We start from the raw sequence: 288,358 nt of genomic DNA, 5'->3' as shown, positions 1-288,358 counted from the left end.
AACACCAATATAAATATAAAAATAGATCAGATAACTTGAATACTTGATGTTTTCTTCTGGGCTCTATCAAGATTTTAAAGGCTTTGCTTGTTTTTGGTGGCACCACTGTTAAATAGAGCCAAATATATTTTATAATAGTTAATTAAGATTTAAATATAATGTAAATGATATAACATACCTAAGGGCTAGAATTTACAGAGAAACATATCCATTCATGATAGTCCCATTTCAGTCAAAAGGAAAAGGCTATTTCACCTCAAAGGTAAAATGTTAAATGGGTTAAACATTAATCCAGCATTTATTTAGAATTAATATAAATCCTTTTCCTTTTAAGAATTGTTGCGTGTTGACACTTAGTTCTATTTTGCATTTGTTTATGTGCAATATCTTGCCTTTCAAAGCTAAATAATTGTAGAGTTGGAAAATTTATTTTAAAGCTTGATGTCTTTTGGGGTTAGATAGCCAGTCTTCAGGCCAAACTCCACTGCTTTCCATGACACAAACATCTGAAAAAAAATATTAAAAATCAGCATTTAGTGCTAAATGCTAAGCATTTTACTGCACAATGACTATCATCACTGTATAATAACATCTGACAAATAGGCTATTACCATCAGAGAGGAGGCTTTTAAATCAGGCCTTAACTACTTTTAATAAAGGCTTGGAAGGTAATCACTGAAATTATATTTTTTTTTCTTGTGTGTTTATGCTTCTGTCTGGAGTCTTTAGAGATTTGCCAGTTACAAACTATCTACTACCTGTTGTGAAATACCGGTAATGAGATAATACAAGCAATTAGAAAAGCATTGCTCACTCCTGAAGAAGTGCTATTGCCTCAAATGAATGCTTCCGAAGGGAATACACAATAGTGTTTCAGTGACATTTTTTTGTTCCCATATTTTCCAAAATATACCTTTTGTTTCTTACATATCCTGTCTAATCAGTAACTCACAGGTGGCTGCAGAAGAATGCTAATGCAGTAAATATATTCCCTTGGGAGTAAGTAACATTAAATGTCAAATCTGCAGAAAACAAGGTCAGTCTATGATCCCTTTATATATGATGTCAAACCAGAGTATCTTAAAAATGCTTCTTGATTGGATTTAATGCTTTGTTTCTTATTTCAAAATCTGTAGTCTGTAATTAGACTTGCCACAGTGTTGTGCACTAAGGGTGAGAATTACATGCATGGATCTCACCTCTTAGCATCCAGATGTAAGACCATATGTCTCCCGCTCGCCATGCTGTTCTGCATGCTTTTTCCCAGCCTGAGACCCTGTGTGATGGTCCCAGCTGGTCACCCTAGTCTGTGACTCACCAAGTGCTTCTCGTATGGAGAGACAAGCCACGGGATCTCATAAGGCAGGTATGAGGTCAGGCCTAATACTTTGCGCCCTGATCTGCCGAGGGTTCTTCTGTTGTTTTGCCTCTTATTTCTGACAAGATAAAGTGACCCTGAGGTTTTCCACACTGTTAGTGATTTCTAAGACAGTAGGAAAGAATCTACAAAGTAGTTACCATAAATAATAATGAAAAAAATTTGAGAAAAAAAAACACCCTCGTACACAGACCACCAGTGCCCTTTTAGCTGTTGAGCGAGTGTCCATCCCTGCTGTCAAGAATGATCAGTGGGGCTCCTGCCCTGTTCTGGGAAGGTCTTCACTATGGAGTACATCTACTTTAGACAGTGAGTTCTGGACCCCAACCTGGTGGAGTTGAGTTCTCCTGTACGTATGCCCAAGGGCGCTTCCCCACGCACAAGCTGGACACATCCACACTGTATAGGATTTCGCTGTGCATCTCCTCTGGGCCTCAAGTGTAAGCTTTAAGACATAAAAACCAAAGCCCCTTTTGATGTATGGCTTTTTTTTTTTTTTTTTTTTAGTTCAAAGTGCAACACAGCTCACCAAAGTGGTGTCTTTAACATGAAGCTGAAGGTGTGTTTTGTTTGGCCTAACCTCTGACATGAAAGTGTTTGATGGCATTTGAGGAAATAAAATTTGCTGGGATGTTGTTGGAATACAGTGTAGGAGAGGAAAAAGACGTCTGCTACACTGTTGTATCCATACCGCTTCACTAAAAAGAAAGACCGAGGTTCAACAGTAAATTTGAGTACAAAGTTATTTGACATTGTAGATGTACCCTTCAATTGTTTTTGGTCTATGTCTCCATGTCTAGTTAGATCATGGCACTGGAAAACTGAAGAATGAGGTTCATGAGAGTACCAAGTGATTTATGTATTTTTCTTGTCTCCTTCTTTCCACAATCTGCAAAAATGTTTGCAAAGTAAATAGACCATGTAACTCCTTTTTTTTTTTTTTTTTAACTAAAAGACTAGGTGTTCTTTACATAAAAATATTGATAAATTCTGTTTAGGAACCAGAAGTGTTTAGGATTTATCATTAACTCTTATTTCCTGGAGGTAAAGTGGGAGAAAAAGTACTCTTGCCTTTATACTCAGCCCTACGGAACATAATGTACTCAAAATGAGATGCAGGAAAAAAAAAAAAAGATTGCAACTGGAAGAATGTATAATTATCATGAAGAATACCTATGGGTTTCTTTTTTTGGTTTTGTTTTGGTTTGTTTTATGCACTACTTTTCTTGTAACATGTCTTACAGCTTGTCTTAGAGTCTAAAGGGACACTATTATCAGTTTTCAGGCAAGTAAAAAAATACTTCTTGTTTTCTCTTAATGTGTTTGTTAGTTTAACAAACCGCTGTTTTTACATGATATTGACTACTAAAGCTCAATTACAACAAAAAGCAACATTTATGCTGAAAGAGTAAGAGGTTCTTAGCTATCAAATAATGCAAATTAGTTTGCGAAATCAGGTGGCATGGTCAGACTAAGTCAAAACTCTCAAGTACATTTTTCCCTCTGTTTTGATAGCATGCAAACAGGGAAGTTCTTGGCCACCACAAGCTGTAAAATGAAGTAGGAACCTGTACAATATACCATAAAAATTATAGCAGTTTACATGTACTGCCACCCTGTTTTCTCTAAAAACTGACCAAAACATAAATTTATTAAAATTAATAATTTATACTATGTCTCATAGAAAAGAGAAGCGATAGCTGCTTTTGCAGTCAATTAACATACTCTGCATGGTAAGAGTACGAGTGGCATTTATCCCCTTTGAGCTTCTTTCCTTATTGATAAATTCAATGCCTGACTGGGCAAACCAGCAAAAAAATCAGTGTCTAGAAACTACTTCATATTTTTTGCTCCCTTGTACAGATGATAGCTCCTTAAGTAAAACTGTGGGTGGTGCTTGCCACATTAATCTCCTGCCAAACCTATTCCACAACCTATGCAGTTGAAATCACAACGAGCTCAGGTGATGAAAAATGCAAAAGAGTAAATCATGAAGAGCCTCAATTAATAAGTGGCTAAAAGAAACTTTTGCCATTTGGTTTGTAGAAGCAAAATATTTCCAAAAGCACATACACAGAGAAGCTCTTTGCAGTCATGTGTGCCTTCCTCAAGGAGATCTGTCCTTAACTAGAACTTTAACACCAGAAACTCAGGTTGACTTCACCAGGCACTGAATGATGAGAAGGTTTGTCTAAATTGTGTCCTTTCCTTCAGATTTATTTTTTCTTTATCACCAAAAAGGGATTGCTTCAAGGAACAAAGGTTGGCAGCGGTTGAAAAAAGGTACATCTTTGTATAGGTACATTTGGAAGCAGATGGTGGAACCGATGGAATAAAAAGTCTTATATACGATTTACATTTTAAAAAGGAGTTAAGGAAATTTCAAGTGAAAGTGGACATTTAAGCTACAATTTTACAGTGTGATAAAGCAGAAATACTAATCAGTGATGGTCTCTAGGGGACTATCCAGTAAGCAGTAATTTTATTAAATATAGTCAGTATGTTTTTGGAAAAAGGAGTTTATAGCCGGTATTTGATTTTTTTTTTAAAAAAAGAGGTAACAAAAAGGTGAGAAAATCATAGGTATAACATGTCCATGCATTAATTTACAACTGCATTTTCAAAGTACTACACAGGCTGTTAGCTAAGCAATTCCCATTAGAGATGGCAAATGAAACCTTATTTCCTGCTTTGAAATTGTGGGTGCAAGAACACTTTTTGAAATACACCTACAAGGCTGGTGAATACATTACGGTGATGACCTACTGGTCTGGAACTCCAAGAGAGAGAAAAATGTTTAAAATAAATGGGCAGAGGGAGTGAATGACTACGGATCAGAACTAAAGCAATTCTGTTCACTTTGTAAAGAAATGACCCAGAGGAGGAGGTGTGCAGTAGAGAGACAAAATTCCCTGATACTAAAAACCAGACAGGTATAGTAGTAATTGACAGAAAAAAAAAAGTATAGTACAAAATTACTTGTATAGACTAATTGCCTGAACATATAAATACAGTTCAATACTGAGAAATTTAAATTCCTGTAGCTAGAGGGAGTTTCATCTAAAAATAAGAAAACAAAACATAACTTTAATGACCAAACACATTAGAATTCTGAGAAGTGTCTGAAGATAATGATTATAAAGAATAAAGAAACTTTTTTTTTTTTTTTCCTATACAGAATCACGGTGTATCAAGCATGGTGTGGAATACTGTCCATGTACTGAGAATAAAACTTCATGGACATAGTTGTTTTGGTTCCTTGGGAGTCTTACTGGCTGTTCTAACGTCACCTGGCAGTGCCAAGCGTGGTGATCTAAAATTCACTGCACTCCCAGTACCTGCCTGCACATTGCTGTTGAGTCCCTGGGAAGCCTCAGTCTGCCAAAACCAGCAATATAGCAAATCTCAATGCCAGACTTTAGAGGAGAAGGTGATTTTATTCTTAAGGAAAATTATTTTCATTCGTTCACACTCACGTTCTCCTACTTATATACACCAGGATGCTTGTATGCAGGCGGTCTGTCCAGGATTCCCTTCAGTGGCCTGGAGAACAAAGGATGCCCGCCATTAAGTCTTCCTCCTATCTCATGGCTCTCACTTAGTTTGGCAGCCGGATTGTTTTGGGTATGCTTTTTCATACCTTTTAGGAGTTGACAGTGTTTGGTTTCTCTATTCTGTCCCAGCTGTGTGAATTGTCAGGATTTATCCACTGTACTTTTTTTTCCCGATTTGGGTGTCTGGGGTCTTGGTGACCTGTAAATCTAGTGGACGTCAGTGTATGCCATTCCCATAAACCCTCTCTTGGTGTTTGTTCCTTCCATTTTTTCCACACCAGATGTTAAATTTCATCCCTCAAGTATGACAATCCTAATATTTCTATTACAATTCTCTACATTGTTGAGTTGCTGTTGATCATATGACCTCATATCACAAGGGCAGATGGGACAGATGGACATTCTTGGCCCAAGAACAATCCTTTCATGGTGGCAAAAAGTATGCTTTAAAGCAGGCCCCAAAGAACAGGGTGCAATGGAGAATTTCTTTATTGAAGCACCCAGAGCCAGAGAGAAGGATGTTTCATCATATCAGAAGAGACAATGTTACAGGTTTTGGCTTTGAGCTGTGTCTCAGTGTTTGTGGGATCATAAGATAATTCACATTGGAAGGGACCTTAGGCTATCAACCACCCTCTTGCTGAAAGCATGGCCAGTTACGAGGTCAGACCAGGATGCTCAGGGCTTTATCCAGTCTGATCTTGAAAATCTCCAAGGACAGAGAGCACAAAGCCTCGCTGGGCAAATTCTTTTCAACGCTTGACTGTCCTTGTGGTGAAAAAGTTATTCCCAAACAAGGGAGATGATAGATATTGCTTATTGAGTTTTGTGGATGGAAGTTTCAGATTTTCCTGATTGGAAGACATATGGCCCGATTTAGAAACAGATGATTGTGTAAGGTGGCAGAGAGATTTGTATGAGTAAGACAAATGGCTGTTTGCTTTCACAGGGCATTCATGGGGATCTGATCATGTTGCAGTAAATTCTTGATTTCACAAAGAATTCCAGATATGTCAGGGGAACTGTTGCATGGACATTTTAGATTGGCAGCACGGATCCTAACATTAGGCCCATGAAAATAGATTTCTGAGTTAAATTTCATTAACTGAACATGGGAATGTTGGCTCTCTGTAGGAAAAAGAATAATAATTGTGATTCAGAGAAAAATAATAGAAGGAGCTTCTCAGATGATGCTGAGATAGATCTCCAGACTGCATGATGCTATGCCAAGTTATATACTCAGAGGAATTGGTCTGCTTAAGATAAATCTAAAAGACATGATTCTGATCCCAAAAGCAAATGAAGTGACTATCTGAAATGGGGTTCAAGGTGGTAAGAAGGGTAAGAGGATCTGTTTCATGGATGTGGCTTCATTTAATGATGCAGAAATTTACATACTGTTGCATGCCAGTGTCAGAAGTAGTCACGTTGAACAGTGCCATTAGTACTGGCAGAATATTATATCTATTTTCAGCTAATCGGAGACCCTGTGGTTGATTTTACCTCCCTGCTTTCACAGAACAGTTAGCCTGAGTAATTTTGTGGGTCCAATGAATTCATAACATGCAAAGAGTCAATAATGCATGTGATTGACGAGCTGCAAATTCACACGGACCTGTCACTGTATGTCAGACAGTCTAAGCCCCTATGTCATTCTTTCAAAGCTTTCTGGTTTTTTCAACATCCTTCATAAAACTCTTTAACTGGGAACGATATATTGAGGAGTAGTATAATTTAAGCTATATAAATTTACTATCACCCTGGTATTTGTTTGATTTTTGCAAGATCGCTCATCTGACAATTCTGCAGAAATTCCTAGCACGTGGGAAGGGATTCACCCACCTTTAGATATCTAGAGTGAAACAACTGTGACCGGGCTAGGAGTGGTAGGCTGCTTTTGTAACCAAACAATAAACATCTTCAAAAGGTGAGTCATTCTAATTTTGGTACTTTAGATAACTGTCTCTGGACAAGATGAATTCCCTTCTAGAGGTGCCTGTCTCATCATTGTTAGGGGAGACAGGATTTACCTTATTTTAATCCAGATTTAGACATCTAATTTGGATTAGGGCAGAAAACTTCTACCATAGGGTGTGTTGTTTTGTTTTTTTTTAATCGTTGTTTTTTTATTTTACTGCGTTCCATATAAACATTTCTAGCTTTATGAAAGTGATATGCATTCCTTGTCCTCACATACAAATGGCCTTGCCAAGCGATTCAGATCTGTTTGCATATGGAAATTGATAGATTCATCACAAGATAACCAGAATGCTAAAGGGAACACAGAAACTTGGAACACCAAGAAGAGAGAAGCTGGGTATGTAACAAAGGATAAGTAATGGTGCTTAGCTTCTTGAAGAAATTGCTTAAGCACTGTGCATAACTAAGCCAGGGGATCTGAATTATTACTGTTCTGTAGAAGAAGCTAGAAGAATTATTTAATTCTGCAGGTAACAAATTACTACCCACCAGCAAAGGTAGCAAACAAATGAAAAGGACAGATAAGAAAGCAAAGCTTAATTTCAGCTAGAGTGCACCAAAAGTGATGTTCTTCACTGATACATTCCAGTTCCTAAAAACATTTTTTCTTTCTTGTGTTTGTTTTTTAAAAAGTTACAGTTTATGATTTTTTAACCCTTTTTTTTTTTTTTTTTTTTTTTTTTGTATTAGAAGCCTCATTTGTAGCTTTGTCAGCTCGCAGCTATGAGGCAGGAAAACCAGCACTGAAGAATTCTAAACAAGAGTTAGTTGTAGAAAATATTCCCTAGTCAACAAGGAGGGTTGGTCTGTGTCAGCTGGGTTTCACTCTTGACTCAAAACGTCATTAATACTGACATGCTGGAACTGATGCTCAGCAGTATAAAGCCTCACATACTGCAGTATTTTCTACAGCAAGAGGTGGACACTGTGATTCTGCAGCAGAGGGACTCCCCAGGGCTAAGATGAAGCCCTGACTCCATTTCTCCTCTCCTGTTAGTTGCTTGGCCAATTCCCTGACCATCTGCAGAACTCTTATGCCACTGTTTCATTTGCTTCTCTGAGGTAGGCTCTAAGGAGAAAGCCACAAGATGATTTCAGCCTTGTTGCATAATGTTTTAAGAACTGTTGTTCAACCAGGGCAGCTCTAATCTAGCAAGCTGAATAAAATCCTACCTTGGATTGACTGACTAGCTGGGTGGTAAATGGATATCCATGAAGGGAAGGCAAAGTTCAACGCCTTTAATGGCCTTCGTGCACACTGATAATGTCACAGAAAGAAACAGTTGTGGCTGTTATAGCTGTGATAATCTGATGGCAGAGGAAAGAAAAAGTTTGTAGGTGGAGGTAATCGGTTTAATTTGACCAGCTAGCCAAAATGGAAAAGAAGAATCAAGCTCTCAGGCATACGCAATCTTCTAAAGTAAGCATATGCACTGGGGAGTTATATTTGAAAGAAAGAAAAACTCCTCCTTGCTGTTTTAAGGTATTTCTGTGTACAAAAGAATGGAATTGTTTTCGTATCAGTGAGAACCGTGGGCATCAGAAATGTTTTTTAAGATGTATCTTAGGAGACTCACCTGCTGATATGTTTTAGCTATCAATAAAATTTGCACAGATTCGTTTCACGTGCCTTCCCTTTTTAAAACATAGTATATGCTAGTGAAAATATTTACTGTTTTAGCCCTCATACTAGCAGAAAAACAATAGTCCCTATCTGAGTTCTCTTTTCCCACTGCTACTGTAACTGTACCACAAAGACTCGGAGAATAAAATGAATCTCCATCCTCACTCGTACTCTTTTCCTTTGTCTATGGCTTCCTGCAGAATACTATTTTGACAGCACAGCTAAGTTACCCAGAAGATACATATGCAGTTAAATATAATACTTGACATTTACATGCCTATTTTCTTTCTTAGATCTCAAAGGGAACTATAAAGAAGTGTAAACACTCCTGCTACCATTTTATACACGGAGAAAGCAAGATACAGGCAGAGGCAGAACTGAGAACAGAACCAAGCCTTCTTATCTCTATACATGAGCTTGTCATTTCAGGCCAATTATATTGTCTAGTTTTGGTTTTATGGGGAAAAAAGCCATATATTTGAAGCTCCAGTGTGCAATGCGTGAAACTGCATGTAGTATCTCATTAAGAGTTTCCTCTTTGCAGAAACAGCCCATCTAAAAACTCTTATTGCCCTGTACAGTCTGCTTAGAGAATTTCTGCTCAGTGAATAAATAAGAAAGGAGGTTATTTTCGTGTCTTGGTTTCTGACCAAATTGCTGATAGCAGTCAAAAACATTTCAGGGGGAAAAATATAATCTTTGCTGAGAAATGCATAAAGGAAGTTTCTATCTCCTAGACTAATTCTATAACCTTTTGGGTGTTGATCTGGATATATTTATGAGGGAAGATGTGATTTATGCTTCAAGTGAAAAGGAAGATGATAAAGATGAATTAGATCATCTGGTCCATTTGATCATCAAGTAAGCTGCAGTGGCAATTCTTTGATAGAGAACATAATCATCTTAAAATGATAAGAACAGAATTAACAGAGAACACAGAAGAAAGAAAAAAATGATAAAGGAGATGATTTTAGGAGACAAAATAACAAAAAAAAAAATTGAATTGTGAATAGAAAATAGCTCATAGTGAAATAGAGGCTCCCAATTTGATTTTGGGAGCTTAAATATCAAACAGTGCTGTAGAGTTACGTCAGAAACAGCAGTTCCACAAGCAGGCAATTAACCACAGTTAGGATCAGGAGCAGATAGTCAGGAGACTGCATATTAAGCTCTTCCTTGATATGAAATCAGAATTTGATTTAATTATTGACATGAGTAGAGTTACTGCAGGTCACATAAGGGTTTCCAGTTATACACATTGTTGTTTTCTGTTTTCATAGACCTATTTCATCATCTGCAGTGAGACTAATGCATGCCTCTTTCAGGAAGCATTATGAGTTTTGTCAAAGAAATAAAAAGTTCTATTTTTTGTTCTGGTGTTTATTACAGATCTGTTGTGGCACTGCTCAGAATTGTTTCCCCCTTGGAAAAAACTGACAAAAATAAAAACTGAAAATCAATTTAAGAATATTTTGTGTTTAAAGAAGAAAGTATTGGAGGTCTGAAGTATTTTGATTTGAAAATGAAGGCTAAAGTGAAAATCGGATGGGATTTGGATCCAAACCACACATATCCAATTTTATGAATATTGAAAAAACAGGGAATAATTATTTTTCTTCATTCTCTGGGGTTTAAAGAGACAGCTGGGTTTCAAACAGACTTAATAGGTGCAAATGAAACAGTTTATTTAACATTCTTGAACAGAATAAACTGGGTTGTGTTTATTATTGGACAAAAGAAAGACTGTGAAAAACACTCTTCTTTTTTATTCCAGCATTAATGATTAAGATCTTCCTAATTTTAGAATTCTCAGAAAAGGAAAAAAAACCCAACCCAAAGCCAGACATCTTACAGACTATGGCTTTCTCATAGAAACTACAAAAATTTAGTCCAGCGAGTTTACCCTTTTGAATTAATGCTGTGAATTCCTGTATTATGGCTGCCTGACTGTAAAAGTTCCTCCTGGGCAGAGTGCTTCTGAATCTCCACTAGAATTTTGCCTTTCAAAGACAAAACAGTGGTTTGTGCTGCTGTTTAAGCTGAAAATGCTGGAGTTTAGATACATTATTTGACACTTCACAGCAAGAAGCTATTACTAATTAAACAGCCTTATTTTGTGAAGTTTGTGAACTTCATAAAAAGTTTATAAAATAGTATCTACACAATACAAACAATCTAAGGTTAGAGGCTAAGTACTTATTTATTCACAAAGCTCTTAGGCTTTCAGGACCTTTTAGTTCCATTCTGTTCCCTACCTGACTACCCGAGCTTACTTTTTTTTTTAATTTTTATTTTTTTACATTATAAATTTTACAAATTCTCAAGACAAAATTAGTAATCTCTGCATGGTGTTTTTCTTTTAATGCTTGATGTTGATGCTGTGTGACATGAGTTAATATCAAGTCAATGATGAGTTCAAGTGCAGTAAATGTCTTAGAAGGGAGATGACTGAACTGTTTTGATGGAATTTGTTGGTAAAAACAGAAGGAATGCACAAGAAAGAAAAAGAAAAGGACGTCAGTGATAAAACAAATGAGAAACAGCAAAGGAAATGAGATGGTAGAAGGAGATCAGAGTTGCGTTTAATGCAGAGAGACATCACAAAGAAAGCAAAGGCCAAAGAATTCTACCCAAAAAGCGGGGCACCTTTGAGTCACTTATGACGTGCAGAATTTCCACCTGTCTGTCACGGCAGGACTGCCATCCATAAGCCTAGCTTTAGGCATATGTCTTCTGTGAATATTGCACTTCTAGGGCACCTACTGCCTGTGTAAATTCCAGCTTGCAAAATCAGTCCTCCAATTCCTGTCTTTTCTATTGAGTTTCCAGAAGAACTCCATTTTCCCAAGTCCAGCGGTGCATTTTATAACCTTTCCTTTGTGGGGAGGAGAATTTCAAAGCAGAATGAAAGTATGTGTATGAGAATGTGTATCTGCTTATCTACTGACTTTTACTGACCTTTTACCTTTTGGTAAAAGTGTACTGCGTAGCTCAACACAAGCTGGAAGAAAAGTAATGCAGAGAGGAGTCGTCTTGTTGCTACACTTAGCAAACAGACTAATTTTGTTTTCACTTTTAAATTTTTTATATTTATAATGATGGCAGGATGTGGAATTTTTTCCTCTGAAAAAGGGGTTCTTTGGCACAGAAATATATTTTAAAAATATATTTTAATGCACCTAGATAGTCTTGTCTCCTGGTCTCCAAAGCAGAAATCTGAGAATGTTATTAATCTATAATAGGAAATTTTGAATATTTAGAATGAGTTCCTCAGTCTTCATTCAGAAGTCCTTGGTCACATGTACGAGCCAGACTATTCTCTTCAGCAACTGTTATTTTTCTTTCCAAATTCAATGAGGGTTTCTGTATCAATTATTTGCTTACTGTTTTGTTTTGTTTATTTGTTTTTTTCCCACCCTACAAACATTCACATCTTCAAAATAATAGATACCAATACTGTTCCCTCAAAAAAGCCTCATTACTGAATTTGGAAGTCAGAGCAGAGTTTGGTCTTTTGGAAATAACTGCATAATATTTAATTTTTTTCCTACCATGGCAAAAGTAGCATTGATGAATAAACGTAAAGGAGCAATTCTTCAGTTTCAAACTATTTCTCCTATACAAAAATCATCTTTGTACAAAGCACTCTGTGTAGTACTGGTCTAAACATGCTTTAAAGGTAATAACTGCTGCTTTGTATAAACTAAGACCAGCGTCTTCCACAGACTTTGCACGCAGCTTTGACTTAGATAAAGTGAAATCAAATCAGAAGCTAATGCCATTTCTTCATGTCACTCTTTATCTGCATTTTAGCTTGAGTAGAAAGAAGGAAGAGAAATCCAGTCAAGTGAGATCTGGCTTATGGCACTGGCTGCTGGAGTCAGGTATTGTATTGCTTGTCTCCCATTGCTACTAGAAATTTACGTCTTGAACCATGAAAGCTGAGGCACATGTTTCCTCTAGGGCTTGGAAGAAGAACTGAAAAGATAATGAAAATGTTTGCTTGGAATGCACACAAACTCAGTAGGCAGGCCGCGTGTTTTGAAGATATACTTAACATCAGTAACACTCTTATAGACAATCTGGACAGTAACAGTTATCTCCTGTATTATTTGGAGCATGAGTTAGTCACTTTGTCATTCAGTTCAGCACAACAAAGCGAAGTGAAGGGTCATTGTCATTTAATTTCTTGGCACAGGTACAGGGCATGATTTAAGGGCTTGTGGTAGCCAATTGTGAAGTTAGCAGCAGAGGCAGAGGACCTCATAGATTTTCCTTTTATCGCTATTCTGTAGAATACGGTAGATAATTTCCAAAGAAAATATGCCAGTACAGCTGTTAAGCTGTTGATAACTTGTCTTTCATCTGTGAAATCGCTTTTAGACTTGGTACCTGCCTTGAACATGAGCACTACATCTTTGCTACACTGCTGGATTCATTTGAAAGATACCCTGCTGCTGTAGCTTGGAAGGAGTGCTGTTGAATTTTAAGGGCTTTTTTGGATTCATGCAATGATCACTGAGGACAGGCATCAGTGATAGGATATTTGCATAAAAGTTTTCAGAAATAGTGGTCGAAAGCAAATGTTGTAAAAGTGAGGATAAAGGGAACTTTCTTTGCACTAGCCTAACTTAAGTATCATTAAGTATTCAGCTGGCCCTTCTCTAGTGCCTGTTCTAATAATACCTTCCCTGACTGCAATATTTTTAATAGAAACATGCTCAGCTAATATCTCCAAAGTAGGCAGATATCCATCCCACTTAACAAATTCATTTGCAGAGAGGTAGGTGGCAACACAAGAATTCAGATCTCTGTGCCCCCTGGGCTCATGCTTACTGCTTGAACTAAGAGGGAGCTCTGTTATCTCAAGCCAGAAAACATGCTTTCAGATTTTATGCACCCTTCTTTTTTATACTATTTTAGCATGATGTTTATCTCTAAAGAACCACATGATCTTAATTCAAAGGGACACTTACTGCATCCTTAATAGTATACCGCAATCTCTGATTGATCAATGCTTTTTCTAAAGTGCAAATGCTGATTAAGGGAAAAAAAAAATAAAAAAAGAGAAATGTCAATAATAGCATGTTTTTAACCAGGATATGGGCATTGCCTTATTTGCATGAGGGGATCATGTTTTGCATTACATAAGAGCTGCAAATTTTTTTTGTACTTACTATCTTATATATTGAAAGAAGTAGATTTTTAAAGAGTAATGTCTTTATTTTTTACTTATTCACCCCCATTTCTAATAGGCAAAAATATATTTTTATGTTGGTTTTTTTTTCTTCTTCTATTTGTCTTAAGCAGCTGATGTTCTGGTTCCTCGTATGTCTAGCAGGTCATGAGCTAAAAAAATCTGAGCTATACTAACTCCTTGTTTGCGTGTCCCCAAGTTGTCAGCAGAACTCCCTGCAGCATTCTCAGATGCCTGAAAGAGGGAGGGGGCATGGAGAGCAGTAAGATGATATTTATGCGAGCCATATCCTTGCAAATCAGAGAACGGGCTTCCTTTCCAAAAAATTATCTCTTTGCCCAGATAATTAGCCTGCGCTCAAAACAGCAGGAGAAATAGAACATGCTTATTTTTGCATCTGACTGTTCACTTTACTCATGCAGTGATTTGGAGACTTGAAGCACTCACTGTTCCTTTTCTGATTACCTGGAAGTTAACTCTTTAGTTTAAGGAAGGGAACTAGTTCTACTAGTTCTGCACACACAGGGTTTACAGCAGTGGTCTTTCTGTTTGGGCATGTAGGGATACGGATACATAAATCCAGTACTTTTCTTAACCATTTGAATAGTGTGCTCTCCACAGATGACATTTCCCACTGCTTAGAGAAGCTAAGGTTTCCCTTTGGGAGACACTTTGAGCTAAGCTACAAATGACTCTGTCTTTTATTTTGGTCTACCCACAGAACACTGTTGGTCTCCAACAGGCAATAAGTACTGTGAATGCATGTGTTGTCTTACCTTGATATCAGGTTTTTACCTATTAGGTTGTTTTTCTTTTAAATAAATGAAGAAAGCTGCTCTTTGGTGGCCAGCTCATTTATTCAGGCGGGCAATAATGTCTCACTTTAATGTTTGCTGTATGGTTCTGTAGCATGAAGTCTAGGATTTACTAGTCCAGTATAGGTCAAACAAACGAAAAAACCAAAACCAAAATGTGTCCTGGTACCAAAACTATAAACCTAAAATATTCAGAAAAAAATATTAAGGGCTTTTGGAGTAATGAAAATGGTTGATATGTAAAGAAACTGCAAATGCAGCCAGCAAAAGCTATTCTTTTTTTATTTGCCTACTTTTGAAATATATTTTATCAATATTTTATTGGACTTTTCTGCTCTAAAGTCTTAAGACTCACAGTACAAGAGTAGGAATTGATAATGCGGTGGAATGGCATTTGCATCTCCATACTGAAAATTTACCCACAGCCAAAGTATGAATATAATATTCTAAATGACAACCCCAGTAAGATAAGTCTGACATGACAGTCACTGCATCAGAAGTCTTTATACTCCCTTTCGCCTTGGTTGTTGCATAACTGTTACACAGTCCAGCAGAGTGCAATCATCTTCAATGTAGCGTTTTATATACATGAATTATTGCTAATGCAGCATGCCTTTCTTCCGCATCAGTGTGCTTCTGATTATTCTGAGGACTAATGTTAGTGTACCCCGTAAGTTTTTATAATATATGTTTTGTGCAATTTGCATTGTATAAATATAAATTGGCAAAAGAGCGATCTCTGCAGCAGAGTTTAGATGGAATAAACTGGTATAACTGGCAGAGGGAAAGCACTGCTTTTAGCGATGTAAAAACTGTTTCTCTGAAACTGCCCAGAACAGAGGTTCTCATACTGTTGTCCTTGAATCACTATTGGTCTTAAGGACATTCACTTTTCATATCCTTTGATTCTCATTTTATGCTGTCTAATCCCACTAAACTGCACTCAAAGATGGCTAAATGCATTCAGCACTTTCATAATATCAGCTTACTTACTTGGCCACAGGCATGCTATCTCATCGTTAACAGGAGAAATCATCCACATAATTGAAACTGAGAAGGAAGCTGTCCCACCAGGTGTTCTCTAGAAGGTACTCCTCCTGAAGAGGGTGATTAATCTCATCCAACATTTGGCATGCATAAGGTAGGTGTCTAAGTTAGTTGTTTAAGTTCTATTTATAAACAATAAGGAGAGATAAGAATCTCTTAAATGAATCTTAAGGTGGGCTCTATCAGCTTCCAGAAGTCCTTGTTCCTCACTGTTGTCTCCAAAGAGGCCTTGATATGTAGTTAACCCAAGGAACTGATTTTTTAAACAGAGTTAGGTAAGAAGTCGTCCGTCATCAGGTATTAGAGTTTTGTGCAATGGATACAGCCTGTTGTGACATGAATTCACTTTGCCAGTGTGGTCAGCTTGGTAAATAAAGAGCAGCTTAGAAGCAGAGGCCATTAAGACAAGCTACCAGAGCACCAAGACTAAGGGAATGTTTTCAACTCTTCTCAGAAGCACTTGAGAACCTAGTCTATAAGAATACATAGATCCATCTTCTTATTCCCGCTATTCTGATTGAGACTCCTGGAAATCTCATATAGTAGTTATAAACAGTTGAATTAGAAAGAATGACTTACCTTTGCATTGTTATTGCAGTCACATTTTGTATTTATAGTCTTAATTTTCATACTCAATTTTTGCCTTTCTTGCTCCTTTTATGTTCATCTTTCCTAAACTGGTCTCAAACAATATGCTTTGCTATAATGTCACATGCAAAATAAAGCTGAAAAACTTTCTTTGGGGACTATCCATGTGAGAAACTGCCTTCCAGCTCATATCGACTTTACTTTAACGACTCAGGTATCTGCTTTATTTGATAACATGGACATATTAAAAATAAGGCATACTGATTTATTCCGAGTTTCCACTTGGAGCTAGGAGCAGTGACTAAGCTCATTTGCATGACAGAATCCCTTACACCTTCAGCATGGTTTATTTGCAGAACTGGGTTCATTGCTTGAATTTGCATCTCTAACGTAGTAGAGGTATTCAGAATTTCATTATCTGTGTGCTTTAAAAACCATGTTAAAATCCTTTATTACTAAAAGGAGTTCAAAGCAATGAAACTTTAATCCCTTGAGCTATTATGTAAGTGTCATGTATTTCACAAAATTTAAATTAAGTAATAGTAATAGTAAGGAGAAGTTGGGCATGGAACAAAGACATTTTCTATGCTAATTTAAATTTGTTTTCTTGTGTTTAGATTTGCAAAGTTTCTTTGGAAAATGAGTTCATCTCCTCAGTCCAATGTTGACTTAATAGCTTTAACTTGACTGTCTAAGTAAAATTCAGCTTTATGTTCTGGGGTTTCCACATCTTTCTATCTGGCACAAGTAACTCTGCTTTATTTCTAAATGTCTGTATAACAGTGTACTGAATGAATACTTTACTAGTACGACACATAAATCAGAGGGGATTCTGGATTTCTGTATTTTGTATTGTTGTTTTGTGTCCCTCTACCAGTTGTAAATGTTCACAGAAGATTTTGATGGCAAATATTTAACAAGGAGAAAATCTTTTCCATTTGCCTAGTCTTCCCAGAAAGTTGCTTTATTTTTGTATACACACCCATACTGTGCATATATGTAAATGCATATTTATTTTATATATGCATTATATGTTATACATCTTCTGTCTTATAATATAAACTACTTATGGTATATATAAATTCATATAAACTATATAGATATATAGATATATAGAAATGTGTGTGACTGTTGCTCCTTAAATCAAATCCAGGTGAATCCTGGCTTGGTGAATGCCATGCACCTCTTTATCTGGTTAAGTTTAAAGTGATTTTCTAAGCTTTCTATGACTGTGTTTAAAAAATGTTTGATGAGATCCATTTGCCTGTTAGATTTTTAAATGTTATGAGTCTATGAGCAAATCGCCATCTATCCTCTTTATAGCCAATGGAGACGAAATAGATTAAATGAACTGGTTTGTGGATGTGCATATTTTCATTAAATTAAAAATACGCTGTTGTGATTAAATTAATTGCATCCCATGTAACTGAGATGTAGAACTAAGTCTCAGGGTGTTTTTGACCATGTAGAAGTCAGTTTCTGTCTCTTTACAGGATAATTCTGCTTTCTGCCTCAGTTGTGATGGTCTTTGCAGGCAGGTTTACAAGACAGGATTGATGAAAAAATGAATTGAAACAATACCTCTCCACCTTCTTTTTCTAAACCTGTTTATCCAAAATGTGTATGGCCCTATTCCTAGCTCAATTTTTTATTCAGAGCATTAAGATATCTGCAGAAGGACCATTTCTGCAATGCAAATGGAAGGTTCAAAAGCAGAGCTATTGAACTCAGGTTCTGGTCACAGATCTCTTACTGCTGGTAATTAGCTTATCTGCATCTTTAAATACATTTTTACTCTATATAATATGCTTTGTAATATTGATGAACAAAGTTAATTAGTAGAACATTACAGTTTACCTTTACTTCATTTCACCCATAGAAATAACATACAGTTTTAGAGCCATAACTGTAACTACTATTAATTGATACACCTGTCAGATAGAGGAAGTTATTTTAATGATCTATTTCTTTAACTTTTTTTTTTTTTTTAATTTCTGACACAAACTTAGATGAAATCAGAATTTTGTTGCATAATGGTGTTATTCTCTGGAACAAGTTAGTACAAATTGTATTTTCTGTGATTAGGTAATTCCTTACCTCTGCGTATTGCAACTCCCACATTTTGGACTCTAACCATTTTATTCTTCATAATGAAATTAAACTCTCTGAATAGTTCTGCTTCTGCTTTCCACTTTCAATTTACACTACCTAAGCTTAGTTTCCTCTAAACCACACACAGCCTTGCTTCTTATTAACTATACTTAGAATTCACAACACTTTCAGCCATTAAGTAGGAAAGAAGTGACATTTAGTATTAGCTTGATTTGAGCACTCATTCATAAAAGCTTCTAGCTTTGATTGGAATGACAACAGTGTCAATTCTTACCCTTTACAGAGCTTGCTGCACACCAAAAAACGAAGAATTTCAGTGAGCTTCTCTATGCCTATGTGAAGTTATAAAGAGGAGATAGAGGATGGCCTGACATCCAGTTTGGTTAGGGAGCGTGTACTACATTTTGTTGAATTAACTTTACATAGGAGCTAATAATAAAACTATAGGCATTTAACCTATTAGCTCATTAGCACATAGACACAAATATTTGAATCTTAAGCAGACTTGAAATCCCAGCATTGGCTACTGATACTATTATATGAATTTAAGTCCATTCTTGGACTTGTTCTTAGCAGATGAACTGCTAGAACAATATGAATGCCTCTAAAGTTAGCTAATTTCTTTCTTCTAATGCATGTCTTTATTTCTGTGTTTACTCTACAGGCTTGTGAAGGTAGTCTTTACAGAGGGAACGGCAGAAAAGGCTAATATCTCACGTCATTAGAAACATTACTGGGCAAAAATTGTTGGACTGCAAAAAATGTTGCGACTGCAAAGTACAAATGTTTTAGAAAAGCTATTTTCCCAGCATGAGACTGTTGGATAGCTGATTGCTTGTTTTAATAATTTTCCAAATGTATGGAAGGGGGATTCATGGCTAAGAGAGCTAAACATATGTGACAGCTGAGATGCTGCTGGGTGCCAATTGTTAACATACACCTGCTATTTAGTGTCCGTTGTTATAATTGAATATAATTATAACTGAGTATACCTTTAAAGCTGTGCAAAGGGTTTATAACATTATTCAATACTGTATTGTATCTCTATTTTAACTAGCCTGTTCTTTAACCTAACATAACTATTATTTTTTTCATTAATTTGCTTTCTGCTGGGCAACTGAGATTATCATGAGTCTCTACCCTAATTAGACAGGAAGTAAAAATTTGTGGGGTTTTTTTGTTTGTTTGTTTTTTTTTTTTTTTCCAGTTAGGACCTCTTATGAGTGGTATCCTAGGGACCCAGAAATAGTACTCATCAAGAATCAGGTTTTATAGAAACAAAGTCTGCAATGTATGCATAAGAATAGTCATAGATTCATGACATCATGGATCAGACCCAATAATATATATCTATCTGCTGCTTTATACTAGCACTGAAACAGAAATTTACTTTAAATCTTATTTCACAGTGCAGGCTACTAGGTCCTTACATCATTGGAGCAGTACACAATAGTAGAGGGAGTTGATGAATCTGATCATTGATCTTCACCGGTTCTGAGACTTACAAGCTTACTCCAATATCCAGATTTAGAATAAAACAGAGCACAGAGCTTCCCTCAAAGCAAGTGATTAGTGTAACACAAATATTCTGGGATTTCTCTGTGATTAACAAACAATTTATTTCCAAACTGTGGAATAGAAGGGATGAAGCAATACGTGGCTGATGTGCATAACAAGTGCTAAACTGATTTAACCCTGTTTTGTAAATAAATTATATGCTTTTAAATCACTTTATTATCACACAGCTCCATTCCTTAACCCAGATTTTGTTGCTAGGATAGCTACTCTCAGTGAGCTCATTTCTTAACAAAGGTGGTACTTAAAAACTGATGGAGAATTCCTTATTTCTCAGTAGATGTACCCAGCTCACTGGGGTTTTCATTTTCATAGGGGTCTCTTATTTCTATCCACAATTTTTGTTGGGGTGTTGTGTGTATTTGTGCTGTGCACTGCATGGGTAATGTTTGTCCAGATGATAAACTGTGTGTCCTGTCATGGTAGACTTACTATGCATATCCAAGCCATATGTGCACAGTTTGTGTGTGAAACTGAAGCTTCCTTGCAGCACGTGTAGTGTACAGGTGGTATATTCTTGCTTTTGCCATTAAGTGAAAATGGCATTTATCAAAACCCCCTCTTTACCCTCAAAGACATTATGAGACACTGCAACCTTTGCTAATCGAGGCGAAGAATTAGAGAAAAATAATACATTGGCGATCTCACATAATGAGCTAGAAGGAACATCAATATCTTAATCTTGATTGTGACATTGTCTTACTGTTCCTTTGTCTTATTTGCATTGTATTTGACATCAGATAAATGGTAATCACAGCTTAAAGATATCTTGGAAATATTAATTATTTAAGACTTGCTTAAGTGCTTTCAGAACGAACCACAAAGAGAAAGTTGGCAACAACTGTAAGAGGACTTCAGAGTTCAAGTAAAATATTCAGGGACAATTGTCTAAAATCTCTATCAATAGTGATCTTTATTGTCTCAATAGATCTTTTGGCATCAGAGCAGGTTTGCCCACTGTAGAAGACCAGGTTCAAGACCATCTCAGGAATCTGAAGATACACAAGTTCATGGGACTGGATGAGATGAAGCCATGATTCCTGAGGGAACTGGCGGATGAAGTTGCCAAGCTGCTATCCATCATATTTGAGAAGTAATGGCAGTCTGGTGAAGTTCCCACTGACTGGAAACAATGATACATAACACTCATTTTTACAAAATGAAAAAAGGAAGACCTGGGGAACTACAGACAGGTCAGTCTTACCTCTATGCATGGCAAGATTATGGAGCAGATCCTCCTGGAAACCATGCTAAGTCACATGGGAAATAAGGAGGTGATTGGTGACAGCCAATATGGCTTCACTAAAGGCAAATTGTGTCTGACAAATTTGGTGACCTTTTACAATGGTGTTACAGCATTGATGGATAGAGGAAGAGCAATTGACATCATCTACCTGGACTTGTGCAAAGCCTTTGACACTGTCCCACACAACATCTTGGTCTCTAAATTAGAGACACATGGATTCGACAGATGGACCACTTAGTGCATAAAGAACTGGCTGGACGGTCACACTCAAAGACTTGTGGTCAACGGCTCAATGTCCAAGTGGGGACTAGTGATGAGTGACTTTCCTCAAGGGCTGATACTGGGACCGGTGTTGTTTAATATCTTTGTTGGCAACATGGACAGTGGGATTGTGTCCACCCTCAGCAAGTTTGCCAACAACACCAAACTCTGTGGTGCGGTCAACACACTGAAGGGCAGGGATGCTATCCAGAGTGACCTGGACAGGTTGGAGAGGTGGGCCCATGCCAACCTCATGAAGTTCAACAAGGCCAAGTGCAAGGTCTTACATCTGGGTTGGGACAATCCCAAGCACAAATACAGGCTCAGCAGGGAATGGATTGAGAGCAGCCCTGAGGAGAAGGACCTGTGGGTGCTGATTAATGAGAAACTCAACATGAGACAGCAATGTGCAGTCGCAGCCCAGAAGGCCAACAGCATCCTAAGCTGCATCAGAAGAAATGTGGCCAGCAGGTCGAGGGAGGTGATTCTCCCCCTGTACTCTACTCTTGTGAGACCCCACCTGGAGTACTGCATCCAGCTCTGGAGTCCCAGCATAAGAAAGATATGGACCTGTTGAAGCAAGTCCAGAGAAGGCTCATGAAAACAATCAGAGGGCTGGAGCACCTCTGCTATGAAGGCGGGCTGAAAGAGTTGGGGTTGTTCAGCCGGGAGAAGTGAAGCATCCAGGGAGACCTTATAGTGTCCCTCCAGTACTTAAAGGGGGCCTGGAGGAAAGATGGGGAGGGACTCTTTATCATGGAGTGTAGCCATAGGACGGGGGCTAATGGTTTTAAAGTGAGAGAAGGTAGATTTAGATTAGATATAAAGAAGAAATTCTTTCCTCTGAGGGTGGTGAGACAGTGGAACAGGTTTCCCAGAGAATCTGTGGATGTCCGATCCCTGGAGATCCCAAGGCCATGATGGTTAAGGCTTTGATTAACCTGGTCTAGTGGAAGGTGTCCCAGCCCACGGCAGGGGGGTCAGAACTAGATGATCTTTAAGGTCCTTTCCAACCCAAACAATTCTATGATTCTATGATTCTATATATCTATGAATCTATGATTCTATGTCTTATTTAGTTTAGTGTTTGAGACTCTCAGCTTCAGACCCAAGCTTGGATTTACTTAGGGACTTCTGTAATGTCTATTTTTCTTTTTTAAAGATTGCTTTCTTTGCTTGTAATAGTATGTTGTAAGAGGTCATGTTTATAGGTAAGTTGAAAGATTTTCAGCTCTTTCAAATAGGGAAGAAAATGAACTGGTGTCTCAGAATCTGCAGGAGTACACTACGAGAAGGGATGTCAAATAAAAGGGCAACAGCACTACCAACTCATGTAAACAAACTAATGACTTCCTGTTTTGGAATAAAACAGTAGGAATGAATGTTAGATTTATTTCTTACTGGCCTAAACAAGATAAAAAAGAAGTTTTTCCAGTTTTCCTGTGGAATAAAACAGTAGTACTTGCTATGTTGATGGTCAAAGGAGTTCCTTAGAAACAGCCCTGCCCAGCAATTTTCTGTGGCCATCTGAGAATCATTTCTGGAACAACTGACAAACTCTACTAATGCAGGTTGTGTACCACTCCAGTTGATGAGGAGATGTTGTCAGCTCACAAATTCCTGCTGATAGAATTAATCCATTATATACACAGTTTGGTCAGCAAGGTCCAGCGGAGAGAGGTACCCATGGTAAAGGAGGGTTGAGCTGGAGATTAATTCAGTAAACTGGACATATACAAATGATGCATTCAAAGCTGTCGAATAGCTGTTGAGTAACTGGCTGCTGTCATTGTGAGGCCACTACCATCTTTCAGAAGTTGTGATGACAAGAGGAATTCTCCAATAACTTGAAAAAAAACAAGTATGCTCAGTCCCTGGGGAGAGAAATTCTGGCTGCATACTGGGCTGCGATGGTAAAGGCAAAAGCTCCAGGATAGTGGTTATTCATGTCTCCTCAGCACTTGGGAGGAGGCCTGTTGGAGTACTGTGTCCAGATTAGGGCTCACAGCACAAGAGAGATATCGACAAACTAGGGAGTGTTCAATGAAAGGCTGCTAAGGGGGCTGGAGCACTTGAAAGGCTGAGGCACTAACATGGATTTCATGGAGTTCTGAAAATGTTAAGTAGATACAGAAGTACATTAAAATAATTGCATGCAATCAACTTTGGTAACACTTCAGAATAATTGTTAGGAGAGCTGTAACACATATGTATGCTTTGAAGTATGCAGGCACTATCTAAATAATTGTACAGAAAAAGGATTCACTCAGCTCTAACTTGAAAGTCATAATCACGTGGCACATCATGACAATGACATAACAGGATTAGGACTTTCTCAATGTATTTCTTATGCAGAAATGTTTGTGGTTGAAGCCTCCCTGCTAAACAGAGTTTCAATGATATCTGCTGTTACATCTGCTGCTGCCATGGATCACTGGATCTATGTATAGCGGAACCTGAACCAAAGGGCATGTTTACAAAATGAATGGTATGGGTACTATATTTTTTAATTTTTAATCTCAGAGCAGTGAAAGGTGATTAATACAGTTGTTGCTGGCATCATAAAGAAATGATTGGTGATTCTGAACCAAATCTACCCCTTCCTTTAAACAAACTATGCAACAGGTAAAGACTCATCACTCGCTGATAGAGGCACAGAGAGCTAAAACCAGTCATTCTGAAGGCCAATTTTTGTTTGGCTTTTAAATATTTGGCCAAAGAATATGATTCCCCCCCCCCCATCAAATTTTCTCTCTTTGTGAGAGAATTTCTTTGTCTATGAAAATTTGTCTGTGTGGAAAACTCTCTTAGAAACTCGGATAGTGTAAATTGCCCTTGATTTACTGAAATCAGTAATCTATAGTGATTTATTCCAACTTTTTTTTTCCAGTAATGATATAAAGTGTTAAATGAAGAGAAACACCTACACGTAATCCTGAATTCCTTAAAAACCAAGCAAATATTTTAACTGAAATTAAGCACAGTTTTAAGAGTCCAGCTTCAGTGTTTTTCAATGGAGTTGTCTTTTGAGATGTCCAAGTTTGAAGTTTAACCTGGAATTTGCGTGAGATGAATCTTTTTGGCCTCAAACAAAATAATCTGAGTCAAAACTGCTAAACTCTGCATGACTCTTCAAGTTATTTTCATCCCCCATGTGTCAGCTACATTTTAAATTTCAAGATCATTGCTTGGTTTTATTTTAATTGCCTTTGAGAAAGATCTCACACAGCAATCAGCTAAAAGATTGTTTGGTTCATTTAAAATATGAAAACTGAGACTCTTCTTTAACATGACATGTTTCCTTACAACAGGAATACTCCTTTTGAGCTACTCAGTGCAGCCTCTTGGATTAAGGGTATGGACATAGTCCCTGGATGGGTTGATTATCCCCAGGCATCTTCAATATTCTCTGTGTACACCGGAATTTCAATGCATTCAATTTGTTTAATTTTTTTTTCCCTTTAAACCTCCTTCTCATTTTTACCAACAGATACAGAAGTTTCAGAAAATAATGCAGAAAATACAAACACAGTTGTTTCGAAAGCAAGCCCCAGTAAGAGACATTGCAATCTTCCCTCGTCCCCCCATCTTCCTTTGATTTATACTGTGGAAATAAATACGGTTATTTATTTGCTATGAGAAAGGAAAAAAGACTGAACTAATAACAGCCCTATCCCAAAGGTATCCTCATTCATATCTGGAAAACAGACCGCTGACCCTAGGAAAGTAAAGCAAGAATATGAACACTGTTATAAGCAGTACAAATATTGGAGATTAAGTAATTGAAGGTATGGAATTTATGTTACATTTTAGCTGTTCATTAACACATGCACTAAGCAAACATGTATCACACTTTTGAGAAATGCTCTAAATGCTACCCTTTCTCTTTTTTTTTTTTTTTTTTCATACTGGCATAGTGTCAGCCACAGAATAATTGAAATCTGAAGTGTAGATGTTATGCTCTTTTGACACTCAATTTTTCATGGCTTCAAAAACAGGAAAAAGAAAGGAGGAGAAAGAGTTTCCTCAAACGTCTGATACAGAATGGCCTGGGGCTAAATCTATGATAGAACTTATGAACTCAAGTTAAAAAATTATATCCTCTTTACCCGTGTCTGTTCTTGGATGAGTCTAACTAGCACAGATAATTAGGTCCAGATTCATCATGCTTAAATTTAGACCCTAAATTTAAAAGCATATTGACTTATGCTCTGTATATGCTCAGTGGAGAAAGGCAGCTCAAGAGGGTGATACATCCTACCTGACATAAGTAGGGAAATCCCAAATAAGCTCTAAAAACCAAGGCTCGAATTCAGTACTTCCCACTCCCATGTGGGGACCTTATCATTAGGCTACTCAGACAAGACCTCTCTTGTTTGCTTTCCCTTTTGTCCAGCCACTCACTGTGCAGCAGCCCAACTTCAACAGGAGGAAGGGACACTGCTCTCTGCCACTGTAGTTTTGTGGTAATGTCATACTCCTCCAATATATATTTATGCTTCCTTCCTCCCACAGAGGTAGACATAGAGTTAGCTCTGCATCTTAGCATTTGGCTGCAACCTTCTACTCTGTTTCCAAGAGGCTATTCTGGAGGCTGAAACAAGGTGGTGGAAGGGTTTCTGGTGGACGTTCTCTTTATTTACTCTTTGCAACATGGTTTATTAAAAAGCTGCAACTCTGTTGTGCATTTTTATTGTTATTTTGCTACAATAGAAAGTACTTGTCAGAGGGAAGGACTCTGACTTCCCAGAGGTCAGCTAAGCGAGGTCTACTAGAGAGAAGTATCAGGAGCAGATGAAGAAGAGGCATGGTAAATTGGAGTTTGTAGTATAAGCAGAGATCAGAAGGGCATTGATCAGATGCCCAGACCTCAGGGGATCAGATAGCAAAAGTATTTTACCTGTTACTTGAGAGGACTGTGTAGACTTTGTGCAGGTAGAAGTTACTGGAGCCAGGCTGAAGGAAAAGATACACTTTACATAGAATCAGTGAAATGAGAGGACTTAAAAAAAAAATTGCCTTACACAATAAAAAATTCTCTATTTAAAAGTTTACTGTTCCACTTTTTTTTTCTTTCCTTATAATACTAGTAAGTCAAAGCTCCTTTGATGTTCTTAGTATTTTCACTTTAACTAAAAATTGCCAGCACATTGAGCTGACATCTCTGTCTGATACAGAGTCCCATCACAAAGCACCTTGCATTCTTGACCATCTTGGTAAGCAGAGACAGAGTAAACCAGATTCTTGTCCTGGGCATCTACTTCAATTTCTCAGATTATTGTAGATGTTGCAATAGAGTGTGAGCCTTTCCTAAGATAACTCTGATACTTAAACCAAAATACATTTTGATATGCACTAGCCTTACAACTCACAAAGCAATATTAAGATTTACTTAAGAAGATGTTCAGGCGTGTGTAGATGTTTCAATATATTCTCCAGGATAAAAATGAACACTGCCAGGAGATCAATAACACTTACGAGATGATGCAAGAACTCTAAGTTCTGTGCAAATGTTAAGTTGTTTGGATGCTGCTACGTAGCAAAGGAAATGGAAATTCTTAACAAAGCTTCCTATCCTTGTCAATCTAGGTATGTTAAAGATTTGAGATAGACATTTCAGGGAATAAGATTCATGGTCATTGGCTACTATCCAAACATTACATGTTTAACCAATTCACTATGACTTATACAAATTTTTCAAGTCTTAAAATGTATATGTATATACTGAATTTATATTAACTTTCATGTGATAATAATTTCTCTTTAGGTTGCATGTTGTGCTGCATGGTTTTATAATTATACTGTAGCATAAATTTATACTATCAGGCATAGAATTTGTTTTATTAAGTTTTTGCTGAGAGTTATTAAGAACGACTCAACATCAAAGAAAGCTGAGAAATTCAGAATACGTTGCTTGCACATTGTCATCAATCTTTTAATAAACTTTTTATTGCACTGAGGCTATTTATTTGATTAATACACTCTAGGTCCTGGTGTAAATTTTGCTCCTAGGCAATATGCTTAGTTGTCCTTTGCCATTTTCTTTTTTTGATTTTAAAGTTTTCTTTGCCTTAGTTCAAAGAAACTTTTGACATTTGTGTATGACTGCAATGCACTGTGAAATCATACTAATCTGTTTCTGAGAGTGAGCAAATGCTCTCACTCACATCTTATTGTCCATTGGCATGAAAAAATAGTAAAATTACAAAAGCAAAACTAAAACAACAAAAAAAAGGCGCAGCAACCAGGGAACTTGCAAAGCTGCTCTAAAAAGGCTCCTACTAAAGTGGAGCACAGTTTGTTCCTTTTGTCCATTTTTTTTTTTTTTTTCACATTTTCTTTGTGGCTGGGAGATAATGCCATTCATTTCTGTAAAAATCATTGCTAATCTGATTTAATGGTTTTGTGACGAGCACATTTATGTGGCCATGCCTGACATTGACATTAAAATATTTTCTGTTTAGATTTTCACAAAGTGAATTTTGTGTCATGTCAGTCTTTGTAACATTATTAAAAATGTGTAAAATAGGCCAGACCCTTTTACAGTCTTTGATGGATGTTTGGAACTGGGAAATGAGATATGACCTGGATGATACAGAGTGAAATTCAATAGAGTTAACAGAGCTGAAGATGTCTATTTGAAAGAAAATTAAAGCACTTCCATGCCACATAATACGTTTCAAAAAAAAGGTGAGTCTCAGCTTTGCGTAAGTCAGCATAGACTCATGAACACCACGAGAGGTCTGTGGAGCTCTTGCTGTTAACTGAGACCTGTCTATATTAACAGCTTCAACCTTTTATTTTCTTTGTCTGTCAGATGGAGGGATGATTCTAAAAACAACAAAAAACATTGCCTGTATTTTTTTTTGTGATTGTATTACTATTTTAACACAGATACTTGAGTCTGATTTCTTCAGATTTTGTTCCAGGTACACTAACTATAAACAAATTAATTTATGCAATTCTTTAGAAATCAAGTTTCTCTGGTCTTGTGTCATAAGCAGTCTAAATAAGCTGTGTAACAGCATCAAAGTTGCTTAGATCCATATCCTACAGAAATTATTCAGATTCATGAATGAAGTTATGAATCTTATTCTGGATATTCAAGACTTGTCTTTAGCCTTCTTATCCACCTCTATTCTAGAGGCACTGGCTGAAGTTTGCAGTTAGCTGATGAAAGCTCTGATTTATAAGAAATGGGATATTAATGTTTAGCTACAAAATATATTCTGATATTAAGCTGTGATTCAGGTCTGTAAACCAAGCAAAGACAACTTATTTGTTTTAGTTCTAAAGCTGTTATTCTGGACCGTCTTTTTTCTTCTTTAAATGTTAATTTCCTGCTTATAAGGTTCTGTATTACTTCAGGTGCTTGCAATAATTACCATCATCTATGAGCCCAGAAAAGGTTCTCTGAAAAAACACTGGTTATTTAAATGATGGTTATTTAAATTAAAATGATGACTTTAAAGCCCACTTTGTAGAGGCATTATAAGATGCAGAAAAAAACAGAAAATAAGATGCTTTCTCATTACCATGTAAGCACTGATTGCACTAAGATGAAGTCTGAGATTTTTGAGTTGTCCAATACTCTAATGTCATATTGATTCAGATACCTCAGCACCATTGCAATTCTTACTTTTATGCTCACTATACGCAGGGCCGTCTCATGATGAGCTAAGTAATTTAAACCTAGAACCTGGCTGTTGGACAAACTTGGGTTGGCCCACTGTTTTTCTATTTTAATCTTTATAACACAATTTTTATTTTTATTTTCTTATGGTTTCACATCTCAGGATCAACTCTGACTGTAATTCACAAGATTATTTTAAATGACTGCACAGCCAAACTGAAAAACCCAGGGTTACTTGTGCTTTGGAATTTCCTTTTAAAAAAGTGAGTTCCAGGTTTATGAAAGGCTGAAGAATTAAATGCCAGCTAGCCATGGCTTGTGCTTGTTGTGCATAGTGCTCTCCCTCCCTCTAATGGCAACACTACAAATGCATTTCTAATTCACCGGATGACTTACTGATGGTGATAATGCTCTTTAGACCAAGAAATCTTGATTACGAACTGTCTCTATTTCAGTAAAGGACCTTTACTGATAGCTCACTGTACCTTTGTGTATCTTGCTAGAGGTAGGGGTTTGCTGTAGTTCTAGCTTTTCTCCTGTATAGTTACTGCTTGTGCTAGTATGGAATAGCCTCTGTTGCCGCACAGACTCGAAGTGTAGCACCTAATATCTCTGGTTTTGATGCCATTGACCACCAAGAGGAATTTTTTCTTGAAAAAAATGCAGACTGTTAGTCTTTGATCCCACAAAGTCTCCCAAATGAGCTACTCCAGGGTTTTAAGGCCTTTAAGGGTAAGCAGATTGTTACAGGATTAGCATATAGATATGGGTTTTCTGTGTTCTGAGGCTTATCTTTATTATTCCATATTGTGCAGCAAGGGAAGATGCCTGGGTAAGATCCAATCCAGTTAGGAGTGAGATGTGTGTGCCAGGACAGAAGAATGACATGAGGATCTGTCAGAGATATATCAGCTACAGTGAAAATGTCTGTCAGAAACATCTTGGGTAGGGCTGGTTCTTACAAGTTTTATTAGAATGCTGATTATTTTAAAAATTTTAGTAGAAAATAAAAATCATAACTATATGTGTATACAATCACTTCAACTAAATGTATGAAGACTCTGTGAAGAGGAGGGTATTGCATCATAAGAATGCAGCTCTAGGAAGTACCCATTTTGTGATGCATTCTTTAGTTTTGCCTGCAGTTTGATAGCCTATTTTATTCATTGTCTTGAATTCTCTTTCTCCCTCTCTTGCTGAGCCCAATATTTACAAATTTTTTTTTAATGTCTTAAAAGGCATTAAATGTATTTATTCCTCTTACATTATCAAGTCACAATGACTTGAGGAAAGGATAGCAGAACCATGAGAAATGTAATCTAATATGATTTTATTAAAGTAACAATCACATTTAAATAGAAATTATCTTATTTCCTGCATCCCTTCCTTCTTTAAAAAAAAAAAAAACAAACAACAACAAAACATGTAAAACAAATTCTCTGTCTACTCAAATCATCTGGATTTCTGGGTCTGATTCGGTATTCATTGTATATGCCAGGATTTTGTACAAGAATTCGATACATAATCAGTGTCATACTCTTTTTATTCATATCAGGATTGAAGGACTTGATGCAAAAGGAATTTTAACATGGTTCTTCAAAGCAAGTAATATGCTACTAGTTGACATGTAACTTGCTACATCAGTTGGGATTTTATGTAGTAAGACTAGTGAGCAATGACACAATACTTGTATTCATATTACATTGAGCTGTACCACATTCATAGTAGATATGTGGTGAATTAATCTGTTGCAGTTGCTCCACTAGCAAATAATGATTACTCCGAAGTCATTATGATTTCAGTCTTTTGCTGACATTTGTTGTAGTCTCAGTGACATGCTATTACCCTTGTCACAATTTGGTGTAAAACATCCCTCATTCAAACACCATTCATTACCCTTGGGCTAGACTTGCATTCAGGATATGTCAGCAAAGGGGCAGGAGTTCAAATTGCAGTGAATTAGCTGTCCTCTGTGAAAAAATAACTCATCTCAGAAGATAATTTATCTCTAAACAACTGTAACATTTCCATTTTTGTTAAGTTAGATTCTATTTGGCTTATATACTGAAAGACCCACTTACAAAACACGTTCACACTGTTTCGTGTTTCGTGGTTGTCCCCAAATACCAATTTGTGCAAACCGATCACTGACTGATACTGTCTGAATGCATAGTATTGTACTCTCAATAGCAGCTCTGAAGCCCACAGCTTGAACGGCATTTTACTCCTCTTCTTCCAGCAATGGTAGTCTGAATTTTTGTTTGGGAGAATATAGTCTCTTATTTTTATAAATCATCTCTTTGTGTACCAAATGAAATCAATTGTCATTTGATTGTCATCTTTGAAGCCACCTGTTAGTAAAAAAAGTACTGTGAATTTACACTGCGATTGTAATCCTGTCAATGTACTTTAAACAACTGACTCGTGCATAAATTTTATGCAGCTAGTTAAGCAGCCCTCCTGAAATATATGTATATGTCTAAACTGTGGGTCACTTCCTAGTTTGTAAGGCTGATTATATGGTGTGGCCACGGCAGCGCCTCAGATTTTTTCTCTGAAAAACCGGGGTGACAGGTCCAAAAAGAGCTCTTTGCTTTCACAGATCTTGAGCATGTGTCATAATTCCTTCTTCCGTGGCATGGTTTTACAATAAGTTGGAGTCCCTTACAAATAGAAAATGCTCCTGGATGGCAAAATGTGCTTGGTTCTGTCTGGGGAGAGGCTCAGCTGTAATCACCTCCACACAAAAAAAGCTAGAGCTCAATCCTGATTGGCTGTAGGCGTGTAAGTGGTCCTGATGATGAGCACTAAGCATGTTTGCTTCTGTACTGTTGTCTAATAACGTTACATTTTCCCTCCCCATACAAGTTGATCACATTTATTTCTTTAAAAAACACTGTGAAGCTTTTTCTGTAAATTTCAGACCAAAATGTCTTTACATCATATCTTTTCATATGTAAATATACATATAATATATACTTTTATCAAGGTTAGAAGAAATGCTGGCTGAGTAAAGTAATAATATAATGGAAGCATACTTATCTGTAAGCGTAGAAGAAATGCTGATGTGAGGTTATATACATTGATTTTTGGAAAAACGTTTGTTAAACATAAAGAGGGATTTTAAAAGAAATGATTGCTACAAGATCTCAGAAGTCTGTAGTCTTGACAGCCGAAAAATCATTTAGATTAGTCACTAAAAAAGAAAACAAAACAAAGCAACAGCCAAGGCATTTGGAAGCCAGGAGCTTGCTACTGTTTTTAGTGATAGCATAATGTGATAGGAGATGACCAGAGTCAACATCCCCTTTTTCTAGTGGAATACGGGAGCATGCAGACATAGTGGGACCAAACATGCAGACAGTTAGGCTGTGCCTGCGTATCCTTTTCCCTTGCCCCCCAAGCAGACAGCTGCCTTAGGCACCTTTCTATTCTGATTAAGCCTTGAGTCATTTCTGACTTTAGGGTACTGCATGCTGAGCATGCTGATTGTAGTGAGCTAACTTCAGAGGGTACCTACTCCTTTAGATCTTTTTCTGTGGTGTCTATCTCACTCGTATAGAGAGCCTAAGCAAATTCCACTGGAAGGGTGAATTGCCTATAACTTACAGATATATAACTTAGGATACTTTAATACATAACTTTTAAATAACTAAACTTTTATGGGAACTGGCCTACTTTTTATACTGACCTTGTTACGAGTTTTCCTAAAAGTTTTGTACTGTATCCCTGGAAGTGCTGTCAGAATATAAAGTATTACTGCGATAAAAAGTGCATTATTATTTGTATGCCAGCAGAAAATTAGTATTTAAATGGTTGATGGCTCCTATTCCTATCTGATCTCTACTGATGGGACAGGAAAGAATTAGTGAAGTGGGAAACAATACCAGAGCGACAATAGAAAACTCCCGAAACTCGGAGGTTTTCAGGGCTAGACAAAAACATGGCTGACCTGTCTAGTGCTGGCAATAGTCCTGTCGTGAGCAGATTAGGCAAGAAGACTCCCAGAAGTCCATTCCAACACAGAATTTCTCCCATTCTGCATTTTTTACAGAGGTCCTAGAGGGTTTTTCTACGTTTTTTCTGAAGCACTAGTAAGAATAGCAAAAAACATTCATTTCTAGGAAAACAAATATCAGAGCTTTAATACATAAATTAAATATGATATGGTAGGAGGAAGAATTCAAAACATGTGAGGAAAAAAAATGGAGTCTCAAAGACAAAATCGTGTTTAAGAACGAGCAGGAAGGCAGGGCTTTGAAGAGGGCTAATTGGAATGGAAGTAGTTTGGATTCAGTTCTAAATGCATGCCTGAACTTCAGGTGGATCAGTAAAGGAGTTGTTAAAAGTTTTACAGGTTGCATCCTTCCTGCAGTAATAAAAATGTTCACAAAAGAAAAGATATTAAGATAAAGATAGTGGCTTATGTGTTTGAGTAACAGCAGAGAGAAGGAGAATTTTGTAGACTCAGGCAGTCTGTCTAAATGCTAAGCAAGATTCCAGCCCTTGTATCTCAAGGAAACGAGGGTTATCTGTTTGCATCCTTGCAAATACAAGTTGTATGAAATTCAGAGACCTATGAAAAACAAGATACCTGTACAGGAGAATCGTAGATGCTAACTAGATTAAATCACTGAGTAACACTATTCATAGGAAGTACCAGTTACTGAACTGAGCTCCTCCATTCTCACTATGTCCAAAAAATTGAAGAAAAAGCATGGTGGTGGAGTATACCATGAGACGACTGAACTTTTCCCTTTGGGAGTATTCCTCAATATGGTCTAAGCCTGAGACTGAATTAGTTCTTGATCATGAACAATGACACGTCTGAATTTGAACAGACTTGTGCTTCACTGACGGTATAAACTTAACTTACAGAGTGGCTGGAAGCTTAAAAGTACCACTTAGTGTCTGTAATCAAACTGCACTATCTCACCCTTAATGAGGTTATGGCAGGAGAATGAGATAGGCTTGTGTAAATGTATCAGGGGAAAATCAGTACCAGTATAAAGTAGGTCCATTAATAAATGAGATGGAGAATTAAATTACTAATGACTTTGAAATGGCTGAGATAAAGAAATTCTGTGCCAAAGCTTCCTTTAACAAGAGAAATAAAGTTAGGTCAATTAGGAATGCTGGAAAAAAAACAAAACAAAACAAAACAAAAAAAAACAAACCAAAACCCAACACAAAACTGTGAACTCACTGTGAAAGAACAGTTAAGGAAACAAATTTTTGAACATGACTTACCACCCAATAAAATGGGACACTTAGAATCCTAGAATAAAAGCATAGAATAGTCTGGGTTGGAAGGGACCTTTAATGGTTGCCTAGTCCAACACCCCTGCAATGTGCAGGGACACCTCCCACTAGACCAGGTTGCTCAGACCCATGTCCAACCTGGCCTTGAATGTTTCCAGGGATGGGGTATCCACAACGTCTCTGAGCAACTTGTTCCAGTGTCTCCCCACCCTCAGAGTAAAGAATTTATTCCTTATATCTAATCTAAATCTACCTTCACTTTAAAACCAGTACCCCTTGTCCTATTGCTACACTCCCTGATAAAGAGTCCCTCCCTGTCTTTCCTCTAGGCCCCCTTTAAGTACTGGAAGTATGCAATAAGGTGTCCCTGGAACTGCTTTTTCTCCAGGCTGAACAACACCAACTCTCTCAGCCTGTTCTCATAGGAGAAGTGCTCTAGCCTGCTGATTATTTTTGTGGCCCTCCTCTGGATCTGCTCAAACAGGTCCATGTCTTTCCTGTGCTGAGGACTCCAGAGCTGGATGCAGTACACCAGGTGGGGTCTCACCAGAGTGGAGTAGAAGGGGAGAATCACCTCCTTCAATCTGCTGGCCACACTTGATGCAGCCCAGGATATGGTTGGCCTTCTGGGCTCCAACTACACATTGTTGGCTCATGCCCAGCTTTTCATCCATCAGTAACCCCAAGTCCTTCTTGGAAGGGATACTCTCAATCCCTTCAGCCCCCATCTGGTATTGATACTGGTGGTTGCCCTAACCCAGGTGCACTTAGCCTTGTTGAACCTCATGAGTTTCACATGGACCCCTTTCTCAGGCTTGTCCAGGTCCCTCTGGATGGCATCCCTCAGGCGTGTCACCACTCAGCTTCATGTCATCCACAAACTTGCTGAAGATGCACTCAATCCCACTGTCTATGTCATTGATGAATATATTAAATAGTACTGGTCCCAACATGGACGCCTGAGGGACACAACTCATCACTGATCTCCATCGGGACATCGAGCCGTTTACTACCCTCTGGATACAACCATCCAACCAATTCCTAATCTGCTGAGCAGTCCACCCAGCAAATACGTATCTCTCCAATTTAGAGAGAAGGATATTGTGGGGGACCATGTCAAAGGCCTTACAGAATTTCAGATAGATGACATCCATAGGTCTTTCCTTGTCCACTGATGTAGTCACTCCATCATAGAAGGCCACTAGGTTGGTCAGGCAGGACTTGCCCTTGGTGAAGCCATGCTGGCTATCTCAAACCACCTCCCTGTCCACTGTGTGCCTTAGCATAGCTTCTAGGAGGATCTGCTCCATGGTCTTCACCGGCACAGAGATGAGGCTGACAGGGCTGTAGTTTCCAGGATCTTCCTGTCTACCCTTTTTAAAATGGGGGGCAGTGTTTCTTTTTTTCCAGTCACCAGGGACTTCACCTAACTGCCATGACTTTTAATATATCATGGAGAGTGGCTTGGCAACTACATCAGCCAATTACCTCAGGACTCCGGGATGCATCTCGTCAGGTCCCATAGACTTCTGTATGTTCAAGTTCCTCAGGAGGTCACAAACCTGGTCTTTTCTTACAGTGGGAGGGACTTCACTCCCCCAGTCCCTGCCTTGTGGTCCATCCACTCGAGGTGTGGGGAGAGAGGTTGTCAGTGAAGACTGGGGCAAAAAAGTTGTTGAGTACCTCAGCCTTCTCATCTGTTATTACTAGTTTGTCAGTCCTGATCAGCAGGGGGATACGCTTTCTTTGACTTTCCTTTTCTGGCTGACATACCTGTAGAAGCCTTTCTTATTATTCTTTGCATCCCTTGCCAAGTTCAGCTTCATCCATGTCTTGGCCTTCCTGACCCCATCCCTATACAAGTGGGCAGCATTCCTATACTCTTCCCAGGATACTTGTCCCTGTTTCCACTGCCTGTGTGATTCCTTCTTGCCCTTTGGTTTGATCAGCAGGTCTTGACTCAGCCATGCTGGTCTCTTGCCTTCCTTTCCTTATTTCTTACACCTGGGATTGATAGCTCTTGTGCTCTGTCGAAAGTGTCCTTAAAGATCTGCCAGATCTGTTCTGCTCCCCCTTATCCCTGAGGACAGTTTCCCAGGGGGTCCTATTGACTAACTCCTTGAAGAGCTGAGAGTTTGTTTTCCTAAAATTCAGGGTCCTGACTTTACTTTTTGGCTAACCCATATCTCTCAGGACTGTGAACTCCACCAATGTATGATCACTGCAATGCAGGCTGCCTCCAATCTTGATGTCAATGATGAGCTAGCTTGCGTTGGTGACCATCAGGTCCAGTATCACATCCCCTCTGTTAGGGCTGTGTATTACCTTGCTTAAGAAGTTATCCAGGAGTCTCCTGGATTGCCTACAGCTCGCCATGCTACTTTTCCAACAGATGTCGGGGTGGTTGAAGATGGGTGGTTGAAGTCCCCTAGCAGGATGAGACCCTGCAAGCATGATACCTCCTGTAGCTGGAGTAAGAAGACACAATCTACTGTGCCTACAATACTAAAATACCTTTTACCTTCTGCACTGGTTAATACTGGGACTGTAATTCCAAACCCAACTTAATTTGTTAGTTCTATCAAAAGAAATCACTCAACCCTGCCTTGACCTCTAGGTTGCCTCACTCACTCATGCTTTTTCTCACACCCTGTTCCCCTCCTTGTTTTGACAGAAGTGTTTGCACTGTCTTATGGCTAACTGCATTTTTGTAGTTTTCCACTGGGACAAATAACTTCTATGGAGTAATGAGATTTATTAGCCTGAATGAAGGTAACTCAACCGTATTACTTCCATTAAACAAACTAATTTGTCAGCTCAGGTATGTCTTCGTGGCACAGCATTCATTGTACTGTTTAGATTCACTCTAATTAGATGTTAAGCTGAAGATTTCTCACAGGCACTGGAGTTGGCACTACCATCTTTGCTCTTATCAGGTTTTCTTCTAGACATTTCCTCCATATCATGCCTTTCATTCTCTCCTTTTCTACTCAGATCATTAAATCTTACCTGAGCGATCTTATTCTCCCATTCACACTTCTGCCTTTCATATACCACTTTTAACTCTCTTTTCTTTTTGAGGAATATGGTACATTAGGAAGGCTCATTTGGAAATGAAATGGACATCTCTTTCATCATATTTTTCATACTCATAACAAATATAAAGTGCATTGGGCTAATGTAATCTTGAAACAATCACTCTGAGAAGTGTGAAATGTCTCTCTATATTGAGAGTTTCCTGTTTAAATATCAAGGTGATTAATGTTTGCAAGGGTCAGTAATTTAGCAGAACCATTTGGGTGACAGGTTATTTTATAATCTTCAATTTTTGATGCTGAAAGACCAAACTATTATCTATTCAAATGCAAATACTTTCAAGCTGCTTTTCTGGCAACTGTATTAGTTCTGTTGTTCAGTGTAAACAAAATAAGCTGAATGATAAAAACCAGAAATGTTAAGGCCAAGACAGACAATTATACTTTTCTACAGTAGAACCAGAAATGGAACGAACATTAACTTTATTGCAGTATTTATCAGTATGTTGAACTCAAGGTTTTTAATTTACAAGAATCTTTCACGCTATTCTAATTCTACCACAGAGATGTTCCAACGAAAGCAGACAGTCATAAATCAGAAGCAGAGAATGATCGTTCCTAGAAGAAGATTTAAAAGAAAAAAATCAAAGAAACCAAAAAACAGCCATGGGGAGCCTCATTTTTCTGCCTCCCAGAACATTTATTTTGTTTCTAAGACACTTTCTGAGCTGTATTCATTAACCATTCCTCATCTGGTATTCCTGTTCCATTTCACCTCCCCCAGAAGCACTATTTTTTTTCACACGAAGAAGTAGTTGCTGGTTAGGGATGGAAAATCAGAAGGTGAGAGACTGCAAACATTGCCTTTCTGCTCCCAGGTATGGGAAGAGGATGCCAGATGGTGAACAATCCTTTCCTTGGAAACTCAGAGACAGATAAAAGGACGAACACAGTATCAAATACTGAGAATTATCTGGGACCAGAATGGCAAAAGAAATGGTTTTCCAACCACTTTAGAAATAATAGTGTAATGCTCTGCATATGAATTTCAGTAACTTCCTTGTGAATTCAAAGCTCTTGTGCGCTGTGTGCTTTGTTGAATATTCAGATAACCTATAAAAAATTACTTGAATATCCCAAATCAAGAACAGCACCTAGATATGTCATTAATAAAACATTTTGCATCTGATGTGAGATCTAATGAAATCTAACGAATGATAGAGAATGATCAGTAAAAGGTCAGACAAAAACTTGGAAAATGTTAAGCACGTTATTTTGGCTTCTCATTTGCATTTAGAGTTCTGTGAATTTATATTCCTCTTTACAATTGCTTTACATTAAAGTGGTGGTGTAAGGTAGCCTTATTATAAATGACAAAATGGCCTGTACTCTATAGCTTACTGTTTAAAATACTGCTAAGATATTGATGCCAGGGAAGGGAGTCTAAGGAAAATGATAGTCAGATCTTTACTGGATCTGACAGAAAACTAAGAAATGTGGGTTTATAAAAATGAGGCTTCTGAATTTGACTGGAACGCTTTGATACTCTCCTTGAAGAAGTGAAGATCATTAAAATATTCCTAGGAAAAACCCCCAAATGCCAGAACTCAGGTTAGCACTGAAAATTTGTTATCCGTATCTGACTCTTCAGTCAAATTTACCTTGTCAGTAGAATCACGTTATATCATATGCATCACCTTAATCATATTACAGCATGTTTGGAACAAACATATTAATAATCATGTTTTGGAACTATATAAATGTTCTGTTCACTGAAGCAAGAGTAAATCATGTTAAAACAGTGAAAGCACTGCTTGCACAGTATTACAAGAAGGAAATTTACCCTGTAACTCCCATTCTGAAGGAGGATTGCTATGACCAGCAAAGGAAAACTCAAAAGTTTCCTTTCAATATGTATTAAAATATTTGTCAGAAACTTTAATTACATGTATATTGTTGAAAATTCATGTTTTTTTTTTTTTATTTCTTTAGCAGCTTTGATAGTAAGAACATGTAGAAAAAAGTTTTGTCACAGGTTTCAGAATGTCAGACTAAAAAATTAATATTAGTTTTATGTTTATTTAGTCTTCAAAGACAAGAGGGTGATAGGGATACACTCACTCACGCAAATCAAATGTACTTATCTAAATTAATACTAATTATGTGTATTACTAAAACCATGCTGTTTTTCTGTAAATGTATCTATGCCTAATAAGGCTATTTAGCATTATTTCATACACACAGAGGTTTGTACTAAATGCTCATCCTCACTGGAGTCTCTTTTGAGATTTAATGTGGAAAAGATATACGAACATTACTAATGCTTTTTGTTGAAATGTGAGAAGAACCTCATGCAAACTCGTTTATTTATGTTGGTATCTTTCCAGCTATAGGAAAAAATTCCTTGCAGAAATTATTTTCTATTTATTGTTCGCATATTTTGCAACTACTGAAGTGAAAAATATGAGGTTTTCATTTTTTTTTTTCTCAGACAACAAATTCAAGCTTTAGAATGTGACTTTGATCCTATGCACTGAACGACAGAAATTTGACAACCTTTCAATCTCTGTTATGTAGTTGTACAGACGAATAACTTTTGAAATGACAGAAATTTCAATAAAGTTTTATCTCACTATCCAGCGTATTTGTTATCACAATACCACACACATGATACCAGCATATCGTAATACCACAAGTCAGAACAGAATTAATACTGCCACTTTGTTTTTATTAGTTTTGTTATTTTACAAACATATTTAAAAAGTCTTGGGTCACCTGTCCTGTCCTCTCCTCCCCGCAGGTAGGACCCCTTTACGTTTTTCTGCTTCTGACCCTCCAATGGGGAGGAGCAGACAGGACAGGTGACCCAAAACTGACCAAAAGGGTATTCCATCCCATCTGCCTCATGCTCAGTATAAAAGCTGAGGGATCAAAGGGTCAGCTCTCTTTCTTCAATGGCCGACGTCTGAAGAGGACTCTCTCTGTTCCTCTGCCTTTGATCCCAATTCTGAATCCAGATCCAGAATCCAGTTGTCCTCTGTCACTGAGCCCAGTCTGGGACTTCCTCAGTGCCAGCTGGTGATGTGATTGTCATCCTGAGAGCTTGATACGGTTTTGTATATATTTCATTATTTTCTTTCTAATTTATTATTAATATTTCGTTAAAATAGTTTAGTTCCTTCCAAACTCATAAATCTCTTTTTCCTTCCTCTGCCTCTCTCTTTGAAGAGAAGTAGCAGAGAGCATCTGTTGGTCCCATCTGGGGTGCCCCACGTCCCCAGTAGCTGATTTGGCTGAAACCACAACATTTTTTCAGCATAGTTTCACTTGAATTCCTGCTCATTCACACCATGTTCCATTGCAAGCCTGACTTTTGAAATCCATCCAATATTGATTTAAAACTGACTTTAGAAAGACTATAATTGATTGCAATCATAAAGTGCAGATGTGTACAGGAAAATAAAAACCACACAAAAGAAACAGTCTCTTATGAAAAAGTGATTTAAAATTTAATCAAGAGCTGGAGTCTTTCTAATTATATTAAAATTTCTCCACCTGTTTAACTAATAGAAAACAAGACAAACATTTGCTTATAATTCAAATGCCTTAATATTGTGATTCAAAATATGAAAAAATATTAAGTAATTATATAGAGCAGGATAGAGTTTACAGCTTGAGACATGTAGATACAGTTGTCTTCGTGCAAATATCTGCATGTTTAGCTGGGTCAAATGTGCCAGTCCCATGCATATATCATATGTACTGCTGGGTATTGCAGGTAGTAGAAGGTGACTCTTGGCAACTGAAGCTCATCCATGTCCAGCTCAATTAATGTGTCCTGGATAATGTCTCAGCTGTCCAGCCACCAGACGTCTGTTTTAGGGTGAAATTAATAGCTCTACAGGGCTCAATTCTGTTAACTAAACATAGGTGTCCAGTGTCATCTGAGACATCATAGAGAATCTGAGACATCACATTAGAGCTGCAGATACACCTTGGGACATACTGGAGACTTTGTGGGCAGTGGGTGTACCTTAAGACAATTCAAAGAGCACGAGATGCTTATGAGTGGGCACTCAGATTAAGCGTCCAGGTTCCATCAACTGTGTTGACTAGAGGCTTGATTTAGTTGCCCACACATAGGGAGTTTAGATGTGGGACTTATTTGCTGAAACATTGGTTACTTGTCTTATGAGATGCCCTACGATATGCCTCCAGACCTCTGGAAGCTACTCTACAAGGGTATGCGTTCAGAGTCTCACCGGGGGATATCTCAGGTACATGAAGGCATCTCAAATGACACTAGATGTTGGAACTTAATGTCACTTGAGACACCCTAGGCATCCACACTGGACTGGCAAATATGACAGCAGAAACAGGGGAGACTCCTACCCTTAGGCAATAGCAGCTAGAGGCCAGATGGGATGGCTTTTCACTGGTGCTAGAAGTAGTGCTTTAGATAACTGATAAAAAACCCAGACATCCACTAGTTACAATGAGAATTTATACACTTAACTCTCAGGTAAAAACCTGGATGCAGATGTCTAAACACAGGTGTCTTAACCTTGTGATCTGAATTCTGTTTAAAAGGAAGTCTAAAAATGTTTATAATAGAAGCAGCTGAAAGATTATTAGTATTTTGAAACAGGGACTATAATTTTATAGCTCTATATCCTACAACAGTAGCTTAGGATGGCAGTTTGTAGGTATTAGAGTTAATTTAAAAATTATCTAATAAAATATTATGCCAACTTATTTTAAGATTACTTCCATCCAGTTTACAGTCTTTCTACATATTTGTCTCTATTTAAGTCTTTTCTACCATTACACTACTTGTAATTTCTTTGTCTGCAAAATAAAGCCAAGATCTCTCCTCCTTTGAAAAGTATTTTGGCTATATCTGAAAGCTGACTCTAAATTAATATTTATTAAGTCTCTCTTCACTCTAGTCATTATGTTTGTTATGATTTTGTAGGTTCAACTGGTCTAGCTCACCTTAAGGAAGGATGTCAGGGAATTGGGAATTGTGGGTCTCCTTGTGATGCTCTTTGTAAGGAGCGAAGCTGAAGGAAGTATAAAATGGTATACATGGTTTCTTACTGTATGTCCACAAACATCATATTTTTGGATAAGCTAGGCTTTTCCTCACGTATCTCTTGCTTACATTTGGTCAGGCATTATAGTTTTGTCCTCTTTGTACTTAAGTCCACAGGCAGGTCTGGTGTGGTAGATGTATATCTATACCGATAAACTGATGATGTCCAAACGGCAGGCTCTGACACAAAACCCTTATTTGGTCTGTATGTGTAGGTGTTAGCCCACTCCACAGATCAGTTTTGGTCTTCTTCCACAAGCCTTCTCCAAAATAAATTGCTTTAAAGGAAACTAGCCCTAATCAGTGTAGATGTATGCCAGTTGGTGTCTGTTGTTGTTGGAACCAGAGATTAGTTCATGGCCCTCTATCTAATGGTGTAGCATATAACCACAGTGACTGATCTTTTTTGAAATACTCTCCTTTTCCCCAGGACAGTCTTTCTGAGCTTTGCTACATTTCGTAATAGTAATTCCTTTCTTCACAAGGCAGCTGTCAGAGTAACATTTTTGGTGAGAGTGAGACTAGGGCAGCATCTACAGTCTACAATGATTGAAAAGCCACAGCACAGTGATATGGAGACTATCATCTCCTGATATTTGGGTACAGTATAAATTTACCAGAACGCATATGTAATTGGACTTGAGGTAGTTCATATGGGCCCAGCTGAGATGCGTCTGCTCTGCATTACCTTAGTGGTGCTAAGTATGCTCGTCAGTGATGTGGCCACAACCTCATTTTGCAATTTCTACTGTAAATTCAGCCCGTGATTGCATTAATGGCAGAGTTTATCTCCATAGTTCCAATCCTTCTATGCAAATCCATATTCCCTTGGGTTTGGAGATAAGGTAGATGGACTCAGCTTAGATGAATCTGCAACTGCTGAAGTACACATGGCTTAAAACAATATGTATAAAAAGTGCCTGAGGTGGAGAAAGAAGCTCTTATAATTACTATTTTGTCTAAGCCATTGAACAGCAACCATAGACTTTTGTGTCGTGTGACTTGAAATGCTCACTCTGACACATGATCAAGGAGGGACAGCACCTTTCTCTGTTGAGTTATTTGATGCAGAGCCTGGTTACTTGAGAAATTAAAAAAATAGTATTTCATATGTTTAAAAACACTGCAGGCCCAGACTTAATTTAGTTTTGTTTGGGACCCAAGACAATTTACTCAGGAATCAATCTATGTTAAAGAAAATGTTTTGAGCTGCAGCTGCAGGCAGCTTTTTCTGTTTCAGATACAATAGCCATAGTTAATTATCCAGTCAACAATAATTCTATTTAGTCTGGGGGGAAAAAAATCTGGTTTTAATTTTCAAGCTTTAGATCAGCAGACACTGGAACTTAATCAGTGATTGTCTAATGAGAAATTAAGTAATGTCCTTAGAAAACATTTCACTCTTGTCTTCTCGTGCCAAAATTTAGATTTAAACTTGCCTTAAGAAAAAAAAACAAATTGTAGTTTTAGTAGCTACAAGGAAAGTGATATGAAGCTAGGCTGGGAAAGGTCATGCATTACAAAAGATCACACGTGGCATTGAAACACCTTGAGAGATTTCAGGTGGAAAAGCAGACACAAAACAGAAGGACACCAGTCTGTTTCACTACAAATGTTTTGTTTTACAGTTAAAATACAAAGCAAAAATTAAAATAACTTTTTTATTAATTCTAAAGGAATTTCACTGCTAATTGTGAAATATCTAGCAACACTGGACCTGCAATACAAGAATTGAAATTCTTAGGCAACAGAAGTAGAATAAAGCTACAATACAGTAGGTGCATTGAAAAGAAGATTTTGCTTTCTAATCTAACCTGCATATGATCTACCTGGTACCATCTTCTTCCAATCCCTTTCTTTAGAAGGAAAAAGGTACAGTAATATTGTAGGCCTACTATAAAGGTAGTAAATACCTGGAAAAGAAGATTCAATAACATAAAAGCTGAATAGTTTTGGCTTTCAAACTCTAGTTTCCTTTTTTTTTAAAACAAAACAAAACAAAACAAAACAAAACAAAACAAAACAAAACAAAACCACACAAAAAAAACCCCAAACAACCCAAACAAAAACCCAGTGATTTTCTTCCTGTCCCTCAAGCATCTTCTCCTGGGCTGTGCCTGCTGACCTGCAGGCAAATGCATCTGGTGTGTTTTGTTGTGGTCTCCTTAGAGGAACTTATCCTTCAGATTTGGACCTGACTTTCATTTGGCTGGTGCAGCCAGCTTCCTCTAAGAGGAAACCGGGGCTTGTAGGAAAAGTGGACAGATGAGGTGGAAACTGGCCTCATTCTGATATGGTTTTGGGTTGTAGAGCAGGTATGCACATGGACTGGTAGCTTCACCATGCCCCTTGTCAATGCGTTTTAATTTGGTTGGTTCCTGCCTGCTGGAGGAAGGTGTAATTAAGCAATGACTGTTCACACTCAGCTATAAGGAATGAACTTGTGGAGGGTGAGGAGTTCCTGCCACCTCAGTGAGTACCTACAGATCCTGGCAGTTTAATGAAGCTGAAGCCATCCCAAAACCAGTGCTGTTCTTCCCCAGTGTAGTTAAACTGTGACTATCTTGCATGTGTCTTAAAGGTGATATAACCTTTTTCTCCAATTACATCTTTATGTCTACCTCACTGTAAGAGTGTTGCCTTTGGTTTGTCCTTTCTGGAGGACAGGACAGAGGGGGGACTATTAAACCTCCACTAGGAGGATCCCTACCCATCTCTTATGGACACATTCACTTTCCACTATTTCCAGCTCCTCAGGTTATTCAGTATGACTTTCACCACCTAACCTAATGTGTGTAATTTCTTCCTCATTTTCCTGAGATATAAAACAACTTAACATGCATTTTCTGTCTTCTGCCTTTCAAAAGTATAAGAGTCCTCATTTCCGCCTGCACCCATCAGAGAAGCAATGTGTTAAGGAACCCTCTTCAAAGTATGGCCCCCTGAAGCTGTCTTGGTTGCTTGTGACATGTGGCCTATCGTGGATTCACTTAAGTGCAACTTTCCAGCTATAGGACCAGCTCTAACAATGCTTCACAATAAGCATTTTGTCGATATATTTCATTGTGTCTCATGGAAGGTGACTGTAACTCTTTCTTGAGGAGCTATAATCACTAAGACAGTAACTGAAGTTCATGGCCTTAAACTATATCTAACTAATGGAAATTGGGTCATCAGGTTCTAGGAACTACTTTTTGTGGGGTAAGCTTGAAAGGACTGTGAAAAGCTGGGCAAAAGAACGGTGTGATTAATAGATCTGTTAGAAACAAAGATATCTGAAAAAAAACAGTGATTCTTGTTACTTTTAAAGTATATTAATTCTGGGGTATAATAAAAACATGTGCTTTTAGAAGGGAGCATACATGAGTCAGGTGGCCATAGAATCCCAAATTTATGTCCAAAATTTGGGGGAAAATCCTTACAAGAGGAATTACCTAAGGTAAAATATAATTTTCATAGTACTAGAAAAGTGAGTATCACTAGGTGTTTGCTCTGTTTTAGACCTTCAAATTAGACTGACAGATGTTATTTTCACCTGCATACTTGACATTTCAAAACCCGTTCTTATTCTTTCAGTCATTTGTATGTATCAGTGTTAATCAGAATTGCTCCAGTTAATATTACCTTAGTTGGTTTATGTACTTTTTGGATTAGTAAATCTCAAAAGCAGCCTACAGATAGAAATATTAGTCTGTAATTTGGATTGGTACTGAATTGTTTGAATAAAATGAAACAATCCATTTGGCTTAAAGAAAAAAAAAATACAGATATATGCTAGCTACTTTTTGAAAGCAATTTTGAATATACATGCCTGCTGTGCATATACTGATATATAAATTAAGGGGATTATGTGTTGGGATTTGTTTGTTTGTTTGTTTGTTTTTTTAATACAGTAGCTATTGACCAAATGGATAGTAATAGCTCAAAGTACAAAACCAGTTACAGTTTATTGCATCAATGATCTGTGGATTAAAGACTCCCCAAGTACATATTCATAAGATAAAACAAATGACTCCTATGGAATCAGACTAGGCTATCATGACAATGAAGTGTAGATTGAAGATCACTTGAAAGAGTTACAATTGCAGTGGAGCAAACATAATGGGTTTGCTATTGCCAAAGTATTCTCAATTACAGGTTTTATTTTCTGTTTATTCAAAAAATAGCAAAATAAATTGAAGGTGAGTGTAAAGGCTCTCTCAGCCTGGATGAAGGTATTGAGGTGACATGGAAGATTTGAGTCAGGTCAAAATCACATTCAACCTAGTTACTGCATATATAAAAAGACTGAAGAGAATGAGAAAGCATTTCAGGTGTGTTGGGATTCTTCTGTCTACATTAATAAAGAGTAAGTAGTTCATACCTGTGGGAGAAAAGGATGACATTCAGAGGCTACCTAGTGAGCATGAGTCCTCTCCACCCATGAAAGGCTTTGGTTCTCATTTTTATAACATAAATCCCCCAAGCACTGCCCCAGCATGAAGACAGAGCAGAAACGGAAGCCATCAGCAGCAGCAGAAGCCTGAGAATGAGCCATGGGTAGACACAGCCTCCACAGTACACCAGGAAGAATGGGCACAGAGGCAAGAGGGTAGATCAAAATTTCACTCAGTGAAGAAAATTTAGTACATTTATACGTACTAAAAGAAGTGAAGAATAATATTTTATAGCAGTGAATTGGATAATCATGACTGGTCTATTGGAAACATGAAGAGTAACTGGTTTAATCTATGTAAAAATGCAGAGGGAATTTCTTCTGGTAAGTTAATTATTTTATGTGAAAGTTACAGTGACAATTTCAAAAAGTCCCAAACATTCATACTTGGGATCTTTGCTGTTTGTTTGCCATCTATTCTGTAGACCCACATACAAAATGGTTAACTTTTCAGAGAAAAAGAGAAAACAAGAGCCATAAATATTAAAAGTGTGGATACAGAGTTTTTAGACTTAAGGGAAAACTCACACAGGATTGGATTAAACAGCAGTGATCTACCTTAAAATTTGTCACACTGAAATCTTTTAATTTTTATTTAAAACCCATTGAAATCAGAGACACTTACACTCACTGGTATTTGCATGATCCAAGACCTCGTATTCATCGCAGTGTGATGGAGCACGTCCAATGGAAAATCTTTTTTGATAGTCATGGAAGTAGACCAAATAATATGTATAAAGGAGTATTTTCTAAAGGGAACTAGCAGAAGTTCCTTGAGCACTGATTGTTTTTGCTGAGTACAGTAAATATAATTAGTTAATGTAGTAAAAGTACAGTACATGAAGTGTATTAGGAACAAACGTATTACCTGTTATAACACTTTATAATACAGACATAATGCAAACTTGCAGACTGATAGACTTTGCAGGGATTCCTTATAAAAAATGGAAGTCTGCTTGAGATTTCTAAAATTTTTGAAGTGATTTGATGCTGTATGAGAAAAAAAAAAAAAAAAAAAGAAAAGATCCAAAGCCATGATTTATTTTTCCTTCAGGCTAATTGAGGAAAATGAGAGTGTAACTTCTGTAATTTGTGAATATTGGCTTGCATGGTCAATCAAGGGGAAAGAAAGCTGAGACTTTGTAAAACACAGGCCATCTGTCTTCTTTGCAGAGATAATTAAGTATAGTACAACCTGTGGCAAAATGACAAAAGTATAGATATTTAGCATGGGGATATTAAAATAATCTGATTTATATGTTAGTAGTTGGTTAATAATTCTTTTTCATACAGCATTCAGATCATATTTCTTTTCAGTTGAAATCTATTGCCCAAGGCTATACTATTGAATGGAAGGTAGAATTCAGGAAAAGATTATTTTTTATTATGCCTGCAATTGAACTACTATGCAAATCTTCCATTGTTTAAAATAAAACCCCATTAAATAACTTTTCATATTTCAACAAGATAATTAAAAAAGAAGTTTTTTTATAAGTAATAACATAAAGTATTCCTCAAAATTGGCTCGCACTGAAACACCCTTTCAGAATAGAGAACCTAATAAAGCAGATATATGTATCTATTTACTTGACTACGTTAGAGTAGGGCCTAGTCACCCTAAAAGACACTAAGACTTGTCATAAACATATTATCATAAAAGCTATTGATTTTTTAAAGTGTTTAAAAGTTTTGGACTTTTTTTTTTTAATAAATATTTTATTTTATCTTTAACAAGTTGACGTGTAATGACCCTGTGAGGTCATTAGGTATAGTCATGTTGATCCTGGGGTATTGGGTGCTTCAGCCTGGCATGCTTCACAGTCCAAGTTTATTTGATCACATTGTCCTCTGTGAGATGTTTGAAGAGCAAGTGAAGGTGCTCATACTGTTTTGTACATAGCAAAAGCTCAGATGCCCTACATAGCTCTCTGCCTTCATTGTAAGGAACACCAGCGCCTTCCATGCACCTTATGAGTATGTTATCACTACTCTGTGGAAGCCCTGCTGAGTTCTGCTGTAAAAGATTTGGGTCCTGGTTTTACTGAGATCACTCTTACTAGTGAACTTTCAAATCTGCAGGTTTTATAGAAGTTACTATAGCACATTAAAAACATATGTAGACCATCTGAAAATCCCAGGTAGTCCCTGAGACAACAGGTTAGTAATTCAACTGTGTGAAAGACATGCAGAAAAGTAACTAAAGCAGAATTTTGGATCTACAGAAACTGGCTACACTAAATCTGCTTAAGTGTTTGAGATACGAATCATCACAATAATGTACAAAACTTAAAGGAAATGCAATTAAATTTGAAGTGGAAAAGTTTGGTATATGCTCAGTCAGTATTTACAGTCAATTAGTTTTTCTCAATGTTACAGCAGTATCCCTTGAAAGCATTTAATTTGCTACTTAAACTTTAGAATCACAAAGAGAAAGCATTACAAGGTGACTTGGGTGATTGACTTTCATTAGTCATTGATAAAATACTTTGCAGTGCTCATTGCATTTCAAGGCATTGGTTAGTGACTTGCATTTTTCTGCAGAGCTCTGTTGGCTTTGTCATCTTATTTTCATATCCATTGCATCCCTGTTCATCTCCTTTGATTACGTCCTGGATACTATGCAAGTCTTAGATTACATTAAATAAAATAATAGACCATACACATATTGCAGCAGCAACTTTTTTAAATCTTGTGTTTTTTCTCTGTATCATCTAATAGAATACAACCAAATCTTTGGAGTTCATAATCACTCTCATTTATAAAGAAAGTTTTGTTGTGCTTGCAAATAAATAATTCCTTGCTTCCAAAGGAAATAAAGCAAAATTAAATCCCACAGCCTTCCTAAATACGTCCTTTAAAAACTCGGAGAAAACTTAAGCTTAGCTATCTCAGGCTTTTAGGAGCAAACTGAAGCTTATGCAATCTAAACAGATAGGTATTTTATTAGTAGTGTCTTGGAAATAACAGACAATCAGCCCTGCCTCTGGGTGTATGGAGACATACAGAATTAACTTTTTAACTGCTTTTCACACTGATGCCAGCTATTGCAGCTCTGTGTGGATGCCAAAAAGCAGCCAAAATACAGAATACTAATAAATTTACTCTCTTTTCTTCAGTAATATAAATCACAAACTTAGCACATACATGACGAGCATTGTGTTCTCTCATCTTTTACTGCTGTATGTGAGCTCTTCATTACTTCCATAAATTAATAGACTCTTATCTATTATTAATAGACTTTTGACTACTCAGAAAATCCAGATGAACTATTTAAGATCTGAACACAAAAACAGGCTCTCATGACGAGACCAGTGATTCTTCCAGAAAAGTATCCAGTCTCTGAGGGTAGTAGCATCTAGCTGATTCAGATGGAGATGTAAAATCACACATAGTGACAACTATGAAATATTTTTTCTGCAAGGAAAGGTACTTTGTGCTATTAGTATCTAATCTGTGGGATTTAATATGTCACTATGTAGTTTTGAGATGGAAATCAGGCTAGTAAGCTTTTGTGGGTTCTGCCACTACTACACTCATATCACGTTTAATTTATGGGGTAATGCTTATCCATTTTAGGTATCTTCCACTTGGGAGACAGTGCAATTCTTTTCCCGAAGTCGTTACAGAGTTCTGCAAAATCTGCTGTTCTCTCAAGTATACCTAACAGAGGGTTAATATAAGAAGAAGCTTTCTGCATGGGGAGGAGATCACTAGCTCCCATGGAGTATACTAACTAAAGAGTTAATCGCACAGCATGCTAAAGGGTTAGAACACTCAGGCCAAATCACCTCTGACTTTTAAAATAAGATATATCATCACTGACTTATTAAAGTTTTGTCTACTCCCCTGAATAGTCTTTTATTGACTCAGACAATCCTTTGTACTTTCCCAGCATGAAATTATAATAAAAGGTTGAATTTTACAGATGTCTAAAATGTCCTTGAAATAAAAAGGGAAAATGGCTCAGGCTGCATTTCAAAATTGAATATCTATCACTCATCACAGAAAAATGAATTGACTTTGTATTCATTAGATGACCTGTGAAATAATTTACAATTAAACAGACAATAGATTTCTAGTTCCTACAAAGATACAACTTTAATATCACATGGATTTTTTTTTTTCCTTTCTTTTTTCCATATGTCAAAATTGTGTTTGATACTCACTCCTTCGGAAAGGGTAGATAAACATAATCTTTTAGATATAGTATTTCCCATTTATGGCAATTTATACCTTTAGGACATGACCTAATGAACCTTAACAATGCACACATGGGAGAAGAAGGGTGGCAGCATGTATATGGTTTTACTTGCCTCAAAATTTTTGACTTTAAGAAAGATTATCTAAATTTCTCTTCAGCCTTTACATGTACTACAATGATTATTTGAATTATGGAAGTGCCAATGAGCTCAGCCATGAATAAGATCTTCTTTTTATTAGATACCGAGTAAATACATGAGGCCTACATCTCCAAAAATTTGCACAATAAGGCATTGAAGAATGCTACAGCCAGATACTGTGAAGTACAGGGGAAAACACAGCATGGTCTATCAACAAATACAGATCACAGCTTGAAAACATCAGACACAATCAAAACTCACTAAAATGTGAAATGACTTGCTCATGAGATAAGATGTAAATGATTTTGCAGGAGGGGACATTAAACTACTGAGTGTTCAAAAGGTAGAACTGGAGCCAAAGGATGTTTGCTTTGGTAATGTGAAAGTGGAGCTGTTGTTTTTCCCTAAGAGAAGTACAAGATTTAGTGCAAAAATGGAGGAAAAATCAGGGAGTATAGCTTTTGCACGAGAAACATGGCCCAAATTTGAGCAGTGCCCTCCAAGATATTTTAGACTGAAACTGAAATAAGTCTGTGAACGTAACCCATGCTTCCATATTCAAAGATGCTATGGAAACTTTTCCGGCTCCTCAAGTTCCCCAGGCTTCTTTCCCAAAGTGTTCCCTGTGCTCCCTCCATGCCCTGGGAGATCAGTCATTACCCCCTATTAGTAGACCAAAATGAACAGTGAATCTTAATGATACTTATATTCATGTCATACCTCTAAGCTTATCAGCAGTACTTTGTGTACTCAGCATTTCCCTGTATCTTTATTCTGTAGTTGCTGTAGAATCGTCACTGCATTAGTACAAATAATGGCAGTGTCTAGTAGAACGGGAACTGTTTCCATTAGAAAATATCAACCCTGTATTTCTTGTATTGCTCCTTTCTCAGCTGGTAGCCATAATCTTTTCTTGCTTTTCTTTTCCAACATGGTATTTGCCCAAGAGCTTGCACTGAAACAATGACTGAAAATAAACCTCTCACATTAATACCATGCTTTTACTCAGTCAGTGTAAGAGTTTAAGGGCATTGTCTGCACAGTGTGCAGATTTCATTTTTGAGATTGTGTTCTGTTTCTGTCTGACAAATTGCAAACTTTATTTTGACTGTAAAGACAATCATTGTTTTCTTGCAGCAGTTTAGCCTGAACCTTAACTAAAATACGTAAAGATTTCTGATCCAGGGCTAGCAGTAGTACTACTTGCTTAAAATGTATCACTAAAATGTAATTGCTCTGATAACAAGCTAACTCCTATGGAGGAGAATTGTTTTGTCACCTTGGCAATAAAGTCATTTGGAAAGCATCAGAGAACATCTTGTACGGCTGATCAGGGATTCACCAGGCAGAGTAGCTAGCAAGTTATAAAAAGGAGAGCAAGTAAGTTGTTTGATCTGCTTTAGTCTTCTTCAGTGGCTGAGGATGAAGGAAAGCTGTATGCCCTGGGGGCATAATAAAGCAGAGAAAGCCAGAGCATAAGTAGGTTCTAAAGGGGTTCCAGGGAAGTGATGAGCCAGAATAAAAGACCTCGTGTTTGGAAATCACGTTGAGAAGTATGTATTTTTCCTTAATTCCTTTATAATTTCTTTTGCTTTATTCTTTAAGTAAAAACAATAGTATCTTTAGAAACTCTGTACCAAAAAAAAAATAATATGTGTATCTTCTGATTTGGTGAGTTACTTCCACCTCAGCCATTCTTTAATCTCCAAACTAGTATTAAAGGTGTTCACTTCTGGGGCAAATATTGGAGAAAGGATGTTGAAGGTATGGGGACACAACAGTCCCCCCAGAAAGAATATTTGGGTTTCAAAAAAAAATCTTGAAAAGGAAAAACAAAAAAAAATATTTTTAAGTGTGTCTCCTAGACATGATGGAAGAATGGACCAAGGAGAAAAAGACACAATATAAAACATTATGTATCATTTTCCTTTTATGTCCCAAAAGAAGAATCCTTTTCTTGACGTTGAGTTCAGTCTGTATTATGCTGACATTGTATTTTTTCTCCAGAAAATAAAAACAACTCCATCAAGTATAGTTTTTGTCACTGTGGAGGCATTTTAAGTTTCTCTAAAAAACCAAAAATGCATTTTTTCTTCCTCTTTCTAACAAAGGGCATCAGGGGATCATTCATCTGCTTTTTAATAAGCTTTAGATGACAATGCAAAAGTCTCGTGTCATTTGAATTAAGTGTTTCCAAACCTTAGATGGTTACATCAGACATCTTCCCTTTCCTTCCCATGTTTTCATGAATGTTTTCAAGCATATCCAGCCCATTTTCACCTTAAAAAACAACTCAGTAATTCATCATACTTAACAACTCAAGTCACTAATGCTGAGTCAACAGCACCTGATTTTCTTCCATGCCAATACCGATTCTCCCAGCTAGTGCTTGCCTTAGAATCACTAATGGAGAAGAGAAAGCCAGAATTCTATTTTCCATCAGCTAGATTTCTGCTGCTTTTCAGATTGGGTAAGTGCATGTGTCTTCACAAATTTTTCCGGAGCTGCAAATGACAGTTTAAGGGAACAGGCAATGAGAATTTTGGGGTTTGTTTTTTTCTCACTTCTTTACTCCATTCTAGATATCTCTATTTATATCTATCTACCTTTCCCTTTGACTGATATACTTTCATGTGATTTTTCTCTTTTGACATCTTTACCAAAACACTCAGTGTAGTCATAAACTCATGTTGTTTCAAAAGCTGATTAAAAAAAAATAATAGTGAAGCTATAAAATATACATTTCAGAGGCAGCAATGTCCAAAACAAGCCAAGCCACAGCCAAAACCAAGCAGCCAGCTCTGAGGAGAATTAGGTCATATTTTTAAAGGGATTTTTTTTAAGTATCTCTCAGTTTGTTTTAAATAGTTAAAGATTTCAACATCAATCCTAAATCTTTATGTGTGTCTCAACCTTCTCAAATTATTTTCCATGGAATATACGCTACATGGTCATGTTAATAGTAAAAGAAATTGAAGCAATTAGTAAGAGTTTCTGCAGCACACTACTGGAACTTCATCTTGAAATATCCGAGATAATTATCCTGTACTCCTGGTTTTAATAATCTAATTTATTTTGAACAATGTAGTAAGAAAATATAAGCCTTAGAAGTGATTGTACATTTACATCAAGGGGAGGCTCGGATACCCATCTCTTCGTGTACAGCCATGGCATTTGCATTTATTTATATGAAGCACAACCAACACCTGAGCTTATCACTGTTTGAGGCAGGACTCTGTACCTTCAAGAAACAGTAGAACTACATGGGTCACAGATGGAGAGCTATGCTACGTACAGTTCATATTGTGGTTTTTGAGATCTTCACACCTCCTTCATTTTCACGTTCTAATTTTTTTCCCCATATTTTTATTTTCAGATGGAGGTGTTTTGTTTTTTTTTTTTTTTTTTCTTTTCAATTATTCACATTTCTATACTTCGAAAGACTTTAGAACACTTTAGAAATACCAGACACATTTTAATAAAGAAGTACCTAAAACCACAAATGCAAATGGCACACAAGCCTTAGGATCCTTTTTGGTGTTCTCAGTGTTGTCATTTCACCCCAATTACAAGGCGACTCGTTCATCTTAATAGGCTGATATGATTTTCAGAAAACAAATTAGGTAGTACATTACCTGCATTAGTACATTTAACTGCAGTTATTTGCTTTCATTCAGGACAACTACAGATGCAAGGTTTAACTCATGCCAAAAGTCTAGACTTAAAATACAAATTTTGTAATTCCCTGAGCAATATCTTGCAGAAGTATGGCACTATGCATGAGGTATTGTGCAAGAGAGTCCAAAGGGAAAGCGTGGAATTATGGACTGTGAACTATAGGATCAATTAATTATCTGTCTTTGTCAGCTTTATGCCTTTTCAATTAGTTGATTAAATAAATCATTCAGAAGGACCTGGATGCTGATGCATATTTTATTCCTATTGGCAAGCTGGCTGTTCAAAATCCTCTTTTCATTCTACAGTAATTACTTTTTTTTTTTCTACTGCAGAAGATTTCAGCCCGTAGAGATGTACTCTTTGGCTACTGACAGGGTTGCCAAACTTTAGGAAGTGCTGAACAACAGTTACTGTATTTTATTTTTTGATATCTACATCAATTATTTAACTTATATGCAATATAAGCATATTCTATATACTTAAGTTGATAGACTTCCTGAAGTCAGTGCTAGGAGTCCCAAGGACTGCACCGGATAGTCAGCATATGCATTGCCAGAAGGATCCCACATTGCAAAATACACAAATTAAGTATTTGTATCACATTTGAAAATTTTGATTAGGTATCTAATGCCCCTTGAATTCAGGTTGGCACTTAAACAGTTTTGAGGACTGAGCCTTAATGTCTTTCTGGGAAACATGGCAGAATTCTCAGTGGCTCAGTCACAAAGATAGATGCAGTACTCTAAAAATGGGGCTAAATGATCATTCGGAAAAGAAGAAGATTTTTCTCAGTTTCTGTTATGCTTTAATTTTGGGTGACTACTGCTTATGGAGTCTCTGTATAGCTGTTTATCAACAGAACTTCAGAGTTGAAGATGTTGCTACTATGCAAGAGCTGATGCCTTCTGTTCAAAGTACTCCACCAAAAATTGCTTGGTTTCTTTCACAATGAAGAATTCTGTTTACTGTTGCAAGAGATAATTCTTGATTCTGACTTGGAAAACAAGTCTTGCTGTGTAGGGTTAAATGCCTAAGGATTAGCAAACATGAAGATTGGTGTTTTCAACTATCCTGTGTGAAACTCTCAGGACAAAGGCAGGGCTAGATCTGATCTGGAGATCTGCTTTCTCCTTTCAGATAACTCCTCAGTTCCTCAAGTCCTTGTTCCCCTGAGTTTCATGAATGTTACTTCCCAAGTTCTCTTTAGAGTAGAACAAACCGAGATGTAATTTTTAGAGACTGTTTACTCCAAGGATTGCTTCCTATAGGTAATACAGTTGAAAGGGTACCAGATATGGTGCCCTCTGATATACATAATCCTCCACTACTGTCCCACCTGGCTGCTCAGGAAGCAATCTAAAACATTGATCTCTTGCCATATCTCAGCAGTTTCCTGCTGCAAAAGCACCTCTCTGGTGAGCTTCAACACAGCCCTCCAATTATTTCAAGCATTTTGAATGGCAAAAGACACAAAATAATAATAGTTTTGACTAAGATGACACGGCATCAGATAGAATTAGCAGGAAATCACAGCCAAATGTATGGTGTGAGTGTGCCCAGTTCTCTACAGAGGGAGCCAGCTACTTGTTATTTGGCTTGGGGGCCAATGATCACTCCCTGCAGCACATGCTTTTTTGCAGTGTAGGTATTGCTACAGTACCAAGTACTACTTAGTGATTTTAACCAACTGTTTCAAATAAAATGTGTAAATAGATCCATGAAAATGAGCTCGCTCTCTCTCAAAGGCCTAACTACTAGACCGACAATCACAACTTCCTTGTTCAATGTATCTGACCCTCGAATGACCATTATTTTTTCTAAACAAAATGGAACATTTTCAACAAGAAACCCTATAAATATTTGCAAGGGATTTTGAATTATATTGGTCTGAATTATAGCTGAGCACTTTTATAAAAAACAATACATCCATTATAAAGGAATGTTAAAAAAATAGCCCAAACTCAAACCATTTGTAAATGTGAGTGAAGACTGAAAAAAATGTCAAAACTACATGGAAGAAATAGTTTCAAAATTAAATCAATTGTTTTAGAAGATCAAAAAAACTGTCTTTCCATTTCTATAAAGGAATAAGTCTTCTTTATTCACTACTTTGTAGAAAGTAGGTAAATTTATCTTCAGCAGTGCTATCATTCAGTGGGTCCTGAGTCAATGAAAGTTTCAGATATTTATTTAAAATGTTTAAAATATTTAAGATAAACTACTTAGTGTGTGTATATTTTTGGCCTAGCTTTAAGGTGCTGTATTGTAATTTTTTCTATTTTAGTTCTACCTCCTCCTTTTAAAAAACAGGGCCAAATTCAGCACCATTCTGTGCCTAGTTATCCCTTATCCTTCTATATTGGGTACTGAATGCTAACAAGTACCTTGTACACCTAAAATTAGGAAACAGATTATAAGGAGATTATTTTGGATTCTGTAGGAGAATTGAATATAAATCCCATTTATTGGCTCTGGCTGTATCTGAACTCAACTTTTAGCATGAGCTCAGGGTTTCTGGTCCTTTAGTTGCCCAGAATGGAGTTATAGTGGAGTGCACCGTGTTCCTATCCAGCTATTAACTTCCTGTGCCATTTTTCCAGAACTAAGAGTAAGAAGAGCGATGATGTGTATGTGCTTCAGTCTTTCCTTCATACACAGTTGTAACTCTGGAAATTCCCCATGTTCCGTAATATATGCATATTCCATTTCAGATACCTGAGCCATAGGAAGTATATCAACTTTGAAAACAGGAATGCAAGTTCTATCATCAACACTGCAGCACCTATTTAGTAAGTAACCATGATGTTTGTGCATGTTCAGTGACATATTTATTATAATTACCACAAAAGTATGCACAATGGAAACATATCTTCCCTATGGATTTGAAATATCACAAATACTTTGGAGAAAAAACTAAAATTTCAGCCAAATTGCCAAAGTTTCATTTATGAGCTTACAGCATGTGAAAAAAAAAAAAGAAGAAAAAGGTTTCCTTTCAGTCTCAAATATTTTTTTTTTTATTTACTCTTACTTTATGCCATCTAGAGGGACCTGGGCAGGCTTGAGAGGTGGGCCCATGCGAACTTCATGAAGTTCAACAAGGCCAGGTGCAAAGTCCTGCACATGCGTTGGGGCAATCCCAAGCACAAATGCAGGCTCGGCAGGGAGTGGATTGAGAGCAGCCCTGAGGAGAAGGACTGGGGAGTGCTGGTAGATGAGAAGCTCAACATGAGCCGGTAAGATGGGCTTGCAGTCCAGAAGGCCAACTGTATCCTGGGTTGCATGAAATGAAGCATGGCCAGCACGTCGAGGGAGGTGATTCTGTCCCTCTGCTCTCATGAGACCCCACCTGTAATACTGCATCCAGGTCTGGAGGCCCCCAACATAAGAAGGACATGGACCTATTGAAGCAGGTCCAGAGGATGTCCACGAAGATGATCAGAAGGCTGAAGCACCTCTTCTATGAAGATGGTCTGAGAGAGTTGAGGTTGTTCAGCCTGGAGAGGTCTCCAGGGAGACCTTATAGAATCCCTCCAGTACCAAAAGGGACCCCACAGGAAAGATGGGGAGGGAATCTTTACCAGGGAGTGTAGAGACAGGATGAAGGGTAACAGTTTTAAACTGGAAGAAGGTAGATTTAGATTAGATATTAGGAAATAATTTTTCACTCTGAGGGTGTTGAGGCACAGGAACAGGCTGCCCAGGGAAGTTATGGAAGCTCCATCCCTGGAAGTGTTCAAATCCAGGCTGGATAGGGCTTTGAACAACCTGGTCTAGTGGGAGGTGTCCCTGCCTATGGCAGGGGGGTTGGAACTAGATGGTCTTTAAGATCTCTTCCAACACAAACCATTGTATAATTCTATGATTATTCTATGAAATGTAAAGGAGAAAACAGAAGATAAAACAGTAAAAAGCATGTTTTCATTTGGTATATCACAAGCAAAAATTTGTGTCACCTTTTGGGAAAAATTTTGGAATCTTCTTTAAAAAATGTAAGAAATGCTCTTAGTTTTTAAATTGTGTCAAGATGTAGCAAGGTTTTCAGGGTTTTCCAAAGAGAGTTCAATGACACACAAAAAGCAGTTCCCTCTAAACCAAATATCTTTAAATAAATCACATAATCATTTATTCTAAAACTGGTTTATCTGATTTTTTTTTTTTAATTGAAAAGACATGCTTTGTATTCTCTAAAAGTACTGAATTTGTAATTATTAGCTGTGTTGATGGCAATTGCTTAGGGAAAATATCTCAGGACACACTGAATTCATTACAGCTTGTTGTACCTGTGTAATTAGCAGGAGTTGGATGTTAATTTAAATGTAAACCAGGTACTTTTGGACATTACAGTATTGATATTTCAGTTCAGAATGGATTTATGGTTTTTGTCTATTAAACCATATGGAATCTTACATAAATAGATAGAATGTAGGTTACAGTAAAATAAACCACCAGGAGTCAGATTTTTAAATAAATCAGTAGAAATTCACAGAGTGCTCTTGAAATTAATGTTGGGGCACAATAGGTTTGCTGATATTCACAATGCAAACTGCTTCCCATAATTTGTCCTGGTGGTTTATCCAAGGCAATGGAATAATAGCCTGAACTTGGTGATTAATCCAAAACACACACACAAAAAAAAACGGTTCCCGAAAGGGCTAAAATTATAGTGGAGAAGCTGCACTCACCATTACTTCCAAGCCTTCTGCAGCCAGAGAGTAAAAATAAATCAGTATTTTCTTCTATGAAGATAAACTTGCTAACAGATAATCTTGCCTAAATCCATGTGAGATACAGAAACTAGAAAAGGGGCACCTCAGCTCTCCGGGAATCCAAACTGACGATGTGTTTTATAGGCATCCTAAGGCATACCAAGATCTTCAGAGCCCTCAGAGGGAGTTTTAATTGCCAGTTAGCTTGTACATGGCAGCCACTGCAGGAAGATGGACTTGCTCATTTATGAAGACTATGGGAACATCCAAGATTGGACAGGCTGGACAGATGGGCTGAGGCCAATGGTATGAGGTTCAACAAGGCCAAGTGTCGGGTCCTGCACTTGGGTCACAACAACCCCATGCAGCGCTACAGACTGGGGGCGGAGTGGCTCGAAAGCTGCCTGGCAGAAAAGGACCTGGGGGTGTTGGTGGACAGCCGGCTGAGCATGAGCCAGCAGTGTGCCCAGGCAGCCAAGAAGGCCAACACCATCCTGGCCTGCATCAGGAATAGTGTGGTGAGCCGGACTAGGGAAGTAATCATCCCCCTGTACTCGGCACTGGTGAGGCCTCACCTCGAGTACTGTGTTCAGTTTTGGGCCCCTCACTACAAGAGGGACATTGAGGTGTTGGAGCGTGTCCAGAGAAGGGCTACAAAGCTGGTGAAGGGTCTGGAGGACAAACCTTATGAGGAACGACTGAGGGATCTGGGGTTGTTTAGCCTGGAGAAGAGGAGGCTGAGGGGAGACCTTATCACCCTCTACAACTACCTGAAAGGAGGTTTTAGAGAGATGGGAGATGACCTCTTCTCCCTGGCGACAAGTGATAGGACAAGAGGAAACGGGTTCAAGTTATGTCAGGGAAGGTTTAGATTGGATATTAGGAAGCATTTTTTCACTGAAAGGGTTATTAAACATTGGAATAAGCTGCCCAGAGAGGTGGTGGATTCACCATCCCTGGAGTTGTTTAAGAAAAGGGTAGATGAGGTGCTTAGGGACATGGTTTAGAAGTGGTGGTGTTTTTATCAGGGTAGGTTAATGGTTGGACTTGATGATCTTAAAGGTCCCTTCCAACCTCACTGATTCTATGATTCTATGATTCTATGATTTAGAAGCCTGGATTTAGTCCCTGCTGAAGCAGGGAGGATATGATGCTACAAGTGAGTCTAGCTGCATGTACATCTTGTTGGAACTAGTTGTTAGCTCCTTTTGTTGAAGATAAACTACTTTTCAAGAAAAAGTAAGAGACCTGTGGTTCTTGAAAGATACCAAAAAAGTGGTAGTTGAGTAAATGTGTCATTTACCACAGAAAAGATCATCCTGAGCTTTGAACTTTGCAAATTCACTTTATATTAAATAGCCACTGGCTAAAAGGCAGAAATAATCCAGGGAGCAGGGAACTGGACAATGGTTCCTCATTCTCAGCTAAATGCGTATGCAAGTAGCAAAAAGGTCTATTGTCCCTTTTTCCATCTTGTAAAAGTTAAATAATGTTTCATTTATTTTTCTCATAACGTTATGGAGATACATATATCTATCATGATATATAATGGCTTGTAAAATGATTTAATCGTTAGCAAAGTACCTGCAAACTCTGCTATGAAAGAAGTCATCTTTCAGTAGCACAAATCATTGTTGTTTGGTTATACGAAGTGAGCAATGTCAAGAAGCTCATGTCCTTTGATCAAGGAGCAAATCCATTTAGTATTGCTGTGCTTAGTCAATACCTGGTAAAATATTGAATGAAAAACTGAACAGCAAAAGGGATTTTTCAAAAATAATGTATTAAAACCATCTGAAGTATATTCCTTAAAAACTGATTACTGAAAACTGAAATGAAAGGTATAAAAGTTGCATAAAATTTTTTCTTTGTACATATGCATTTTTTTTTACACACAGGTATGTACAGACACACATACACATAACATAACTTCTATTATTTTCTCACTAAGGCTTATAAATTTCAACTGTTTTGACTTAAGGGACACACCCGAGTGATTGTTGAAGATAGCTTTTGATTTTCTTTCTTTTTGAGAAAAATTATGAAGAGCTAAAATGATATAAAAATAGTATTTTTGTTTGTTATTCACTGCTTTCCCCCTTTTTTCTTTTTGCCAACTTATACAATATTTATACAAGTATTTAACAATGATTATGTTGGGTTGACCTAGCTTTAAAGCCTGCATCTGACGATGAATGACTGATTTTTAGGAAAAGAGTATAGGAACAAGGCAATTTGATCGCTTCTGGCTATCTGCTGTTCAGGGACTTCCTCAGCTGGAGATTATACCTATTTTTTTGCTTCAGGATTATTGTAATCACTTTAAAATCTCACTTAAAATTTTAGTATCCACAGATTTTTGTCCAAAAGTTCCACAGTTTAACTTTGTAACATGTAGGAAACATTACATTTTGTTAGTTTAAAGCTCTGTCTGAAATTTCAGCAGCCTATCCCCTGCTCTTTGTATTATGAAAACCAGTAAATAGTAGCTGCTTCTTCCCTTTTACTGTATCATCAATGAAAGTGTGTGTATCTTCAAGGTATTTGAACCTCACTAATATTTCTTTGTACAGAAGTGGTTTGATTCCTTTGTTCTTCCTTACTGCACTTCTTGATATCTTTTCAAAACCTAATTTGCCTTGCTTGAGACGGGGCAGCATCAGGAATGCACATCTTATACAGGAAACAAGCACATCCTGGCTTAATACACTGACATAATGCTGTTCTCTATTTTCTGTTACATTAGCCTTTTTACCAGTGGTAAGCACTAAGGTGATGTTTTCATCAAAAAATCTTCAGTATTAGTGACTGGGAGTCACTAATTTAAAACCCTTTGTGTCTATGTAGTTAGAATTTCAAGACCTACATCATCACGGGAGAATCACAGACACTTTGATTAACACTCATATTGTTTTGATCACCTGGAACACAGGGCCCTTTGGCAGGGTTCTCTTTCCCAAGAAGGCATGGCATTCAAAGTAGACAGGGTACTAGTGTACCTTATGGTTTTTTTTTCATGTCCACCACCGCTGTGGGTCATGTGCTTGCAATGGACATTTCACAAAGGCTCCCAGTAGGGTTTTAGCTGAGTGTGCTTCAACTTAACCTTTACCACAAATTGGAGAACATTAGTAGGCTGATAACATCAGCTTCATATGTGTTGCACAGTCTACAAACTGGTCTACCCAGATGGGTAGCAGAAGGACAGAGCACCTACTTTTCATTACACAGGCTGGCACTGCTTGTAACAATGGGTTTTTCCCACTATTGGTGGACTATTACTGCTGAAAGTGATTAAATAGGATTAATGCATTTAAAACAGACTATTTGGTAAACAACTAAACATTACTAGATACTGAGATCAGGTCCTGATTTTTTCACCTTTGCTGGTAGGGAGGTATATTTGTGTTCAAAAACATGCATGTGAAGCTGATACAATCTAGCTGTCCTTTCTCGGTATGTTTTTCAGGAATGAATGAAGATGTGTCAATAATTCTTGAAACTCACTGTCTATTTGGATGTTTGAGTTATTTCTGTGCTATTACATCACTGTCTTCTGAAGTCAGCGGGGAGGTGGGTGAGGGACTTGTCTGTTCTTGCTTGCTTTCACACTTCAATCAAATTTTGCAAAGTCTAAGAAAGCAGTACGTAGCTTTCAATCATGCTTTGGGTAGCCCCTGGAGTATGCTTGGTAAAAGGAAATACTGATGTTGTACAGTTGAGGTTTTTTTTTTCTCCTTTGGTGTCAATGTAAAAAGATGGTTGTATTTGTCTTCTTTAGTGAATTAATTTTAAAGATAGAAATAGATCTTGCATGAGATGTTATTTCAACTGTTTACTTATATTCTTAAAGTCATACTGATCGTTATCTTAAGAAAATGAGACAACTCTTCACAGAGGGAACTTTTTGGTGATGTACTTTTTTTTCACTCATCACATTTAAGATACTATAATTAAATGGTTTATTACTCGTATTCTTAAAAGTGTGTATCATATACATGTATGTAACAAGGATCAAACTGCTGATGCAAGAGCACATTTTTGATTTGAAATAAGTATTCTAGGTATTTTAAATTAATCAAGATGAATCAAACACCAGCTACACTAGAGATGTTATTAATCAAAACATATGTTCATAATATGGATCAAAATGTTATTTAATTTATGCATTTACATAGCCATATTTACGGTTTTTAAGAGTTTAATATGAACATCTTCCCCAGACAACGTCAACCTTCTTCTGTCTCATGAACAGAAAGCTCAAAGCTAAGTAAGAAGGCTGGAATTAAAGATCTGTCACTGCGTAAGTTTGTGTAACCTATTAGCACCTTCTTATTGTTTTAAACCTGAAATTTTATTTAATTAAGAAGATAGATTTTTGAAAGTTATCCATATTTACAGAGCAGTACCTGACACAGCAAAGACTGAATAGAATTTCTTGAAATATTCGACCAAGCAGACACCCAACTGAGCAGAGTAGACTTTTTTTTCTTTCTCTTTTTTCCCCTGTTGGATTTCATTAACACACAATGGCTTAATTTTAAGCAGGGGATTTATTTTCACTTAGTTGAGGATTATTTGCTAAAACATTCCTTGGGCACTCATGTTTTGAATGTACACATCCTATATAACAGTAAATAATCTAACAGCTCACTTACTTTCAGATCCACCTACATATCTAACATTGCCTTTTTGCTTATGTATGCAGTTAGTTTTTTTATAAGCACTCATGTCATTTTGTGCTAAGTAATAAATTGTTTTCTGAAGATAACATCTTCGGTTTTTGATTCCTACAAATGTTAACTCTGAGTGAAGGGACAGAAAAGACAGCAAAAGGGATGTATGGAAAAAATACTGCAGAAAAGAGAGATCCCAAGGAACACAGAATAAATTAGGTAAGAAACATTCTTGCAGAATATGCTAGTTTGATTTGATGGCTCTCTAAATCATATATATATATATAAAACAAATTCTAATTAACACTGGTACAATTCAGCCTTTCTCTTCTGAAGCATGGAACAAATATAATTTTATACAATAATTTGCAATGATTTTCTGATTGAAGTCCTAGATTTTTTGATTGGCTAAATGGATTTTAAATTATTTTTTTTCCAATAATTTGACTGCCAGTTCTCATTCTCCATTTTACTGTCACTCTAAGAGACAGTAATAAAATGTCATGAAGATGGAGGTTTTGATAGTTTCTTTTGCATAGCTTGGAAGACTTTTTTTTCCCTTGACTTCTGTGAAATGTTATGCATTCTGTAGTTTTCAAACTTGAAATGTTAAATACTTTTGTGTGCTATGGCGGGTTTACCTTGACTGGCTGCCGGACCCCAGCTGTTCTCTCTGTCCCCCTCTTCAACAATGCAGGGGGAGAAAATAAGATGAAAAGCTCATGGGTCAAGCTAAAGACATGGAGATCAGTTACCAATTACCTTCTCAGGCAAAACAGACTTGACTTGGTGAAAATGAAATTAAAATAGATCTGGATGATGAAAAACAAAGACAAAGAGTAAAACACCTTCACCTCACCTCCACCCCTTTTTCCAAGGATTCCCTTCACTCCTTCTTTCCTGAATCCCCCACCTGACACCCACCTCCCCAAGCAGTGCAGGAGGAAGGGGAATAGTGGGCTGGGGTCAGTCCATAACAGCTCCTCTCTGCCGCTTCTTCCTCCTCACATTTTTCCCTTGCCCCTGAGCGGGCCCTCCACAGACTGCAGCTCCTGTCAGGGCACATCCATCTGCCCTGGTGTGGGTTCCTCCACAGGCTGCAGTGCGGATATCTGCTCCAATGTGATCCTTTCCATGGGCTGCCGGGAAATACCTGCTCCACCGTGGTCTCTCTCACAGGCTGTGGGGCAATGTTTTCTCCCAGAGTAACTCCACCTCCTCCTTCCTTGACCTTGGCATCAGCAGGATTGTTTCTCACAGGTATTTTTTCCCCTCATTGTAGTCTTTTTTACCCTTTCTAAAACTTGTTTCCCTGAGGCACCACCATCTTGGCTGTGGGGGCTCAGCTGTGCCCTGCAGTGGATCGGTTGGAGCTGTCTGGAATTGGCTGTGTCTGGCACGGGGCAACCTCAGCCTCTCCTCACAGAGGCTGCCCCTGTGGCCCCCCACTGCCAACGCCAGGGCACCTGCACCCAGTGCATGTGCAAAAACTCATGGAAACCATTTAAATAGACAAATGGCGGAGGAAAGTAACAACCGTAGATGTTAGTTAAGCAGTGCTATTTGAAGGTTTCGCTCCGTCACCTCAAGAGAAGAGTGTTTTGAAGTGTGTTTTTAATGGTGCTTAAGAGGTAAGTGAAACAATTCAAAGACTGCATAATGCTTTTAAGCATAAAACATAGCATCTAATTTTTACTAAAAGCATCCATTATAGACAAGGAATCTGTATAGGCAAAATTGACGATAAGTAGCCTACATTTTTAAAAGAAACCAACTTTGCCTTTTTGTCTGTATTTTCCTCTTGCCCAGTTAGAGTCAGTAACATGTTTTGACAAGTATTTTTGGGAAGTCCTGTGGCTATTTTTATTTTTAGCCAACTAAGAAGAAAATTCATGTCTTTTTTGGACTCATTGCGTTGTTTGAGAAGTGTCTGGGATATCTTGTTAATGTCAAAGGCAACAGGACCAGATTCTCATTTTAAAAGTGAGGAAGGCCTGAGAAGGTATTCTGAAATGCTTGGACTCATCCTGGATATTGAAAGGTCTGGATTATTTACAGGCAGGTACAAAGCCAACCAAAGCCAAAAAATGTTAATGGAAATACATACATTTATTTAAATGAACTTGAGGAGTTCTCACTGAAGATTTTCCTGACCGTGATCACTCACATGAATTAAATCATGAGGAAATGAAGCAACTGTAAATATTTAATTCTGATATTTAAATCAATTAGGTTCAGCCACTGACTATTTCTGTGCCAATCACAAGCTCTTTGTGGATTTATCAACTGTGATTTAAAGTTGTATTAAACTTAAATATAGCTCACCTGTTTTGCTTGATTAAAATAAAAAAAATCTTTTCTTATCACTGTGATACAAACCTTTCTGAACATATTAATAAGAACTGTGGCCATTTAATAGCATCTCATGTTATGTCTGTGTCAGTGAGGATAGTACAAGTTTGATACATTATTTCTTCTGTGGAAGCTGAGGTTCCTTTTGTGTGAATTTTTTGATACTTTTTTCTGAAATATGCCTTCATCTCCAGATTTTTTGCTTTGATTTGAATTTCCTTCAGCTCAGGAAGAGAAATGTTTTGCCTAGTGGTGACTTAGTATTTTGGCCTTATATTAATTTTTTTTATTTGCTATGTTGTGTCTTCTCTTCAATGTTAATGCAATCTGGTGGAAAGAAAACCAGTAGGCTGCAGCACAGCTGCAGCACAGCACTATATGTGCTGCAGCACAGCACATATTTCCTTCTTCCTTGACAGTTGCTCTTTTAATAAGATTATTGAACGAAATCTTACAGCAGCATTCCTAGACTAGGGACTAAAAAAAGTGGTTCTTAATACAGCTGAACTTGTATATATCAAACAAAAATACAGTCTGGGGATATATATCAGGCTATATCGAAGTGTTTACTGAAAAGTTATGCTATAATTTGGAAGCATGTTCTTGTTGCAAATATTAGGTCAGTTACAGATTTAGGTTCAGAGCTTTTCCAATGTTCTAAATTAGATGTTGCAAATATAGAAGCTATGGATGTATTAAATCTCAGGGATTCCTCTGAAGAAACAGTCATATGCGCAGTCTTGGTAATTCCTCATTTCACAGTGATCAAACTGGGCAGAATATGAGGACCTAAACACTGGAAATGTAATTGTGTTATTCTGAGTACTTAAGAATGAAAAAGCTCAACAATAATTTAACCACATTATGTAAAGCATCTGGGATATGGGAATTTCAGTTATTTAATTACAGCTATCACTAGGCAAATCAGTTTATAGAGGATACATGAGTCTGGAAGACTGAGATAAGTCTTTGTGTTTAACCTTTGCTGTCTGAAAAGTTGATGTCTTGGGTGGAAGGCTAGCTGAATGCTAATTGTTCCATGGTATCTTGCAAGGCAGACGGGTTGATATTTTGGCTTTGATTTGGACGTGACTTACCTATATTATGAGACTGGCAGCCCACCTACTCTCAGTTGCACCCATGCGCTCTGGAAGAAATAATTGAATAGTTGTTCTTATTCCCATGTGTTCACTGCTGTTTTCAGCAGAGATCCCAAACTTTTTAAACTGGTACCTTGCCAGAAATTCAAAATTCTGGACACTATTTGCATACAGTGAAGCAGATGGCAGGTGCCCTCATTGTTAATTTAGAGGTTTACCTTCAGAGGACTACAGTTCCTGGCTTAAAATATTCCATCTTGATGTTAGCACTTTGAAAAAAGTCCCCTTTTTGTCTATGGTCAAAAGACTGTCTGTTTTGGTGCAACTCCTATATATGCAGTTTATGGATATATAGGTAGACATATGCAAAAGCCCACATATATATAATGAAATATTGTGCCATTCATGTTTGTATTTGTGTGCATTTATGTATATTTATAATACTGTTAAGAAACAAATGAAAGTGTTATTTGTTACAAGAATTAGTGACAAAATATATGGCCACGTTCAAGGTTTGCTAGTCTTGATCTAAATGTAAATGACTGAACAATGTCTTCATTATATCTAAAATTTACTTTTTTTTTGTACTGCTGCAAATTGATTTTGAGCAGAAATGGATTCCATCTTCACCAAGTAAGCAACTGTTCATAATTTACACTTCAGGGTGGACTAAACTTTGCCTGTTGGCTCTGTAGAGAATCAATACCAGATGCGATTTGTCTCGACATTGCCACCATGCCGCCATCTTCTGGAAAGATCATCTTCGTCACAGTCTTGGAAGTGGACGACTCTGTGTGCCTGTGCAAGGACTAAAGGCGCGAAAAGAGCGGGAAGAGGCTTGTATGGGACCAGCATTCCGGTCGATAGCAAGCCCTATATAAGGCTTTTGGCGGGCTTCTCAGTGCTCTTTGCTCTCCTCGCCTCCCTGCTGCGCACATCTCCAGACCCCAGATTCAGCCGAAAACCGTTGGACTCAGGGTGGCAGTAGCGAACTCTCTCCCTCTTTCTTTGTTTCCTTCCTTACCCCCCTTTCCTTTCCCCTTTGCTTTCCCTTCCCTTTTCACCATTCTTTCTCGGTTTTTGTTAAGAAAACTAAGTAAAAGGTTGTACGACATTTGACCAACTTCAGTGTCTTAATCTCGTTCTTGGGATGATAACGAAACTTCCCCAACACTGGATCGGAACAGGCTGTAAGAATGAGAGCATGAGTGAAATAGTAATTCAGACAGAACAGAATATCTTCTGTAAAGTATAATATTTTAGAGAGGCATAATGAAATCTATAATACCTCTAGCTAATTGTACATTAAGCCATTTGAGATCAAAATGCACCTCTGATTGCTACTACAGTTATCTTAAATATTTCATTTTAAATCCTAAATGGCATGATTGATTGTTTTTATTAGTCTTATTCATGGCATACATCATTGAAATTTAAAAATAAAGTAAAAAGTGGATTTATTCCTTTTTATTTTCCCTTTTGATCCCCTTTTCTGTGTTTGGCTTCTAAATTTTAGTGCATTGCAGTTGTCCATTACACAAAAGACATGAAGATTGTATTGTTAACAAACTCTCACAATGCAGATATTTCCAGCAATAAAACATCAAGACTATGACCTTTTGCGTACTTGCCCTGTGTAGAGTCTGGTGCTGATATTATAAAACAAAATTACCAAAACTCATGGTAAAATCAATAAAGTCCATAGTGATGTGACAATTTATCTGAAATGAAGTTCTGTTCCAGTATCAAGAATCTCTGTTCTTGCCTGGTGAAAAAAATACAGTAAAACATAAGCTGCAGATTGAAGACTTAAAGCACACTTGTAAAATACTCTGACAAGAAATACGATGAGATAAATCATGACATATATGACATTTCTGGAGAATAGCTGTGATGAGATTTCAAGCTCACTACATGTTGAGCACCTCGATTTTGTGTTCAAGTCCAAAAGGGACCATGGTAATTTGCTTGAACTTTCTGAACATAAAACAGGTCTACTACTATGTGTAGTTCTACATCAATATTTGGATACATTTTTTAATTGAACCATAACGGCTCACCCACCAACATTAATCAGAGGGGTTTGCACATTTCCAGTATATGTACTGAAAGTGCTTTCATCAGGAGCTGACATTTTTATTTGCTATAACTTTTAGTTACAACTTGATTCTGTGTGGGGTTTTTGGTGGTGGGTTGTTTTTTTGTTTTTTTTTTTTTTTTTTTTTAAAGTGCTTTAATATCATTTACAAGATGCTGACATTGAAGGACACTGTACATTTGTACTTCATTAGTCATCCCTAAGAGCACAGGCAAGTTGGATAAACACAACAGTGAAAATCCCCAAACAACCTTTAGTTTCTATGGTACATAAATCTCCATAAACAGAAATCACTCAAGTTATGAATTATACAATTTTATTCCTTTCAGTTAAGCAATCAAAGAAATAGCCATAAAGTCTGAAACCATGAAGAAAAAATATGTCTTGATGTAATGGGCCACACAGCATACTAATAAAATCATCAAATACAATCATTCAGTCAATAAAAATACAACAACATTTTGCAACACAATTCACATGAAACTGAACCTTTTCCCCAGTACATGACAAAGAGTTACTAAGGTTCAATATGACAAGGATTTACAAATATCTTGCTTTTTACTTGTTATTACATCCAAAGATAGTATATACAAAACCCTCTGCACCAATAAATACGAGATTATAATTATTCTCCATTTATTCACTTCCTTATAATTTGCCACTTTCAATAGCTTTTCTTAATTGACCCTCCTTTATTCGGAGAGGGATTCACTTCAGATGTTGCATGTGATCCAGTCATCTCCATCCTTTCAAAAGACAACAGTAAGAGATATGCACCCCCAAAGACTATCAATTAGTCCCGGAGACTTCTACTTGAGGAACAGATGAATCATCTCCTACAGGTGCCTTCTTCATCTGTCAACTATAGATAGAAGCCTGGAAGGATATGTGGAAGGGGAATGTCTGCTCCTTTAACGATATCTGATAAAAGAAGCCCTAAACAAGATCATACAGAGACAAACCTGACCAACGTGTGATAAGGGTGGTCTTGTTAAGAATAAACCTGGTCAGTCACACTAATTGGTAAGGATAGGTGGAGTGTGAAGATGTTTATTTTCTCAGTTGGGAAGATAAGGAAAGGGAGCGGAACAAACACAGACATAAAACATGATCAATTAGTATTAACAAAGATCATAACCATAAACAAACCTGTTAGTCACAGTAACTGATGGGCTATCAAGAAACTGCAGGCAAGACAGGACTTTACAATTGGCAAGGATGCAAATCTGAGGGTCCAGAACATTTGGAAGCGTCTCAGTGGGACTATGTCAACTAAGCCAATGTGGAGAGGAAGGGGGAGCAGGGAGGAACAAAAAGAAGTGGACAGAAAGGGGTATAAAAGGGTCTGATTGCACATAAAATGGGGCTGGTCAGTATGCTTGTCTGTCCGAGCCCTGCTCCTGATCACCCCAGTCTGTCCTGCCTCAAATACTTTCTTAATCTCTCTGCATAATCTCACTCTCTGTCCTGTGTGTCAGTGCTGCAAGGGCCCACTGCCACATACCGAGGGGGAACAAGCATGAGTGAAGCGAGTGAGGGGCTCACGGCCAGTGGCAGGAGCAGGACCGCAGATCATAGCCCAGGTGCCGGGTACTGGGGGAGAGTGTCTGTACCTGCCCCAAACTGGCTGTGCATGTGGATTCACTGCCTAAGTCCAAGCTGGACCAGCCAGGGAGTAGGAGGCCCCGGATGCGGGCAGGGGTATCAGGCAGGCGGAGGGTCCATGCTGCTGTTCGGGGGGGGGACCTGTGGGACGAGTGTGTGAGTGCTGCGTGTGTGCAGTGGGTACCCAGCTGGACTAGCCAGTGAGTCGGGGAGCCATGGAGTGGGTAAAGGGGGACGGGATCTGGGCAGGGGTGCTGGACAAGCAGAGGTGCTCGGGGGATCCACAAACATGCATGTGCTTGTGAACCTGGAGAGTGTGGTGTCTCTGCTGCACTAGTGACCTTCTGCCTTTGCCAGCCCAAGAGAAGACATGGCTGTCTGCGCCTGTGTCTGGTGTGAGTCCTGAATGCAAGTGATGCTGTAGGCTGGGTCTTGTCTGTGGCCACCTGTGTGACTGGCTGTGTCAGTGTCTGCTGTTCACCCCCACCGTGTGTGTGTGTGTCTGGGCTCCAGTGCTAAAGGAGACAGCTGTTTGCAACATCCCTTAGCAAAGCCTAGGTGAATTTTTCATTCTGAATTGCAAAACGAGAAGAAAACAAAGTGCCACACCTAAATTTCAACACGTCTCTTAACTGTACACTAAGGAATTAAAGATCAAACATGGAGCTACTCAGTTACAAGTAGTCAATCTTCAGCAAGATGACTTAAAATTTTCTACTGAACTTACTGACCTCCCTTTCCCCCTCCCCTTCCCCTTCCTTTCTGCTGATTCTAGTTTACAGTTTACTGCCAATGCTTAAGATGACCTTAGGGTCTTGTTATTTGTCCTAGACTTCTGTGCCAGTAGATGTTTTTCTGCCCAAAGCTATTTTCCGTGCAGTCATCCTGTGACAAGATTTGAGTTTGCAAGGAAATTAATCCAGTGTAATCATCCCTGTAAGAAACTAGATATTTATCTTTGGGCTGAGAAGAGGACATCAATTTTGGCCAACTGTGCATAGCACTCTGTCTCCAAGCAGATTCAGATTCCATTTTGCCTGCGGCTACACTGCACATGGAGGCTGACCATGAGGAGGCTTGGAGCTCTGCACCCTGCGGCTACACCGCACATGGAGGCTGACCATGAGGAGGCTTGGAGCTCTGCAGCAGGACAGGGTGGTCTCTTTTTCAGACTCCGGGGCATGATCTGGGATTTCTGGGATCTTTTGGCACTTTATTTGCCCTGAGGCTGCAGCTATCAACACATGTAGGCAATGGTTCCTTAGTCTCTGATGAGGTGTCAAGCTCCCTGAAATGTTATCTCCACTAGACATGTATTATCTTCAAAGCAAATGGGCTTTGGAGGCTCAGCAAAGCACACCTGCGTCTGTGTAAAGTGACTTCACAATGCCTCTGGTGGACTGCAGCTACTTCACATCTCAGTGCTTTATTGAGGCCAGAGGGAAGTGGACACAGTTTCCTAAGGGAGAAGGGCATTACTTGCTAAAAGTGAAGGGAAAAAGCAATATTGTGGCTCCTTCATGTAGCACTGTTGTGGTAGGACATGATGAATGTGAACAGCAGATGTATATTGCAGACACAAAGACACTGTAAGAGCTGATCAGAAGACCGGTATTGTCTCAACATTGTCATCAGTGACTAGACCCCAAAACCTGGACTAACGTCTTGACATGAGTTTTCAGTGGCTTGCTGAGCTGGCTGTTATCAGACATGGAAACCTTGGAGAAGGGACTGAGGTATGAACAGTGTCGATACCATTGTACAAATGTATGAACCGTGTCGTTACCTGCTACAAGTCTATTTTACTGGAGCAGCAAAGCGAAGAAAACCACATAACTGCTGTCGAAGAAGATGGATTGCACTGGCTGTGCCAGCACTGATGAAGAAATCTTGAACCTCAGTTGAACTTTCTTCATTGTAGCATCATTATAATATAAAAACACGCCTACTGGTAAGAATTTACCCGCCTCCAAAGCTGACCACGCCTCAGACACTCCTCTCCGGGCATGCATGGAAGCATTACTCCAGACAGGCAGAGATTGGCACATTTCCACGGGACAGAAGTGGAGTGGAGGTGGGTCCAAGGAGGAGTAAGGTGTGCTACCTAGCATAAAAGATGGTTCCTCGGTAATTGAATTTTGAAGATCTTCCCCACTGAGAGACCACGATGGTTGAAGAAGAAGCAGCAGAACGCCTTCTGGATTCAGGACCATAGGGACACCTGTGGACCCGTGGTGGTAGCTATAATCCTCTTTCCCCCTTTTTACCTCATCTTTCCCATTATTCTTCCTTTCTATCGCTTGCCACTTTACGGGCAGAAACAACAAAGTAATTGTGTGTTGAAAGCATAACTCCCTGGGCTTGATGCCATTTCTTTTTCACTTTGGGATCACAGCTGAAACAAACCATCATGCGTCCACTGAGGAGTGGACCGTGACAGACACCCAGTGGTCTTCCTTGTATGGGTGGGAGGGGAGAAAGTCTGCTGTTGAAAAGAGGTTTTCAGATGGTCTGGACAGAATTTTGGAGTAAACAGAGGAAATGTACTCAGTCAGTGTAGCCTATGTAATTGAAGGTAATGAAGTGTTTGATATGATATGTTACCACTCAAAAATAAAAGATGCGAAAGAAAGCACCTTCTGAAAATATTGCTGTCTTATTACTTTGACAAATTAGAGCTTTAGCTAGCTCCCTTTTCTCCTCTTGGCAGAAAAGGAATGGGAGGCCTTGATGGACAAAAAGTTGCCCATAAGCCAGCAATGTGACCTTGAGGCAAATAAGTCCAACAACTTCCTGGCTGCAAGACGAATGTTATAGCACGTCGAGAGAGGGGATCCTTCCTCTCTCTTCAGTACTGCTGAGACAAGTCTGAAGTACTGGGTCCAGTTCTGGGCTCACCAGTACAAGAGACATATGGACTTAATGGAATGTGGCCCCATTGGAAAACCATGAAAATCACTAAGGTTTTGGAGCATCTGTCATATGAGGCGAGGCTGAGAGAGAAAACTGGGGCTGTTCAGCCCAGAGAAGAGAATGGTTGGGGGAGGGTCTTATCAATGTGCATAAATAACTGATGAGGGTGGGAGCAAGAAGGTGGAGACAGGCTCTTCTCACTATTGTCCAGTGAAAGCACAACAGGCAATTCGCACAAACTGAAATACAGGAAATTCCATTTAAACATAACAACAACAAAAAAAAAAAAAGAAATCCAAACTTTTTTACTGTGGAGACAATTGAATACTGAAAGACATGCAGTCTCTGTCCTTGGAGACATTCAAAATCCAGCTGGACAGAGGTCTGAGAAATTTGCTCTAGATGACCCTGCTTTGAGCAGGCAGACTGGACTAGATGATCTCCAGGCATGCCCTCCAACTTCCAATATTCAGCTATTCTGTGAAACTGCAATGCCTGCATGGCAGCTCTCACTGCAATGGAGACTTTTTTTAGTAATCAGTGATTCGCAGAGGGTGATACCTAGCTTCTTGGGAAGAAGTGAGTGATGCCTAACTTTTTTGCCCAACTATTGGTTTCTAAGACTATGTACTGATTTCTCCAGCCCAAAAATTCATGCTGAACCAAATGTAGGCTAGAGTAGGTTGCAGCTGGAGAGGTTTTTACACAGTACTCTGTAAAATATTAATAAGGTTTTTTTAACACTGTCCGCCACAGCTTTCTCATTTGGGCGCTAAGGCAGTATGCACTGTTAGATAAAGTGGCATTTGGCTAGACGACAGAGCTTAAAGGGTAGTGGTCAACAACATAAGACCCAGCTGGCAGCTAACAACAGAGTATCTGAGGCATCAATACTGGGAGCTGCAATTTTCAGCATCTTCATCCACCCCTGTGGATTAGGGCATAATATGCATCCTCACAGTGAAATCTGTGGGTCAGACTAAGGTAGGGAGAGTTACTGACACAGGGAACGGTAGAGCTTCTGTTCAGAGTGAGACTGATAAGCTTGAAGATTCAGCCAACAGAAACCTCAAAAATTTCAGTGAGAAGGGCAGAGCTCTGCCTCTTGGATGGAATAACCTTACACACTAGTGGAGGCTGAGGAGGGACAGCAGGGTAGCAGCTCTGCTGAAAATGACTGGAGGCTATGGTGGATGCCAGGTCAAATATGAGCCAACACCACACTCCTTTGAAATGAGGCACACTGTGTGCTACTACTGTATATTACAAGAGAGGTGGCTAGCAAAGGTATCATCCCTCTGTAGTCAGCACTAGTGAGGCTTCATTTGGAATATTGTGTCTGGTTTTAGGTCCTCCAATCTCCAGTTGAAGAGGAATGTGGAGAAACTGGAGAGAATCCACTGGTGGGTTACCAAGATAGTCAAGGGCCTGTTGTATTACATATTGTGTATTGTGAAGACACTGCTCTAAATCATTTCTCAGTACATTATAGGCATGAGAAAGGTTGAAGGCAACCTTCCATTCTGGAAAATTTGGATTCCCTGTGCTGCGGAAGACAAGTCCCAACAACAGACTTTTGCCTTACTACCTACTTCGTGTGTTGTCCTGGCAAAAGGAAGAGGATTAACCTAGCACGGGTTCCTTGCTGATGGGCCGTTCTTGGTTTGCTGAGGGCAGTGACATAAGCAAGCAACATAGTTGTGCTCATGAGTTAGAAGTGGAGCCTGGGAGCAGGGGCAGCTGTTCACTCTTCTGTAATTGCCAAAGAGGTTTGCATGAGACAGGTGAATTCTGAAGGGTGTGCAGACCTGATGGCCTGAATTGGCAAGTGCAAAGTCACTATAAAAAGTTATTTGCTGTTGTAGAATTCTGCTGAAGTGCAGTTTGGATGGCAAGAACACCCTAGAAGAGACTATTTCCTCCCTGGTATAGAGGCAACCTGGACTCATATGTTCAGATAACTGTGTGTTCAGATACCAAGAGAAAGGAAAGAAAAAAAAAAAAAAAAAGAACTGTTTTGTCTGGGAAGAAAACATGAACAAAATCAAAACAAAAAAACAGTGAGGCTATTTCATTCCATAAACACTTCAAAGGTAAACAAGTAAAACCCAAATGGTTTGAGGTAATCGTAGCACAATTCAAACATGTAACTAACCTTATCCTGGATATTGGAGGACAAAAGATAAGCCCTTAATTTATCATCACAATATGTAAACTAGAAATTCAGTGGAGGGTGCTTAAGTATACAGTCTTAGTTTGTTCAAATATATTCACTAAATCCAGCTGACTGGGTACAAATGGAGGCAATATCAAGAAGCTCTGTCACAAAAGCCTTGTGCTTCTTTTTACAGAAAAATAAGGATGACAATGAGAAGGCAATAGTGAGACTTTGGTCACACACAGAGATGAAAAACCGATAGCCAGAAAAAGTGAGTTTATTTTGAACTTTGATGATCAGCTGCAACAGATGACACATAGGTTTGCTTATTCCACTACGAACTGCTCTTTAAATTTTAGTAGACCATCAGGGACGCGATGCTTGTCAGAATCATGCAATAGTCTGCCCAGAATTTAAAACGGTTGCTTGGGATACATTATGCGTAAGCTGACACTGACCATGTCAATGAGCTAAGAGGGCACATGATCGATGGCGAACTCTGATCTTGTTTTAGATGCAGCATACTCGTGGATGGAGACCACTGTAATGACACTGCTAAGTAACATCCACTAAACAGGTAGAGTCAGTTGAAGGCTCTCATCCTTCTGGATCCTCTTTCTAATAGCTAATGCTGCTGTTTATGATATGATACTATTGCACGTGAGAGAGATGACAGACATACAGAGGAATAACCTAAAATGATTTAAATCTCCCCTAAAGGAAGAAAGACCAGGAAAACTACTCTCAGCCATTTGAACCCTTTGTATCCCATCAAGGTCATTTCTCTTCCTGGTGACATTTAGCATCCCCACTACCTTTGCAGACAAGAGCGTAGTTACCATCTCAAGTGTTCCCTCTTCCCTTAGAGGCAGCAACAGCAAAAGTCAGGCTGAAAAGTTACATTTTAATGCTATGTATGAGGCACTACTCCTTCAGCTGATTTCCATTATCCCCGACAGAGGCAAGGTAGTTGTGAGAAATTTGAAAGATGCTCAGCAAAGCTACTAGTCCCAGCAGTAGCCACCATAGTCAATTGCCTGGTTTGCCTGTGCCTGGAACTAGCATCCAGACTCATGAGTACTAGACAATTTTTTCTTGCCCTGTACTACATTCATTTATAACACTGCAGGCAGGTGATAGGCAATTCAAAGATGTAACACAGATTTTTCTGAACTCAAATCTGAGCAAGACAAACGTTCCATTGGTAGGGAAACAAAAACAATTTAAGTTTTTACCTTTGGTGCAGTATTATTTGGTTGAAGGTGCACATTCTCAACTAAACAATCTAGTTTTCTAACAGAGAAGCTGCACTGGAGTCTTCACTGTCATCACAGTGTCTGTGAGTAATGCTTCCTGTCATCTCTTTCTACCTAGAAGAATCTGTCCTATCACAGCTGGCAATGGCCTGTTCTCAGTTATTCATGCTTTTGTCACCTTTGACCTAACTGCAGCAGTATAGCATACCTTGCCATGAAGCTGTTAGCATTTAGGAAACCCCAGTGTGCACAGAACACTATAGTATATCTCTCTAGCAATGGCAGCTATTATATCAGACAAGTCCTCTGATCCTCTCTCTCTCTCTCTCTGTTTAATATCATATTAAATCCAAGTTTCCTTCCTTATTAGGAGGCTTACTAGGAGCTAAAAACATTGGACAAAAGTAACTGAAGAATTAAGAAATGCTCTGTTCAAAAGACTCATTGCAATTCTGATTTTCTAATACAAAGCAGTTTTCTATAGAAAAAATATACAGCTCGTCTGTCCTGAGAGGGCTCTCAGTGTCCATCTCGGGATGATGGCAAGAACAGCTCCAGAAGTTCTGGGTCACTGTTGCATACCTCCTACTTTAAACACCTTTATAGCTTCACTGCCTATAACAAGCATCTAACAAGGTATAGATGTTTGCAAGATTTAAAAACTCTAAAACGAGTGTTTCATTGCATATAATTCTTCTTCACAAGAACAGTATAAGAGAACAAATGCATTGTTTGCAAGTTGTTTGTCACCTTATTTAACACGTTTCTCAGAAACTATGGTGATAAGTACCGTAAAGCAACCTACATTGAAGAGATTTAAATAGAATTTTAACATGACATGTAACCCTCCCTATAGGGTCATAATTGCTTCATAGTTCTACGTCTGGCTTTTCTAAAAGACAAAAAAAAAAGTTGCTGAGTGTTTTTTTCCTGGAAAAACATTGAAGAAAAAGCTTGAAGATTTTTATGCAAATCAATAACTTCATAATATAACAATTTAGTAAAATGCATTTAGAACAGTATTGAATTAAATATGTGGAAAAATTCACTGCAATAATGAAAACTGAAAGCATTTAAGTATTTCTAAGTCTTTAAAGGGCATTGTTGTTCCATAGCAGAAGGTATTTAATTTGACAGAAATGACTAATAAAACCATTAACATGAGCTGATTTTTGCATCACTAAAAGGGGTTTACAAGATTTCTCCAGAAAATAGTGCTTATACTTCCTTACAATCAATCAATCTTGTTAAAATAACCACAACTTAAATAGAAGAGGTAACAATCTGTGAAATAAAAGATAGATCTCACTACCTGCTACAAAAGAATTACATAGAGGCATTTACAAGAAAGGATAGGAATAAAAGAACTTGCTTAGCTATATTCCTGTTTGCCAGCCTACATATGTCATTATAGATGACACTGATTCATTATGTACCAGCTGAAGTGGAGTTCACTGCTTAAATCTAAAACTAAACCAAAACCCAGTAAAATCAATACATACAAAATATTTAATGTAGTGTCATTTTTGGTGACTCTTCAGAAATCTGTTTTTTGATTTTTTTTTCTTTGCATTCCACTAATTAAGGACTTGCTTTGATTTTTTTTTCTTCTTTTTTTCCTTCCTGTTCTCTGTGTCTGTTCCCGCCCTCTCCCAGGTCCAGAAGGACAAGCTGGTTCTGTGTCAGGATAAATTTTAGATAAGATGTAGGTCCTTGAACAATTTTACAACAACTGATCTTTAGATCAATTTGATGACAAGAGATCTCTTCAAGGGAAAAGAGACAGAGAAAGGAGAGGAAAGTCTAGAAGTATGTTAGCTTTTGATGGAGCAAATGCACTGCAATGAGGAACCTAGTATAAATTGCCAGAGAGCAGGATGAATTTATACCTGCAGCAGCATTAATAGTGGTCTGGGAGGAAAATGAAGAAAAATGCTTCAGCTGAAATGTTGGTTTCAAATACCTTGCAGATGCTTGTTATGATATATTGTTATAACTATCTGATATTTGGGGCAAATATTTAGTATCAGAGGTCCTTATCACAGAAATCACCGATTATGTCCTGTTATACAACTATATTATGAAAAGTGCAATGTATAGTGTGATTCTCATTAGCTGAAAGCTAACAAAAGTATCACACGGAAAATGAGCACACTATCTTTGAAGACAGCCTCAACACAGCCTGAATTGATGCTGAAGAGGAATAAACCCCATTTCTCAAAATCTGTGGTTTTGTCACCTGCCTAGACTAAATTAGCTTTAGGCATAGCAAAAAATAAATTGCTGCATGGAAAGGGTGAATAGTGGAGCAATCTAAGAGCTATGTTTGTGTAGACTCTGGGTTTTTTTATACTAAAGTCCTGTAAGGTCAGGCTGGTCATGACTGAAGTAGCAGAAGCAGCAAGCCGCATTTTCCTGAACACCCCGATTTCTTTCTTTGGTCTTTCTCATCTCTGCCCTCCCCTCTACATCTCCATTTCTGGTGGCAGGAGAGACCTGAACTGTTCTTTCTGGACCAGAAAAACTGCTTTTCATGTGTTCTGCTAAGGACCTCCAGTCTGTGGCCAGATACAAGAAAAGGAGTCATTATGTATATAGGCTTGGCTTCATTCCCCTAAATGTGGGCACAGGGGAATCTGAGTATCTCTTGTATAATAAGACAATTTTTAAAGGCAATGAAATCTACAAGAAACCTTATAGCCTTCCTGCTGCCCTTTTCTGGGTGCACAGTAAGGCTGTGAAGTCTCTGTTCCTTTCCTGTGAGGACAGGCTGAGAGAGTTGAGGTTGTTCAGCCTGGAGAAGAGAAGGCTCTGTGGAGACCTTATTGCGCCCTTTCAATAGTTAAAGGGGGTTTATAAGAAAGATGGAGACAAACTTTTTAACAGGGCCTGTAGCGTTAGGACAAGAGGTAATGCTTTTAAACTAAAAGAGGGGATATTCAGACTAGATATAAGGAAGAAATTTTTTTGTAATGAGGGTGCTGCAACACTGGAAGAGGTTACCCAGGGAACTGGTAGATGTTCCACCCCTGGAAACATTCACGGTCAGGTTGTATGGGACTCTAAACAAGTTGATCTGGTTGGAGATGTCCCTGCTCATTACAGAGGTGTTGGACTAGATGGTGTTTAAAGGTCCCTTTCAACCCAAGCCATTCTATGATTCTGTGATCACTGTTCTCAATGCTGTTCCTTTGCAGAGTTAGTACCGTGTGGAGGGCTTCAGCACTCAGAACCAGATGATTCTGCTATTTGATAAACAAAACACTTGTGTATTTTCCATCCTCACACTGTCATCACTGCAGTGTATATTAACAGCTCCCCATTTTTATTTGACCTGTATTTATCTTCCTATAATTTGTGACGGTAACTTCTGCCTTACAAATAATACAGTATTCATTCATTGCTTTGGAATACTTTGGATCATACATGCTATACTTCGCTGGTTTATTATTAATATACTTACTTTTTATTAATTGACATAAACTAAAAAATTTTCATTGATTAAACACTTAATTGAGCATCATGCAATCCTTTGGCACCAGCTGACTGTATCCCTATTGGGTGGAATTTATGTTAATCTTATCTCAATTAAGCAATAATAATTACCATTAGATTAAATTGGTATCTTGTGAGAAGTCCCAGTAAAGTGTCCCTCCCTGTCTGAGTGTATTCACATTAACTGGAATATATTTTACTATGAAAAATAATCAGGGAGAGTCTGACTGTATTTTCACCGTGAGAAGAAGCAAAGCATTTTTGCTGGGCCAGGTGATAATGAAGCAGCATCCAAGAAACATCATGTATAAAGGTCTTCCAGAAAATCAGTCCCGTGGCTCAGTATTGCAGAGAAACATCTGTTTCTTCTCCTCTCCAGAACAATTATGCAAAAAGATAAAGGCTCTCCTAGACCACGGAAAGAAGCTATTGCTGGACAGGCTGAAACTACCGATCCTGCTGTCCTCACAGTAGAAGACTGCGTACCTTTGCACAGGAAGGAGCAACACCAGAGAGAAACAATGCTTACTTGACACACAGGTCTCGTGCCGGGGTGTTGCAGCTTTGCGCTCCAACATACCAGTGGGCTGTACTGTAAAAGTTGTCAGCTTAAAGTCTACAGCAGGGTCCTTGCCCGCTTTCGTCAGGATGTGACAGGCGTACTGTGGAAACACCTCCTTAGCTGAGTGCTGGTGTCCATAATCCAGGTCCTCTGTCTTCTCTGTATCCCAGAATGGTTCGGTGTGTGATACCAAGATTTATTAATTGAATACACTTAGAAATTCCTCTTCCAGGTGTGGTAACGTCCTCACTCAGGAGGTACTAGTAAATTCCTCCTTTTGCTCTCTTCCTGGCCCACAGTGCCTTGAGTTCCTTTCTGCCCATGGTGAAGGCTGTGGTATTAGGGGTTGAGAGAGTCCCTGCACTCACTGTGCTTTAGGTTGGCAATTTAGGTGCTCTGCTGGCAAGTAGGAAACAAAATCTGAGCTCTTTATAGGCAGCAGAAAAAACTAAGCTTGGGTTCCTTGCTTGTTGTGAGAGCACACTGACCACAAGGATCCGTATTCACCTCAGCCCTGTGACATGGGCAAACCTGGAAAGGGTGAAGTGAAAAAGTATCCTTTGGAAGAAAGGACAGTGTTTTCTCAGCCCTGATGAAATAATGGTCATGCAGATTCTTTGGCCATGGTAAGCAAGAGGCAGGATTTCAGACCTGGGTTTCTCCTCAGTGTTTCAGTTAGGGAAACTCTCATTTAAATCCACAAAGAGTTCACCAAGTTTGGGTCAGCCTTCTCACAATGTCCTGGTATATTTTGACCTTTAGTGAGACCTTAACTTTTTTCAGGGACTGGTTGTAAAGCCTGGGCTCCCACATTTCTCTCAAGGGGACAGTCCCCCAAAAGTCACCTAAGGAATTGTGTGAAATTTTAGATACAGAATTACTCTTTAAGGTCTAACCTTTCATCTTAAACACACACATAAACAAAAAACAGCAACATAAAACAAAAGGTTTGACTAGATAAGTTCTAGTAATTTATGTGTTACAAGGAATGGCCAGTTTTCCCAGTAATTTTAATTTAAAATTAAAAGAACATAATTGTTACAATGAGGGAAATATTTTTGTCTTTTCTTTTTTTGTATTTTCCTTTTCTGTTTTAAATACTGAAGAATATTATGTAACTAGCACTACAATACAGTGTGACATAATTTCCCCCAAAATCCTAAGGGACAGCAAGGCAGCTTAGATAACTGAGCTTTTGTATAGTTTGAGAGAATGTTCATTACAATTTATGGTGCTGGGTATCCTGCCTTTTTTTGGATAACTGGAAATATTAAGTGGTTGAAATTTAGATAACCAAGGTTGGCAAATTTTACTAAATTTCTTGCCTTTGCCAGCTAATTTTGAAAGATAAAGCCTTGTATTATTATAAGCATTTACCTTATATTATTGACAGTATTCTGGTATGGTTTGCAGCCTCGTAACTGTCAAGATGACTGAACTATAGTAAATATGTGGCTTATTTGCTAATGTTCTCAAAGCATAGAGGACAATAATTAAAATCCCACATCCCCACACCCTCCAAAAATGCAATGAATATACTCAATAAACCTGTTTTTTGGCACAGCCAACTTTATCTGAATTTATTATGAGTGTAGTTCAAACTATCGTTTTCTCTTGTTGTTTGGCTTTAATGAGATATGGGTGTTATAAATAACTTTTATGAAGCATGCAGTAACCTGTAGGTATCATTTAATTTCCTTCTCACAGGTTCACCGCAGCTGCTTGCTCCATTTTGGCAGCCTTTACTTTAATTTGTAATCAATTCCACTGATTAAACGTATTTTCACTGTTTCTCACCTGAGCCTGAAAAAAGTGTTTGATAACATATTTGTATGAGAATTTTATTTTTGGTAATACTCAATACTGTTTCAGACTTCCAGATTTATCTCACTGAAATAAGGATTGTCTTTTATGAGCAGCTTTATTTTTTGACAACTCCCCAACTCTATTTCACAGGTGACTGCTACCATAGTCTAACATACAGTTTTAGCAATGCTCTTGAGTCCAATGGATTCTAGTCTCTGTGGCACTTGAACTCAATCAAAGATGATGTGTTGGAAGAACATAGCACAGGAAGAAGAGAGAGAGCCTCTGCTTTCATAAAGTTAGAACACCACTTCTGTGATAATTTTCCCTTGGTCAAATATTTACCAGCACATGAATGAGTAACACACAGAAATAGAATGAGAATATAAATTACTTTCTCTAGCAATGCAGAAGCTGTATTGTTCTGAAAGCATGCCTTTCACACCTTGGAAGAGTCCTGTGGGATAAGGTGCTGGAGGGAAGGGGGACCTCAAGAAAGCTGGTTAATATTCAAGGATCACCTCCTCCAAGTTCAAGAGAGCTCCTTCCCAATGAATAAGAAGTCAGATAAAAATATCAGGAGGCCTGTGTGGATGAACAAAGAGCTCCTATCCAAACTCAAATACAGAAAGGAAGCATACATAGGGTAGAAGCAAAGATAGGTAACCTGGGAGGAATACAGAAACATTGTCTGAGGATCCAGAGATGAAGTTAGGAAAGCTAAAGCCCGAATGGACCTGAATCTGGCCAGGGATGTCAAAGACAACATGAAGGGCTTACTTAAGCACATAGGTGACAAAAAAAAGGACTAGGGAAAATGTGGGCCCATTGGTCAACAAGATGAGGGACCTGGTTATATAGGACGTGGCAAAGAATGAGGTACTGAATGCCTTCTTTGCCTCAGCCTTTACTAGCAAGACTGGCCTTCAGAGGTCCCAGGTCTCAGAAGCAAAATGGGGAGCAGGGGAGATGGTGCTTGAAGATCCTTCTTCATGGAAGAGGATCAGGTCAAGCGATACTTAAGAAACTGGACATATATATGTCTATGGGCCCTGATGGGATGCATCCACAAGTGCTGAGGGAACTGGCAGACGTCATTCCAAGGCCATTCCCAATAGTCTTTGAGCAATCATGGTGACTTGGAGAAGTGTCTGAAGACTGGAGGAAAACAAATGTCACTCCTATTCTCAAAAAAGGCAAGAAGGAGGACCCAGGGGACTACAGGCCATTCAGGCACGTTAAGGACAAGAAAACCATCACGAGTAGTCAGGATGGCTTCAGCAAGGGGAGTCATGGTTAACCAACTTGATAAATTTTTATGAGGAAATGACTGTCCTGGTAGACAAGGGGAGAGCAATGGATGTTATCTACGTGAACTTTAGGAAGTCCTTTGACACTGATAAAATCCTCATAGACAAGCTATGTGTAGCTCTTCACGCTACACTGATTTTTTTCTCAGGTGACACATTTTGAGTAAATGACGCATTTACTTAGCTGTGTTTTTGCATGAAAGAATGAACAAACCACAGATATGTACAGAGCTAACCGTTACAGATGTCTTAGGTGTTTTTTCTTCAGAGTGTGCAAACTCAGGAAACCTTGAGAAAACGTTAATGTGGGTTACCTACTGCAATGGCTGAGGGTGGACCTCAAATAAAATTTTCATTTTTCTGTCTTAGATACTAATAATGACAGTTTAAGCAACTACTTCAAGAAGAAAACATGCAGCAGGACTGTGACTTTAGCTGGAAAACTATGATGTTCAAAAGTTAGAAAGAAATACAAATGGTTTTAAGATCTAGTTTAGTTCCGGGGATAAAAGTCGGAATTGGGGAAGTAGAGTGGAATTTATTATCCTCTGAAGATCCCTAGTTCCCTTCCTTTTCTATAAAGGACCCTTATGGTGATCATCCTCTGACATGAACAGAATTCCTAGATGAGTTAAATAAATCATGAGCATATCCAAAAGAGCTGTCTAGAGTGCCTGTTCTCCCCTGCTTTATGAAACCACTGTAATTTTAGTGTGATGCTCAGGTCTTATTGTAACATTTTGTGTTGAAATCATGGGCGCACAGTTATTCTCTGCCACTCTGTTGCTTACTTTCCACAGTTATCAGTATGAGAAGGATGTAATAAATGTTCCATGCATTCTTTTCTGGAAGTCACTGGGACTAAATATCCATTTCCTTACATTTCTACATAGCTGTACATAATAATATTTTTGCTGCATATGAAGTCTTGATTGAAAAAAAAAAGTATCTGTTTGTTTCAAGGTCTGCTGGAGTCTTTTTTATTACCATTTCTGGGAAATAAAACCTCTTGGGCAAATGCTTGTGGATGAATCCACCCGTTAATTATCAGCAACTGGATCAAAATATGAAAACTAAAAATGTAGAGAAACAAGCTCCTCTAAACAGTTTTGGTTTGAATGGAAGCTGAAGTGGTCTTAACTGCTGCCTTTTATTTTCCTCTCTATCTGTTGTAACAAAGAAGGCATATAGGAGGCCTAGTCTCTTACCTTAAGGTTAATTCTTAAAATGACCTCATTGTAGTTAAATGTTTGTTTTGTTACTGCTAGGGTTACTTGTAGAGCAATAGAAAATAGGAAAACTTTATTTTTTAAAAGAATTTTTTTAAAATAAACGTAGGAAAACACTTCTGTGAAACTTGATAAACTAGTTAAAACAGCTATAAATTTGCTTTCTTCTGACACCAAACAAAGGGCTTTCCTAGAATAAGCAAATGATTTTATTCTCTTTGTTTGTTTCACTATTTCACTTTGTTTGTTTCATTATAAAGTCTATATGTAAACCTAGTTTAGCTTTAAAGTGTTAATGAAATAGTATCCTGAGCTTTAGGGAAAACTGATCTTTGGCTTATGATTCTTGGGAAAACAGGAATGTGTATATCTTATGACTAAAAATAGTAAAAACATGTTAACAGTGTGGTTTTAACTGAAACAAGAAAGCAAGGAAAACAATTATTCCTTTATCTTTATTCCCCTGTTCAAAGATGCAAAGCAAAGAGCAGAGGGATTTTCAGATCTATGCAAATATCTAAAGAAACTAAAAGCATTCATTCTTTGCAGTTATCTTTCTGCAACTCTAGTCTCCTAAACACCCTGTACGCTCAGTTTACAGAAGATGAGCTTCAGGACAGAAGTAGCACGCCTAAGGTTACAGTAAGTCAATGATGCATCACAATCACAGAAACTTGCCTTTTTAAATGGGCCTATTTCTCAGCTGAAACTGGGTAAACGGGAAAAAACATCTTCTTTTCAGTATTTTATTGTAAGGTTAAAAGAAGAAAAATAAAACCAGCATGTCCATAACTGAGGGAGCGTATTGAAGTATATAGAATCATACCATACACACTCAGATTGGAAATATACCACAGGCATTTATTTATGTAAAAGGGAATAATATTTGCTTCAGGTTTAGTGAAGGTTAATCCTTCTGGTCAACCATTGGTTTTATATTTTTCATATTATTTCATTTATTTCTGGAGTTTCAGCAACTATGCTTTCTTTAGTCTATACAGTAAAGCAATCAGGAGTTTGTTCTTGGGTGCTCTTTGTGTTTGGACTCAGAAATATACTACAAAACAAGCATTAAGCATAATATTTGTCAGGCACATAAAATAAAGTTCTTGATAAAATAAAAATCAATGAATTATTATCATATGTTCATCCAATGTCTTTCTGTCCATATAAATCCTGCACAAAAATTCTGCCTCTGCTGAAGTTCTTCAGAGTTTGATCCTAAAACTTTGAAAGAACCTGATCCTGAGTGTACAGGATCTGATCCTGACCTGTAGAGAGAGTTTGGGATGGGAGATCTGGGAATGAAAGGAACAGGAAAGAAAGAAGTTCTGAGTTCTTATAGCACAACTCTTACATAGCATGTGCACTTATGTATCACCTTCTCCTTCTTTTCTTCGTAACAAACACTATATTTTGTTTCAGTCTTTTCCTCGCCTTACTCCCACTGAATGTTTGTATAATAGAAAATATACGCTGTTCCTTGGAAACAAAATATTTCATTCCCTGCAGCTACTAACAATTTACTTTTCTCAGTGTCAGAATGCAAACATTCTACTTCTGCTTTTCTTCACCTCAGATCATCCCAACAGTGCTTTACTCTGCTGGAAGGGCATTTTGAAGATAGGTGAAAACATAACAGAGTAGCCTTGCTACAATAGCTCAGTTCTGATCTGACTGATGTGGTTGTGTGGCTCAGACATCAGTCTTTCAGAGACGGGCTGTTGGTCTCATAGCACTGAAAGTTATAGGCTGAAAGTAAAGGCCACTATTTTGCTCACACAACCAGATAACCTCCCTGTCTCTTTTATCTTTGAAAAATGCCCACAAATACATACATTCAATTAAGTACTTAAAACCCAGTTGTGCACTCTTTTCCAGTTAAGGTTCATTTCTCATACGCTAGAGCAAAAGCTGACAAATGCAAATATATTCATCTGCTCTAACTAAATTACATTTCAATTAATAAAATCACACATGGATTAACTTCAGTGCCTCCTTCCAGCTCCTGTAAAAGCATCCTTATCAAATAAACACCCAATTAATAAAATATATTTTTAGGTCTGAAAACCTTTTACTGGAAATAGCTGGGGATTGTTGCAAGTCTTCAAGATCTAGTACCACACGGGAGAAGAGAGGCCATTTTAAATACTTTTACAAGTTTTTGATCAAGTGAAAAAAAAAACAACAAACCCAAACCTATTAAAAAATCTACAATGCAATTAAAGAAATAAAGCTATTGGTGCATGTATTTCAAAGGTGCTTGCGTGAAAGCATTATTAGAAAAAGTGACATCAGCATATTTTTCCCATTTATTTCTTAAGAAGGATTAGAAAGCATAAAGTGGCTGCATCATTTGTAAGTCATTCAGATCCTTAGAAAAGGCATGAATCACACAATTTAATTTACAAAGTCTGCAAATCCTGTCATTCTTTTACTTTATGTCAGATAATCCTATCCCCAGATACATAATTCTGCTTACAGTATGTTTTGATTAAATAATTGAGAACAGGCAAAGAAATTTAACCAATACACCAGATTAATTTACTTTCCTAATTTAATTACCTTTTACTTTTAGCCCTAGCTCAGTTTTTGCTGAAGATCAGATCAAGAAAGAGGGAAATTTTAAAAATCATTGAAATAAGAAGAAAGAAACAGTTGTAGACTATCTCATCATTGATTCCCAGCACATTTTTGCACAGAGACGTGTACATTACTGTAATACCTCTGTCTTACAATTTGTTACATTTGTAGGTACCTTGGAAACCAGATAAGATTCTTTTCAGATGCTGAATTTTATTACAATGAACTAATTTGTACTCAATCACCTTTGACTCATACGTATTTAATACCATAATAGCTATTTCAGTTTTTCAAGGCATCTTGTTAGATGCTTCAAGAACCTGAAATAATATATTAAAACATATTTATTAAGGAAAATAATTACAGTTATGGAATTTCTGTTAATTGCCAGAGAGAAAACCATATAGCATGACCTGTAGGTTTGGAAAAAAGCCTAGCAACCAGGCTGATTGCAAAATACAATAGTAATTGGTAAAGCACATTTCTGATTTATGATTATAGTGATTATAAAATACTTTATTTATAATCTGCTCCACTTCTGTAGAGCCCCATTTATTAACGAAGGGTGTGCTGTATTACTACAAGGTCTTCTATCCAAAGGATCTATTTGGTGTGACTACTTGTGCCAACACAGTGTATGAGCAAAGAGATAGCATAGGGACTGAAAAGAGATCTAAGCAATTCTTCGAATTTGAACTCAGTGGCAGTATTATCTCAGTGAAAACCTTGGTATTTGGCCTTAGGCTTACTAAAATACGAGCAAAATAGCAGACACTTTACTTGGAGATACATTTTGTTCATGGACTTCCATTTGGTTCTGTTTCTTGTTTATTTTGATATTTTTCAGTTATTACTTTAGTTGAAGGGAGTCTGTATCATCACCGAAGCAATTCAATTTATAAGAAGATAGTGGACTTCTCTGAACAATTTTTTGATATCTTATCTTTAAGAAAAGGACCTCCTGTGTGGGAAAACGGCTCTGGCTTTCCTCCTTGTCACATCCTTTTTGTATTAGAGAATTCGGATGTCTGGATCAGAGGTTATTAGACTATATTAAATGAAGAATGCTTTATGCTGTGTACAAATGAAATATAGTTCATTTGAACATTTTGTTCTTGACTTTCATACTGAAGATTTGTGGACCACAGATTTGGCTATATTGTTAAAAAGGAACTTCGATTTTTGAAAAGTTAGACGCTGCAATACCTAAACTTAATGAAATGGAATGCAGAATGTAATCTGGAAAAAAACATCACATTAAAAGCTCAGGAAATGATCAAATGAACCAGCTTGGTGAGAAATGAGTTGCCAGCACAGAAATTCATTACGTTTGACTTTTGTAGTGCAATTCACTCGCTTAAACAAGTTTTGTGTCATTTTTTATTTCCTAGGACTTCACACGTCAGCACAGGCCTGTTTCTGTAGGTGCCTTGTCACATCTGTCTGTCCTGTGCACATGTCTTGGGCATATTAAAGCAAAAAAAAATTATGTATTGGAGTGAATCTAATTGAAGGTCACCAACATGAAATGGACCTGGACCACACTATGTGGAAGTAGTGACGGTGAGGACTGTGTTTATTCTATAAGACAGAGGGTATCTTGCCTTCAACTACCTTATGGGAGGATGTGGAGAATATATAGCCAGACTCTTTTGGGATGTGCAGTGACAAATGGCAGACACAAGTACAGTTCACAAAGATGGAAATTCTGGTTCTATATTAGGAAAACAATGTTCAGCAAAAGGACAGTCAAACACTGGAATTAGTTGTCCAGAGCAGTTCTGGTGTCTTCACATGTGGAGATATTCAAAATTCAGCTCAAACTGAGCAACCTGAACAATGTTGAACCAGATAAGCCCACAGGTCCCTTCCAATCCAAATTACTCTGACTCAGTGTTTCTGTACTTGAAGTGCACTTTAATTTTACAGAGTAGGCAGTTGTGTGTCATGATTCATTAAACACGCTTCAGGCATCTACAATAAGAATCAGTCCCTAAAAACATTAATTGTCCTGTAGTGGTTATAAAGAGTTACTAGTATAGATGCAGCCTTCTAAAATTTGTTTATATTAATCCTGCTGGTAGAATCAGCATGATCATTGTAAAATGACACAGAATTTGGAAATAATGGACTTCAATGATATTCATCTGCTTTTTGGGTATCAATATCCCAGAAGCTCTTCTGTCACCTCTTCTTTCCAAATGTTAACAGGGATCCTCTTCAGTAGCAAAAGTTGATCAAAAAAGCTGAAACACTCTTTACGCACTAATTTTAGTGATTGTAATTGTCATTGTGTGCATGGAAGTCTGTTGTTTCATGACTTCAACCAGAGGAGTTTCTAACCTCTTTGAAAAATGCAGTCTGTAGGCAACAGGCATAAAAATCCTCCCACTGAACTGGTGACATCAAGGTTGCATTGTCTACTTTTGACCTTGTATCACAGTAAGATGTGGGGGTTCATTGGCTTCTCCCAATCCATGCCCAAGTTTCAAAGGGCTCCAAGAGACGCCCCAGTCTGAACAACTGCTAGATCAGTATGTTCAAATATATCTGCCAAGCCACAGCTGACAAATTTATTTGTCCTTTCTTAATTTATAGCGGTCACACTGCTATTCACCTAGTGAATAGCTAAGTTACTAAGCTACTTAGTATAGTTTAAGTATAGCGTTCACTTACTGCCATTAATCTTTCACAAGCCACAGTGGAGATTTCATTTATGTAGTTTCTGTGTCTGGAAATGGTTATGAACCATGAGACACTATATCAATAAATAGATTCTCATACTTCAAGTAAGAATTAAAAATATTAAATACAAAAAAAAAATAAAATTGCCAGACTGCATAGAAGACAGCAAGTGAGAGTTTTCTTCTTTTTACCATGCAGGAAAACTCCCTGAATTGTCAGGAAATACAAAGAAAAACAGGATGGATACCAGCTTGCTTCCTCCTGGTATTTTGCCTATGCCAGTTGAGCCAATATCATCTTAGGATCTCAGTATTAGTGTTTCCACACACACACAATTAGCAGAGTTTGTCTTTGATATGTAAGAAGTCAACATGGCTTTAAACTGTGCCAACCTGCATGACTGTAAAACACATGCAGCAAGCTCCTTGATCCGTCCCTGATGCTTAGAAGGTTTTAATCTTCTGGTCTCTGAAGATGTGATGCTGCAACAGGGCTGCAGATTGTATAATCAGGTATATAATGCCTTAAGATGCTCAGCTTGAAAATGTCAGTCTCTTATCTCTCACAGGAATGTAGAGTTGGAAGATACCTCCAGCACTTTCAAATCCAGTCTACTCTTTCACAGGCAACTATCTAATCAAGACCCTTTTACAAAGTTTATAAAGTTTCTCCTCTCCTCTCCTCTCCTCTCCTCTCCTCTCCTCTCCTCTCCTCTCCTCTCCTCTCCTCTCCTCTCCTCTCCTCTCCTCTCCTCTCCTCTCCTCTCCTCTCCTCTCCTCTCCTCTCCTCTCCTCTCCTCTCCTCTCCTCTCCTCTCCTCTCCTCTCCTCTCCTCTCCTCTCCTCTCCTCTCCTCTTCTCTCCTCTCCTCTCTTCTCCTCTCCTGTCGTCTCCCCTCGTCTCCCCTCGTCTCCCTTCTCCCTTTTCTCTCCTCTCTATTCCCATTCTGTCCCTTGTATTCTATCTTACACTGTCCTATTCCACCCTTCCTTTCCTTATCATTAAGGATATTTGAATGCTTCCTGCACAATACTCTGGTCTGCCTCTATTTGAAAAGAAAATGTTTCCCAACTTTGTGTTGCTAGCAATGTTCATTGATCAGATTTCTTGAGCAAATATCATTAAAGACAAAATAAAAATACTAAATAAATTTATTTTTCAAAGTGCTCCATGAGATTCTGTTATAGCAACCTTCATTTTCCACCTTGCAATTCTACCTATGAATTGCTGTCTTCTCAAGTTCAATGAGTAATTTCTCCTGTGGCAACATGTCATCTGCTTCACTGAAGTCCAGATGTGTTTCATCTACTACATTTCCCTTCTCAAAAAATAGGTGTCAAAGAAAGATATATAGCTCACATGGTCTAGCCCTATTACAATCTATCCCATTTACCATTTTCCTTCATGTCTCTAATTGCTCTTTCCTTCCAAATACCTACTAAAGCTTTGCTTTAAGGCATGGTTTGTTACTGTCCAGATCATCTCTTTTTATTAATTGTGCATGCTGTTCTTTGATTACCTAAAACTACCTCTAACTCAATGCATTTATTGAAAAATGTTGTCATTACAATTGTAATTTCATTTGCAATTTTTTTCAGGAAGAGACAATATTTCATCCCTGACTGCATTAAGTTGCTTGATTTTACTGTCATTTCAGATATGAATCTTTTAATTTTCTATTCTCATGTCTTTGATACAATATTCAATATTGTTGTCTGTATTAAAAACTAGAGTAAATTTTTCATTTAACTTTTAGAACATTCCACAAATCCTTTAAATCTCTATTCTACTCCTCAATCTATAAAAGTCTTTTCCTGTCTTTTTCTTTTTTCTTAGTATTCTATTTCCGGAGCAGAAGCCTGGAAGTTATTATTCCTAAAACATGCTGGGTATCATTTGCATGAACTAGAAGTGGAACAGGAATAACTTTCACAATGAGTCAGATCATATACTGAAAAATGCATATGCAAAACCTGAAGTAATTTTAAAAGCCCAAAATGCTGTAAAATAAAAGTATTATCATAGTGGGATCATTGTGTATTCTTTCTTATTTGCTAGATTAGATCTTTTTTTAAAAAAAATTAAATATCATGAACTAAACATGTTGATTTTATTTTTGTTGCCTACTCTCTTAATCTATTATCACTTTAATTAATAGCAAGTCAAAATAGAATGATTTATCTTCATTAGTGAGTAATTTCATATTTTTTTTAAATTCTTTTTAACTGTTTATAAAGTGGAATGACTTCTTATGTAGGGGCATCAGCTACTATGAATAGCCAGTCATAATGACTTTATCTATTCTAGTAACTCAAGAAATACTTACAGTCACAGAATCACAGCATTTCAGAACCATAGAATAGGTTGGAAGGTGCCTCTTGAGATTATCTAGTCAAACCACCTCCTGAGAACAAGGTCAGCTACAGTAAGTTTCTCAGTGCCATGACCAATCAGGTTTTGAACATCTCCACAGAGAGGGATTCCACAACTTGTTTGGGCACTCTGTTCCAGTGTTTGACCACCTCCAGAGTTAAAAAAAAAAAAAAAAGTCTTTCTTACTTTCGAGTGGAATTACCTGTCTTTTAATTTGTATCCATTGTGTCTTGTCCTGTTACTCTATACCTCTAAGAGGAGTTTGGCTCTATCTTTTTTACTCCCTGTCCCCATCAGGTGTTTATACACATTGATAGGATCACCCTGAGCCTTCTCTTTTCCAGGAGGAAAATGCTCTGAGAACTGGACATAGCACTCCAGATTTGTCTCACCAGTGCTGAGCAGAGAGGAAGTATCACCTCCCCCAGACTAGTGGCAACATTCCTCCTAATGCAGCCCGGAATATTGTTGGCTGCCTTTCTTGCAAGGTGCATTGCTGAGTCATGGTCAATCTGTTGTCCACCAGGAATCCCAGGACCTTCTCTGCAGACCTACTTTACAGTTGGTTGGTCCCCACCATGTGCTGGTGCGTGATTACTCATCCCCAGGTTCCAGACTTTGTGTTTGCCTTTGTTGAACTGCATTAGATTCTGTTCTGCCCAGTTCTGCAGCCTGCTGAGGTCCCACTCAATGGCAGCACAACCCTCTGCTTATCAACCACTACTCCCAGCTTCTCATCATCTGCAAACTTGCTGATAGTGCACTATGTCCCAAAAGTAATAGGCATGTCAAACGGTATTGGCCTTAGTGTCAACCCCTGGGGTACACAACTGGTCACTTGCCTCTAGATGACTTCATAGTGCTGACCATAATCTTTTGGTTCTAGCACATGAGCCAATTGTCAGTGTACCTCACTATCCATACTTCATGCAGTTTTAATGTTATGAGAGGTAGTCTCAAAACCAATACTAAACTCAAGGTAGCCAACAATCCCTGCTCTTCCCTCATCCACTAAACCAGTCGTCTCATTGGAGAAGGTGGTTGGGTTTGTCAAGCATGATTTCACTTCATAAATACTCCCATCACTTTCTTCATATATCTGAAAATGGTTTCCATCATTATTTGCTGCATCACCTTCACAGAGATCAAGGTGAGCTTTACCAATCTGTAGTTCCCTGGATCCACCTCCTTGCCTTTTGTTTTCTTCCAGTCCTCAGGGATCTCCTCTGATCACCATAACGTTTCAAAGATGACAGAGAATAGCCTTGCAATGACATCAGCCAGCTCCCTCAGCACCCATGGGCGCAACCCATCAGGTCCCATGTGATAAAGGATGTTAGGAGCATGGCTCCTCCAGCAGCTCTGGCCAGCCCAGGACTGTCTCCAGCCCATCCACTGCAGATGCTGGATACAGGTGCCAGATACAGCTGCCACTTACTAGTTTGCAGGTTCAACCAGCAGTGAAGTTGAGCATGTACCCCAGACACTGGATAGTCTAGCTGGGTGCTCACTGCACACATGCAGTACTCACACACTTGTCCCACAGGCACCCCACACTCATGGGTCCATCCAAACACCAGAACAAACCCTCCATCTGACTGATATCCCTGCGCAGACCTGGGGCCTTGTGCTTGCTGGCTGGTCCAGCTTGGAGTTTGCCTGAAACTCCATGTGCACACACCATGCACAACTGGTTTGGGTCAGGTACAGACACTCTCCCCCAACACCAGGCATAGGGGTTGTGACCCGTCGTCCTGATCCAACCGCTGGTGCTGAGACCTTCACTCGCCTCACTCACACCTGTCCCCACCCTGTAGCTGGTTTTCAGGACACACACCATTCCTGCCACATTGACTATAGGTTAAAGACCCCACCAGCTCCAGTAGGTGACACTGAGTCCACACTGGCTCCAGTAGCTGACACTGCAGGCCAGGGTTGGGCCACCACCTCTGGTCTGACTCCAGGAGCTGGCACCCAGTCCCCTCATGCCAGTACCCCCAGTAGATGGCACTGGGCCCTTGCAGCATTGACACACATGGCGTAGGGAGTGGGATTATGCAAAGAGATCACGAAGAAAGGATTTAGTAAAACAGGACAGACTCTGGTGACTGGGCATCAGGCTCATTTTACACTCAACCATCCCCTTTTATAACACTTTCTCTCTTCCCCCCATTTAGTTCCTCCCTGCTCTCCCTTTCCCTGCACGTTCCCCCATGGGTCTGTATACCTCTATCGATGCCTGTACCCCTCCCAGTCACAGTCTCCCCTGGTTTACAGTCTTATCAGTTACAAAGTCCAGGTTGATCTTCCTGGAAGTGGTGCCTGTAGTTTTTGGGTAGCCCATCAATGAGTGTGACTAGCGAGGTTTGTGTCTTGTCATTGTCTCCATGTGTGTTTTGTCATGTCTGTGTCTCTGTATATTTTGTTTCTACTTTCTCCCTTTTCCTTTAGTTTCCCAATTGACAAGATCCCCAATCAGATAACGTCACTGGAATAAACATTGTCATGCTCCAACATGCCTTCATCAGTTTCTGTGACTGACTATGTTTGGTTCTCATCACTGCTTCCTCTTTGTTGGTTAAGTTTGTGTCCCTTTATGTTCTCGTTTATGGTTTCTTCCTTTTCTTATTATTCTTTTTTTTACAGTGAAAAAGGCCCTTGACCAGATACCCTTAAAGAAGATGACACTTTCCCTACACAATGGACTTTTTCATGCCTAATTTGTTTAAATGTTCCCTAATCTGATCCTCCTCCATCAAGGAGTTTCCCAGTGGTCACAGGGGCCTGGGATTCATGAAGGATGGTCATACCACTAAAGGCTGAGGCAACAATGGCATTGACTACCTCAGGTCTTTCTATATCTTTTGCCACCCCGCCTCCTAACCTACTCATCAGAGGATCCACATGTTCCCTCGTCTTCCTCTTGCTGTTGATATATCTTTAGAGGCCCTTTTTGTTGCCCTTTACATTCCTTGCCAGATTCAACTCCAGGTGGGTTTTGGCTTTCCTATCTGCATTCCTGCATGCTTGGACAGTGTCACTATATTCCTCCCAGGTCGCGTCCACCTCTTGTGTGTTTCATTTCTACGTTTGCGTTTTGTCAGGATCTCCTTGTCCACTCTTGCTTTAGTTCCTGCTCTCTGGGATGAACCATTTTTGAGCTTGGAGGTGGTGATACTTGATCCTTCCAGAACCTGGGTCTCAATAACCTATGCTGAAAACCAGCAGACTGGTCCTGTGCTAAACATTTCCTCAGCGCCTACCATGGGTTGACACAGGCCACAGACCTTTCTCAACAGGCTGTTTGCATATGGGGTAAAAAGTGTGTAACAGGTTGCAGGCCATTTCATATTGCTTGGCCTCTGGGCCACAGAACTGTGCCAGGCACATTCAGCTTACTCTAGTTGACATCACAATGGCATTTGAATCTTCTATTTTTCATCTTTCTGGATTGTTAATTGTCTTCAGCCCTAGATTTCTGCACTGCTGCTCACTTTTCCATTAATTCTTAGAAATTCATTGGTGGTTCATTTGATGGATTTCATAAACCAAAGATGCACCTCTTTGTGCATGGACTATGACTAAATTGGTAATTAAAGAAAAACATGGGCTGATTATGTTCTTTCCTCTTCAAGGGCACCTGGTGGAGACTGATATCTATGGTGCCTAAGGCTGACTATTTCTACAGCACAGCAGCTGCATCCATGCTACATCGCACTCAGCCCTCTGGGCCCCATGCTGTAGCTCCTTGGCCCTAGCATATATTTATCAGTTTCTGTGCTTTTTCAGCTGAATGTGTGTGAAACAATTCAGTGGTTGAGCTTCGGCCAACCAGAGGAGTGTTTTTATTGCACAAAACTGTTTCAAACCCTAGAAGTTGCATGAGGGAAAACGGTGATCCTTGAGGGTGAAAAGCTCCAGGTGGTAAAGGACTGTTCAGAATGAAAGTAGCCAAATTATGCAGATCAATTCTGGTTTTTGGGGTGGTGCCCAAAAGAATCTTTCAGACCTTTGTTCAGGCATTGTCTTAGAGAATGCTACCTGGAGTGGTCTAATCAAATAATGCAAGTGGAGTGTCATGGGCTCGGTTTGTAAACTTGATTCCTGTTTTCTGTTTCTCATTAGTTTCAACATGCTCATGGAATTCCAGATGAATGTATGGAGGTTATTTGCCATCTATAGTCAGCTTAGTCAGTGTTACACTTAAGTTTTCCTCCTAGGCATGAAGTCTAGGCCTGACAATGGAAAGCTGATGGGAGAAAAAGATAAGATGATGCTTTAGATGAGATAAATTGTGATAATGAGTCTTTGGTGTTGCTCACATAGAAATAGCACAGAAACACCTGTCCTTTAGTTTCTAATCAAGACTAGCTAAGAGGTTAGCTAGCTTCTAATCACAAGTAGCTAAAATAGTAGATTCGGCATTCACAAGTCAGAGAATATTATGTTTTCAATGCAAACGTGTGGGAGTCCTTTAAATGCAACTTGAAAGTTAGTACTGAAATTTAGGTAAGATGTGGGGTTGAGACTCCACAATTTTTATATCTTGAAACTGTGGAGGAAGTTAAAATATTTTTCTCCTGAAAAGAACAGCAGTGAAAATTAACTACCTTGGGTATCACATTCACCCAGAATTTTTTTCTAGTTTCTATGATTTGCTTTTATTTTTACACATACCTCCTTTATTCTTGCCTCTGTTTTACAGGCGCCTCTCCATTCATGCTTTTTCTTATTCTTTCCTTAGGAAAATAAGAGCTTCCATATGAAGAAGATCTGTGCTCCATTCAGACCAATACTTTTCTTATTCTTTCCTTAGGAAAATAAGAGCTTCCATATGAAGAAGATCTGTCCTCCATTCAGACCAATACTGGGTTCCCTAAAGGTGCTCTTGCAAATGCTTCTGGAGATATCACTGGAATCCAGGTAGCCAACTTCTATATAATGGTGACCTGATCATGGAATAAACTGGTTCTTTATGAATTTTTTGTCTCCTAATATGTGTTTGTATTATTCTATCTGTTTCTGTCTGTGCATTTAAGAAATTATTATTTCCCTGTGATAGTCATCTCCATAACACATTCTATCTACTCTTCCATTTCTTCCCTTCACTTTCTGCCTTCTTTCTACACAACACATTCCCTCATTTTTCATTTAATGGGAAAGTTTTTTGCCATCTATCTGGGTAAACATTTTGTTTCATTGACCTGATCTATATATGTTTGACTTAAGATTAATATCAGACCATTTATTTAAAAAAAAAAAAAAATCTATGTATAGGAAACATACATTCTATGTATTCTAATATGCCTATATTTTCAATCCCCTCCATGCAAATATCAGAAATAACATCTTTATTAAGATGTAGGTTCCCAATATATCATGCTACACTAGTTTCAATGAGATGCAAATCTCTTAATCGAAATCAAACTAAACCCAGATTTCTGGAGCAATATTTTTATGAGATCACTTATGAAAAAATTGAAGAGTTATTTTTGTGATTTAAGTGGGGTTATAAATAAAGCCACAGATCTTTTTAGCTCTGTACCTTCTCCCCACAGAGAAGCTCGAGGCAAAAACAGCTTAAAAAACTCTCTGTGTCTCATGTGTTTCATGTTAAATGACTTCACAGTCTTCACATTAGGAGGTATAGTAACCTTTTCCTTTTACTGATAATAGCTCTTAAAAGGCCTCTAAATAACATCACTTGGTCTGGGCAAATGCACATAGACTACCATCCTTGCTCATACTCAGAACTCCTGCCACAACACTAAGTAAATAAAACAAAATAGGAAAAATCAGCACCGCACATAACAGTTGCTGTGGAAAGGATGACTTTCATTCTTTGAGGTCACTTACATTGGTGCCATCTCAAAAATTCCATTAATATTTATTTCATATAGAAATCAGGTATCTTTATTGTACTCTGATAGTCTTGTCTATCCATCCGTGCTATGGAGAATTATGCCCTGAAATATATGTTGTTTATATTTTTTTCTTGACAATTATTTTTAGTGATTAGATCACCAGTCACAGTTTATCCATTTTTAAAATGCTTTGATAATGCTTGCTGATCTTAGCAAATTATCCCTATAAAACAAAAGAATAATAAATTCGCGACAAGAATGACAGTGAGAGAATGTTAAGCCCATCTGAGCACTGTATAGACAGGGAGTGACAAATTCAATGTTTTGTGTACACCCCTAGTGCATAATAAGTGTTTGTAATCTTTAATAATGCATACATTATAACTGTAAGCAATATCTTAGAATAGCATCTCTATTTTTCTGGTACTGGCATCCTGGATACCTGTGATCTTTTTTCCCCCAGTCTTCTATAATTAAACTAAAGTACATGTAAGAATAAGTGTCTTTTAAATCAGACCTTTTACATAGCATGTTCTTTATTTTTTTTTGTTGTTGTTGTCTATGGTAAGTATTTTAATAATATCACTCCTCAACTGTTCAGGAAAGCACTCAAACACGTACAGGTTTCCTTAACTTCAGTAGAAATTAAGCAGGTGTTTCAGACTAATCACTTGCTGAAATGCTTTGTGGAATGGGATTTTAATCAGCATCTCTACTATATATTTCCTTTCTAGAAGTATAGATTTCTTTCAATCTAATTGAGAGGGTAAGCCAGTTAACTAAGCTAATTTAGTGGCATATGTCTGAGCATTGCTAGTTTTATTAGGTGCCTTCTAGAAGCTGTGTCCATTAACCACAAAACTAATAGCCTGATTCTGAATGTATTTGTTATAGAGAAGAAATAATCCCATGTTCCCACTCACGTACTACTCACCAGCGTAAATGCAGGTCTTTGTAGGTTCAAATCTTTATTTAGCCCATTGTTGCTGGCATCTGTCCACTATTGTTCTACATAGTATACTTAATCTGCAGTGCATTATTTAGTCACAATTTATGGCATGCTTTTCATTCCATAAATTCCAAAGACTGCTCCTCGGACTCTCTGCAGTAGAGGTGACAATTCTCTAAGCTGTAGAAGCTGGTGATAATATCTAGTGGCTGTTAACAAGCAAGAAATACAGACAATGATGATCTTCAGCCACAGCATAATTCCTCTCAGCATGCCTTTAATGCCGGTATACGGGCATTCATGCCTAATAAGTTGAGTCTCTAGTAGGGCCTCTATTACTGGGTAATTGTACTCAGGGGAGTCACCATTCATAAAGCACCTTTAACAGTGTCTTTCTACTTCCTTTTCAGTAGTTGAGATAAGAATTACCTCTACATTTTGATGCCAACACAAAAGTCTAACTTACATCTTGTATTTCCAAAACTGGTGGGGAGCAGTTTTCCCTTCAACTGTTATACTCTCTATCTCTACGTGCATGTTACTCTGCAGGTAAGTTCCTTGAAGTAGCACTTTACTGGTTTAATTTATGTTTTAGTTGGGGGGAGTAGAAGACAGAATGAGAGTATTGCATGCATCTAAAAATTGTATACTCCTGTGAAATCAGAATAACATTTCCTGGCATTTCCTAAGGGATCCGATGAAAGATCTATTGCTTCCAAATTTCAGGGTCTAGTTTTTTATTTTTTCAGTGACACAGCTGATAAATTATGATAAATTATTTCCCTGTTTCTTTTTTTTTTAATGGAAATGTATATTTTCTTACCTGCCTGTTATTTGCTGCCTGAAAAAAAACCTTAAATCAAGACAGAGTGCCTTTTTCTAAAGAGAAGACACAGTTCAATTGCCACTCTATGGAAAGTGGGAACTACTGTTTGAAATGCTGTACCGTATGTTATACTGGAGTTTAGACTAGATATACACAGGTCTTTCTTGATCTCTACACTTATGAAGTCTGAGGAAAAAAAATGGACAAATTGCCTTTGCTCTAATTTGCACTGTATGTAACAGCTGTCTAAAGTATAAAAAATTTCAGGAAGCTGCAACTCCTGAGATCAAGAATTCAGGATAAAAAAACAGTTCACAGTTCTAACCACAGTGACTACTGTGTCTAAAATAATAATTAAATATACCTTTTCTGCTGCTTTTTCTTTTCAAAGCATATTATAAACATTACAGGATCAATTTTCACAAGAACCCAGTTAAGTCGATAAATACAACTAAATTCATTTAAATTTGTCTTTGTATTCATGTCGCTTTTTGATGTTATCAGGATATGGAAGGGATAAGAACTCCAGCAGTCAGCTGTGCCCTCCTGGGGTTTGATTCTAATGTCCTGCATTCCTCTTTCACTCTCTCATCTCCTTCTTTTCCATTTTTTTTGCCCTTGATAACTTTCTTGACATACCAACTAGTAGTTTGTGATGAGAGATGGGAGTTGCGTCTACTACAGTGAGTATTCCCAGTTAGCTTAAAGACCGAGGCTTTCCTCAACTTGATTATTTTATTTTTTTTTTTCCTCCCTTTTGGGGAGAACTGTTTAGTCACAGCAGCTTTACTTAGTGAGCCTTATTACAATTAACATCCATGATGATTCTATTTATTGTTGACTGCAGTGAGAGGATGATTGGGCCATTAATGCTTAAGGACTTTTTTGGCTCATTAACCAAAATGGTCACAAAAGATGTTATGAAACTGTTTCATTTCCACTAGGCTGGTGTTTATAAAAATGACCTTTTAATAAAAATTAGTCTTTGCAGCTAGTAATTCAAAGAAACCTACAAAACCCTTTAGTAGTCCTTGAAAGATAATGGTACTTAACAATCTATAGTTTTCTTAATTTGGATAAGACCCTTATGGGCACTTTTGTTTTGAACTGGAGACTCTGAACTGTTCTTGAGAAGAAAAGCCAAAACCATAACTTGGTATAAACATTTAATTTTGGCAGAAGAGTGTGGTTAGATCTAAACCCAGGCTTTTTGTCAGTCAAGACATTTATTGTTTTCTGTCACTGTGTTTGGATCATGCTAAGAAAAAAATGAACTGACGAGCAAATGCTGCTTAAATGGCTTGGCTAGCAAAGGGAACAGCTGCTGCTTCTGACTTATGATATATCCTTAGTCCACACGGCTATAAAACTATTCTACGTATTACTTCCTAGAATGGCATGCTTAGGGCTGGTTTATGTTTATGTAAATACAAGACAAATTTGTTTAAGTGTTGTAAGTTAGAGCCAAAATGCCCAAGCATTTAGCCATTTGCTTATGGGTCCTTCCAAACTCTAAATGCTCTTTAGTTCAAAAAATAAATAAACAAATAAATCAATTGCCCCCTCTTGTGAAACTATGTGAAAAACTGTAATCCTGATTACTATTAAGAAAAATCTAGTCTAATCAGGTTTTACACTAGGCTTGTTGTGGAATTTGAGCACTTGCAGCATGCAAAACTAAGGAAAGACTGTGGAAGAGAAACAAAAGATACAATAATTGTGAACTAAGGGGCTCAGCAGCATGATGTAAATAAGTAACAGAAAAAAAAATAGTTTAAAGGTCAGAAAAACATTCCATTGTTGAGGCTTATTAAACTGAGGAATTAGTTCCTTAAGAACAACAACAAATGGTCAAATACTTGCAAATGGAAAGGAAGTACATGGAACAATATCTTGCACTAGCATTAGAATTTGAAGGATATTCAATGCTTTGCGAAGTATGTATACTGTAAATAAATGTATTTCTTATCTATATAGTTGCAATCACCTTGTTTTATTAAAGCATAGGTGTTCTAAATATCCAATATGGTTGTTACAGTTTTATTATCTTGATTGAATTAATGATTTTTCCCTATTTATATGAGCTCTGTACCTGTACCTCCTGTACCTCTCATTTTCAAATACTACCAATCAACTGCAGAACATTAAGAACAACCATGCTGATTCCAAATACAGTGTAACACAAGAACAGATTTCCAACAGGGGTTGAGCAATCTCCATCTCTGAAGGTTTTTAGGACTTAGATGAACAAATCAAGGATTGATCTAGTGTTCGTGGTAGTCGACTTCAAATACAAGGATGAACTACAGAGGTCTTTTCCAGCCAACAGTTCCATGATTCCATGAACGTGTAGGAGTTAAAATTTCTATGGGCCTCATACTCATAAAAGTTGCTCTGAATCAATGCCAGATTAAATTAGCAATTCCCTCCTGAGTTCTTGGGAGGATGGTGGTGGAGAAGGCACTTACACAGTCTGCCTTTAGCATCCAACTTGAGATGCCTGAGATAATGACTGAAGTATCCAAGGATTTCTCCAAATTGAATGCAGTACGAAATGGTTCAGAACACCCTGGTGAGGTTTTGGTTCTTATTTGTCCTGTATGAAACCAAGCTCTTGCCATAGCTCTCTCTATAGGTGGCCAATGGAGGCAGGGTTGCTAGTTTAAGCACCTAGAGTAGGTTTCACCTTATTGAACAAAAATAGCCTTATCTGAGCTAGTCATCCTAAGATGTCTTTGTAGTCAATAGAGAAACAAAATCATCTTAAGGATGTGTTTTATCTTTTCCTATTTCAACTCTGAAGAGTGTAGGATGACTAGTTCAGACATAAACACCTACAGGAGAAGGACACAACGCTGACTCAATCTAAAACGTGTGCAGTTAAAGTTAGATGAAGTGTATCACAATGGTCTGGTTAAATAAATACAGGAGACTGTGAAGAAACCCCATAGTTTTGATTACTGAAATTTTATCATGAAGTTAGACACATAAGCCTAAAGACATACACTGATGTGAGGAGTGAAAAATAGATGGTCCAGGGGCTCCAGCTCTTCATTTACGATGGACATACATTTGCTGACCTAAGCTCACATCTGCAAGATCTAGGTCCACCACATTTTGTTGCCTTGGTTACTACCACGTAGATACAAAGAGAGTGCAGCCAATGTAAACCAGTTTCCTTCCATTGCACATACTGCATTATGGTCACTCCATAATCCGATAAATGTTTACTGAGGACTTAATCTCTAATAGATCTATTCCCTAGCACACACTAAGTAGAGAAACTGGCATATGGCATGAGATGCAGATGGATCAGCTTGGCATGATCTGTAGTCTATAGCAGTTTGAGCTATGGTCTACAGAATTTTAAGCATGCATTTGCAGACAGATTTTTTTTTTTTTGTGGACCACTTAGATTTACTCTTTGAAAAAAGAAATAATATCAGAAAGTAAACAATAATCACCTATTGCAAGGTTCAACCCTACAGCCATAGGTATGTCATTATCCTGTTACTCTATGCTTTTAAAAGAAGACATTTGCTTTAGTAGCTAGAATAACATACAGAAGATGGTAGCCTATTTTGATTTTATGTATGATAAAAGCACCAATGTAACATTTCAAACAGTGGTATGAGCAGAGGTGAACTCTGGAGTATGATAAAAGAAAGTCTTAAAAATGGAAAAGGTGGCAGGAAGTAGATGGTTGATTCAGGAGAAAGGTGGTTATTTCACAGTTCTGTGACATGATTCTGAAAAAGAAAGTACACAAATTACACTGTGCTGCCTAGTGCCTAAAACAGGCAAAAACACTAGGAGAAAGAACTAGATGCCATGTTAAGCTGCAAAGCCTTCAGCCAACATAGTCATGTAGCATAGACATGACAATGGGAAACTAGTTAGGAAAATATTATGGGTCTGTGAAAGACTGATGTCTAGATTTCAATAATCATTTTGAAGTATCGTTCTACGCCAAAATATTCTTATAGGCCTTGAGAATTGATCAAATAAAATAAAAGATAGCCTCTGATGGAGTGAGAATAGAAGTATCTTGTTAGAATAGCAAATTTTCTCTTTCTCATTTATCTTTCTTTTAAAGACTTTTTTACCCTCTGTGGATGGTGATAATAATAGGGACTGAAGCGCAGCTAGCCTTGAGAAGGCAAAGTTCAGCAATAGGAAAGTAGAAAAGAACATTAATGCCGGTATCTAGGTAATAGGCAGTAGTTCATTTGTAGATAGGCAGGCAGCTTTTAAAAAATTTAACCTACTTATATCACTGTGTGGTTTCTGTATATTGCCAGTCTGTTCTGTTCCAAAGGATGCTGGGTGGATTTAAAAGCAAACAAAATAAAGATATTAGACACAAGTTACTAAGTAGAACTTTCCTTTCCAAATCCCTTGCAAATCTGTTGCTATTTAACCTTCACAAGCTGGAACACAGGTATTTTACTGTTGTTTGTTTGTGTTTTTTTTTTTTTCCATTTATATATGCATGTGATTTGAAGCATTAACAGCATCATTTTTTTTCTTCTTCTGTTCAATGCAAGAGGGCAGCAAATGTATATATTTCCAGGCCAGGCTCAGAATATGTAAAAACTAAATGTTTCCAGTCAGTCACATCATTGGAGTAGGAACAGAAATCCAGTCTCTGCTTGTCTTGGATACTTAATTTATTATACGTTAACCCCTATCTTTAACCTCTAATGACTTTTTGATCTCTAAAATCTGAAGTTATTCTCAGCCAAATATTATCTGATTTATAGTCGGAAATAATCAGCTCTTCAGCTGCAGGCAATATGTGTTCTATTCAGTAAATCTGTTGTATGATTCACAATTCAGTACAAAGAAGCTGTTCTCTTACTTGTGAATACTATTTTCTCTTCAAACTTTACATTCCTTATTCAGGCAAAAATTGTATTGATCTCAATGTTAACTTGAGTGAGTGTATAGGATTAGGATCTGCAGGCAGACTCAAGAAAAAAATGGAGAACTTTTATATAAACTTATATTTAAATGATTGTTACTGTTTTCCGAATAAAAGTAATTCTTACACAGCTTATACCTGCATTCCTAGGGCTTCCATGGAATTAGAGGGCACAAGTGATGCCATCTGCTCTGAGCAGATCTTCATCCTTCTACACTGCCACCTCATATCTCAAGTCCCATAAGCAAAATTAGTAAACATGGACAAACGCTTTCTTCAGAGAATAAACACGGAGAAATCCCTTTTGAAAACCAGGCAAATGTTCAGGAGGAGCCAGCCGGTCTGTAATTATTTTTTTTGTTTCAGCATGAAGGTAGAGCAGGCTTCCTTAGGAAGGATACCTATATAATGTAGTCCTTTTCTGTACAGACTTTTAGGAACTATGGTCTACTCATGCAGAAGAATTTCAGCACTCCTCTGGAAATAGATGCTAAAATGAATGATTGAGGATGTACGAACAAGCACATGAACTCTCTTGCTGCAAATGTTAGATGATAGGACTAGCTGTAAGTAGGCTTGTGACAAAATAAACTTTTCCAGATATGGCTACCAGAGCTGGATAAAATAATTTTCAATAACACAACACAGACAGAGAATCATACACCAAAGCAACTACTCTTGTGTCTCCCTGGAAAGGAAGTCAGGTTTTTTTGTCAGCTGAAAAGAATGGATTTTTCTGAATCCTACTCTCTGAATCTAGGAACCAAGATGAATCCAGGAGAAACCAAAGTATGAGCCTTGGCATTATGATGAAAACTGATGAAGACCCCAGGTAACTTCATCTCTAATCTTGCTGATGATTAGAATTGCCTCCAGATCCTGCCCCCTCTCCCCCCAACTTGCTTTCTTAACATAATTTCTTATCTAACTAAATAAGTGTCCTTTCACAAGCAATGAATTCCTAAGGGAAGAAAATATTCCTTTAAAAGAGTATCATCAATGTCAGAGACAGTGTTTGCATTTACAGCCTTCTCTTTGCCATTAATTATTTTCATGTGTGTTTAGAATATAGCTTCCGTTTGAAAAAGCCAAGATGTCAAGTAGACAGCTGAATATTAGGTTTAATTTCAGCACATCTGCACAATTGAATTACTTGACACTGATAAGTAGTGCCATTTGCTTAGTACTAAATAATCAATTCAGTGTACTCTAATATACTTTCCCAATGTACTCTAATAGACTTTCCATAGTTAAACCCACTGTTACCACACAGCTTGCCATCATCATTGCATCTTGCATATGATTCCCCAGGTGAATTCTAGTGGCAGTAATACGTCACCTTATCACAATCTGTATTTCTGCCTATCCTATTGTTCTGAGTTAGTGACCAGTAAACATTGCAAACTGTAAAATAATGTGATAGTATGAATTATTATTTAAAAAAAAAAAATTCTTAATGGGATATAACCAGTTTATGTTTTCTTATTTCTGATTGAAGAGTAAGTATCAGAATTCTTGGGTTCTGTTGACAGATTTACTGGGTAAGCATTGATAGCACTATGCTTTTGTTTAATGTCAGTGAATTGTGGCTAATATTTATGGCACCTTAGTGAAATATTCAAATTACAAACTGAAAACATATAGAATAGGCCTGAGTTTAATTATGAATCGGTGATTTGGTTTTGTATTTTTCAAGGGGAATAAGAAAACAAGCGGTGCAATATAGTGTCCCACATACAATCTGCATTTGTGATTCCCTTAACACCTTTTCAAAAATTCTGTCCTCAAATAACTTTTGACAAAACACTGGATACAGTCTTGGTATTTGCTGAGCTATCTAGACCAGCTGAAAAAAAAACAATCAAACAAAAAAACCCAGAACTAACAGAAAACGACCGACTCAGTATCAGAGATTATTATTTATGGATTTGATGTAATTGACTATAGCACGCTTTCGAATCATATAGAATTCATTTTCACATTTTGATGTTATATCAGGTGAAGCTTGATCACAAAATTATCTGAGTTTTCACTTAAGATTTGAATTTGTATTATATGTATTTTCATCTTCTCTAGGTTTACTGAAACTACCAAGTAATTTAATTTCTGGGCTAAAATGTTTTTTGAATGAATACCCAAATAGATAAGAAGCTATCTGCAAAAGAAAAAAATATGCATACATATGCAAAGAAATACCCCTTTACATAACAGAAATTTGTTGTATTAGAATCTGCTTTTCCAAAAGTCTCTAAGGAAATATAATTGGATAGGGTTATGGCTAAGGCACGGGATTAAGAGATCAGTATTCATCTTCTGGCTGTATAACACATTTTCTGTGATCTTGGACACATCACCTAGCCCTTCCACAGCTCATTCTTCAGTCTTTTTTTTTTTTTTTTTTTATATATATTACGATGTGAAACGATTTTACTTAGAAATAATGCACAGAACAATAAGACAATGTTCATAAGATTTGCTAGCCAAAGACATGCCACTCAAGCAATTAATCAAATGAAGGAGACAAAGGTACATGATCTCACTATTCACAAAAAGTGCTGTGTGTATATATATATATATGCAAATGCAATTACTTTTTGTAAAAGTGATGGAGAAAATTAAAGTCTGCTGTACAAAGCCAACAAATTTGCTTCCAGCAGTTTATTTATGACACTTCTATTTCTTTTCAGTCAGAAAATAATCTGGGTATTTTCAACATAGGAATCAATTTCATAACTGGAACGCTAAGAAATAGAAGGAAAATAAGTTTAATATTATCTAAAATTCCTTGGACTGATCATTTCCAGCTATCATCTTAAAAAGCTTCCACTCTTTCCTCAAGAATTTCATAAGTCCTACTGACTCAAAGAAAGTTACAGACTGAGTCGAGCTAGTACTCCAAAGATGTATTTTGGAGAGATAATACGTTGTGAGAATTGACATGGTTTCACTACCGTTACGGAGCTTCATTTTCAGAGGATCATGGCCCTTAAGCTTTAAAAATAACTATATTTAAGGGCTAGAATAACCATTAAAAATAACTATATGGGTTGGAATGACCCATATATAGTTGCTTTGCTCAACATTTATAATGGTTTGTGTGGACAGATCTTCTTTAAAGCTTTGATACTTCTTTTGGTTGAACAGACTACTGAAAACTTGCAGTTTGAAAGAGCAGAAAATGTCTTTCCTTAGCTCATGAAATTCCACAATGGGAGCATGAACTTCCTTTGTGCCAATCAAAAAGCAAATGTACACTACAACTGGTATAGTCTTTGCGGGCCAAAGCAGCACATCTTTTATGTGAAGCCAAGAAGCTATTATTAGTCTAATTAAAATCTAGATCTATTAAAAATGCAAGTTATTATTATTAGTCCTGGCATAATGATAGTAACAGTTTTAGTAGAAATTATTCAATTAATCAAAAAACCCCAACATTATTAATACCATTGACATTGTTAAACAAAAACTTTTGTATGATGCCTAGGTTTTTTTGCTTACGTAACCAATGCTTTTCTGAGGGCGTTATAGTGAGTTGTAAGCATACTGACAGCATCATCTAGAGCTGTATGATGTTGGTAGTCAAGGTTTCTTCTTCCTCACTGTTGGGGGATATTTTGACACATTGAGAACACCTTGTGCTCTCCTTATTGCTCTGTAATTCCACACTATATCCACATTTACTATATTTGGTGTGGGTTACATAATCTGAGTACCTCTTCTTTGCTCTCTTTGTTAACCCCTGAAACAAGGTACATACACCTCACAAGGTTGCATTCCTTTAATGATCATTAATTGAGAGCTGCTAACTTGTTCTTAGCCCTGAGGCCTTTGATATTGTCCTGTGTTCATACTTCCAAGATTTCTGTCATCATCGTGTGCTTCTACCCCTCTACAATCAATCATTATTTTAGGGTAAGAGAATCTACACAGGATACCTTTTATCAATACTTGTTCCTTAACAGAAATGACTCAAAGTTTCTGTAACACTAGACCTTGCACCTATTATACAATATTGTACAAAGTTAACAAAACAAAAACAAAATAAATGATACTCACCTGGCTACTGAACAATGGCTGTTACAACTGAGCAAGCTGCCAGAAAAGCCAAAAATAAGCCCAGACAAAACAAAACTGAAACAAACAAACAAACAAACAAACAAAAAAACATATTCATGAGGCTTTACAGAGTTAGTACCATCTATAGCCTCTTAAAGCAATGACGATCCCATTGTGGTCGGTTGCTCTGGCGGGATGGCAGGTGTACAGGAAGCCGGTCTCTCACTCTCCCTCCTCAGCAGGACAGGGGAGGAGAAAATAAGATGGAAAAGAATTCATGGGTCAAGATAAAGGCAGCTTAATAAAAGTAAAAACAAAGGCCGTGGGTGGAAGCAAAGGAAAATAAAAAGATCTATTCTCTACTTCCCATCAGCAGGTGATGCCCAGCCACTTCCCAGGAAGTTGGGCTTCAGTACATGTAGCGGTTGCACCAGACGACAAACATCAATGCTCCCCCCTCCTCCTCCTTTCTCCTATCTTTTATTGCTGAGCAGATATCACGTGATATGGAATATCCCTTTGGTCAATTTGGGTCAGCTGTCCTGGCTGTGTCCTCTCCCAAGATCTTGCGCACTTCCAGACCACTGGCATTTGGGGGTGAGGTGGGGCAGAGGAATGTCAGAGAGACAGCCTTGATGCTATGGAAGCACTGCTCATCAGTAGCCAAAACACTGGTGTGTTATCAGCACCTTTCTAGCTACCAATACAAAGCACAGCAATAGGAGGGCTGCTATGGGGAAAATTAACTCTGTCCCAGCCAGACCCAATCCATCCATCTTTGCCAACCTACATAAGTACAGTCCTCTCTGTGACAACAGCCTTCAAAGCTAATAAAGATAAGCCAATTGCTCAAAAGGAATGCTGAAGGCTGGCTTACCATACCTGCTGCCAACAGCAGGGGGATGAGGGTGACAGCTGAGCCGAAGTCAGCTTGAGCGCAGGGTTAATTTTTTCACTCAAAAAGATTCTATACAAAAGTGCTATATCAAAAGAGATGCAGTCTGTTTGCAAAGAAGGCTCTGAAAATTTTTAAAAAAAGGTAGATCTATCTTTTGCATTTGCAGCTTTGACACCTATTGCATATAGATTTTTATACAACCTCTAATAAAAATTGCTGTCTTCCTGGGGATCTCCCTTCCCTCTCCACATCCTCACTCTTGAAGGGGATGATAGAAAAAAGAATTCAGATCATACAAGTAAATTTACATCCACCTTAGCCTATTGATGAAGTTTTCAATTTTCAACATTTTATTGGCAACATTTTCTGTATTTTTGCTCTGAGGCCATCTCAAATTCCTCCTTGATCAACTGCAAAGGTTGTTTAAGTGGCAGAAAATACTCAATGAATATATAGCAACCTCGGGTTCTTTGGAAATTTTTGAAGTTTATTTTTTGGTTTTTATAAGTAAGCTTTATAAGTAGGTTAGTATAGAACGAGAAGAGGGAAATTAATTCCACTCTGAAAGAAGAAAATGAGAAGCCACTACAAAAGCAAAACACCAACATTACTATGACATTAACAGAAGTAGTGCTTAGGTCCTTGTGAGTACTTGCTCATTTTTTTTTACATATTGAATGGATCTGGTCCTTATTTAACACCCCATGGACATCTGTGAGGCATATGAGACCTTGAAAATCTGGCCTGTACATACATTTCTTCAATTCCAATGAATATTTTTTATGTAGCTTTTACATAACCTTGCTTATAGTTTAAAAATATATAAGTTTATGAGGCTAAGTAAAGACACTCTCAATTTCATTAAATGTCACTGACCATAGCTGTAATTTTGCCTTTCTATCAATATTTTTGTCCATGTGTTTTGTGAAGATTTGGCAGGATCCCCACCAAAGCATGGTCCTATTTTTCTTCCTTCTTCTCACATTGTGATGAATGAATACAAAGTATAAAGCTGAGACAAAGGAAATAATATTAATTATATTGAGGCAATCTGCTAGCACTCAGGGCAGATGATTTTTTTTTACTATCTAGTTCACCAGTATCAACAGTCCCATCAGCTTTTGTGCTTGTTCCTCTGCATGGCAAAACTGCTCGGTAGGTCATTTGTCACCATGTAAAAGAATTTGAAGTGAGGAATCCAAGCCTGCGAGTCCATCAGTAATTCATACTATAATTCCATCTTTGCATAATCAGAGAGATTAGCTGCCAGCAGTCTGTTTATGTGTAAGAGCATAGCAACATCTTGAAGTTAGTTTTGTAAGCCTATAAATTTTTATGAGGTTTATATGTTTTGATCAGCAAAACACATTTTGAGGAGGAATAAATGCATTTTTTAAACTAAATATATTTCACTTTTTAGTGACTCATGGATACTGGTCTGTCATTTTCTTATGAGAGGTAGCCAAGAGTAAACTGTGCTCTCTTTTTGTGATTGGTAGACAAGGTAAAAAGCTTGAATTTGGGACTGCATTAATGCAGATGACCACTGAATTAATTTGACCTCTTTAGTGTTTGAATCAACTCAGCTGGAAAACTGAATATTAGCAGGACCTGACTGAAAAACAGATGTTGTTGCATAATAGATACAGTTTCCATAAACAAATCACAGACAAAAACTAGGTGAATATGCATGTAGTTATTGTAAAACAGTAGAAGGAAAAATGGATTTGTGATACTTTTTATTGGAAAACCAAGCAAAGGTTCAAAGAGATATGTTGCTGTGGTTCCAATACATCTTTGCAGTGAGAGGTTAAGTCGCATGACATTGCAAATTTCTTGAGGGAAAAAATGCTTGAAATTTGGGAGGCCTAACATAACAGCAAATCATCTAATAAGGAATACATTTGGCAGAAATCAGTCAAAAATGACAAGGTGAAGTATCAGATACCTTAGACATTTTATTGCAATTTGTAATAATCAAATAAATCCTTTATAATGAATCATTCTCATAATTATAGTCTTACTGTTATTGAATCTTTGCTAGACTTTACACCTATTTCTTATAATACATTTATTTCTGGAGGCAAGTATTTATTTCATTTATGCTTTTCAGACAGTGATGTTATTTCATCTGGTATAGGGAGAAACATAGGAACAACAGAAGGAGCTAGATCTTTTCTCCCTGGAGAAGAAAAGGCTCAAGGGAGACCTCATCACAGTATTCCAGTACTTAAAATGCAGATACAAAGAGGTCAGAGACTTTTTACAAGGAGCCACATGGAGAAGACAAGGGCCAATAGGTGTGAGTTGCACTGAGGGAGGTTTCACCTCTATATAAGAATGACATTTTTTGTAGTCATAACAATCATTTACTGGAGCAACCTCCCCAGGAATGTGGTAGAGTCCCCATCACTGGAGGTTTTCAAGATGCAATTGGACAGAGTGGTAGATAATCTCGTCTAGGCTCCCTTTCCCATGAAAGGTTGGACCAGGTGACCTTTTCAATTAATCTGAACTGTTTCCTCTTCTTCACTGTAGAATCCAGCTGGAATCCTTTTCATGTGTTTTATCACACACTTTTATGTCTTTTCTCTTTCTTCATCAGCCTGCAGGACCATATTACATCCAAATGTACTGTACATGGCGCCTTTTAAGCATGTTAGCTACTGTTGTCCTCTTTGTTACTTATAGTTTTGTCCATCTCCAGGTCTGCACTGCTATAACTCACAGTGGGTGAGCTGTGTATAGCTGTAGGGTCTCCAGTGCCAGCCTGTGGTTGTGCCACATCCCTCATCATCCTATGCTCTGCATCCTGTGTTATCACTTCTCAAGGCTTCTGGTATCATACCAGACTCCTATTTCTTTACACTACCTCAGTATGGTAGAGTTGTAAATATCTCATTCTATATAGAATAACTGCTTGAAGAGAGTAGAATAGACTATTTCAGATGGAAAGGACCTACAACCATCATCTAGTCCAACTGCCTGACCAATTTACAGCTGACCAAAAGTTAAAGCATGTTATTAAGGACGTTGTCCAAATGCCTCTTAAACACTGACAGGCTTGGGGCATCAACTACCTCTCTAGGAAGCCTCTTCCAGTGTTTGATGATGCTCTCAGTAAAGAAATGCTTCCTAATGTCCAGTCTGAACCTCCCCTGGCATGGCTTTGAGCTGTTCCCACGTGTCTTATTAATTGATACCAGGGAGAAGAGATCAGCACCTCCCTCTCTATTTCCCCTTTTCAGGAAGCTGTAGACAGCAATGAGTTCACCCCTCAGCCTCCTTTTCTACAAACTAGGCAAACTCAAAGTCCTTAGCCGCTCCTCACAGGACATTCCTTCCAGACTTTTCACCAGCTTTGTTCCTTCCTCTGGATGCATTTGAGTACCTTCATATCCTTCTTAAATTGTGGGGCCCAGAACTGCACACAGTGCAGTGCAGGTGGCACTGCACCAATGATGAATACAGCAGGATAATCACCTCTTTTGACTGGCTGGTGATACTGTGTTTGATGCACCCCAGGATGTGGTTTGCCCTCTTGGCTGCCAGGGCACACAGCTCGCTCCTATTGAACCTGCTGTCGACCAGCACCCCCAGACCCATTTCTGCAGGGCTGCTCTCCAACCACTCCTCTCCCAATTTATACTTGTGCCCAGAATTACTCCATCCTAAGTGCAGAATCCAGCATTTTGACTTATTATATTTCATCCCATTAATGACTGCTCAATGCTCCAATCTATCTAGATCCCTCTGCAAGGCCTCCTGTCCCTCAAAAGAGTCAACAGCACATTCCATTACAGCTGTTTACTCTTGAAGTGTGGGATATTTAGGAATTCAAAGGATGAAGCCAAACATCCAAGCAGAGGTAGGATGGTGTGATTCCAAAATCTTAATATCGTTGCATTGATTGCTTTAATGTGTGTGCATACATACATAGATGTTATTTTTTTCCCCCTATATACTACTTGCCAAGCATACTTTGAGGAATTTGACTTTGTGATTCAGGCCAAGGATAAAATAGTAGCATTTCTGCCTGCATGGAAAGCTTCTTTAGTCATACTTCTTCTTATAAGGAAAAAAAAAAAAAAAGATTTAGAATATTTTTTTTTCTAACCAGCTTTTTCTCAGATATTTTCTTGTGGGACCTCATACAAAGATTCTCTTCCATATTTGTTTGTATTCTGTGTATTTTTATTTAGACAGCATATATACTCAAATTTAAGGCTGGTTTTCATCCATACACTGTACGCAGATCAGATATTGATATGTAGATAATTCAGCTGTTGGTTTGAACCTTGGAAGAAATTCTTTCTTGCAAAAACCCTGACATAGACATGATTGAATTTATCTTGGCATTACTGTGTTCTTTATGTGTAATTTTCAAAATAGTCAGATGCCTTAAATTTAATTGAACTTCCTTGTCTAAAGTTTGGTAGATCATGACATCAGAGTGAGACCTCTGTAATACAGTAGAACATACATGGTGAGATTTTGAAAGCTCAGCTATGTTTTCAGATGCATTTATAATAATTACTTTTGACTAGAGATTACAGATCTCAGTGGGTTGTTCTTCTGAAGTATTTCTGGGCAGTAATAGACATACTGCAAAAGGCACTTGAGACAGTGTTTATATGAAGCCCTATAGGTACTTTGAGAAGGCTCAGTTTTGTTGAACAGATGGTGTAATTTGCTTCCTGATGTTTTTAAGGGTTGTCTTCCTTATTCTGAGGTATTCTAGTGCACTCTTGTGACAATCCTATTTTTCCTTTACGACTGCTTTTGTTTCTTTATTTCAATTCTCCTCTGACTTATCCTTCATTTTTATTGTGTGGTAATTTTTTTCAGGGGATTACTGGCCTAATAAGCCTGATGCAGTCATGACATACATGGCCCTGGATAGTTGTAATAAGGTTCCTCCCTCCATTTTATGATTCCGAAATACCACATAAAGAAATTGTTTCTCTGAAATTAAAAAAAAAAAAAAAACTACCCTAATATTGTGTAATGGATTTGCTACAGCATTTCCCCAGAGCTTTACTTTGCAAAGATCATGTGAAATCATCCCATAACAAAGCACAATTTTAAAATGTCATTTAGTATAGGTATCTTTATTCTTAGAAGACACGGCTTTTGTGCTCTGGAAATCTGTCCACTGACATCCCTGAAGAATAGAATCCTTTCCCTTAAAATCCCAAGATGCTGAAGCAGAGACAGCAATTCTTGAAATCCTTACAGCTGTGGTGCTTTTCTAAAAAAGAGAACGGCAGTCAGAGAGAACCATGGTGCCTGTTTTAGATCTGGCCCAATGGGTGGTTGTTCTCCGCTGCAGACCATTACAACCGATCAGGGCTTCATATTAAAAACCTTCATATTGTCTCATGATCATGTCAGTGGTGATTTTCAGAGGAGGATGGTTAGGGAACCCCATAAGATCAATGGATTTGTTATGCAGATACCTTTATTTTTGCTTCAGAGTGTTTACTGAACCACTGTTTTTTAAACTGAAGAAGCAAGGTCAGGAGTAGCAATGCATAAGTTAAACTGGTTTACCATATTCAGTTGCAGCTGCTAGACCTATACTTAAGGAAACTTAAGTGTGTGTCGTGTGTTGGAAGATGGTGAATTCTCATGATATCCCTATTTTCTTTGCTATCTAGATCCCTGGCAGAGGCACTGCATAATGAAAACATAAGTCGGTTGACTATGTGTGACTTTGGGAATATTTGCTACAGGCTAAGTCTACCTACTTAAACGTGTCTGAATACACAGACAAAGGTAGTTGTCTACTGGCTTTTCCAACACCCTGAGCTGCAGTTATGAGTCAGCTCCAGCCCAGGAGCCATCTAAATTTTTGAGATGCTGTTTCATCTAAAGCATTCCACTTTTACATGTTTAGAGATGTACCAATAATTCCCAGTATTCATGTAAAGTAACAAAAAAATATTAATCCCACTTTATAGATGGTGGTCTGAAGAGCAGACATATGACTTGTTTGGAGGTCACATGGAAAATCTGTGAGGTACAATACATATCTCCTAATTTCCAGGCTAACACAATGGCTATTAAACAACTATTATTCTTCTTTGCTTAAAGTTGTTGTTATACAGTTGTTGTTATACAGTTACAAACCTAGTATTAGCACTGAAACGTGTTGGTGAATCTGACTCTGCCTTTAGGAAGGTAAAGGAGTTAAACACTTCTAATTTAAGATCTTTTAAGGTGAGTAACAGCTGTGAAAATATAGAAAATGAAGGGAGTAAAATTCCTCTAGACTTCTAAAGACCTGCTTAGACCCCTTTCTTAATCTTCTTGATGGTGAGAGATGTAAATAGAATTAGGGTCATGAACACTTGTGATCATTAAAGACTATTCAGCAGGTTATATTGATCAAATCTAATTAGGATAATTATTAACCTCCCACTCAAATGATTTTTCATTATGTAAGACAATGTAGACTTTTTCATCCTGTATTACTGTTGTGATACATAAGGCATTTGCATAGTTTTATCTCAGAGGAGCCTGTATTTTAAGGAAATATTTCAATATGGATAATATACAGTTATTTCTTTATATCCTTTATGATGAAAGACAAAAATGAAGTAGTGTTACTCATTTCACATATGTTATTGAACTGCTGTCAGTTGTTATTGAAATTTCATCTTTAATAACATATGCTGGAAGCTGCAGTCACCCACAATGAAATGCTCAAAACCTCTCCATTTTAGTTTCAGTAATGGCTTTCCCATAAAGTAATTACTTCTATATAGTCCTGTTCCATCAATGTTATTTCTAAACTAGTGGAACTTTCTTTCAAAAGTGTAGTTGTGTGGTGACCTGCAAATTTTTTTTTTAAATGTGGCAAGAAGAACAAATATACAACTTTCTTATGAAAACTAGGAATTTAACTTCAAATGATAAAACAAGAAGAGGAGAAGCAGCTGAAGTTATTTCACATCATAGTACAAATATTGATAAAAGGAGTAAGTGGCAAACCAATTCAAATGCAACTGAATGTAGCTAATATGACTCTAAATAACTCACAGAAGGATAAGTCAAGGGCATACTTATTAATACTTAAAGTCCAAGACTTGTAAGTGGTTTCACTTGATCATCAAACAAAATCAAAACAAAAACAAAATCAAAAAAGGATTAATTTTTGTAATATCAAAAAGTTCCCTCAGGAAGACCAAAGCAACCTAAAAATAATATTGAAGTGTTCCAAGCGTGTACCAGTTCAAACACCATGGATTATTTTAATGAAAAACACTTAAAAATTAAATATAAATTTAATGAATAAAACTACTTATTTAATTTTTACACTTCAGTGGTTTGCAAAATGCAATGTTGCCCTACTTTAGAAAAGTTTCCTTTTAAGCATGTTCTATTAAACATAGCACCCACCTGGGAAGCATTTGGAACAAAAAGAAACTGATGTCAAAGACATTGAAAGGTGTTTTTTTAAAGCTTAATATAGAACTTTTAACAAAACAAAATAAAAAATCTGAGTTACATAACAATATTCCTTTCATACCTGCATACTAATCATTACTGTTACATGTATAGCTCTGAATAAAAAAACACGGCAGTTTCTGGACATTCTTACTTAATATTTCTGGGAAAAGATGCTTGTGAAGATGATATAGATCTCTCACTTTTCCTCCTGCTCCTTGCATGCCTGAGATAATCTCATATACAAAGGAACCCTGGTGGAGCTGGGAGAGACAGAGTTTCATTCAATTGGGTGCTCTGAATTGCTCTGTAAATGTCTCTATTGGTGACCTTGGCAACAAAGGGTGATTTCAATCACTTGTTGAAAAGGCCTATTTCTTTCTGATAATAGGAATTGCTCAGACTTAAAAATCAATTTTTTTTTATGTCTAAAATGGGGTAGATGTAACCCTCCCTGTGTTGACTCATGGTGCACTGCATGTTAGATGTGCATGAGTGAAATAGTTGTTACCTGCCCTCTTACCTGATTTTGCTCCCCCAAAAGCATGGTTGGGTTAACATGCAGAAGGTTCTCAACAGCCACTGTACCCTAGCTTGGCACATTAGAAGGAGCCACAGTTGGCCTCTTTACTTCTTTGGACTAAATTGTAAACTGCAGCAGTTCAGGAGCTTGCAGAGGATCAATGGACAGATCAGGGTGACAAATGCTTTAGCAATCCCAATTTCAACTGCTGCCTTATGTTAGTCAACATGGGAAGTTACAGGCTTGTAATAGTTGGCATGAATAGTGCCTATCCATATGATCCTTCAAATCTATATAGATTAGCCCCATGTAAAATGCAGACTTGTCTGTTAAACTGTATTTGTCACTTTTCTATTGTGAGTAAAATCATTCCTTGGCAGCCAGATGAATCCTGACAATGCGTTAATAGTTACTGACCAGTTACCCGAGATCACATCAAGTATTACTTTGAAGTAGATACAGCAGCATTGATTGCAGTTACCCTCAACGCGCTCATGTGAATACACTAGGCTATCCTGTGGATTACCTGGAAAGCTGATGTTTTTTCCCCCTGAAGGAGGAAAAAAACAGGTCTTGTGTTAAGCACAGAGAACTATTCCCTTCAGGCAGTTGTGGATCAAGAGATAAACGGGAACATTCAGTCCTGCTTCCGGCTCTATTTGACAACGTACAGAACTGCATGAGAAGACAGACTGCACCCTTAAAAAATAAATTTATTTAAAGAAGGGAAGACACATCTGTGATCCGAACGGGAAACAAGTTGCACCACAGGTTGACTGGCTGTTACCCAGTGCTAATGAGAGAGGAGCTTTGCCACATCTTAAGAAATCCCTGCCTATATATGCTTTAGTAGGGAAGAAAAGAGAAGGGGAAAGATTTGTCATGGTCTTATGGCTACCGCATAATAATGAAGGAGTAGCATATAATGTAAGTTCACTGTTCCATTTTATGTATTCCTTACATCATGCCATTTTTGTATACACTTTTCTATTGTACAGGTAGGCTTATTTTCTTTTACTGTTATTTTTATTCTTCATCTTTCATGCTTTCTTATTTGGACATATGTGATTCCCCAGCTCTCTTCTCACTTGTATAAGTTCAGGTATCCTCTGTTAGTGAGACTTGCATCAGTATTAAGAACAACGATAAAGCTATCTGCTGAATCAATCTTAGTATAACTTGGCTTTGCTGAGGGAAATAATTTAAAAGTAGCGAGCATGTACTGCTGGAGTGACTTTCCATCCAGATTTCAGCGCTTAAAGGACATACAAGACGGGGTAAATCTTTGTACGTCTGAGCTTGGTCCTACCAGCCCTCCTGGTCACTGTGGTTATGAGCAGGGATACGTGGTTTAAGTTTCCCAGACAGAAGGATGGGGGGAAAAAATAAATTCCTTGCTTCCTCTTTTATTTTTCTGTGGTAAAAGCCTTCTAGCATAGAAAAGTATGTGGAGAAGAAAAATGGGATACAACTTCTCTCTTTTTTTTGTTTTTCTTTTCTTTTTTTTTTTTTTTTTCCTAAGCACTCTGGTCTTGTCCAAAGATCCCAATAGTCCACGACAGCTCAGAAAAGAAGTAGATGTGTGGCCTTAGAGAATGGTGCGGTGAAGCTGAGGCTTCTCTACTCTGGTGAGAAGAGAAAAGTAATTGGACAGCTGTCAAAGTCCCTGCCCCAGGATCTGTTTTTCTAAGAGAGACAGAAAACACGCACTAACAAAACAATGTTGAACACAAGGGCAAAAGTGAGTAAGAAGCGCTGAGATATCATTCATCTTGCCTAACTTGAACTGCCTAAAAGCAAATATCTAGTCTAACCAAAAGCTTCCACAGCTGACAGAGGGAAACGGGCACACTACAGTGGCTGAGTCATCCCATCCAAGGGTATTAACACACAGGAATAAACTGTTCTCTGGAATTGCCTGTTTGCCCTAACTATAGAAAGAGTCTAATGAAAGCATACAAAATGCCTAGCTTTTAGATTGTTAAATTTAAGTGAGATTAATGTCTTTTTCAATATTCCTTCAAATTCTCCAATTTGCCTGTCTTCATAATTAGATATTAAGATTAAATTACTGTCATGGTTTGGCCTCAGCTGGCAACAATGAACCACACAGCCACTCACTCAACTCCCACAGCTGTGGGGATGAATCGGAAGAAAAAGGCAAAACTCGTGGATTGAGATAGGGCAGTTTAACAGAACAACAAAAGGGAAGAGAAGACAATAACACCAACACCGATAAAGGGCTATAAAGATGCGATCACAGTACTGCCGTGCACCAACTGGACCCAGACCGCAGCAGCCCACCCTCGAGTGGCAACTGCCCCCTCTCCCAGGCTAGCTCCTCTTATACCCCGGGCATGAGTCACGTGGTATGGAATACCTGCATCCCCTGCCAGCGGATGAAGCCCTCTACAGACAGATAGGGGTGTCATCACGTTCACAGACCCTGGTCCTCATGGGCAACTTCAACCACCTCGACATCCATTGGAAGAGTAATACAGCCAGGCATAGGCAATCCAGGAGGTTCTTGGATTGCATTGAGGACAACTTCCTTCTCCAAGTGGTTAAGGAGTCAACGAGGAGAGGAGCTATGCTGGACCTTGTCCTTACCAACCAGGAGAGGCTGGTAGACAGTGTCAAACTCAAGGGTAGCCTGGGATGTAGTGACCATGAAATGGTCGAGTTCGAGATCCTCGAGGCAACGAGGAAAGTGCACAGCAGACTGACCACCCTGGACTTTGGCAGAGCTGACTTTGGCCTCTTGAAGAATCTGCTTGGTATGGTGCCATGGATGAAGCACTGGAGGGAAGAAGGACCCAGGAAAGTTGGTTAATATTCAAGGACCACCTCCTCCAAGCTCAGGAACAATGCATCACTACAAAGAAGAAGGCAGGCAGAAAAGCCAGGAGACCTGCATGGATGAACAAGGAGCTCCTGGACATGACCAAAAGGAAAAAGGAAGCCTATAGGGAGTGGAAACGGGCGGGTAGCCTGGGAAGTATACAGAGGAATAGTTCGAGCAGCCAGGGATTGGGTTAGACAAGCTAAAGCCCAGATAGAACTAAATCTGGCCAGGGACATTAAGACAAACAAAAAATCCTTCTTTAACTATGTCAGTGAGAAAAGAAAGACTAGGGAAACTGCGGGCCCTCCCCGGAAAGAAACACAAGAACTGGTTAACTGGGACAGAGACAGAGCTGAAGTACTCAATGACTTTTTTGCCTCAGTCTTCACTGGCAAGGACTGCAGCCACACTGCCCTTGAGGCAGAATGCAAAGACGAGGATTGGAAAAATGAAGAACCGCCCACTGCAGGTGAAGATCAAGTATGAGACCACCTGAGGAACCTGAAGGTGCATAAGTCAATGGAACCTGATGAGATGCATCCGCGGGTCCTGAGGGAACCAGCAGATGAAGTCGCTAAGCCACTAGCCATCATATTTGAGAAGTCATGGCAGTCTGGTGAGGTTCCTGCTGACCGGAAAAGGCGAAACATAACCCCTATTTTCAAAAAGGGAAACAAGGAAGACCCAGGGAACTACAGGCCTGTCAGTCTCACCGCTGTGCCTGGCAAGATCATGGAGCAGATCCTCCTGGAAACTCTGCTGAGGCACATAGAAAACAAGGATGTGATCGGTGACAACCAGCATGGCTTCATCAAGGGCGAGTCATGCCTGAAAAACTTGATGGCCTTCTACGAAGGGGTTACAGTGGCAGTGGACAAGGGAGGAGCAACTGATGTCATCTACCTGGACTTGTGCAAAGTGTTCGACACAGTCCCACATGATATCCTGGTCTATAAATTGAAGAGACATGGATTCGACAAATAGACTACTCGGTGGATAAAGAACTGGCTGGACGGTCGCACTCAAAGAGTTGTGGTCAACGACTTGATGTCCAAGTGGAGAGCAGTGACAAGTGGTGTTCCTCAGGGGCCGTTACTGGGACCTGTACTGTTCAACATCTTTGTCAGCGATATGGACAGTGGGGTCGAGTGCACCATCAGCAAGTTTGTCAATGATACCAAGCTGTTTGGCTAGGTAGACAGGCTGGAGGGGAGGGATGACATCCAGAGGGACCTAGACAGGCTAGAGAGGCTAGAGAGGCGGGCCCAAGCCAACCTCACACAGTTCAACAAGGCCAAGTGCAAGGTCTTACATCTGGGTCGGGGCAATCCCAAGCACAAATACAGGCTGGGCGGGGAATGGCTGGAGAGCAGCCCTGAGGAGAAGGACCTGGGGGTGCTGATTGACAAAAAGCTCAACATGAGCCAGCAGTGTGCGATCGCAGCCCAGAAGGCCAACTGTATCCTGGGCTGCATCAAAAGAAGTGTGGCCAGCAGGTCAAAGGAGGTGATTCTGCCCCTCTACTCCACTCTTGTGAGACCCCATCTGGAGTACTGTATCCAGCTCTGGAGTCCCCAACAGAAGAAGGACATGGACCTGCTGGAGCATGTCCAGAGGAGAGCCACAAGGATGATCTGAGGGCTGGAGCACCTCTCCTATGGGGAGAGGCTGAAAGAGTTGGGGCTGTTCAGCCTGGAGAAGAGAAGGCTCTGGGAAGAGCTTATTGCGGCCTTTCAGTACTTAAAGGGGGCCTACAGGAGAGCTGATGAAAGACTTTTTACTAGGGTATGTAGCAATAGGATGAGGGGGAATGGCTTTAAACTGGAAGAGGGCAGGTTCAGATTGAACATTAGGAAGAAGTTTTTCGCTTTAACTTTGATAAGGCACTGAACATGTTGCCCAGAGAGGTTGTTGAGACCCCATCCCCGGAGGTGTTCAAGGCCAGGCTGGATGGGGCCTTGGGCAACCTGGTCTACTGAGAGGTGTCCCTGCCTATGGCAGGGGAGTTGGAACTCGATGATCTTCAAGGTCCCTTCCAACCTAAACCATTCTATGATTCTATGATTCTATGATTACAGTACCGCCACGCACTGACCAGACCCGGACCGCCCCTCTTATAGCCTGGGCATGGGTCACGTGGTATGGAATACCTGTGTGTCCTGCTGGCTCCTTGGGGAAATTTACCCCATCCCTGCTGGAACCAGGACAATTACTTAGTTTTTCAAAACCAACTTAATTTGTATTGTAAACTTATACCCATATCATAATCTTGGTACAGTTAGCAAGTTTAGCAAAGTAAATCTAACCCTGACTATAAATGTAATAGGATACCTAATTGGAAATATTCGATTGAATATTTATTTACATATAACTGAGGTGACAAAAGCACGTTTCTTTTGACATGGTTGCAAATGTAATACCTTGAAACATAGGGAAACCCTGAGATGTAATAGCTATGGTTATGAAAGACAACACTACAATAGAAAGACTTTTAAATGAGAATAACTTTCTGCAGAGTAAGGAAGACTATTTTGATGAATTGCCCATCCCATTCAAGATACTCATAGAACTGACCAAGAGATTTATTTAGAATTTGTTTAAAGGTTAACATCAGGATTGACCATGAAATTATCCAACCTGATCTTAGTATACCAAATGTTCTGTAAGTAGCTTTTTCTTGGCTGTTTTTCACTAAAGCATACCCCCTTGAAAGGCACTTTTGCATTATTCTATGTCATAAACAGATGAAAAATCCACTACTTTAATTTCTTCCAATTGTTAATTACTCTTATTGTTAAAAAAGTTGACCAAATCTCTGTTTCTGTGCGTACAGCATCCATATCTAACTCTTGGGTCATTTTATCACTTTTTTTTATACCAGTTTAAAGAGCCCTTCATTATTCACTGTTTCATCTCTCCAGAGATACTCTAGTTACTATAATCAAGACACTTCTATTTTCTTTGATCAGCTAAAAAGAATGAGTTCTTTAACTTTTTCACTGCACGAAATAGTTCTCCAACTCATGAATCATTTTTAATGCTCATTTCTTCCTTCTCTCCAGCCTTTGACATTTTTCTTTTTTTCCCAGATGCACTTCTTGCCTAACTTATCAGCTGAGAGCAGAGTTTTTGATTCATTCTGTCAAAAGAATGCATCTCCCCAAGCATTTTCTGATGATTATTTATAAGTATTGCCATGTGAACGGCAAATCACTAAGGCGTGCATGGGTAATTAATGCCCATTTCATATGAAATATGAAGAGTAAACATCATTAATTTGCTATGCATAAAAATCTTTTAAGAGCATGATATGTATTTAATACTTTTTCATGCAGATAGTGTTTCTCTAAGATTCTCACCTCTAAATAGCCCTTCCACTGTCTTAAGGAATATGTTATTCAATACCATACGTATTGTGAATAATAGGTCTATCACATAATAAAACAGTGACCACTCTTTGGGGTTTTTTTTGTTTTGTTTTGTTTTTTTTTTTTCATTGTAGAAATATATTATTCCTCTGTAATCCTAATCTGCTAGAGGAAGAAACAATGATGCTTTTCACAGAATCTGTTGATATTAAGCATGTTTCATTTCAGAAATAGCCAACAACACCCTTAGAAAATGAAGACAGTAGGTAGAAAATAGCAGAAAAAAGCATTAACAGAAAGGTGGATAAAAAGACAAAACTGTGATTCCCTTCAATTTTGAGAACAAGTAATAATTTTTTCACTGTTTGGAGGTTAATTTGGAAAGACATTTCAAAATTTTGGATGTCTGTAAAAGTGATCAACTGACTTACTCATTTTATTCATATTAAAAACCATATTGAAACATTACAAATAGAATTGACTTCTGCCATCCTTGAGGGGCTGTGGGATGGTAACTATCTTTCCTTTGTCCCTGATTCCTTCTTCTGATGCTCCATCAGTACAAGCAACATCATTAAAATGGAGAAGCAAACCGATCAGTTAGTCAGAATGAGTAGTACTTTTACAAAGTAAGAAAGCTGGTGTATTTACTTGTTTTGCCTCAGGTCTAAATCCAAAAGTATTTTCTGAAGAATGATCAGTTTTTCTACTTTAAGGGAGAGCTGAGACAGATCAGTTCTGCACATTTTGAAAACTGCAGATTCTTCAAGACTCTTGGCCACATTGTGTCTTTTATCCCTACCAGGTTAAGTAGGTATACCATATGCTTGAAATGCTTGTACTTCAAGCCTTTTTTAATTTTACTTTAACAAACTTTTCTGAGTGTGGTAAAGAAAACACAGAAGCATTGTACCTTGGTATTATTTCAGCTACATAAATCTGGATTGACTGTGGACTTCCATATGGGGACTGTTAAGTTGAACGATGGTGGAAAAGGAAAATAACAACAAAGTTTAAAAAACAGCTTGAAGACAGAAAGTGTTTCCTAACCAAAAGGAATTAAAAAATGCTGTTTCCAGTGATAGTAGCTATATTTTGCAGGAGTCTCTGCCTTTGGCTAGTTGTCAGCTACAGGCTGAGTTCACTGGAAATGTAGCTTTGGATTCTTATGGCTACAGTATGTAAATGTGTTCACTTGGAACATAATTCACATAGAATAAAGTCCAAAAGTTAATATCATTAATTTTTTTTCCAAGGTGTGATAATGCCAATCTAATTTCTATCACAGCTAGACCTGACTTAACCTCTCTTGATATCTGCAAAGGGACTAAGTACTGAGGAAATAAATAAACCACCATATACACACATACCTATGCTCACTTTCCATGCCTGTATTCCAGCTCACCTTAATGTAGTTATATAGGAGAAGCCCTCAGTGTCGTTGCTTGTCTATGGTATGCTGTTCTGCTTGGCATAAGTGGGATATGGTGATGTTTACCTTTGGAAAAAACTTACAGGATGAGATAAATATTTTCAATACATTATAAACAGCAATAAAAGAACTTCCACTAGATGCCCAGCTATATCTCAGTCTCTGAGTTCTGCAGTGTTTCAGAAACAATTCAACATTTTGACTTCTAGCTTATGAAATTTGCTGAGTTCTTTCAGTAAATTACAACCTTCTATTCATATGGTGGTCATCTCTTATTCCAAATACTGCATTACTATAGTGCATGAAGCTAAACAAAATACTGAAATAATAAGCTTAAGTATAGGCCATTTTAGTCTAGAATATGAGAAAGCTATAAGTATTGTTCTTCATTCATCTACAAATAAATTTATTAACTAATATATGTAAATGTATTTCTAATTTTTTAATATGCGTAACAATTCTCTAAATATTTATTTCATAGCTATCCTTTTCTCTTTTTTTGCAAGCATGTGTAATTCCATCTTTTTTTCTTTTTTTTTTTTTTTTTTTGGTAAACATCTGAATATACTAACTGAACTGTGGAATTCAGTGCTGTTGACACTGTGCCTGGAGCACAAAACAGAGCCAGTAATGAAAGAAACTACCCTATATGAATGAGAGGATGAGTAAGAGGATGTTTAGAATATCTATCTTTTGTTTCCAAAGTCTTTCGAAGCAGATAGATTAGGAAAGGGATAAGTGGCTATCTGAAGAATAGGATTTGTGAATAAACTACTTCAGATGATCTCACAAAGGTCATCAGTCCATCATGGTCAGGATACAACAGAACCCATCCTAGCTCCACAAAGAGCACTCTCTACTTCACCTTTCCAACTCTAATTTCACACATTTTGCTAGTGAGTTATTTATTTTTTTTAGTCCTCTGAAACATCTGGTGTTAGAAGTTGTTGGAGAAAGTATCCTGGTTTTGATAGAACTTTCATCTGTTCTGCTATGACTCATTTTATGGTCCACCTGCTCTGTCATACTGAATCACATTTGGAATCTCTTTGAAATGTTGCTTAAAAAACATCCAAAAGTAAAGAAAAATGTGTACAATGAAGGTGTTTTCCTTGCATAAAAGCAAATCTTTAAAAATGTTTTTATGCAAGATCTAGAAGCTCTTTTGTTAGAAGTGAAAATGACATATTTTTCTCTTTTTGACATGCTTCTCTTTCTGTATGTTTTTCAAAGAAGCTGTAGCCATTCTAGTTGATGTGTGGAAACATATCAATATGCTAACTTTTTTTATTCTGGAATAGATAGAAATCAAGTGCTAAAACCAGAGAAAGAATAAAAGAATCAAAATGAAGTTTCTGTGCAATTAACTGGCAGAATGACGCTTTCATTTATTCTGAAGAGTTACTAGCTCCTCCAGTTGTTTAAGTTGATGCATTTCTTTTCAAAGTAGACTTCTACTAAGGATAAGCATATCAGAATCCAGCTCTAAATGTTTTGATCATTTTTGAAACGGAAGGGCATTCATTGTTGCAGGGTTATATTGAGTCATAGACTAGAATAAAATGTCAGATATGTACCTGTGTATTTATAGACATTTTTATCCAGGTTGACAGTATTTTTCATGAATCCTGTCTTCCTGTAAATTCTTTCTGGTACTATTAATGTAAGTGCCTGGTATTTATTTTTGCCTCTTGCAATATCCAGTGTCATATGTCTACATTGCTCATGTTCTGCACAAAGAAAAGAAGGAATGTAAAGAATTTAAATCAAAACTGAAACAACAGACACAGAGAAGCAAAGCCAAGAAAGAATCCTTTATTGTTTCTTATTGTCAAGTAACAAATTATCACTTTGTTCTTTCCTTCTCATTAGCTGGGCTAAACAGCAGTATTTTTTTTCCAATGGGTAAGTAAGAATTTAGTCTCACTTTTCCACGAAGATGAAAAGTAAAACCACTTTGCCTTGACCCAGGAGTTGCCTCAGACTGAATAAGGGATGAGATAAATAATGCAAGCCACCTAAACTAGGATTTTATATTAACCACATTTAAATATTCTTTGATCTTGCTCTCTGACTCCTGCTGTCAGTACAATATGAGAGGCTGGCTGGGAGCAAAGCTAAAGACATCCCCCTGAACAAATAGATTGTCTTCTGTGATCATGGAATACATTAGCAAACATCCTACTAATGTGAAAGTTTGCACGTCCTTTATAGTCTCCAAACTGCCACTGGTTATGTGAAGAGCAGGGTGAACTGTAGCAGTTGCAGTATGAAAGCTGGATGGAAGAAAACAAAGAAGATGCAAATTGTTTTGGTAAAGATTTGGGTTTCCCTAAGCTGACTGGTGATGGAATTATCTTTGGTGGGGTGGTTGAATATTTTCCTAGTTTGCTCATTACTATGTGATGACAATAGCTCAGTTTCTTACGTGCTTCTTAGTGGTTGACCCTTTGGTTCTTACTGTTAGAAGATCTATGCCATGGATCTGCTCGCAGGTTGGGTGTTTTCTTACTTGCATCTGTAGGAACACTAGCAGCACATGATCCAAATCTTCCAAGACCTGGATAGCCGCATGTTCTCCTGTTCTTCAATGGAGGATGGCAGCTGATTATAATTTATTTCTCCTTTTTCTTGATGACCTGGAGAATCTAGATCTAACACCATCTTCCAATAGCTGGCAGATGCTGTGGTAACTTCTCGAATAGAGCAAGATGTACAGTGTAGCAAGTTTCTTACCCATCCTTTTTCCCTCTGAGGATGTCTTCTATTTTCTGCTTCTGCCTTGGATGGGTTGAACAACCAGGTGTTTTGACCAATCCTTATTACTCAGAAAGGAAGTCAAAGGGGAGCTCCCATTACTCTGACTTGAATACCATCTGTAAATTTTTGAGTCTAGGGGGCAAGGGGGAGCAGGGAGGTCCTCTCTGGTTCTGTAGAGTCCTCCCGTAAGCCATTGCTAAGTATATGGAGATGATTGTCTCAAGGAATATTCTTAGAGGATGAAATTTCATGTTCTTTTCTCATGTTACTTGATGTTTTGTACATAATATTTATATGTAGACTGGTAGACTGTTTCAGAGACTATTGCGTTGAAGTGTGTAATGACAATGACTCGTATGAAAGGCTGAAATAAATGAAGCTGTCATGGTTTAAGATGTTATACCTTATCATGGATAAATAACTAGTTAAAAGATAAGAAATAAGGGTAGTAAAAAAAATAAGCAGCACCCCAAATAATTTTTTCCTGGTCCTATTCGATCTATTCATAAATGATCTCGAAAAAGGGGTAAATAGTAAAGTGATAAAAATTAACAATGATACCAAATTCTTCAGGATATATTTAGCTTTTACTGGCTGTAAATTGTCTCTGAGGCATTGACAACATTGAATGGCTGGAAGATAAAACGACAGGTGACACTCAGTTTTGATAATGACAAAATAATGAATATGTGGGTAAAAAAATAATTGACTACATATACACAAAGCTGAGACCTGAATTAGCTATTACCATTCAAGAAAGAGCTCTTGCTGTCATAGTGAATAGTTCTGTGTAAATGTTAGCTCTGTGCTCACTGGCACTCAGAAAGGCATGCTAAGAATTATTATAAAAAGATTAAAGAACACAAGAGAAAACATTATATCAGTGCATAATCCCATGGTAAGTCCACATCTACAACTGTTTGTGAAGGTCTATTCAGGTTTCCTTAAGTTCAAAATACATGAAACTTGAAAAGGTACTTTAGCAAGGATGATAGGAGATATAGAAAGCTTCTTTATGACAAGCAATTAAACAGACAGGGAGTGAGTAGCCTAGAAACAAGAAGACTGAAGAGATTTTCATGATGAAGACTTGAAAAAATCATGAATGGTATAAAATTGGTGAACAGCACAAGAACTGGGGGCAATTACTGTTTCATCAAATGAAATTAACTAACAGTTTTTGAACAAAGATCAGGGATTACTTTTCCATATAATCAATAATTGCACCGTGGAAGTCATTGTCACAAGATATGGATGTCAAAACCCTCAACGAGGTTCAAAAGAAATATCAGACAAATTAATGGAAGAAAGAGTTATGACACACAAAGAGACAAAGACACATCCATCTCAGGAAATTCCCTTTTCTTTGCAGAAACTGACAGTGTTAACAGAGGTGATATACCAGACAAAAAAAAATAGCAATCTATATTTGTCTAATTCTTATGCTTTTTCCACAGGTATCTGCTATGTTGCCACTGTGAGACAAAAGAGTAGATTTCAAGGATATTTGGTTGAATCAGTACATACATTCCTGCAGCTCATGGTCTTATATGCCATATATAAGATTATTTCTGACACTGCCTGCATGACAAATATGCCTCTTGGTGACTCAGTATCTTTGGAGTGGAATCTGTATATAGTCATTCTCTTCACAAATGAAATGCATAGCTCTATAGCAAGTAGAGGCTTTGTGAGGCGTACAGTGTTTCCAGGAAGACGTTATTGTATCTCTTCTTGGTCTAGGAGAGAGCATTTCTTTTCTTATCTCCTTTACTCCCTTACATGCCTCCTCAGTATTTTGATATGACTTTGCAATAGTTTGGGATAAATCTTCTCTAACCCTCTGTTTATCCTGAGCTTAGAAACACCACTAATTAAATTTTCCATGATAGTTTCTTGCCTTCTCTAAATTAAAGAAAAACTCATTATTTTAGTATTTCAGAAGGACGTTATGTATCTATCCTTTAAGGATGGCATTAAGAGTCATCCTTTCTTCTCCTACAGGTTTATTATTTTGAAGTGAATATGAATTTATTTCAGAGGGACAGAGGAATGAGAAAGACCTCTTGGTTCTTGGAGTCCAATCCACTACAATCTTGGCAAAGGGAGGTCATTAGGGTCAGAAGGAACCCCATTTATTGCTTGGAGGTGGTATTGCTTAGAGCACAACCTCCCCCCCCCCCCCCCAAATATTAACACTGCAGTCATCTCAGGTTTCTGACAGAGTCAGCAAAGAGTGGTAAACAACTCCAGAGTTTGAATCTACCAATGATGTGGACTCTTTCTGGAAGTACCTACCTCCTTCCACTGATCAGTGATGGTTCCTGGTCAATGACATTCCTGTCAGTCAGTGACAGTCCTATCTCTGTCCCTCTCATGGATGGACCTCAGAATTATATTAGCCTTGTCTCTAGTCCCATGTCTCGCCCTGTATCCAGCTGTTACTGACTAGTCAGACTGGATGGACCCTGGACATGACTGCTTACCTTGGTTGTCTGGCACTGTGGATGGCCCCTGTCATTGTCACCAGTGCTGTCCTGCTCAGATCCTACAGTTCTGCACCTATCAGCAAGGGCACTGCACTGCTTGTGCTGGGGCCAGCGTGGGCTATCACCCTTGGAGAGCAGCCCCACCCCTGCTGCTCCCTGAAACTTAAGTTCAGTGAGATGAGACTGACCTTGAAAAAACCCTACTAAAAAAAAATATTATGAAGAGCTATTCTTGGTATTTGACTGTATTTGAAGTTCAGTGCTTCTAACATTCAATAGCATCTTAATACTCACAACTCTGGATTTCTGACAAACAGACTTTGGCTGTTCAGTGTGCAGCTTGGAAGAATCACAGTTGCTCCATGACACTTCTTTATTTAACAGTAACATTTATTCAGAGTATTTAGATCTAATCATTGTTTTCATAAGCTCACCCTCCACAAATGCAGAGTATAATACTTTTTTATTGCCTTTTTTTACTGCCTTTTCTGTTTAGTTTATGGGTATGCAGGTCTGAGAATGTGTATGGAGAATAATATAGTCTGATTTTGAGACGGCATTTCAGATTTTACCACAAACTACAGTAGTAAGACAGTATGAAGCCTTTAGTGTATAAAAGTCATTCAGAAACTGGTAATAAACAGAAGAAAAGAAAGATGACAGAGAATAGGTTGATATGGGTTAGAGTTACCTAACCTGGTTCTGAACATTAGAAGAAAAGGGGAATTAAGAAGTTTGTAAAGAAAGGAACTGTGTAAACTCAGTTCAAAGCAGAATCAAAATAGAAGTGGGAGTAAATTCTACCATGACATTAAATGTGACAAGAAATATATTTATATACAAGAGAGAGAAACCAGAAAAGAAATTTGAAGTAGTACAAAATGCATAAGACTAAGGAAGAAACATTTTTTTCTATTTCAAGGAATGTAACAACCTAGTATTTTACATTATTGAAAACAACAAATAAATCTGGAATGTGCCTTTACTGGAGATTTCTGTAACATTGCGATATGAAAGTTAAAATATGACTAAAATTCCCTTTCTGTTCAAAGGAATTCTCCCCCTCACCCCCCTAACTCCATCTTCCTCTCTATCTTCCCTTTTCATAGAATCATAGGATCATAGAATGGTTTGGGTTGGAAGGGACCTTAAAGATCATCTGGTTCCAAGCCCCCTGCCATGGTCAGGGACACCTTCAACTAAATCAGGTTACTTAAAGCTCCATCCAACCTGGCCTTGAACACCTCCAGGGATGGGGCATCCACAACTTCTCTGGGGAACAGTTCCTGTGTCTCATCACCCTCAGGGTAAAGAATTTCTTCCATTAACCCTCACCTTATCGCTCCACTCCATGATAAAGAGTCCCTCCCTGTCTTTCCTGTAGACCTCCTTTAGGTACTGGAAGGCAGCTATAAGGTTTCCATGGAGCCTTCTCTTCTCCAATCTGAACAACCCCAACTGTCTCAGCCCGTCTTCATAAGAGAGGTGCTCCAGCCCTTGGATCATCCTCGTGGGCCTCCTCTGGACTTGCTCCAACAGGTCCATGTCCTTCTTCTGTTGGGGACTCCAGAGCTGGGCGCACTACTCCAGGTGGGGTCTCACAAGAGTGGAGTAGAGGGGCAGAATGACCTTCTTTGACCTGCTGGCCACACTTCTTTTGATGCAGCCCAGGATACAGTTGGCCTTCTGGGCTGCGATCACACGTTGCTGGCTCATGTTGAGCTTCTCGTCAATCAGCACCCCCAGGTCCTTCTCCTCAGGGCTGCTCTCCAGCCATTCCCTGCTGAGCCTGTATTTGTGCTTGGGATTGCCCTGACCCACGTGCAGGACCTTGCATTTGGCCTTGTTGAACTGCATGAGGTTTGCATGGGCCCACCCTCTCAAACCTGTGAAGGTCTCTCTGGATGCATCCCTTCCCTTCAGTGTGTCAGCCAGGCCACACAGCTTGGTGTCATCAGCAAGCTTTCTGGGGGTGCACTCAATCACATTGTCCATGTTGCCAACAAAGATATTAAACAGCACAGGTCTCAATACCAACCCCTGAAGAATGCCACTCATCACTGGTCACCACTTGGACACTGAGCTGTTGACTGCAACTCTTTGAGTGCGATCGTCCAGCCAGTTCTTCATCCATTGAGTAGTCCATCTGTTGAATCCATGTCTCTCCAATTTAGAGACAAGGATGTTGTGTGGGACAGTGTCAAAGGCTTTGCACAAGTCCAGGTAGATGATGTCATTTGCTCTTCCCTTATCCACCAACGTTGTAATGCCATTGCAGAAGGCCACCAAATTAATCAGACGTGATTTGCCTTTAGTGAAACCATGTTGGCTGTCACCAATCATCTCCTTTTTATTTCCCATGTGACTTAGCATAGTTTCCAGGAGGGTCTGCTCCATAATCTTGCTGGGCACAGAGGTGAGACTGACCTGCCTGTAGTTCCCCAGATCTCCCTTTTTTTCCTTTGTAAAAATGGGGGTTATGTTTCCCCTTTTCCAGTCAGTGGGAACTTCACTGGACTGACAGAACTTCTCAAATATGATGGACACTGGCTTAGCAACTTCATCCACCAGTTTCCTTCGGACCCTTGGATGTATCTCATCAGGTCTCGTGGATTTGTGCACCTTCAGGTTCCTTAGATGTTTTTCAACCTGGTCTTCTCCTACAGTGGACAATTCTTCATTCTGCCGGCCCCTGCCTTTGCCTCCTGCAACTTGGGCGATGTGGCTAGAGCACTTGCTGGTGAAGATTGAGGCAAAAAATGTTGCTGAGTACCTCAGCCTTCTCCATATCCTGGGTAACCAAGCCTCCCGTTTCCTTCCAGATGGGTACCACATTTTCCCTTGTCTTCTTTTTAGCTCTGATGTACCTGTAGAAGCTTTTCTAGTTGCCCTTGATGTCTCTGGACAGATATAACTCTATCTGGGGTTTAACTTTCCTAATCTGATCCCTGGCTGCTCTTTTCCCTTTTCTTTCCCCTCTTCCTTCCTCCCTTTGGTATCCCTTGTCATTATGATATTTTTCTGCAGTTTTATACTTCTGGTTTATATTTATTGGTAATCAACATGGAAAGTATTTTTGTGAATGCTTGCAAATTTCAGTATTTTCTCAACGGAAAAAAATAAGCAGTTCAATTAACTTAATTTACCTTTTATGTAAATAATCATATTATTATAGCCTTGAGGGTGGTCAGGAAAAAAAAAAAAAGGGAAACAGAAAAAAAAGAAAAAGAGAAAAATAAGGAAAAAAGAAGAAAGAAAAAAGAATAAATTTTTCAATTTTAGAATGTATTTGCCCAGAGCATTTTCTTTTACATTACAGGGTACATTTGAATCTGTGTTTGCAAGCTGTTTTTAATAGAGCTGTTTAAGAGTGTCAGAAAGAGCATATTAATAATACTGCTAAATCAAGACTATAAAGACTGCAAAGTCAGAATATACGCAAGCAAAGTCAAAGAAAGGATGCCTGAATTATTAAAAAGAAGAAAAACCAGAGAGAAAGTTAATTTGTGTCATAACCAGGTCACCATGCTAATCATGATTTCAATCCCATGTAACACTACCTCTTGCTTTATTTGCCTGGTAATTGTTTCTGTTCATGACATAGATAGAACAATAATACCTATCTAGAAATGTGATCAGTCTAGAAGTGATACTAACTACTTGCTGTCCACACAATTAAATAATTCAATGTAATTTCAGATACTCTAGTTTCCAGAAAGGTTTGGTCAGAGGTAAGACAATAGTAACTGGTCTGCAAAATCAGAGGAAGGGAAGGAAATTTTCCACACTGGAGCAATACTAGCCAAATTCTAGCTTGAATTCTCCTCTTCACTTGCTGTGTCTTTACTGAAAAGCCCCACTCTTCAACTATCAATTATATTATGATTGCTTTAAAAGTAATTGTGGAATTTCTTAAGAAAAGCTCTCTGGCTTTTTACACATCCCACAAGTAGGCAGCAAATTAGACATGCATACTGTTTGGTCCTGGCATAATTTGCAAGTGTTAACAGAAAAGCTGAAGGCTGCTGAGTGCTAGAATTACCCGGTAAAATATAGTAGGGAGCATTTATCAGTCTCAAGGTGTATATGTTGTTTTCTGTTAGTGATACGGATGCAAAGTTATTGTTATTGCTGTTGCAAAAGTCTTTGATGGGACAAGTAACAACACCACTGTATTCATTTTCATTGCTGTCTATAAATATATAGCCTGATTACTGGAAGTACACTGATGCAAATGATAATGATCATTCAATTTGAAAACACCTTTCTTACTGTGCTCTTCAGCACTACATAAGTAGTTATATAATGCATTAATTATGGCTTTACTGTCTCTGTGATAAGGGACAGGATGACACTTTGTGTGTGATGTAATATCATCTATAATTACATTGCCTCCCATCTAAATCTGAGGTTTAGTTTCACAAAAATGAAATTTTGGAGGTCAGTGGTGCCTGCATTCACACTCGGTTCCTAAAATATCCTTTTAAAGACAGAATAAATTCCATATTAACACTATTTGATAATTGGTACAATTATTTTAGAATAAGACTTTACATTTCTGCAGAGCTGTGCAGGTAAATGTGTTACTGCTCTGAGACTCGAGTGAATGAACCATCTCACTACCCTTCTGTGTTTCATATTATTATCTTTTTCCCTCAGATGGGGTTGGACTCGATGATCTCCAGAGGTCCCTTCCAACTCTCACCATTCTGTGATTCTATGATAAGATATCAGTAATTTATCCAGTACACCCCAACAAATTCTGAGCAAAACTAGGATTGCAATTAAGTCTTTCCTCATCTTTTGTTTTTAACATTAGGCTATGTTTTTTATTCTCATTCATTAGAAGATCTAGTTAGAAACCTAATTTTAAAATGAGTTTATGTGCCTGTCATGCCCAGTGTAAAATTTAGTATCAACTTTAATGTTTTTAATATGAAAAACATTAACCTGAGCCATGCATTGTAAACCAGAGGCAACATTTATTTCACCTAGCTCTGCTCACGAGCAAAGTATTGCTAATAGCGCTGACTTCCTCATGGATTTTTCTTTCACCTTGTTTTTCCTTTTTTTTTGTGTGTGTGTGTGTGAAATGAATAAGAAATCTCTGCATATAATAATCAAAATAAGTCTCAGAGATGGTGACAAACAACCACCAGAAATGTTTCAATAACGTGATTTTCTCCTCAGAAAATGCCATTTTCCTCAATCTCATCCTTTTTTCCTGTGATGAATTGTTTAAATGAAATACTTTTGGAAAGGTTTCCCAGGTCTTGGATAGAATATCTGGCAAGGAAGAGAGAACAAGTGAGATACGAGAATAATAAGTGATCAGATAGGAAGGGCATTTAGCTGGGAAGTAGAAGACCTGGATTAAATTCCTTCTGTGAGGGATTTAATACTTTCATACTTCATGTGCCTTATCAATTTGGGACTCAGAGGCTGGAGTTACAGTGCCATGTATCATGACCACCTAGGAATTTTCCTAAAATTCCAAATGGTCTAGTGAATTGGAAAAATTGTTTCTTACTCAGTTCTCCCTGTAAAGAATGAAGGTAAACTTTCTTACAGGATTAAAAATGACAGTAGAAAATATTCTGATGATTTTAATATGTGTTTTAAAACATGGATGAACTTTAAAATTAAATCTGATTAAATTAAACTTCTGCCAAGGAATTGATCATGCAGCGTTTTTTTTTTTTTGCAAATCAAATATTTGTGTCACAGCCTCAAAAAAGAACAAGAAAAAGAAGAAACTCCAGTTTATCATGTTGTAGGTCTTAGATGAACTTTAGAATGAAAGCTGTATGTTCCTGAAATACTATGACTTGGGTGAGATATGTTGTTTTTATACGTTGAAGTGTATTTAACCAAAATAAATTTGTTTTGGTTTCAGGTATCTGCACTACACTCCATCAGTGTAATGAGGTCACAGCTGAACTTAATTAATTTTACATGGATATACCATTTCCTTTTTAACTTCTGCTTTTACTAGTGAGTGCAAATAACATTGATGTATGATAGATGCAAACTTTCCAAATGGGTCAAGCAGTAAAGTTCAGTTGTAAATTGATCCTTTAAAGAGCAATTTAATTTTTAATTCTCAGACTAGTAGTAAGCTTTACCAAAAAAACACACCCAAAATAAAAGAAAAAAAAAAAAAAAACAACAAAACTACCTTGAATAACCCTAAGGTAAAACATATAGAGGTGAAGAATTTGCCCAAATTTCTGAAAAATTTCAGACCACTAGGTAAAAGATAAAGTTCATCCTATAGAAGATCAGTGTATTGGGAATGGAAAGCATTGGTGGGTCCTAGTTCAGTACAAAGATGTCTGTTCCATACTGATTTCATTAAAGTCAATAGGAATTTTGTTGTGAAAGGACATCTCTTTTGTTTAGGCCTTCTCTGTCACTGCACTTGCAAAACATTTAACAAGCAAAAATAAAAATAAAATGTTGAAAATGCTAATACTGAGCTTAGTTTTCCAGGTTCTCATTTTCACTTGTGAAAGAAATCCAATTTTCTTTTCCACAATTTTCAACAATCAGTGCTTGAAAGGTAAGAATTTTTGCTTTGAGTACAAGCAGACCAATATACTGTTTAATACTCAAATTCATGAAGGGCTGAGTTAATTTCCTGAGTGTATTAATCTTGGCTGTATAGGCACTTAGCTTGAAATGAAGGAGTAGAATTGAATAGGATTCAAATTAAGATTTTTGTGGCAATTGGAGATATGGGTTCCAGGACTTTGAGATAGCTGAAGGAACAGAGTATAGCTTTCTCGTTTCTGGGCAACTGCTTTAGCTATCACCTTACCCTTCCCTCACTTTTCCCCTTCAACCTCCCCCAAAACTCAAGAAACCTTTTAAAACAGATTTATTTTACTGTAAAAGGGCAATGACTGCCTCGTGTTGTGTTCATCACACACATGAAACTTTGAATTTGAACTTTAACCTAACAGGTGAGGTTGGATAGACTACAACTCACTTCACAGTGTTTCTGTTTATATTAAAACATGCGGAGGAAGTTTTGGTTCAAATAATTTTGACTGAATTTAGGCAAGTTAAGGTAGTATTGAAAAAAAACAGAATCTTCGAATCATTCTTTTTGACTTACACACCTATTTTTCACCAAAGACTTGCTATAGGTATGAAAATCATAGAATCATAGAATCATAGAATTGCTGAGGTTGGAAGGGACCTTTATGATCATCAAGTCCAACCATTAACTTACCCTGATAAAACCACTTCTAAACCATGCCCCTAAGTACCACATCTACCGTTTTTTTAAACACCTCCAGGGATGGCGAATCCACCACCTCCCTGGACAGCCTATTCCAATGTTTAATAACCCTTTAAGTGAAAAAATGTTTCCTAATATCCAATCTAAACCTGCCCTGACATAACTGGAACCCATTTCCTCTCGTCCTATCACTTGTCACCAGGGAGAAGAGGTCAGACCCCACCTCTCTACAACCTCCTTTCAGGTAGCCTCCTCTTCTCCAGGCTAAACAACCCTAGTTCCCTCAGTCCCCTCACCAGCTTTGTAGCCCTTCTCTGGACATGCTCCAACACCTCACTGTCCTTCTTGCAGTGAGGGGCCCAAAACTGAACACAGTACTCAAGGTGGGATCTCACCAGTGCTGAGTACAAGGGGACTATCATTTCCCTAGTCCTGCTCACCACACTATTCCTGAAACAGGCCAGGATGCTGTTGGCCTTCTTGGGCACCTGGGCACACTGCCGGCTCATATTCAGCCAGACATCCACCAACACCCCCAGGTACTTTTCTGTTGGGCAGCTTTCGAGCCACTCCGCCCCAATCCTGTAGTGCTGCATGGGGTTGTTGTGACCCATGTGCAGAACCCAGCACTTGGCCTGGTTGAACCTCATACCATTCATAGCATCGGTCCAGTCTGTCCAGATCCCTCTGCAGAGCCATCCTACCCTCAAGCAGATCAACATGCCCGCCTGGCTTAGTGTCATCTGAGAACTTACTGAGGGTGTATCCGATCCCCTCATCCAGATCATTGATAAAGATATTAAAGAGAACCGGCCCCAGCACTGATCCCTGGGGGACACCACTTGTGACTGGACACCAACTGGATTTAACTCCATTTACCACCACTCTCTGGGCATGGCCATCCAGCCAGTTTTTTATCCAGCGAAGAGTACACCTGTCCAGGCCATGAGCAGCCAGTTTCCCCAGGAGAATGCTGTGGGAAACGGTGTCAAAGACTTTGCAAAAATCCAGGTAGATAAAATCCACAGCTTTTCCCTCATCCACTAAGTGTGTCACCTTGTCATAGAAGGAGATCAGGTTTGTCAGGCATGACCTGCCTTTCACAAACCCACACTGACTAGGCCTGATCACCCCGTTCTCCTGCATGTGCCATGTAATGGCACTGAGTATGATCTGTTCCATGACCTTCCCAGGCACCAAGGTCAGACTGACTGGCCTGTAAAAAATAACTCGGCTAATTCTTTCCCTTAGCCTCAAGTTGAGCAGTGGGTGCTATTGTAAGATCCTTTAACAGTACAGGAGGAGTGCAACATGACTCTGAAAGGCAATATAAAAAAAAAAAAAAAAAAAAAGCCACAGCTGTATCTGGGCTATTCATGCTAGAGAAGAACTGAACCTTGGTCTATAGCTTCTAGAGCAAGTACCCCAGCCATTTCTTTATTACAACAGGAGGTTGTGCTAACTGCAAGTCCACCGCCACACCAGAAAGCAATTTTTCCTGAGTTTTATGAAGGCTTCATTCCTGTTGGTATATAGAAATCAAGTTTAAAATGCCTGTTGTTTTAGGGCCTCCACTGAGAGGTTTGTCTAAGAATTGCCTTCATTTGTAGAGGACAGTGGGGCTTGCAGAAAAGCCAATATTTATTTTCTGGGACTTCAGAATTTCTAAACATGTAGAAAAAACAAAGGGGTTTGGGAACAGGATTCAGTGTCTCTAACTATAGATCTTGATCTGAATTAGTGGTTCTGAATTCCCTCTAAAGCAAGTAGAAACATACAGACAATTTGAAGAAGTGATGTGACTGACCTATTTTAGGCATCTTCTTCAGCTGATGAAGTGGACCCTACATGTCTCTTTATTTTGACTATACTGGAATTCAAAGTGCTGTAGGTGTTCATGTGGTGAAATAGACTGCTTTTAGGAGGGTCAGGTTAGAAAGGAGCTACCTGGTTGCTTTTGAAAATGCTGTCGAAACAGTCATTGAACAGAAACATTTTAACTTGCAAGTTTGGATTTAGAGATGTAAAGGTCAAATTATCATCGTGTCCCTCAGGTGAATGAAGGTCCTGTTAGATTTCTGCCTAACTCAGAAGTTCTGTGTAGATGATTTGAAACTAGATTATAGCTAACCAGGACTGTATTTTTCTATGACCCTAATTGCTGCCCAACTTTTATATTCATTCATTTCTAATTAGTTTTAAATATTGGTTAGAGTGATTGCATTAACTGTAAGCCATCTGGCTGTTGATAGCTTACAGAAGAAAAGTATAGTTAAGGGTAAACTTCAAAAATAAATTTCCTCCAAAACTGACTTTTCCAATATTTACCTCCTCATTGTAATGCCTTACCTTGCACCTTCATTTTTCTCCGTTGGATACCTGCGTCTGCTGATTTAGTAATTGAAGAATGTCATTATGCTAACAATACATTGAGATAAAAGATTATTACCACAGAAAAAAAAAATTACAAAGAAAATGGGTTTTTGAATCCTTTTTACACTCTTTTCAAGGCTGCAAATTGGCATACTTGGGAAAAATTTCTTTTTTATTGCTCATTTCTTTTTAAAGATGAATATAGCAGTCATGAAAAATCTTAAGACTAGCAGGAATAGATATTTTGCGTACCCAAATTCCCTCAGAATTTACATCTGTTCCATTCCTTAAAAATTGTGTGGTTCTCTGGTGCACATTTAAATCATCGATAGATAATGACCTTTAGCATATATAAAATGGTAAATACAGAACTATCTGACGCTTTAGCAACTGTGAGTTATGCTGCAAATGTTGACTTGAATTACGATTAGGTGAAATATTGTGGTTCATTAAGTAAAATGGTCTATTTTTAATCCACTGAAAAGATGTATGAAAGCACTGTGGTATAACTTGGATGATATACACAGCCTCTGGACGAAGAGGACACTAATGTCACAGGGCAGAGCTTAAGTAGGATCACTTAATTAGCTATAAATATAAGAAAGAAAAAAAAAAGATGCTTCAAAGAAGAAACCTCACTGTTCTCTTTCTCATATGAGTAACTGAAAACTGTATTCCTATCTGTAACCTCTGACTTCGATAAATCAGCATGCCGTACTGCTTTTGATTCAAGTTCACGGCACAAAAGGAAGGATGAACTCATAAAAAGAGATTACTTCTGACTTTAAGACTAGATAATTATAGAAGAACAGGAAAACATTTATTTATCTTTGTGATATGCTTCACCTGTCCTCTAGTCCACAGAGCTACTTGGGAGGAAATATGGACTAAATCCACAGAAGGACACATAAATCCATAGTTTTCATGTGCGACAACTAATTTCCTAACCCCTCCGCTCAATACCTAGGAACTACAGCATCGATCTAGGTTTCTACAATGTACTAGAAAAAACAAGCTCTCATGAGCAGAATCCACCAAAATACACAGAAAACATACTGTTCAAACCATTGTTTGCACCATCTGATCACAACGGTTGCTTTTTAAAAAAATATCTTCTTGTCCTCATTTATTCCTGGTCTACAAGAAGAAGTTTCTGTTGAAGCACAGCATGGATGAGCAGACAGCGTGGTAGGTTGAAAACTGGAAGAACAACTAGGCACTAGGGGGTTGTGATCAGTTGCACAAAGTCTAGCTGGAGGCTAGAAACTAGCGGTGTATCTCAGGGGTCAATGCTGGATCCAGTCCTGTTTAACATCTTTAATGATCTGGATGATCAGCAAGACTGCTGATGACACAAAGCTTGGAGGAGTAGTTGATAAGCCAGAGGGTCGTGCTGCCAGCCAGAAGGACCTTGACAGGCTGGAGAAATAGGGTGACTGAAACCTCATGAAGTTCAACAGAAGGAATTGCAAAGTCCTGCACCTGGGGAGGAACAATTCCATGTACTAGTACATGTCAGTGACCACACAGATGGAAAACAGCTTGGCAGAAAAGGACCTGGGTGTCCTTGTGGACAACAAGTTGAATATGAACCAGCAGTGTGTCTTTGTGGCAAAGAAGGCTAATGGTATCTTGAGCTGCATTAGGAGGAGTGTTGCCAGCAAGTCAAGGAAGGTGATCCTTCCTCTCTGTTTGGCACTGGTGACACCATACCTGGAGTCCTGTGTCCAGTTCTGGGCTCCTCGTTGCAAAAGAGAGATGGAACAATTAAAGGCAGTTCAGCAAAGGACCATGAAGATGACTAAAGGGATGGAGCATGTGTCCTGTGAGGGAAGGCTGAGAGGGCTGGGACTGTTCAGCCTGGAGAAGAGAAAGGTCGGGGGGATTTTCTCAATTTACATAAACACCTGCAGGGAAGGTGCAAAAATGACGGAGCCAGACTCTTCAGTGGTGCCCAGTGACAGGACCAGAGGCAACGGGCACAAACTGAAATGCAGCAAGTTCCTTTTGAATATCAGGACACACTTTTTTTACTGTGAGGGTAACTGAGCACTGGCACAGGTTGCTCAGATAGGTGGTGGAGTCTCCATCCTTGGAGATATTCAAAAGCTCTCTGGACACGGTCTTGGGCAACCAGCTCAATGTGGCCTTGCTAGACCAGGGGAGTTGGGTCAGATGACATCCAGAAGTCCCTTCCAACTGCAGTGATTCTGTGATTCTATGACTCTAGCTCAGATTTGGGTCCTCAGTCATGTCTGCTGCACTGGCAAATCCATTGTTTCCCAAAGCAGATTGTGGCTACTCTCTTTTGTTGTCTTACTCAGTGGTTCTGTAATTACCAGATACGTGAGAGATCTGTTCCTGACACAACCTATTGATGTCAAAATTGTTTAGACAGCATTCTACAAGGTATTTTGGGATAGAACTCTCTAGCAAACTCCCATGAAGCTGTTAACTTGATATGCAACACCAATGAGTCAAAGAAAGCAAATGTGAGAGAAGCGTGTTAGAGTCCATTGGTCAGATCACTCTGAGTTCTTTGCAGATATACTTCCTAAGCCCATTTTTTCCAAATCCAGTGGAAGGACCCAAGGTGTCAAAAAATTTTGGGCCGTGAAAGAGTTTATGAGGATTTGGGGCATACATTTTGGATTTTGGTAGCTAAACAGAGAGTAAGGGAATGAAAGCTTTTAATAGGTCTATCAGCTGAAGTACTGAATACGCTTCATCTGGTTAACCACTTCTAAGGGACATAAGCGCAGAACCAAGCTAAACCCACCTAACACCAAGAAGGATGATGGGGCTCAGAAACTATGGTCAGACCCTCAGTGCTTCTCCACTTCTTGTTCTACACACAGACGTGATTCTACAATCCCTTACGAAGAGCTCTTACATACAGAACAACAGATGAAGCCCTCCACAGTACCTGCAGACAGACTTGTGGGATTGCTTCCTCCTGCCTCTTCACTTTGTGTGGGATTTACTGATTACACAAGATATTTTTACTTGCTGTGAAGATTGTTATTACTGTGGAGGTTATTTAGGCTTTAATTACTCATTTCCTTTTATTCTTCTCTCTTAATCTTATCCTTTTCACTAATGCTTTCATTATTTCTTCCTTTAGAAAAATCACTTAGTATTCCAGACTGCAATATAGCAACTATAAATGTATTCCTTTATTTATCCATCCACAAAGGAAGAACGTAATTTAATACAAAAATCAGCAGCAAATTAGAAACTTTCGCTGTCATCAAACAAAGGAATGAAGACAGACAAACAGAGAAAGAGCCTCATGGTTACTATTCTTTCCCAGCATATAAGACATCTGAAATCTATTTAATATTTAGTAGTTTATTTGAAGTAAAATAGCAGTAAAAGAGATTAAGAACATCCGGCTACACTAAATAAAGTAATAGTATTAGGGTATTTTCTTTAGATATGGGTTTTAATAACTTCATGCAAAGAAGGAATGAGAATACAGGTCTCCCACAGAGAGGGAGAAAAAAAACTAAATAGGATAAATAATAAAGAAGAAAGTGGTAACGTCTTCACTTCTGTCAGTATTCCCTTGCTTTTGTGTTGGGATATATATGTGTCAAAACTCCATATTTAATGGCTTTCTTACTGTAACAGGACATGGGAACTCCTTGTTTTTGACATGCGGATGTACCCATCCAGTCCCATCCCTCCCCCAATATGTTTCTGACAACTGACTTCTTTCAGAATAAAAAAGAACCTACTAAATTTTGAGCATTCTTAATGGATATACACAGTTATTTTGATGAGGGGTGGAGCGATGACATGGCATGGATGGACACTGGCTGGTTGAATGGCTGGTTGAGTTAGTTTAGATTTAGTTTGGTTTCATTTTTTTTTGCAACAGTCCGTTTCCAGTTAAGCCAAAGTAATAATAGAGTGAGCAAACCCTGCCATAATCAGGCTGATTTATAGAATGGATAGCATTTCTTGTATATCACAGAGCAGCCTGCTGTCCTTCGCAGACCCAAGATAAAACAAGATATTCACTTCCATTTGAAAGTGCTTAATTCCCTACTTCTTTGGGTTCTCACCACGTCTGCTAGGAAGATGAAAGTCCCACTGGTGACCTACAACACAAAATGAAGCAAATTGTCTGTTATAGAGATCAGCCAAGAGGGTGGCACTGACTGAAATGAAAATAATTAAAAGCTAGACTTCTACAATGAGCTTATTAAATTTTAAAAGTAATTGTTACAACTGTTCAATAAAAAACAGACTTGGCTATGCTTGATGTCAATTTAGAACAATGATTTATCTGTGATGGATAATATGAGGTGAGTAGGAGCAGGATTTTATTGTGTAACCGCAGTCACTTATTTCATTTGAAACTCTTGGGGATTATAAAAATATTTCAGAGCAGCTAAAGGGACAATGATAAGGCCAGTATACAACTGCTGACTGTACTGTTTGTGGGCGGAATGACAGTCTCGCAAGAGCAATAGCTGGATTTTGTACCTATCACTTCTGAGTTAGTTCAGAACAGGACAGGTCATAGTTATACAGTACTGCTTAAGTTCCTTCGTTTAATGTCCCCATTTATTGCAGTCATCTGCCCACTAATTACTAAGTATTAAGATCCCACTGGACTTTGCAGTGCTATCAAATGTCCAATTAGATGCAGCTGAGTAGAAGTTCATTTCCAACCCATCCTGCCTCAGTTGTCCATGTAATACACCGGTTTACCTCACCTACAGAGCTGAGGAAAGGGAGCCCCGTACAGGTTGCTTTCACCTGAATGATGGGCAAGAATCCTTGCTCTGATCCTCCCTTCTCTGTATGGGGTCCTCAATGGCCTCTTTTGAGGCCAACAACATTGTAGATGAAACTACACGGCCAGACTGTTCAGGAAAAGGAACGAAACTACTGTTCAGTAATAGGAGGCTCAGTGGCACGAGAGACAGGGCTTTCACAGAGACCAGAGTAAGGTTGTACAACTTAATACTTTAAATGCAGAGTTGAAATGCCTGTCTCCAATTTAGGATCCATGTCGTATAGTTTTCACATGCGTCACACATATACATATGTATGCACACTTAAACACGCATAAACATTAATTCTCACTACACCCCTATGCTTGTACTTTTCATCGGCTAATTGCTGCAGAAGGAGAAGAGCAGAGATTGCCTAAAAAGAATAAATAAATTGAGAACTTCAAAACTGTGTAAAATTATACTGATGCATTTGTATCCAGTTTACTTCTCTAGAAGTAGTTCCACATATGGAGATTGATTATGGGCAAAGGTTATTTTACAGATTTAGAACAAACCATGTCCTTCATTCTTTTTCTATCTCATCCCAAGGCGTGCTCGTGGTGAAGATGCCTCTCTTTAATATTGATCTTTTTTTTTTTTTCCTTTTTTTTTTAATCTAAGTATTCAATTATTACAGTGATAGAGGAATGTTTAGCCAGTAAACACATCAGTGAGTGAATATATGAAAAAAAAAAAGTATTTAATTTTAAAAAAACACTAGCCCTGTAGCTGAAACGACCAAAGGTTTTATTGTGATTGCTATAGTTCAAAGTTCATACCAGACACTTTATTAAAAGTGGTCTTGCTTTGTAATTCTTTATAAATATCACTTGTATTTGATTTCAGATACATTACCAGATACTTTTAGCAACCAATGATAGGACAAGGGGTAATGGATTCAAGCTGGAACACAAGAGGTTCCACTTAAATTTGAGAAGAAACTTCTTCTCAGTGAGGGTGACAGAGCACTGGAACAGGCTGCCCAGGGAGGTTGTGGAGTCTCCTTCTCTGGAGACATTCAAAACTCGCCTGGACGCCTTCCTGTGCAACCTCATCTAGGTGTTCCTGCTCTGACAGGGGGATTGGACTAGATGATCTTTTGAGGTCCCTTCCAATCCCTAGCATACTGTGATACTGTGATACTGTGATACTGTGATACTGTGATACTTTTAGTTTGTTCATCTAAACGCTGCAATAACATTGGGAGGGGAAAAGAGGAAAAGAGGTATATAGAAGGTAAAAGAAATGAATCTATGTCATAGTTCCAAAAAGTTTAGCACCAGATCACTACAGGTAGTCTGGCTTTTGTTCATCATATATTACAAACCCAATATACTTAATCCAGTACGTTGATTGTTTTTTGTTTGTTTGTTTGTTTGTGTTTTGGGTTTTTTTTTATCTCAGTTAATTGTGCATGGCTTTTTTTCAGCCTACCTTTCAGAATGTCATTCACATTTGATCTGGAGACACCAAAGGTCTACTCCAGTGGATCTTTTACTCTTTTATTTTTTGCTACAAGAAAAACTGTATTATGTTTAGCATTTATTAGCAATGTAATCAGTTCTTTATTTAAGAAAAAATGAAAAGTCTGTCTCTCCAGTTTTTCAAATTAATTAATTTTCTCTAACTTTGAAAATAAATTTGTGACTCTCCTCTGCAGTATCTCCCATTTTTAAATGACCTTTTAAAATATGACACCTAAATTGGACACAATGTTCTGCCACTGTTCTGACTGAAGCCTTGTACAGATTAGTATCACTTCTCTCTTTCTGTTTTTACTTTTCTCTTTATACAACAAAACCCACAAAACCTAGGACTTTTTGTCTTGGATTTTTTTTTTTTTCTGTTTTATATCTTCTTGGCATTATTTTGAAGTTGCCACTTATTGAAATGAAATTGCTTATTCATTTGGGTTTACTTAAAAAATAAGAAAGTTAAAACTCATATCTGAAGAACCTTTTTGTAAAAGCCTTCATTAAATTATGTTTTCCTAGTGAAGACTTTTTGTCTATTATCTGTCATTAAGAGGTACTAACTCCATTAATTTTAGAAATTACTAAAATTGCTTTACTGAAATCACAACTTTTGAAGTACATAATCTGGTTCAAAGTCAAATATCTTACATCGGTTTGACTGTTACATCTTGACTTTACAAAACTTGTAATTTAATTAAGAAGTAAATTCAGGTTTGCTGTACAAGATGAGTTTTGCACAGTATCATTTCTACTTCCATTAATTGCTATGTATTCTTATCCTTTAATTCAGTATCATCTTAGTTCCAAATCAGATTGTTATTTATTTTGCCTAGATTTTATGGATTATTTAATCTGTAAATATTTGTGTCATCCCATCTACCCTTACTAAATATTGGTATAACGTCTGTACTTTTCTAGTTACTCTGCAATTTAAACAAATTAACCACAAACAAAACTAGAAAAAATGTTCATCTCTGGTATCTGTTTTTAGTATTCTTTTTATTATGGGAAATACATTTTAATACTCATGAAATAAATAATGTTTTTTCTTTCCCACTCACTCATTACCAGATGAGTAAGAATTTCTCCCTCTACTGCAGTTCAGAAGATGCAACATATTTTTAGGGAGCAGCAGTGGTTCAAACCCCCAGATACAGAGACTATGTTCAAAGGATGCATATAAGTGTATACACATTATTAAAAAGCTACAGGAGTACCCTGGAGTATGTCTGTGCTCTTAGGTGGAAAGAAGAACCAGTTTCTCCTCTAGAAGTTTTGTGTATCTGTACCTCAAAAAGTATTTTTCAGACTAATGTTTGACAAGTTTGAGCTAAGTTCAAGACACCAAGTTTGAGCTAATATTTGGGAGTCCAAATTGACTTTTTTAGAAGCTAGATTCTCAAAGGAAAATGCATCTCACTCAACACAGGAAATATCTACAATGATATTGTTAGTTTGTTTTTATTTCATGGTCCACTGCAGTTTTATTTGTCATCCAACATTAATAATAATGGATTTAATTCTTACAGTAGCATCTTTACTCTATCGTACTTAAATGTCTCACCTCTGCCTATGTTAACTATCCCATCAGTTAATTTCTTTTCTCCCAGGAGTTTCAGTTCTTAAGCATATGTCAGGTGTTTCACTACAGCATATATTTATCTTTCGATCTTCAGCTATAGTTATTTCCTGGAAGAGGTCACAAACATCTCATTAACAAATAATGAGAGACCACGTCACTATAAATCAAAGAAAATAAACTTTTTGAGAGGTCAAAGGCAGGTGCACACATCAATGAACTGATATGTAGAACACCTGGAATTAAGCTAACATTCACTCAGAGTCATAGGTAGCAAACCTATAAGCTACGTGAAAAAAAAAAAATCCACATGTATTGAAGTGTATAATTTTTGGACTTTATTTTTTTTACTTACACCTAAACTCTTGAAAACCTTACGTTTTCTCTTTTTCTGACTCTTTTTACCAACACTTTTTCAACTGATGGGTTTTGGAACCTTCTCTATTTTAATTTATGCTGATACTCTTTATTCTTTTTGTTGTTTACTTTTTACTAGTACAGCAGCCTATGTCATTGCTCCTAGATGTACTTAATTCCTTGGCATTCTTTCGCATTTCATATTTTCTTTCTTTCTTTCCTTCTTTTCTTTCTTTCCTTTTTTCTTTTTCGTTCTTTCTTTTTCTTTTCTCTTTCTTTTTTCTTTCTTCTCTTTCTTTTTCCTTCTCTCTTTTTTCTTTCTTTTTCATTCTTTCTATTTCTTTCTTTCTTTTTCTCTCTCCCTCTCTTTCTCTCTCTTTATTTCTTTTTCTTTCTTTCTTTCATGAGGGGGGCATATGTGGTTCAATAAAAATTATGTCTTCTTAAAAACATCTTATAAAGTAAATATGTGTCCAAATTTTGGTGAAATACAGCCTAATGTATATTAGCATTTCTCATAAGTGATGAAAGGCTTGGGCACTTGGGTCTTTTTAGTCTAGAGAAAAGAAGACTGAGGGGGGATCTTATCAGTACTTATAAATACTTAAAGGGAGGGTGCCAGGGGGATGGGAACAGTCTTTTTTCAGTGGTGCCCAGTGATAGGACAAGAGGTAACGTGCACAAACTTGAACATAGGAAGTTCCATCTTAACATGAGGAGGAACTTCTTTCCTTTGAGAGTTGGCAGAGCACTGGGACAGGCTTCCCAGAGAGGTTGTGGAGTCTCCCACACTGGAGACATTCAAAACCCACCTGGATGCCATCCTGTGCAACCTGTTGTAGGTGACCCTGCTCAGGCAGGGGGGTTGAACTCGATGATCTCCAGAGGTTCCTTCCAACCCTGATCATTCTTTGATTCCATGATTCTGTGATTTCAGTTTGACGCTTAGAGGATGTGCTCAAAAGGGTCTTACACTTCCTTTTATTGTCTTTAATATATTTCAGATAGTTCAAATTGTTTAATATGCTAGTCTTTTTATCTTGTAGTTCCTTAAAGCTGATGGAAAGTGACCAAAACCCTATAACACTGTGTAAAAGTTTTCAGTTTTACAGTAGCTTATTGTCTACCATTATCTGAAAAGAGTTTGTAAAAGTTGCATGTCTTGTGAAGATACATTTCATGTATCAATTTTATTTTTTTTTCACTCAGGTCATCTTGTAGAACACTCAATTCAAAAGTACTCGGAATTCAAGTAAATTATTTCTAAATAGTCTTTATCTTCAAGATAAAAGGGGTCACCTGGTTTTGCCTATGACTTTCTGTTTTTTGCTGAAGAGGTAATGATACTATAAGCTGTTGTGTTCTAACTATTTGACCCGTGCAACAGTTCAAAATCTTACCAGGAATCCGTGCATTTTTATTAGGCTAGAAGGAATTTTTTTTTTACTCCCTTTCCGCATAATTTTACATACTGTTTTTGTCATTCCCACAGAGCATTTCTTATTACATGTACAACTTCCATCAAAGAACTGCTTACTCAGCACACTGCAATCTATCACCTGCAGACTTGGGAAGACAGAGTAGGAAGGAGACTCCTTTCATTGCCTCTATGTCTGCTATATTTCATTCTTTTTAAGATTTGTGGGTTTTAATTTTTACAAACAGCAAGTGACATGGCAAAAAGATGTGTCAGTTCTGTCAAAGGCAGATGTCTCCATCACTTCAAAGAAGTTTGCTTCCACACTTACAAAGACTAAAGTAAAAACGAAACATACACAAATCCTTACATACTCAGAAAAGTAAAGGAAGATGTCTCAATGTATATAGAGGTTTTATACTCTGCAATACTTTAGGAGAGCTTCCCGTCCTCTGTAAGTGGGAAAGTGAAATATCAGACCTGACTGTTTCTTGTTCTAGTACACAGTCTACATTCACTCTATTTAATTTGAGATATTGAACTGAGGTACCTTTGTGAGGGTCCTGCCATGTCTTTCTAGACTGAATTGGGAGCAATGCAGGCACTGCTGTAAGCCATCTACATTCTCAATAAGCGGCTTCTAGAGTTGTCTTGACTAGAGAAGCAATCTTAGGTGTGTGTACTCCTGACTTACACAGATGCCTGAAGTTTAGGTTGCATGAATCTGAGCTGGGAACCACTTGTGACTTGGTATTTCTGGATATTACTAAAACTTAAATCTCTGCTTTCAGTAGTTTTTAATTTCATTAAATTTCAAGCCAAAATTTAAAAGTGTTTTTGGAAAAAAAATTATATAATAGCAAAGACTATGAAAAACATATTAAGAGAAAAATCTTTGAAAGCTTTGTAATGTGCTTATGATGCTGTATCATAGCTGATAATGACAGGCAAAAAAAAAAAATTATTGCTCTTTCAAAATGTAAGTTTTTTATTTCAAAAGCTAAAGTTGTGCAAAAAAATATCCTGGGGATTTTGTACCAACATTTTTGTAAGTGATCAAAATGTTGTTGATTAAGCTATTTGCCCAATGCATTCTGTCAAATAAAATTACTTTTGAATAGATGTTGAAAGATTCAGTTTCAACATCAAAGGTAATGAAAAACATAATTTACAATCAATAAAAATATTCTGACCCTTTAACATTTCATTTTTGATGTCTTCAAAGCAGCTGTAATGAGAATGGACAATGTTGGCTAGTTTTGGGTTTGCATATTAAACTATAGTTTAATATGAAAATTTGAACACTTTTAAACTGGATTTATATTAGTAAAAGATAAAGCTATTCACCTCCTGAAAGGAGTGCAGCAAAGGCTCTAAGGATGTGTCCTAAATACATACAGCTGAAGGTACTGAATTGTTTTCATTATGTCTGAACATAGTGAAAAACATCCTTGAGGAGCTTAATACATTAGTTACATTATGTTGAACTTTCAAGATGGAATTATACTCCAAAACATTTCTTTTTCCTGGATGCTTGCTTCCTTTATTGCTTTTTCAGATATTCACATATCTACCATTTAGGTGCATAACCTTATATATGATGTTTCTGAAAATTAAATTCAAATTCAAAGAAAAGTCAGTTCAAGATGAGCATTCTTGTGTATTCAGCTCAGCTAAACTTAGCCTGGTAAACAGAAATAAATAAAAGATAACACCAAGACAACTGTGTGGCCTTTGCTTTTCTCTTATGACTTATAAAGGAAAAAAAAAAAAAAAAGACACCTTCAAAACACATAGATGACTCCTAGATAGATATGCAAAGCACACATTTGAAGATATTTCAATAGAAAACATCTACAGGTTCTGCACTCTGTTAACACAGTGATGTATCAGAACCCTCTTACTACTGTAATTAAATGTTTATTCTGTTTATAAATATGAAGAGGAAGGTTATCTTATCATGGCGCATTTTAGGAAAGTGAGCACAGAAGCACGTCTGCTATTTGTGTATTGTCACAAGAAAGATCTCATTTCATTAACAGCATTCACTGGAAACATGTCACAGTATCAGCTTTTATTTTGGTTGAGAAGATGCAAATGTTTCTAATAAGATATTTTTGTCCTGAGTTAGCAAAAATTAATACACCCAATGTAATAACACTACAGCAAATGACCATGAAAAGAGAATGCCGTTATCATAATGAAACAGACACTTTAAAGATATTCTACTTAAAGCCTTTATTTCTCTGTACAAATTTGACCTGCTGACAATGAGAATCAGTTTTTAATGTATTTTGTGTTAGTGCTTTGTGTCAGGAAATCCCAATGCTCTGCAACAAGCTCTCATACTTATAGGTTAAGAAAGGGGGTGAGATGCTGCTGAAAGGGGACTATTAACACTGCTGATAATACACAGTAAATCCAGCAGATCTGGAAAAATTCTTTCTTTATTGTTTCTGACCACTTATTTTTCTTGCCCACATGCAATCTTTATAAAGGGCCCTTTAATTTTTAATTTTGACTGCATTTATTTATTCTTTCTGTCTTCTGCTCTTTCCTACTTCAGTCTGTCCTGAAATAAAAAAACATCCTGAAAAGCAGTTCTGCTTTGCTGGTTGTCAGTCAGACCCTTTATAAATACATTCTTCAGAAAATAGAGCCTTAGGCAGAGGAAGACCAACTTCTACCACATAACTGTCTTGAGACTGCAATTTTAATGGGTTTACAGCACGTATAGAGAGAATAGTACTGAAATTATTCTGAACTATGAGAAGACAAATACTTCTGAAAAAGATCTATGAGGTAACTGTTTCAAGTTTCAAATTTATTTTTTTTTTAAATGCCAGAAGATGCTCATCATAGAGGGAAGAGCACAGGACTGTGTTTTACCCAGAGTTTTGCCCCCTCAACCCGCACCAATTGTTTAAAGAAAAGCTTTGAAAGTGCTTGGAGCACAATTTCAAGGCCAAGTATCTCCAGTTCCTGGAGTGCTCCTCTAGTAGACATGCATGGTTGTGTCTCTTCAACCTGGAAAGATTTTGACATTTGAGTCTTTGCATGAAATATAATAGCTCAGTTTCCAAAAGAAGGCTGACAAGTGTCTTTACCAACAGATGCCTTTTAGTAACCCCTCCAAATATACAATTGAGAACACTCTCTGAAAGATAACAGAATTTTCTCACCTCCTGAGTGAGTGCTCTGCCATCATAGAAACCAAGGGTACATCTTCTTTTACTGTGTTCTATAAGAGTGACTTGCACGCAAAGCTTTGGTTTGAAGAAAAAAAAAAAAAGGAGTAAAAAGAAAAAAAGAAAGAAAAGGATAAAGCCAGGGAAACCTTTGGACAGTGAAACACAAACAGATGGAGCCTTGCAGCCTATAACAAAGTGTTTGAAAGACAGGTTTAAAGTCATGTGAGCTCCAGGCACCTGCACTGACTGCAAGTGGCTTCCTCCCCAACACGCTGGTTGTTCTGGTGCTGTCTGAGACACCAGTTTCACTCCATCCGTTGTAATGCTAGTGGGAGTGCCCAGCACTGCAACCTCTAGTTTGCTTCATGGCCTAAATTTTTCTTCTTTGACTGAAACACAAATCTTAGTTACCCTGAGTTATCTGTAAACATAGTGGAGAGAAGTAAACACCACCAGTGCTTACCAAAGACCTCAACTGCCTGCGAAAAAAAGATTCTTTATCTCTCTGCTCACAGCAGAGGGCACAGATGGCTCCACTAAATCACCAAAATCAGACAGGATTAATTTAGGCTTCAGAGCTTATCAGTTAGGTGTGATAGTCGTTACATTTTAGACTTGTAGGTCTTTTTTTGGCTCTGATGCTAAGAATCAGGTGCCTCTGTATGATCTGTGTTTTATGTTCCCATTATAGTCTGTCAAACTCTACTCAGTGGAGCTGAGAGGTGAATATACTTGATGCACCACCACCAGTGGGATACGCATGCCCATCCATAGTTTTCTCATGTCATTTTAGGTGCTGTTTTGCAGTCTTGGCATCTAGCTACTACTCTACAAAGGCACAAGTCTTCCTGTGCAGAAGTTTGAGATGCTCAAGGGCATTCTAGATAGCACTTGATATTAATTTTCAGAGCAGCTAAACTTTGCCCTGAATGCCTACTTTAGAGTGAGCTGAAGTGCTCTCTAGTTCTATTTACTGTGTTGATGAGACTCACAGGCTATAGCAGAAGCTTAGACTCCTAACTCACTGGTCAATACCTATCTGTAGACATTTCAACATACACTTGTAAATATGGAGATGAATCACACCAGAGACTCACTTCAACACACACGGGTGTTTAGTGAAACCCTCCTGAAATATCCAAAGCATCGACATTGGGTGGGCAGACATGATAGTTCATTAATGGAAAGCCTGCACTCTTCCAGACTGGCAGCTGGAGGCCAGGTGGGATACCTTAAGGCACCTCAAGTTGCTACTAGATGCTGACACATAGGTGGAGGAATCAAGCTGTCACTATCTTTGCTCCTGTTCTGCATAAAGAGGTAAGAGCTCTCACCCCAGTGACTTGCTCTATAGATGAATATTTAACCAAAACTTTGAAGACAGAAAATAAGACAAAAAAGTTAGGACAGGAGACTGAATTTACATTGCTAGGGCTGCAGGGAGTAGGGCAACATCCAACTTGATGCTTAAAATGCAAGTCCCCTCAATTTGAACACAGTTTAAATGATCCCATATAATGTATTTCTATTAAATACTTACTACTTACCAGCAGCATTAGCTAGCAACATGAAATCCTGCAACTCAAATAGTTAAGCACATATTTGTTTTCACAAGCAGTGGAACAAATGACTGAATGCATCATAAATGATTCAATATTTCTTCATTCAGAATGTTTTCTTAGCACCTGTTCAAAGCACTCTGTCATCGGAAATATTTAGGAGTTGAAATTTGGCCTTTAAAATTCATTCTCTGATGAAACTGGAATGAAAATACAGCAGAAATCACTGAAACATTTGTATCCAGCATGTTAGAAAGAGTATGCAGCCTATCAATCTGTGCTGATAAGAGTATTTTTCTCGTCTATAATGTCAAAAACAGAGCTGTTTAACTTTACATTTAATTGTGAGCCAAAATCTTGGAATCCCTCCATCTCAGAATGCAGATGGCAGTTTTATCTTCTTATCTGCTGGTTCAGTCTGGTAGAGAGACTGGAAAGGAAACAGCAACACTGTCTGCACAGGTATTTTTGCACATGCTTTAACTCATAACACTGTAAATTATGACATGTTTGAATTGTTTGAAATTCCGTAACTCTGAGCAACATATTACGAATCCGTAAGTTAGAAGCTTTCAAAGTTTCCTCAGAACATTTCCCACAGTATTAAAATAAAACTAATTCCTGCAACTTTTATCTATCTGAGCAACTACAGTTCATATAAAAAGTATAGGACCCTACTCTATAGGAAGTGGGGGTACCGAGTATCTTTATTTTCTGCTTAAAATTTCGTGAGACATTTCCTTCAAAATCAAATTATTTTGGTAAGGAAGATGAATGTGCTTAAATCCTCAAAGCCCAGCTCTGAGGGAAACCTGTCTAAATCAAAGTTTTGCATTTCAGCTGGCTAATATTTCATAATTAATTGTTTTGTTGTTGGTTTTTTTTTTTTTTTCCATGTAAGTTACATGGGTGAGAAGGAACGTACATACGTAGAAACCAATGGCTGTGAGAAGCCGGTGACAAGCACAGTAGAGGGGAGGTGGCAGCTGGTTTCCTGCATGGCTCTGATAATACACCCGAATCATGAAAAGAAACACTCTGCATACTCAGCTGATGATTTCTTTGTGGCAGAGATGCTGTGTATCTCCACTCATGCTGAACTGCGAGGTATTTTTGTGATGCAGGCCACTGCTCCCTGAGAATTCATTGCTTTGATCCTGGGGGTGAAATGCTGGCCATGGATTACCCATCCTCTTCATATGCTTGACTATATCAACAAAACCTTCCCAAAATAGCAGTTGGGGGCAGAAAACTTACAGCAAAACCCCCCGCAAGCAATCAGGGGTTTGCCATTACTTTCAGGGAGGCCAAGTCTCTCTCTGACACCGCACCTCTCATTGGCCATTCTAATTAAGATAGTTGGAGCTTTTTACATTGTCCTCAGTGGACTCTGGCACAGTTGCACTTCTGAACCTTGGTACTGAAAAATGAACTTAAAAGGCCACAAGATTGTTTTCTCAGTTTTGACATAAGAAAAAGCAACGTGCTCTAATTCCCCTTTCGCACTTTCAGATCTCATCCTTTATTGATACTCGGCCAGGTGTTAGGATAACTTTGCATCAAAACAGTAACTTCAAAGAGTTCTTTTAAAAAGAATTAAATGAAACAGATAGAGAAGGCTGAGCTGATATTCTCTGTCCACTGCCACTTGGCTCGCTGCCCATTTCTTGTCTTTTACTTTTTAATTTGTTAATTCTAATGAAAAAGTGTTTGCATGGCAAGTTTAGAAGGCTTTGGCAATACAAAGCCTAGGACAATCTCATTTTTTATAAAAATGAACAAAGAGCACCCACTCACTCTAAGATTGTTCAACGGATACTGTAAATGAATGAGACATTTATTTTTGTGCCAGCTCAACTACCAGTGTCGAGAAGATTTGCATATATTTTGGCAAGTGCACTACACAAGGTGGTAATAAAATAGGCCTTTTATATTTGAGTCTAATTTACTTTAGTTATACTCATTAAAAATGTATTTTCACGTGAAAGGGGTCTCAGTAAGGGATATTTTGAAAACAGCAACGTCACAGAAATGTTTGCTATATAGGCAGTATCAAGCATTTTTTCCACTGAGAAAAAGCATTTTTTTGAGAAGAAATTCCCAGGTTCTATGAATTTAAGATTCCTGATTTTGGTTTCTTTAATCACTGTTAGGCTTAACAGTGATTAGGCTTAAATATCATGCTTATTACTTGCTGCTACCAGCTATATGTTTTTTAAGCAACACAAACTACGGAATTTGGAAAAAAAAAAAAACCCTCACTCTGCATATTGTGCCACCTTCAGTGACAGTACCTACCCAAAGGCTACCCACAGGAAGACAAAAATAGGCTTTTATTCTATGAAGTATTATTCAGGGTAAAGTATCTTTCACAAGTAGTGATGCTGGTTTGGCTGAAGGTGTGAGTTCAAACCAGTTTTCTTTAAATGTGTAGAAAATTGTGTGAGCGAAATGCTTCATGAGCAGTACTTTGGCTCTAACAGGCTCATATTTTATTACGCATTAGGAATGTGCTTGAACTAAAAGAAAAAAACCAAAAAACCACAAACAAACAAACAAACAAAACAACCAAAAAAGCAACAAGAACGGCACATTTAAACTCAGTAAGCTTAATTAAACACGTTCAAGACTATGTATTTGTCAAACCTGAATAAAAGTATCTGCCCAGTGTCACATGAAAACACACAGAAGGATCAGGTTTATGGTTTTATTGTACTCCTTAAGTCTTGGGTTTGCTCCTGTTTAAATTGTCTTGAGAAGATATTGGACTGCTAATTCAAATAAGAGAAGAGCAATGAAAAGCTTTCTTTCAGTTACCTTGCCTCCTTACGGAAGAAAAAAATGCAGAGGATCTAGCTTCCCCACCACAGCAATACAGAGCATCTGTAATACTGAAGCCATTTCTGAAGAATTAATGTCATTTTCCTTCAGAGATAGTAAACAATGTCTCTTTGTGACAAATGCATTACAGGCATACACACCATTTTCATATTTTAATAATATGAAAATAAATGAAAAAAGGTGATTAACCACAAACCTTTGACAGGCTGAATTAATTTTTCATGACATGCAGCTATGAAACTGCATAAACAGAAAATATTCTAACCTAGAAAAAAAAAAAAAAAGAAGCTATTTCTTTTAGGTAGAATGGCACAATCTGGGCATTATGCTAATACTCTTACTTAGGCAAAGCAGAACCAATATCTATAAGAAGGTCTAACAACATTTCAATAGTCTCAAGGTGGAGTAATGTGCCAATCACAGACAGAAAAATCAAAAACTGCCTCAAATTGCATTCCCTACTTTTAAAACAGGTACCAGCTGCCACCCCACTTACATCAGCTGAAATACAATTGTCTTTGCCAGTAATTTCAATAAGTACAGCATAAACTCTCATTAATGATTCTCAAATGTACTGATTTTGGGAAGTATTATTACATGTCAGACAAGATACACAGCACCCAATAAAACATGCATTTCTTATAACTAAAATAATATTTAGCTTTATAATTAAAATTACAGGAGAGAGAGAGAGAGAGCATAAGTTATTATGAAAATATATAGCTTTAATTTGCAGACATATAAACACTTTTGGTACATTACAGACATATGATGCCAGAAATCAAAATAATCAGTTTTAAGCATAACACTAATTTATCTTGTTCACACAGAGAAATTTTATGTAATCATCATACAAAAGATAGTTCTCAGCTCTTAAAATGAAGCGAAAGTGATACATCACCAATAAACCTGCTGCTTTGTTGCAGAGGGTACAGCAAAGAATAAATTATCAAGAAAATATGCCACCAGTCTTACAAGTTAGATTTTGGATCTAATCCAAAACCAAAGCCAATGAAAAGGAGCCAGGAATGGTCGCCAAAAGTCAGAAACAAGATCTTTCACATGAAATACCAATCCAGAAAGGAGCAACAGTCAGAATAAACTAAGTCCTGTAATTCCTTAGAATACGAAGTGATTTTTGTTTTCATCTGGCTGATCAGATTCAGAAGTATCACATGAAAAAAAAACTATTACACAACCAAACTGATGGAGTACTACTGACAGATTGCTCAAAGTACAAAAAATATCACCACTTCTGTGACAACTAAAGATTTAGCCATTCCCTTGCTTCCTTGCATCTGGCATGTTTACGAGGATGAGCATGGGGTTCTGTCACTATTTGCTGTAGGAAATACTAAATATAATGTTTCCATAAAAATGACCAGCAGATTGCTGGAGCAAATGACAATGTGGGTGAAATCTGGAGCAAATGAAAGATGATATGTCACAACAGTTCAGATTCTCATTACAATATCTTGCATTCTTGCTCAACTGGAATTGCACTTCTTGTTAATGCCTTTTCTATCCTACTGTATAAGCTTTACTTGTGAGGTAATAAACATTCTCTTTTTTCTTTTATTACTAGTGCATTTTAATGTCTTTATTGTTTTAATTAGACATACATCGGGACAGACATTTCTTTTTTTTTTTTTTGTGGTTAAATGTCCGTCTGCCAATGCGTATTTTATATTAAAACCACGATATTTAAAATATACTCTGTGTTTATCCCATGGACAGTACCTCGAACAGTTCCCTGCTCAGGAGCATCTGATGCCCTCTTGTGGTTAAAAAGACTTTTAAAACTTGAGTTTAAAGAATCGTCTTACCTTCCCCTTTTTTATGATCACTGATCTTATTGATTTATGAAAGTTGCAAATGATGTCCATGTCTTTACAGACGGGGTGCTAGCTGTTAGTTACTAAGGTTTCATATAAAAGCTGTACACTGAATTTGAATTTAAAAAACTGTAAACAGCTATTTACAATTATAATATTATTAAGTTATAAATTAGCAGTCCTTCATTGCAACCTCTGTCAATACAACCCACGGCTAGGCATTTCAAAGGTGTCCAAGGTTTTTCAGATGTTGGATTTATCCACAAAGAAATGTCAAATGTTAGAAATCTCCATCGGTTTCTTCTCCAACATGTGCAGGTTAATTCTTCCATTTAATGGGATTTGTACTTCCAAGTTTTCATCTGCTCTGTGGTGCTTTTTCCCTTTTCTTAGACAGATGTAAATGCCCATCCCTGTTACTAAAGCAATTGAACCCAAGCTTATTATTGACAGAGCTACCAAGGTAGGCATGCAGGATGGTGACTCCATTTTTTTATGTGTCGGCTCTATTGATATTTGCGGCTGCTTTTCTTCTATACTGATATCAGGCTCCTTTCTTAACAAACTTTCAATGTAGCTCTCGTTGCTAACAGTGTCATTGACGAAAAGGTTCACCATGACAGTGGAATGGAGAGGTTCTGGATAGCCATGATCACTAACTTTTACAAGCAGCCGATAGAGGCCATAGTCATTTTGCATCAGTGACTCTTCCAAGGTGATATTGCCAGTTTTAGGGTCAATCCTAAATGATTCTGGTCGAGGGCCTCTTCTTCCTATGATGCTGTAAGCTATGACTGCATTCATGCCAGTGTCTTTATCGACAGCATAGACCTCAGTGATGGGAGAGCCAGGAAGGGTAGAAGGAAGGACCAACAAATAAGACATATTAGATTGAGGAAACAAGACCAAAGGGGGGTTGTCATTTATGTCCAGAAGAAGGATAGTTATTTTTGCAGTAGAAGACAGGGCAGGATCACCACCATCAACCGCTTCAATCCACAGAATGTAGGAGCTTTGCTGCTCCCTGTCCAGGGACACTTTAGCTCTCAAAACTCCTTTTCCAGTATCTATGACAAAAATATCGCTTCCATTCAGAACTGAAAGGGCAACCCATCCATTTTGCCCTGCATCAGCATCTGTGACACTTATAACTCCAATTTCACCAAAACCTGGAAAGTTTTCTGGCACAAAAAAGCTGAAATCTTTATTGATAAATCTTGGACTATTATCGTTTTTATCCAATACAGTGATGGTGACAGTTGCTATTGATTCTCTTGGAGGGAACCCAGAATCTACTGCTTTGACAGTGTATCTGTATTTCTCTTTTTCTTCTCTGTCCAATTGGGTGGAAACTGTAAGAACTCCTGTGGTTTTATCTAAAGAAAAATAGGAAGGGGCATCAGGCCCTAAAAAATAGGACACTTGCCCTCTTTCTCCGCTGTCAGCATCTGTGGCATGCAGTTTGGTCAAGAAAGCATTGGGAACATTGTTCTCCTCAATGGACAATTCTATCAGCTGTTGAGAGAAAACTGGCGAGTTGTCATTGTCATCCAGAACCTGTACTTTGACTATTTTGTTGACATGAAATCCTTCCGAGTTCCACGCAACTACAGAGATTTCATACAGCTGCTGTGTCTCATAGTCCAAAGGCTTTGTGGTCTCTAACAGGTATTCATTATTGTATGGCTTGTATGGTGAAAGTCTGAAAGGCCCATCACCATCCAAATAGCAATTGACTTTGTATTTTTCATCAGGGTCTTTGATGGTAAAAAATGCTATCGGTGTGTTGATAGGCTCCAGTTCCTTTAAGTACACCACCCCTTCCGCTTCATTAGCTATGAAACGAGGGACAACTTCTGGTGGCCTCATCATGACTTTGATGATGGTCACTAGCACTGTGATCACGGCAGGGATACAACCAGGACCGTTGCCCAATATGATCAGCCTGTGGAGCCTTGGAGTGTCCCCATCAACTTTACTGGAGAGTATGATGGCTCCTGTGCTTTCATCCAGATGGAACAAGTCTCTGGATGGCTGGGGGACCTTCTGGCTGTAGGAGTAGGTGATCTGGGCATTGGATCCGAGGTCCATGTCTACTGCGTGAACAGTGGCCACATGTGTCCCTAGACTGGAATTCCCATAAAGAGTGATGTTGAGCTGTGAGTCACTGAACTGGGGGCAGTTGTCATTGATGTCGCTGATGCCAATAGTGAGGGTGGCACTACCCACAAGCGGAGGAGTCCCCCCATCCTCAGCAATGATGACTGTGACATATTCTTCTCGTGTCTCCCTGTCCAGAGACCCCATGACAATCAGGTAGGGAGTCCTCTCCCCACTCTCATTCTCCTCCACATCCAGGGTGAAGACACCGTAGTTATCTCGTAGGCGGTAGGTTTGGACACCATTGGTCCCCACGTCAGGGTCAAGGGCAGGGTGCTCAATAGCCAGGCGGGTGTTCACAGGTGCATTCTCAGGCACCGAGAGGCGGATGTGGGGCACCGGGAAGCGGGGTGCATTGTCGTTGACATCCCGGATAGCAATTTTCACCTTCACCAGGCGGAAGTACTCCTGCGGCAGCACCAGCACATCCAACAGCAGCAGGCATGACTCGGATGAGGCGGAGGAGGAGGAGGAGACAGCAGCTGCTCCCCCAAAGACGGTGGCCCCACTGCTCTCCACGCACAGAGCTTCCCGGTCAATCTCCACGGCCGAGGTGTGCAGCTCACCAGAGCGGTTGTCCAGATGCACGTACTGTCCCCCCAAGCCACGGGAGGCCAGGGTGAAGGAGAGTGGGGGCTGGGGGGCCGCAGGGCGTTGCCCACTAGCCGTTGGCAACCGCAGGTCACGGGCCAGGCTACCAATGAGCACCCCAGCGGGCAGCCCCTCGTTGAGGCTGTAGAAGAGCTCGGTCGCACGACTGTAACTGGCAAAGCAGTTGAAAGGTCCAACGAAGAGCAGGAAGAGGAGCAAGTGCTGGGGAAAGAGAGGCACAGGGATGCAGGGAGGAGGTAGTGTTAGAGAAGGAGGGGAGCCAGGAGGCAGCCCCCCCCACTTTGCCCACTGCCTTCCCCACTGCCACTGCAAGCAGGGAGCGTGGCATCTGCAACATGAAGCCACCTTCCCTGTCCCCCCCCCATCTTCTGCCCCTAGTACAGCAGCTATTTCCAGGGCATCACCATCTGTACCAACCAGGCAACACCAGCTGCATTCCCCACAGCAAATACTCACTGCCAGGGATGGCTCAGGGGCACTCTGCCCCCCCACCAGCAGCAGCACTTGCCCCCCGACGTGCCATCTTCCCTCTTCTCACTCCCCACCCCCCAAAGCTTGCCCCCCTTCCTTCTCACCAGCATCACCCACCCTCCCTCCCGCAAGCACACCCCAAAGCTGGGGCATCCCCCTGCACACCCCCAAACATTTGCTCACCCTCTTTCCACAGCAGCGACGCGAAACACGTCCCCCACCCCACACCCGTCACCCCCCATCCCTCCCCCCCCCCCCCCCCCCCAGCATCGTCCCAAAGCCTGTCCCTCCCGCATGCCCACGGGCCCCGCGATGCAGCGAGGGAGCATCCCTCACCGCGCATCTTGCGCGGGTCCCAGCGCAGCCCCCGCACCGCCGCTGCGCTCCGGGCACCGTAGCCCGCGCGGGTCCCCGACCCCACCGCCCCCGCCCCCACCGGACCCCCGCGCCGTCCCCGCCGCGGTCCCCCTCCGGCTACCGGCTGACAAATAAGCGTTGAACCACAGGAGCCGCGGAGAGGTTACGCGGAGGAAGTTGGCCGCTTTGGCAAGCGCGTCCCCCCCAGCCGCTGAGGCTCCCCCAAAGTAACTTCGGGCACCGTCTCCACGGTGGGGCGGAGGGGGGAATTTCCTCCCTTCTCCCCTTTTTCACCACCCATTTCCCTTTTTCGCCGCTCTCCCCTACAAACCCGCGTCGACCGGAGCAGCAACAACAAGCAACATAAAAAAAAAAAACAAAAACAAACAACAAAACAAAACAAAACAACTTTTCACGGCTGCTCTGATCTGTGGAGATGGGAGGAAAAAAAAAAACAACCAAACACTAAACAACAAGCATATACATACGTATATGTGTATATATATTTTTTTGGGGGGTGTTGTTTGAGGTTTTTTTTTTCCCTGCGTGCGAAGTCGGGCTCGGGGGAAGAAGGGGGGGTGGGGGGTGGGGAAGGACGCGGCGCATCCCCTCCCGCCGCCCCAGCCCTCACCTGCAGGCTGCCGCGGGCGGTGGTGCTGCCGCCGCTGCCCGGGGGCCCCATGCCCGGTCGCCGCTGCCGCCGCCGCCGCCGCTGCCGGCTGCGCTCCAGCAGCCCGTCCGCTCCGCCGCCCGCCCGGCGCCTCTCCTCCCCGCCGCTGCCCATTCCCCCGCCGCCGCGCTGGTCTGTGCCCAGGACACTCCTCCTCCTCCTCCTCCTCCTCCTCCGCTCGGGAGGGAACCGCCACCGCCGCCGCCGCGGGGAGGGGAGGAGGGAGGCGGGGGGGGAGAGAGGGGGGGCTGAGCCAATAGTCACGGGCACGGCGGGGAGGGCGGCGGGGGGCGCGTCCGCCGAGGCTGCGGCAGCGCCGCGGGCAGGCGGGGACCGGGAATGGGGATGGGGATGCGGGGGGGAGGGGAAGGCGAGCGGTCCGCTGAGCGCATCGGCCCGTCGGAGTCGGGGTTTGTGTGTGTGTCTGTGTGTCTGTGTGTGTGAAGCACTAGGACCAAGGGAAGAAGATTGTCCCGCTGTACTCGGCACTGGTGAGGCCGCGCCTCGAATACCGTGGTCGGTTTTGGGCGCCTCACGACAGGAGAGACATCGAGGTGCTGGAGTGCGTCCAGAGAAGGGCAACGAAGCTGGTGAGGGGTCTGGAGAACAAGTCTTATGAGGAGCGGCTGAGGAAACTGGGGTTGTTTAGCCTGGAGAAAAGGGGGCTGAGGGGAGACCTTATCGCTCTTTACAACTACCTGAAAGGAGGTTGTACAGAGGTGGGGGTTGGTCACTTCTCCCAAGTAACAGGTGATAGGACAAGAGGAAATGGCCTCAAGTTGCACCAGGGGAGGTTTAAGATGGATGTTAGGAAAAAATTCTTCACTGAAATTTTTATCAAACATTGGAACAGGCAAGTGGTTCTATCACCATCCCTGGGGGTATTTAACAGACAGGTAGCCATGGTGCTTAGGTTCATGGTTTAGTGGTGGTTTTGGCAGTGTTAGGTTAATGTTTGGATTCGATGATCTTAACGGACCCTTCCAACCTTGACGATTCTATGATTCTATGACTCTAAGATACTCCCATCTGGAAACCGTCAGAAAAAAAAAAAAAAAAAAAAGAAGAAAAAAAACATGTTTTCCTTCCTCTGTGGAAAGATGTTGTGGTGTGGGTGTCAACGGGCAAAGCAAGAATTAAAAGCTGCTGTGGTTTAAGGAGCATTGCTGAGCCCTGATGAGCAGTAAGCAGCTTGTTTCTGCACAAAATGACAGTAATGCTTTGAGGAGTTCACAAGTGTTTGATTGGTGGAAGGTGCGTGTCCTGGCAAATGAGAGCACCAACTGCAATTTCCTGCTGGCTGGGAACCCAGAGGTCCCCTGCGGCAGAAAATGATGTGCTCTCATTTTATAGTCACCAGTCACTGTTGGCTTGGCTGTAAGACTGCCATAGAACTAGATGTGAAATTATCAGCGCTCAGGAAACTTTAGATAGCACAAGACCAATTATGCATTTCCTTAACATCTTGGACTATCAAAAGGGTAGCTAACTTGCCCTGTGTTCCTTACACTGTCTCTCTGAAAGATTTCAAGCAGAATTTGAGATGTCTGTCTTCAGCCTTAACATGTTTAACTGTGTGGGTGGATCTAAGCTGTTGCTGATGGTTCAGGTATTGGGACTCTGGTAGGCAGTTGCATTTGTCAAGCACAGTGGAGCTGCCCCTCACAAAGGTAAAGTTTGTACAGGAGACTGAACTGTCTAAATCACATGGTCTGAAGAGCACCTTGAACGTCTCCACGCTCCATGGCAAGCACAGCGTGAAGGCATTTGATGTCAGCTTACATACTAAAAACATGTAGGACAGCAAAAATTTTGCTTTCAGTTAAGACAGAAAACACACTTCCCTTTTCCTTCTATAGCTCCTTGAAGACAAACTTCATGACCAATCCAAAATGGAGAAACAAACAACAAAAAAAAGTGATTAGGATCCCAGTCCAAAAGCAGCCCTATGCCCAAGTCTTGGAACACTGCATCTTTCAAAAGCAAATCATAAGTGAAAAATACAGAGCATATTATTCAGTAACTCTTGGGATGTTCTTGGATGTTGTGAGGATCAGGGCAGTGGTACAAGCTGAATAGAATAGAATTAGAATAGAATAGAGTAGAACAGAATAGAAATTAAAACTTCCAAGACTGACTTCCTCCAGGGCTGTAAACAAATCATATTAATTCCTTTGTCATATATCCTCCATCCCTGAAATATAAATAGTGCAATACTGTTTCTCTGAATTAAGAGTTTTACCCCATTCTTGCTAAAGTCAGTGGCTGCAGAATCAGGCTCTGTTTCATTCAGTGGATCTCATTGAAACATACTATGATTTTAATATCCATTTCATCCCCCAAATGACATTAGCACCACAATAATCATATGTGACTTAAACAGTAAAGCATTAGGGTACTAACAAGATGCCTGGCTATATTTATTATTCATTAATCTCTAGGGTTTTGAAACCACTAAGTACTCAGTATGTACTGGCCTTATACATTGTTTATGTCTTTACCATTCAATTCTAGCACAAATAGAACAGGCAATACAGTATATACAGTTCAGAGCAAACATGTATAATTTAAGCAAGAAATCAAACTACCCAAGTCCTTTACTAAATTCTCATCCATGTGCACTATTCTGCAGATTGCTCAGTGTGAAAGGTGCCCATAAACTCGATCCTGTTTAAGTTAGTTTATCTGGACACGACAGATGCTTTTAGTTGACTCACATCTGCTCTAATTTTATTCATTTCAACAGAGAAATATTGACTCATTTGGTTTTCGGTCAGATTTTGACAGTGATTTATGTGAATTTCATAGACCGATTATAAACTTAGGTTTGGTGAATCAGTAGTTTTCTTGTGAATGAATCTGAAGTCCCTATCAAATTCTATCTTTAACTTTTTTTTTCCCCCTGAAGTCTCAGTTTACTTGCCTGTCCTCTTATCCTCTTGAAATTACTGACCTATTACTATGCCATTCTTCTTAACTGTCACAGCCACTGCATTTCCCTGAGGCCTCTGATAGGGCAGGTGATGCCTCTACTATTATAGTATTCAGGTTTTCATTAAGAATGAAATGGTGCACTTTATTTTATTAAACCACAGGTGTAACGGCAGAAATAAAAGTTTTCTGGAGCAGCTGGTACCTCTGTAATATTTTATTTTGTTAGACATCAGCAACATCTAATAAGTCTTAAAGACTCTTTAAAGACTAAAGTGTCCAATAAATCTCCTCCTTAAGGAGAAGTACTCCAGCGGTGTGTGTGATATAGGATGAGGGGTGGGAGAGAAGAAGCAGTGCAGAAGAGATTCAAAATTGGTACATTCATTTCTGGCATTTTTGGTGGGGGAGAGCCACTTCCAAAGTCCCAGGAAAACATTAACTGTTTTCATTATATTTCTATATTCAGTTATGTTTTCTGGGGAAAAAAATGTTAGTAGTTTATAAACCCAGTCCCATTTGATCACATTTAGCTAAATATATATTTTTAACTTGCATTTTACTATGTCGGATCTTATTATCACTGAATATATCCATTTATTGGGACTGCATCCAAGATTCCGGTTGCAATTAGTGAATTAAAAGGAACAAGTAGGAGCATTGCTGTGGGATTCCCGATTGCCTCAGGTAAGTTACAGAGCAGAAGACTGAGAACAAGTGACAAGCCATACAAGAAGTGTCATAGTTATTTATAAATACATTAAAAGAAGTACGTTATTGCTATGGTAAAATAGAGTATTTATTTGGCTTTATTAAGGTGAACATAGCAGTACCGATACTCAATTGAAATGCCTTGGTTTTGTGGGCGGTGTTCCAGTGGCAGATGAAACTGCTTCCAGATGAATCATTCAGGACCATCACTTTGGAAAGGGAATCTCAAATAATTTTTTTTTTTTTTTTTTTTTTTTTTTTGGCATGGCTGGTAATCCTGACCAAGTTTCATGAGAGATGGGGCTGCAGGTACGTGTTGTCTCCTCAGCCTAGCAGAGAGCTGTCCCTGTTATAGCCTGTGGTTCTGCTGAGGAAGGTTGTGGTGTGAGATTCCCCGTCAGTGAGATTCTACTGATTCAGCTGACAAACTTAATAATACTTTAGTCGGTGTGACCCTTCGAGCTGGGTGCTTTTCAGCGGGGAAGCAGTCAAACTGAGTGAGAGCACTGGTGTTAGTATTGATTCCTAGTCACAGTAAAACGCAGAAAGGCACAAGACTAACAGACTGCCACTTCTCTGAAGAGTTTAAACTGCAAGAGATACAGGGCAAGTAAAGGAGATCCTTTTAACTATTAGCGATACGAACTTTTTATTGCTTTGCAGCTCAGTAAGGAAAACACCTTCCGTCCTGAACCTCCTGTTCAGGATAGTGGATTACAGGGTGAGTGACTCTATGAATAGACAGTGACCTTGCCTGCAGAAGTGCTGAGCATGTGGTGCTCACGTTTGTACTGAAAGCTGCCATCATTCCATGTCACTGTAGATCAGACCTAGCGTGATCATCCCGTTCTCAGCACAGAGCAGGAGAGGGGTCTTGGCACTGCTTGCCCTTGTGGCACTGAAAGACAGTAAAACACTGTAGGTCCAGCTTGAACAAAGCAGCAGTGGAGCTGGAAGATGGATGACTCTTAGAGTTCAGTCATGCTTTTAAAGGGCTAGTCCTCTCAAGCTCTTGCAAGGTGAACCTGCAAGGTTCTGCTCAGCAGCCTTTCATGAACAAAACCCTGCTGCCTTCTGGACAAATTTACAAGAAAGTAGCTAACACGTGAAAGTGGTTTCTAAACTTAAGAAGAACTACTCCATGAGACAAAGCAATGTTTGATAGGAAGGCTGACAAAGGTGGATGAGATATTCCTGTCTACTTAGCTTAGCATCTATTGGGGACTTCTGTGTTGAAGTATCACAAATCTGAGGTGTTACAGACCGGCAGAGAAAAGAAACTCAGAAAAAAGCTTCCTCTGGTCTCTGAACCAACTGCATTTGATACATATGATCAACTTGTCCTCAAGTTCTTTTGAGTTTTCATAGAAATATGGTTGTGATATTTTGCATATTTCTCTATACATTTTGCTCATGTCTCTTTTTGTCTGGAAAAATGCCAACATATTCCAGCAGTGAGAAAGATTGCCTTCAATGTATTTATAGTCTGATCACAACTTTATTTTCAAATGAAAAACTAATTTAAAGCTTATTAACTAAGCACAATTTTTAAAGGTAAGTAGGAAGGAAGGATTTAACTCAGATTATATTCCAGCGTATCTTTTTTTACCAGTGTTTTTTACACGGCATTACACAGTGTATTAACATTTGCTTTCACTGAGTTCTTGTGTCAGGCTTAAAATAATAATGATACAACTTTTGTTTTGTACAAGCCAAAGCACAGGCTGAGGTACAGTACTAATGTGATACTGCTAAAAATTATTAATACCGTAAGTCTTTCATTACGGTCCTTATCACTTTAGTTCAGGGAGAGCATTCCAGCTTCTGCCAGCTCACTTTCTACATAATGCCTGCAAGTTATGAGAGTGTCATGAATATGTATGTATTTTTTAATCGACTTCTCATTGACATTAAGCCATGGCTTCTGAGCTGAAGTTACAACCTCTTGATGCCAGAGATCAGACCTGTGAGGAGCACGCTGCTCCCAGCCATGGAGCACAATGCATTGAAGGAGCGCTGTGATATGCTAGGTAGATATCAGATGCGGAGGCATGTGCCTGTTGGGCATGTAGCCATGTGGGCTACCGTGTGTGAGGTAGATCCTCTAAACCAACCAGCCACAGCCTGCAATCCCATTTCATTTTCTGAGGTGGAAATGGTTAGAGAGTGGATATAGTGAAGTAATGCGGACCATTTTTCCTGTGGCTGCTGCAGCTCCAGTAGTATTCCAGCTTCTCTTCTCTTAGTTCCTCTGGAACAGACATTCGTATATCTGTAACCCTGTCAGTTGACCTGCCTGGCTTTGCTCCGAAATACACACAAGATGTAGTTCACCTGAGGTCTTTGGCTACATAGAATGAACGGTTGCTTCCTTGACAATAAATTATTTGGACCTTTCCAGGGACCAGATTCTGTCATCTTCCCTCAGTCTATATTCAGTTACGAGTTCTTAATGAAGATGTTAGCTCTAATTCCCCAATATTAACTTATTTCTTGCTCACCAAACATTCTTAAAGAACCCCAAAAGCTTTTTGCTGAACACAGGATAATTGCTATGTGATCTGGGATTTGGGCCAAATTGCTTCTTTTATTAGGACAAGTGAATTGACGAACTCTCAGCGGGATTTGGAACATTTTTATGTCTGTGATGAAATGAAGATAGTGAAACCAAACAACTTAATGCGTAGTCAACTTTTTACATAATGGGAAAACATATTGGCTCTATGCTTCAGAAATCTTGCAGCCGATAGTGGCTTTATTGTTCATATTGTCGCTCTGATCACCCAGCTCCCTTCTGAGATAAGAGACAATAGTGTTTTCTCTGCAGAGGCCCTGGGTTCACTCGGCAGAGCTGAACAAACGGTGGCAGCCAAACCTACTCTGAGGTTCATCCAAACACAGATTTTCTTGAGTTTGTAAAAGCATTTGGTCTCATCAAAATCATACTTCTGTCTTGTTCAACTTTCATATGTAGTAAAAAGAGAGGATTACGCATTAGAAAGGGTGGGATTTGCTTGCTCTGACTTTGATATAGAAAATAATGTACCCAGTCTAGGCTTTTTTTTTTTTTTTTCCTCCCTGAGATACAGACATTTTCAAGGTATGTAACTAAAAGACATAGGTGTCTAAAACAAGAGAGACAAGTTGCTTTCTGGATGAGCCTGTTTGTCTCCAAACTAAAAATAGCGTGAATAGCTCAGATACAGATGTTTAAATTTTATCTGTTTAAAGGTGGATTACAGAGAACATGCTGAATGTGTAGCCGCAACAGCTACATTGCAGATGGGACTTTAAACCATACTTTAAACATAATTAGCAATCTACTTTGAAACCACTGTAAAATCTGAAAAGCCTTGAGATTGGACGCTAACAGCACACTTCTCTCAAATTACCAATCAAGAAATATTTACAGGTGTTGTTTCACAATCATTTTAGACAATAATTGTATCTGATAGGAAAAAATAAATTAGTGCTCTATTCCTAACATAGTTTCAGAAAGTCAAAATTCATTGTATACGTTGTTTTTTATGAACGATTAGCTTTATTCACCAGACACCACTTTTTCTTCACACATTTTAACTCAGGTAAGTGAAGAAAATAACTTGTAGGAGGATGACATTTGAAATTTTCACCCACAATAAGATAACACTTTTATTTGACAAATTTGAGATGTTTTTTAAGCAGCATTAAAAAGTGAAATTTAGAGTTTTACTTCTTTACTCTTCTCAGTGCTGCACATCTCTAGGGCTCCACATAATAACCATTTAATTCAAGAAATCAGAAACTCAGCAAGCAGTTTAATAAAAGTCAAAAGGCATTTCCTACAGCATAGAATAAAATTATCTTGTGTTTTACTTCTTCATATAGTGAATTTCTTCAGGGAAAAAACAATTTTCTTTTTTTTTTTGGTTAAAAAATGGAAATGCATAATTCATGGAAAAATGAGCAGCCTCTACACAAGGGTAAAACCTTTTTCTTCTTTCAGGGTAATATTGGATTGTGAATGAAATAGCAATTAATGTAAATTTCTATTTCAAAATTTATTTTAGTAATGTACCATCTAATGTGTCAGTGTTAACAGCTTAACCAAGATGTTTGTTAGTGTTTTCTGATTCCTTAGGGATATAAAAAGCTCGATTTCAATTGTCTAGCCAATGAACAAGAACATAGAACTGCTAGCTGGAATAGCTTTTACGTGGTATATTGCCCTTCAGGTACATCTCTTCAAAAATTGATATATGCATAAATAGTACTTCTATGTATAGAATATGTATTGTAAGTAAATTGACTGAGAAGATCTTGCAGCAGAGCAAAAAATAACAATCCAAGGAACCCTAAAATAATGGAAAACTGAATACATTCTGATATGAATTGTATGCATAATGTTACAAAGAAAAAAAAAAAAGTTCCTGTTGTCTTTTCTGCATATGATTCAAGGTAGTTTTCCACATATGGTCGTTGACATTAAAATACTTTTCTTGAATGAATCTTTCATTTGATAAGTAATTTGAGTAAGTTTTAGAAATGTTCAGCAACAGGAAGATCAACACAAGGGAAGAGATACTTACTAAGTAAACTGTGGAAAAGAAACTTTTTTTTCCCCACTTTCTATCCAATATTAACTCAGATCTCATTCTGACCAGTCTGAAACTTTAAGGATTGCCCCTATGAAAGATCAACCTCTGAAAGAAATGCTTGGTACTGTGTTAACTACAAACCTTCTTGATACTGAAATCATCAGAACCTCAAATTTAAATATGTGTTATATGTATGCCATATATATGTCCAGCATATATGTTGCTAGTTGTTAGTGAGCAACTTTCCTCCTTAGACTTAGATTGCCATGCTTGACATTCTGAAACAGCAACATACATCTCTCACCTTTCAGCTTTACACAACCTGATACTAGCTTTTATAAACATAAACACAGTTGTTTCTACATATCACAGTGTAATGAATATTGATGTTTTTATTGTTTTTTTCAAAGACATAAAATTATCTTTGATTTTCTGCACAATTGTCTATTGATTTGTATTTAGTTACTCGACATTACATTCATTACTTTCTAGTTTTATGATTATAGTTTTATTGTCACCAAAAGCATAAGCAGATTAAAAGCTGGACTTTCTGATGTAGACTGATATTTGTGTGTGTGTGTCTTGGAAAATGGAACGTTAAAAAGAAATTGGAAATGTGGTGTTGAGTGTTGCTAGTTCCAGTCCAGGTCAATTGTTACTATGGGTCAATGGAAACAATAATAGTTATTACAGGTCACTGAACTTTGTAACATCAGTGGCTTTACACTCTTCAGAGGCTATTTTCAGAATTTATAAGAGGAGTTGAAGTTCGTGATTTTTCTTCAGTAATTTGTACCCATGGCTAGTTTCAAAGTTGAGGTAATTTTAAAAAGAAAGCTAAGCATAATGGAATTTGTTTTTTCAGACAAGGAGAAGTGTACAGCATCAAGAGCTCCCACCAACCTAGAATGGATGCTTGTTCTCCCTTTACAGTACTTGAGAAGTTGTTCATGCCACAGAGTAGAATTCAAAACAGCTTATTGGTAGATCAGGGAGCCATTTAAAATGATCGTGGTCTCTGTGAAGTGCCTAAAGCTCACTCAAGAGAAATATCACACAGTTTTAACCACCAAATAAATTTTATATCTGGCCTGGTTTGCTTAAATCTACGGATTGTCATGACTATCCACTAGACAACACTGAAGGCCTAAAAGAACCTTTTACTCAGCAAAGAGGCCTCAACTTTCCCTGAGGGATCAAGGAAGAGGAAACATCATTTTTCATTACTCAGGTAATGCAGATAAGCTGCCGCTCCATTTTTGTAAAATGCGCTGATGTTAGAGGCTTTGCCAAGGAAGGTACTTTCAGGAGTTCCTTATGCTTTGGACTACTAGTGCTAAAAAGATAAACCTGATGTTGCTAGGGCTAATTAATAAAAAGTATAAATGCATGCTCGTTGGTGCTGCATGGTGGGGGATAAGACATGGGTTACTCCTCAGTCCTTATATATTTATTGGTACAGATGGAGGCACTCGTACACTTCCTCTTAAGATGACTGTGGGGATGTGGAAGGCAGAAGGGTTCCAAGCTGACTCAAGACAGCATATGTGCTATTCCACAGACTGCAGTATACAGAGATGGAAATTTCATATGTTGGGAAACAGGCAGAGAAACTTCCCTCATTAGAAGGAAGAAGAGGCCAATTAACTTCACTTGCTACACACAACTAAAAAGACTGCCATCTTTGCAAACATTTTATGCTGTGCCTCAGAAGAATTCCTGAGAAAGAATGGGTTTTGTCATCAGGTGAGACAAAAAAATTATTACAGTTTTAAAATACCTCAATATCAATATCTCAACTCAATATCTTGCCGTAGTATTGAGTTGGCAGAATCTTCAGTAGTATGTCATCCATAGATAGAATCGTCAGCATCAGATAAATATTATCAATGGCACAGGAGTCAAATGCAGAGAGACACGCAATAAACAAGATCTTTATATTGCTAATTTCTAACCTTTGGTACTCCTACTTTAATAAAACAAAACAAAACAAAACAAAACAAAAATCCAAACCCTGCAAACCCTTCAGTTTTCCCAAACAGTTATCTTTCTTTCTGAAGAGATAGCACCTTCCCTTGGCTTCCTGCTGCTTCCGTTAATCTTTGGTGATTTGAAGATAACTTCATTGCATTTTCAAATAGTATTTGTTAGTATTTTGTTAGAAAGTTAAAGTAATTCCTTCCCAGGGATAACAGGAAAAAACTAAGAACAAAGCAACTTCAGAAAAACACAGTTATTTTTGATCACAGCATGTGATGGCAGAAGAGGCAATGTAGACACTAGAAATAGGCTGACTGAGGGATGTGCCATATTGTCACATGCATAATTCATTTTCCAGATAACGTAAAGCCTCGTATATAATGTTTCTTGAAAATAAGTATGAAGATAAGCAACATTCTTAGGTAATCCACTCATGCTGTACACCAGAAGGAGGAGAGAAATCTATTCCTCTTTGCACGGAGGAAAGGGGTTCTGGCAGATAAACTTGTACTGCCTGCATACGCTAATAAATTAAACTTTTTTGATAACCTTGAGTTATATGTAGGAAAATGTTGTGACTTTCAGAGGAAGATCATGTCTTCTCACAACACTTCTGTGTTTATTTATATGCATCCAAGACAAAAATGTCTTTGGAGATTAGCGTTCAAAAATGGTTTGACTGTTCGCACTTTGCTCTGACAGCTTGGAGCAGTGGATCTGTCCATCTTAAAAAAATATCTCTAGGTTAAAGTGATCAGAAATGTGATAGTATCAGGTTTCAATCATGAATGAAGTCATTAACTTTTACATTTTTTGTGTGTCTCTAGGGTTCACTTTATTTCACTTAAAAAATATTATAGAAATTGATCACATGACTCCTGACCTCGCTTGTAAAAAATCTACCAAATATGACTTGTATTTATATGACACTACTTTGCACTGTTCTGTGATTCATTCAGCATATTAAGGTAGCAGATAATGTTTAACATCCATAGTATTTTATGTCATACCCTATCTAAACATGCTTGTATTCATTTTTTTTTTTTTTTAATTTATTCTATGTGTTCATCAAAATGAGTAAATTTAATGTCTCACTTATTGTTGTAGATCATAGCAGAAACTCCAACAGACAAGTTAATTTTAACTGGTGTTACTGACATGCAAAATAAGAATTTACCAATGTTCTCCATGTACTTCATGAGATGATGAGCTCATGGCTAAGCACAGATATTTCAACTCACCTATTCTTTTTGATTGCATTGCACATCTGTTTTCTTACAATGTTTATGCAGTGGGTATAATGCAGCTAAAAGGCTAAGCGCTTGACAGGTCAAAGATAAATAGACATTTTTCAATCTTTATAAAGACAATTCATAGTATTCCACTGTTTACAGCATCTTCATGCTAGAAGAGCTTTAGTGCATGAATTACTCCAACAACAACATAGTATAATTCTGTTTTAAGTAATGGGAACCTGTGATGCAACACTGTTTTGAGATTTTACCAAGATGTTTAACTTCCAGTCGTAGGATTCCTCTCTCAGAATTTTTCGTTTCTTAAACACAACCCACATCTGGGTTTATCTGTTTCTCCGATTTGACCATAAAGATGACTTGACCAACTCTAAACATTTGCGGGTTTGGAATCTGGACATATATATGGACAGATAAATTATAAGGCAAACCTTTTAATTACCAATAATTATATTTTTCTCAGCCCTTTCTTTGTGTGAGTTGTGCAGCTTCCCCTGACTCTGCATGTGTTTCTTCCAAGTGGTAGATCCATGGCAGTACATTGTTATAATGGAATCCTGCTAACTATCCTCACTCTGTGCCTGGCTTACCAGGTTACCATACTTGCAATTGTTCATTGTGCTTTTGGCTTGATATTTTTTCACTTGTTTATACTTCCTTTTGACACATTATGGCAGGAATGGATTTCAGTGGCAGAAAAGAGATTTTTCAAAACAAAAATTATTATTTATTCAGGAGACTGTAGCAGCAATCAAAAACTAAATAATAACCTCCCTGGTACTCATGTTACCTTACCTAAAGCCTAATATGTCCTCAAAGGTGTGACAGATTCCATACAGCCAAAGTTCTGCTTTCTTCCCTTCCTTTGGGCTGACATGCAGTCCATTTGTCCTTTAAACAGTATTGCCAGTGGCTTAGCTCTCAACGATTTTCAAACCCTGAAAGATGTTTAATCTGAAAGAAAACATGGAGATTCAAAGATTAGGACTCCCTTTCCAATTTTAGATCCCCCTGAATCTAGTCAAATTCATGATTCCATATTGGTGGAAATAAGTGATAGAAGAATTAATGCCAGTGCCATCCATTTGAACACTGAAGATTTAATGGCGTAACTAGCAAAGAGCTGACTAATCAGGGCATATACATACATAAAATTACTGGTTTATTTCCAGCATTGAAGTTGAGTTTAAAGAATGTACTACTGTCCCATGATGTCACTTTTCTCTTCATTAAAATTATTTGTTTGTTATTTTCATCAGTACTGATCTATGTGCACTTTATGGTAAGATAACTGTGAAAACTTCATGATTACCTTGGTGGAAACAGTTATACCTCCCTCCAGTACCTATGTAAAATAGCTCATTTTAACGTGGTCTAAATTACTGAAATCAAGTTTGCCCATGTGTAGCTAACCCTCTAGAAAACACAACGGATTTCTTAGAGTGACTTTTACAACCTTTCTTTTCTTTGATTTTCTCATTTCAGGACATTGCTTTTTACTCTGTCAGCCTCTAAGGTGAATAATTTTTCCAATGAATACAATTTGATCCTTCAACTGGATACATAGATATTTCTATTTTTACTTTTCTGAATGTAGTCCATTTTGAGTTTCATCTTTTTTTAGATTATTTATAGCAAATTTGGCACTTTTGTTCTTGTATTTTTATTCTCCATTTCTTAAAGATTGTTTTATCTACTTATTCTAGTTTGTGTTCTTTTCCTGCCCTGAATAATTGTATTAATGAATGCTTCCTAAAAGTTATTATTTTTTCATGTCAAAGTTAGTTTAATTAAAGCAGTGGTAAAAGATGTTAAATATGAAATATTTTTATACCCTTTGTTACATGAACTACTGTTTTTTATCCTTTGAGAATTTTCTCTGTCCGTTTGCAGCATCAACATGTCAGACTGGAGAGATCTACATGTAGATATTCTGAAAATGATGTCTTCCATGGCAGATGGTATTTGCAAAGCCATGTTTAATAGTGAATAGTATAATACATAATTTAGTGGATCACACAGGACTCAAGGTACTTTTAACTGGATCACTGCATAGCAAATGCCGGTACATAAAATACTTTGGTGACCATCTGAGCTATAATGAGCCAGTTTGACAAAGACCCATGAATTAGGAAAAATGTGAATGTCGGGTGTATGTGTGGACAAAAAAATATTGTATTTATACATTTGTGGTTTGTAGAATGTTTTCTTTTATTTGATTCAGTGCACAACACCTGGTGCTGTGCTGAGAGTTTTGTATTGGCCTACATTTAACATTTTCCAATCTCTTTGTCACTTGCAGAGCTCAATCTTTATCTTGCTATCACAGTGATTTAATCATAATTGCCTTTGGCCTTTTGTCTTTCAGTGACAAGGGGCTAGTCTTTATGCATCTTTTCCATTTCAGTGTAGTGTAATGTAGACTGTCTCCTGCAGTTCACATTAAATAGCTCTTGAGCACAGGCAATCAAATGCAGCTCCTCCTTTTGCCCTCGAAAACCCACAATTTTTAGGCTGAGGACTCTTCTCTCAGTCAAATGCTGAATTTCAATCAATCTGCACAATTTTCCATTTACTTTAAATAGATAATGTATTCTTCTTATTCTATGGTTTTAGTGTCTGCTTTTCCTACTCGAAGAAAAATGCTACTTTGACAATATAGGACTGGATCTATAAATGGGACTTAGGCTCATTGCTGAATGCTATGGTACCCTTGAAAAGATGAGGCTCATGCATTTAGTGACCAGGTGGGTTCTACAGCTTGAGCTCTGAACTGTCCAGGCATTATAAAGGGACAGTAGATTTTTAGGGTACCACTTGCATTATCCAGTGAGAAGTGCTAGGAAAATATTTGAACTGTTCTCTAGTAAAATTTCACATTTAAGTGTCTCCTTAAACAGCACCTATTTTTTTACACACTCACAACAAGATTTGACACTGTTCTTGGCCTCCTTTCTGCCCTTTTCTTTCAGAACATGACAAGAGTCACGGAGTCACTGAGTCACAGAGTCACGGAGTTTTCAGAGTTGGAAGGGACCTCTAGAGATCATCTAGTCCAACTCCCCTGCTAGAGCAGGATTGCCTAGAGCACATTACTCAGGACTGCATCCAGGCGGGTCTTGAAAATCTCCAGAGAAGGGGACTCCACAACCTCCCTGGGCAGCCTGTGCCAGTGCTCTGTCACCCTCACCGTAAAGAAGTTTTTCCATGGATTAGAACCTAACTTCCTATGTTCTAACTTGTGCCCATTGCCCCTTGTCCTGTCACTGAGAATCATTGAAAAGAGCCTGGCTCCATCCTCCTTCAACCCACCCTTCAGATACTTGTAAGTATTAATAAGGTTTCCCTTCAGCCTTCTCTTCTCCAGGCTAAAGAGTCCCAGCTCTCTCAGCCTTTCCTCATAAGGGAGATGCTCCAATCCCTTAATAATCTTAGTTGCCCTTCGCTGGACTTGCTCCAGCAGTTCCCTGTCCCTCTTGAACTGGGGAGCCCAAAACTGGACACTATTCCAGTTATGGCCTCACCAGTGCAGAGTAGAGGGGGAGAATGACCTCCTTCGACCTTCTGGCCACACTCTTCCCTATGCAGCCCAGGATTCCATTGGCCTTTTTGGCCACAAGGGCACATTGCTGGGTGTCCTGGTTCCGGCAAGGATGGGGTTAATTTCCCCAAGGAGCCGGCAGGGGAGGCAAGTATTCCATACCACGTGACCCATGCCCCGCTATAAAAGGAGCTAGCCGGGGCGGGGGAGTCAGTCGCCACTCGGGGGCGGGTTGCGGCGGTGCGGGTCCGGTCGGTGCGCTTTCCGGCGGTACTGTAGTCGCGTTCTTGTATTCCTTTACTGGTGTTATTGTTTTTCTTTCTTTCTTTTTCCCTTTGTCTGTTCTGTTAAATTATAATATTTCAACCCACGAGTTTTGCCCTTTTCTGCTGATTTTTCCCACGGCTGTGGGAGTCGAGTGAGCGGCTGAGTGGTTCTCTGTTGCTGGCTGAGGCCAAACCATGACAGTCCTTTTTGGCGCCCAACGTGGGGCTCGAAGGGTTGTAATAACGACAGATCTGACCAGAGCTTGTTAAAATGGATTTCTTATATGTATTTCTCCTATTAGTTAAATAGTTGCCGGTTACAATGTTGCTTCGTTTGTTTACATGGCTGTGTTATGTAGATTTTTATATGTTGTATGTACTCCCTGTGATGCTGTTTGTTATCTCAGGGAGAGGGATCAGGACTATAATTTTGCTGTCCTGTGCAATATCAGCTTATGATATGGCAACATCACTATTCAAGTGGCTTTGTTGGGGTTTCTATGTAGTATTGCTGTCCTGTCCATACCTTGGTTCCCGTCTCTCAGAAGTTATCAATAATCACACCCAATCTATGGGAGAAACAGGGGGAGATACTTTCCCCAGCTCTTTTGCCTCCTTTTTCTCCTTTGGGCCAGGTACAACACCTCTTGAGAATTTTGAATATCCTTGGGATGCTCAAACCAGCGTGTTCCTATTGCTATGTCTCCTGAATGTTTTTCAAGTCTTTTTTAGGGTAAAACAGCTGTTTAAGACTACCACTCAGAAATCTGTCCCAAGGCCAGATAGTCAGGGGTGGCATGGGATGTGGGAGAACATGGGCAGGTATCTAGAGAACTTCTCACCTCCAATGGTTTGGGACTTCACCCTTGAACAACTACAGGACCCTGATAAAGTAATAGAATATTTGAAAGGAAAATGCTGTGGCTATTCCAGAGAGGCACAACTTACGGCACTGTATTGGGCCCTGGCCAGTATCTACCAAACACTGCTCAGTACTATGCAGGACCCTCAGGGGAAAGAGGGGAAAACCAGACCAGCAGACAAGGAGGCCGCTCCAACCCTGGTGGCAGGCAATGCAGCCGCTCCAACCCCGGTGGCAGGCACTGCAGCTGAACCGAACAACCAACCTGTGCCAGTATCAGTTGCTCCTATACAGAAGAAGAAATACACCAAGAAATCAGTTCGCATAGTAAAGGATGATGATGAACCAGGGCCATCAAAGGAACAGGAGGAAGAGACAGAACCAGAGGTAATAACCCGATCCCTATCCCTGAGTGAGCTGCGAGATATGCGAAAAGATTTCAGTCGACTTCCTGGTGAGCACACTGTCACCTGGCTGCTCCGATGCTGGGATAACGGGGCCAGTAGCTTGGAATTAGAGGGCAGGGAAGCTAAGCAGCTGGGATCCTTGTCTAGGGAGGCAGGCATTGACAAGGCAATTGGGGAAAAAGACACAAGCCCTCAGCCTCTGGAGGCGACTCCTGTCAGGTGTAAGGGAAAGGTATCCTTTCAGTGAAGATGTTGTATGTCATCCAAGCAAGTGGACCACCATGGAAAAAGGTATCCAGTACCTAAGGGAATTAGCTGTACGAGAGATGATTTACTTCGACCCAGATAATGCGCAGTTACCCACAGATCCTGATGAAGTCCAGTGCACAAGGCCCATATGGTGGAAGTTTGTACGGAGTGCACCATCATCATATGCCAACTCCTTGGCAGTGATGGAATGGAGAGGTGACGCGTGCAGAAGAGGCCCCACCGTATAATGAACTGCCAGAAAATGAGAAGAAACATGCCCTGTTCACTGATGGGTCCTGCCGAATTGTGGGAAAGCATCGAAAGTGGAAGGCTGCTGTGTGGAGTCCGACACAACGAGTTGCAGAAGCCACCGAAGGACAAGGTGAGTCGAGTCAGTTTGCAGAGGTAAAAGCCATCCAGCTGGCTTTGGACATTGCTGAGCGAGAGAAATGGCCGGTACTTTACCTCTATACTGATTCATGGATGGTGGCAAATGCTCTGTGGGGGTGGTTACAGCAGTGGAAGCAGAACAACTGGCAGCGCAGAGGTAAGCCCATCTGGGCTGCTGAACTGTGGCAAGATATAGCTTCCCAGATTGAGAATCTGGTTGTGAAAGTACGTCATGTAGATGCCCACGTCCCCAAGAATCGGGCCACTGAGGAACATCAAAACAACCAGCAGGTAGATCAGGCTGCTAAAATTGAAGTGGCTGAGGTGGATCTGGACTGGCAACATAAGGGTGAACTATTCATAGCTCGGTGGGCCCACAATGCCTCAGGCCATCAAGGAAGAGATGCGACATATAGATGGGCTCGTGACCGAGGGGTGGACTTGACCATGGACACTATTGCACAGGTTATCCACGAATGTGAAACGTGTGCTGCCATCAAGCAAGCCAAGCGGTTAAAGCCTCTTTGGTACGGAGGACGATGGCTAAAATATAAATATGGGGAGGCCTGGCAGATTGATTATATCACACTCCCACAAACTCGCCAAGGCAAGCGCCACGTGCTCACAATGGTGGAAGCAACCACTGGATGGCTGGAAACATACCCTGTGCCCCATGCCACCGCCCGTAACACTATCCTGGGCCTTGAAAAGCAAATCCTATGGTGACATGGCACCCCAGAAAGAATTGAGTCGGACAATGGTACTCACTTCCGAAACAGCCTCATAGACACCTGGGCCAAAGAGCATGGCATTGAGTGGGTATATCACATTCCTTATCACGCACCAGCCTCGGGTAAGATAGAACGATATAATGGACTGCTAAAGACTACCCTGAGAGCCATTGGGGGTGGGACCTTCAAACATTGGGATACCCATTTAGCAAAAGCCACCTGGTTAGTTAACACTAGGGGATCTGCCAATCGAGCTGGCCCTGCCCAATCGAAACTTCCACGTACAGTAGAAGGGGATAAAGTCCCTGTAGTGCACATGAAGAATATGTTAGGAAAGACAGTCTGGGTTAGCCCTGCCTCAGGCAAAGGCAAACCCATCTGTGGGATTGCTTTTGCACAAGGACCCGGGTGCACTTGGTGGGTGATGCGAGAGGATGGGGAGGTCCGATGTGTACCTCATGGGGATTTGATTTTGGGTGAGAATAGCCAGTGAATAATTTTATGATGTTAAATAACCTTGCTGGTGTATGTTATCATTATTATTGCTATCAATGGTATTACAGAAGAATCGCCCAAATCAATGACAGATGGACTTTGATGAGACTGAGTAAAGTGCATGATGATGTAATAAGAACTGATCTCAGTATCTGGCGCCCAGCAATTTTCCTTGAGATCGACATCTTCAACCTGTGGACCATGGGCATGGACTGTATTGCATTCCCCAGTCACGAGCTTCAAATACAGCACCCACCAGTTCAGCACTACACATCATCTTATGTGCCCTGAGAGACTGTTCTCACCTCTGGAGCCTACCGTCATGGACTATGTGAGCTTAATGGACATTTTTAAGGGATGGCTCATAGACTATGGGAACTGAAAGATCTGGGCATGACATAGATGGTATGGAATAAGGGGTGGATAATGTCCTGGTTCCGGCAAGGATGGGGTTAATTTCCCCAAGGAGCCGGCAGGGGAGGCAAGTATTCCATACCACGTGACCCATGCCCCGCTATAAAAGGAGCTAGCCGGGGCGGGGGAGTCAGTCGCCACTCGGGGGCGGGTTGCGGCGGTGCGGGTCCGGTCGGTGCGCTTCGCGGCGGTACTGTAATCGCGTTCTTGTATTCCTTTACCGGTGTTATTGTTTTTCTTTCTTTCTTTTCTTTTTCTTCCCTTTGTCTGTTCTGTTAAATTATAATATTTCAACCCACGAGTTTTGCCCTTTTCTGCTGATTTTTCCCACGGCTGTGGGAGTCGAGCGAGCGGCTACGTGGTTCTCTGTTGCTGGCTGAGGCCAAACCACGACACTGGGTCATGGATAATTTACTGTTTACTAGGACCCCCAGATCCTTCTCCTCAGAACTACTTCCCAGCAGGTCCACCCCTAACCTATACTAGTGCTTTACATTCCTCCCCAGGTGCAGGACCTTGCACTTGCTTTTTTTGAACCTCATTAGGTTCTCTGCCCAGCAGAGAGAGTAACCAATTTTTTTCAATGTCAATTTCTTCTCTCTCCACCAAGTTTAAAAATCTGGTAGTGAGACAGGAAAGAAACTTGAGAAAGAGGTGCCCCATTACACCTTTTCACTGGTTTTCTGCTTCATGCAATTGAGGTAGTGCCTTAGAATGTTGTTTGAGATTAAGATATTTCCAGTTTCTCCTCTGAAAGCTGATCCTCACTGGACAGTGTAGTGAAGGAAAGAAAGAAAGAGAGGGAAAAAATGGAGAAAAAATATTCTGAAACTGAAAAGTATGAGACAGAAAAGGTAATGAAATAAAATTCCCAGTTGCTCAGCTCAATGGCCAGGCCACAAGATTGTAGATCGTTTTCTGTCTGATTCTACGACTGTTTGACTAGGTCATAAAAAGCCCAGCCTTACTCTGAATATCTATTGCCTTCTGGTTATAGCAGTACCCAAATTACGAGCAGCAGGAGGAAAAGTTTAATACATGTATCCTCCATTCCAGGCAAGTACTCAAATCAATGATCCTTGGATACAAGGAGGTTTTCCTTCCATCTGTTCTTCACCTGTAGGTACTGACCTTGTAGAGAGGTCCTTGCACGAGCAACAGAGAGTGAGGCACTCCTAGCTTGCAAATCCCAACAGGGCTTAGATGTGAGACTTTAATCAGGGGGTGCATGTCACTTGCTTTGAAACAGGCTTCCTGGACCTCGGAGACCTCGTTGTTGTCACAAATTTGACTTGCTCTGCTTTGAAAGATAAGTAAATGTTGCAGGGAATTGAGTTAAGGAGAAGGATGAGCATTCACATTTCAGATACAATTACTGTGGCAGCTGAATCTCTTTGTGGTCGTAGCCCTTTCTCTAGTTTCTTTATCAGAAGCTCCTGCTGTTTTCTGTAGCCACATTTCATTTCTCTTTTTTCTTGAGGGCGTGGACCACAGTCAACTGAGCATATCTTCACTTCAGAGTTTCAAAGGCAAATGTTTTAATTTCTTCTTGATTTATAAGCCTGTCTTCTGTTTTTTTCAGAAAGATGTATCATACCTGAAACAATGTGTATAATTAGATAAATGAAAAATAAAGGTAAGATCTAACATACCTGTGAGTTACCAAGAACCTTTGATTCTTTAATACACATCTACTTTCGCTATTGCTATATAGTATTTTTCAAACCTTACATTAAGACCACTGATAATTAATGCACAAAGCAGTGTAAAAATATGTAAAAACTGAGTGATTTACATTTTTCTTGGTGTGACTGATTCCTTCTTGTTTTGTTCTCTGACGAGCACTTCCTTCATCAAGCTCTCCATGCTCCTGAATCTTCATTCTCAACAGAAGTCTTTTTCACCTCACATCATTTTCATCTAAATTTGTTCTTTTCCACTTCCCACAGAATTCCTTTTGGGCTCCCCTTGATTTTCTAAGTGAACATTCACTATATTTAACACTTCGAGTTGGAAGGAAAAAAAAAATAACATGAAGGCTTGAACTGCCTGTGTACTTACAACAAAATTGACCACAAACAACAATGCTAAGTTACTCGCTTCAAGACATTGAGCGTAACACACTGCAAGTAGTGATCATATCTTTTGGGAATGGAAAAAATAATGTACGCCTTCCCAGACCCATGATGGAATGGCTGCAAGGTGGGGAACTATTATTTTAGGAGTTTTCCAGAAAGAATCATCTGGAACTGTCTGTGGTTGCACATGCTGTGAGATTCTTCAGCTCTGGATAACATCTGGACATCACAAACACCACATTGGGATTTTGGACACATTTTCTGCCCCCAGCACTTCCTTTGTGCTGCATAATCATGAGCAAGTCATGTTGCCTCTCAGTGGTTGGGCTTCCTTTGCTGTGCCTTGAAATGATAAACACTTCAGGGCAAATTGGGTGGGAGCCCTAACCTTAGATCAGTCACAATGTCCCATGTGAGCTACCAGATGCTGCTGCATCTGTTTCATATCTTCCTCATGGATATCCTGGATAGCCCAGAATACCTAGGTTTAGGTAATTGATTACTACCGCTACTGCGTCTTACTGAACACTTTCGTATTATATCACCAATGAGAGTGGCAGTAGCTCCCGGACATACACGCAGGTGAAGAATTCAGCTCCCAGACATACTGACGAGTGATAGAAGCATTTCTCTACCACCTTGCTGAGGCATGAGTGTGGCTAGTGGTATGGTTGCCCCAGGCTTAGTAAAAAGAAGGAATACAACCCGAGCTGAGCATCCACCCCACCATTATAATATTAGTTATAATGGTACAGCCTTATCTTTCCCCATGTTTAATGCTAGCTATATTCTGACCTAGTTGGCTCTGTCTCTTCTGCTTTGCTGTCCTGCTCAGTGATCGAGGGAATGTTAATCTGTATTCAAGCTGACTTTTGCTAGTAGAGTCCCAATGAATTCTCCTTTTCCCTGTTCCCTGCAGCACATCCTTGATGAAGTGATTGCAAACAAGTCTCAACGGTTTACTGAGTAATGAACATTTAAATGATTCAATCCTTTGTAGGAGTGAAAAAAGCAGATGTTGTCTTATCATGAAAATGGCATAAATTCTGTGGGCATCAAAGTACTTATTTTCTGGTCTTTAACAGCTTAAATAAAATGGCACATTTAGTTTTGTCTCTGACTTCAATGAGGAATACATACCTTTTACTGCAAAGATTAACAGTGAATTTGGAGCGCTATCCAAAAATTTGGAGCTTTCATCCAAAAATTCATCTGAACACAACAGAGAAAATCTATTTGAGGTCCACTGCATAGACCTTAAAAACAGTGCAATTTATATAAAAACACAAGTAGCTCCCAGAATCAAAAATCATCATCGAAATCATCATCATGTGCAATTCTGTAGTCCCTTTTACCTGAAATCTCAAAGAATTTTGCAAGTAACTGTAATTAAGCTTCACCAGCTCCCTGTACTGTACTGTGAATTTTACTACTCCCATACGTTTTTCTTTTAAAATGGTGAGCATCACTTTGGGAATTTTAAAGCATTTTGATGCCTTAAGAAAAATATAAATAGAGCATTTGGATATAAAGGATAAAGAATCAGTATTTTAAAGCTGCAGGGAACAGGTATTTATTGCTCAACAACACAATTTATGACTAGATTTTTAATAATGTTTTCAAAAGTGTTCCATTAATATAGGAACACAGGTCTATTTTCAGAAGTGAAAATTATATTGGTCTTACAGTGTATTCTTATTCTCTTATACCTCGTATTCTCTTAGAAATCTCACTAACCAATCAGCCACAATTCAAGTTATTTGAGTAGTTTCAAAAATATGGCCCTTTAGAACCTCAGGCTAATTACAATTCAATTCAACCTGGGCTTCTAATAACTTAAGTTGCTTTTGAAAATTGAATCTCTAAGTCGTTAATGCCCAGATGCTTACGATTATAAAGGCCCTTAACTCCCTCTGAAGTGTCAGTTAAGAGCCCCGATATCTTTCAGGTTCTGATGTTAATTATTTTTGGCTAATGTCACCTTGGACATACTAGTATATAAGTTGGTGATGGGGCAGTTTTACAGTGCATGACTCTGAAAGAGAAATTTTGTTCCTTATTGCTGCATTGTGTGAATGTGTACTCCACATCAAAGTGTATCCCTGAGATATTTTCAAGCAGAAAAGTGGAAGGTACATTCTACACCATCAGTTTCTTTCCCATTTCTAAAAATATCTAGACCCGCTTCAGGCCTCCGTGTTGTGTGGGAAACTGTATTGTGTCTTCCAGATTTAGAAAAATGTTACATGAGGAGCCCTTGTGTATTTAACTATGCACGCAAAGAGTTAACTGGAGCCATCTGTTTCTTCAGGACAGAGTTGAGTCTTCTTGTGAATCAGCTAGTAGGAATCTCTCTTTCCCTGTCAGCTTTCCTGAAGCAACTTTTAATATAGGAGCAGACACAGGAAGGGAGTCCTATTTTATATTTGCATCAGATGTTTTGAAGCATTCAAATGCTAATACAGTTGCAGCAATGTTTAGAAGAGGAAAACATGGCAAGGGAAGGAGCAGAAAACATACGGGATTTGTCTTGGAAGTTGTTTAGATAAGATGGTTAATTCTGCATGACCTTCAGCATGATTGTTTTATGAAAAGGTGGTTAATTCTGCATGACTTTCAACATCATTGTTCTATGCACCAGTGCAAAGAAATAAAATTTTTCTTTGTTTCTAAATAAGGAGTCATATTACTGTTGAATTTAAATCACTTCATATGGTACATAATACAGTAAGAACAGGCATGTGCTTTTCACACACGCACACTCACATATAGACAGCTGTTATATATTATGTGACTGTTGAAGTAAAATCCCACTCGTAACCAGTGAAGCTGATAAGAGCAGTATCAGAGAATATTTGCTTTGTCTTTTGCAGGGAATTCTGAGTCTAACTTCCAGCGCTATTGCAGCTCTGGAATGGTTGATAATGTTCATGTGTAGGCATATACATATATATATTTTTATACTTATGTAATCAGGATTTTTGGTGACTACCTAATCCTGACTTGTATGTATAATATTTATTTTTATTCATATTTTTTTCCTAATAGGAGGTTAATTTCTATTACAATAGAAGGGATGTATGTTGGAGAATTATTGTTATTTTAAGTTTCCCGAAATAAAACCAGACTTTCTTCCTCCTCAAGTGAAAGCTCATCATAGTCTAAGGAGAAATCTACTTATTTTATTTGTATATAACAGGCTATCTCTCTCAGTATCCAAGAAATGTAATCGCTAAATTACATATTCTAAGGTAAGCGGTATACAGCAATCTTAAGGTACTGCTTGAAGACAAGAGGTCTGCAGCTGTCGTCAAAGCTTGTATTGCTCATGTGGACCTTAATTCAAAGTTTTAACGTACTGCATATGATGGAACTGAAGTGATTCACAGTAACAGCAGGAGGCGTTAATGGCACCTTCTATATGTGATGTTTCAACATATTTCAGGAGACAGAAGATAGTTGATGCTTCAGGATCTCTGTGACAAAACTGACCTAATTAGTCTTTATAACCTAAGATTTCGTTCTTCCAGGCAGGAGAATTCATACAGTTTTCATAATGACTTTTTAAAAAAACAATAAAAAAAATTAATTGAGAAGAAGAAAGATGTGTAGCAGTTGACTCCCAGAGAGTAAAGAATGAGTAACTAATGAACGAGATGCAAGAGGAAATCTTTCTATTGGTTTTACAGACTTGATTAAGGCAATCCCGAAAAGCCTACAAAACTCCCTGGTCTTCCTTACAGCAGTCAGCGGCAGAGACTTTTTTTAGTGGGGACAGTAAACATCCCATCTGTTTTTCATGCATCCAGCAAACCAAATTTGGAGTTTACTTGTGAAGGGAAAAAAAATAAAAAAAAGAAATGTTTGTTTCTGAATTTATTTAATGTTGAATAAGTTTCTCATCAAGCATAATGTTGGTTGTATTAGCTCTATTTTTTTCCCTTGAGAGTAGAGTATATATATCATAGTGTTATCTGAGCACGCTACTATTTATAAGGAAGCTCCTGTGATTTTTTGTATTTGAGTCATTGTTTCCACGGAGGAAAAGAACAAGCAAGACAAAATGTATTTATTTAAAAAGCATATAATATAAAATTCTGCTCTGAATAACAGGTATGATTCTGGCTTACCACCTTTTTTGCCAGTAGGGTAGTGGAAAGAATGAGTATGACTAGGGAAACTGGGGCATGGCTAGGGAATGGGAACATACCCGTTCCTATTTAAGTTTGGGACTGTTGAGTGCTAGCAGAGAAATTCCCTAAGAACACGAGATCGGAAGGGACCTAAGGGACTGTTGACTCCAATCCCCAGATATCCCAGGCAACTACATTTTATAGACTTTCTCATAAGGAGCTATGCCCCTCATGTTAGGCTTTTTTTTTTCCAAAATGTTTTCATGATCAATAAATCTTGCAATTTTCAGTTTACGAGTATAAGCGACCAGTAGATTAAGTCTTGGGATGTTACTATTTTTCACTTTATGGTTCTTTCTCCTCAGGTTTCTCTTGAGCTGTTTGTATCAGGTGGAGATATTCCCCCTCGGCATTATTCTTTTGTTTTGATAGGCCAAACACATGTTTCTGTTTGTTTGTTTCTTTGTCTATAAACGAACACACAGTGGTATGGAAGAGGTTTCACTGAGGGCTGAAAATGTTTTCTATTATAAAATTCACTTAAATGGACAGACGATGTTGGGCTGATAACACTTTCTCCATTGTGGCATCAGTTGAAAAAGCAACCTAAATCACCAGTTTGTTTGTTTAGTGACAAGAAGGCGGCTAAATATATGGCGGTTATTGTTCTAAAGCAGCATCGGAGTTGACAAAAGAACATTAGAAATAGTTTATTTTACCTAAGAGATCAATGCCTTCTATAAATGCCTGCAGATAATTTCCAAACCTTGTCTCCTCTTTCCTAAGTTCGTTACCTAAGGTGCATTTACATAGATCTCCAAAATAACTGCTTGCTCTTTAGCTACAGCTCGCTTCCCACAGGCCAAACAGAAAATTACTCTTTACACTTGAGGGACTGCATTTGGATGAGTTGATGGTCTGCCTGAACGTTGCCTTTTAACTTGACTAGGCTGGGTGGAAAGCTGTAGGCTTATAAAATGCTTTCATTTCACTCCTGCTGTTGACTCCTCTTCTTTGCATCTCTTACCTTTTCTGTGCACAATGTTCTGTTTATTCCTGCCTGTGCTTGAGTAGTCTTCCCCTTTCCCCAAAAAAAGCAATAAGTTCAAACATGAGACACTGCAAAGAGAGCATCAGGCAACAGATAATTGTTTTCTGGAAAACCAGACCAAGAACATGGTTTCAGAAAGGCCACCTTTTGCTAAGATATTTCCAAACCATTATTTCTAGGATTGAAGGAAGGCTGCTCCTTGCTGCATAGACTCCTGGAGATTCAGTAATCAGATTAAACTGTGAACATCACGCTCTGACAGTGTCACAGGTATGCAGGCATGCCCAGTCCGTGAAAATACTTTCTAGCATGTGGTAGAGGAAAGACTGAAGAAGCCCGCTCCTGTAATTATGGGGTACAGTTCATGTATAGATCCTTACACTGTCCACTCTTCACTCTGCACATAAACAGCTCCGATGGAGGATACAAGGCCTGAGAAACCCACCAGAAATGTCTTTACAATATCCTAACCAATATCCTTAATTTATGAAAATGTACCCTTTTAAAATTAACCCCCTTTCTTCCAGACCAACTATTAGCAAATTAAAATAGAAACAATTATGTCCACACAATCCAGTTACAAAATCCACTACCACTGACATTTTCAGGCTTGAAGAAGTCTCCCTGCAGCAGGCATCTGCTCTTGGCCAGTGCTGCTACCATAGCACTGTCTCTCTAGAGAAGCTACTAGTAGTCTGTATTTTTTGCTCTGACAGGATCTTCGGATTTCTTCTGACCGATGATTTCCTTGGTGCTAGCTCCTTATTCTCCTGCAAGTTTTAATTTTTTCTTTATGGTCTAGTTTGATTTTTGTTTACTTTGAAGTAGCAGGTGGATTGTTTGATCCTGCTTTTCTATCTTCTTCTTTCTTCCTCGTTGCTATAGTATCTGTTGTGACTATAGAAAATTAAAATGACTAAGTGTGATCTAACGACATTTAGGAGGATTATTGTCATGGAAGCAAGCAACTTTATAAGTTATATGGTCCCGAGCCTTTCTTAAAGAACGATAGTAAGACTTTGAATTTGACTCAGGGTTCTGTGCAAATGCAGAGAACTGAGTTGAAGACTTCTGTAATTATTTGCAATAGACAGCACTGGTGATGAAAAAAGCCATTTCACTCTATTACGATGAGATGGGAATGCTGGTTCTGAATTCCATTCATCTAGCATGGAGGTCATTAAAGCATGAATCATGAACTAAAATGATGGAACAAAATCTTCTGGACAGCTACAGGTGAAATATTTTTTTGTTTCATTTGATTAGCTACTAGCTGAGAGAAATTTGGGAAAGCTGGTAGAAATACAAACATATTTGATGAAGTGAAGAATGTTCCTAAAACTTATTTTTGGAAGAAAATGCTTTTTGTAATCAACAGAACAGTAAATAAATCCATGTCTTTCCTAAGCTGTGCTTCCTCAAATTCTTTCATTTGATACATTTGATGGCAGGGCAACCATCATGTGGCCTATTACTCCTGCACCAATATATTAACCTTTCCTTGTGCTTTTCTCTATTTTTACTTCATTCTTTCACTGTTTTTTCTTCTTCAGAAAATAATTCACAAAAAAAAATATTAGCATAAGGCATGTGTACAAGTGTTCCGGTTTGAGGTAAAACAGAACCAATTTTGTTCAGTAACTTTGCTTCTTAGCTAGGCGTCTTCTAACTACTGAAATTAACAGCTTATTGTGTAGACACTGTTCGCTCTCAGAGTAATAAGACCAATTGTTTATAGCTGATGCCCAGGCATGGTATGCAGAGAGGCTCCTGCTTATACCTATTGCTATACCACCCAAGGCCAACCAACTTTGTTATTTGCCACGTTGGAGGGTCAGAAGCGGAAAAGCGCAGAGGGGTCCCACCTGCAGGGAGGAACAGACAGGACAGGTGACCCAAAACTGACCAACAGGGTATTCCATCCCATCTGCCTCATGCTCAGTATAAAAGCTGAGGGATCAAAGGGTCAGCTCTCTTCCTTCAATGGCCGATGTCTGAGGAGGACTCTGTTTGTCTGCCTGTGATCCCGATCCTGAATTCAGATCTGGAATCCAGTTCCCGTCCGTCACTGAGTCCATTCTGGGACTTCGCCAATGCCAGCTGGTGTCATGACTGTCATCCTGAGAGCTTGATACAGTTTTGTATATATTTCATTATTTCTTTTTGGTTTATTATTAATATTTCATTAAAGTAGTTTAGTTCCTTCTAAACTCATAAGTCTCTTTTTCCTCCTCTGCTTCTCTCTTTGAAGAAGGGTAGAGGGGAGCATCTGTTGGTCCCAGCTGGGGTCCCCCACGTCCCCAGTAGCCGATTCGGCCTAAACCACAACAACTAGTTAAATGTTATTAAAGGTCTCGTAAGACTACTCGTGTAATATGTATACATCAAAGAAAAAAAGATAATATATTTTTCTACTGCTGTTAGATGTATTGAGAACAGACATTTGATTCATGAGAACCATGAGGTATCTTGTTGGAGACAAGATTTTCACAGATACATTGAAACTATGGTAGATTACATGAAGCTAGTAGGAAATACTGGTAGTATTTAACAAATGAATTGAGAGAACACTTGGACTGATGAAACTGGATAATTACCAGTTACTACTTATTCTTCAATATTGGCTGAAAATTAGGAAAGATTTGTGGGTAACAGTTTATCGACATCTCAAAGCACAGGCACTTTCAAGGTCACAAGAGGTGCCTTTACTTGTTCATTTATTTTCCTTAGGACAATAAACAATTCATTGCATGAAAGTATTAAAAGAACAAAGGAGATTTGGGTTTTGATAAAGAGAGAATATGTCTTTCAGTGCTGCCACAGCAAGATATTATTACTAAGATACTGAAATTTTGGTGTCGATCAGGTGTTCACTTAACAGCTTGTTATAGTTTACAGAGGATTGTCCTGACACATCTCTGTGGGCTTTTAAAACAAAACTGAAAAACTCATTAGCAGATGACATGCTTCTGCTGTTCTGGCATATCTGATTACAAAGATGTATATAAACATCTGCCTTTTCAAAATAATAACCTTTTAATTTCAAATTATGTATACCCGTTTCAACATTAGAATTATTCATGAATAAAACCAAATGGTTATACAAGTGCATAGCCATACTCTACTGCCTGATTTTTATTTAGCTAAGCACAAATGTGGGTGTGATACTGACTACGAGCACTACGTGTGGAAACAAAAAAATTCATTGTTTTGTAAAACCCACCTGCAGTTCCTTCCAGTGACTGGAAAAAGTAATATTGTTTATTTAACTGATTTTCATCCATGCTAGTATCTTTGAGAAACACTAGAGAAAGGGAGCTTGTAGACTTCAAATCCTATGAAGCAGAAGGTAATCTTTGAATAACTAACTGGTTAGTTTAAGTAACAGACAACCTTGAAATTTAGAATACCTCATAGTCATCACTACAGTCACATAAAAAAAAAAAAGATGAAGAGGAATAAAATAGAGCTTGTGTTAATGTTGAACATTTTAGAAACTTTCTGACATCACCCACTGACAGTGAAGAAGATAAAGACACCAGAAAATGACATTTCCTGCCTAAGCTTTAGTATTATAAATGAAATAGAAATACAGCAAAAAATTATAAATGTCTATAAAGAAAATCGAATCTCATATACAAAGTGTCCCAGCAAAGAAATAGTTTAACTGCCAAAGTAGTAAAAATCCAAAATGTATGTCTAATATTTCTTTAAAGCCTAATGATTTCTTTAAATAAAATATAGAAATTATTTAATTAAAGCTTTTTCATATTCTCAAAGCATAATGATGTCATTTATTAAATGAATAAGCACTTTTGTTTTAAAAACTATAAAAAGTTTAACACTGGCATGACTGATTACTAGGGAGACAGCTTAGTTAAAAGATAACAGAGTTTTGAGATTAACAGAGCTACATCACATTACTATGCCAGGGTATAAACTCCCTTAAAAGTATGACCTACATGGTTCCCTTACTATTGCAAGAGGGTAATTGTCTATATCCTTAGTAGTAAATTTATGTCATCACAGTAACTGTGATTCAATTGGTTTACACTTCTTCTTTGAAATTGAAGACAAAGCTAGCATTGAATTAGCTGTCACAATCAAATGTTTGTGAAATGATAAAAGCACATGTTTTTAATTGCAAATAATGAATGCTGATTAGCATAAAGCAAAAAGCTTCACTGTGAAGCATTACAGACTCGTTGAATAGTCACAGTGAGGTCACCACAGTCTCAATAGAGTGGTCATCTTGTAGCAAGGCTGAAAAATAAACTTGATTATTCTTTGAGATATTTTTTATTTGAAATGGTTTTCTTAGAGCCTTCATTAATATCAAAAGAACAAGTCAAACCTAAATATTTCTTGGACTGTGTTGTAATGTTAGAAAATAGAAGCTTGATGGGGGACAAATTTAACATAGGCGATTTTTCAGAACGACTTTGCAGTGTGAATATTTAACATCCATGCAATTACTTTTCTATAAAAAGCCACATTGGAACATTTTAAATTACAATATCTAATGTTTTCTGTCTTCCCCATTTGGTCATCAATGAATTAACTAAGGTCTTCCATTATTGAGGCACTTATATTTGGTTTCTTCTGATATAAATTATTTGATGGACTAAACATAGTAGGAACAAATGCATCATTTGCCACAGAAAGGAAAAAAAACCCAGAGCTTTATAGTGTATCTATAGCATCTGTTCCAGCTGCTTATAAGAAGATTTTGTATTGTAAGGGTAGAGATGATAAAATATGAATTAATGTCTCTTTTTTTGTTGTTGCTTCTTTCTCATGTCTGATTATTTGATTTGATATTTATATGGGCTTTCTTTATTTATGTTTACTAAAATCAATGAGAGTTAATAATATATTTTTTTTTATTTATAATACAATGGTTAATGATAAAAAAATCCTACAAGGTTTGGCAGCTGTCTGTAATAGGTAAATCATGAACACTGAGCATGGCGCAGTTCCTGCTCTGAGGAGTTAATCTGCAGTGGGTGGAAAGAGTAAGAATGACCATGACAAAAAAAAAAAAAAACAACAAAAAAAACACCCCAAAACAGAAGGAAGGAATTAACAAGGTAATGTTATTAGATTTACAGTCAGCTAGTTATTGCACTGTCCATTGATTCCATGAACTGCCCCTTAAGATAAACTGTGATTAAACAAATTACAGGAAAGTGAAATCCTTTCCAGATGAATGATAAAATCAACTCAAAGTTATAGTACAAGTGCTTTTGTATTTACAGGATGGGGTTTTCTTTGTGGTTTTTTTTTTTTTTCCTTTTCATTTAGAAAATAATATATTGTGCTAGAGGAGGTTTGGATTTGATTTCACTAAAAGGGTTGTTAAGCATCGGAACAGGCTGCCCAGGGGAGTGGTTGCATCACCATCCCTGGAAGTATTTAAAAGACGTGTAGATGAGGTGCTTAAGGACATGGTTTAGTGGTGGATTTGGCAGTGGCAGGTTAATAGTTGGACTTGATGATCTTAAAGGTCTTTTCCAATCTAAATGATTCTATGATTCTATATACCCAAAGCATATATTATCTGAACTCTCTTCACACCTAATTCCATGTCTTTTTGAGGCAAAATCTGTTACTGACATTTACAAGATCAGTATAAAAAAAAATATAATCCTAATACTCTTGTGGTACACTGTACAGCGATGAGAAACAATACTGAAATATTTTTTTGAGAGAAACTTCACCTGTTCTCACATACGTGATTTCTCTAGAAAAATCATTATAATTTACTTAAATATATTTGTTGTTCAGAATAATGTTAACAATTAACATCAATAACAGCTGGCCTGGCTCTTGTTCTTAAGTAATCACTTGTAGCTATCTCATGTAAAGAAATACATCTACTTTGATTGCCTGGAAATGTCATGCGGTATATTCCTTTTACTTGAACAGTTCAACATAATTCATGGAAAGAAATTTCCAGACTGATGATAGGACTTACATACATGTGGACACCTGGATGATTCATTTTGAATAGACTATTCTGGGTATAGCTTTCAGAAAAATCAAGAGTTTAATGTTCCTGGTAGCTGAAGCCAAACTGAAAAAAGCAGGAAATAACCAGCGAGCTAGCTGGCTAGATAAGAAAAAAATGTGTAAAATGTTTCTCTCTTCATCAGTCCCAAGCTATGCTGTATTACTAGCAGTTAGGACCAGAGTCTATCTTACAGAACAGAACTGCTCATTATCATTCTCCTGATTTATCCTCAGCGTTTGTCAGGGTCACAAATTTACAAGATTAGTATTCTTACACACCTTACTTACCTTACCTTCCTAGTGAGTTTTGTCCAGAGTATAAAACCCCACTATGCTTGAAAACTTGGCAAAAAGTGTTTCTGAAGGCACAGTGACTTGAAAGGTACCTGAAGATAACATCTAATGGGATTTGCAAATAAAACTTCCAATCTTTGTTTAAAAGCAAAGGAACAGAAACATCAATAGAAAAGACCAACAATCTACAAGCCACTGTGGGAGAAAAAAAGTATTCCAGTTGTAGATCTTTTCCATTAATGCTTATTTTCCTGTGCTATAGGCTTTAAGCATTTTCAGCATTTGCTCTTTGATTTACTGACCGTGTTATTGACACTTTTCAAAGGTCTTTTCCACACTGCCTTTTATTTTCAGAATCACAAAACAATTTCTCTGTGCTAATGATATTTACAAACCTCTAAGAGATTTGATATGTGCACGGCATATTCATAATGTGTCTACACATAGCTATTCAATTCTAAGTGAAAAAGAAAATGTTCTCGTCTTGTGTAAGAAACGTAAATTTTTTTCTCGCTAACTTAAACAATGGGTGGGATTAATTTTTCCTAATTTCCTAAATGACCAACATTGTTGTTCAGATAAATAAATAATATGATATATCCATATACACATGTATGGATATGCATGCCTCCAAAGAAGGTTAGTTTTGAAGAAATACAAAAGATAAATGTTCAGAGAAGTTATACTTAACAGCAAAATTGAATATAAACTCTAACGTATCATCAGTGGTACTCTTTATTACTGGAAACGTTACTTAATTGTTCAGATTCATACAACAATTTTTAAACTAGCTCCAAAAGTCTGAGAATTTTTTTTTTTGTAATGCAGATGAAGAACTTTTCCTAAACAGCCAACATTTTATCATATAAATGCTCTGTACAGACTCCCAGATCTTTAGGGAGGCAACTGAGAGGCTGAGAGGGTTGGGGTTGTTCATCCTGGAGAAGAGAAGGCTTTGGGGAGACTTTATAGCAACCTTCCAGTATCTAAAGGGGGCCTACAGAAAAAGTGTAGAAGGACTCTTTATCAGGGAGTGTAGCGATAGGACAAGGGGTGATGGTTTTAAACTGAAAGAGGGTAGATTTAGAATAGGTATTAGGAAAAACATCTTTACTGTGAGGGTGGTGAGACACTGGAACAGGTTGCACAGAGACACTGTGGATGTTCCATCCCTGGAGGTGTTCAAGGCCAGGTTGGACGGGGCTTTGAGTAATCTGGTCTAGTGGGAGGTGGCGGGGGGTTGGAACTAGGTGATTTTCACATTCCTTTCCAACTCTTAACCATTCTACGATTCCATGATTCTATGAACTGCTTGCTCTTTTAAATGCTACAGCTCATATTATGTAGTTATTCTACTGTGACTGAGGTGATCTGACTCCCGAAAGAATGAAAAATTACTATGAGTGGGAGTTTCTACTAATCCATTTATATATTCATAGTATGAGAATTCGAGATCTTCTCTAAGTGTCCAGACTATTATGTTACTTGGATGCCTGAGGTTGAGTTGATTGCACTTAATTTAGATGTCTACAACATATCTACTTTTTAGCTAATTTTCTGTACTCCTTGTATAGTTGCTGGAGAGAAACAAGGAGTTTCATGGTAGAAATTGTCTAAAGTTGATGTCTGCATTGGGTCACGTGAATCCTATTCTATATTTCTGGGCATACTTGCTTGTTTCCTCCCTTAAACTTCCTGCTCAGACTTGTGGTAGATGCTCTCAATTCTCCAGGTTTAGGCCGAGGATCAAGGGCTTCATAGTCAAGTAAACCATTTGAATTTAATATCTTCTCTGTCCATCAGTGCCTGACCTTTGCCATCATTGGTATTTCTATGGTGAATTATATCAGCGCATGTTTCTTCAGAAATTATTCTGTCCATCACTGTCCTGATTACAAAAACAATTTTAACACAACCAATTACACTATCTCTTACTTATTGTAAAACAGTCAGAAATTTGGACAAATTATAGAGGATGTTTGATATAAACTGTGCACTTTGATGTTGCCTGTAAAAACTTGAGAGTAAAATGGATTTTGAAGGTGTCTTTTCAGTTTTATTATATTACTAATGTGAAGCTATACAGTTAATACATATAGTAATGGATCAAAGCTACTAGGAATTTCTAACCAAATGGAATTTATTCTGCACATCGTTATATATTGATGTATATAAATGACAAATAAAAAACACAATTTCAAAAGGCAAGGAAAAGCAATTAAAAATTCAGGAAACAATTTACTGTGTCTCCTATTACTATTCAAATGGGAAAAAGACTTCTCTATTGGGGAAAGCTGCGCTGTTTCTGGCTTTATTCTTTTAAAAATCACTGGTATGATTTAGGAAAAAGTGCATAACTTAAATATATGAACAAGACTGTCATTTATGTCATGTACCACAAACATTACCTAGGTACTGGTTAGAAAGTACTTCTTATTTCAACTGAAAATTAGAACACTAGCATTATCAGGTTCTTGAATCACTGGCATTTGCATCTTACTGTCAAATCCTGCCTGCAGTGTAGACAAATGTAAACAAATTCTCTTCAACTGAGAATATTCAAGAAATAAATAGGTGAAGTTCAGTTGGTTTTCTTTCTGGTGAATATCTCCAGATTGATAGGGCAACTGCACCACTTGGATACTTCATGAGTGTTAGATCATGACCAAGGGATCAAGGAATTCTCAGGAATCAGCAGGATATGGGTAATTTTCTAAACATCTTTTTCTAAATCTGTTTTCAGTGGAATGTGGTTTTAATTCAGCAGTTGCTGGAAAAAGAGACATGAGCAATGGGGGTAGTATTTAATTTGATAAGTTCAGTTTCCTTTTTTGAGGAAAGAGAAGAATAGTCCACCTTTATTTTTCGGCTGCAGGGGAAGACAACAAACTACTATACGTTGGGTGAGATACATGTGAGGCATTCCTATTATATATTACTATTTTTGTTCAGACGTTGCAGATTACTGAGGTTCTGCCATTACTGGCTAAGGTTTACCAACCATAATATGTGTCGTGGTTTAGGCCAAATCCACCACTGTGGGGCTGAAGGACTCCAGACGGGACCGACAGATGCTCCCCTCTACCCCTCTTCTAAGAGAGAGGCAGAGGAGGAAAAAGAGACTTATGAGTTTAGAGTTTAAAGTAATGAAATACTAATAATAAAATAAAAAGAAATAATGAAATATATACAAAACCGTATCAAGCTCCCGAGATGACAATCACGTCACCGGCTGGCACTGGGGCAGTCCCAGGCTGGACTCAGTGACGGACGGGAACTGGATTCCGGATCTGGATTCAGGATCGGGATCACAGGCAGACGAACAGAGTCCTCCTCAGACGTCGGCCATTGAAGGAAGAGCCCCTGACCCTTTGAGCATGAGGCAGATGGGATGGAATACCCTGTTGGTCAGTTTTGGGTCACCTGTCCTGTCCGCTCCTCCCTGCAGGTGGGACCCCACTATGCTTTTCTGCTTCCGACCCTCCAACGGGGCAAATAACAAAGTTGGTTGGCCATGGGTGGTATAGCAATAAGTATAAGCAGGAGCCTCTCTGCATACCATGCCTGGGCATCAGCTATAAACAATTGACCTTATCACTCTGAGACAGTGAACACTGTCTGCACATTATGCAGTTAATTTCAGTTGTTAGAAGAGGCCCAGCTAAGAAGCGAAGTTACTGAACAAAATTGGTTCTGTTTTACCTCGAACCAGGACAATATGACATGAGAAGTTCAGCACAAGAAACATTTAAAACTATATTGAAGTTTAACTCTCACATCAGGCCCCATTACATAGTTAGGATTGTAAAGCTCAGACATAAGGGTGGAGTTTACCTTATTTATTTATTTTTTTATGTACCTAAAAGCAGTTTTCCAACTGAAATAATTGTCTGGAGACATGGAGACAATTAGTGGAGTGAAATACATGTACCCAGAGAGTACTTCATTCCAAGCAACTTAGAAAGGTGTCATGAAACAGGAGGAGGAAATATCTATAAAGTGCCTATTTCTGTTTCTATTATGCTGCCTCCTCTATTTACTAAGGATGCAGCATATGGTGATTATCAGATTAGACAAATAATGTCTAGATGTGTAAATTTAGGCAAGACAAACACTATTGTAAGTGACTTCACATAGTTTTAAGATTTTGAGGGATATCTGTACCTTTTTGCTGAAACATTCAATTTTAATATAGTTGTTTTGTTTCTTGATCTTTGAACCAAAGCACTTGCATTTTCTTACTTGAATTTTATAACTCTCTCTCCACTGCAGTATCTTAAGATTTGTTGACACTACCATTTAATACCTTGCTTTTCTCTTATTTTAGAAAACAGCTTAAGTAATCTGGAACTAAGGACTTCATTGTACTGTTGGATAAATTTGACAAGTGTGATTGATTGTTATTCATTGCTTTTTATTAAACTATGGGAGGACTTAACGTATGCTAGATGGTTTCCACCTACCAAAGTAAATCTAATCTTCCGTTCCGGCCCTCATATTAGACTACACAGGGGAAGACTTTGTGATCAGAAAAAATGACATAAAAATTTTATCATTTTTTCATGTGAACAATAATTGATAGTTTATTTGATTAGATTTTATGGCTGGATTTATGATATTCATTGTAGAATAAGGTCTTATAGAGGAATTTGAATTATGGGTGGAGATATGCTCATGGACCACTGTCATAGGTGCCATATCCATAGGAACTTCAGGAAGAATCACAGGACTAGTTATGGGAAGAGAAAAATAAGAAACCAAGCTCTTGGGCTGGCAGAGGCAGAAGGTCAGTGGTGCATCACAGACATCACACTCTCCAGGTTCACAAACACGTGCACATTTGTGGATCCCCCTGAGGACCTCTGCCTGTCCCACACCCCCACCCAGATTCCAGCCCCCCTTCCCCACCTCATGGGTACCTGACTCTCTGGCTGGTCCAGCTGGGTACTTGCTGCACACACGCAGTGCTCACACACTTGTCCACAGGCACCCTGCACTTGGGGACTGGGGTGACTGGTCACAAGTCTCAGCCAGACAAGTGCACTGACCCACCCCAGTTTACACGTAACCACCCCTTTTATATCCTTCATTCTTCCTCCCCAATCCCCCTCCGCTAACATTTTGTATAGTCCCACAGACCTACTCTTGAATATCCCAAACCTCATGTTCCCCTTGTCGCCCCCTTTTTATGAAGTCCAGGCTGGCCCTTTCCAAAGCTGTGCCTGGAGTTTCCTAATGACATATCAGGTAGTGACTGGAGACCTGGGGTCTTTTGCATTGTTTCCATTATCTCTTTGTATCAGGTCAGTGTCTCTGTGCTCTTGTTTATTGCTTCCCTCTGTACTTATTGTCCCTCTTGCACTGAAAACGTGTAGATAAGGGACAGATCAGATAACCTGAATGATGCAGGTCCTCTCACACTATACGTGCCACATAAAGGAGATTATCTAGCTCAGATATGGACATAAAGCTATTTTAGAGATCTGAAGTTAAGATGGGATGAGAGCCAAATTTTAAATTCAGGTACACTTAAAAAATGAATTTCAGGCATCTGGTTGTCCAGATCTAGAATTCAGGAGTGACATCTTGGTACATCATATCACATAAAATATGGATGTAAATTGTAGGTACATCTGAAGTCCTGCATGTAAGCACCATTTTGTCACTTCATATTGACGTGAAAGTGAGTGTCAGGGACACAGAAGCAAAGTATTCCACCACACAAATCCCCATTACCCTGGCCCAGTGTAATACCCCCAAATTCCAAGTTCATTTCCAGGGATTTTCAAGTTTTATCAGATTTGGTTTTAACTTTCTACATTTAGGTTTTTTGTCCTTTGGTGACTGTTTTCTGCTTACATCTGCATTCAGAGAAGAACTTCTTTTTAAATTAACCTCTCTTGTCTTAGGGAAAGAAAAAGAAAAAAAAAAGCAGCAGCATCTGACCGATATGGAATACTCAGACCATGTCTCTAGGCAAATTGTATTTTAGATAAAAAGTATGCTGGTCCAGGAAGTATAAAACTGATTCCTGGTCAAAATTGCTTTAGTTGCTTCAGAAGCTTTTTCATTTTCCTGTAGCATTGGAAAAAATGTAAAAACAATAGCAAAATACAGTGAGTTACTGAATGACATAATTGGGTCACTCACTCTTCCCTTGTCCCTGTGAGTCTGACAGGGGGCTGCAGAAGTGGGGTTGCAGGACAAGGGGAGAGACTCTGAGATTCTGAGAATTTGTCCTGTGGGGTCTGAGCACGATGGGCAGAGCCTGGGGCTGATTACAGGGCCCACAGGTAGCCCCCAATATGGCAGATGATGAACCTGGTCCAAGGTTCAACCGTGGGATTCAGTCAAGAGCAGTAGGAGTTGGTGCCACGGTCAGGGCTGGAGACAGGTATACTTACACTGTAGCTCAGGCCAGGTTTGGGTGGCCAGGCCTGGGCTTGTGTGTCACCCCAGGGTCCATGGACAGGGATGGGGAGAGATCCTGGGGAGGCCGGGCAGGGCCACAAAGGCCTGGTAGTGCCTTGATTGAATCTTTGATGACTTTCTGCAGAGTTGCTCCCTTTCAACAGTGGGAATGAACAATGGTATGGTCCCAACATAGCTGAAGGTCTGATGAATAAAGCAGTCTTTTATGAAGTGGGCAACATATCTGGACTTTCTTCATAATAAGAGAATTAACATGTTGCAAATTCTTAAGCTAAACTCTGCATTCAAAATGTTTTTTGAGGGTTGGGATTTGGTATGTAGCCTACTTTGTCTACTCTTTTTCTGGGAGTGTTAGAGAAACTTTCTTTTTTCCTACCTAAGCTTGGCTCTAGTGGGTTTTCAGCCAAGAGACAACTTCTTGAGGTTATTTTCCTACTAAAGTGCACTGGAAGAGATAGGTTTCTCCAAAGAGGATTCAGTTTGATGAAGTTAGGCACCAATCATTCTCCATTGTTTGTCAAGGCAGTTTAGGAGATTTTCTTTACTGGGGCTAGCTACAAGCCTGTCATGATTTGTGACATCTGTGTTGAACAGTCAGAATCTGTTCCAAACGCTACAACTTCCTTCAGTTTCTTAGAATTGTAAAATAATGAATAAAGATTATTTGGAAGGTCGTCTGTCTTGTCTGTACAGATATTTTTTTTTTCTTTTTAGAAAAATCTCTTTTGTTTCCAATAGCTCACCCCTTTTCTCTGTCTTATCCCTGATCTTTCCAAACCAGTCTTATTATTTTTCTATTATATTGTTCCACTCTATGAAAGGACATACTGTTCTTTCTCTACTTTCTCTTCTCTTCAGAACAATGAGCTGCTAAGACAAGATATTTGTTCTTAGCTGTTCCAAGACTGTCTTCATTTAAATCAATGGTAAAACTTCTATGTAAGTTCTGTGGAGCCAGGGTGTCATCTATCATTTCATATGTCATTCAGCTTGACAAATTACACCATTTTATTTCCTAGAATGTTTCTTTTCTGTTCAAAACGATTTAAGGACTTCTTTAAATATTTTGAATAAATGAAGTCCTGGAATACTGTTTTGTCAGTTTTCAGAAATGCTTGGAGGAAAACTGAGAGAATATTAAAACTCATAATGGGTTGAACATGAAGGCATTTTCCCCCTGAAAATGGAAGCAAAATTTAGTGCAAAGCACACATTTTAACTACCGTTTCCCAAACAGGATAAACAGCCATGATTAGACTACTCCACTATGGGGAAACACATAAACTCCAGGCTCAAAAAGCCAGAACCTCTAGTAAGCTTTTGCTAGTACTTACCCCATGTATTGGTCAGACATCATAGAATATTAACAATTTTGTCACAGATTTTCAGCAAACCATTGCCCATGAGTATAAGTGCACAGTGGGATGGAACAGACATCTCTGTGACGTAAGTCTCTCATGCTGAAGGAAAAATACACTGGACAGGTGTACTGTGTGGGGCTTAGCTGCTTGCTAGGGTTAACCCATGGCAGTTCTTTTTGGTGCCCATCATGGGACTTGAAGGACTCAAGATAATGACAGACTTGATTGGAGTGTGCTAGACTGACTTTATAACTATCATAGCTATTTATCTACTAATTAGCAGGCTTCCGTACTTGCCGCAGGGCTTGCTTGCCTTACTGTATATGAGAGTCTAATTAATACTTTTTTTTTTTTTTCATTTTCTCATTTGGTACTCTTTTTCATTTTACTCTGCTGTGCCTGAGAGCATTTTGATAACGTCAATGGACATGCACCTGCACTGGAAGATGGCCAGGGCATTGTTTCTGTTCCTGTGCTGCTGTACTGGACAGGCTGGAACTACAGTGTGAACTTGAATTGAAGCACCTGTGGATAATTCCACCTGGGAGCAGGACACCCCAAAGCATCTGTGGCCATAGATAAGTCCACAACAGAACAGACACAGCCCTGAAGGGATTGTGGCCCAAGGAAAAGTCCATGCTGGAGAAGATACACCTCGAAACATCTGTGGCTTTGGATAAGTCCAGGTACCTGCCACAGCAGATATACCCTAAAGTATAAGTGGCTATAGGTTCATGACACAGCAGGGACACCCCTGAAGAGACTGTGGCCCTTGGATAAGGCCATGCTGGAACAGGTACACCCCAAAGAGGTTGTGTCATATGGATAAGGCCATGCTGGAGCAAGAGCAAGGGAAGGAATTCATTGCAATGTTAAACCCAGTGGCCTGGCCAAAAGGGATCAGGGATGGAGATTGTAATGGAAATACCTTTAAATTGTTGTAACTCATGATTTGAGTTGCAAGTACTATAGCAGGAACCACCCAAACCAGAGGAGGATGAGCATCACAGGAAGCAGTACAAGTGCAGCGGTGACCTGACCTGAGCTCAAAGGGTGGCGGGTGGTTAATGAGAACGAATTGGATACCGCTTTGCCTATGAAACTGTTTTTATCTCAACTCAGAAGTTTTTGTACTTTCACCCTTCCGATTCTCTCCTCCATCCCACTGGTGGGAGGTGACTGAGTGGCTGTGTGGTACTGAACTTCCTACCGGGATTAAATTGCGTGAATAGGGAAAGGCTGAACTCTGCTATTACTATCCTGCACTGATGAAGAGTCCACAGTGATGCAGTCAAGAACTATCCAATAGAAGCCAGGTAAATCATTTATGCAGCTGGCCAACACCCGATTTTTGTGATCTGTGGTACTCTGATGTGGAAAATAATCTTGCCAACAAATTCCCGAACAAATATGTTGGCAGCTAAACAACAAACATTTACGGTTTCACTGAATTCCCTTTTGTAACTCTAACTAGTAAAAGAAGAAGCATACAGCCAGAGGTTCAACTTTTTTCTATGCAACTGTGTTAAACTACTGTTTTTAACATGGTGCTTTGCAGATTTTTTAGCAGTTGGTACTCCAGAGTGCTAACCAATACAATATTAAATGACCGTGCAAAGAAAGATGAATTTGTTGTAAACTATATATTCCCAACCTTTTAAATCTACTATCAGTACACGTTTTATTCACATTCATCCCTTCCAAAAGAGCCCTGAGTTAATTTCTGCTCATTTGTAAGGACATATACTCACCGAGTCAACTGTTGAGACTTCTTTTGAAGTAATGGTAGTGTTTCATTAGCAGCTAATTTCTTTAGACCTAGAATTAGTCAAAAGACGATTATATAAAAGTCAGACTCCCTCAAGGAGTTGTTGAAAGACAGTGGGTTGCCAATTAACCCTCTAGTCCCAGGCCTCCTCTTTTATCTTGAAATGAAAACAATAAGACTATGCCCTACTTCACTGAATAACACACTCAATGTAGAGATATTCCTGGTACCTCTATGATCCAATAACACAAGTGGTAGCAGTGTAAACCAGAAATTCATCTCACCTCACTAAACGTATGACATGTAAATACCTGTTTCTGGAGATCTGTATCCTGCAGTCCTTTTATGGTAGTCAGTGGAGAGAAACAGGCAGCTATAGAACATTTTTATACAGCCAAATTAAGGAAGTTCAAGGAGAAAAACTAAGTACTAATCAGCTCTAAAATTTTAACTTGTATTCTGCCTTTGCTTTGAACCTCTTCTAACTCTCTGCTGCACAAGTCTGCTGTGTAAGGAGTGAACCCTAGGAAGTTGTGTCGTGGATTGCTTGATGTCATTTAAGATCAGTACCCAGCTTTTTATTCAACAGTAAAAACATAGCCATAGGCTGGAATTTATATCATCCTACAGCAGATGCTTAAATAGTAGAAATATAGTATGACAGAAATATTTGCTGGGAATTCTTACAAGAAGCATCCTTCATATCTCTTACACTGTAGATGCTTAATGTTAACTGAAAAAAGTCCCACCCACTTTCTTCAGCTCCAAAAGAAAAACTGTTTTAAATAAGCACTCGTTTAATACCAGTCTTTAATTCATTCAGAAGTATGCAGCTCAGCTTGCGTAGTCTTGTCTGTGAATGATAATTACGAGGATGAATCACTGTTTTCAGCTGAGTCAACCACCCAAACTAATAAGGCTTTTACGACATTCTCGTGAGCAGGTTTTTAATATCTGAAGACAATGAATAGATGTGTAGCATTTCAGTCAGATGAGCAAAAGTATAGCACATCATCAATGTGTTTTTGTTTCCCCCCTCCACCAGAAGACAACTTTGATCATCTGTTCCAGCTAGGCTGAGTTTGTTATGAGACCAGAATGGGAAGAACAGTATTGACTAATGAGACTTTGAAATCCTTTCAGGCTTTTCTGAACTTGTAAATACCCCAGTCAGCTATGACCTATCATGAATTAAATTAACCTCAGGTTATCAGATAAATCCTGTCCAATTTTTTTTTGTCCCTGGAAGACCACTCTGTGCTAGACATTGGGAGCTGTGACATAGGAGTTTATGAACAGAGGGAATTTTTTTCCTAATTTTAGGCTGCTTTGTGTTAACAGAGTAGCAGAAGCAGAGCTCCACATGAGACCTATTAGAGCCTCACAATACAGACATTCACGTCAGATAATCTCTTCCAGTGCAAATAACTAGTGCCATTGTCGAGAATATTTTAAACAGTTTTCAGGAAATTAACCTCCTTTTATACTCTGCAAAAGTGGTTTCCTTACATCAGTGGTAAAGACTTAGGCATGTGCTGCTCATGATATACTTATTTTGTGAATTCATGAAGGATTTCAGGGCTATTAATCTGTCTGTGCTCACAGGCAATAAGTTCACTATAAAAAAAAACCCAAACAACCAAACCCAGCTTGTCAAGTTATGCCTCAAATACACTTCTGAGCTACCCATCTGCAGGAGCACCCTCACTACTGAAGTTAGGAAAAAACTACTTTAATTTGTCTAGATAGCTTGAAGGTTAATAAGAGATAAACATGACTGATTATAAATAATGGCTCATGAGAAAAGTGTCACAAACGGGTCATGGCTACTGCAATAAGTCCTGGCCTAACTGCAAACCTGTGATTTTGTTGGGGGGGAAAAAGCTGGGATTTATTCTATATCATAGCACAAATGGTATGTGTCTGAAAAATGTCCATGAAAAAATTATCTACATGTCCCCATTAATCGAGTGGGGCCAGCTGGGCCAGGTGGTAAGGCACTTGCTATGGATAGATACAATCTGATTTCAGGTTCTTGCTCTGACTCATGTAGAGAAGGAATTTGAAACCTTTGTACATGCACTATTCAGAATAGAGTTCTGAGCAGTTTCTTCCAGGAGAGCTCCTCAGTATTGTTTATAAAATTAAATAATCACTGAACCAGAAAGGGGGGGACAGTGTGTTAAAACTTGTTTATTAGCATGTGCAATTGGATTGTGAGGGAAGTAGAGTAGACTTTCTCTGATTTTAAATCTTACATAGAACAAAACTGAACTGGAGTCTTCTGGGTTCCAGCTCATGTCTGTACTGTCAGAAAGTTACTGCTTTTGCTTTTCGTCATGCTTCATCAAACTGAAACTTTCTGACAAACTATTTCTTAAATAAATTCCTTACTCGTTTGACTCCCAAGCAACCTTAAGCACTCAAATGTATTAAAGTATGCTTTAACCCAGTGCTTGGGATTCTGCCAAGGAGACTGGTGTTCCAAAGATGTGTACTATTTTTATTTATTGCTGTATAATGCATGCTTTATGATTTTGTGCTGAATGCATTGTATCTGGAGCACTTCCCCAGACATTGTGAACGATTCTTGGGCATATTTATGAATAAATATTCACTGTGAAATGAAAATATGATAGAGATGGAGCTTGAGTAATAGACCCCTGATCCCCACACCACCATATTGCTACCTTAGTCCTTGACTGTCTTGGATCCTTCCGATAGAGATCATGTTTATATGGAGCAAGCACTAAGCAGCATGCCTGTGAGCCTACCTGTGTTGTTCAATGGCACATGCATCAATTGTGGGCTCTCCTTTAATTAGTATAACCAAAGGTAACCCTCATGCAATGACTGTTATAAAGCAGTCTTTGAAGCACAGTCTTCTGTGAAAACGTATATTGGTTAGATTAGTGGAGATTTATGAAAACCACTTAATACTGACAGCAAGAATAGTTATTAAAGATTGGACGTAAGGGGCCTAAACCCCAGATAAAAAGCCAAAATACTCATCTTTTAATATTTAATCATCTCTATTAGTATATGTTTTCATTGCTTCTCAATGCAGGCTGTGTTTAGAAACTTACCAAGTTCTTTTTAAAGATCTCTTACGTGCTTTAGTTCAATAGCTCATTTTTCAGTCACTCTTTCTGTTTTTCTTTTGGGGGGATTCTCTAATTATAGAATCAGTCCTTAAATTTTTGTCATCTTTATGAGTATGGTGAGGACATTGCTTGAATCAATTTTAGAGTTGTCTTGATCATATTAAAAGACTTCATTTAGATCACTGGTCAATGCGAGATGGATTTAGCTCTAAGTTTTCAATGATGTTTATTCAGAGGCACTTGCACATCATAGTGTGTCATCTGTCAGCAAGTTCCCAATCTATCTGAACAAGAATAAAATTATTTCTTAAATTAAAGCAAAGTACATATGTAGCTATCAAGCCATATTGTCTCACAACCCCAAATAGATGTTACCGAGATCAGGCTTTTTTTTCTGAAGTATCTGTACTAGAAAAGAAGTAAACAGTTCCACACTGGAAGAGTTCTTAGAGCTGGGTAATTTACTATTCACATACTACTTACCCATCACAAGGAGGTTAGAGAGTTCAGACTATTAGTACTTGTCCTCTATGAAAGATTTAACAGCAGGCAGAGATTTCAAGCGGAAGGCTTATTTTCCCTTGGCTCAGAAGCCAAGTGTAGTCATTTTTGCTTGATCTTTCTCTAACATACTTGTAAATGTTTTAATTTGAGTCTGCTTAAGAGACAGAGAACATCACAGTCCCTACTTCATCCCTGACTTTGGGCAAAACCCCAAGCTATTTGAAAATAATTAACACACAAGCTTCAAACATACCCAAAAGATTTCTCTGAAGAATACACATCAGGGCCCTGTCAGGTTCTTCTGTGTCTTTGCACTGCTGCAGTAGTTCCTTACTTAGTTATCTCAGAAATTCCCCTTTGTAAAAATGTTGATAATGTAAAATCAAAATACCTTTTCCTGTGCAAATCCCAGCTTTCTCTGGTCAGGAATGTTATATGAGACACTGGACATACACTGCTATAATCTGACAACTTTCATAAAATAGGAACAATCAGAAGGTGGGGGGCTTAATTGCTAATACCAATTAAAATAACCTTAAAGCAGCTCTATTTTGCATCAGAAGTCAAAACAGACCAAAGAGATAAACAGAATGCAAGGCTGATTTAAATTTGCACAAGCACAGAGATGCTCTGCAAGGCTGCTTTAGAAGTGTTACGATGCACTTCAGTAACTTTCTTAACTGTTTTTATGGAGGTGAAATGCATTGATGGTATTTTTCTAAGCTATAACTGCTGCAGCTATCTTCTGCAAATTACAAACACTTTTCAAAAACTTCTGTTAGACAGAGTTTATTTTCAGCACTGCATGTGGGTAGACTATTCAATGGCTTGTGGAACATTCAAATATTAGATAGTACAAAGTAAACTGCTTTTACATGTACTTTCCCAGACTGAAATCTGGACCTTCACATGCATCTACATTCACCTCAAAAATATGAACTGTCTTGAGGACTGAGCTCTGCTTTCTCATCAGCTTTTCTTTGCAGCCCCAGAAAACAATTTGAGACAGAAGAGCATTGGGATGACCCGTGTTCTCTAATTTCCCAGATTTTGTCATACAGGAGGGCATTTTCATAGAGGTAAAATAATAGAGTAAGGAAATATTTTAAAGCACTGTGTATCCACTAGGATACCAAAGCAGGTTCACTTATTCTGCATCTACAGATTTTCAGTCTTAACAGAAGTGTAGCATAATTTCAGCAGAACAGAGCATTCTGACACAGAAGAGGTTTTTGCAGTTTTTTTTGGCTGGTGACTAGAACAGTGGTCTGGGAAGACGAAGTTATACAGGTAAACCTCCTTAGGTTCAATTATGCCTAAAATTCTGAGCAAATGCACTAATTAGAGCATTATCCTGTAGAAGATAGGTACATCAGCTAGGTTTTGAGCTAGTGTCGTGGTAAGGACACTCTGCATGTCAATAGGGAGTTGAGTCCTTTATGGAGTCTAGGCATAAGGATACCCTTATTTCTGGGTCCCAGAAGGGCTTTGGTAAGTTGAATGTGTCTTGACACTCAGCTCAGATAAACTGACAGTGCTTCCAAAGATGTGCAGTATCAGTACTTCATAACCTTAAGGGAGCTTGTGCCAATAGCTTTATGAAACTCAAGCACAAGATCAGAATTATTTTCTGGCACAGTGCTATACTTAGCCTTCCAAGCTGAGTTTAAGGTGCATACTAAGCACTTGCGTTCTCTCTCTTGAAACATGGATATTTCTGCGCTGTTAAATAAAAAAGGGTCAGAAGGGAATTCAAGGACTAGATGCAAAAAAGTTCAGGGAAGGGTTGCTACCCCATCTTTCATAAGCTGTCTTTGGCAATTGGTTCTCAGTTAAGTACCTTCTGGTGTGAAGCCACAAATAGGGATTTATCATTTTAATTTTTTTCCATTCAGCACCTGAATCCTGAAATAACACTGTGACAGCAACTACCTTATTACACTAAGATTCTCTTGGCTTGGATTTTATCCAATATGCTGTAAATTTGTATTGACATTTGTTCACATACTTTGATGTATTACTATACTTTTTCAACTTCTTCTTGTATCGCAAGTAATATTATTTTAATTGTGTGCCCAGGAAAATTATTATAGTATAATAACAAATTATTTATGCTTCAAGTCATTTTTCACTGAAAGCAAACATCTTAACAATTAGACTTCGCATGGTTTGCATGAGTTTCTATAAGTAGTAGTTTAGAAGAAGAATTTTTCTTATTCAGTGATTTTATAACTTCAGTAAAAGTTAATCTATAAAGTATAAAATTAATGTGTTTACTCTAAATGTAATGTACTTATTTACAGGTATTCCTGCAAAGTTCATGACTGTGACATTCATCATTTTATCTCTTCAAATTGATTATTTATGCTGTAGCTGAAAGAAAAGTAATTTAGAGGGACTATAATATTCTTAGAACTCAAACTATACCGAACATCAATGTGTTTTATTTTCACGTGAAGCATGTTTACCTTTTGATGCAGCCAAATATTCATGACAACATTCTAGCATGTTCCAAAATGATTGCCTTGAGGTTTTCAGTGTTGAAAACCGACAAGTTATCTGAGGACCTAGAGTCTGTGCACTGTTCCATCACCACTTGCAAATTAATTGAGAAAGGATGGTTACAAAACTTTGTTTTGCGTGTGTAATGTATGTCAAAAAGCACAATAAAAGCAGATCATTCAACCTTGTATTTGTTATTTCAGACTTTATGGTTTTCTGTAAACTTCTCTTGAATGGATCAACAATGCAGTTTTGGTTGTATGGCTTATTGTATCTGAGAACAGAGATCTATGGTGGAAATGTGTATTCAAGATCCACAGGAGTACATAAATTAGGAATATTATGTGATTTATAATAAGAGATGGGAGCTATCCTGGGATTCATATCTCTAGAACCCATTATTTCTCTTAGATGTATATAATTAAAGAGCATAATTTGACCTTGAGGTGACATACGTTGCAGTTGTGGCTACGACATGGAATCCCTCCTATAGTAGGACTGTGATATATGTATATAAGATTGAAAATAAATGCTCTGATCAGTCAAGGAATTGCATTTAACTCTCCCCAAGAGCTAAATATCAGGACTTGAATGGATAACAAATACACTGTCAAGGCAATGCCAGAGCAAAGACTCGTTTTACATCTGTCTGAAAGTTACAACTCCCGTACTCTTTTAGACCTCTGAATGGAACAACTCAGAATTAATGGTAAAACACAAAAATTATCTGCCAATATATGACAGAATTTTTTATGACAACAGTTAAAATCCGTCCCCTAACTCAAATGTTGCAAAAAGCATGTTATATTAGAGATCACCTGTGAGATAAATAACACGCTAAATGGCCTTGACCAGTTTTCACCCGAAATTACACTTAGTACTCATCATGGCATTTGGAACATTATGATTGATTCAGATGCCTACTTACCCCATAGAAATGGTGACAGCTAGGTGCTGCTAGAGAATTAAAATGCCCTTCATTATTCCGATAGATTTGTAACTAAAAGGCAGTCTGACTTCATTAAGAATCCTTGTTACAAGGCAGAAAATTTTTACACATTCTGTTTTATTTAAGTTTTTGATGTTATTTCAAGAAACGATGACTATGGTGTATGAACAATATTAAATCACAAAGAAATTCACTCAACATATTAATTACAAGAATAAAGAACATTTACAACCTTCATGAAAGAAGAGAGAGCAGTAGATAAAGACAACCTCTGTTACTGAAAATGTTAACTCCGAGCATATTGAGAACTAGCCCCAAAATATAAATGAAGGAAAGTGCTAAAGGGTGATACTTTCAGATAGGTACAATGGTACAGAATAAGAGTCATTAATCAGCCTTAGTATATTTAGCATTTAAAGCCTTTATGGATGATCTGGAAAGACACTAAATATCATGCCATGAAAACATTGTAAGACGAAAATTTGCAAACTTTGTTAAAAATGCCAAAGGAGTACCCAGGGAAAAAAACTGGAAATAACAAACGATTTAAAAAAGAGATCTGAAATTGTTCTTCAGATATTCAGTCTCTATTGAAGCTTTTGGATGGACTTGACTGGCAATGACCTTTGAACGGCACCTTTCTCAGCTCTATTCTGACACAAATTAAAAAGAAATGACCAAATGTTCAGGTAAGACATGAACCCGTAAGAGGATGCAATGTACACTATCTAAATGGTCTTCCAAACACCACATTTTGTCTCTAATGCTTAAGGCATGTTCAATAAACTCTATAGGGTGTTCTGAAATCATCTTGTTAGTTATTTTGCTTTGATTAAAGATTGTCAAATAGGACTGATTAGATTGGTACAGAGTCTTTGAAGGTAAGTGGATACAAACAAAAGAAGTGGAAAATGAGTAGGAAGCAATTAAATGAAAATTTGTAAAAACTGGCCTTTACCAGCATGTAGGTAAATTGACTTTTGAGGCAGCAGAAAGCTGGAAGCTTATTAACAATAATAAATAATAAAGCACTGTAATTTCTTCATGAGTTGCTAATCTTTAAAGAATAATAATAATAACAATAATTTAAAATCCAACAGTGCGTAGTAATTATAATTAATTACAACTCTATGACAGGATAAGCGGGTTTCAGGGTGGGTAAACCAGTTATTTTTTAAATGCTTGTGATTGTTTTTCTAATATTCTTACCATGGAATATTTTACAGTTTTATCTTAATGGATTACTCAGTGCACTGCATGGTTGATCATTTGTTTAAGCCTCCTCTAAAATCAATAGAGTTCCTTAAAAGATGCCAAGACCTGTCTATGCAGAACTGATTAGAAGGGCAGGCCTTAGTTTACAGGTACTTGGGCATACCTGACAATTTTTTATTTTATTTTACTTCTATTTAAGTCAACAACAGCGGTAGAAGACCTCTTGTTACATTTACAGGTATTTATTTTAAACAAATTAAATTAAAACATTATCTCCTCTGGCTTAAATTAAATCTGGAGTTTAAAATAATTTCACTGCAGATTCTATCCAAATGAATATTAAATCCAGAATTTGGTTTAACAAGGAAATACAGTCATAATAAACCCAAACGCACATGGCAAATAACCAGGCTTCAGATGTTATTTAAATAACATTTTGTTTATGGATGATGAAAGAATTGCATCTGAGATTTCCACTAGTTACCTTCTTCAGATGTTCACCAAATGAACATATGTAATAAGTGTTACTGAAAACCTCTAGCCTGCCAAGAAAACTGGATGAATTAAGACTTGGTTAAGGATCATCACTTTTAATTAGGATTGTTTGGGGTTTTTCTTGGCAGACTGGAGCTATTGGGTTTTATATTTACCAGTGTACTTACCACATGCAGTCACTATTAGTCTGCATACTAAACCTCCCTGTAAAATTTTGTGGACAAAAATTAGCTGTATTTACACAGAAAACATATCTGTACACAAAGCTTCTGTCTCACTGGCTTCCTCTTCTGTCCTTCTCAGATATGCCCATATGCATCTGTTCATCGTACAGCCTTAAAAATTTCAGCTAAAGGAGGAAGGCTTTGCTTAGGTGTCCGACAAAGGTGCAAACATGCATGTAGAAATGGTAGACTTGACAGTAAATGGACTACAGTTAGTATCATTGTTTCCTTTAATTCTCAGTGATAAACTGCTATTTACTTTGTTTTCTTGGTGTGTATAACCCACAAATAGGCAAAGATTTCTATTGTGTTTTTCCCCTCTACATGTTATTGTACTGGACTTTTCATGCCATGCTCAAGTAAGTTTTTAAATGTGTTATGAACCCTTGAAAATCTGATTTATAATGAAAGGCGATATGTTTCTACCCATGGCAGCATGCTACCTTGGATCCTTTTAAACCTCTTAGGGTTAAAGCAGCTTTTCAATTATCTTATTGCATAAAAAATATCAAAAGTATCTAATCCTTTGGTTATTGCCAAAATAAAACAGATTCAAGATCTTGATTCTTCACTGCTTACACCTCATTTTGTCATCTGTTATTATATGAAGCCGGTAAAAAATATAATCTTTCTGATCATCTCTTTACAAATTGTGATAATCTCAAAGTCTCAGAATGTGCTCAGCCAGAAAGGATTTTTCATAGCCATGTTTTAAATTAAGCTTTCACCTCAGTCTTCAGCCAGGGAGGTTGCTGTGTACTGCTCTTACACCTGTCTGAAGGCTCGCTTTGGCCAGCGACTCAGCTGTTTGGTGATGGTGTAAATGGTTGCCTTTCAGCAGAGACAGCTGTATGATTCAGAGAATACTATCCCTTTCTGGTTCACTGCAAAGGCAGAGGTTAGCTCGGTTCACCTGAGATTTAACAAGGCAGTTTAGCTTTCCATGGGAATGGGAGAGAAGCACTCATGCAGCATTGGAGGGCTTGGCTGAGACGTAGTAATTAACAGGTGCGTTTTCATCAATTCTGTGGCAAATGAAAAGAGTAGCTTCGGCCCCTCAAGTCCTGTCATGAAAGTAGCTTGTAATCCCTCCCTTATCAGTGCATCCTGTGCTGTTGACTTTGTAATATTTTAGAGATGCTTTTAGAATAAATTAGCCAGTAGAAATAAAAGTGGTATACCAGTCATGGTTTTCATAGATGGGTGTGAAAGGTTTTGACTTCAGCTTTTCAGAAGGACTAAATTGCACAAAGGAAGAATGTTCTCATGCCTATTCTGAAATGGCTTGAAGGGAAAAAGCTAAACAATTGGAAGTAGCATAAACCTCTTCCTTTACATGAAGATTTTCTGTCTTCAGTTCCTTTACCTGTAACCCTTTTCCTTTGCAAAACATTGATTCAGAATTGTTCTCTGCAATGCAACACTGCTGTAGCATTATTATATTCACAGGACTTGTCTCAGATTTGCTCTGTGGCAGAGGTCTGTGCAATTTTCCTCCTTTCCTTATTTCTACTGCTCTACCATGTTAGTTCCTCGGACACTCTGAACAAGGATCAAGCTTTGTCTCATAACAGAGCATCACAGTTACTTCCATTACAGCCCCTACCAAGAACTGGATCTAATGATTTTCACTGGGTATAATATGAGTGTGCACACACATAGTTAGTGGCACATGCTGACACGCTGATACCAGTGCACAACATGAAAAGAGGATTATCTGAACCAAAAGACAAAAGGTTATATGTATTTTGCTCATGTTTTTGTTTTGATAATTGAGATTCATGTCATGGTTTTATACAGCCCTTAGCATAGAGCATTATGAAGTCTGAGAAGCCAATGATGGTACTCAAAGGCGCTAAGCTTGTATAGTTCTCCAAAGCCACGGCAGAGGGATGCATGCCAGAGAACCTCCTTTTCACAACCCCAGGATGTCTTGGGAAGAGGAAAGCTAGCACTTGCTCTTAATTACAGCTTTGGATTAGAGACATAAAGTGAACTTGAGGCAGTCAATGAAAATTCAGTCAATTCAGACAATAGTTTCTAGGCCTCATTGTCTCTAAACTTCATTGTATGTGAGACACCTACAGCTGGTCAGCTGAAAACATCTCTAGACACCTGGGAATATGTTGATGAGTGGCTCAGTGTAGTCACAACAAAGGCTTCTGTTGTCATTTCACACACTGGTGCATCCAGGATATGCACATGGGATGGTAGATGGGACATAGGGTGCTAGTGAGACCTGTGCCCTTCTGAGTAGCATCTGAAGGCTACGTGAGAACAGAGAATTATGGAAGATAGTGTGCAACACAGAGAAGTTAGCTTGTTTGCAATTTTCACCTTTTCATTTTCTGACATCATGATCTCAAGAGTACTTGTAACTTAAAGAAAAAGAAATAAAAGAAGTCAAACAAAAGCATTTATTATTTAATCTTTATTGACTGAAGGAGGCAAAAAAAAGAGATCAGAGCTATCCAGTCTGTCTCCTTGTAATGTCATCCTGTGCCCTGGAATATTGTTTAGGTTAATGAGAAGGATGTGTGTAGCAAGAGGCATGAAGAAGGGGAATCTGATGCAGACAAAGCAATATCTTGTGTGGAAATGCGAGCAAGAAATGAGAGGTGGCTGGAAGAGAGATGGGCAGTTAGCAGTAAGAGGGCCTTCATGAGTGATTTTTGTTGACAGCATGCCCACTGATCTGAACATATATGGTTTTATATATTTAAAAAACACGTGCTTGGATGAAAAGACCTTTTCCCCGAGTTGCAATAGTAGAGGCATTTTTAATACGTCAGCTTTTTTTTTTTTTCCCCTCTCTGTCTGTATAGTTACCTTGATAAGTCCTCCGTCATGAAAAGTTAGATTCGTTGCCTTCTCTTAAAATTCCATTTGCCAGTAGGGATTTTTAGGGACAGGTATGTTCATAACTGTTTAAACAGAGCAAATATGTTTTGGTATTGGTTTAAAAAAGCATAAAGAGTAGCTTTCCATCTACAATTAAATAAAGGAGTCTTCATTGTTTATTTTTTATTGATTTACTAACTTAACAGGATTATTTAAAATTTTATTAGGCAAAAAAACCCTCAAACCTTTGAGGATTCAGGCATTTTTTCCAGGAGCTGGTAAATGTTGGAGAGAAACATTTCAGTTTATTACAGAGTGAGTTTTTCTTTGATTCCAAGTCAGCCCTGAAAATGAAGAATTAGACAGTCATTGATGTATCTGGTTGTATTCCTGTGTTGAGAGGTATCCTAGAGCTGATTGTGTGAGAGTGTGTTGTCATGAAGCTTTATTTTCCCTTTAATCAATATTACAGAGACTTCCAATATAAAGAAATTAATACACATTAATTACACTTCACTACGCTTTTGAAATATCAGTCTGGGAAGTAATATTACACCACACACATAGCCTCCCCTCTCAAATCATGATGTTTTTCTCAAGCTACAGAATAGTCTAGTGGCAACACTGGGATATAAGCAGAAGAGACAACTGTGCATTTCTTCTCTCTGTTTATAAGACCAATAAGAAAGACAAGGTTGAAAGAAATCTGTGATGTTTACCCTACTGGCACAAGATTTTATCAAAGGAATTTCTCCTTTAAAAACTTTTAGGATGTCCTTGCTAATGATGTTTTCTAGAGAAAGCATTGTGAATAGGAAGCTTGATTAAGTATGCGATAGTAAGTTTTGTGGAGTCTCAAGAAGCAGAAATAAAAACATACATCAATCAGGTATTCTTTTCATGAGGCAAATCTCAAGACTTTATATATATAAACTTGTTTCCGTTCTTAACATGTCCTTGACTTTTAGGATAACCTAAGGGTCATTTTACCCATAACCATAGAAATAAGCTTTAACAGAAGGATGAAGACTGTAGTCTTGTGTGCATGGTAAAGTACATGCTGTTCCTTCGCAGTACAAGAGTAGCATGATCGTGAGCCGTGAATACAGGCCTGAGCCATGTGCTTCTCGTTTCCTGCAACTTCCTGGTTAGGAAGTACTTAAGAAAGCAAGTCAGATTAGTCCCCCGTTTCTACAAATATTTGGTTTTGGATACATAGCAGAAAATGTACACTCAGATTGAAAATGTTAATGTAAAGCAACTACTTAATTAATTACGTAATTGTTAATAAGTGATTGGTAACTGCCTGTGTCTGCTGCTAATGATGCTTTTAGTATTCATCTTGCACATAGAACAGTACTGGACTGGGTACAGCAGAATGTTTTTAATGTCTTTCTCATCTGCAGTGAACAGAATTTTCTGCATAGAAATTTGGAACCTTCAAAAGTGAGAACTTGAACTAGATAAGACATTGTTAACTCTCAGAATACTGCAAAAGGAATAAAAGGGAAAAAATCAAGGTAATAAAAAATGTGCCAATTGGAAAATTATTCAGAAACCAAGAATCAAAGCTTGGGCAAACTTCAGCCTAAATAAAGTGTAAAGTGAATTCTGCTTTTCTGGAAGTAAATTAAAATGTTTCTATGATCATTCTAAATTAACAGAAATGTAAATAATCCCACGGAGTTAAAAAACACTATCATGTCCTTCACATATTGCTCATGTAATTGTCAAACCAATTAATTTAAAACGTGATTGTAAGAAGAGAAAATTGTACAGAAAGTAACTGAGATGTAATATTTCCATGGGTTGCATTTTTCCATCCATGGTGTGGGTTACACTTTTCTTGTTACTACATAATCATCAGTCTTGTGAAATGGAAGGAAAGAGATGGTTTCATTCTCCATTCATTACTATCTCTCTCTGCCTGAGTCAGAGCCTCTGCAACCTATATTATAGAAAGAAATGTTTTATCTTTTAGCCACTTGAGAGAAATTATAAAACTTAAGGCATATTACTAATCTCATAAAGCAGTATTAGACTGCAAATATTGAAAAGAGTCCACAGTCAACACTGAGGTTGAAATGCATATTCTCAATGAAAGCAAATAAAGTGTTGAGAAACTGGAATCTATTTCCAGAAAAAAATAGCTAGAAAACTCATAACTGATGCATAAAATCCTTTACGTTTCCTTGTGCGCGTATGCCTGCCTGTCATCATAGCATTGACTTTCATTTCAATACAGACTGTAGAAACTGCAAAAATAATAAACCCATTTTAAAGTGACAATGATGTTTCAGAAAGGGTAAAACCCCACTGATCTGATTTCCATGGCTACATGATTTTTCTAATTGGAGCTAAGACTACAAAGAAACCCAGGAGTATGTGTTTCTGTTTGGTGATGCAGATATATACTGCACAAAATTAACAGATGTACTTTCCTAAATAATAATAAAAAAAAAACCAAACAGGTGTTTTATGAGAAATTTTTGAACACTGCTGTGTCCTAAAAAGAAAAAAATACATTATTGCACAGTGATTACAATTCTTTATTTTGTTAATGAAGACTTTAAGGGAATGTCTGTAAAAGTCACAAATTGATTCTTCAGAAGTTCTAAATATTTTAGGGTGTCAGATTGATCTTAGTAAGGTTTATTTTGTGGAGTACTTGTACACTGAGAAATGACAGCATTAACAACATAAATGAATCTGAGCGATTCATGTAGCTGTAACATTGCTGCTTTAATTCATGAAGTAAGGAAAGCAACTACGTATTTCCTCTTACATCAGATTATACTGACTTTACTCAAAACACATATTTGGTTGTGTAGGGAAGACAGAAAATACAAACACAATAAAATATTTCCTTTTAAACTTTGATATTGTCCTGTTCTGTCAAATGTAAAGACTACACTTCTCTTTATAACTTATTGATTTGTCTTTTCTTTTTTGTACGCCTGTATTCATGCAACTAAAAGATGTAAAATGTTGACAGTCCACAGCTTTGCATTCTGAGATTATTGTTTAAACTCCGTACTAGGTCTTCAACTGACATTCAGCTGATAAAATACATGAAGCAAGCAGAGCTACAATGATTTAGAAAAAGATTTGAATGTATGTCTTTGAACACTTTCATTGGGTTAATTTAAGCAGCACGGTGACCAGCAACTCAATTCAGTTTCTTATACAGAGGTTTACAGTGCTTATAGATCCAGTGTCATATTTGCAAGCATCATGTGGATGTATTGCATGACTGGGGCATTTCAAGTGGCGTTAGTCATTTTTGGGTAGCCAGACTGAGCCCTAACTCTGTAAAAATGAGTCATCTAGGGACTGACTTGCTGCCATACAGAGGCATCTAGTGCTATTTGGAATGTCTGACAGTATCTTGTCCCATCCTCCACTGCCACTTCAGAAAATCACAGGTCTATCATTGGTCCTGTTCTGTCAACCACGTTCCAGATGCCTGTTCATCCCATCTTCAGATGCATAGTGAAGAACAGTGAACTAATTTCTGAATTTTTATTTTTTTTCCCATACTGCCTCAGTGCATTGATCCTGCATTAGTTCCTCAAGACCCACAAAGATCTGTAGAAACCACCTTTTTTAAATCCTCCACTTTTTGCTGAATATCAATTTGCCTGTTTTCATTTTTTTGTGTCAGTTTGTGTTTGTTTTTTTTGTTCTTCAGGTGAATTAGCTGATTTTACTGCAGATTGAATTCTCTTATCTTCTACAGATTGATGAGGTCTTTACTTAGTTTAGTGAAATAAATTTCCTATTTATTATCATTGGAAATTGTTCAAGTAAAGACTTCATAGGATCTTAATAATAGCTACTACGAGCCAGAGCTGTGTTATTAAATATTCTATGACTTAAGTATTAAAAGGTATTTGGGTGTTTATCTGCTTCTTAAATCTACGAGAACTTGGTGCCAAAATGCCTTTAGAAGTTTTGACCTGCACTGTGTTGCATTATATCTCTGTGCTCTGAGTATTTTCACAGTTGAACAACCTAATTGTTTTTATTCCTGTATTGGATATTACCTTCACACCTGGCAGTCATTAGCCAAACTATTATTGAAAACCATATACCATTTGGCTTCTGAATACTTTCTTTAAACCAAGACCAGTCTAATATTTTATCATTTATTAATGGCTTTTGAAAGTTTGCAGACAGCTTCATGTAATGGTATTCTTTCTTACAAAACCAGAAATGCTATATTCATATACTAACTATCAGTGTCCTAAACCAAAGAAACAACAACAGCAACAACAAAAAGTGTTTTCTAAAAAAACTTTTAGAACAACTGCTAAACTTTCAAAGGAAGTACCAGGATCATTCTGTCCCTGATGACCTGCTGTCTTTAAAATATTCATTAACTCTACCTACTTCTCAGCTCTAAATTGAGACACTTTAAGTAAGTGTAATCACCATAGATTCCCCATATAATCAATGAAGGGATGCATGGAAAATGAGAGGATTTCAGAGGAGAACAGTCAGAGATCTACAAGAGATCCTTGGTAGAGGGTTCATTGCTGACTTCGTCGAAAGTTTAATAAATTCAATGGCAACCAGTGCAGCAGTTGAACATATAGCTGGGATGCTACCTAGAGGCTCCTTAATCAGTCTGTCCTGTCTCTGTTTTTGAGAATCCAGTTGTTAAATATTGTCCCTCTGAAATAGGACTATACATGTGAATATATGTAAAATTTTCTATTTATTGGAACCGTCTATACCAATTTCATAATGAAGGACATGTCTGGATGGTTTGTTTTTTGTGGTTTTTTTTGTTTGTTTGTTTGTTTTGTTTTGTTTTGTTTTGTTTTGTTTTTTTCTGGGACAGTTTATATTTACCAGTGTCTTATCAAAGAAAGAGAGTCAAGGAGACTTTCAAAAAGAGATTGAAAATCTGAGACATATTTAAAGCCAGGATGCAATTTTTTTCCTTTCATATAGACTTTATAATATAATAAGCTTCCAAAGCCAGTGTCATAGCACTGTCATAGGGCATAGACTTTACTATTGATTATTTGCCATGGGGTCCTTTGATATGGTGGTTTTAATTAGAAGTGTTTTATTTTATGTTGAAGAGGAGGACAACAAGCTACACATGGTAAATACTCGAAATACAAAAGGTGTTTGGATTTCGAGGCTTAAGAGGAAAACCAGTATCAACAGCTAAACCAATACATTTAATCATAGGTAAATACTTTAAACTAGGTCGTTATTAATATCTAAGTATTATAAAAAAACACCTTCCAAAGATCTCATTCCTTAAAAAAAATTGTATCAGTACAATTTACTAAAAAAAAAAATAAATATATCAACAAATAGAAAAAACAAGTCTGTACATACATACACATCAGTCCAGCAGATACTGGAAACTTTTGAATATTGCAGTATCATTATTGCCAAATTATTTCCATGTGGAAATAAAAATCTTCCATTTTTCCTCCTGTCTCCATACCCAACTCTTCTGTTTCTTTCTTCCCTGACTTTAAGAGAAGGAAAAAAATATAAATATGCATAGTGTGTGTTCTATGCCTCATCCTCTACCTCTTGTGTGAGCTTTACAGAAAGCAGTGAGCAAGGCCACCCCTCCCACCACCAATGGGATAGTGTATTCCTGCAAGTACAAGAATTCCTGTTCTTGTAAAGAGAGGGGATGACAGAGGAACTGCAGTCAAAGGAAGGACTGTTGTGTCGTTAGGTGTCAACATCTAGTTATGTTGCTTTTTTCCCCAAGTGCAAACAGACTGCAACTGTTGCAGGATTTACTGTCATTGTGTTTCCTCATAAGGAACATCTTCATGACCTCTGTGGAAATCCGAATTTCCTCTAAACTTAGTACTAGAATTTGCTGAAGCATTTTGCACTAACAATACCCAGTGGGAAAATGGGAAATAAAATTCTTTGATAAGTGTATATTTGAATGATACTTTGAGTTCAAAAGAATCAAAGCTAATAATTAAACAGAGTTTGAGTTTTGAAATAAAAAATTCTGATAAGTGAAGAATTTAGAATTAAAACAGTCTTTTCAGTATGTCCAAATTCACCTTGATCAAAGCTGCGAAGTTTGTTTCAACATTCCTATTTACAAATATCTGGAATGCTCCAGTTCCTAAAACAATTGATACATAGACTTGCTGCGCCTAAAGGTCAAAATGATTTCAAAATCTCCAGGGAAAAGGAAATCCAGCTTTTTAGAATAATTTGGAATAACAATGTTTACTTTCCAACTATTCAATTTCTGTAGGAGAACTTGCTACGTGAAGGAAATTAATCAAATTCTGGACATACATAAAGAACAGTCGTACCACTTTTAATCAAACTTCAGAGAACTTAAACAGGTCAATGAGGATAACTTTTGACTTTATCACACATTGAAGTTGTTTCTAAAATAGCTGCTGAAGGCCTCTATTCATAGCACCATAAAAGATGCTTACGTTATGTGTTTAGCCATCCAAAATGTGGCTTATGATATCATCAGCTACTTTATTCGTTAAGGAAAAAGTTGTGGATGCAGATGGGAAAACAGTTGCATGATTTCAGTGACATGGAGGCTGAAGCTGTGACCCAAGGTTCAGACAGGAGGTGTTGTTTAAGTGGGATGAACACATCCAGTAGCGCTGGAGAGTTTCTCAAGAGAAAGTTTAGAGAGAAATTCCACCTTGGGTTTGGGGAAAACAGAACAATCCATTGAAAAGTATCAGTTCCAACAAAAAATATTCTGTCAAAAACCTCTTGTAAACAGACAACCAGCATCGTGGTAATCTGAGCAATCTATGATGCCTTAAAAATGAGAAAGTAAGATCCCTAGGTAGCATCTGTCTTCAAAATCTTCCACTTCCACCTCTGAGCATGTGAAAAATGCAAGTGGTATGTCAGAAACTGAACATTTCTTACTACGAGCAAACCCTTACATTTATCATGCTACTTGATCTTAGGCTGACTGTAGAGAACAGAATAAGCACCGTGACTCAGTGTTGCGGTTTGGGACAGACTGGTCACTGAGATTAATAACAAATGCTCTCCCTCACCTCTCTCTCCAAGGAGAGGAGGGAGAGAGAAAAAGAGACTTATGAGTTTAGGAGAAACTAAAATACTTTAATGAAATATTAACAATAAAATAAAAAGAAAATAATGAAATATATACAACATATACAAACCCAGTATTGAGCTCCCAGGATCACAATCACATCACCAGCAGGCACTGGGAGAATCCCAGACTGGACTCAGCAACAGACAGGACCTGGAATATGAATCTGGATTCAGGAATGCATGGATCGGGATCAAAGGCAGATGAACAGACAGAGTCATTCTCAGATGTGAGCCACTGAAGAAAGAGAGCTGACCCTTTGATCCCTTGGCTTTTATACTGAGCATAAGGCAGATGGGATGGAATACCCTGTTGGTTAGTCTTGGGTCACCTGTCCTGTCTGCTCCTCACCGCAGGTGTGACCTCTTTATGCTTTTCTGCTTCTGACCCTCCAATGGGGCAAATAACAAAGTCTGCTGGCTTTGGTTGTTATAAGTATAAGCAAGGGCCGCTCTGCATACCATGCCTTGGCATAAATCACAACTAATCAGGTTTTATCACTCTGAGAGTGAATAGTGTCTCCACAATATGCTGTTAATTTCAGAGACTTTTGGAGAGTTCAGTTAGTTAGAACAGGTTTAGCTGCAAAGTAAATTATGGAACAGAAAATTATTTCTGTTTTACCTCAAACCAGGACATTCTACCCCTTATTCCATACCATTTGCGTCGTGCTCAGATCTCTATTACTTTTTAGCTATCAAATCTATGCACACATATGTATAGATAGATACCTGCAGATCACTTATTTATGATTTATCTTTATACACAAAAGTTCATTAAGTCCATTTAGTTCATAATTGCAGGATTTCATCTATCATAGCAGACTCTCAGGGCAGGATAGATGGTGTGAAATTCATTGTCGTTCATGTCCACAGGTAGCATGTCCATCTCGGAGAGTTTGCTGGATGTTGATGAAGCTATCCGAGGCTTCCTTACTACTATGTTATCCTGAAAAATACTTACTGAAAACTGTTAGTATTATGCAGCAATCAACATCACATAACTCAGAACTGATTATTCTCACCCAGGGCCAAATTTCCTTGAGGTACACATTGAACTTCTCCATTTTTCTGCATCACCCATCAAGGTCATCCAGGTCTTTGAGCAAAAACAGTCCCACAAATGGGTTTGCCTTTGCCCAACGCAAGAAAAACCCAAACAGCTTTCCCCAGAATATTCCTTTCATTTTTAACTGTGCTCACTATATATATTTTGAGAACTAGCCATACTATATATAATGATCAAAAAGCAATTCCAAAATACTGGTATAAACATTCAAAAGTACCAATACAGGAAAAAGAAAATCATGGTATATTTCTTCTGTTTCATTTTTTATATACTTTTAACTGAAAATAAGAGGCCTATTCAACTTCTGTACCAGGCAGACTTAGGAACACACATGTATGAGTGACTGCATGACTGCATTTTACTAATTCAAAATATGTCTTTTTATAATGACTTTTGCAAGTCTTTTCAAAGGAGAAGTCCATTTGGATCAGCTTTCCCTTGACTTTCTTTGGCTGGAGAGAAATACATACCGCCATTTCATATTCTAACAAAAGAAACAGCAACAGCTGAGCTGTGGCACAGTCATCACAATTTTCGGCCACAGAACTTGAAAAAACACAGCAGAAAAAAAAGATAATTAAATGTCTGAAGGTCCAGATCCCAAAGGAAATCTAAGACCAAGCGCTTTGAAATGTGGAGGTGGCCGCCCAGCTGAAGAGGGTATGGCAGGCTTCTCTACACCAAATAGGGTGGATGAGAAATACTACATCATTAAGCCTGTGGTGGACCAGATATGGCTTCTTGGAGCAGATGCATTCAAGAGTGTAGGGGTAGCCAAAGAGTCTTCACTTGTGCTGTTTCCCATAGAACAAGGAGGTTTTTCTTTTCTGGGGATGAACAGACTGGCCATTTTGGCATATGTGATGGCCCAATAATGAACATCAGCTCCTTATATAAGATCCTTGAAGAAATTACAATAACCTGAGGAAGGTAGATCCTGTTGCCCTTGTATAATGAGACAGGTCCTTATTTCAGTATGTGTTGTTTCTAAAAGTAGAACAAAAAGTTGCTGGAACCATAAAATATTATGATGATCACTTTTAAAGTATCAGTGCTTATTTTTGCCTAATTGAAAAAAAAAAAAAAACAACCAAACCTCCATTTTGCAGGTCTTTTTCTTCTGATCCTGTCTTTGAGCTCTTTAAGCTCAAGAACGTGATGAGATACTCCAGGGAATGAATTATGATTATGAACTAATAATGAAACATCTAGGAGGTTGCTGGCACTCTGTCTTCTGCTTTCTAGCTAATGATCACCAGCATATGTCACTAGAATACCATAATGCATACCCTGTTGTGCCATTCTGCTTGAACATTAAAAGCAACACAAATATACAACAAAAGGAAAACAAAAGACAACAAACTGCCAACCTACCCCCACCCCACCCCTCAAACCTCAGGAAATGCAAGTTTCCAAAACATTAAAAAAACCCAAACAAACAAAAAAAAACCCCAAGAAAATAATTATTCCTGTTCTTCAGAATAATGACCTCCCTTGTGACTCTAAAATGAGAGCAGTGGCAAATAGTCTTTCTATCAATTGCAGATTCTCTAGTGACAAGTCTTAAAGAAGTGTTACCAGAGTGCAGGACTGTAGAAAGCAACTTTATTTCATTGACATCCTGTGGAGTATGGCAGAAAACCCCCTTGATTTTTTAAAGGCAGTTTGGGCCATAACATCCAGTAATATCTTTCCCAATTATTAGCTAGCCTTTATCATTGCTACGTGCATTTTTCCTTTGCATTTCAACATGCAAAGAGACAGGCACATACGCACATCTGTTTTCTTACAGATTGCAGAGAAAATACTGCAATCATGTATTAGCTTTATTTCTTGAAATTTTAAAAATACATAGGGGCAAAAAATGTTACTATTATTAATTACGTTTCTCAGGATTCAGGAACAAGTAGTTCACAGCTGGGATCCGAAGGTTGAGCTGAGTAAGCAAAAGATTGTCTTCAGTTTCAACTTTTGAGTAGTAAGTTTTAATGAAATCACTAACTGAAAAATAAGGAAAAGTAATCACTGAGAGCAAGCTGTTCAAAAATCACCTAAAGGACTTAGATAAATTCCTTATACCGGCTTTTAAGATATCCATGTCCTTTTGCAAGCTTCTCCCTGATTAACTTGATTTGGGTCAGACATTCACCTGTTATTGGTTTGCTTTTTGACCACAGAATATTTTTAAAATAATGTATGTGAATAATGCAGAGTTAGGAATTCCTTTTTAAAGGTTTGTTTGGTTTTTTTGGTTTGGTTTTTTTTTTTTTTTTAATGTTTCTACAGTTCCATTTCTTACAATCCTGTGTTTTGCTTTGGATTATTTCCATTTACTGTGGAAGTTTTATTTGAGACTTTGTGCCTATTATCAGCATTTTCTCATCATTCACATAATCATTTAACATTTTGTTTTTCTGGCTTTCAAATGTTATTGAAAATGCTGCATGAAGATTAAGATTTTTCCAACTGTAATAGTTTGACAATTGTACAATTGCCAAATTATCCTTCTGATAATTATTAACTTTATGACCATAGGTAAAATAGTTTATCCAGATCTCTTTTCTCCTATAAGTAAATAATAGGTTTAATCTGTCCTAATTTTAGACTTCTCAAAGTTAGAGGACTGGTCTATGTCTATCCAGACATCAAAGTCAGTGGAAATAGGCACCTTCAGAGGGTAAGTCATCCTATTTTGTCATATATACCTATTTTGGGATGGTATGAGTAACCTTTTAAAAGTGTTTGTTCCTCTTTGCTGACTAAGGAGGGGGGTTAAAAATATACAAGCAAATCTCACTCCAGAATATTTCAACGTATAAAATGATACTCCCGCTCATATATCTGAAAATGAAAACTAAGCTACAGTTTGTGTAAGATAAAATCACACTAAATAATTATGTTTTATTAATACATGAAAATAAACCATGATTTTTAATGCCTTAATAGCAGTAGGAAAAAAGCAATGGCATATGTGACAAAATAATAAATAATGTACGCTTTGTAGAAATAATTCTATCTTTGTGTTGACAGTGTTAGCAATTTGTACTTTTCCAAAATTATCTATTTCTTTTTCAGTACTAGTGAACCGGAAGATTTTGGTTTAGAACATTGGAGGACCTGTCAGCAAACATATTAAAAAACAACATACACAGATACACACACATACATGTACACTCACATAGGGTTTTCTTAATTAACACATGTTGGAAAGACTAGTTCTTGGCCTTTTTTATAGCCAGAGTATTGAAAGTAAATGCTTCCAAGTAGAAAACATTACTTTTAGGTGATATGAAAGGAATTTTCTAATTATGGAAGGAAGGCAGTATGAAGTGCAAATACAGCAAGGAAAACATCCTTGCACTTAAATCATGTAGAAATAGTAGATAATATGGCAAAGCAGTAATATTTTGACCTTTAAGAGCCCAAAGGATGTGCCAGACATAAGCTGATTTCAGGGAATTGTGTGATTGGAATTGTGCGGAAGATTTCAAAGCAGGATCTGGCTTGTCTGAGAGCTGACAAGAAGATTAGTGGAAGTACCTATCAAGAAACAAATTCTCTAACAGGTGCTTAAAAGACAGGTTGCACTGAAAAAAAAAAAAAAACAAAACAAACAAAAAAACCCAAACCCAACAACAAGCAAGCAGAGATAAAATAAGTTCTTTAACTGGAATGGTGGAACAAACATGTATCGAAGAGTACTCAAACATAATAATAGAGAAAATAAATTGATATATTTTTATCTACAGTAGCAAATAGTAGTCTTGGTTTTGGTTTTAATGTCAGCTTATAATGCAGTTTAGGATCTAATGCTATTTTGACATAATAAAGTAAAAAGTTGAAATGTATGATACTTGCAAATAAGCACACTTCAGTTACTGTGGAATTGACAACCAAATGAGGCGTTGCCTATCTTAACCCCTGAAGTGAGTATGACTGTAGAAAATTTACAGGAGCTATTTTAAGAATTAAGGATCGTTTCACTGTAGGAGACGGGAAATGAGTCATTGGGCACTAACAGGGAGTGGAATTTTTAATGCAAAATGAATATATGGGAAATTAAGATTATATAAATAGATGTATACATATGAGTGTGTGTGTATGTACGTACATTTGAATTTATACAAATTTTAAACAAATTATAAATATTTTACTCAGACTTAAAAAATAAAGAAACACTATGCACTAAGAAGAAGATATAAAATTTAATTTTTAAAAGTACAAACTCAAGTTTCTTACAGAAAAGTCCTATTCTGTTCATGATACAGCCAAGTGCAACCAGGCATTTAGGTGATAACAACTTCTAGGACGGCTTATGAAAATAGAGTTGGGGACACAAACTTACCACCTCATTTTAACCATCCCTTCTACTATTAACAATACAAGAAGGTCCTTTTCCCAACCATCTCCCCACACACATACCGAAATTAATTGTGGAGATACAAGCATTCTTCCATATTTCTAAGTATCTGAAGTGGATATATAACTACTGGAAAACTAATTGGTATCCATTGCTTTCTTGAGAGCAATGTTGAACCTGTACAAGTTTGTGCTTCTAGGAATGCTACTAAACTGGGATACCAGTATGACAGGATGCTCCTCTCTCCTTTAGGGTCATGATGAGTATATTCCATAATTTTAAAAGGATATTGCTAAATTGCCTGTTACCTACAAACCTCAACCTGACCCTTTTAATATTCTGAGAAAAATAATTACTTGCTAGTAGCTTGTTCAAGTCATCTTTAACAAGGAGCTCTCCATGTTTTTGTTGGAAAGAAACTGAAAAACAGTAACTCAAGTGGAAAAATAGCAAGTTTCCTGTACACTTTCCTTAGGACTGGAAACATAAGACAGGAAGATGAATGAAATCTGTCTGTGGCGCACAGACACACGAGACCTATGAAGGTTTGAAAGGTTCTACATATCCAAAGGCTTGTGACTGAACAGTTAACCTTGGAGAACTGTGACTAAAGAAACAAAATTTACTAGAGGACAGCAGTAGGTTTGGGAATTTCTCAGTCGCTTAATAGCATGACTGGGTGATCATCCTTAATTGTCTGTGTTGAGTCTAATTTGACCTGGGCTTGCTGAGGAGACAGATTTGTTTATTCTTTTCCCTGTGTCTTTTCTTATGATATTTCTGTCTGGGAGGATTATGTGTCAATTTAAGAAACACATTTTATTAGTCAAGATACTCAGTGCTCAATTGGTAACCAGATTTTTACAATTACATTTAATTATCAGTGAACACGACCTATGGAATGAGAGACTGAATAAATGAAGATTTTGTATGCTATAGAACATTACCGTCTTAGAACAGTGGCTCTCATTTTCACATCAAATTTTGTTTAAGTGAAAATACGTCACATTCAGTATGAGAGTGGCGTTCTGAATTTTAGTTCACCTTTTGGCAGAAAAGTTTTAGTTAAGTCCGCAGCTTTGTCTTTTACATAGGGACATTTTGCAAACATTGAGGGATTTCTGTTGGTTTTAAACCAACATTTTTTTGTATATGTATTAAAATCCTGCTGTAAAATTATAAACCATTTCCTAAAATGTTTGACTGCTATATTGTTATCCTCAGTATCTCAGAGAACGTTTGTTTTTTTTTTTTCCAAGAAACAAAATACTTTAAAATAAATGAGTAAGAATGAAAATAGTGCCATCTGCTTGCTCAGCTTGAAACACATTACTACTTAGTCTAGCCAGTAGTGTACTCATGATTTTACAGTGGCGAATTTATTTTCTGTTTGCAAAAAAATTGTAGGAAAAGCTTTCATAGTATCTCCTAAATGAGTTACAATTACTGAAGGCAAAAGCAGTAAGAAAGACTGAAATAGATTCTGGATGGAAAATGGATTTACAGCAGCAAAAAAACGCAGAACTCTTGCTGAGCTTTGTGCCAAACTTCTAATAGTTCCTTACTCATATTTTTATTTCATATATAATATGTCTTAAATTGACAGGGCTGTTAATTAAAGATTATTCTTTGCAACCTGTTTTAACTCATCACATGGGAAGGAACAACTAACAAAGATCACCAAAACAATGCTCTTAGGTTTTTTATGTTAAGCTGGTGCTTCAAGAATGGTAGTAGATAACTCATTGTTGGATTCCATCTGTTGCAATTGGATGTCTGCAGGCTGTAATCTCTGGCTATGATGGACATTGTTTTTCAAATTGTCATAGAGCCCTGAAGACATTATGTTGGCTTCTTTTGAACAAGAGACCAGCTGCAGAGTTCTTCTGTCATCACACCTCACTATTGCACTACAACAGAGGACCAAATCAAGGTAAAAAGCCTCATTGTGGTAGCTGGAAAAGAGATACGCAATAAAAAGTGTACAGTCTACCCAGAATTATTCACAGTCTGGCCTTTGACAAGGTTGAACGGGTAGATAAGACAGGTGGAGTGAGCTGGAGAGAGGGAGACACAAAAGCTGAAGTGACACAGGAAAGTTTCTAGCATGGTTCTGTGTAGACGTTGCCAACAGGGATGGATTCTAGCATGGCAGCAATACTAGGTCTTAGACTAAATCCCTGTCTTTAGGGGTGATACAAGAGACAGTATGAGAGTATTTAAAAGGAATTCAGGTTAGTGAGTGGTGAAGAGCATTCCCACTGTGAAAAGTTGGGAAAACCCAAGCAGAGTTTCGTTTTACAGAAATCCTACTGCTAAAACAAGAGTGGCCCAGAGACTAAAAAGAAGGCAGCCATGGTTCTGACAGTTTTTAAGTAACAAAGCCAAAGGAAAACTGAATGTCTTAAAACAGAATTTCAGCATGTTTAAGGTAAGTTTGCTGCTAAGAGGGTGGAGAAATGGCCTAAGGAATTTTAGTATTTAAGACTGATGGGAAAGGTTGAACTGTATAGAAAGCCAAAGCAACTGTCTAGAGCATACATCTATGAAAGAGAACCTGATTGTGACCCTTGCATCACAGCTTTATATAGACATACATGACAGGACTCTTCACTGTGGCCAGAGCATTGAGGTGGATCTGATTATATCTTTTCCTCTGAGAGTGCACCCTGTGCAGCAAAATAGCTCCTAAACTGAAATGTGAAGTTTTGTTAGGACACAGATTAGAACAGTGACCTTCTAACTGAGGAGTTTGGCTGGGTAGACAGAATAAAAGTAAAAGACACTGAAAACAAAGCTCACCATGTGGGCACTGTGCCCTTTTCTTCAGTCTTGCTCACACCAGCAGCTTTCAGTGCTTCCTGGGCTGCCATAAGCTCTCTCGTTTCACAGAATCACAGAATCACAGAATGGTCAGGGTTGGAAGACACTTCTGGAGATCATCTAGTCCAGCCCCCCTGACAGAGCAGGGTTACCTACAGCAGGTTGCACAGGACGTCATCCAGGCGGGTTTTGAATGTCTCCAGAGTGGGAGACTCCACAACCTCTCTGGGCAGCCTGTTCCAGTGCTCTGCCACCCTCAAAGGAAAGAAGCTCCTCCTCATGTTAAGATGGAACTTCCTATGTTCAAGTTTGTGCCCGTTACCTCTTGTAAGCATTACCCTTTGTAAGCATTAATAAGATGCCCCCTCAGTCTTCTTTTCTCTAGACCCAAGTTCCTTGGCCTTTCCTCATAGGAGAGATGTTCTAATCCCATAATCATCTTTGTAGCCCTTTGCTGGACCCTCTCCAGCAGTTCCCTGTCCTTCTTGCACTGAGGAGCCCAGAATTGGACACAATACTCCACATGTGGCCTCACCAGTGCAGAGTAGAGGGGGAGGATGACCTCCCTCGACCTGCTGGCCACAGTCTTCTTGATGCACCCCAGGATGCCATTGGTCTTTTTGGCCACTGGGGCACATTGCTGGCTCATGGTCATCCTGTTGTCCAACAGGACTCCCAGGTCCCTTTCCACAGAGCTACTCTCCAGCAGGTCAGCCCCCAACCTGTACTGATGCACGGGGTTATTCCTCCTCAGGTGCAGGACCCTACACTTGCCCTTGTTGAACTTCATTAGGTTCCTCTCCGCCCAACTCTCCAGCTTGTCCAGGTCACGCTGTATGGTGGCACAGCCTTCTGGTGTGTCAGCCACTCCTCCCAGTTTTGTGTCATCAGCAAACTTGCTGATGGTACACTCTATCCCTTCATCCAGGTCATTGATGAATATATTGAACAGGACTGGACCCAGTACTGAGCCCTGAGGAACACCACTCGTTACTGACGTCCAACTAGACTCTGCACCACTAACCACAACCCTCTATCAGCCACTGTTCAATCCACCCCACTGTCCATTCATCTAACTCACACTTCTAAGCTCGCCTATGAGGATGATGTAGAATACAGTGTCAAATGCCTTGCTGAAGTCAAGGTAGACGACATCCACTGCCCTTCCCTCATCCACCCATCCAGTCACGCCATCGTAGATGGTTATTAGATTAGTCAGACATGACTTCCCCTTGGTGAATCCATGTTGACTACTTCTGATAACCTTCTTTTCCTCTAGAGGCTTGGAGATTACACCCAGAACAAACTGTTCCATCACCTTTCCAGGGATGGAGGTGAGGCTGCCTGGTCTTTAATTTCCCAGGTCATCCTTCTTGCCCTTTTTGAAGATTGTTTATTTGACACTTGTTCTGGGACATTCATTCTCCTAGTGTAATACTGTTCATGTCTGTGGATCACATCAAGAACTAATTTTTATTTGTATTCATACCTGTTCATCTCCCAAAAGATCATATTTGTTCAGAAATTTGTTTTGTTTTGGTTTGGTTTTTTTTTTTCCATAGGATTCTTCAAACCAATTGAAATATGTGTTATAGCTGTACAATTAGATATGTTTTTTGCAAATGGAGGAATAGGTAAAACATATCTCTCATGACATACCAATATTCTGATAATGAAGAAAATTATCAAATACCCACTGGTTGTTCAAAATTCCAGTTGCTCAAAGAGAGATTCTTGCTCTCAGAAGCTCAAAAACTCTATGGGTCAGAAATATTTGTTTCTTATGTGGTGCTGCATCTATTATGGAAAACAAATCCAAACTACTCAGTTAATTAAGAAAGGTTTATGGTCGTTTAATATCAAACGTCATAACCAGATGAGTAATTTGACTCACACAATTAAGAATCAGAGTTATTAAAAACCATTCCTAAATCTGAGATCAATTTGCTGGAAAAATTTTGGGAATAACAGGGAGGGTCAAATTTTAAAAAGAGGGCTGCAGTCCTTGGTAGCTTCTGTCTTGGTTGTCTAAACTCAAAAGCTTTTATTTTATTATTCTTTTTTTATTTTTAAAGTTAAACTTCCTCCTGCCCTCGTCTGTGAAATCTTATAGGAAATGCTTCTACACTTCATTATAGTTCTTTATCAACAGAATGACTGTTGCCTAGAGATGGTGGAAGACATTTTCTGATCTGAATTAGACACTTTTCTAAAATTTCATTTTCTAATATTGCACAGTACTTTTTTGGACTGAAAATTTCACAGTAAAATGCTGGGATTATTTTTAGGAACTATGCCACTATTCCTAATAAGTCAGAGTTGTTAGAAAATAAAGTGAGTCTTTTGCATACAGATGGAAGCAATATTAAAGAGTTTTTGAGAGTTAAACAGATTTCTGCTTTCCTTTTGTATATTATTTTCTGTATACACACAGAAACAACAGTTTATTAACCAAATGTTAATTTTGGATTTAACAGAGATACAGTTTTAACTATAAGGTGTCATGACCATTTTCCAACTGAATTCAGAAGAAAAGAATTTCTGCTTGTTATGTGGTGTGGTCCGATTTCAATGTTTTTGCTAATACAGTTGATGATAGACATTTTAGGATGAGGCCATGCAGTGTTTCAAAGTTTTGACATTATATCACTTCAACTGAGATATTCAAGTCTTTGAAAAGATGAACCCCTTAATATATTGCAGTCTGTTATAACTGATACTGGTTTTAAAAGACATTGTTAACCTACTGAGATGAAAACAAGGCTTACTATAATGTTTATTAGTCTTTAAAGTTTGTACCTTTAAAGGAAGATGCTACTCTTCTGATAACACCTTCATTAAAATACAGATTTTTTTCCATTGCTTTTCTGCCCTCAAGTAACAAGCAGGTTGAATTTTACTGTGATACAACATGTATTAACTTTCTACTCATCGATCAAAAGGAGAACATTTCTGTTTTACAACCTTAGCTATATTTTCATACTTTTCTTATAGCTTTCTTGTAAAATACTCATTATAAACTGATCTATAAAATAATATTACTTTTCTTCATACTCTTCCAATGTTTTTTCAGATTATTTTATTTTTGAATTTTATTTGCTGTTTGAAAGAAAAACCTGTTCCTATAAATGTGCTTAGAAAAGAGGATGTTAAAAAAGTATTTCCACTTTGCATGCACATGAAACAATGCCAGGATGTGCCCTCAGGGATAACAGGGACAATTTGCATACATACCTACCTACATACATACATAGATATATATACAAATACATCTCATTGGGATGCTATTTTTCAGAAAATCCCGATTTTAAATTCAGTTTATGTTCAACTGTGATTGAAAACAATTGCAGAGGACAAACTGTGTAGAAGTATTTGGTGCTTTTAATAGAAATCCATCGTTCATAACTCAGTAGGCTACATGTGTTACCAATGCTACATCTGCAATGCGATGCTTTCTTTGCCCTTTAATATAACTCACACCTCACTTAGTAGTTGCACCCATTTTAAGAATAGTAACAGGGCCCTGAAGAGCCTAATCTAAGTCTCTGCTTTCAGATAGGACCAAAATTGTCTCCAGAGGTCACCTCCAACCCAGACTTTCCTATGATTTCATAATGCCCTTTAATGAAGTTCAAGCAACAGAAATGCAGCAATACAGTACATTTCAGTGCTAGAAACAAATTTCAAATTACTAGGAGAATCTTCAGTAAGGGGACAGCCCACAAGTGACAAAAAAGCTGTATCTTCACATACAGCCATTTCTTCAAACTCAAACCTGCACAAAGTTCGGCTCAAAAATGTTAGGAAATATTTTTTTTAACCCCCTCCCTTGACTATTTCTCACTAGCCTGCATTTGCATTGCCATGGACTTTTTGTGTGGTGAAGTATATTGAACAACACAAAATCTCTGTCTCAATATAAATACGTATTTTTTAAGACACTCAGAGATGGAGATTACCACATTGCTGTATTTATTTTAAAAGAGAACCCAACCTTTGGTTAACCAAATTGAACTCAAACTCTTCACCTTTTTTTTCCACCACTAGACCAATTTCAGAAATTTTTTTAAAATGCTTACAGAAATCGAACTTCACCAGTCAATTATAGTAGATGAAAATTGGCTTCTGAAGTTTTCAAAGTCTGCCAATTTTTCATTATTTCAAACAGTATAAATCCATTTAATTTATCTGAAAGCTATCCCATGATCAAGTAAAGCACCTAAGGTTTGAGTCAATAAGAATCCGGCATCCAAATGATGATTTAGACAAAACTGAGCTGCAAGGCTTGTAATCTGAAATAAATAAATAAATAAAATGAAAATCCTTCCTTCGCTGCTGGTGGTTTGACATTAACAATTTCTAGGAGCACCGTGTTCTTAAGCAAACACAAAGAAGTACTCCAGTCTAAGTACATCCTAACCTTTCTTCCATCTGTGTCTGACTTGCACCAAGGAACTGAAGGTTCTTCTGTGTAAGTTACCATATCTAACTGGAAGACACAACCTGAGTCAACTGGTAGCATTTGGTATGTAGGGTGAATGCTGGTCTAAGGAGAGACAAGATGTATTTAATGTTCCTTGAAGATCTTAATGACCGACGCATTTTTTTAAATAGTGCAATCCTGCTGTTAGGTATGTTGTGTATCTCTGTTCTTCCTTATATAGCTGTGCTACCTTTCCAGGCCCTGATCCCAGGACTGATTCTATATTTGGCCACTGAAAGTGAACTTTAAAATATACAAGTACATTTTCGAGCAATTCTTGGAAGCCAAGTTTTTGCTCCCAACCTGTGCCCTAATCACTGGAAGGTATAAACTCAGCCTATTCTTCAAGTTATTTTCCTCTGTCCGCTTTTGAAGTGGGAACTTCCAGGAACAAGTTGATAGATCTGTTTCCAGTTATGGAAGCTCTCCATCACTAGCTCTTTCCCTTATTACATGCTGTAAAAGTGAATGGTAATGTTTTATACATACTTGTATAAGGAAAAGGCACCATGCCCATTTCCGTGCTATTAGATCATGAAATTCTAGTCATGCAGTTTGTAGTCAAGCCGTTAGAGAATTATTACCTTCAATAAATGTAAGAACATGATATGACTTTGTGCTATTATAGAAAATTCTATCTATTTCTATCTATCTACCTATTTCCATTTCTTGTTTCTTATCATTTCTAAGACAGAAAATTAAAATTAAATTCTGCTGGGTATGTACAAAGATTCTGAAATGCAGCTATCAGGCTATATTCAATCTCTTGCTGTGCAGAAGATACAGAGTGGTCTAAGGGAAAAGGTAGAAAAAGGCTGCAGAGGTTAGTGAATTGCACGAATTCGTACATGAAGTATTGTGAGCTCCTGAGTATATATGAGGAGTCCCTTCCAGGTCTCCTATTTTAGGAAAAAGACCATCATTAGCTCCCAGTAGGTTGATCCTTGCAGCCAACCAGAGAAAACATTCTGGCTGCTCTCTGATAGACAGCACAGAATACAGAGAATATTTCAAGCAGCGTTGATTTACTTGAGAGTTTTACCTAAACTTTAACCTAGTTGTGTTTGATTTTTATTTCCTGGCTTCCCCCATGTCTTATTCTGCTTACATGTTTTGACATACTGATGTTTTGCAGAATGGCTGTGCCAGAAGGCTGGGAGGAATATCTGTCACAGATACCATCTCCCACCAACATGTCCTCAGGTAGCCTTTAATACAATTGTTGTCCACCTTTCTACACAGTGTTGTGACACTAAAAGGAAAGACTTGGTATAGATACTTGGGCATTTGTTTTAGGGTATTTCTTTACATCATTATTTACAAAATACATAGGACTCAAGAGAGTAGCATTTAAAAACTAATCACATAGATTATTTTTAACTGACTGACTTGAGATGCACTAATCACAACATCATCTCCATTTGCTTTGGAGTTCTAGTACCATTTTGATAGATTTCTCAATGCAGATGGCTGCATTTTGTGGCCAAAGTTATTAGAACCATTTAAGAAAGATGCATATATTGCCTGTGGATCTTCAGAGTAGAGATAAATAATAAAATACTTCTATAAGAACATAACCATATAGTTTTGGGCAGCATAGTAAATATTTTTGAAAGCAAACTATACAGGTTTGGAATTAATAAGAATCCTTTCTCTTCAGCTGTAACAAACTCTTTTCAGATTAAATTACATAGCTCACACACTGCACAGTTTAATGACAGATAAGTGTAAGTTTCTATATATAGCTAGATTATTTTCTGCCAAGGTTTCTTCTTTTCAAGATTTTACAGCAAACCACAAATCAAAATACAAATCCAGGGTATTAATTATTACCTCTGATTCCTGCAGTGCCAATTAATGTCAAGTCACTCACCACTCAATAAAATCAAAGATTATAAGAGAAGTTCTTGGCATTAGTAAGAGCTCAGCAGCCGTTATTTGCTTCATATACTCCAAAGTAATCTTGATTAGTGCTTAGGGAGCAATGTGCTATTGCTCTCAGATTAATGTCGATGTAGTTTTAAAAAGGAAAAAAAACCCATGGCTGGCTGTTATCTCATATGAAGATATTCAAAGGGTATATTTCGTGCTCCTGATATTAATTAAAACTAATATGTTTGTTCATGAAATTAACTTGATGTGTAAACTGCATAAGGATGATACAACATGCTTTAATACTTTGCTTGTGAGAGAACATAACAATAAAAAAGTGTGCCATATATGGTTTCAGTAATTTATTGCAGATTGAGACATAAAATGTCAAGGAAAAGGTAATTTCAAGAACCAGAACATCAGCTGGTAAAAACTGGGGACATAGGTTTGATAACAGCTGAGAAATGGTACAGTTAGTTAAAGATCAGCTTGAAACCAGTGAGGAAGAAACACAGAAGACCCAGGAGATGAAATTGTGGTGTATGAGAACTGTAAACAGTAAACTGAGACTCCTTCTCTTTTTAAACGCACAGTCTGCAGAATGTGTCCTTCCCTTCATAGCTGTTTATCTTATCCCATTTGTTACAGAAAATTAAATGGTTAAACTTTCAGATATTCATAGCAGAGCAACTAAGCTGAACCAGTACCTTTAAAATTAAAGACAATTCTTATATGTGTGTGTTGCCTTACTGGCATGGGGAAGATGGGAAGATAGGAAGGATTAATTTCTTTGTTTAGTTGTGCACCTCCTAGACTTCATGAGTTCGTTAGAAAAAGTCTTGCTTCCCTCCTGGCACTTGTATACCCATGTCTTTCACTGGGATTGGATGGTTTCCAGAGAGATTCATTCCTAACTGCTGAAAGAATTTCAGGATGTGACAGAGATGGCAAGCCCTTGGGTCCCTTGAAAGCAGCGTGTGCTTGTAGGTTGTGATCTCAGATATAGTCTAGATCAGATTCACAGTCGCTGATAAACAAGTGGCAGTTTTTGAAGTCTCTGGAACAGATTTTCTATCCCCAGGACACAACTAGTGGGATTTCCTGAAGCATGCCAGATACCGAAATGTACACTCAAGCTGTTTAATTTCTGGAGAAAACCATAGCACCTAGCCTAGCCTGGCTCCTGGATACCTGTCCAGTAGAAGATATCTCATAGTTGTTTCTCTCTCCAGCAATAAACTCCTCTGTTGGTTGTGACAAAGGAGGTACAGATCTAACCAGGGCTAGCCTGTGGTTTGTCTCCTTAGGAAGCCGATTTGAATTGCCTTCTTTACTGCTGTCACTGGCCCACCTCTGCAGTCCCTGTCTATGGACTACACTAGTGCAATGGTGATTAGGTAACGGTTCTCTCACGCTCCTTGCTTGCAAAGTTGCTTCCAAGATCAGCTCTCCGTTAGACCTTTCACCCCATTTTCCTATTATCTGGCATGTGAGAACCCTGGCCTGCCAACTAAACTGCCATAAATCATCAAGATTGTGACCAGTGGGTTTGTGCTCATCGAAGTGATCAAAAGAAGATAAGGTCTTACCTATAGTGCTACACTTAAATCATTCTGTTGTTCACCACTAATGAAAAAAACCTCCCTTATCTGTGCTCCATTTTTTTTTTTTATTCTACAACTTATAAACTATACTGTCTCTTCACTGATCGACTTAATTATCTGCAAAACATGTTCTACCTACTCTTGCTTGCAGTTGGGGTCTGCTATGTATAAGCTTGATCAAGTCACAGTGAATCTGACTCTGTCTTGATATTTTCAGTTTTCAGTCATTTTGTTTTGCCCTTGGTGAAGCTTTGTGCTAATGTTTAAAGCTAGATATCTTCCATTGTGGGAAATTTCCTTCATCCAAGTTAGCCAGAAATCACACAATAATTTTAGTATTTATAACAACGTTCCTTAATATTCATATACTTGTTAGTCGCTGTTTCTAAAGTGACTCCTCATTTTCCTGTGAATTGTGAAAGCTATTTTGCTTGCCAAATTACTTTCATTCTTTCCAAAAAAGCTTATAAGATGATATGGAGGACTACTATTCATCTGTACTCTTTACTTTCACTCTAGCTTGTATTGTAGTCAGAACAATTTAATCTACTATCTTGTGGCAAAAATATTCCAAAGAATGTACTTCTATTACTAAATCGCTTATTTACTCTGTTTTTGTATCTCATTGTATGCAGGTTATATCTCCTCTGCATTGTGATATCTAGCAGAAATGTCATTATCTTAAGCAAAGGAGTAATGTAAAGAAATGTAAGATACAAGGTACAATACAATATAAAATACTGTTCTTCCTCTGCTGCACAGACATTTTTAATAGGAATCTATTTTCCTGTAACAGCTGTCTTTGGTCCAGAGAGGAAAAAAAGAGCTTTAACATTTAAAGTTGGGTAAATACAGTGCAACTGGGATTCTTAATTTTAAAAGGTTATTATCATTATTATCATTACTTTAAAAAAAAAAACCCACACACACATAAAAACAGTTATTTAATATTTAATCAAGATTTTCTTTCCAAACCAACTTGCTGTTGGTTCAGAGGAAACATAAACTGCATACAGCAGTTAAAAACAAAAAAAGAAAACAAATGTTAAATCATAAATCTGTAGTTGCATGGTCTGAATTTCTAGGAATTTAATGAGGTCCCAGTAGTCATTATGCTATTTACTACGACCATTTAGCAATCTTAATATGGCACAGTTGAAAAAAAGTTCCACCAGGAGAAAGCGGAATCTCTCTTGTGCATGCTTGAGCAATGCCTTGTTGGGTCTGGCAGGTTTGTTTTGGACTAATGGAAAGCAAAAGCCAGAGCGTGTCCCAGAGCTCTGTAAATGGAGGGATATTCCATAAGTGAATTTCTCCTTTCCTTGATAGAAGATATTCAGCTGTCTTCAAGAGTTAGGCCTTTTTCTCTTCTCCCAGAGCAGAATACTGATGTCAGAAATGTTTTCCTTAATAAGTTTTTCCAAAATAAAGTTTTCCTTTTTGTTGAAATGCATGTTTTGGAAATAAACTTGGATTTTAATGTACATTTTATTTTCCATTATATCTTCAATGTTTTAATTTAAGCATATTTCAACATTTAATGTTTTACTTTATTTTGATTTGTATGTTATTTTTATAATTTTTGAATTATTTTATTACATGGACTTTTACAGCTAATTGCCTCTAGGAGCAGGTTAACATTTTTGTTTTGTTTTGTATTTAAGTTTGTGTTTTATTTAGGTTTACTTATGACAGGCTGTTTCAATTTTTTTAAGCAGCAACTTCCTTTAGTGATTTAAAAATAAAATCACAATTATTATTTACGTTATGTTATGGCTATGCATATTCGTAACAGTTATTCACTTTTCTGTATTTAATCATGTGGTACACATATACCAATGGGTAGATACCAGTAATATGCAATGAAATACCTACATTACCAAAAACCTAGACATGAAAGTAATTGCACTAAATTGGTGGAGGAAAATTAGTGGCCAAAATTTGAGAAAATTAATATTCTATTATTAATCTTTTCAGACAACTTGTCCCTTAGAAATAAACTATTACTGACTATATCATTTTATCCTACTTTGTAGTGTATTTCCGGGCTTGCATGCAGCAACAGAAGTTCCACGGAGTCACAGAGTTATCAGAGTTGGAAGGGACCTCTAGAGATCATCTAGTTCAACTCCCCTGCTAAAGCAGGATTGCCTAGAGCACATTACTCAGGACTGCATCCAGGCGGGTCTTGAAAATCTCCAGAGAAGGGGACTCCACAACCTCCCTGGGCAGCCTGTTCCAGTGCTCTGTCACCCTCACCGTAAAGAAGTTTTTCCATGGATTTGAACGGAACTTCCTATGTTCTAACTTGTGCCCATTACCCCTCGTCCTGTCACTGGGAACCATTGAAAAGAGCCTGGCTCCATCCTCCTTCAACCTACCCTGTAGATACTTGTACACCTTAATAAGGTCTCCCCTCAGCCTTCTCTTCTCCAGGCTAAAGAGTCATCCCAGCTCTTTCAGCCTTTCCTCGTAAGGGAGATGCTCCAAGCCCTTAATCATCTTAGTTGCCCTTCGCTGGACTCGCTCCAGCAGTTCCCTGTCCCTCTTGAACTGGGAGCCCAGAACTGGACACAGTATTCCAGTTGTGGCCTCACCAGTGCCGAGTAGAGGGGGAGAATGACCTCCTTCAACCTACTGGCCACACTCTTCCCTATGCAGCCCAGGATTCCATTGGCCTTTTTGGCAACAAGGGCACATTGCTGGGCCATGGATAATTTACTGTCTACCACAACCCCCAGATCCTTCTCCTCCAAGCTACTTCCCAGCAGGTCCGCCACTAACCTATACTGGTGCCTAGCATTCTTCCTCCCCAGGTGCAGGACCTTGCACTTGCTTTTGTTGAACCTCGTTAGGTTCTTCTCTGCCCAGCTCTTCAGCCTGTCCAGGTCACGCTGGATGGCAGCACGGCCCTCTGTGGTGTCAGCCACCCCACCCAGTTTGGCATCATCAGCAAACTTGCTGAGGATACACTCTGTCCCCTCATCCAGGTCATTAATGAATATATTGAACAAAATTGGACCGAGTATTGACCCCTGGGGGACGCCACTGGTTACAGGCCTCCAACTAGACTCTGTGCTGCTGATTAGAACCCTCTGAGTTCTGTCACACAGCCAACGCTCAATCCACCTCACTGTCACCTCATCTAGCCCATACTTCCTCAGCTTCCTAATGAGGATGTTATGGGAGACAGTGTCAAAAGCCTTGCTGAAGTCAAGGTAGATGACATCTACGACATCTACGTGTTTGGAGATGACATCCAGAATGAGTCACTCCATTACCTTCCCAGGGACAGAGGTGAGACTAACCGGTCTGTAGTTCCCTGGGTCCTCCTTCTTGCCTTTTTTGAAGATCGGAGTGATGTCAGCCTTCCTCCAGTCCTCAGGCACCTCTCCTGTTCTCCATGACCTTTCAAAGATGATGGAGAATGGTCTAGCAATAACATCTGCCAGCTCTCTCAGCACTCACAGATGCATCCCATCAAGGCCCATGGACTTATGAATGTCCAGCTTGGCCAAGTGGTGTCTCACCCGGTCCTCCTCAACTGAGGGCAAATCTTCCTCTCTCCAGACCTTCCCCTTTGCCTTCAGGGTATGGGATTCGTGAGGGACAGCTTTAGCAGTGAAGACCGAAGAAAAGAAGGCATTCAGTAACTCTGCCTTCTCTGTGTCTTCCACCACTAGGGCACCCATCTCATTCATCAGTGCGCCTACATTTTCCCTAGTCTTCCTTTTTCTATTGATATACTGAAAAAATCTCTTCTTATTGTCTTTAACTGCAGTGGCCAAGCTGAGTTCTGATTGAGCTTTGGCCCTTCTCATTTTCCCCCTACATAGCTTTGTTATATCTTGATAGTCCTCACAAGTTGCCAACCCCCTTTTCCAGAGAATGTAAACTTTCCTTTTTTCCTGAGGTCCAGCCAAATCTCTCTATTTAGCCAGGCTGGTCTTCTTTCCTGTCTGCTCGTTTTTTGAGACACAGGGATGGCCTTCTCCTGTGCTTCTAAGAGCACCTGCTTGAAGTATGCCCAGACTTCCTGGGCACCTTTGCTCTTCAAAACTGCCTCCCAAGGGACACTCTCGGCCATGCTCCTAAACAGTCCAAAGTCTGCCCTTTGGAAATCCAAGGTGGCAGTTCTGCTGGCTCCCCGCCTTGCTTCATCAAGAATTGAAAATTCTATCATTTCATGATCACTCTGCCCAAGACGACCTCCAACCTTTACATCCCCCACAAGACCTTCTCTGTTAACAAACAGTAGGTCCAGTAGGGCACTTCCCCTAGTTGGTTCCTTCACCAGCTGTGTTAGGAAGTTGTCTTCCACACACTCCAGGAACCTCTGGGACTGTGCGCTCTGTGTTGCGTAGGATTTTCAGCAGACATCTGGGAGGTTACCTTTCTTGAGGTTTCTTTGAGGTTACCTTTCTTGTAGCGAGGTGGGGGTCAGTCTCTTCTCCCAAGTAACAGCCGATAGGACAAAGGAAATGGCCTCAAGTTGTGCCAGGGAGGTTTAGATTGGATAGTAGGGAAAAAATCTTCACTGAAAGGGTTGTCAAGCATTGGAACAGACTGCCAAGGAAAGTGGTTGAATCACCATTCCTAGAAGTATCTAAAAGATGTGTAGATGTAGTGCTGAGGGACATGGTTTAGTGGTAACTTGGCAGTGTTAGGTTAGCAGTTGGACACTGGTGATCTTAAAGGTCTCTTCCAATCAGAACGATTCTATGATTCTATGATTCTTCAAATGTTAATGCAATTTCTATATTTTAGGACACTTTTACTGTCTTAAATATTTGTTGCAAATGCTTCCAGCAGGTGAAATCTGTTGATCCCTGAAGGCAGAGATGCAGTATCAAGGTGTTTTCATGGATTTCACTTTGTATTTTTCAGATTTGGTGTCGAAAGAAAGTGTCTGTCTTTATTTGAAACTTGTGGTAAAATAAACACTTGTTTACACATCAGTACATCAGTTTTAATCCATGTACTTGTTAACACAAACTTTTTCCACTACTGCTGATGTGTTCAGCAAATTTTTTGTGATTGCATATTAATTGCAAATAGAGAAGACTAGTGTTGCACAGGTTTATATAAGGTAAAAAATTTGTTCGTATTACCTACTTCATATTTTTCATAAAATTTGAAATATACCTGAATTTAACATTCAAGATATCAAAATATTTTCTCCCAGAGAATATGGAATACAAATGAGAAGCTTAAATCAAGATACTGCAAATGTTACTTTAGAGAGAGACAGGGAGTTATCTTACAATTAATACTCTGTTGATACATAAATACAGAAATGCACACAGCACAGTGCCAGTCACACATCACTGCAAGCTGATATAAACCATAGCACAGACAGTGGTCAGACTTTGTAAAGACCCTATGAACTAGTAAATGAAAGAAAGGTTACCCCAAAACATTCAACATAATAAAAGACCCAGCCAGACCCACTAATTGACAGGAAAGCTAAGGAGGAAAAACATTTTCTCAAAATTCTCATATCATTCAGTTGCAGATAAAGAGAGAAATGAGAACAGTGATGATATATACATATATCATTGTATATACATATATCATCACTGTTCTATTTATAATGAGAACAGAAGAAATATATATCAAACAAACAAACAAACAAACAAACAAACAAACAGAAAATACCTTTTCCAAAAGAAAACAGAAGATAATTTGTAGATTTATGATCCAGGAGTAAGAAACGTGTACATTTTTTTATCACATCTACTATAGAGCAATCTTGACTTATATAAGTAAAGATCACATAAGATCAATGAGAGTAAAAACATATACAAGTGTTCCTAACATTTACCACTTGGAAGTTCTTGAAACATGTTTTTCAATAGAACTTGAGGACAGAAAATCAGTATCCTTGGCCCTCCTTGAATTTTGTGAGGAGCAGCTTACACCATGTGCAGGAAGGCTCGGTCCTACCTCCTTCTGATGCAGTGGGGATTTCTGTAGGTCCAGGTCATGGATCAAATTTGGCCTTCTCCTTTCTATGTTTTTATTAAGAAATGTAGTATGGACTAGGTAGTAGAACGAGAAGCGAGTCTTTTCAATGGGGCAGTGGCAGCTCTGTTTCTCTTTGCTGCTGTAGAGATGCAGAAAAGCAGAAGGGAAGAGGGCTGATGAGGAAAGCAGTGAGATTTGGTTCAATATGTTTAGATTAAACATTAGGAAGAAGTTTTCCACTTTGAGGGTGGTAAGGCACTGGAACAGGTTGCCCGGAGAAGTTGTTGAGGCCCCATCCCTGGAGGTGTTTAAGGCCAATCTGGATGTGGCCTTAGGCAACCTGGTCTAGTGGGACGTGTCCCTGCCTATGGCAGGGGGGTTGGAACTCAGTGATCTTCAAGGTCCCTTCCAACCTAAACCATTCTATGATTCTATGTACACAGTGACAAAGCTGGTCAGAATTTCCCTGTCTAAATACTTTTCCACTGAAGAACAATGATTTCCCAGATTTGTAACACGCTTCAGTGCAGGTCTTTTCTAACTGACACTGCCCAAACTCTGTCATATTGCTTGCAAACGTCTCTACCCATCTCCTCACTGCCCTGCTCGCAAATCTGGTCTGCTCACTACCCCTGGCTTCTGAGTGCTTTGCTTTCCCCTGCCTGTGCTGATGTGAATCTGGGCACCCAAAAGATTTGGTCACCTAGTGCCTGGGGAATACCACTAGAAAAACTAATGTTGATTTGGCCATCCAGAACTTGTATGATATATCTGTTCTATTTAAATACACAGTGACAGTGGGTTCAAGCACTGTCTCAAGCACAATTCTGCATGAGCTCCTTGATGCAGGTTTGGCATGTGAAACCAATACTCTCCCAGCCATTGCCTGAGCCTGGTTCAGGGATGACACAGGCATAACAGGAGCTACCTATTTTGGAAGGGAAGACAGTTTGCCACATGGAGACAAGACACACTGTGGTCTTGATGAGGGACGTTTCATTCAGTAGTACAGACATACCCTTAAGGCTCACTGCTCCAGGACACTCAGGGAATGGATGGTGCCTGATTTCCCAGTTATTCTAATATTTTTTCTCTTTTAAATAAACTGTTCCCTAATGAAATATAACTGAGTGTCTTCATTAATCTCCCTGTAAATCACTCTAAGGGTAGAGAGGTACCACACTCACAGGAGGTAGCTGTGGCACCTGCAGGCATACTGCAGTTGCCTTTATCTCACCGGCTGAAGTATTGAAAAAACACGTATACTTCAGGACCTCATACATGCACACTGTCTTGAATCAGGACAGCTTCGTTGCTGTCAGGAATTGAGATAGCTTGGTTACTAATCACTTTTCTGGTTACAAATGTGACATACCTTTAGAATACAAAAGAGTAAAATTGACGTAAAATTGTAAAATAGAATTATTTTCAAATTTCACGTGAAAAGTGCTCAGCATCTAAAGAGATACCATAGAGCATAATTTAAAGATATACCCTAACAGACTTAGTACAGAGCAGTAAATTCATGAGATCTATCCTTGGCTCTGATACAAATTCCCTCTGGTGTCATTTAATTCTCTCACCCTAGCTGACTTTCACTATCATGGAAATGATACAAGATACTTAAAACAGGGTTTATTGTAATAACATCACAGATATTTATGAAAAACAATTTGCCATAACTTTTTCTTTCCCAAGTGGTTTACAAACATCTTTACTACAACTGTTAAAATTACATTAGTATTTGCCCTGTAATATTTGGACTTTCTGATCTCCACATATTTTCTCTATAGCGTGAAATAACTAAAAATAATTTGTTTGAGGAAATAAATGAAAACTGAAGCTTATACATTTAAGCTGTCACTTGAAAACACATGCTATTGCATGTCAATTATGTTCAATAACAGGCTTAATAGTTAGTATAACTCTAGTACAAAAACACTTTTTCTAGGTTTTATGTTATAGACATAGGAGTTTGTAAAACATCAGAGGCAAAACTCCCTGGATATAAGCTAACTTTTTTTGGAGAACTGTCCTCAATTAAATTGCATCAGTCACAGACAGACTGCTGCAGGTACCATAAATAGCTACTTGCGGTAAACCTCAGATTATTAGTATTTCCACAGTTTCTTTGCAAATTTGTAATCCTAGTGCCTGATCTGATATTTTTCACTGTTTTAACCCTAGAAAAATCACATTCTGTGTTAGACTTTACAAATTTAGAGGGATTAAATGGTCTTTCAGTGGTCTGAATCACTGTAACTGAGGGCTAAAATTTTGATTCAGTTTTACCCTCAGTCTGTTTATCTCATGGAGTGAGTTAGCTCTGAAAGAAAATGTTGTCTGCAACACAGCGTGAGGCTCAAGGCTGAAGGGACAAACTCTGGCGTGGAGTAGGCAAGGTCAGTCTCAGATTTGTCTTGTGGAATTAAATTGCATAGACTTGTTTTGGCACTGGGCTTTTATCTCTGCAGCTGGTCAGCTCAAAGGGACTGGTATCATCAGTCAGTAGCAGAAGACAGAAGGTTGGCATGTGAGTTCCCTTGCAGTGCCTGGAAACTGCTTGTGAATACTTTGGCTGGGGATCTGTCACATTTCCTGCTCTTTCTCCCTAACCTCCAACACCGAACATACATCTCCATGAGTAACCTGTCTGGACAGATCATCTGTCGCCTGTCTTACTCGTGGCTGGAGTTTTTCTTGTTTTTCTTCACTCCTTCAGAAGCAGATAATTTTGACTTGAATCGACCTGAGGTACAGTTGCTGTTACTTGACTCCTCTGTTCTTAAGTCAAAACTAGACAAAATTTAACAAGTGTGAATACGTGAAAAAAAGTATGGACTGTATCTGTTGGTTTCAATATCTTGACAATTGTGAGGAGTTAGAAAGAACCTCTGAGTTAAGGGAAAACAGTCTCTTTAAAAGCTGTAATTGTCCACTATATATTCTTATATAAAGACAATTTTTGCAAGATACGTCATTACTATTTTATATAAATCAATAAATAAGTCCCCAGACTTTCAATATAAGTCTCTAAAGCTACTCACATTCATCCATATGCTTCATTCTAGGAATGTGCATAATGCCATTGAAATTTAAAAGCAAGCAGAAGTATTTTCAGAGGAATGCAATTTCTCTGTAGTATGTCAGTGATTTTAGCTTTTTAAAGTTATGACTGAGAAACTTCAGAAGAAAAAGAGATTTTTATCTGCAAATATAGTTGTAGTTCCTAAAGCTTTTCAAAACGTATTTCCCAACATCCATGGATTACTTTTCTTCAACCAACTTCTCAGACACAGAAATCTTACTGTAACCTTATCTTTCCTTTAATCATATGATTTTGGATCTTAATTCCCTCCATTTTTATTTTTACTTTTCAATCAACAATTTGGCTCATACAGCCAACCTGAGACCTAGGAATTTATATGGACTGGTGCAAATGTTTGTTTTTCATAAGGATGAATGCATGACACATGCCAAATCACTTTAAATATCTATTTTTACCTCTTCATTACTTCTCTTTCCTTTCACTTCTCTGCAGCGTTCACCCTTTCCAAGGTATATTCTGCTGCTGTCTTCAACCATATTCTATAAAATATCCACTGAGATCTTAAAAACCCTGGTGTACTCTGTCAGGCTGTCTGGATTTTTTGTGTCTTGTCACATTCAAGCTTCACAAGCATTAAAGCAGACCATTACTGTGTTATAATGAAATGTTTCCTAATATCTAGTTTGAACCTCCCCTTACACAGGTTTGAGTCATTCCAACCTTCTTGTAACTTTATACCAGAGAGAAGATGTGGTCTTAAGCACCACGTCTACCCATCTTTTAAATACCTCCAGGGATGGTGATTCCACCACTTCCCTGGACAGACTGTTCCAATGCTTGAAAACCTTTTCAGTAAAGAAATTTTTCCAAATATCCAATCTAAACCTCCCCTGGTGGAACTGGAGACCATTTCCTCTTGTCCACTTGTTACTTGGGAGAAGAAAGTGGCACCCACCTCATTACAACTTCCTTTCAGGTGGTTGTAGAGAGCGATAAGGTCTCCCCTGAGCCTCCTTTTCTCCAGACTAAACAACCCCAGTTTCTTCAGATTTCCATCAGCTTTACCAAGCTGGTTTTGGTCACGAATATTTGTGGATGTTTCCCTGGATGCTTCATGCCTGTACGGTCATCTAGTCCAACTGTCTGACCAATTCAGGGCTGACCAAGAGTTAAAGCATGTTGTTAAGGTCATTGTCCAAATGCCTCTTAAACACACCGACAGGCTTGGGGCATCAACCACTTCTCTAGGAAGCCTGCTCCAGTGTTTGACGACGCACTCAGTAAAGAAATGCTTCCTAATGTCCAGTCTGAACCTCCCCATGCGTGGCTTTGAACCACTCCCACGTGTCCTAACATGGATACCAGGGAGAAGAGACCAGCACCACCCTTTCTATTTCCCCTCCTCAGGTAGCCGCAGAGAGCAATGAGGTCACCCCTCAGCCTCCTTCTCTACAAACTAGACAAGCCCAAAGTCCTTAGCCACTCCTCATAATAACATTTTAGAAAGAATATAAGAACAAAGTGTCTTGCAATATTTTTGTGTTATACTTTTTTTGGCTACTGATTGGTCCTTCTGAGACAGTGATATGAGTTGCTGAGCTACAAATGTTTAATAACTCTTGGTAGCTCTTCTTCCATTAATTTTCATAATTGCTTTTGAACTCATATAAAATATTTCATGCACAATATCTTATTGCAGTGAGTTCTGTCACTTAACTGTGCTTTATGGGGAAAAGCCTTTTTCAGAGAGACATTTGATAATTTCATCTGCTGCCTCCTGTTTCTTAAATTATAAGACACTGCAAAAAAAAAAAAAATCTGTTTCAACTTTTCTAGGACTTTTGTGGTTTGATAGCTCTTTATCATATTAAAAATTATTTAACTCTTTCCTAAATTACAAAAATGTAGTGATTTTAATCATTACTTCTGTGGAAACTTTTCTACTTTTGGTCATCCTGTTGCCTTTCCCTGTATCTTTTCAAAGTTTTATTTTATCCTTTTTTTTCTCCCCCCCCCCCCATTTTAAAATCAAGGAAACAGAAATAAACACAAATTCATGTTCCAGGAACACTGTGTATTCTACAGTACCACAACATTGTTTTCTGATTAGTTCTCTATTCCTCTCCTAATAAATCCTAATACTCAATTTGCTTGTTTGACTGCTTCTGAACATTAAGATGATTACTCTGTTTTCATAGAATAATGCATTATAACTGAGATCCCTTTCCTTTGTAGTACAAGCTAGTTCAGAGTCCTTCATTGTGCATACAAAGTTAGAATTGCTTTTCTCCTTATCTTTCCCCATGAGTATCACTACCAACAATACTGTTCAACCTGTGAATCTAATCATCATAAAATATCATTAGGGCTAATTGAACATTTATATAGATAATCACAGAGCTTACCCTGTTATATTAGAAGGGGAAATAGATAAACTCTCATACTTTTGGACAGAGTTGTTTGTAATAAATCAGTTAAGTTTTGTAGAACTTCCCCCCAGTTAGGAAAAAAATCCAAGAATTTCTACGTCTTCTGTAAAAAAAGGAAGAAATACTGAAATTTCTGGCTCTGAAACCCTTCAGCAGGTTGTAATGCAGCTAAATATTCTTTGAATGAGTGGATGAAAAACCAGACAGAATTTGAAGCCATCCTCAAAGAGAATGTTCCATTAAAATGCTACATAATATTCATAGGGATAAATGTTCACATTTTGACCGATTGCTATATTTTTCTGTTTAATTTTATTTGCAGAAGCTAAGAAGTGTTTGCTGTAACTTAATTATTCAGCAGGTGTATGCTATGAAGCGTTTGCTGTTTTCTATATTGTGTGTGGTATAGCTCATTTCAGAGATGGGGCACTGAGAAAGAAAATGTTATTTATATATTGGTGTAAAAACTCCTCTGTTACAATTATACGTCATGGTGAAGTCCATTGCTGTTAATGAAAATGAGAATGGTATGGAAAACAGACTTTGCAGCACGTTTTGAAGATAAGACATACTTTGCCTTAATGCTTTCTGTTCCATAAGCTGTTTCACAGTTGAGTACCCTTGACCGAAAACATTTAATCCATTGCTGTCATAAGACACAGCAAAAATTTCTATTATCCTATAATGTTAAGCCTGATTATTAAGAATCTATATGAGATACTACCTCAAATTAATTGAACAAATTTAAATTTTAATTGCTATCAATGATCTAGGCATACAGCATACAAAGTACTGGAAAAAACGCCCTCATTAACTTATCTAGAACTTTGAAAGCAATGTCTTTCATGAGGAAATGCAGAATATGTTTATTACCTTTGATGTCGCCGGCAAGATGTTCTAATCTTTGAGGATATAATTTGGCAGAGAGAGGAACGAAATACAAGCTATTTTATTGTAGGAAAACAGAGTGCTGAAAAGGAATTGTGCTCCTTTCCGTATATTTGTGTGATGAGTTGATCCTGGTTGGATGCCAGCTGCCCACCAAAACCACTCTGTCATTCTCCTTCTCAGCTGGGCAGGGGATAGAAAAAAATAATGAAAGGCTCATGGGTCAAGATAAGGACAGGGAGATCATTCACCAATTACTGTCACTGGCAAAATAAATTCGACTTGGGGAAAATTAATTTATTATCAATCAAAATCAAACTAGGACAATGAGAAATAAACCCAAAAAACACCTTTCCCCCACACCCCCTTTCTTCCCAGGCTCAACTTTACTCTCAAGTTGTCTACCTCCTCCTCCCAAACGGTGCAGTGGGATGGGGGATGGGGGTTGTGGTCAGTCATCACATGTTGCCTCTGCCGCTCCTTCCTCCTCAGGGGCAGGACTCCTCACACTCTCCCTGCTCCATACGGGGTCCCTCCTACGGGAGACAGTCCTCCATGAACTTCTTCAACACGGGTCCTTCCCACGGGCTGTAGTTCTTCATTAACTGCTCCCGTGTGGGTCCTTTCCACAGAGTGAAGTCCTTCAGGAACAGACTGCTCCAGCATGGGATCACAAGTCCTGCCACCAAACCTGCTCCAGCGTGGGCTTGTCTTTCCATGGTGTCACAATTCCCACTGGGAGCCTGCTCCAGTGTGTGCTTCCAATGGGGTCACAGCCTCCTTTGTGCACATGCACCTGCTCCAGTGTGGGGTCCTCCATGGGCTACAGGTGGATATCTGCTCTTCCGTTAACCTCCATGGTCTGCAGGGGGACAGCCTGTCTAACCATGATCTTCACCATGGGCTGCAGGGGATTCTCTGCTCCGGCGCCTGGAACACCTACTCCCTCTCCTTCTTCACTGACCTTGGTGTCTGCAGAGTTGCTGCTCTTACATAGTCTCACTCCTCTCTTCAGCTGCAGTTCAACAGGTTTGGTGTTTTTTTTCCACTCCCCCCCACCCCCCAACCCCTTCTTAAATATGTTATCTCAGAGGCACTACCACTGTCACTGATTGGCTCAGCCTTGGACAGCTGCAGGCCCATCTTGGGGCTGGCTGGCATTGGCTGTGTTGGATATAGGGAAAGCTTCTGTCAGCTTCTCACAGAAGCCACGCCATACCATCCCCCACTACGATAACATTGCCATGCAAACCCAATACGATTTGCAACAGTTTAAGTATTGCATGACTTCAAAGCATTTGCAATGAAATACATGGGTTTAAATTGAAGTCAAATGACAGTAAACATAACAGGCATGTCAAACATAAACATACTGTAAAAAAAAAAATCATCCTATACTGCATATTAGTCCGATATTCTCTTGAATATGGAGACTAATAGTCTTTTTCTTCTTCTCAAGCAAAGTGTTCTCTGGATCATTCTTTCAGAGACTCATTTAGACACAAAAATGAAAGCCATGGAGCACAAAATATATTTCCTTGATCTGCCACTCTTTCCTATAAACTCCTAATGACAAGGCTGTGACAAATGGCCTTTAGGCCTTTTTTGGACATCCTACTTTGTTATCTCCAATTAAGTCCAGTGAAGTCCAGATCACATCTTCCATCTGGAAAACACTTTCTGGCAGCAGGAATTATAATTAAATACAGCAAATAAGAGGTTGTACTGTAGCTTTAAAGACTCTGAGCAGCTAAAGTCTCCTCAAGCTGCCCTTAATAATGGGTCAGCTTTAGCACTATTTGTAATACTAGTCATAGATAAATGTATATATTTCAAGGTAAAATGAAATAAAATATAGTATGAACTCATGAAAAATTGACTATTCCAGGACAACTTGATGGTTTTGTTTAATAAGTGGACAACTTTCAAGGTGAATTAAATGAAGTAAACCCCATTGATTTGTATATCAGAAATGTAATTACTAGAATGTCACATAGATAGTGGCAGTTATTTTGAAACTCAGATAATCATTTTTAGGTGTACTTATGTAGGGTTGGAACTCAAATGCCTTTTTCTTTCCTCGATGCCATAGGGCATTCAAGACTTTCATGTGGAAGTGGCTGAAATAGCATAGAACCTATGGGAGACCCATGCTTCCTTGGAGTGACAGCTGAAGGTGTGGTGGATGTGGTAAAGCCTCAAGGTATCAATAAATATCTGTATTTACACAACCAAATCTCATCTTCCTTGCCTACTTTAAAGCGAATAGAGTCTACCCTTAATCTCCACTAGCTCTACTGACTAGGTCTTCATTTACTACAGTTGAGCCTTCAACATCCAGTTCAGATGCAGACAACTTATGCAGACACTGTCTTAATCTGAAGCTTTACCTCACTTCATAGTGACACAGGGGAAATTTTTAGCAAAAATTGAGGATGCAGGGATTAGGACAATAGTTTTTAGCCTAATACGGATCTGGCTCACATAAAAAAAAAAAAAAAAAAAAAAAGAAACGAAAGAGAAATCAGTGGGTTTACTTTACAAAGAAAGATATACTGGACAAATTTTTTCTTGAGAACTGTAGCAACAACCTTGAAGCATTTGCTAATGGAAACAGGTGGTAAAATAAAGTTGGGAGACGCCACAAATGGCAAGAAAATTCAGGAATCCTACAGGGAGTTTTAGATGACCTTGAGAAGGATTGAGGTGTTAGCAAGAGGGCAAAGTTAAATGATGCAAAATAGCTGGTTACACAATTCAGGAATAGTAAGCAAAATTTCTGGTATTGGCTGGGAACTCATCATCTGGAAATGTCAAAGGACAAGAAAGACCTAGATGTATTAGCTGAAGGCAGAATGATTTTGAATTACTAACAGGGTATGACAATGGAAAAGTAAATATTCTTGAATCCATTAGGAAATAAATTTCCAGTAGAAACAAGAAAGTATTAATGTCATCGTGCTAGACATCAGGAACATGTCTCTAATAAGACAAAACCTGATCCCTGCTGTTTAAGAAAAATAAAATCAGATTTCAAGGCTGCCAGAAACCATCACTCAGCCAAAAAAAAATTAGAAGAAAAAAAAGTTCCGCATAATTAAATTCAAAAAGCAGTAATTATATGAAAATGTATATTCTTTATAAATACATAAAAAGAAAAAATGTCAGGGAGTAGAAAAAAACCTTTTAGATCATAGAATCATAGAATCATCTAGGTTGGAAGGGACCTTTAAGTTTATCAAGTCCAACCATTAACCTAATACTGCCAAAACCACCACTAAACCATGACCCTAAGCACCATGTCTACCTGTCTTTTAAATACCTCCAGGGATGGTGATTCCACCACTTCCCTGGACAGACTGTTCCAATGCTTGAAAACCTTTTCAGTAAAGAAATTTTTCCAAATATCCAATCTAAACCTCCCCTGGTGGAACTTGAGGCCATTTCCTCTTGTCCTATCACTTGTTACTTGGGAGAAGAGAGTGACACCCACCTTACTACAACTTCCTTTCAGGTGGTTGTAGAGAGCGATAAGGTCTCCCCTGAGCCTCCTTTTCTCCAGACTAAACAACCCCAGTTCCTTCAGCCTCTCCTCGTAAGACTTGTGTTCTAGACCCTTCACCATCTTCGTTGCCCTTCTCTGGACATGCTCCAGCACCTCAATGTCTTTCTTGCAGTGAGGGGCCCAAAACCGAACACAGTATTCGAGGTGCGGCCTGACCAGTGCTGAGTACAGAGGGACAATCACTTCCCTAGTCCTGCTGGCCACACCATTCCTGAAACAGGCCAGGACGCTTGGACCATCAAGCAGATCAACACTCTCCCCCAATTTGGTGTTGTCTGTGAACTTACTGAGGGTGCACTCAATCCCCTTGTCCACTTCATTGATAAAGATATCAAAGAGAACTGGCCCCAATACTTAGCCCTGGGGAACACCACTTGTGACCGGCTGCCAACTGGATTTAACTCCATTTACCACAACTCTTTGGACCCAGCCATCCTGCCAGTCTTTTGCCCAGCAAAGTATACCCCCACCCAAGCCATGAGCAGCCAGTTTCTCCTGGAGAATGCTGTGGGAAACTGTGTTGAAGGCTTTACTAAAGTCCAGGTAAACAATATCCACAGCCTTTCACTCATCCACTAAGAGGGTTGCTTTGCCACAGAAGGGTATTAGGTTTGTCAGGCAGGACCTGCCTTTCATAAACCTGAGCCTGATCTGGGCCTGATCACCTGTTTGTTCTGCATGTGCTGCATAATGGTGCTCAAGACAATCTGTTCCATAACCTTCCCAGGCACCGAGGTCAGACTGACAAGCATGCAGTTCTCCAGATCGTCCTTCTGTTCCTTCTTGTAGACGGGCATCACATTTGCTAACCTCCAGTCAACAGGGATCTCCCTGGTTTGCCAGGACTCCTGATAAATGAAGGAAAGTGGCTTAGTGAGCCCATCTGCCAGCTCCCTCAGTACCCTTGGGTGGGTAAAGTTTGCAGATGACACCAAATTAAGCAGGAGTGTTGATTCCCAGGAGGATAGAGAAGCTCTACAGAGGGACTTGGATAGATTGGATCATTGGGCCAACATCAGTGCTATGAGTTTCAACAAGGGCAAATGCCAGTTTCTGCACTTGGGCCACAATAACCCCATGCAGCACTACAGGCTTGGGGAGGTGTGGCTGGAAAGCTGCCTGGCAGAAAGAGACCTGGGGGTTCTAATTGACAAGCGGCTGAATATGAGCCGGCAGTGTGCCCAGGTGGCCAAGAAAGCCAACGGCATCCTGGCTTGTATTAGAAATAGCGTGGCCAGCAGAAGTAGGGAGGTGATTGTGCCCCTGTACTCAGCACTGGAGAGGCCACACCTCGAGTGTCCAGTTTTGGGCACCTCAATACAAGAGAGATATGGAGGTGCTGGAGCGAGTGCAGAAGAGGGCAACGAAGCTGGTGAAGGGCCTAGCAGACAAATCATATGAAGAGCGGTTAAAGGAGCTGGGACTGTTTAGTTTGAGGAGGAGGAGGCTGAGAGGAGACCTCATCACTCTCTACAAATATTTGAAAGGACACTGTAGAGAGGTTGGTGCTGGTCTCTTCTCACAGGTAATGACAGAACAAGAGGGAATGGCTTCAAGCTCCAACAGGGTAGATTTAGACTGAACATTAGGAAAGAATTTTTCACAGAAAGAGTGGTCGGGCATTGGAATAGACTGACCAGGGAGGTGGTTGCGTCACCATCCCTGGATGTGTTTAATAGACATTTAGATGTGGTGTTGGGGGATATGGTGTAGGGGAGAACTTTGTAGAGTAGGGTAGATGGTTGGACTCGATGATCCCAAGGGTCTCTTCCAACCTAGACAATTCTATGATTCTATGATTCTATGATCCCATCTGGCCCCATAGACTTGTGTGTGTCTAAGTGCTGTAGCAGGTCACTCACCATTTCCCCTTGGATTATGGGGGCTTCATTCTGCTCCCCGTTCATGTCTTCTAGCTCAGAGGGCTGGGTACTCAGGGGACAACTGGTCCTACTACTAAAGGCTGAAGCAAAGAAGGCATTAAGTACATCAGCCTTTTCCTCATCCTTTTTCACTGTATTTCGCCCTGCATCAAATAAAGGATGGAGATTATCATTAGTCCTCCTTTTATTGCTAATGTATTTATAGAAACATTTTTTATTGTCCTTAACAGCAGAAGCCAGATTAAGTTCTAGTTGGGCTTTGGCTCTTCTAATTTTCTCCCTACATACTATCTTTGTAGTCCTCAAGAGTGGCCTGCCCCTTCTTCCAAAGACGATAAACTCTCCTTTTTCCACTGAGTTGTGACCAGAGCTCTCTGTTCAGCTAGGCCAATCTTTTTTCCCAACAGCTAGCTTTTTGGCACATGGGGATGGTCTGCTCCTGTGCCTTTAAGACTTCCTTCTTGAAAATCTTCCAGCCTTCCTGCACTCCTTTACCCTTCAGGACTGCCTCCCAAGGCACTCTGTCAACCAGGCTCCTGAAAACACCAAAGTCTGCCCTCCGGAAGTCCAAGGTAACAGTTCTGCTGACCCCACTCCTTGCTTCTCCAAGAATCAAAAACTCTATCATTTCATGATCACTATGCCCTAGACGGCCTCCAACTGTCAAAATAGATATCAAATAGATAATGATTGTTGAAAGAAATATGTATAAAATTTCCTGACTAAAATGTTGACTGGTAGATAGAAATAGATTTCTAGCCATCGGAGGAATAAAGTTATAGAAACTTCTGATTGGATTAGTGGATTCTACGGTTCCAAGACAGTTTTCTCTTTACATTCTCTGTTTTGAAGACTGGGTCCCTACACGCTGAATATCCTGTGGTTTTAGATTCTGCATAAATCTCCTTACTCAGAAGAACAGAAAAAATAAAATAGATTTTTACAAATGTACTGCCTACCACAGGATTTTTTTGGAATTTGTTTTTACAAATGTACTGCCTACCACAGGATTTTTTTGGAATTTGTTTTCCTGGGATAATGAGAAAAAAGAAAAAAAATCTAGCTTGATATTTGTTCATTGACCAAAATGATGGGAAGGAAGAGAATATCAGAAGTTCAAAATACTTCTCATCTGAAATGACTGCTTACATATTTCACAAAGAAAGAACATGTCTCATTCTCTTCAGTATATTTTTCTTTTCTTTGGTTTAGCATAAATATAATAAGTTAATAACTTAAAAAATCCTGCTTCCTTTTAGCAGGGGAAAGCATCACAAGTCATGCCTCTACCTGGTTTTAAGCCTAATAATGTGATGTCCTCAACACTTTCATGTCCTTTGGGTTAACTGCCCACAGCACCCTGCTTAATGAGTCCCTCTGACTCAGAGGAGGTTATTTCAGTCCCATATTCCAGTTGAGATTGTGGGAAATTTCTGTCTGTTGGTGGAAACTGACTCCTTAGGCTCTGCTTCTATGCTGTTCATGGACTCCTTGACAAAATTTCTCAATCAGAAATTATATAACCTCTTTGTCTAAGGCAATCTGAGATTGCTAACCTAACAGATAATAAACCAAAATGAATAGCTAAGGCACCAAGGCCTTTCTTTTTTTACTGCCCTTCTCTTGTCCAGAAAAAAAATGACTTTGCTGTTTCTCTAAATCCTTACTGACTTGCTCAGATTTCCCTTTTCACTTAAATTCTCTACTGACTCCTTTTTTTTTTTTTTTTGTCTTACTTTGTTACAGGCAAATAACACACTTACTCACAAGTCCTTAAATGCCCGTGGGAAGATCATACCACCAATTGCTGAAATGACTCCAAAATACTGATACTATATATATCAAAAAGGAAAAAAAAATCAGACAAAACCTTTCACTAGCAAAGTTTCACTTGAAAAACTGATTCCAGTTTTAGGTACTGAACTGACCCTTGCAGCGTTCATTCTTTTGTGTTGGAAAAAAGGAGCGCTCATCCCACTGGACATTTTTCAAATAGAATTGATTTTTTAAATGCAACTGTCTTGTTAGGAAATATATGTCTGAATAAAGTAGATGTCCAAACTAGTCAAACATCATGGACTTTTCTCCTGACTTATCTGAAGACTACAGTTAGGTAGGAACTGGAAAAAAGTGTAATAGTTTAAATCACTTCTTTCAGAAATAGGAAAAAAATAATTAAAAAAAAAGCACATCTTCAAGCATAACATTATCTTACAAAGATGAGAAAAAAATCAGTAGTAAGCCTGGTCTTCATTTTATGTATGCATTATAAAATTTGAAACAATTAGGAAGAGCTAGAGGAGGTAACTGAGCTTTTCTATAGCTTTAAATAGTCATTATACATAGAAATAGGAAGAAGAATTTCAGAATATGCCTGGCTATTTCTGTGTAGTAATCTTCTATATTCTTTTGCTGAATAGAAGAAGGCTTCTATATACAAATTTCTGTCAACTAACAAAGGAAGCATAAGACCTTCTCCAAACAGACTGTGTTTAGCTATGTCATTGATACTACACACTCCACATTGTGATTGGAAGGACTGTGGCGTGGGACTAATTTCTTGCTATATGTTTTTGAAGTGAAACTTTTGTTAGGGATCCTGTGAGACTTTGACTATAATAAAAATAAGTACTTTAAAAATAGTACTTATTGAATAAATATGTCTTTTTTTACAGCTGGACCAAGTTTACAGGAAACAGGCCAAATTTAACAGATTTGATTGCAAAGTCATAGCTTATCTATGGTGTAAAATGAAATAACAAGTGTCATATAGGAATATCCAGCCTTTCTGATGACAGTGTGTGTGAGACATGAGCCACAACCTCTCAGTAAATGAGGTAAGCCTATATTCCACGAGTCAATCCCACTGCTTTTCCTTGCAGTCCATCAGAAATTGAGAAGTTTCTTGCTAAAATAGCTGAGTTCTTCCGGGTACTACACCTTCAGTCAGCTTCTCTCAATGGATTTACTTCCTTTTTCACTGGTCATATCCAACCAGAGTGCCTCAAAAACATTCTGCCAAATTTCTAATTCTCTGCATAAGTCTCAATGATAACATTTGCGTAGGCTTATATCTCATTCCTGTGTTATCCAGTCAAACAGCTCAGAAGAGGTGAAACACAGCTATGCTGTAACTTTCAAATCCCTGTTCCTTTAGTACTCTAGGAACTGCATGGCAATATTTTGCTGCATTTCTGGAAGGCAGAAGATACAGGAAGGCATATGTCAATACTCTGGAATTCCTTTCTTCTAAAGAAGTCAAAGTGTAGTGATCTATAAGCTGCACTGCTTCCCAAATTCCCTCATTAATTAGACAGGATTTTCAGGGAGAGGATGGACAGAAAGATGCAGGAGGATGAACCTGGAAAGCAGAGGAATACAAATGTGTTTCATGTTGAAAGGCTGGTGACACACTGCCTTTGTAAACCAACTGATGGAAATAACCACTCTTGCCTTGAAATAAAAACTGAGGAACTTTCTATATCCTTCTCAATCCATGGTGAAACAAAACATTTGGGCTATTTGGATAATTTACACCCTGAGTGCTCATTTCCCAAAATATGTGTTCTCCTGAAAACAGGAAGTGAACAGATTCAGCAAGTTTTCCTCTTAGTGGATATTAAAAACAACAAAATGAAAGTCTTGAAAGGAGTAGCAAGGGAAAAGATATTTTGGTAATGAAAGCATAATTACAGTGTTCTTGATAGTGCAAGACAACAAGAAACTAATCTACGTAATCATTTTCTAAAATCAATGAAGATTATATTTTTTTTTTCTGTGCAAACCATTTATTTTCCATTTACATTCTGCTTGTAAGATTAAACTTTTTTTTTTTTTTTCCCCTTCAGAATAGTAATAGAAGCACATACTTGGATCCTGTGACCTAAATGTATCTGGGAATATATTCTGCAGATGTCAGAAAGTGTAATTTAGGCTTCCTTATATCAAATTCAGTCTTATCTGTTTTATCTGTTTTTTTTCTTTTCTTCCCATGTATAACTCTAAAAAATGCACACTAAAGATAGGTTACATTGGTGCAAATAGCTAAAGAAAGCAGGGTATTGTTCAAGAAAAAAGCTTGGAAATATGGTATTTGTTGATTTCACAGGATATTATTTTCCAAATTCTTGTTTGCCCATCTATTTATCATTTTGGACCCGTACGCTGGAAAGGATCTTAAAACTAAGTTTAACTGCATCAAAACTTGTGCTGGTCTTGAATACATAAGCTTCTTATAAACCAAACAGAAGGCTCACTTAGGCTCTGTAGCTGAAAACGAATGCATGTAACATAGTTTGCCTGATCCATTTTTATGCTCATAAAATTGCTGAGACAGGGGACTTCTGTTGTATCTATTAAAATACTGAAGAGCTATACTTTTTTCTGTTATTTATTCTTCAAGTTTGATAAAGAAGACCTGCTATTACAAATGATTAATAGCTCTTTCCCCTAAGAGCAAATTTCATTCCTGATAGTCAGAAAATTAATTTCATCTTCTTGTCAGTCTAATTAGTAATTTGAAATAGAGATTATCCAATTATTTTGAATGCTTCAGTGCAAAACAACAATGAAATATTCTGTATATAAATCATTTAGTTATATGAAATTCTAACTGAAAAAATGCAAGTCTGCAGTTGGTGTGGATCAGGAACAATTAACAATGTAAAAGGAATTTAACATTATTTTTCATTCTGTTAATAGAAATATTATTAAATGGTAAATTGTAATTCAACATTACATCTACAGGACCTCTCAAAAGGAACAGAAATTGAGTCACTAATAAATGTCTTGCTCTTGATGCTTATTGAATTAAATTATTATATATGTAATTATATCATTATGATTAGCCAAGTGGATATAATAAAAAATATTCTCTCATGGTTAATGTCAGAATGAATCTGAGCCACTGATACTCACTTTAATCTTTGTAAATCACTGGGAAAGTATATCAAAGGTTACCTGGCTTCAGAGAGATCAGGAACATTAAAAGCCTGTCCAGAACAAAATGAAATTTCTAGAGGTCTTCTGGTGGAGGGACTTAGGATATTTAAGGCTCCCTATGGAAATTGTGATAGTCTTTGCTTAAGGTGTTTCAAATAGGAAGATTTTTTAAATATGATATTTGCTACTATCTATGTTAAGTCATCTTTCAGTCATGAATATTCAAATGATCTTTAGAGGTTACTGTAAATACATTCTTACTAGTCATTTTTACCCATTATCAAGTTGGTTGACTAACCTGTTATCAAGTGTCATTTTAAGCCATGTTGGGTGAATAACCTGAATACCTTGCATGAAAGTACAAATGTAAAAATCATAAAAGGGATGATGCTATTCTTTCTCTTGCTGACAGTAATAATGTTTTACGCCCTGCACTTCCACAGTACCTGTGCAAAGTCAATCCTACATGATGTTAAAAGATGAAAGATAAAAAATAAAAGGTTCTTTTTCGTAGTCTCAAAAATGCATATTTATTTCAACTGTGGAGAGACCACAGCTTCCTCTAAGCTATTTTACTTGACTACCCAATGTATTAAACTGGAGCATGATCGTTTCCCAGATATACTAGAAATATGTTAACTATGAAATGTCATTTTCTAGTTAACAAAATGGGGCTATCAGTTTCACCATTACAGATTATTTGGGTTCTTAAAATCTAGTAAAAGATATTTATGTATTCCTTGTCACCTCTTTCTAAAACAAAACAAAAAAAAAAAAGAATCCCCTGTAACCAAAAGGAACACATTTTGATATCTCTTTCTTTTGCCCTTCATAAAAGTTTCCTAGAAATACCATCATACCAATATTAGTAACAATGGGTCCAGTCTTGAAATCCATTTGGATTTTTTACACAGGAAAACACAGAAAGTGACACTTTTGCTGGAACAAAGACTCTGTGACACTTGACAGTTGGGTGTTGCAGCATTTGGCTATTTGTTGTGCAAGAGAACAGCTTGCAGTGGCAAGCTAGGAACAAATTTCATACTTGGTAGAGCTCTATTGCACTCAGAAGATTTGCCCTTTGAGTGATTTTAATCCATATTAAGTGTTCATCAAAGATGGCTCTAAAGGGCTCTGGAAATATTCAGTGTCTCTGCATAGTCACCTTCCTATTTGTGTATATTTCTTACTCACATGGCCCTTATCTCCTGACTTGACAGTCAACACTGAAGCGATAAAAGCATCATGAGGACTAACTTTAGCATACCAAGCTTTCTATAACTAAGTCCTTTCTCCTCCATTATCCTGAGGCATTTAGGCTGGTGACAGAAGCATATCTACAACAGCAGATGGAAAAGATTGAAATGTCTCAGCCCAGCAAAAAGATCTTTATTCATGGATATTTCTCTGTTGCTTAGACCAGTCACTTAACTAGAACTGACTACAAAAGCAATGAGGCTAACATAATTTGAGACAGGAAAATAAAAGTAAGAACTGGCACTACATATTGCGTGCTGATAAGACATACTTCAGCCAAAACTAAATAGTTATAGAAATTGTGAAAGAATTAAACTTAAAGGGTGAAAGAAATGGAAAGAACTGGCTCTGACTGAAGCTTTCAGCCCTTCAAGAGGATTATTATTGTCACAAGTGCCTGTGGACACAAATAACACAATTATCCTTCTGTGAACTGATTTGGAAGATTATGTACCTCCTTGCTTATTTTTCCCATTCGACTTGGCATTGGATTGCAAACTGGCTTGTAAATGCAGTGGTAAAACTGTCTCAAAGGGTATAATCACTTCTGGACCTGACAGGTGAAGTGACTACTTTGTCATGCAGCTGAATTTAAAAATAAGACCATCCCAGATTTTTTTTTTCATTTGGGGACATGCTTGAAATGAATATTTGTATGATATATTTAGATATAAATGCTTGTGGAGAGCAGTGACGAGTGCCGTTCCTCAGGGGTTGGTACTGGGGCCTGTACTATTCAACATCTTTGTCGGTGACATAGACAGTGGGGTCGAGTGCACCCTCAGCAAGTTTGCTAATGATACCAAGCTGTTTGGCAAGGTAGACACGCTGGAGAGGAGGGATGCCATCCAGAGGGACCTGAACAGGCTAGAGAGGCGGGCCCAAGCCAACCTCACGCAGTTCAACAAGGCCAAGTGCAAGGTCTTACATCTGGGTTGGGACAAACCCAAGCACAAATCCAGGCTGGGTAGGGAATGGCTAGAGAGCAGCCCTGAGGAGAAGGACCTGCGGGTGCTGATTGATGAGAAGCTCAACATGAGCCACCAGTGTGCGATTGCAGCCCAGAAGGCCAACCGTGTCCTGGGTTGCATCAGAAGAAATGTGGCCAGCAGGTCAAAGGAGGTGATTCTGCCCCTCTACTCCACTCTCGTGAGACCCCACCTGGAGTCCTGTATCCAGCTTTGGAGTTCTCAACAGAAGAAGGACATGGACCTGTTGGAGCATGTCCAGAGGAGAGCCACAAGGATGATCCAAGGGCTGGAGCACCTCTCCTATGAGGAGAAGCTGAAAGAGTTGGGGCTGTTCAGCCTGGAGAAGAGAAGGCTCCGGGGAGATCTTCTTGCGGCCTTCCAGTACCTAAAGGGGGCCTACAGGAGAGCTGGGGAAGGGCTTTTTACTAGGACATGTAGCAATAGGACGAAGGGGAATGGCTTTAAACTAGAACAGGGCAGGTTCAGATTGAACATTAGGAAGAAGATTTTCACTTTGAGGTTGGTAAGGCACTGGAACAGGTTGCCCAGAGAGGTTGTTGAGGCCCCATCCCCGGAGGTGTTCAAGGCCAGGCTGGACGTGGCCTTGGGCAACCCGGTCTAGTGAGAGGTGTCCCTGCCTATGGCAGGGGGGTTGGAACTCGATGATCTTCAAGGTCCCTTCCAACCTAAACCATTCTATGATTCTACGATCATACTAAAACTATATATAACTCATATTGCCATACTTAAATTATTTCAATTCTAAATTCTCTGCTGAGATCAGTGACAAAACTGTACTGAAATCAAGGGTGTCTGTGCCACCATACACTCCACTCAGAGTAAAATGCCTCTTTGTTATTCAGGATCATGCAGTCTTGACATACTACTCCAGAGCCTAAAAGCACTACTACAGCCCGAATCTCAGAATGCAAGAATGCTCATCTCTATGGCTCCCGCTACCTCTCTGTAGATGGATGATCTTTTGACCATAATAATGGCTGCACTTTTTAGAAAAATGCTTTGGGATTCTTTCTGGTTCTACTTATGCTTTTACAGCTGTCTCTACCTTGCCTCTTCCAAATGCTCTTACAGAATTCATTTGGATGTTCATATTAATATGTCAGTTTTTAATGCAATTTCACCACATAGCATTAGCTTCTGCGGACTTCTACATATATGAGGTCTTACGTAAACCCCACAAAATACTATTTATTATTGGTTTTGATACTGAATGCAGTATGCCATAGTACCTTGTATTCTTCATTTAGATAGAAGTACTGAAAATAAGTTTAGACACCATTAGCTGATGATTTTCAGAGTAGATAGCATAAATTACACCTCAATCCAATTTTACTTGCAATTTGTTACTCTACAGATGGAATAAAAGATGTTCACTCATTTTACGTCCTAATATTCACTTCTGTTTGACCCATAATGAGCAAATGCTTTTTTGAACACAGCAAATGAAAGAGATGGACAGACACCTTTTATTAGTACAGATTTTCCTCTTTTGAATCTTTGCATAAATTTTGGTAACCCAAATAGTTTGGCCTCTTTTCCAGCAATTATCTTCTGCCATTTTGTGAATGACTTGAGAGAGGTTAATTCATGTATAGCAAAGCTAAAAGTTTTTAATGCAGAAAAAGATGTTATCAAAGAACCCTGAGCTCAGTTCTTAACTCAAGTTCCTATTGAAGCTGGCTTTATTTTTTAAGAAAAAAGAAAAAATCCAGAGGACATCATGGCAGCATGATTATCTGTTTTTTTCTCAGCAGAAAAAGAATGTGTTTGCCTACATCCAGTAATTGAAATATTCACTTACTGTTATGCTGGCATTTTCCTACAAAATATTTTATGTTTTTTCCTAGGATATCGTAAAAAGATTATGCTTTACAAGTGTACCTATACTATTTTTCATTCTCTGAATCTCAATTACGTTATAGAAATTGTTAAGTACTGAAGTATGTGTTCCATTAGTACTACCTGTTCTAACAATATTAACTGGCTCAGTAGTGACATAAAACAGCAGAGGGTGGGTATCTCCTTGCTTACTAGTACTCTTAAATTCCTTTCTAAATTAGTGCTTGACAATTACAGCCTAATATATATATGCTTGTATATATCATAGAAACATAGAATAGTTTAGGTTGGAAGGGACCTTGAAGATCATCGAGTTCCAACCCCCCTGCCATAGGCAGGGACACCTCTCACTAAACCGGGTTGCCCAAGGCCACATCCAGCCTGGCCTTGAACACCTCCGGGGATGGGGCCTCAACAACCTCTCTGGGCAACCTGTTCCAGTGCCTTACCAACCTCAAAGTGAAAATCTTCTTCCTAATGTTCAATCTGAACTTGCCCTGTTCTAGTTTAAAGCCATTCCCCTTCATCCTATCGCTACATGCCCTAGTAAAAAGCCCTTCCCCAGCTCTCCTGTAGGCCCCCTTTAGGTACTGGAAGGCCGCAAGAAGATCTCCCCGGAGCCTTCTCTTCTCCAGGCTGAACAGCCCCAACTCTTTCAGCTTCTCCTCATAGGAGAGGTGCTCCAGCCCTTGGATCATCCTTGTGGCTCTCCTCTGGACATGCTCCAGCAGGTCCATGTCCTTCTTCTGTTGGGGATTCCAGAGCTGGATGCAGTTCCAGGTGGGGTCTTATGAGAGTGCAGTAGGGTATGATGTCCATACCTAACACATCAAGGTTTTGTGTTAAAGTATTTCTTTTAGAATACCATGATCTAAATTCAGTCTGGTGAGGTTAAGTGTTCTTTGTGTTACACTGTGTTTATTGCAGTTCTGTGTCTCTGGAGGTTTACATCTGATCATTGTTAGCAAAAGGCCACAGGTCTGTTTTAACTCCATAAAACCTTAGAACTAGGACTTACCAAGTTTTTTTTCTGGACTTACTCTGCTATTGTGTGCGGTGTGAACTATCTATGAACCCGTAATACAAATGCAGTGTAGAAAAGTACAGGAAAGGGAGGATGGCAGAGAGCTTCAAAGTAGAAGCACAGGATGGTACTAGAGGCCCAGGGCTATAAACACTACAGTAGTGGTCAACTAGTGACCACCTCTGGAGTGCAACCTTGACAGCTGGGGACAGCTGGTTTTATAGATAAGAAAGAAAATAAAGAAAAAATACCCCACATATGGAAAATGTACCACATAGAGTAGATTTGATATAAAATGGAATCAAAGACCAATTATGGAGGTCATGTTAGAAAACATATGAACATATCCCTAACAAGCCCACAAGTAAGGAGGAAGACACCTCTCCCCCCCCCCCCCCCCCCCTCCCCCCGACAACAACATCATATTCCCCCTGGAAAGTTATTTAGACTGATGATTTGTCCAAAGACCTCTTGTTTTTTAAGGAAAATGGAAACTATCAACCTTAGAACCTACTGGAGAACTGGAAGGTTGAATATAATATCAGAGAAAAGTGGTAGGTACCAGAAATTCTGTGTATAATAATTTTACTTATACTATTGATTAGAATTAACTGTAATAGGTTAATTTAGACTATAAAAGTTAGACATTATTAGAATACTAATAATTATATCTCTTAGAATACTATAGTTATTGGAATGTTAATAATTCCTGCTAAAACCTAGACTGGTGTAAAGATAATTTACTAACATAAATTTTTAATTGTGCTTACATTGTATGTTTTTTCAGCATGCACAAAACGCAGGTTTGCTGAGAATCAGTCAGTCTCTCAGCTGGACAAAGTTCAAGCACGAACAGAATCATGCTTGTGTGGCTACTGATACACAAAACAGTTGCATTTGCCTTTTACTGGCTTCATTTCCTATATGGTCATATTCTTAAATATTTATATGGTTCCTTTTACTCGAAATATAATTTATCCTCAAAGCTGTTTATCTAACTTGTTGAAACAACCTTATGAATTCAAGAAGTTTTACTATTACCATTTCACACATGGGAAACAGAGACATGTGGAGTATTACTACATACTATTTCATCAAAATGTCAAAGGTCTGTCCAAGCAAACATGTATGATTAAAATCACACAGCAAGATGTGAAAATAAGGGATGGTAACCCATCTGTGATACTGTGTTACTCTCTGCATCTATTCTAATGAATGTCATGCTTATATGGCTATAATCTTTTCAGCTATGGAGCTAGCTGGCTTACTGTAAAGCCTATATAGAATCCAAAAACCTAACAGTCAGAGTCTTAAATGTAATTAATCATATAAAAATTCAGATAAATGACTGAGAAGGGTTTTAAAAACAGACCTCCAACATACTTGTCTGTGAGGAGCTGAAGATCACAGAAAAGTCTGATTGGTATAAAGAAGAAATATAAGCCTCTTATCCTCAGTTACTTAGAGCTTTAATCACTGAACTGTCCTTCCCTGTTTACATGAAATAATGATCAGGAATATATATTTACACGTCAAATTAATCCCTCATACTCAGTTGTCAGGTATTTCTTTAAACAGTATCTTCAGTAACAGCTCTACAACCATGCAAAGTTTGGAGCAATGTTATACACTTTAGTCATTGTGCACAGGAAAGAAAAAAATCAGGCAATCTGCCTTCTACTTTTCCTTCTTTAGCTCTTTTTTTAGTTACACATACAAGAAGATAGCTCTCTAAATATACACAGGGAACAGAACAGATGATCAAAAAGAGCCAATTCACATGTAAACAGTTGTCAAGTTAAAATTCAGAGACTCAGATTCTATATAGGAACCTACTTCCATAATGAGTTTGAATAAAACCCCTGATTTTCATGCAAGGATTTTGTTTCTGCCTTTTTTTTTTTTTTTAACCTTGATGGATACTATCATTAAACAAAGCTTTGTGTATTGCTTCAGCCCACTTCTGTTAGAACAAAAAGTAATTTAGCACCGAGAGGCTTTTGCAGTAGTGTTAAATTCATTTGAACTCAAAAACAGAGTCTGGTGTGGCAGTTACAACAGGATCAAAGACTGTAGCTGCAACAATTTCATTGTTGGCTTTACGACACCGAATATCAACTTTGGTTCTTCATAATTATTTTTGAGATCATTTAGGCAACAGATGCAATCCATAGGTGGTAGAATTAGGGTATACTACAGAAGAAGCTTTTAATTTATTCACAAGATCAGTTAATTGTAATGAGATCTTTATGCCACAGATTAGGAAGTGAGCCAGTGCAAGCTGACTCACAGGAAACTGTTTCAGAGCAGAGTCTGTTTTAGCATAATAATAAAGGGGATTGTCATTCTTTGACAAAAAGCACATCCCATGCTTAGACAAATGGTAATAATAGCTGAATGGACAACAAAAACTATATTCTCAAAAAGCAACTTTTGGTCTTAGGGACTCGAATATTTATTGAAAGTGGAAGAGGAATGGGAAAGACTATGTATCTACTTTATTCTTTTTTATGGGACTAGCAATCAGTCCCATATAGATTACAGAAAAAAGGTTCAGATTTTCTCTTCTCAAAGAAATTGGATTGGAAGACAATCAGATAGGATAAACAATTTGACAAATTGACATTTATAATCTCAGTTGTGTCTTCTGGAGAACATGATGGAAATTCTGTGGGATGAAAGCAAAATGCTGAACAGAAGAAACAAAAAAGCTTTTAATTCACTTAAGTGTTATCCGTGCTATACTGTTGATGTAACTTAAAGGCAAGCAAAAAGGGTATCATGACAGCTGGGAAGCTGACATGAATTGTCCATCACGGAAAACGGAACTATCGAACAGGGTCACAATTTGTTGTAACAATAGGAATCTGTGCTCTATGACCTTTTGTGTCCCTGCATTTTGTTCATACATAGTATTGAAAAATTTCACAGGTGGTGTTTTGATGTGACTGGGTTAACTAAGGATAACCCTGTGGCTGCTTCTGGTCTGAAACAAATAGGTCTCACTTGCAAAATTCAATTCAGTTCCCATTTTTCCATCTGAACTTTGTCACCACAATAAGAGGTTTGATCAAAGAATGCCCAAAGGTAATAGTTAATGATGATTTCTACCTCAGGATGAAAAGAACAAAATTTAAAAAAAAAAAAAAAAGGATTGCAGACACAGAGGAGTTGGATTCAGGCAGTTGAATAGGCATCAGAGGAATTTCAGCAGTGGAAAATGTTATAAATTAAGCAAGTTCTACTATTCATGCCGCTTTTAGCATCGCTCAAATTTATCTCGCTTCTACGTTGTTCCATAGTTTTCCTTATAATCCTTTACTAAGATACGTACAGAAAAAAAAAACAAAACTTAGAGATGATTGCATTTATGTTTAATGTAAAAGTAGTGTAAAACTTGTTTTTACATGGATGGTATGGGCAATTTGGTCTCATATCAGTTTTGTACAGGTATTCAAAGGTAGGAAGGCAAATCCTAAACTGCTTGGAATCCTGTCGGGTCCGTTGGCATTCTGTTGGTGATAGTTATGGACATGGATAAGAAGTTGTCAGAAAAATAATATTATTTTATGTATTTAGTGGCACAAAATTTAGATACATGTGTAATAAATGTTGATTACAGATAAGAGGAAACCTGCAAAGCAGTATATAGTAGCTGATAGGTTCTGGGACTAATATATCAGTGATGTGATTGAAAAAGTTTAGGTCATTGATTCTCAAAATAGTTGAAAAAAGACAGAAAAAAGCATATATGTACAAAGACTGACTACTTTGATAAAACAGTAGTTCAGCTTCTCCAGAACAGAAACATCTCCGGTTACTGTTAGTTTACTGAAACCATGCCTGTAAGCTAATTAATTACTGTCAGTTAACAGTAATTAACACTGTCTCCTCCATTTCATTTTAGAGGTAATTAGATTGTTTTTCATAGCTTAAAACATTACATGCATGATTGGACTTGAGGTTGGGTTTAAACATAATCTTGTAGAAGGGGGAAGATTGCTTTCTGGAGGATCATACAAAGACATATGGGTCAAAGGATACTGTATTTCCAAAAAGCTGACAAATGTTGAAATGAATCACAGATGTTCTCTGAACTTTGTTGGATTAGGTTACACATAAACTGAGTGTTTTCTGAAAATAATAATGAGTCAGTACCTTTTCCAGTTTATACTAGATTTATATGGTCTGGAAGGAAATACTTCAGGAACTTAATATAAAATTAGTGTTTAAGAAAACTGGACTGCAAGCTGATGAAATAATTTCTCTACCTAATTCTTTTTTTGTTTGTTTTGGTTTTTTTTTTTTTTTTTTGTAGCACAGCAGACACCCCCACCCCAGAATTCAGAATTTTGTCAAAGAATCTATCCTTAGTAGAGAGACTGGGATAAATTATGTGTTTTGTACTATTATATCCAGTAAATTTCTTCTTCATAGGAAAACTGAAGAGTATTAAAATCGTTAGACATCTGCTTCCTCAATGATACTTTAGAATTGATCATATAGACATCCTATTAAACTATTATACAGGTTTTACTTCAGTGAACAGCACAGATTTGTTTTCTTCCCCCTAGGTAATAATTATTTTTCTTTGATTTTATGTCTCCATGGTAACTCTGTTTTTTGAGAATCTCTTTCTCTCTTTTCTTGGGAAAGCCCAGATATGATCACTAACCTGCAAACAATGTAAATAATTAATTTAACACATTTTTTTCAGACTTTATTAACAGGTAGAAACCTTAGCCTCTTTCACTTAACTGAATACTTGAGCCTAAAGGAGACATAAAATACATTATCTCTGCAAGTGTCTACTAAGTCATGTCTTCTGGGCTAATTTGTTTTTCCATACATTAATTAAAACAATAGTTCTTCATGCTCAATTTATCAATGTAGTAAAAAACAGTTTCAGCTAATTTCCAGTCTTTGATAAGCTTTGTTTCTTTTTTTCCTTCTTTTTTTTTTTTCTTTTTGCTTGAAAAATTTTTAATTACAATGCAAATACTGTTACAGGAAATTTATTAAACTACTGTGGACCATAGATTTATGGCTAATGTGTCACCCCTTCTGTTTTATGTTTTCAATATTCTGAAAGACTAAATAAGCTGAGTCTTGATATGCAAGCTGAATATTTGGGTGGAGCTGTTTAATTGCCTTATATCTTATAAAGTTATAAACCAGTAAAAGAATCTATTTAAATACTAAGATTTCTGAAGAATTTTGTTTCATATGAGTATTTTAAAAGATACATAGCTTTAATAGACGATTTTGCACTTAATAAGAGTAAAAACATTTCCCTACATTTAATTAAAAACCAAAAATGTAGGAAAAAACCAAGGAACATGCAGAAAACCCACATTTTGTTTTGCAGATGTCCACTATTAATTTGAAAAATTAATGTCAAATTCAACACTTACTATAAGTCCACATTGAATTAATCCCATTGGTGATAAAACTATTTTAATTTAGATACCAAATTATGCAAAACCTTAGTATTTGTCTTGTTAATATTTGTTTGTTTATTTTTAAAGCAACTCATACAGTTGTTTTTTCACTGAAAAAAAAAAACAACCAAAAAAGAAAACTTTAAAGCAAATAGCAGATCTTAGCCATGCCACCTCATTGCAAATTATTTCCCTAAAATTTTAGTTTGCTGTTGTTTTTCTTGTTGTCAGTAAGAAAATGAATAAACAATAGGCAAATAGCCAGTAATTTTATCTCTAAATTGTCTAGCAGCAAATTTTTAAATATCTTGACTCTATTTCTTTTAAAATATTTCTTTTGACCAATCACTTTCTTGACCCCACTTTATGGACAAATATTTAGCATTTAATAAGTTTTCCTTCAACATATCAGCTCTATGGTGGAGATCAGTGTTCTGCTTTAAACATTTAAGTTTACAGGTCTGAAACTCAGCTTCTGAGGCCATTCCTGAAAGAGTCAAGATTCAATTCATAATTTCAATGAACTTATTTTGAGTAAACTTATTTATTAAAATGTTTGTGAGACATGAAGTCAGATGTAGGTATAGTCAAGCAAGTTGATTTATGAAGTCAAATGAATATTCATGGTCAACATTTTGTACGCTGTGCTCTCAAATCAACCTCCTGCTGCCAAGAGAACAACAAGTACATCTTGCAGTGTGCTCAGAGACTCCTACTTCCCTCTCTTGCTTAATTAGTGCAATTGTATAGTGAAACCTGAATGCTCAGTATCCAAAGAAAGGCACTTCTATTTACTTTCAGACAACTTTTCCCAATGTTTTGTTTTGTTTTGTTTTGTTTTTATTCTTTGTCACAGACCTCTCATTTCAGCCATTTTTCAGAAGATAGCACTGTGAGTTCACAATGAAATTAGCCACAGGAAGAAGGTTTTGCTTTGTTTTAACCATGACCACTTACGTACATAGGCACCTATGTTGCATGTATGAATGACCTACAGATATTTAGCTGAACTCATGGATGCGTGAGACCAATCAAGCATGCGGAATGGTACTCAAAGATAAATAACAGACTGGCGAGGACATTTAAACTAATCAAAGGAAGATGTTAACAGGAATTCAGAAACACAGGTGAGCTACATTCAGGGCTTTTGAGTTTAAGCTGAAAGCAGACGCATCTCTTTCCCAGGATTCAGACTTACAACCTGTCAAGCAGTAAGAAACTAAGATCAGATCACCAGTGCTTTCATTTCCTGCTAACTTCTCCTATTTCTCTTTCTCTCCACCTACACACTAGCAGATAACCCTCATTTACCTGACTTGTAGTATTGGTTTGAAAAAAATCGTAGAATCACTGATTGGTTTGGGTTGGAAGGGACTTAAAAAAATCATCTAGTCCAACCTCCTGACACAGGCAGGGACACCTTTCACAAGACCAGATTGCTCAAAGCCCCATCCAACCTGGCCTTGAACAACTCTAGGTGTATCCACAGCTTCTCTGGGTCACCTGTCCAGTGGCTCACTACCTTCAGAGTAAAGAATTTGTTCTTTATATCTAATCTAAAACTACCATCTTTTAGTTTAAAACCACTACCTCTTGTCCTATCAGTACAGGCTCTGGTAAAGTGTCTCTTTCCATCTTTCTTATAGGTCTTCATTAAATATTCATCAGCCACAATAAAGTCTCCAAGTAGAGATATCCCTATGTGTGAGAAGAAGCCTGGAGACACCTTATGAAAAGCAATTCTGAAGTGAGAGTGTCTTACTCTTTCTCATCCTATCTATTTAAGTTTGCTTACAGTACGCATTAGAATAAAACCTCAGTCTCCTATAGGAGCATGCTAACCAGCAAGTTATCAAGTAATTTTCTTTTTGCTGTAGTAAATATTTAATCAAATACAAAATCTTATAATGGTGAAATTGAAAGTATGTCATTACCACAAGTAACTTGAAGCTCGATGGTTAAAACACCCCAGTGGCTGAGGAATTCTCTTGAGTGTGAAAAGCATTACGAGGAATTCTTCCCACATCACAAAGAGCCAGAATCTGGGTCTGGGTACATTGTCTTCAGGTAATATTCCAGCTCATAATTTTTTTCTTTTTTTTTTTATTTATTTTTCAAAAGACATGCCGATGTTTTGAAAAAAAATTCCAAATCACACACCACAGATAAGGTACTTAGGGCAACACCTAGACTAGAACACCTTGCTGAATGGTCTTAGATAGTCTGTCAGTTGATATGTTATGTTGGGAATTGTGCAGGTGTTTACAAAATGGCACAAATTGAGGGAACCTCACTAGTGGAAAAGTAACAGCCTAGGTAATGTATATGTTTCCAAGCTTAAGTGGCAGGTATGGAGGGTTTCTGAAAACCACTTTACATGAAGTCATCAGTTTGGGAAAATGATCTCTAGCCTCAAGGCCAAACTGTGCAGAAAGTCTAATTTCTACGAAGTTTAGGAATTTCTTCTTCTGTAGCTGACTGGTGTGATCACAGCACATAGACTTTTACTCTGAGTTTCTGCTGGCACCATGCTGTGCCTCATGGGTCCAAGACATAATTATTTTCGATGTTTTTTTTTTTTTTTAAATCAAACATGTCTGAAATAGTGTGAGTGCTATGTTGAAACCCAGAAGCATGGCTTTTGTTTATAGCTTGAAAATGTAGAGATGTGTTGTGTGTCTAGGTGGCAGGAAATAGTAGTTAGGGACCCTGACTGCAAAATTTGGTTGTACAGTGTTACAAGACTGTGTAGGATAGAGAAATACAAGTCTATTGAGATAATATTCTCCTGTCGTTTGTGAGGAGTCCCTAGAATGCACTATCTGGTGCATTGTGCTAAGATTTTGTCTTTAAGAAAGACACTTAGAGTGCTTCAAAACAGTCAAGAAGCATAATACCAGTTCTTTAGTATGATGATCAGGTTTCAGTGCTCAGGTTTATTCACTGGCCATCTTTCATTCAGCATTGCAGGTACTCTTTTTTTTTGACATGAAATAGTTGCAAATGAAAGAGGGATAAGTTGAAGAGAAATTTTGTCTCTGAGATAAAATTATCAGCACATTAGTCTCTTCTTGTTTCATTTTCAATTTCCCAATAAAAGATCTAACTATATGTTTAACTATATCTCCAGGTAACACAGCCTCCATATAACTTTGCTTATATGGCTGTAGTTTCCACAAAGCCTAAACAGTACATTTCATTTTGAAAATAGCACCTCTGGTCACATTCACTTGGAAATCAAGATGCTGAAATGTAGCGGTCTCTATGCAAGTATCGTTGTATAAGCTACTGTATAAATCCAATTAAAAAGCTTATTTTCCTAAATCTAAATGGGTAGTGCCGTTTGAGATAGATACCCTCTAGTATCACAGATATCATAGACACAGTAAGCAAGGAAACTCATTCCCTTCCAAGCAGTTCATGTGAGCTAGTGCATCTCAAATACCGTATGCAAAGGCAGCTTAAACAAATCAGTGCCAGATACGCAGAATAGTTTAGATGACTGGCTACATTTGTCTTAAAACCGGTGGCTAGTGTCATGTGAGATGAAACATGGGTATCCACTGGATCTCCAGGTTCCATTTCAAGAACGAAAGAATTTTCCCTTTGGTTCTATGTAATACCTGCCAGCTCTTGTCGATGTTGTGTGCACCTCAGTTAGCATCAGATATCTATGCTTCAACAACTGAATTGAGCATTAGGCGTCTATATCTTTCTCAACAGAATACCTGTATGGACTCCATTAACTATATTGACTAGGTTTTCAGTGCTATAAAGGGACATCACTGAGCTAGTTCATATGTAGCTTACATGTAGGCACCAAATTTTGCCAAATCCCATTTGTTATGTGTGTATTATGTACAGTTTCTGTATTTTGCAAAAGGGTATCAACTTTACTTAAAAGCTAGATTTCAACTTAAAAGTTGCTAAAATGTTGAAAATAACAACATACACCCTATACTATAAAATATTACAAGAAACGAATGACAGATATGAGCAATAAATGTAAATACCCTACTAACTGAACACAGTGGTAATTTCTGAAATGGTGGTTCTGTTTCTAAAATACCAGTGCTTTTACTCCACGTTTGGGGTGGGTTGACCCTAGCTGGATGCCAGGTGCCCACCAAAGCCACTCTATAATTCCCTCTCCTAAGCTGGACAGGGGAGAGAAAATATAATGAAAGACTTGTGGGTCAAGACAAGGACAGGGAGATCTCTCAACAATTACTGCCATGGGCAAAATAAACTTGAAAACTTTAGGGAAAAAAATTAATTTCATTTATTACCAATCAAATCAGAGTAGTATAGTAAGAAAAACCATATCTTAAAAACACCTTCCCCCCACCCCTCCTTTCTTCCCAGGTTCAACTTTACTCCCAAGTTTTCTACCTCCTCTTCCCGAATGGTGCAGAGGTATGGAGGATGGGGGTTGTGGCCAGTTGATCACATGTTGTCTCTGCTGCTCCTACCTCTTCAGGGGCAGGACTCCTCATACCCATCCCCTGCTCCAGCATGGGGTCCCTCCCACGGAAGACAATCCTCCATGAACCTCTCCAATGTGAGTCCTTCCTACAGGCTGCAGTTCTTCATGAACTGCTCCAGTGTGGGTCCTTTCTACAGGGTGCAGTCCTTCAGGAACAGACTGCTCCAGCGTGGGTCCCCCACAGGGTCACAAGTCCTGCCAGCAAACTTGCTCCAGTGTGGGCTCCTCTCTCCACAGATCCACAGGTCCTTCCAGGAACCTGCTCCAGTGCTGGCTTCCCACAGGGTCACAGCCTCCTTTGGGAATCCACATGCTCTGGCGTGGGGTTCTCCACAGGCTGCAGGTGGATATCTGCTCTACCATTAACCTACACAGTCTGCAGGGGGACAGCCTGGCTCACCATGGTCTTCATTACAGGCTGCAGGGGAATTTCTGCTCCGGTGCCTGGAGCACCTCCTCCCCCTCCTTCTTCACTGATCTTGGTGTCTGCATAGTTGTTTCTCTCATATATTCTCACTAGAGGAGTCAGATCCAGCTGCAATTGCCCCATTTTTTGTTTGGTTATTTATTTATTTATTTTTCTTTCTTAAATAGGTTACTCTAGAGGCACTACCAGAATTGCTGATTGTCTCGGTCTTGGCCAGTGGTGGGTCCATCTTGGAGCTGGCTGGCATTGGCTTTATTACACATAAGGGAAGCTTCTGTCAGCTTCTCACAAAAGCCACCCCTGTAGCTCCCCCCACTACTAAAATCTTTCCACGCAAACCTGATACAACACTTCTTTGTTTATCTTATTGCTATTTATGAATTGGAGGAGCTGTGCTCACCCCATTCTACAGAATTGGATCAGTAGGCTGGGAAATTGTGTTGCAATGGAATGCTATTAGGATACTAAAAACTGATTTGGTCTATGACATTTTAAAGAAAACATTCAAATACGACTTTATGGTACTAAAAAATTTCAGTGACTAAAAATGCACTGTTTTTACTTTTATGGAAAATATTTGTGAATCATCCCAAATGCAAAACAGGCAACGGTAGAAAGGTGTGCTTTAGAAGCTTTAAAATTTGTTACTAAAAAAGAGTCAGAACTTCATCTTCCCAAAGCTTGAGGTACAATCATAGTTTATGATTTATTTGGAAAGGCCAAATGTTAATAAAAAAAATGTAAAAAAGTCTATAAAGTCAAAACGAGCTGATAAATTCACCAATATATTATCTTTAAAATAAATATGCATTTTAACATTAATGTATATGCAGATCGTTTGAAATTAAGTTCATGGTATTATTAGTAACAAGATACCTTATTTTCATGCGCTTATATGTTGATGGTTCTTAACATGCCAGTGTAACCTCTGCCTTTTTTTTTTTTTTGGCTGTTTGCTATTTGCCTCTGTATGAAATTAGTGTTACTTTTGGAAATAGATACACTTTTTTCAATCAACATTTTTCCAGCTCTAGGGCAAGATGCCAAACTGAACTGATGTCAAAGAGAGTTGTTCTCATGAAGCCAACCATATCACACAAATAGAGCAGAACAGATATTCACAACAGCATGGCTTCTGTCTCCCTCTCACACAGGCATGCTAGAGTACATTAAAATTAGTTTTCATGGACTCATAAAGCTGGAAATGACCTAAAATAGCTGCTTAGCCCATCTTTTTGCTCCAAAGAAGCATCAACAATATCTACATCACTGTTGGTGGATGTTGTCTAGTTGATTCTTAAACACTTCCACAATAGTGCCTCCAAACCTCCCCAGACACATTATTTCAGACCTTTATTATCTTGGCATTATTTTTTCCAATGACAGTGATAATTCAAGGCTATTTATGAACTACCGTATCCCTACTTTTAGTTCTGTAGAACTTCTAGCTAGAGTTGTTTGCTCTCCATACCTGTGCAGTTATTTCTGCCTAAACTTAGTGTATTTCATGTAACCGATAGTCATGTAAAATTTCACCAGATTTTTCATTCATTTGATGTTTAAAAAACCTTTTGAATTCCATTCTTGTCCTCTAATCTACTTGCAGCTTATCCTAGCTTGATAGCAACTGCAAAACTAATAGCCATATTCATGGTTTAAGGTCATTAAGTCAAATACTGAATAGCAGCTGTCCTGGGACAGAACCATAAGGAATTTCATTTGATAAATCCTTCCACTTTGGCAGTGAACCATTAATATTCTCTGACTGAATATTTCCAACTAGTTTTACAATCATCTTATCACGCATGCATTTAAACAATTTTCTTTAGCTTGCATGTGATGCTGACATGCAAAATGACATCAAAAACTTTACTGGAGCCAAATATACAACTCTAATATATTGTTTCCTTCTTTTCTGTAAGGCCTGTTACATTATCCTAGGAAGAATTAAATTGGTTTGACATGATTTGCTCTTGACTAATCCATGTTGGCTGTTACTTACGGCGGGTCCAAAGAGCACGGACTAAAAGGCTGTGACTTGTGAAATCAGAAGAGAGCTTGTCATTAGATGACACTGCCCAAACCATCTCGTTATTTCTTTTAGTAAGGCTTAGAAAATGCCATTCATTCCAGGGATATTGTGACAAAAAATGTCACCTGGCATTATTCATTGATTAACTCGATTTCCTCTATTGAACTTATATAAATGAACACAGAATAGTTTTAAATTACTTGGAAAGCTGAATGATGCTCTTTTTTTCTCAGTAGTAAACTGAAATTAAGCTAGTGGCACTGTTAGTGACTAAGGTGGCAGGAACTGACATTCAATGAATGTCCAATTTTTAAATTACTAATATACCAAGGTGCCAATGAAAAAAAGAAAAAAGACCCCAAACCTTGCTGCTAACAAAAATAATTCAGTTAACTAAAAGTATATCTGTTATTTTCCTTTGTTATGGCACAATTTAATAATGTCAAGCAAGTTATTTGTTTCCTAGTTTTGGGGACTAATAAACAAGAGGCTGTTCTATGTGGAAGAATGCATTAATTCATTTTTGGTTCTCATAAATACACCTGTTCTCTACGCCTTGTATATCAGCTGGGAAGGATATTTGATCTAAAGCAGAGAAACTTGTGGGATGATATTAAAGGACAGATGTACAATAAGTATACATAAAAACTTACATAAGTTTTGTCAACTGCAATGACAAAGACAAGATTCTTTCTGCACTTCTATCTGTGTGAGCACAGTGGATAAAGTTCTAATGCCTCAGCAGGGCTTTATAGATAGGTAATGTCCATATGTAAGAGCCTGAGGCCATCAAATTTAGTTTTTATCATTCCTGTTGTAAGTTAAAATTTAAAATAAAGGCTTTGATGGTGCTGCCAGGTGTACCAAAATGGCTGTGTACCAAGAATCATGCATTTGGGAAATGAGATCCAAGTTTAATTTTTTCTTCTTCCCAATCCTAAATTGTATCTTCTGGGAAAATGCAAAAAAAAAAAATAATATTTGAAGGGAGAATAATTGAAAGAATGGCTTCAAACTTTATTTAGAGCCTAGAAAACTACACAGAGAAAAATTGTTGTTGTTCAGTGGGTTACCAGTTTATCAGCTTACCAGCATTTTGCCTCCATGAAGTGAATCCCCATGCTGCTGCTTGTCAATATTACAGTTATGTCAGTCATCAGTATATAAACTCAGCTGAATATGACCTTGATCTAGTCAAGAGTTAGCCTCCTGACACAGGCAAGAAGCAAACTTATTCCTTAGAAGGCAGTGCTCCTCTGGTCTGCAAAACCTGTAGATCTGGATGGACAATTTTCCACCCTTCACAGTCTACTTTGGTGCTCAGCAGTCCCCTGTGATGTGTAAATACTCTTAGGAAGTGCCGTAACTGAATCTGAGCTTCTCATTCTTCATGGGACAAAAAGGGAAAAGTGAACAACACTACCATCATACCTTGATTTATAAAGAGAAGTGACCTAAAGAGACTTGTCAGTTACTGGAAAAAGAAGTCATCAATGCATGTTTTAAGTAGAAATGTCAAGGTGACAGATTCTGAATGTAAGAAGGCATTTCCCTGCATGCCTTAAGAAAAGCATTTGAGAGTTCAGTGAACACTAAATTCTATCTTTAGCTAGGTAGCTGAATAATAACTTTATATTTCTACAGTTTTTGGTGGCATATCAGGCTTCTGTTTGCCCTCACTGTGTTGCTGCAGACTGGCTTTTGTCCATGCCATGTAAGTCTCAGGGCTATTTGATCTATTTGACCATGTGCTTTCTGCATACTTAGGCATAGTCGTGCTTTGACACAATAACTCTGCATTTCTGTTGGACACCAGTGGCACAGCCTTGTTCCTGATTTGTCTAGGATGGTATGAAGTCTATCAGTATTTTACAAGGACTGGGCAAAAAATCCACTATAAGTCATATTCAAGATTTGTGGATTCCATTACAAAAACAAACAAACAAACAAACAAACCCAAACCCACTTTCAGTGCATTTCTGGGATTCTGTGCCACCTAGTTCTCCACTGTGCCATCTAGTTCTCCAATGAGAGATTAGTGTCAGTAAGTGCTTTCTAACAAGCAAAGTCTTTGGTGTGTTGGGGTGATCCACTGGACTGTGCAACCACATTCTGATTTTGACAGAAGGCAATTCCTCAGTCAGTACTTTCTCTGTGAATGGTATGGAAATTTGAGGCATGGCAAAAGATTCTGAATATTATTTTAGGTGCCAGGAACTACATTGTTGGTTATACCATAATTAATTATTAATTCTGAAAGATCATGGCATTGGATCACAAAGGTTGTATTGTGTTTGTAGCCTTGACTTTTATTGACAAACAAAATTAACAAAATTAACTCCATAAGTTATCCATGAATGGGCACAAAAATATTAAGTAGTGGGAAGTTTCCGATAACTGCCCTTCCTCTTTCATTCAGTGTGTCTATTCCATGGTCAACATGGGAAAAGAAACGCAGAAGTCAGCCCTGTATTTCTCTTACAAGAAATGAGCAGTAAATACAAGTAGGAAGTACAAGGGCCCCAAATGCACCCTCTCTCTTCATGGAAGTTTGGTGGCCTGCAAAGAACCCTGCCTATAGCTCTTACACCTCTTATAATTGATGTGAGTTCCAACTTTCTTTATACTAAGTATAGAGGTAAGAATTAGGAGAGGAGAGGTAGCTGAAAGTCTCCAGAATGCAACCTCATATTCCAAGCAAAGTTTTACCAATATAAGTATGTACGGAGGAAGAAATGTTCCCTCTCGGTAGTGGCTGGTGCTTTTTGCTTCTGCATTACTGTTTGCTGTATCGCTGTGCAGCCTTCTCCGGTTAAATCAGCATTATAACTGCAGGGTTCCTCCTCCCTGAGCACAGCAGCATTGTATTACAGTCTCAGAGATACAGCAGAAAACTTCACTTCATGGGTTTCTTCATGTGTCTTCAGCACAGTAAACAATGAATTGGACATGAGTTACAAATATTGTAATCTTATCAAAATTCATTGTATGAAATTTTACTTTTCTGCCTGTTTGATCTAGTTAATCTCAGCTACTCAAACATTCATGGAAAATAAACATGAAAAGGTAAAGAACCTGGCTGAGTTGAAATTTGGTCTAAAATCTCAAGAAGCAGGTCCATTTCTGTTTTCTTTACAGTTCACACAGTTGTAGAAAGAAAGCTAATGTTCATGCAGCTTTTAGCTGCCAGCATTTCTGCTAAAACAGTAGCTTTTAGAAACCCCAGGGAATGTCACAGATGGGGAGAAAACACTCAAGAGTTTTAAACTGTCCTTTGCTTACCATACATCAGCCTTTCCTTGAAAAGGTAGGTCATATTAACCTTTTTTAGGTCTCCTATTTTTATCTTTTCTATGGAAAAGTAAGCAAAAAACAAAAACTCAAAACTGTATGTAGAAAGTGGGTATTAGAAAGGACAAAATTCTGCCATAACAGGCCAAACCTCTGATACTTTGGCTACTACCCACACTTATTTTCATTTGCTGATTTCCTTATGCAGTGTTCATGGAGGAAGACATGATGTGGGATTGTTTTTCACTGAATTCTGCTACCTCTCCTCTTCAGGATCAGTTTATTGAGGCATCTTTTGTATAGTGCAAAGAGAATTTGCAAGTGATATATACACAACTTGAAAAGTGAAAAGCAATTAGTTATTAGTTCAGCACACACAAATCACAGCTAAGATTTAATGATTTATTAGGCTGAGCATTAGTTTGCTTATCAGTACTCTTAAGGCACCCAAAGAGTCTCTGTTAACCACACAGGCATCAGTCAGTAGGTGCAGGGACAGTATCTATCATTCTTTGAACAGTGGTGCCAAGTTGCCAGGTCCCAACAGCTCTGTCATCACTGGTGACATTGATGGCTTGATCCAAAGCCCCAGTGATTCCTAACTACTCAACCAGCTTTTCCTGTTCTTTGTTTAATATTTTGTATTTTACCATGCTGTTGCTTTTCTCCTTAAATGCTTGAGCTACTAATGATCTCGTCTCAATAAAGCTACCTCTGGCTGTAATTCTTATCTTTCTGCCCTCTTTCTCACAGGTCTCTCTCATAACTTAATGATTTTCTCAGAAGTCAAAGGTGAGGTTATGCTGCTCGGCCACATCAGAGCTGGGCCTTGGGCCCTTGGAGCACAGGCTGCTGAGCCCAGGGGAAAAGGGGTTTACAGAAGTATTTGCAGAGAAAGAAGGTTGCAAGATTTATATGTAATTTTGGTCTATGTCAAAAAAATCAACACGCATGTAAAAGGCAATCAAGATATATGCAGTTTAGTTATACATCTTATAAAATGAAAGCAAAACTTTCTTCTGCTGAAATTTGTGAACCTCCTAAGAACCTTTTGAAACAAAGGATGCTTGAAATTTGAGGGTTTTCATTTGTTAGTGTTTCCAGCTTCAGTCATAAATTCTGCCAAAAATTTTTGATACATCACAAGGAATAATGTATTTGCAGATAACATGAACAAATTTCTGATAGAACATTATGTGAAATCATTATGAGGAGGGAAGCTGTTGACAGTGTTCAGGAAAAATTTTAGAGTTTTTTTGAGGTTTTCTTATTCATACAAAAGTGTTTGTATTTGTACAGTAATAAAAGGAAGAAAAAGTGCCTCATTTTTTTTTCCCCCCGAGAAAAACAAATCACAGTATGACATAGGAAAAAGAAAAAAGAAAAGCTGTCACTCTTTTCTACCTGAGTAGAACAGTTATGGCAAGTTCAAATAGTTCAGATTTGGCAAATGTAGAAATATTTTTATATTTATCTTTGCGAGTCTGCTATGAATAACATGAAGCACTCAAAAAACTATTAGAGATTTCTTTAGTTGCTGCTTGTTTCAAGGGTCAGCATTGAAAAATCAAACAGGAAATAATTTCATCCATTTAATTTACAGTTTTGTTCATTAATTGCTTTCTAATTAGTGACATATCTATTTGTAACTATGATAAACATGAATGCATTTCTCTTGAGAGAAAATGAACTCTTGAATATTAAAGTAAAATCTTATTTTCTGCACGCCAAATATCCTTACTTTGTAATAGTGCTTATAGTTTGGTGAAAAATGTTCACATGCTTCCATGCAAGCAATAAGAAATAGTGATAAAAAAAAATATTAATTTCTCAAAATGATTGTGTAAGCTAACCAAGACTCATTGTCATATATAAAGATCCTAGCCTTACATTGGTAATATAAATATTCAGAAAATGCTCTGTCAGATGATCAGCACCCTTTTCCTAGTACACCTTGTGGGTGATAGATAACTGAACATATGGCTCATTTGTTTGCCTCACTGATTTTATTGTTCTCACTTTTGCAAATGTTGCATGTTGCCTCAAATTACTGTTAATCATCTTCCAGGTAACAGCATACACCCTCCCAGTTCAAGTTACAAACCTCATCTCGACTACCTCCTTTGAAAAGAAGAATGCTGTAATTGTGAATGATGGGTATAATGCAGTATAATAACTCTTTTCTAGGAAGAATAATGTACAGTACCACCTGTGCTAGTAAAGCCACACTGAGCAAGCTTTGTTATAATAAAAGCATGCAGCTGCTTCAGACTGCCCTGAAGCTCAGTGATCTGACCATTATTCTTCATAATTTTCATATTTTTTTTACTGGGAGCAGTTAGATCCATGAAAGTGTAGGTACAGATATAGATATAAATATCAGATTTTTTTTTTTTCTCCACTCAGAGATTCTTGTTCATTGTGGTCCAATATCAGTCAACCACACCTGTAGCTTTGACAGCACACATCTCATGCAATCCTTTTTCTGTGCTGGGAACACAAATGGATTCTTAGTTTACCTTTCTTCAGATGTGAAAGGACTGAAAACTTCAAACTGGTGATTAATTAGCTGCACAACTATCATCTGCATCAACTGGAGTGGCTCTAATGAATTTTCACACACCCTAATTAGGAACGTGCATATGACCTAAAACTTTAGGTAACTTAAAACCGGAGCTCCAGA

The 288,358-nt window shown here is 38.3% G+C and overlaps 1 protein-coding gene across 1 annotated transcript; it reads right to left on the bottom strand.

Moving 5' to 3' along the window:
* Positions 1 to 160,679: 160,679 nt before the first annotated feature.
* Positions 160,680 to 165,094, bottom strand: PCDH20 (protocadherin 20; the record flags this gene model as incomplete). Its single annotated transcript, XM_082480302.1, has 2 exons — positions 160,680 to 163,785; positions 165,044 to 165,094. The coding sequence occupies 2 exons, from the start codon at positions 165,092 to 165,094 to the stop codon at positions 161,086 to 161,088; spliced, it is 2,751 nt and encodes a 916-aa protein (XP_082336428.1). The 3' UTR covers positions 160,680 to 161,085.
* Positions 165,095 to 288,358: the final 123,264 nt, after the last annotated feature.

Source organism: Vanellus vanellus (assembly GCF_965231255.1).
Source record: "Vanellus vanellus genome assembly, chromosome: 1".
Lineage (NCBI taxonomy): Eukaryota > Metazoa > Chordata > Aves > Charadriiformes > Charadriidae > Vanellus > Vanellus vanellus.
The sequence above is the reverse complement of the archived record's forward strand: the minus strand, read 5'-3'. Positions and strand labels throughout refer to the sequence as shown.